The 269,935-nt window shown below is 40.0% G+C and overlaps 3 protein-coding genes and 1 non-coding gene across 35 annotated transcripts; 1 reads left to right on the top strand and 3 right to left on the bottom strand.

Annotated features, from left to right (window-relative positions):
- Positions 1-34,301: 34,301 nt before the first annotated feature.
- Positions 34,302-204,123, bottom strand: MARCHF3 (membrane associated ring-CH-type finger 3). Of its 17 annotated transcripts, none has more exons than XM_077138756.1 (7): positions 203,917-204,123; positions 167,180-170,644; positions 148,040-155,656; positions 71,429-71,672; positions 68,043-68,247; positions 43,705-43,914; positions 34,302-36,724 (listed from the first exon to the last, which is right to left on the bottom strand). In XM_077138756.1, exons 4-7 carry the CDS (start codon positions 71,614-71,616, stop codon positions 36,566-36,568), a joined length of 762 nt encoding a protein of 253 aa, XP_076994871.1. In that variant the 5' UTR covers positions 71,617-71,672; positions 148,040-155,656; positions 167,180-170,644; positions 203,917-204,123; the 3' UTR covers positions 34,302-36,565. The 17 variants fall into 17 exon arrangements, with proteins under 17 accessions (XP_076994871.1, XP_076994874.1, XP_076994872.1 ...); XM_077138759.1 differs by lacking the exon at positions 203,917-204,123 and having other exon boundaries at positions 148,040-148,169; positions 153,748-155,656; positions 167,180-181,824; XM_077138757.1 differs by lacking the exon at positions 203,917-204,123 and having other exon boundaries at positions 148,040-153,895; positions 154,803-155,656; positions 167,180-181,824.
- LOC143665842 (small nucleolar RNA SNORA5) lies at positions 165,468-165,598 on the bottom strand. Its single transcript, XR_013167238.1, has one exon. It is a non-coding gene; the product is annotated as a small nucleolar RNA SNORA5 (small nucleolar RNA).
- A 390-nt stretch (positions 204,124-204,513) lies between the features above and the next one.
- On the top strand, positions 204,514-236,687 carry LOC143665414 (uncharacterized). 5 transcript variants are annotated; one of them, XR_013166950.1, is made up of 6 exons: positions 204,514-204,620; positions 209,585-209,708; positions 211,751-211,820; positions 212,812-212,913; positions 229,017-229,116; positions 233,888-236,687. XR_013166950.1 is itself a non-coding variant. In XM_077138752.1 (6 exons), exons 1-4 carry the CDS (start codon positions 205,727-205,729, stop codon positions 212,829-212,831), a joined length of 303 nt encoding a protein of 100 aa, XP_076994867.1. In that variant the 5' UTR covers positions 204,628-205,726; the 3' UTR covers positions 212,832-212,909; positions 229,017-229,116; positions 233,888-236,687. The 5 variants fall into 5 exon arrangements, 3 of the variants coding, with proteins under 3 accessions (XP_076994867.1, XP_076994866.1, XP_076994868.1); XM_077138752.1 differs by lacking the exon at positions 204,514-204,620 and adding an exon at positions 204,628-205,815 and having other exon boundaries at positions 212,812-212,909; XM_077138751.1 differs by lacking the exon at positions 204,514-204,620 and adding an exon at positions 204,628-205,815.
- C21H5orf63 (chromosome 21 C5orf63 homolog) lies at positions 231,966-250,744 on the bottom strand. 12 transcript variants are annotated; one of them, XM_077138740.1, is made up of 6 exons: positions 250,694-250,744; positions 249,733-250,049; positions 248,964-249,063; positions 236,656-236,773; positions 233,270-233,326; positions 231,966-232,614 (listed from the first exon to the last, which is right to left on the bottom strand). In XM_077138740.1, exons 4-6 carry the CDS (start codon positions 236,764-236,766, stop codon positions 232,438-232,440), a joined length of 345 nt encoding a protein of 114 aa, XP_076994855.1. In that variant the 5' UTR covers positions 236,767-236,773; positions 248,964-249,063; positions 249,733-250,049; positions 250,694-250,744; the 3' UTR covers positions 231,966-232,437. The 12 variants fall into 12 exon arrangements, with proteins under 12 accessions (XP_076994855.1, XP_076994854.1, XP_076994858.1 ...); XM_077138739.1 differs by having other exon boundaries at positions 250,704-250,732; XM_077138743.1 differs by having other exon boundaries at positions 249,733-249,887; positions 250,704-250,722.
- Between the last annotated feature and the right edge of the window lie 19,191 nt (positions 250,745-269,935).

The following is a 269,935-nucleotide window of genomic DNA, read 5'->3' as shown; positions in this document are numbered from 1 at the left end:
TTGTATTAACCTCACTAATTTTGTTCTCAGCTCTGTATAATCTGTTTTTTATCCCGTCCATTCCATAACCAATTTCATCGACTATACTTTTCATTTCTGAAGTTGTCTTCAGTGTTTTTCAAATTTGCCTAATCTTTTTTTCAAACATCCTTTTCTTTCATTATAGTTTTATTCTTCATTTAAAAAATTCATTTTAATCATACTTATTTTTTAGTCTCTATATTCTCTTTTCTTCAGTTCTTGAGGTATAAATTTTTCTGTTAACTGCATCTGCTCACTCTCCCAAAGGGTAGTTTTCTTCCTTCTGGGGTTTTTAGGATTGTGAACTCATCTGCATCAAGGGTTATTGATTCTGTGAGTGGTCCATGAACCAGGTGTTTAGTGTTGCTGCAGAATAATTTGGAATTGCCTGTGCCAGTGCCCTGGTGATTGCAGTGGTTCTGTGTAAGCCTACTGTGAGATTAGCGCGTGACTGCTGTTTGCCTTATCTAGGTAACTTCCACGTGCTGCTCCAAAGCCCCAACAGAAGTCTGCGTTTGTTCTAAGCTAGGAAGCAGCATTCTGGTAGTGCATGAATGTTCTGTACTGTATACAGCAGTCTCAGTCCTAGGTCTTCTCCCTTGCCTGGATCCAAAGCCATGTTTCTTACCTCAACCTCCCAGCCATCTCTTTTGTTTTGCTAAAGCTGCCGGATTACAGTATACCAGAAATGAATTGGCTTTTAAAAGGGAATTTATTAAGTTGCAAGTTTAGAGTTCTAAGGCCATAAAAATGCCCAAATTAAAACATCCAGAGAAAGATACTCGACTCTGAAGAAGGGCCACCAACATCTGAGACACCTCTGTCACATGGCAAGGCACACAGCTGGCCTCTATTGGTCCTTGCTCCCGGTTCCATTGCTTTCAGCTGCTGATTCCAGTGGCTTTCTCTCTCTCAGCGTCTGTGGGTCCTTACTTTTCTGGGGCAGACTCTGTCCACTTCTCCAAGTGTCTGTGAACTTTCTTCAAAGTGTTTGTTTCTTGAAGGACTCCAGTAAGCTGGTTAAGACCCACCTTTCACATCTCCATGGAAACAACCTAATCAAAAGGTCCCACCCATAAGATTAGATTAGAAGAATGTGGCTTTTCTGGGGTACATAGTAGTTTCAAACCAGCACACCCCCTAAGGCTTTTATATCAGACTTTGGTTTCTTTGTTCCTTTATGGCACATGGACATTGCTTGTTCTTTGTAGCTTGGCTCTGTACTGAAACAGAATTTTAGTTATATTTTACCCATTTTATAGTGGAAGGAGGGATTGTCCATGTGTCATACATAAAATTTTTTCACATATGTGTATATGTTTATTTTCTTTAACTTTTTTTATTTTCTAGCATAACGTAATTAAATATAAAGCAAAGAAATAAAAAAAGCAATAGTTTTCAAATGACTCTTCAAAAAGTGGTTACAGGATAGATCCCAGAGTTTGTCATGGGTTACCATATGATCCTCTCATGTATATTTGTTCACATATGTGTATATGTATATTTTTTAGAAACAGATTATTTTCTTAAATTATACAATTTCAACCTCTTACCCATCATCCCTTTCAGCAAATCTTAAATTACAGAGGTATTTATTTAAGTGCCTTTTTTCCTGGCCAAAAAGTATTTTAAGAACAGTATAAGAGAAACTGGAAAGAATCATTATGCAGTCCATATGGTTCGCTCATTGACTTCTAAAAAAGTGCAGGTCCGTTCATTGTGGTTCTGTTGCATGAAGTAGCAACATGGGCATGAATTTTAGGAGGTGCCATCTGAGGAGAGTACCTGAATCCTAGGGTTCAAAATTTTGAGACTACGTTCAAGTCCCTGAAGCAAGGTTCTGATAGTTACCTGATATTTAAATGGTAAAACCTGGAATTCTGAAACTGGAACTGACTTTTCTTCCCTCACCTATTTCCCTATCCACTCCCCCTCAAAAAAAAGGCACTGAAGGAAGTAGTATTTAGAATTTCTTTGTTTCCATAATTTGGCTATCTTACTAAGGAGATGTAGGCATGCCTCATTTTATTGCACTTTGCTGATATTGCATGTTTTTACAAATTTATGGAAACCCTGTATCAAGCGATTTTATTAGTACCTTTTTTCTAACAGCACGTGTCACTTTGTGTGTCTGTGTCCCATTGTAATTAAGGTACGTACAGTGCTTTTTAGACACTAATGCTATTGCATACATAATAGGCTATAGTATGGTATAAACATAACTTTTATATGCACTGGGAAATACAAAAAATCCGTGTTTTTGGTGTTATCATGATACTCGCCTTATTGTGGCAGTCTGGGACCGAACCTGCAGTATCTCCAAATTGTATTTAGGTCCAAATTGATGGGAATAAAGAAAATATTTAGGCAAAACACATGCAAAACTCAGAAATCATATTTTTAAAATTAATTAATTAATTTATGTTTTGCAAGGGCAGGCATCGGGAGTCAAACCCGGGTCTCTGGCATGGCAGGCCAGAACTCTGCCTGCTGAGCCACCGTGGCCCACCCAGAAATCATATTTTAAGTTGTTAGGGAGGGGAATTTCGCATTAACAGTATTGGATGGGAAGAGTAAGTAATGGAGAACAGTATTGCAAACGAATGTTTCCTGGCTGTTTTGGATGGTCAGAGCCAGAGCAGAGAACAATCAGAGAGGTAGGCCAGAAGTCCATTTCCCTTGGAGTCATTCGCTGATCCTAAATGTGAAATGAAATCACTTCCTTTTCCTACCTCTCACTTCCACAATGATGTGTTTCCCTTCACTATTAACAGCATAGTAAAATCCTGTCCCCTGCTGACATTTCTCCTGAGACGAAATGCACCTCTCCGTTTGAGGAGACCACATGTTCACTAGCTTACTTACTTTATAACAATAAAACACACACACCGAAATTTGTTATATGAGAGCTTCTTCCCCCAATCTGAATTAGAATTCTCAGTTTAAATGCCAGCCAGTTTTGCTCTGAGAAATGCAGTTCCGGTTCCTATTTCAGTGATTTTATACTTTGCTATGTATTGTTCAAAATGAGCCCTGGTCTTTGGATCCTACAGTTTTCTCTGTATGGCATTTTCTTAAATATTGATATTAATTTCTGTGATTTAACTAGAAGCCCTCACTTGCCTTTTCAGCCTTAGGTCACGACCACATGGATTTAACTCTGGGGACAGATCTCACCATATAATTATATAAAAGGTAGATGTACGTTCACTAGGATTTAGTTTTCCTGAGTGTCTCAGTCTTGTTTATTGTTCTCAAGTTGTTTGGTCTAGTCTGTTGAATATATTTGGTTATTTCTACCACCCTCTTCCTCTAGTCCTGTGTCCCATGACTTAAATTTAGCCAAAAGGGCTAAACTGTCTATGATGTGGCCATGTCAGAGGGACACGGATGTTTTCATTGTGTTAAGTTCCACTCCTAGTAAAGGCTTACTAGCTAGTATATGAGACTGATCTTCCTTCATATGGATTGCTCATTATCTTGTTGTTCAAAATGTGATTTTCTAATACTCCCTCCATGTTCCTCATTTGTGTCTTCCTTAACAAGCACTATTTAAAATTATACTTTTATTCTGTTATTGTAATATGTATATATATATTAGAAAATTTGCCATTTTAACCATTTTTGAGTGTACAAATTAGTGGCATTATCTACATTTACTATGTGTGCTACCTTTACTACCGTCTTTGGTAAAACTTTTTCATCACTCCAAATAGAAACCCTGGACCCCTTAAACAATAACTCTCTATTTCCCTACCCCCACCTCTCTCAGCCCCTGGTAACTTGTCATCTCTACATCTCTATGAATTTGAACAACGCTATTTTTTTTGTTTTTTGTTTTTGCATGGGCAGGCACCGGGAATCAAACCCAGGTCTCTGACATGGCAGAACAATGCTAATTTTTTATTTAGACCCTGGCAGCTGGCTCATTCTCTTTCAAAGATTGGGATCCTGACCCAGTCTTCCTTTTTGCTGCCAGCTCCCCACTCATTCGATGCTCTTGCCTCTAACCTGTGTGAAGAAGTGGTTGAACCTGAGGACTTTCTGGAGTCAGAGATTTTTTAAGAATCATTTTCCTGGCTGTCCTGTTAGTGCATCTCTCTTTTAGGTGTTTGTCCTACTAAATGAGAAATCTTCAGGAAATTTGAAAACTGCAAAACAATAAGACCTGAAAACATTCATTGAGTACTGGTTGCATAGGTTTTGCCATTCTAAGTTATAAAAGAAGTAAATGGGCCTGGACTCAGACCTGGAGAGATGCAATCATTGTATCCAAAGCAATGCTTTTGATAGTAGTCCTTCTGGGAGGAGTCCATCTAGGGAGAAGGAGAGATTTGGGCACCAGAGGTCTCTGCCATACCAGAAATCCGTAAAGTGGGGCCTGTGATTGGGTAATGCAGCCTAGCAAACATTGAAAGTAATTTCAATTGGGTAATACAGCCTTGCAAACATTGAAAACCCAACGACTGGAAGTCTCAGTGTTTCCCATACGCAGTCCTCTCATCAGCTCCCGTTCACTATGTGGGAGGAGCACAAAGCATCACATGTTGGTCTCAGTCCCATAAAAAGGAGGAATATTTAAAGTTCACAGTTCCACATCAGGTGAGTGGTAAACCTGTATTCTGGATTGGGTACAGGCCCAGAGGTTACGTTGCTTACTCATTCATTCAACAGCCATTCGTTGGAGATTTAGTTTTGCCAGGCACTGCCTAGCAAGGCACCAGGAAATACCAAGACAGGAGCTCAGTCCTTTTCTTGAAGAACTCTGTCTCATCACACAGGTCTGTCTTTGATGACTACCTGTTCTGCTAACCCAGTAGGCACAGTCATCAGAGACAGGCCGGTGTGATCAGACTGATCAGACTGCCTGCTAACCCAGACAGCTGTCAGAAATTAATTATATAACTAGTTTATGAATGAAAACAGTGCTGTTCTTTGTTAAAAATGGATGGGAACAATGCCAATTGTCAAATAATCCCCAAATCCCTATATTAAATCTCTGTTGTTTTTAATGGCAAATATAATAAAGTATAATAAATATTGTTTGTGCAGTGCAGTGTTGAGAATGCTTTCATGTAAGCTCATTTGTGCCTGTCAGCCCGTAAAGATGTGACTTAGGAGTGGGAAAGGGGGTTAACTTGACACAGCCCAAGCTCTTGCTCAATATTTCTGTTTTCCTCCCACTCTACTGCATTTTAAGCTCTTAGATAAGACATAAGGTCACAGCCCAAGTGGACTGCCCTTTCTCCAGCTGGCTGTGTTTCAGGATGTACTTTTTCTGGCATCACAGAGGTAATTATATGTCCTGATTTAAAAGTTTCTTTTGGGGGCTAGATGCCCTTGGTAAATTAAACAGTTGAAGGATCCAAAAAAAGTTGAAGGAAAGCTGGGCCTCAGTGAAGTAACTTGTTACTAATATATCTGGGAATTCTTGAAAATGACACAGAGGGTGTGCAAGTAAATATCCCAGTTGTCCTGGTGGGAGGGGAGGCTGTGAATGACAAAATTATTGGAGTTGGCAATTCAGCTCTAACTAAAAATGAGGTAAACAATGTTTCAGTGATCAACTGTTATTAAAAATAAGCCAAGCGTGGTTATACCCCAAAGTTGTACTTTCCCACGCTGATGAAACTTTCTCCATAGAAGGGGTACAAATAATACATAGCGGCATTGTTTCTGTCTTTGAACTGGCTCTATGAGCGAAAACCCCTTAAGAGCAGCAATCATTGTCACTTAGTGGTGTGATCTTGAAAAAGTAACATTCCTGAGTCTCAGTTTCCTTATCTGTAAACCTAAAGCAAGTTCCATTACACAGAGTTGATGGAAAAATTAAATTCAATTATGTAAAAAGATCATACCGATATTATGTAGGTGCTCAGAAAACAGATTAATCGGTAATAACTGGTCCCAAGTTTTTGATTAGGGGAATTAAAGTAGGAAGTAAGGTGAGAGTTTAATTTTGAAATGACACGATTTTAATTGCTATTAATTTATTTATGTAAATTTGTAAGTGAAAATAGTACTGGTCAAAGTTAACCTCTGTCCTGGACTTGCATGGTTAAACAAGGAAAGCCACTGAGAATATTGGAGGCACCGTATTTTACTAATTTCATGAATGAATGTTAATTCAGACATTTATTAAGCACTTACTAATAAATGTGCTTGCTGCGTACTGGGTGCTGATGATGTATATGTTGAGTAAAAGGAAATATAAATGGCGTTTATGGTGCAGGGTGGGAGATGGACATCAATCAGATAATTCCACAAATACATAAAACACGTCTGTGCTAAGTGGTGGAACAAAAGAAAGCACTGCGCACAGGCTTCAGCACAGCTGTTCTCTTATGGGAAATGGCCGATAGGGAAGTTGCATCGGGTAGCAGGTTGGGTTGTAAAGATGACAGTTCTCAACTGGGAAGAGTCCAGAGAGTGGGCGAGCAAACCCTGATCGTGCCAGGTGTGCGTGACACTGGCGTGGAAGATTTCTCATGCAGCCTGGGTCTGAGCAGGAAGGAGGCTAAGGCAAAGATTGGGTTAAAATTGTTTGACTTCCTAATTGTAAGATTGCTTATTAAAAAGTGCGACCACCACCTCTCCCAGCAGCAGCTAAGGGGTGGACCCCAGCTGTCCTGAAGGGCCATTCAGCTGCAGCCCTGGAAGAAGCCGCCCCACTGTGCCAAGGGAGACAGAAAGATGGTGAAGGGAGGGCCAGAGTGACTCACAGCAGGGACCTAGGCTCACCGAGGCCGAGCCCGCGTGCCTGTTTCCCTGCTCACCCCTGGGGTCCTGGAAGGGAAATTCACAGGCACCCACCCAAGGGCACAGGCCATTTGGACTGCTCGGATGTAGAAGGGGGGCCACGCTGAGGTCCCCCAAGTACTTCACCCAGCCAGTTGAGGGGAATGTTTAGGGGCCTACTGAGGTTTTCTGAAGCTTGGCTGCCCTGCAGTAGCTGATGGGATTTAGGCCAGACTCTGGTAGTACCTGGATAATTTGGAGTTTCTGGCCTAAAGCTGTCCAAAGAGAGACTTTGTGTGTCACCCACAAAGAAACCTATCCTTGAGAGAGTCACAACCAACCCCATTTCTTCCCTATACTAGTTGGAGATGGGTACAGAAAAGCAAGGAGAAGTTTGATGAATAGCAGGAACTTTAAAATTTTTTAAAAATTGAATATTACACAAGGGAGGGTGACTATTTCCCAGTTACATGTTTTCAAAAGTACACTTGGATTTTTCCGTTTTAGACAAACGTCAGTTCTCCCCCCACCCCAGAAATGTTCTCCGTTGTCCTTGTTTATTCCAAACCCCTTTTTCAATGCTATGACTTCATTCCCTCCATTTTGCTTTAAGCATTTAGTCATAAGGTTTGTTTCCTGTGTGGAGGTGCACTGTCCGTGTTTGGATCTCTCTTCATTCCTGATTTTTTAAAATAGGAGATATTTGTGAGCACTGTTAATTCTTGGGGCAGGCTGGTCACATGGTGTACCTTTGCCGCTTTGTTTAAAACCAAAGATAACAGTGATTGTGAGGTGCTCATATACTCAGGGCTGAATGGGAATGGAGAGATGATTTCTGGAATATGTTTGGCAATCCCTTTTGAGTTTTCCATTGAGACCCAAATACTGAGAAATCTTCTGGCTCGTGCCAGTTGGCCACCCTCTTTTAGCACTTCCCCACCGCACAGGGCAGTGTGACACTCCTTGAATTGGAGCTGTTGGGAATCATGCCTGGGCCTTGCACAGAAACTAAATACTGACCTCTGTGCTTGACCCAAGAGACTGAGATGATAGGACATCACTTGTCTTTGATGACAGCTGTAGGTTTATTTCACATTTTCATTAAAAAAGGAAAAAAATTCAAGCCCAACTGGGAAAGGAGATTTAAATGTTAACAAGCAAAGCCTCTGGCATGCCAAAGGAATATGATTCATCCAGGGTCGACCTTCTCTTCTCTTCCCCACCCAGATTGCTTAAAGATAAAACTGGGTCTTTGGCAACTCTTTCCCGAAATGAATAATTGAAGGTTGGGAAACACTGAATTATGAAATAAAGGAAGGCAATTGTAGTGCTTTTGTCATTCTTCCTACGTGAATCCTAAGGCACAGTAATGAGATCAGACCCTTAATGGGGTACTGCAGGGTGCTTTGCTCTTTGTACGTAGTTTGGTGTTGAGTGTGTTCTCAACAGACTCGGCAGGCAGTGACCACCCCGACGCGATGGCCTCGGATGGTTGTTATTGGGAAGCAAGTTAATGTTGATGGATGCCGTCTCGGGGCAGTGAGGGGCCGACAGCTTGCAGAGGGCCCTTGCTTGAAGGGCCTCGTTCAGTTCCAAGAGACGGGAGGAGCAGGAAATGTGGACATTTGTCCTGCCCACTAATTGACTTGTATCGTGTGGCAGGCTGTGTGCATCTGGGGGTTTGTGACTGCTGGTCATGTTCAGGGGAGCCACCGGGAGACTGTGGGGACAGGTGTGTCCTATTCTCATCTCCGCATCCCCTGGGGCCAGGGGCATGCAGCATTCTTTCCCGAATCCTCCCTACCACCGGCTGCTGCTTCTGACACCTGCTCCCTCATTTGTTCCTCTTCAGGTGGCCCTGTTCCAGCCACTTCTCTTTCACAAAATTTTTGTTACGCATGTGCGGGGCATGAAGGGGTTTCAGAGCATTTCATTTTGAGACTCGCTAATATTGACAACAAATAGAATTGACCTGTCCCAATATTCTTTTAATACCCTGTGTGCCTGTGTGTCTTGTGATTTGTATTTTCTGGTGCAGAATGACTTCTAAATTGGGAAGTTTCCTTTAGGAGGAGACTTCTGCCGAGACTTTTATTCTGGGCCCTGGGTGGTCTGGCTTACAAAGCTTTCTCCTCTTGAGTGGCGAGGCGTCACGGAGCCTGAGGTCCACCAGGCATACCCTCCTGCCCCGCCACACTGGCTGTGGCCCCCCAGCCTGCCCCCAGAGCAAAGTTGTTCCTGCTGAACGAGTGGGAGGACTATTACTGTCTGGGGCTGGGCAGCCGGGCTCAGGCACACCTGATGGCCTGTAGCTGCCCCTGGTGATCTGAGTGCCTCCCAGGTGTCTCTTATTAGCCGTGGGGCACACCCAGAGAACACTGGTGAAAGGCATCCTCTCTCCACGGGACTCCAAGTCACTGCTTCCAGAACAGTCCGTGCATGTGCCAGTGCACCTGCTGGAATTGGATGCTTGGGACATGCTTGTTGACTCTGTCTCCAGAATGCAGCGGGGGTTCCTCGTTTCCCCAGGGAGACTGGCTGGCCGACCGGGCCAGTCTCAGGGACAACCTCCAATCCCAGCAGAACGTGGAGCTTTACTCAGATACTCTGAGGCTTGTTGGCCTTCTGTCCATGACCAAAGGCATCGCTTTGGCACAGAACCGGAGACCTCTTCTGACTTCCACTTTCCCTCTCTCAGCAATTACAGCACAGCCAGTCCACTGCCCATGATGTACTGCTTTAATGTAGTTTACTCCAGTGCGGCAAACACCAACATATTTCAGCTTAGTGTGCACAGCATCTCTAAGTAGAATGACCAACTTTGAATCCAGAGTCTTTGTCTCAAACCTGTCTTTGTTTTGTGCACAAATGTGGAGCCTGTACTCCTGAGGCCCTATCCTGAGCCCGCCCCATACCAGTCCCTGTGTAGACAGGTGAGTGTTTTTATTATTTATTTTTTTATTAATTAAAAAATATATAACAAAAACATTGTTCACATATGATCATTCCATTCTACATATATAATCAGTAATTCACAATATCTTCACATAGTTGCATATTCATCATCATGATCATTTCTTAGAACATTTGCATCAATTCAGAAAAAGAAATAAAAAGACAATAGAAAAAATTCATACATACCATACCCCTTACCCCCCTTTCATTGATCACCAGCATTTCAATCTACTAAATTTATTTTAACATTTGTTCCCCCTATTATTTATTGTTATTCTATATGTTTTACTTGTCTGTTATAAAGTAGATAAAAGGAGCATCAGACACAAGGTTTTCACAATCGCACAGTCACATTGTGAAAGCTATATCATTATACAATCATCTTCAAGAAACATGGCTACTGGAACACAGCTCCACATTTTCAGGCACTTCCCTCCAGCCTCTCCATTACAACTTGACTAATAAGGTGATAATCTATTTAATGTGTAAGAATAACTTCCCGGATAACCTCTCGACTGGAATCTCTCAGCCATTGACACTTTATTTTGTCTCATTTCATTCTTCCCCCTTTTGGTCGAGAAGGTTTTCTCACTTCCTTGATGCCAAGTTCCAGCTCATTCTAGGAATTCTGTCCCATGTTGCCAGGAAGGTCCACACCTCTGGGAGTCATGTCCCATGTAGAGAGGGGGAGGGTAGTGAGTTTGCTTGTTATATTGACTGAGAGAGAGAGGCTACATCTGAGCAACAAAAGAGGTTCTCTGGGGGTGACTCTTAGGCCCAATTTTAAGTAGGTTTAGCCTATCCTTTGTGGGTTTAAGTTTCATATGAACAAACCCCAAGATTGGGGGCTCAGCCTATTGCTTTGGTTGTCCCCACTGCTTGTGAGAATATCAAGAATTCTCCACTTGGGGAAGTTGAATTTTCCCCCTTTCTCACCATTCCACCAAGGGGGACTTTGCAAATATTTTTTTACTCAATGTTCAAATCACTCCTGGATTTACTGGGGCATCACTCTGGACAAACATACAAAATCTTATGCCCTACTCAAGGTTTCATGTACTTAATGGTGTGCAATTAAACTGTCCACATAAGTTGTATTAGGAACTGCACTAGCCAAAATATAAATTTGTACCAAATAAACATTTTTTACTTTAGTTTCACACATAAGTTAAAATTTTAAAATATTAATTGCCATCTATTTTCAACACCCTGCAGTATTGACATTCCTTTGTTCTTCCTCATGCAAAAGCATTTTAAAATTTGTATATTTAGTCACCATCATTATATACTCGAGGCATTCCTAGATTATCAGGAATGTATAAATGTATAAAACATTTGTATAAATGTTATAATGTATAAAACAGGAATGTGTTTTAGACAGAATTTGTATCAGACAGCTGCACCCAACTCTTATTCCCCAAATAAAATTAAAAAAGAATAGCTTTTCACAATGCAGAGGTTTAAACATATATGAAAGTGCAGAGACTAGTATCATGAATTCATGTGCCTGCCCAGCACCCAGCTTCAACAATCACCCATATGCGGCCAACCTTGTTTCCTCCATGTCCCCACCCTCTGCTCCACCATCCACTGGATTATTCAAAGTGAGCCCCAGATGTTGCATACTTCTTTCATAAATCCTTCAGACTATACCTAAAAGACAAGGGCTGTTTTATTTCAACAAGGCATTGTAGTGGGCTGAATAGTGGACCTTCAAAAAATTAATTTCCAGAGCCTATGAATACTACTTATATGGCAAAATATGTGATTAGATTATGGATCTGGAAAGGGGAAGCTTATCCTCAATTATCTGGGTGGGCCCGAAATGCTGTAACGTGTCCTTAAGGAGGGCGGTTGGCAGGTACACAGAGGAGAAGGTAATGCGACAGTGAGGCAGAGAAGATGCTGGCCTTGGCCAGCCACTGGCCAAGGAGTGCTGGCTGCCACCTGGACGGTCCTCTAGACGGGGTGGGTTCTCTAGAGCTGCCACAGAGACTATGGCCAACCCCTTACCTCCAGAACTGCAAGGTAATACATCTCGGTTGTTATGATTCACCAAGTTTGTGGTGTTTCTGTTTCAGCAGCCCTAGGAATACAACTAATATAAAACATAACCTTAATTCCATTAGCAGACCTTATAAAAAGATTGTTTAATATGATTAAATACCTAACATTCATATTTTCCTGATTGTCTCACAGCTTTTTTTTTTTTTTTAACATTTGCTTTATCTGAATCAGGATCCAGGTAAGGCCCACACATTGCATTTGCTGATACATCTTTTCAGTCTTTTAATGAATTTTCCAGCCCAAAATATCAGCAGTGCTGCTGCTGTGAAACTGCTATGGTGTCTTTGTCCCTCTATCTCCTAGAAAAGATCAGATTCAGATCCACTTTTGGCAAGAATATCTCAGGTGTTACTGTGCACTTCCTATCACATCACCCAGGGAGGCACGTATGTCAGGTTTTCTCCCTCTTGTGATGGTGAGATTGACCTCTGGCCTAGGCGACCTGGGGCTGACTCTCCCATCATAAAGCTCCCCTGTCAGCTAATGGTTTTAGCATGTTAATGGTCATTAAAATTATGTAGATCAGTTATATCATTATTTCTCCATTTGTTAGGTGTAGTTCTTCTCTAAAGAAGAGCGTTCCTTCATCCATTGTACTCTGAAGTAGAGCACGCACAGATACTTTTTTAAAGAAGTGATTGTCAGAATAATGATTTGGTTCTCCTCATGCCTCAAAGGTGACTGGTGAGTTTTTTTTAAGTACCATTATAACATATATGAGTGTCAGTGTTCATTACTGTAGTTCTTTGTGATGCTCATATTAACTCATCTTAGGTTGTAACTTGTATCCTTTGGACAGGACCACGAGGTCCCTCTTGCTTTCTGATATGACAAGATGGACCAGATTCGTCTGGTACATTTCCTAACCCTAACTTACAGGTCCCTTTCTTTGAGACCCGATTCTTTGTAGTATGAAAATGGTGTTTAGAGATCACAATGAGGTGTGTCCAGTTTTTGGAGACTTGCCTGCATAAATGGAGATTAATCGTAGGAGATATAAACAGAGGGACCAAGTCTTACACCAGGGCACAAACTGCCCCTGCGATTTTCACCAGGAACAATACAAGTTTTAATTTGGCCCATACCCTCTCAAACAGGATTCATGTTTGAAAGCCCCTTTGCAAACCTGAGGACTTGGCTCAGGCTGATTCCAAGTTCTCTAGTTTGGGTTGAAGCAGGTTTTCAGACAAGTGCCTGATTCTTTTCTGCTCGCCCTACAGTCTTTCACAAGCTTCTGAGGAAGGAAGTTCAGACCTGAGACTTGCGAGGCCTCTGCAGGGCTCCAGAGGTGGTTGTTGCCAGACCTGCCTCCAGTGCATTGGTCTGAGCCCAGCAGGGCCTCTGCCACCCCTTCCAGAAGGCTGCATGCCTTTGGGGAGTTTCTCACAGCAGACTGAGTGCATTCACTCGCGCATTCTCATTTACTCACTGCTGTTGCCCACAAGGACTGAATTCGGCTGTCCTCACACAGACCGCAGGACGGAACTACCAAAACCCAGACAGCGGATTTAGACGGTTTACCATAGTGACTCCTTAAGCCGTCTCTGTGGTGCTGAAGCCAGGTTTTCCACGCCGTTCCAGTGGCCCTGAGCTGCTGACGGCCTGTAGAGGATCCTGGGCGGACCAGGCGCTCACTCTTGTGGGGCCTGAGGACGTGGTCGAGTTGTGTCTGGCACCCTCAGCCGCTTACTGAATCAGGGATCAAATGTGGCCGGCCCTGCATTTCTGGGCAGAGACAGTGAAAAGGAAGATAGATGTTGGGGTAAATCCAGGGATGTTTTTGAGCTCTGAAAAAGTATATTTATAGGTTAGCAAAGTTTACTGCAAAGTAACCAAAAGCCTGCCTGAGCTTCCTGTTTGAAGGGCAGGAAGACAGCTGTGGTTGTCATGGCTGTAAAAGTTAACACGCCTTGCCCGTCCCTGGTGGCCTCCCTTCTGTAGGCCTTTCTGCAGCACACCTGGCCACCAGGGGCCTGCACGAGCCCTGGCTGGGCTGTGACAGGTGTTTTGCGGAGTTACCATCATGGCATTTTCCCCCACAAATCTCAAGATTTGACTTAAAAAAAAAAATCCTGACTTTAGCAGCCTTTAAGCTTTATCTGAGAGTAAAAGGCAGTTCACATGTGTAAACTGTGAACTAAGTGTTGAAAGTCACAGATGCCTCCTTTCTGGGAACTATGAAGGGGAGGGAGAGTGCCAGACAGAGTATATGGTTAATTGTCTCTGGATATAGGAGAGATCCCAGGTGCAGGAACCGTCCTGCTAGGCATTTCTTAGCTTTTGCCAACACAGAGTCCCCAGAGCCAGAGTGCTAGATGAGGTTCCTCAGAATTTCAGAACAAGAAGGGGACTTAACAGATGTAAATCCTAGCATTTTTAGCAGCACTACCCTTTTATTTGCAGTGAATGCTGGCTCAGTTTCCCATAGGTGCAGTGCTGCATGGGGTTGGGACACCAGAGATAAGGAGGTGAGTCTCCTCCCCATGCTCTGTCCGCACATGCATCCAGCAACCCCAGGGCTCCAGGAAAGACCGTTTGAGAAGCGTTCGTAGCAGGCAATGTGGTAAACTCACACTGACTTAGTCCTCTCTTGTAATCAACCATGAAGTCCTAAGGAGGGAAGAGAATGATTGGCAATCTGTGAGAAGAATGTAAAAAACCAAGCTATGGAAGGGATGGTTGGAGGAGGGCGGGATGCCACACCTGAGCGGCAGGTATTGGAGTGGTGGGGGCTGCGTGTCCTTCTCTTTCTCCTGCATGCTGTTTCTGGATAGATCATTGCCTGCTCCATCCAATCCCAGAAAACACAACAGCAGTGCCAGCCCAGTGCCGTCAGACCCGTGAGAGGGACTGCCTCCTAACCACGCTGGGGTGAGGCGCACCCCACACATGTGCGAGCAGATCCGCCGGTCACAGAGTTTCTTCCTCCCCAGCCCACTATACTTGAAGGGGAAGCTGACTGCCACGCAAGGAGATGGGAAGTAGAAAACAGTGACCAAGACAGAAGGGGCAGGGTCAGTGGCAAATAGGGAATGGTTGAGCCCAAACGGCAGTAGCAGAGGGTCTCCCATTCTGTGTGTGGCCTCTCCCAGCCCGCCCCGAGAGCTGCCTCTTCCACACCCTGAGGTCACGTCACGATGTGGTCAAAACCCCAGACAGCACAAGAGCCGATGAAAAAATAACGAGACATGAGAAAAGATGGTAGATTTAGATCCCAAAATTATAGTAAGATACATGTAAGTAAAATAATCTCACCAATCACAAGATATTTTCAGATTAAATTTAAAAAATGATATTTAGGAGTTTGTTGTCTATAAGAGACACATTTAAAAAGATGCAGAAATGTTTAATATTAATATCAGAAAAAATTTTTTTTTCATGCTTTAAAATTTTTTATTACACAAAAACATATGTACAAAGCACAGAGATAAAAAAACAACAATGATTTTCAAAGCACTGAAACAGAGGTGGTTTTTTTTTTTTTTTGGCATGTGCCGGGTTTCCTGCATGGCAAGCAAGAATTTTACCGCTATGTCACCCTTGCACCGCCCAGAAGAAGAGAATTTTAAAACATCAAAATAGATAAGCATTTGTCATATTAAAAAAAATTAATTAAAAATAGATAAGCAGAATATTAGAATATCATGATTTGATGAAAGGAACAAATATATCAAGGAGATATAATGAGAAGAATTTCTGGGGAAGATGGCAGAGTAGGGAGCTCTAGGACTCACTCCTCTTCCAGAAACTGCTAGTGGACAGGCAGGAACTATATGAAACAACTGTTCTGGGGTGCCGGAGGCCAGGCAAGAGTGGGATGAAGAGGTGGAGAAACTGCGGTAAAGAACGGTAACTTGCTTTTGAAGGCTGTTGGGGCCCATACCCCACTCTCAAGGCACACTGCCTGGGGTCTGGTCCCTTGCTGGTTGGTCCCTTGTGGATGGAGAAGGACATGGGTAGTGGGGAGGCATGGCTGAGTGCTGATCATGCATTTTGACTGGCGAATTTAGATTGCTGGGTCCCAGGTCTGAGCTGCTGTTTCGGCCTGCCCTGGACAAGGACTCCTGTGGCCATTGTCTCAGCCTCCCCACCACAAAGGGGTGACATTGGTGAAGGATTAAAGACCCAGGTTCTTAGGGCTGTGGGAGCCAGTTTGCTGAAGAGTGCTCTCTGCTGGGCAGGCCAGGAAAGCACAGCTTTGGAGAGCCATCAGAAAGGCTTATTGGTGTCTTCTTGACCCTCTCCGCAGAACTCTTTGGGACTGGTCTGAGCCTCTTTCTGGGTCCCTGGCCCTATTTAAGCTGGGAAATACAAACTCTCCAGCATGACTCTCCTCCCAGAATTTGACCTCCAGCAGAAGCAGCTAGAGGCAATGAAAGGAGAGTTAAAAAAACAATAGCAACACAAAACTATAGAGGTGTATTAGTTTATTAAAGCTGCCAGAATGCAACATACCAGAAATGGAATGGCTTTTATAAAGGGAATTTATTAAGTTACAAGCTTATGGTTCTAAGGCCATAAAAATATTCAAACTAAGGCATCCAGAGAAAGATACCTTGACTCAAGGAAGGCCAGTGTCTGTCACATGGGAAGGCATGTGGCTGGAGTCTGCTTGTCCTTGTTCCTGGTTCCGTTGCTTCCACCTTCTGATGCCAATGGTTTCCTCTCTAAGCATCTATGAGCCTCCACTTAGCTCCTCTGGACACAGTACTGGGTTCTGGCTTACTTAGCATCTCATGGGAAGGAATATGGCAATGTCTGTGGGCTCTGCATCTCCAAACGTCTGTGTCTAGGCATCTTCTTTCTCTGTCAGCAATCCAAGCATCTCCAAATGTTTGTTGGCTCTGAAGTAACTGTTCTCTAAGCATCTGAGTTCCTCTTAAATATTTCCCCTTTTAAAGGACTCCAGAAAACAAATCAAGATCCACTTTAAATGAGCAGAGTCACATTTCCATCTAATCTAAGGGTCCCACCAACAACTGGGTATGTCACATCACCATGGAGACAATCCAATCAAAGGTTTCCACCCTCCATAACAGGCCTGGCCCCACAGGATTGGAATAAGTTTAAAACATGGCTTTTTGGGGTATATAATAGTTTCAAACCAGCAGGAGAGGCAAAACAAAAACAAACAGAACAGATAAAAATTGCCAGAGAAGGAACAAAAGAAAGGACGCTTTATCCTGGGGCTGAAACAATTGCACAAATAGTACAACCTGAAAAATAGCACCACATACCCAGGGCAAGAATAAAATGAAAAGCTTAAAAAATATGATCAAACATGGGCAGTTCTAAAGGTTTAGAATAAGTTAAACCAGGTGTCAGAGAAGAGCCTTTATGTAAGTCCGATCAACAATAAAACCTTAGGCAAGACTGAAAATTGACCTTCAGAGTAAATTCATCAAGATAATCAGATTCCTAGACATCAACAAAAAATTACATGCCATACTGAGACAGGAAGATATGGCCCAATCGAAGGAACACATTTAAACTTTGAAGAGAAACTGAATTTGGAACAACTGATCAAATATTTTCAAATTTCCTAAATCAATTCAAGAAGATGAGGGAAAATATGGCTAAAGGGATAAAATATATTAAGAAGATAATCTACAAGCATAAAGAAGAATTTGAAAGTATGAAAAAAACATAACAGGACAATAGCAATTAAAACAATAAAATATATAGGAATAAATTTAACCATGGATGTAAAGGACTTATACAGAGAAAACTACAAAAGATTGCTAAAGGAAATTTAAAAAGGCCTAAATAAATGGAAAGACATTCCATTTTCATGGATTGGAAGGCTAAAAAACATTCACATATCAATCTACCCAAATTGATTTACTGATTCAATGCAATCCCAATCAAAATTCCTACAATCAAAAAGCCTACATTGTGGAAATGGAAAAGCTAGTTATCAAATCAATTCGGAAGCAAAAGGGGCCCCATATAGCCAAAACATCCTGAAAAAGAATGAAGTTGGAGAACTCACACTTCCTGACTTTGAAACTTATTACAAAGCTACAGTGGTCAAAAAGCCTGGCACTGGCATAAAGACAGATATATTGACCAATGGAATTGAATTGAGAGTTCAGAGATAAACCATCATATCTATGGATGATATTTGATAAGGCTGCCAAATCCATTCAACTAGGACAGAATAGTCTCTTCAACAAATGGTGGTTGAAGAATTGGATATCATATGTAAAAGAATGAAAAAGGACCCATACCTCACACCTTACACAAAAGTTCATTCAGAATGGATCAAAGACCTAAATAAGAAAGCCAGGACCACAAAACTCCTGGAAAAAAATATAGGGAAGATCTTGTGGTAGGCAGTGGTTTCTTAGATTTTACACCCAATAAATGAAAGAAAAAAGATAGATAAATGAGACCACCTCAAAATTAAAAAGTTTTATGCTTTGCATGTAACAACGTGGATGGACCTTGAGGACATTATTCTGAGTGAAGTTAGCCAGAAACAAAAGGATAAATACGGTATGTTCTCACTAATATGTGATGTTCTCACTAACTAACATAAATAAATGAACCTGGAGAATTGAAGTTAAGAACACAGGTTATCAGGAGAAAGAAATAGGGTAGAGATTGGGCAATTGGTGCTGAAGTAATACAGGTTGTGTAACAGGACTGACTAAAAATTCAGAAATGGATAGCACAATACTTCCTGATTGTAATACAATAATATAAATAGAGGATAAAGACTGAGACAGTATAACTTAGGAGTATAGAGTGGACAATGATGCTGATTAAATGTACAAATTAAAAACGTTTTTGCATGAGGGAGAACAAATGGATGTCAATATTGCAGGGTGCTGAAAATAGATGGTACATGGAAAAAAGTACAATATATGCAAGCTAGGGTCTATAGTCAACAGTAACATTATAATATGCTTCCAATGAATGTAACAAGGGATTTATGCCAAAACTAAATGTCAATGGCAGGAGGACTGGGAAAGGGATATGGATTCTTTGTGGAAGAAAAAGAAATGTCTTCATATAGATTATGGTCTGTACTCTTAGGTTGGATTGTATGATGTGTGAATAAAACTGTTTAGAAATGAACAACGTGGGACATGACATCCAGGGGTGAAAATCTCCCTGGTAACATGGGAGAGGACTCCAAGGGATGAATCCAGACCTGGAACTGTGGGATTAACAATTACATCCTGACCAAAAGGAGGAAAAGAAGTATAATTAATAAAATGTCAGTGGCAAAGAGAGTTTATAAAATAGAGTTAAGAGCAACTCTGGAGGTCGCTCTTACACAAGATTCAGGTAGACCTTGCTACCTATCATAACCTGCCAACCCCCAACCAAGACCATCCCAGCGAATCCTAGAGAACACCTAGGCCCATAAATAAGATTCCACAAGGGTTCCAGGCACTAGAGTAACTTGCAAGAAACCTACAAACTACAGATGGGTCCCTGGTCCAGATAAGTCCTGAAACCTAGCCCAGCTTCTCCAGAACATCAGATAGTTCCATCTCCCTACCCCATATTAATGACAGACCCTTCCACTATCAAAAATTTAGAAGTGCCATAGTGAAAACAACCCTAAAGAGAGGTATGGAAAGATCAAAGATGATGGTGGGATTATACATAGAAGACAGGACTTAACAAATGAATATGAATGCTGAATCATTAAATTGATACCTTTTTTAGACTCCAGTATTTTAGAGCAGCTACAAGTAAAAACCTAAAATTGTGGAATTGTAACCCATGTCAAAGTCTGAAATATATTCTACAACCAATTGTGCTGTGCTTTGAAATATAGCTTTTTTTGTATCTATGTTATTGTTCACAAAAAAAAAAGTCAGTTGTGATGATAAAAAAGTATTTAAGCCCTCTAGCCCCTATATTCTGGAGCAGCTAGAAGGAAAAATGTAGCCCATGACAAACTCTGGGATCTGTCCTGTAACCACTTTTTGAAGAGTGCTTTGAAAAGTATTGCTTTTTTCCTTCTTTGCTTTGTATATGTTATACTATACAATAAAATAAGTTAAAAAATGAACAGAGAGAAACAAGTGCTAGAGAAAATGCCGAGAAAGAGATGTGCCTATTCACTGTCGGTAAGGAAACTGAGAGGTGCAGCCCCTTGGAGGGCATGTGGTGGCTCCACAGGAGGCTAGGGAAGGGGTTGCCATATGATCCTGAAACCCCATTGCTCAGTATATACCTGGAGGAACTGAGTGTGGGGTCATGAATGGACATTTGCACACTGGTATTTATGGCAGAAGTGTTCCTGATTCATGATGGATGGAGGTAGCTTAAGGGTACAAAGATTGAAGAATGGAAGGGGGAACTATGGTATATACATACAACGGACTACTGAGCAGCTTCAAGAAGGAATGAAGCTGTGAATATGCAACTAGGTGGAATGAACCTTAAGGACTGTGTGTTGAATGAGATTTCAGGACAAAAAGACAAATATTATCATGCCTCAATCAAATGGGCTAACTATAATATAAAAACTCTGTCAACTGAAGTAGAGAGCATGGGTTATCAGGTTAGGGCCTATTGTAAAGGTTCCTAGATTATAAGCTCACAGTGTTCACATATATTCAGGAGGTGTTACAGTTATTTCTAAATTCTGAGATACTGAGCTGTTTGTATATAACATGGTCATTCCCAGAAACTTTGGGTATTTATGTGACACCTCAAACTCAGAGTTAGAGATCTGAAGCTATAAAAGTCAGCAGTACCCCATACAGGAACTGTTTAAAAAGTTGAAAAAGTGATCAGACTTTGAGTAGAGATATGAATGAAGCTGATCTGGATAGGACTAAGGTATATCAGAATACAGGGTAAAGGACAATATCATCCATATTTTAAAACTTCAACTTCTGTATGAGACTAAAGGGAGAGATGTTTATTGGGTGCAGATTTGTAGTGCACTTCCTAATTTAACTTGTATGGTCAGTTTAGTTGGACACTGTAAGTACATGGAATCTTGAATAGGGTGTGAGATTTTGCTAGTTTATCCAGGTTAGTATGATGCCCTGATATATCCCAGGGCAGTGAATAAAAAAAGTATTTGCAAAATCCCTGTTTTACTTTGCTAGCTGCTGGAATGTGAAATGCCAGAAACAGAATGGCTTTTAAAAAGGGGAATTTATTAAGTTGCAAATTTACAGTTCTAAGGCTGTGAAAATGTCCAAATTAAGGCACCAAGAAGAGGTTACCTTCACTCAAGAAAGGCTGATGAAGTTCAGGGTTTCTGTTTCAGCTGGAAGGGCACATGGCGAGGTCTGCTAGCTTTCTCTCCTGGCTTCTTGTTTCATGAAGCTCCCCTAGGGGCATTTTCCTTCTTCATCCCCAAAGATCACTGGCTGTGTGTGCTCTGAAGCTTTGTACAAAATGGTTCCTTTTTTTCCACATGGGCAGGCACCAGGTCTCTGGCACGGCAGGCAAGAATTTAGCCACCAAGTCACCATTGCACTGCCCCAAAGTGGCTCCCTTTTAAAGGGCTCCAGTAACCAATTCCACCTTGAATGAATGGAGACAAAGCTCCATGGAGACTGTTTAATAAAAAGTTTCATATCTCCATGGATGATCAAAAAGCTCCCACCCAGCAATATTGAATGAGGATTATAGGACATGGATTTTCTGGAGTCCACAAGATATTCAAACCAGCACAGTCCCCTCAGGGGACTGGGGAGAAAGGAGGAAATATTCAACTTCCCCATTTGGAGAATTTCTGATATTCTCACACGCAGTGGGGACAACCAAATCAATAGGCTGAGCCCTCGATCTTGGGGGTTGCCCCTATGAAACTTTTTCCTGCAAAGGATAGGCTAAGCCTACTTAAAATTAGGCATAAGAGTCACCCCTAGAGAACCTCTTTTGTTGCTCAGATGTGGCCTCTTTCTCTAAGCCAGCTCGGCAAGTGAGCTCACTGCCCTCTCTCCTATGTGGGACATGACTCCCAGGGGTGTAAATCTCCCTGGCAAAGTGGAACAGAAATACCGGGATAAGCTAGAACCCAACATCAAGGGATTGAGAAAGCCTTCTTGACCAAAAGGTGGAAGAGAGAAATGAGACAAAAATAAAGTCTCAGTGGTTGAGAGGTTCCAGAGTCAAGAGGTTACCCTAGAGGTAATTCTTACGCATTATATAGATATCCTTTTTAGTTTATGGTGTATTGGAGTGGGTAGAAGGAAGGACCTAAAACCGTTGAGCAGTGTTCCAGTAGCTTTGATTATCGAAGATAAACATTTACAGTGTGACTGGGTGATTGTGAGAACATTGTGTCTGATACTCCTTTTACACAAGGTATGGACAGATGAGTAAAAAAATATGGATTAAAAATAAATAATAGGGGGGACAAAGGGTAAAATAAATTGGATAGATGGAAATAATCTACAAATACTCAGAGGGAGGAGTAAGGTAAATGGTATGTATGAGTTTTTTCTTTTTTCTTTTCCTGGATTGATGAAAATGTTCCAAAAAATGAGCATGGTGATGAATACACCACCAGGTGATGATATTGTGAGCCGTTGATTGTACACCACGTATGGACTGTATGTGTGAAGATTTCTCAGTAAGAATATTTTAAGAAATGTTTTCTGCTTCGAAGGACTTTGTTAAGAAAGTGAAAAGATAGCCTACTTCAATGGAGAAAATTCTTGGAGTCCTCATATCTGATAAGGGTTTAATACCTTTAAACCCTTATCAGATATATAAAGAAATCAGATATATAAAGAAATATATATACCTTTAAACCCTTATCAGATATATAAAGAAATCATACAACTCAACAATAAAAAGACAAACAACCCAATTAAAAATGGGAAGACACAAATTGACACTTTTCCAAAGAGGAAATACAAATGGCTAAAAAGCACATGAAAGATGCTCAAAAACACTAGCTTGTAGAGAAATGCAAATCAAAACCACATAATGTGATACCATTTCACACCTACTGGAATGGCCACTATTAAAAAAACAGAAAACCGCAGGTGTTGGAGTGGATGTGGAAAAACAGGGAAACTGCTGGTGGGAATGTAAAATGGCGCAGCTGCTGGGGAAGACAGTTTTGAGGTTCTTCAGGGAGTTAAGTGTAGAATTACTACACAGTCTAGCAATCCTGCCACTAGGTCTATACCCAAAAGAACTGAAGTTGGGAATTTGAAAAGACATTTGCACAGCAATGTTCATAGCAGCCCTTTTCCCAGTTGCCAAAAGATGGAAGCAATCCAAGTGCCCTTCAACTGATGAATGGGTTAATAAGTTGTGGTGTATTCATACGATGGAATATTTTTCAGCTGTAAGGAGGAATGAAGTCCTGATGCATGCGCCAGCATGGATGAAACTTGAGGACATTATGGTGAGTGAAATAAGCCAGACACAGAAGGACAAATATTGTATAATCTCACTGATAGGAACTAATTATAATAAGCAAACTCGTAGAGTTAGAATCTAGAATAGAGATTACCAGGAGAGAGAATGGAGACAGAGAATGAGGACGTGATGCTTAATTTGTGCAGAATTTCTAGTTAGGTTAGCTGTCAATGTTTGGGAATGGATGGTCATGAAAATAACACATCACTGTGAGCGTAATTAACAGTACTGAGTCACGATGCTGAATGTGATCGAAAGGGCAGTTCTGTGTGGTGCATGTTATAGACGGAAAGTTAGAAGATACAACATGAGACTGTGTAACAGTGAACCCTGTTATGGATGCAACTGTGGTTAATAGTACAAATATAAGAATGTTCTTTTATGAATTATAACAAATAAGTATCACTATTATAAGGTATTAATAATAGGGTGGTTTATGGGAAAATACACCTCGTGCAAACCGTGGACTTCTTTCATTTATTGTTACAAAGGCACCACACACTGCAAAGTGTGTGCGATGGGGTGGCATATGGAAATGCTGTCGTTTTTACATGACTTTTAAGTAAACCTACAACTTCTGTAATTAAAAAAAATTAAAAAGCTAGAATTAAAAAATCATTATGCAAAGTGAAAGAAATCAGACACAAAGTACTACAAAGCGTATGATTACATTTGTATAAAACATAAATGTAAATAAATACATAGAGACAGAATTTGCAGGGCTGGGGAAGGATAGAGGGATTGAGAGGTGACTGCTAAGAGGTTTTTCATTTTGGAATAATGAAAATGTTTTAAGATTGATTGTGGTGATGAATGCACAATTCTGTGATTATGTTAAAAGTCACTGATTATACACTTTGGATGGATTGTGTGGGATGTGAATATATCTCAATAAAACTGCTTTAGAAAAAACAACAAAAACAAAAAAGAAGATACAATGATAATGATGAATCTATCAATATAGCCTTAAATATATAAATAAACAGGACTAAAGAGAGAAAAGATGAAGCAAAAATTGTAATCATGAGATTTTATATGCTCCTTTCAGAAAATGATAGACCAAGCAAGAAAAAAGCAAACATAGGAAGATTTAAGCAGTGCAATTAACAGACCATAACGTACTTATTTGTTTATTTATGGATCTATGTATATGTATATATTTGCAAAAATCAACCATGTTTTAAACCATGAAAAATGCCATTATAAATTTCAAAGAATCAAGATCACAGAGATTATAGTTCTTTGATCATAATGTAATAATAATAGCAATACAGAATAATAGTACCTTGTCTCCTGATCTGATTTGCTGAAAGCTAAAAAACTGACTACTAAATGATGTTTGGGTTAAAGAAGAATAATAAAAGAACTTTAAAAATACATAGCATTTAAAGAAAAATTTCAAAATTGTGGGAGATAAAGCAGCACTGAGAGAAAAATTATAGCTTTAAATCTTTTATCTGAAAACAAAAAAAAAGGAGGGGGGAAATGAGTGAATTTTAAGAAAACCCAAGAGGGAAAGAAAGACTAAACATAACTCTAAAAAGTCAATGAAACAGAAGACAAAAGAGTGAGAGAAAGAAAAGATTAAATAGACTATTTAAAACGCATTCTTAGAAAAGATCCATAAGCTGCAGCAGCCATTGAGACTAGCCAGACAAAAGAAGAAGAGAGAGGCGAGAAAAGACGACACCTCAGATGATGAAGGGGAAGAAGGACAGATGGAAGGAGGGTGAGGAAGACCCACGGGGAGGCCGTCCTTACAGCGGCCCCACACCTGGACTGCGAGGAGGCACCCCGAAGGCGGCCAGGTTGGGGCGTCAGAGCCTGTGGGGTGGGAAGGGTCCGTGCAGGGGAGGGGATGGGCGGGTGAAGGGGACGGTTGATCACCATTACGAAAGTGATATAAATGTGGATATGGAGAAAATGAGATCGAACTCTGGTATTGGATTGGAATTGGTGATATTAGTGCAAACTTAGTTTTCAATATAGGTAGATAGATAGACAGACAGATGGACAGAGACAAATCTTCTTAAGATTTATCCTGGAATGAAAGAATTGTTCAATATTAGTGCGTCTAACTATACTGGAGTAAAGTACCAAGCAACAGACTTTTTTTGATAGACTCAGAGCCTATTAAATGCAACACCTACTTAAAATAATAATTTTTTAAAAAAACTTCAGATGCTAGAAATAGAAGGAAAAGTAACTTGGTAAACTTATATAATACAAATGTACAGCACATACCATCAAGGTAGAGAAACTTTGGATGCATCCTTTATTTTTTGGGTGCATGGTCCGGGAATCGAACCCGAGCATCCAGCATGAAAGGCGGGCATTCTAACCACTGAACCCAGCCATGCGCCCTATGGATGTGTCCTTTTTAAGCCTGGGAAAACAGTAAATATGCCTGCTAGCCTGGCTGGAACGGAAGAGAGTCTGGAGGTGCTGCCTGAGGCACGAAGACAGGAAAGAGCTGGCTTAGAAGGAAATAAGCAAACTGTCAGAGTCGACATTTGAACTAATACAAAGTTCAGCAGAGGTAACCAGCATTCCTCAACACCAGCATGAGCCAACTAGAAAATATAGAAAGTAATATATCATTTACAGTGACTGTAACCATAAATTATTTAGCAATTAAGCTAAGAAAGAAGGCACAAGAATTTTACTGACAAAGGTTAAAACACAGAAGAGCTCCTGAATTAACAGTGGTATTACTATGAGCGTGGCATGGCCTTGCTTAAAAGTATAAAGATGTCAATTTTCATGAAGTCAGTTTATAAATTCACAATTCCAACCAAAATTTCATTAGGACCTTTGAAATGACTTAAAACTTTACTGTAAAATTTATGAAGAAGAATAAAGAGTTTGTTCACAAATTACCAAGTAAATTTTGAAAAAAGAAAGTTGGCTCATTCCACTAGATTTAGAGACATGCTATGAAAATGCAGTAAGAGGGCCAGTGAAGCAATGCAGGAACAGCCAAATAGACTAAACTCCTGACTTCTCAATAACAAGCCCACATTTGCGTGGAACTGGAAATATGATGCAGGAGATGCCGCAGATGCATGAGGGAAGGGAAGATAGTTTATAGGTGGTGATGGGAAAACCATCTGCCAGAAAGAGACAAAGTTGGCCCACTGAAGGCCATACACAGAGGTGTGCTTGGATAGATGAAGGTCCAAGGGTGAAAGATAAAACTCTGAAGCAAAGCTAAAAGAAAAAAAAGTGAGAGAATATCTCTGTGACCCTGGAACAAGGAAGGACTTCTTAAATTTAAATAAGACCCCCAGAGTACAAACCACATGGCAAAAATTGCGGTTGTATCAAAATTAAGGATTTCTATTCAATAAAGTATACCATAGATAAAGTTAAAAGAGAGCTGTTTGAATGCAGTGCATCAAACTGACTAGGGAAACGAAAGCAGCAAAGATAAGTGAATCTAAAAGGGAAAATGGGCAAGGGAAATCTCCATGACTTAGAAGAAGAAAAATGTTCTAATTCACTAGCAAGTATACAGTGAAATAGATATAAAGAAAAAGACACAGGTTTATGCCATCAAATTGACTAAAATGGCAAATAATAGCTAAAATCGGAAAGGCTGTGGAGGAATGGGAAAGCTACTACTGGAGAACAATAAAAACAGTTTTTGTTTTAAAATTTATTGTTTTAAATTTACTTAAAGATAGTGTTCTGCTAAATTTGTCTCCATTCTATAACCCACGTTTCCGTTGATGGATACTGTGCCAGCTTGAATTTGTTGTGGAGCCCTGAAAAGCCATGTCCTTTAATCCTCATTTAATATCGCTGGATAGGAGCTTTTTGACTGTTTCCATGGAGATGTGACCCACCCAATTGTGGGTAGTCACTGTTGATTAGGTGGTTTCCATGGAGATGTGTCTCCACCCATTCAAGGTGGGGTTGCTTACTGGAGCCCTGTGCCAGTTTGAAAGGTTGTATGTACCCTAGAAAAGCCATGTTTTAATCCTAATCCCATTTTGTAAAAGCAGCTGTTTCTTCTAATCCCTATTCAGTACTGTATGTTTGAAACTGTAATTAGATCATCTCCCTAGAGATGTGACTCAATCAAGAGTGGTTGTTAAACTGGATTAGGTGTTGACCTGTCTCCACCCATTCTAGGTGGGTCTTGTTTAGTTTACTGGAATCCTATAAAAGAGAACAACAAGAGAGAAAGCCAGGAGATTCTGAGAGAGCAGAATGACATAGCCACAAGAAGCAGAGAGTCCACAATCACCTTTGGAGATGAAGAAGGAAAATGCCTCCCAGGGAGCTTCATGAAACAGGAAGTCAGAAGAGAAGGCTAGCAGATGATACCAAGTTCACCACATGCCCTTCCAGCTGAGAGAGGAACCCTGACTGTGTTCGCCATGTGCCTTCTCAGCTGAGAGAGAAACCCTGAACTTCATCAGCCTTCTTGAACCAAGGTATCTTTCCCTGGATGCCTTCAATTAGACATTTCTATAAACTTGCTTTCATTGGGACATTATCTCGACCTTAGAACTGTAAACTAGCAACTTATTAAATTCCCCTTTTTAAAAGCCATTCCATTTCTGGTATATTGCATTCCTGCAGCTAGCAAACTAGAACAAGCCCTTTAAAAAGAAACTTTTTTTTTCTCTTTACCATATTCTTTACCCCTCCTCATCTACCACTAGTATTTCAGTCTACTCAATTTACTTTAACCTTTGTTCCCCCTATTATTTGTTTATTTTTATCCATATTTTTTTACTCATCTGTCCATACCCTAGATAAAAGGAACATTAGACACAAGGTTTTCACAATCACACAGTCACATTGTAAAAGCTACATTATTATCCAATCATCTTCAAGAAACAAGGCTACTGGAACACAGCTCAACAGATTCAGATACTTCCATCTAGCCTCTCCAACACACCATAAACTAAAAAGGGGATATCTATATAATGCATAAGAATAACCTCCAGGATAACCTCTTAACTCTGTTTGAAATCTTTGAGCTACTGAGACTTTATTTTGTCTCATTTCTCTCTTCCCCCTTTTGGTTGAGAAGGTTTTCTCAATCCCTTGATGCTGGGTCCCGGCTCATCCCAGAACTTCTATCCCACATTGCCAGGAATATTTACACCCCTGGGAGTCATGTCCCATGTGGCAGGGAGGGCAGGGAGGGCAGTGAGTTCACTTGCCATGTCGACTTAGAGACAGAGAGCCACGTCTGAGCAACAGAAGAGAATCTCTGGGGATGACTCTTAGGCCTAATTTTAAGTAGGCTTAGCCTATTCTTAGCAGGAATAAGTTTCATGGGGCAAACCCCAAAATTGAGGGTTTGGCCTATTGATTTAGTTGTCCCCACTGCTGGCAAGAATGTCAGAAATTCTCCAAATGGGGAAATTAAGTATTTCCTCCTTTTTGCCCAGTGCCCCAAGGAGACTTTGCAAATACTTCTGTATTCACCACCCAAATCACTCTGGGATTTATTGGGGTATCACACTAACCTGGACAAACCAACAAAAATCTCATGCCCTAGTCAAGATTTCGTGTACTTATGGTGTTCAATTAAACTGACCATACAAGTTAAATTAGGAAATGCACTACCCAAAATACAAATTTTGCACCAAATAAACACTTCTCCTTTTAGTCTTATGCAGTAGTTGAAGTTTTAAAATATGGACAATATCATCCTTTACCCAGTCTTCTGATACACCTTAGTCCTATCTAGATCAGCTTCATTCATATCTCTACTCAAAGTCTGATCACTTTTTCAACTCCTTAAACAGTTCCTGTATGGGGTACTGCTGATTTTCATAGCTTCAGAGCTCTAACTGTGTGTCTCAGATGTCACATAAATACCCGAAGTTTCTGGGAAAGACCATGTTATATATAAACATCTCAGGATCTCAGAATTTAGAAATAACAGTTACACCTCCTGAATATATGTGAACACTGTAAGAGTTTATAATCTAGGACCCTTTACAATAGGCCCCAACCTGATAACCCACACTCTCAACTTTAGTTCACTGAATTTTTATATTATAGTTAGTTCTTATGATTGAGGCATGATAATATTTGTCTTTTTGTTCCTGAAATTTCATTCAACATACAGTCACCCAGTTGCATGCCCCACAACATCAATCCTTCTTGCTGTGGTGCTCAGTAGTCCATTGTGTGTATACACCATCGTTCCCCCTTCCTACCTCATCCCCCCTTCCTTACCTCCTTCGTTTTACCCTTAAGCCACCTCCATCCATTGTGGATCAGGAACACTGCTGCCATAAACACGTGTGCAAATGTCCATTCATGTCCCCACACTCAGTTCCTCCAGGTATATACTGAGCAGTGGTTTCAGGATCATATGGCAAACCCACCCCTAGCCTCCAGTGGAACCACCACACTGCAAGAGGGAACCATTTTGGAAAAAGGTTTAGAGCCACCAGAGCCAGGAGAGCCTACGCAGCCAGAGATGTTTGGAGAGGAAGAAGGAAAACGCCCCCGGGGGAGCTTCATGAAACAAGCAGCCAGGAGAGAAAGCTAGCAGACCTTGCCATGTGTCCTCCCAGCAGAGAAAGAAACCCCAAACTTCATCGTGTATTCCAGCAGCTTTCAAACTAGAATAGATACTATCCAGAGACACTCTCCAGCAGGCCTCTAAGAAGGTGGGTATGAGGCTCTCCATTGCAGCATTGTTGGTGGGACGAGGAATTCGAGGCTACATTAAGGGAATGGAAAAATAAAACGGAATCCCATGTGGCCATCGGAGGCAATGAACTAGATGCACAAGTGACGACATGAATAGATCCTAAAAACAAAGTGTTAAGTGAAAAAAGAAAAAGCATGAGATTTATAGCATAATCTTTTATGTAAATTAAGACATATACCCACAGAATGATAATATCTTTTGCAAAGATATATGAGTTTTTGGTTTATGTATCTAATGTATTAGAGTAGGTGTCTAGTGGGGGAAGGTGATGAGAGCGGGGATCAGGGATGAAGGGAGAACATTACCCAGCTAGAAGCTGGGAGGCCACATAGCACAGAGTTAACAGCATGGAGTCCACCTGGGTTTGAATCCCTGCTCTGCCCCTTGCTAACTCTGGTACCTTTGGTGAGTACATAACGGTGGTACAGAGGTGTCCCCACAGTATGAAGGTCTGGAAGTCAGCCTCCAAAGGTGGCCCCACACAGTTCTGCCCCTCCCTGTCAGCACATGTGGCTCCTCCATTAAGAAGCCGGGCGGTGACTGCTTTGACCAACAGAAGGTGAGAGGAATTGACTTGCCAGGACTTCCAAGTCCAGCCATTAAGCAGGCCAGGAACTTCTTCTGCCCTGGAACACTGAGATGTGACGGGGAAGCCCTTGATGCTGAGATGCCATGCCAAGAGACAGGCCATATGGAGGAGAACTTGTGCCATCTGACAGCAGTTACAGGAGACGTCCACGTGCAACCAGAGAGGCACTGTGCAGCTGAGCCCCCGCCAACCCAAGGAATAGTGAGACAAAATAAAATGGCTGTTCTGGACATCCTACGTTTTGGGATGGTTTATTATGCAGCAAATAGATAACTGAAACAATGAGTTTAATAACAGTACATACCTCATAAGGTTGTTAGGAGGATTAAACAAGGTAATTTTCAAAGTGCTGAATAGTACATGGTCCATGGGTAGTGCATGGTAAAATGTATGTATTTGCTGCATAAGATAGGACAGGGCCCTACATGTGGATGGTGAAGGAAACTGACGTGGAGTATGATTCACATTCATGCTCCATGACACAGGATGATTGAGTTCGTCATACTCCGTGACACACTTAACTCAATTCTTTGCACCTGATGTCCACAGTAAAGCAATATAAAATCTCTGATAGGGTCCATATGCTCATTTCCATGAAGAGGCAACTCCAGCCCAGGCAGGTGGAGTGTGTCCCAAAATGGAGTGTCCCAAACTGGAGTGGGGCTCCCCAAACTGTTACTCCTTCTTGACTGTATCGTTTTGCTTTGGGGACAGAACTTAGATCCACAAGAAAACACTAGATGTATGACCATGGTGACTCGTGAGTCCCTCATTTCGGGAACACAGACCACCGGTGGACGATATTTGTTTTCCTTTGCAGCACTAGATCCAGAACTAGAATTTTTTAAAAAAAATCTATAGTGAATTCTAACTTAGCCACAGGCTCTGCTATCAGGAAATGAATGGATAATTGAACTCTACACATAATTCAAGGATCCCTACCAAGTTAGGAATTCCAGAAATTCTTTGTACTCACAGTTCTTTGTACTCCCAAGCCCAGTGCTCAGTAAATAGCTGTTGATTATTTAAGTTGACTCCCTCTTATTTCAAAAACGATTTGAAACAATTTGTTTATGGTCCTTCAAGAATTTACCAAAATCACTGGTGAAAACCCAGGCTAGGGCAAAATAACTCAAAAGTTAGGAACAGCGAGTGAGAGGAGGGGAAAGGACAGGGCATCATCATTTATTCGTAAACTACTGGGAGCTTACATTCTTTATCTTGCTCAGATCTTACAAGGACTCCATGAAGTCATTTTTGTCCCCATTTTACAGAGTCAAAACACATCTGATAGGCCAGCTCCCTTGTCTACAGCTCGCAGCTGTTACAATACAGAGCTTGGATTCAAACTCAGGCGGTCTGACTCTATAGTTGGGTCTCTTTCTACTCAATCCCATTGGGAAGCAAAGAGTCAGAACAACTAAAACAACATAGGAAAGTCACTAAGTCTCCATGTCAACTCCAGACGCTGAGACTTTGGGAAAGTCAAAAATAGGTGGATCATGGGATATTAATAGCCTGTGTATTTCGATAAAACTGACCCATTTTGGAGAGGATTTGCAGGTGCCCAGGCATCGCTAGCCAGAGTGCCAATACCTCATGACTCCAGCTTCAGCAGCACCAGGCTTCACACGGTCAGCCTGCCAGTGAGAAGATCCTCCCTGTGCTCAGTCAGGAAGGATGGCGCCGAGCTGGGCCTATCCGGGTCCCAGCCTTCCTATGCCAACGTGATCCCCAGCCCCTGGCCCACCTCCCCTACCACTTAAGGCTTTTGAATCACAGTGCCACACGTCTCATCTAGCACCAGGGACTACAAGCCATAGGCATATGACCTTCGGGTAGCTTTTGGGAACATTGGATTAAAGAGGAGAAGAGGCATTCACCCATTTCGTTTCCAAGGTGTCTTTCCTTCTTAGATTCCTTTGGCCTTGGAACATTCCCTGGTGCTGGCAGACTGAAGGCAGAGTCCGTGTGTGCATCGTCCACTCTGTAAGCTCAGTGGGGGTCAGGGAAGGCCGAGGCCAACCTGCAGCCCCAGTGGAAGAACAGCGCCGAGAGGCAAACATCCCAGGAGGCCCCGGGTGGAAATGGGACCTCCGACAGCTGCCGGTGGAGGTGCTGGGGCTACTGTTTTACTTCCACTTTCTCCTTTGGCTCCTCCACTCCCCAGACGTGTTACCTTCACTGAAAGTGAGATGACTGTGGCTGTAACCTAGCTGAAAGTGAACATCCAGGGCAGGACCCAGGCTCTCAGGGTGGAGGAAGGGCAATCAGACAACTAAAGACAAAAGTAGTTTCCAAATCATGCCGTTTATTTGTCCTTAATTGAATTTTACAGCTCAACTGAGCTGCTCAGTTCTCTGAGGAGCAGTAGGATTTGTGCAAACACTTTGTATGTTCTCTGTCCTTCCCCCAAACAGAAACACACACAGACACACACACACGTAGGCGTGCACGTGTGGGATAGGCAAGAGCACACTGGACAGATGTTAGAGTTACTTTCCCCTCTAGCTCCACCATGACACACAGTTGTCTCCACATAACATTCTCAGGAGAAGTGGTTAGGAGCTTATGGCAAGGAGTGGACGGGTAGATTGTGTCGGAAGTCCTGGGAAGGGCAGCCATGAGTCACCAGGATCCTTTAACTGTCACTGCCCCTCATTCCTTCTCACTTTTCATTCTTGATTTTGCAAAAAGAAAGGATACAAATGTAGCAAGGGCTGCTCCTAACCCATTTGGTCCTTTATGGCCGTCAGCTTCTTTCCGGCAGGGGCAGCCCCTTTCCATGGAACGTGGCTTGGTGGACCGGTGTGGAGGCTGCATTTCAGCTCTTGACTGCCCCTTGCCTGGGTGCCCTTGGGCAAATGCTGCAGTCCTCTAGACTCGCCTACCTTTTTACCTCAGGGTAAAAAGTCCAAGAGGGCAGGAAGTAGCCTCCCAGAACTTTTAGAACCCCAGATGGCCCCTGGTGCTGGGGGAAGCAGAGTCTCTCACAAGGAGTCCCAAGCTGGTGGCCTAGGAAGGGGAAATCGATGCTGCCAAGGGCATCCTGCCCATCACCCTACATATAAGCTACTCCTTGCATCTTGGACTCCGCTTTATTTCCCAGGATCAGGGATGCAAATATAGGGAAAGAGGGAGGGAATGGGAAGTTACTGGAAGGGCTCCAATTGGAGTGATGGGAAGTGTCATGGTTAGGGACACGTGTCAACTTGGCCAAGTTGTGGTACTTGTTTATCTGATTGGGCAAGCGCTGGCCTGTCTGTCACAATGAGGACATTTCATAGGATTAGGTCATGATCACATCAGCTGCATCCACAGCTGATTGCATTTGTAATCAGCCAAAGGGGAGTGTCTTCTACAATTAGTGATGCTAAATGCAATCATGGGAAGCCTTTTAAGGAGGACTCAGAGGAGATAGGTTGCATTCCTGCTTTGGCTGGTGAGCCTCTCCTGTGGAGTTCATCCAGACCATCCATTGGAGTCGTCGGCTTCGCAGCCTGCCCTGTGGATTTTGGACTCTGTGTTCCTGTGGTCACGTGAGACACTTTTATAAGTTTTATATTTGCAAGTGTTCCCTGTTGGTTCTGTTTCCCTAGAGAACCCTGACGAATGCAGGAAGATTTTGGTGATGGGTGGTGGTGATGGTGGCACAATATCGTGAACATAATTAACACTGAAATACGTATCTGAATGTGATGACAAGGGGAAATATGAGATTGTATATATGGTAACAGAATAAAAATTACAAAAAAACCCTACAGAATACACTACACAGTGTACCCTATGTTAAACCAGGGATTATGGTTAATAGTACAATTATAAAAATGTTCTAGCATCACCGTAACAAGTGTTCCACCTCCAAGGAAGATGTTAATAATAGGGTGATATATGGAAATCCTGTGTTTTATGTATGATTATTCTGTAAATGCACGATTTCCTTAACATAGAAAACAAAAAGTTAAAAAATATATATATATATATAGGGAAGAGGCATGGTACAGTACTAACATGCCAGCCTTTCCTAGCCCCAGGGCACTGTCTGGGAACTGCCTGCCTGTGATATGTAGTGTCACCATCTCTCAGTTCATGAGCCAGGAAAGCAGGGAATCCCTGCAGCCGACCTCCACAGGAAATGATCCTGGGAACCTTCTGCATCCTTAATTCATGGAAGCAGGGAGGGGAGAGGGGATGGACCTCTCCTGAACGTTTGTGCCCTTGAGTTGAGAGGTATCACTGCTTAATCTGCCAACTCAGAGACCAAGTCTGGGTGGATGACATTTATCAAGTATATTACAGGGCTGCCACTCACAAGCCACCGAGCTGGACTCTCTGCTCTGGAAATGCAATGTGTGACAGCTGCGTGCAGCCAGTGGTGTCCAGCATTTTAAAAAGGTCAATTAAGAAACGGGTGATGGTGGTGCAGCTAATGACAACCCAGAGGGGTAAGCAGGGCTGAGTAAACAGAAGGGCTGAGGCGTACATTACTGGAATTGAAGTGTCGAAGTGAAGCGTGGTGGGGAGGAAATCTATTGTCACAAGCCATAAAGCACATCTGAGTTTTGCAGCATAGGGCGGTCCAGCTGTTTCCCTCCCCAGGCAGCGTGGGAGCAGTCTGTGAATACAGGGCTCGGCTGACAAAGGGAACACCTGCATGCACTTGATCAATCTGCAGACAGAAACTTACCCTTCCGACTGTCAGGTCCTTTGCACTTTCAGCTCTCACAACTGGGGAGCACAAGGCAGACAGATGCTGGAGTGAGATTCAGAATGTGGGTCATGTACTAGAAATCCGTATTTTAAGCATGCCTGCTCCTCACTCCGGAGTGGGTTGGGCAGACAGCAGGGAGCCTGGTGCCGCCCCAGCACGTGGGCCTCAGAGGCACATCGCTCCCTCGTTTCAGTGGACCCACAAATGCAGGGTGCAGATCTGACCCTTTACACAGCGACGGAGAAAAGAGGTACACGAAGCTCTTGGTAAAAGTCAATTTCAGCCTGTGAGAGAATTGGCTTATGGATGGGGAGGCACTGTGTGGGGCTCCTTTTTTTGAAAACCAGACAGAGGGGTCTTAGACTAAGTCATGGCTGCTAGGACCGGCTTTTTTGCCACTTCTACCTGTCAAGCCAGCAATTCAAGAGCGCAATGGGAATGCTAATTTATATGCAAAGCAGGTCCAGGGTTCCTAGAAATGTCTAATGATTCTCCAGTTCATTACAGATGCAGAATTAAGACATGTACTAAATACAATGGGAGTAAGAACACCGACCTTTTCGTTTTCGTTTTCTTTCTTAATGCTACTTTGGGAAACTTCACAGGTCTCATGATAAAAAAAAAAAGAAAAGTATTGCAATCAGTGGGGTCTGTCTTTCACACTCTGTTTATTTATTATTAGAAAATAACTTCTATCAGCTGTCAGTACCAAACAAGTTGAAAAGGAGTGCGCTTCTCACCATAATTTTGTCCCCCTTCCTTGGTATTTAAATAAACTGCTCACCGTGGGGAGAACTGCCACACCTTTTTTTTCTTTAAAAACTGAATAGTTAATGAAGTTTAGTACAAAACATCTTTCAAATATGACTTGAACATACTTCAAGTCAAACATCTGCCGTTGTTATGCTGTCTCCTTGAGTAAGAGACATGAATGAGATGAAAAAGACCACTCGAGCTATCAAATTACCCCAAAGAATATACAACAGAAATGGAGAAACAAATAAACTAACCCAAACAAAACCCATCCAAACCAAGAAACCAGTTTTTACATTGGCTTTTCAATTTTGATTATCATCTAAGTTTAATATATATATATATTTGAAATAGTAATAAAAAGGGAAGAATTGCATCCTTAGCAGGGCAACCTTCCTTATATGTTTAAGAGGTGTTCAGAAAATTCCATACAGTATCTGCTAAATAAACATGTTTGGCAGCTTAGCAAATATCATATGATTGCAGCATCCATGATTTGAAGAAAAACAGCATTTGCTTTCCTTCTGGCAGAGTTCGTCGCTGGGGGCCATGTGCCAACATGACTCTGGATGATCCTAGACCCACAGCTTAAGGGAGGGTTTGGGGTGGCTCAGTGCATAGCCCCAGTGCCGAGACTTCCAAACCCCAAACAACTGTCAGCCAACCAGTGGTGCAAACGTCAAACAATTGTCTCCTTTGAGTTCCTCTTGACTGAGTGGAGGCCCAGCAAGGACTGCTGGTTAGAAGGTATGTTGACTGACTTTGGAATGAGGAGAATCACCCTTTGATTGGTCCGACGCCATTCATTGTACAATCGACAGTGGTACCTAAATGACACCTGGGAGTGGGAGAGGAAAAATGAAGGACGTTTTCAGATAAGCAGAAGTTGGTAATCAAACCAAGAAATAAATAAGCCACTTAACACAGCTGGCAGCAGAGTGGTGGGGTAAAAGCCCTGGCAAAACTGCTCTAGTAAGCAGCGGAGTCCTGAGAGATCCGTGCACCAACCAAAGGGCACCTACGCGTGTCTAAGTCAGGCTCACATGGGAAGCTTTCCTTTGTTCCTCCTCAAACTGGGTAAAATCAGGATACGAATAGGAAAATGGGATCCTTTCTAAGTCTGGATTTATTTTCAGGCTACTGGTATTCCAGGTCCCAAAGCATCAGCTGCAAAGAAAAAGGCTGGCTGGCTGTAGCCAGGCAGAGTGTACAGTGCCAGGCCTTGCCCAGCAGAGTGACCATGGGCTATGTGCCTCTCTGGTCCCCAAGCTCCTCTCTGTAAAATGCGAGGGATGCTAGGGCTTCTTGAATTAAGAGGACCCCATTCACATGACTGACATGAAGGGTACCTTTCGTTTTGTTACACAGACAACCTGTGCAATTGTACCAGATGCCCCAGGTACAATCCCTACTTGCCTCCGGCTCCAGTCTCATTCCCCTGATAGGTTGCGTCAAGCTAGACTCTCATGGCATCCAGAGCACCTCGTGTGCCCCTTAGCATGGCATCGAGGGCACTGCACATCACTTTACTTTTTTGTCTCTCCCCCTACACCAGATGGATCTGGAGAGCAGGGCTTAGATAGTATCATCTTTGCATGCCAAGCCCCTATCACAAGCACCTATCATAGTGCACAGGACTTAGGTTTCTCAATAGAATGTGCCGAGTGAATGAGTAAATATATATCCTACCCTTCCAGGTTGCAATACACTACTTCAAACCTAAACCTCTCTTTATAATACCTGACAGATGAGCAGTGAACCCTGGTCAATTGTGACAGCTATGTTCAAAAAGCACTTGCAACTCATGTAAATATACTAGATTGAGAAACTTAAATCTGTGGTTTGCGTTGGAGAAAGCTGGCATAAAGCTTTGGTGGGCTACCCAGGAAACTAAGAAGCCTTTTGAAGATGTAGTAAATGGCCTTTAAAATCAGGGAGGATCTAATTTGAGTGAATCCAGGTGATTTAGGTGAGTCCTCAGAAGGAAGTGCCCTCGAGCCTGGGATGACAAATTATCCAGGTTCTGAGCTGTGTAATCGCCTGAGGGTAGGTAGGCTGTGTAGCCACTAGCCAAGGTCCACAGGGGCCAGAAAGTGAGCTGATCTGATGATTTCTGGAAGTGGAGGAGAGCACAGGTCCTTAACCAACAAGGGCTTGTTAGTCTTCATGGCAGGATTATGAAATTCAAGGCCACTCGCAAATTTCTGAGGCTAGCAAGCAGATGCCACAGGCTGAGTGCCAGAAAGATTTGGGTATGAAATTAGAAGCTTTTAAACTCACACAGATGTGCTTTTTTTCCCAGAAAGTCCCTAGTATGCCAAAGTGGATCCGTCTTTTGTTTTGTTTTGTTTTTTTAAACTGGATTCTCTCATATCTATTCTGTTCTGCTGCTGCTTGGTTCTGCTCATGAATGTAAGAGAGGCACGATGGAAAGACTGCTGTTCAGAGCCAAGGGCAGCACAGAGACAGAACACAGACGAGTGCTTAATGAAGAGCTCTGGCAATACAAGAAGTCTGGAGTCTGAAAATAATACAGGAAAGCTGAATTTCAAATCGAGAGTCCTGTCCTCCATGAGGGTGAAAAGCTGTGCACACTCGGCACTCACAAGCAGAAAAGTGGTTGTGGTGAGATTGCAGGCAGCACCTTTGTGTACCCAAGGAAGGAGGTCTTAGGACTGGGCACTTGGGGCTTGAATCCTCTTCCTTCACTTAGTGGCTGTGATTTGGGGGAGGATTTCTTGCCATCTCCAAGCTTCAGTTTCCTTGTTTATAAAACATGAATTGTGATACCTGGGATAATGCCTGGGCAGCACCTTTCTTGGAGGCTTGCGCATGTGCAAATGCTCCTGGTGTGCTAGTCTTCATGTGCTTATATGGAAAAGAAGATGACAATTTTGTGAGACCCTTTTTTAGATACAGGGAAACTGGGGGTAAAAAAAAAGAAAAAGAAAAAGAAGTTGGGCTATTTCCTTTACTGCTTTGCTACTTGGTTTGGTCTGTGTACCAACCAGCAGCAGCTTGGCTTCACTTGGGAGATTGTTAGAATTTCGGAATTCAAACCCGAGCCTAAATTTTAACAAGATCCTCAGGTGATTCCCATGCATGTTCAAGCTTGAGAGGCACAACTTTGAGGAACTTAGCGTGTTAAGTGCCTAGCAAGTCTCCCGGTTTCTTGGCTAGGAAACCCCAAAAGCAGCCTACTTGTTTAGGTAAACAAATGAGATCCTGTTATGCATTAATCTATTTTAATTGCTGTTAACCCCCTACAATCTGCAGGTAAATTCAATCTATAAGAAGAAAGCATGATATGAAGATGACTGTTTAGGAGGGAAAATAAAGAAGGGTACCCAGTGCAGAAGGGACCAAAGGTTTGCAGTGCCCTGGGCCAATGCCTGATCTGGGCAAGCGTTTTTGCTACCTTCTCTGGATACTTCAGCAACTCTTCCCCCAAGCGGACTGTTTAGGAAATAAGGAGGTTTGATTTAGAGAAATAAAAAGTCAGTGAGGAAAAACTAAACAAGATAAACCAAGAAGAAGTTTTAATATGGGGACTTCATTTAGATAGTACTTTATTTTCTGAGGTTTTGATGGGAGAGGAAGTAGAAAAAGTATAAGGCCATTATACTAAAAACAAAAACATGCCCTTTATGGGAGGGGCTTCTTGAAATTTATTCATTTATTCATCCAAAGAATATTATTAAGCTCCTGTCATGGTCAAAGTCTACAAAAAGAGTTGTGATCATAGGGATGACACAAGAAAGGTTAGAAGATGTTAGTAACGTCTTCTCCCAATTATGGAGGTGACTGAAGCTGTGGGGAAGGTTTGCTGTAAAGTTACTGCAGGATTTGAGAAATCTTCTAATTACATATTTTTATTTTGCTCTTTCTCTCCAAAAGCTATGGTGCAACTGAAGTTTCGGGGCCAGGGCTTTGGAAAGTTGCCTTTCCAGAAATGGACTCGGCTCACTTATTTCTGACTGCACCATGGAAGAAAAGAGGACTTTACAGGAGTAAACTGGCCACTGAGAAAAACCTGTAGCCCGCACCTTTTCACAATGAACACTCCAGACTGCGAGGGAGGGTTTTCTGGGGAGTCTAGCCAGCCCACAGTGAACCTTGTGGGACACTGTTCTGAGGAGTTTCCCCCTTAATACCGAGAATTTAAACGATTAGCCCATGGGAGTTAGCCTTTGAAGAACCGGATCATCCTGTCATTGCATTCAATGATTTATCCATGGTTTCTGCGTTGGGCACTGGTGTGCCGTGGCCCTGTGAATGGGAGCACGTCCTTCCTGAAGTCCTGTACCATCTCTGCCTTGATTCTCTCACCTCTGCACTCGGGCCACCACAAATGACTTTATGGGAACTTTATTTCTTTTTTTTTTCATTTTACATGGGCAGGCACCGGGAAACGAACCCGGGTCCTCGGGCTTGGCAGGCAAGCATTCTTACCTGCTGAGCCACCGTGGCCCGCCCTATGGGAGCTTTCTTAATGCTTAGTGTGGATTCAGCTCTAACTTCTCTATTTGTCTATCCATGGCTGAGATGGCTAGGTTCTGGTGTCAACGTGGCCAAGTGATGATGCCCAGCTGTCTGGTCAGGCAAGCACTGGGCCTGACTGTTGCTGCAAGGATATTTTGTGGCTGGTTGATAAACCAGAAATCTGGTGTATTAAATCCTCAGTCAGTTGACTGCATCTGTGGCTGATTACATCTGAGATCAACTAAGGCACATCTCCCACAAAGGAGATAATCCAATCAGTTGAAGACTTTTAAGGGAGAAGAGAGACTCTTTCACTGCTTTTTCAGCCAGTGAGCTTCTCCAGTGGAGTTCATCCAGACCCTTCATCAGAGCCACCAGCTTCACAGCCGGTCCTACGGATTTCGGACTTTCCATTCCCATGGTTGAGTGAGACAATTTTATGCATCTCATATTTACAGATCTCTCCTGTTGGTTCTGTTTTTTAAGAGAACCCTGACTGATACAGTGGCCTTCAAATCATCTATGACATGAACAGTGATGTTTCTGGGTCACCTTTCCGCTGTGCGCTCAGAGTGGAAATGGCTGTGGCCTTGGATTCCCTGGATCCTCCAGACACTTGTGTTTCCACATAGCAGGTTACAGAAAGCTGAACTCCCAAGTTTGGATCACGACTGGCCCTCATGGCTGTGTGTTGGAGAGAAACTCCAAAGGCACTTTGAGGTGTTAGCGTGCGTGCTTGTCCCTCTTCACAGCGCCCAGGGGGGCCTTCCAGGAATCGCTCCTCAGAGGAACCGGGGCTTGGACTGACACCGTGCTTGTTTATCTAAGACATTTTCACAGCATATTCTCCTAAGCCTGACAGCTTGTTTACAATGGGTTTCTGCCGGAAGGCAGTTTCCAAGTGCTGTCAGCTTCTGAATTACGGCTCTTGCCAGGGCTGTTCGGTATAGCATTTATCTGCGAAGGAGTTATTCTATATTCAGTAACCTATTGCTGAGCTGACTCTGCAGTGTTTTTCACACAGTCAAAGGGGAGAAAAGCCTTTCCCTCCTGCTAGTTTGCATTTTACAGAGGGTTTGGCGGGTGGGAGAGATGAAGAACGGGGAAGCCGCAGGAAGCAAACCAAGCTTTTATTCTGTAGACTCCATTCCAGCACTATACCAGGTGCTTTGATAGAGGTTCAAAGATGTTATGCCACTTAATCCTCACATAACCCACTGGCTCAGAGGTTATCAATTATTTCCTCCAGTTTCTGCAGAAGAGGGAGGATGACCCGAGAGATGAAGGTTACCCTATTGGAAGTTATACAGCTATTAGGACACTAAATCTTGGGTTCAAACCCAGGTCTTGGATTCTAAACTCATGCGATTTTACTATGCAGCACTGCTTCTTGGAAATACGTCTACAATGAAGTATGTTATCACATTTCTAAAAACCCTTTTCCTAAAAACTTTCCTAATCTAGGAACCTTTCCCACCTAGATGTTCTGTGTACCTGAGATGGACTGTGTCTTTCTTTACTTCTCCTTCCCTTCCTCTCTACCTGCTTTTTCTTTTTTTTTTTTTACTTTCTTGCTAGGTCAGTGTAGTTTTTACAAAGCAGAGTTTTAAAAAGGTCCTTTATTTTATTTTATTTATTTATTTTTTGGGGGTGCATGGTCTGGGAATCAAACCCCGGTCTCCCGCATGGAAGCTGAACTGCCCTTGATTTGATTTTGAAAGCAAAACATTCAGATCTACACCTTCATCCATCCTTCATCTTAGAGACCCTTCTGAGAAAGAAATCAGAAACCAGTAAATCTCTAAATAGAGCAAAAACTTACACTTAATTATTTTCCAAAGTATGTTCCTGAGTACTTTCTCGTTTGAATCTTATAACTCCAGGGGGAGTTGGCAGGATGGGTGTTACTGTCACCCCCACTTCACAGATGAAGACACTGAGGCTCAGATGAGTGACAGGATGGCCCATGGTGGCACAGCTGACTGGAATTAAATAGTACTAGTTTGGCTGTTTAATTTATTTCTAGCCCTCCTTCCAACCCAGTCACTTTTCAGCTTCTGGACCTGCTTAACGGCCTGATTCACACTAAAGCAGGACACACATTGGAAGCGTGGACTTGGGAAGGATTTATCGTACTTACTAGCCTGGGAACATAATGTCTGAATTAACCAGAGGACTCAGATAAAGCTCCTCACCTACTTCCTGAGGCTCCAGTCAGTTTCCTCTTACTAGGAGCCTCTTAAACGGCTCCCCTTGCTGACTGACCACTGACCTGAGTGGAGGTAAAGAGTAGGAAGAGCCACGGGGTGAGTAAGAGGGAAATGAACAGGGGTTGGTGGTCAGGGGGTAGGAATGGTGGCGGCTGGAACAGGGTTGGAGAGCCAGAGGATGTGGGGGGAGGGAGAGTATGAGAATCAGAAGAAACTTTCATGTGCTGAGACTATACTACGGGATATGGGAATGGGACAGTTCAGACAGGAAATACGTATCGAATAACAATGGAACGTGCTCAGATTAGAAACAGGCAGGCACAGGAGACAGTAATGCCAGGAAGCATGTGGCCCGGTTTCTGAAAATATCTAGAGGATGGTGAGTCCTTCTTTGTGGGACCCAGTGGGGAACACTGAGGGAGAGATCAAATGTTGTGCTTTGTGGGTGCTGCCAACTAACTGGTGCTCAAGCAATCGGCTTTTTGTGTGAAGTTGAAAGAATGAAAAGAGAGATTTCTAAAAATTCCTCCTCATACACTGCGAGGACACATTGGGAAATGGTTTTCCTTTGGTGGCAGCTTCTCAGCTAGAAAAATTAGTATTTATATGGGCAGCAGAGTCACTATCCCAACACATGGAATAATGATTAGGCAATGTGCAGCAACACGCCCCACAAGGACTTTAGGCTGTGTCAGGACATAAGAAGAAAACAACCAGCAGGAAGGATTCATGATCTATAAAGGCAGTGACAGCGACAGTGGCCAAGTGTATCAGTCATAATAAACTATAATCCCGGGGAAGTGAGAAGCAGAAACAAGAGAAACAGACCGCCGTGCCTCACAACAAATGGAATCCTCAATGACTGGAGGACAGAAATGTCTGGGTGTGTGTCTCTGACTGATGGGCTCGCAGAAACGGGGCTTTTCCTTTGTTTGGTCTGCAGAAGCACAAATCCACACACATCCACATACTCACCACGCAGCGTAATAAACAGAAATCACACACTCCCACCAGCATTTGAAGGTCTGTCTGTAACTGGGCAGGTGCAATGTGTTACAGACAAGAGGGAAGGCTGGGGCCAGCAGTTCCCACTGGCCTGAACCCCTGGGCCCTGGGCCATACTTACTAGTGTCCAAAAGAGGTAAATAGTGAAGAGTGCGACAGTGAGTGCAATCAGTCCGACGGCTTCGAGCCGACTGCTAAAGTGCAGGTGGTCCACAGCGCCCCGCAGGCAGAGCCAGCCCGAGATCGTGGCCAGGGGAGTTATAAACAAGAAGCACACCATGTCTCCAAACAGAGTCCGCTTTTCATGCTGGGGACCTGGGTTTCTGAGCCACTGCCAGGAAAGGGAGACAGAGAAAAGCAAGGAAAAATGTTACATGCCAGGGTAGAGAGGAAACACACTACTCTGAGATTGTCTTTGTCTTCAGAATCTACAGAAAGGCACTTCTGACCTGTTCTGAGATCCCAAGGAAGCATCAGGGCTACATTCCCATGTCCCCACCCCATGAATCATAGTGATGATGGTAATAATCATAATGAAAATTTACAGCACACTTGCTCTAAGTGGCCTTTTTTTTTTTTATGTAGTTCAGTGGCTTATTATATTGAATCACAATGACCCGATGTGGAAGGGAGAGAGGACATGACTCTTGAAAGGAAACAATGGGGTATAAGTTCTGCATGTGACCAAAGCCTTCCAGAGTCTTGACCCTGGGATGTGTGCAGGAAAGAGTTAACTCAGCAGGTCTGGGTTGCTCAAACCCTGCACACCGCCAAGTAAGGCCTGTGTTCAGGACGGGCCCTTGGCTGGCCCCTGTGACATGAGCGCTGAGCCCTTAGAATATTCTGCCTTGGGCCAGGCCAAGTGGTACCAGTTTGACAGACAGTTCACACTAACAGGGTGATTTATGGTGAATACCTGTTTTTACTCTGGGAGTCTGGAGTCTGAGTAGATGAGATCAGTTTCACAGGAGCTGTAGTACTATATGACTGGCCTCCAGTGAAATCTCTGACCATCAAGGCTGGGTTAAGCTTCTTTGATTCACAGCATTTTGCTTATGTTATCACACATTGCTTCTTGGAGAATTAAATGCATCTGTATCACTTGACAGGGGGCGAGCACCTGCAAGCCTGCAGCTGTTTTTGTCCTGGACTTTGCTCCATGCACTTTTCCCTTAGATGATTTTAATCTGTATCTTTTCACTGTAATGAATGATAACTGTGAGTAAAACTGCTTTGCTGGGACATGTGAGTCCTTCTAGTGAATCTTTAAGCCTGAGAGTGCACATGGGGACACTTGACACATAATGAGATTCACTGATCCAGGAACTCAGTAATGTCCCTTTCTTACCTTTCAGGACTTGAACCTCCTCACTTAGGACCATTCCAACATCTCAATTGTGCTACCATCTCGACTGAATCAATCCCAAAACAGGATGGGGAAATCTCTATGAGTACTGAAGGCTAGAGATGAGAATTCACCCAGTAAGAGAAACAGGATAGTTATCCTTTCATATGGGAAATTGCTGAAGGTCTGCTGAAGTGTTTTCCATAGTCTACTCTAGGAAAATGCTTAAATAGACACTGATAATGAGGCATGGTGGCTGTTCTTCATATTAGCATTGAAATCTGTTCCCAAGTAATTTGACATTCCCATTTCACTGTCTCATGGAGTAACAGTAGAGGCCAACAAGTCCAGAGAAGGAGTGAGTCAAACATAGATGAGAGGGTGGGGGTGGGGAGAGACAGGGTTAGAGCTCTGCCTTCCATCTCGTCCCCACCACCACCACTAAACAGGGGCCTAGTGTTATCTGCCTGTGAAGCACACTCAGCAGTGCTGTGGGCTGACACCCCAAACAGGAACACTGAGGCTGCTGAAGAGACACCCCAAGTAGCCAGGGTGAGAACTCTCATAAAACCACTGACAGAGGGGAAAGGACCAGGACAGGGAAGACAAGATGGGTGGGGCTGGCTGGAGAGGGGAGAGAAGGCCATGCTCAAAGAAGGAAGAAAAAGAAGGGCTAAAAAGAGGGCAAGCAAGTTGAGGAAACAGCACTATAAGGGTTGGCAAAAGCCTCCAGCAGTGAGAAGAGAGAGAAGGTAAAGGAACAGAAGAAAATTTTCTAGGAGTTGTCCTTTCTTTGGATGCTTGCATTAGGCAAACATTCTGTGACTTCTAATCCCCAACATACCACCTTCCAAGGATAACCCACCTTAGAAATGGTATGAGATCCTGAAAGAAGTCTACCTCAGCTCAAAAATGGACATGAATAATGTTAAAAAAGAGATAACGGGAAGTTGAACTGTCTGCAAATACAAATATAGCATTTAAATCTTTAATACAAATACCAACAAGATCAAATGCAAACGATATTAACCACGCCATGTGTTGTCATACCACCCGTGATATCTCAGCAGCCTTAAAGAAATTCAAAGAGCTTTTACTAATTAACATTTTCTTGCCTAAATATCGTGAATATTGCTATGAAGTGGAGAGCAGAAATTGGGCATTATTATCCCAATTTTGCAGAGGCTCAGCTAGGTTAAATGATTGCTCCAGGAAGTTCAGTGGCTGAACTGAGAAGAGTATGAGATCTCTCTACTCTTATTCAGATGTGCAATCAGTGCAATACTTGAAAATTAAAATTGCATAACATTCAGAAATCTAGATTCTTGAACATCGGTTTGCCAAAATTGTAGCTATGCAACTTCCCTCACAGTTCAGATTTTCCCTAGAAGCAGGTCTGGAAACCCTGCATACTTTCCATACTTTCCAGAATCTATGCCCTCATTTGATTCTGTTAAACAAAAAGGCCCTTACTAAATATGCTGCAGAGATGTACAGACACGCTGACCTCACCCGACCTCTGAGTCATGCTGAAGACTTCCCTTAATTTCTTTTGCTTGGGAATTCTGGATATATTTTATTAAAAATGACCTCGCACCTTACTATGCTACATCTGTGTAGCCCTTGACGTTACCCAATGAAATGATTCAGGTTTGGAAGTGGTAATTATGAATCACAACTCATCTCTGTTTGATGTAAAAGAATGTTGAAGCAAACTAGAAATTACTATTGCTTGCTCCCAGTCTTCTGATTTCTTATTGTTCTCTAATCTTCTAATTTCTGCAAATGTTGCAGTTTATTCTACATATCAGTGAGCACCCAATTTCTGGACTCTGGACCCTATTAACAGTTTTGTTTGTTTTTTGGTTCAGCAGTTGTTTGCTGGTTATATTTGGGTATGGGGTACTTTCAATTGGCACTTTTGTGTTAAAACCTCTGTTTTCTTCAGAACCATAGTTGTTATTCATCTCTTACAGACATGCAGGTCCTGTGAGCAAGAACCGTGGTAATAACCTGTAATTGAGAAAAAAATCACCCTGTGCTGTTGTAAAAACCACTGTCAAAGTATCCAGAAGAGCTGAACAAGGATGTTTAGACAAGCAGAGTTTATAACAGAGATTTTGATTACAGCCTAAATTTCTAGTGATAAGGAACCAGTTACATAAAATTACTGAAAAAAGAATACCATATAGTAATTTCAAATAATACACATCTATATTTCTGAAGAGAAAAAGAGTACGTTTCTGTGATATAGTTCTGAACAGAAAAATAATTCTACTGGGCAGAATGTATAGTATGATAGTGCGTTTGTAATGATATACATATTTGTATACTTACATAGATAAAGACCAGAAGGATACCTAGCAAAATAGTGGCTATTCTTGGTGGGGGAATTATGAATGGTCTTTAGTTTTTTCTTTTTGTATGTACTTTCTTGTTCTTCTAAATGAAAATGGATGAATATGTAAAAAATCATGTATATGTTGAATATAAAATATATACAGAGACAGAGAGAAAGAGGCAGACACATGCGCACATACACAGAGTGAGAGACAGGGAGAGATGGGGCGTTCAGATAGTACACAGGAAACAATAGCAGTAAAAAAAAATCACTGAGTATCTGCTGTGGATGGGGTATGCTCAGTGCTAGAAGCCTGGATTTTTTTTTTTTTGGCGGGGGTTGGGGGGTGGGGGGTGGAGGGAGGACATGGACCAGGTACTGAACCTGGGTTTCCCGTATGGTGGATAAGAATTCTACCACTGAACCACTTCTGCACCCCTGGAGCCTGGGATTTATTGGCAATGTCTCTGAATACTCACAACAACCCCATGCAGTAAATGCCACCGTTCTCCCCATTTTACAGATGTGGACATCTGGGAACAGAATAAACCTAAAGGTAGATGGCAAGTTGGTGTTGGAGGTTGCTTTCCTTCTACACCAAATGGTGCTTGCGTGTGTGTTTGTGTGTGTGTGTGGGGGGGTGTTAGATTTTTACAAATTTTCAGCTAAAGAGAACACAGTAAGTTTTACTGTTTATTGGGTAATATGGGTGGCTGAATATTTGGTTGGCTGGCAGGGATCCTATCATGGTACTTTAGTAAAACAATGTTAGGCTGTTGTTCTTTGTTCTATTTTAATTCTTTTACTAAACCACAATGAAGACCAGGTTCTGGGTGTTTAATCTCAGCTACATCATCATGCATTTTTGTCGCGTTCATAACAGACAAAAGGTTGCTCTCCTCAATTGCTGTTCATTTACACTGCTGGCTCTTATATATCTTTTTTCTTGTCAGTTACATTTTTCATTCACTGGAAATTATGCCTATTCTGTAGAAGTATCCTCATCTAAATGTTATAAAAATAAGGAGCAGGCAGAGGCAGACACTAGGCTTGTTTGTGTGCCCAACTTCCCACTTGCCTTGAGGATGGGCCCTTATCTTTATATCATGGTGTCTATTACATAGAAGGTATTTAATGAATGTTTTGAATGAGAGATAATAGCTTGTGTTTACTCAGTCCTTAATATATGCCAGGCACGATCTTACATGCTCACTTGAAATAACTCATTTGTTCCTCAGTAGTCTCTGAGAGAGGTACCATTGTCACCACCATTTCATAGATAGGGAAACTGAGGCAAAGAGAAGTTAAGCAATCTGTAGAGGGTTGGATTTGGTCCATGCAGTCTATTTCCAAAGACTGTATTCTTAACCACTAGACTATACTATTTCTTAGTTTAAAAAAAAAAAGAGAGGGGGTAGTAGCTGGAGGGGGAGAAGAAGGATCTCACTGAACTGTTCTAATCAGGACGGGAAGGAATATTTCCTCATCATGGTTCCCCTTTTGAGACGCCATTTAATTTTTGCTGCCACTTCTGGACAGCTTTTTTTCTTTTTTACATGGGCAGGCACCGGGAATCGAACCCGGGTCCTTGGGCACAGCAGGCAAGCATTCTTACCTGCTGAGCCACCGTGGCCCACCCTGCACAGCTTTTGCAGCTTAAATACCATTCATGAAGCGTATTTAGTTTAACTTTAGTCCTCAGCTTATACTTGGTGAGTAATATATCCCAAAAACCAAGATTAATGATGGAGAATACTAACCTGATGACATCTTCCAGCTTGCAGGTCTATCCACATGGGACCCTGGGATCTGTGGGCAGCCCAGGGCACCCTTCTTGCTTTTTGTTCTCTGGTTTCATAAAAAACATGAAACAAATAGAAACTGTGCTTGTTGAAAGTCCTGGCAGCTAGCTGCCTGTTTTTCTGTTGCAATATCATTACAATCACTAACTTGTCCCAAACCCTGAGGTTGATCTACCTTTGGAAATAAATACAGCAAGCAAACAAACCAAATCTCCCCATCCAAATCAGCACTGCAGGGCCTGAGATAGTTGAGGGAATTAAATCAGCCTTCTACTAGCCAGTGACACGGCATTATTCACTGGCTATAAATTTACATCCAAGGTGTGCCAGGCAGGAGTGGTTACTTTCAAGGTTGTTTAACTGTGGGTTGAATCTAATTATAATGTCAATATGTTAAATCCCTAACTGGTGGGTGGGGTTAAAGGGGATGCAGTGCCACAGGACATTAGATTTTGCCCCCCAGGCTCTGAGTTAATCTGTTTAAATCCTCAATGTAGGCAGGACATTTTACAGGTCAGTCTGTACTAGAACCAGATTACACTCTGGTGGCTAATTGCACTGATCGATTACAATTTTCCCCGTGATTTTCCTTAAAGGTAAATCATCATGAGAATGAAAGAAACTGCTAAAAGTGAAACCAAAATGTATTTATGGAGCTGGCAAGGAGGTGGTGCCGAGGGGGAGGGAGAGTCTTATAATATTTACTTGTTTATCTGCCTAAGTGTGTCCACCTAATCTGCCACTTGGTGGAGTTATTAACCAAATGCTTGCCTTCGTTGGGATGGCTTATTCTAGAAGCCCAACATATCTACACTAAGCTATCTCACTTGCCCGAGGAACTGTGCAAGTGCAGTGTGATGATTAAAAGATATGTGACTGGTCTTTCGCATTATTTAAAACTGGAGATGAAACCTGAAAATCATGCATTACAGTTAACTTGAAACAAAGCAGGGAACAAAAACAAACAAAAAAGTGCTACCCGTGTTTTAAATCTCAAACTTACAACATGCCAGTGAAATACCAGGTCAGCTGAAGTTGCAGGCCAGCTGAAGTTGCACAGAAGGCAATTCTAACTCCTGCGGACCTAAGGAGATGATTCCCCCAGATATCTATCAAATCAGGCTCGAAATATTGCACCCTTCAAATGAAAACTTTACTTATGACCCTAAAAGAGCAATTGCTAGTCTTGGTCTCTCTGCAAAGCTCCAGACCTGCATATGTTCAATTGCCCACTCAACATCTCCATTTGGATGACTAATTGACTTGAGAGAAAACTCAACCTTAATCTGTCCAAAGCAGAACTCTTGATTTAGCACCCACCTCACAACCCTTTTCCTCTCCAAGTCTTCTCCATACCATTAATGACAATACCATACACTCAGTTGTTCAGGCATCCTGATTCTTTTCTGTGTTTACACATTTAGCCCTTCAATAAGTCCTATTGGCTCTACTCAACATGCAATGGAGTAAATGGAAATCTGGCCATTTCTCTCCAGTCCTACTGCCACCATCCCAGTCCAGGCCACCATTATCTCCTACTGGGAAGGGACTTTATAGTTCTGCTCCGAAACAACAGCCAGAAAGAACATGTAAGAATGAAAATTGGAATATTATACTCCTTTGCTTAAAACTCTCTAATGTGTTTAGAATAAAAATCCCAAGTCATTACCTGGGCCTACAAGACCTGACCTCATCCCTGCCTACCTCTTTAATCACATCTACTACTTCTTCCCCTTCATCTTTGACCCTTCCAGGTGTCTGAGGAATGGGTTTTGCCCATGTCCCTTTATGGCTGGCTCCTTCTCGTCATTTAGCGTCTACTCATTGAGAACACTCCCTTCACCTGCAAACATTACCAGCTGACAGGCGCACTCTATCTACTCTATCTATCTCTCTCTCTGTTATCTATTCACTTTCTATTTAGTAAACGTGTATATTTATACAAAAACTATGCATCGAATATAGGAATCCCATTTACCACCCTATTATTAACATCTTGCATTGGTATGCATGCAACATTTGTCACAATTGATAAAGGCACATTTTTATACCTGTACTATTAACTATAGTCTATGGTTTAACTTAGGGGTCACTGTTGGTGTAGTGTAGCTGCATGGATTTTTAAAGAAATTTTTATTCTATTAGCATATGTACAACCTAACATCTCCCCTTTTAACCACATTCAGATATATATTTCAATGCTGTTAATTATGTTCACAGTGTTGTGCTACCATCACGACCATCCATTTCCAAAATTTACAATCAACCCCAATAGAAATCATGTACAAATTAAGCATTAACTTCCCACTCCCTACCCATCCACCCCCTAGATCCTGGTAACTTATATTTTAGATTCCAACTCTATGAGTCTGCTCATTATAATTAGCTTGTACCAATGAGCTCATATGATATTTGTCCTTTTGTGTCTGGTTTATTTCACTCAACATAATATTCTCAAGGTTCATCCATGTTGTTTCTTAAAACAGAACATCATTCCTTTTTACAGCTGAATAATATTCCAACATACGTACATGCCACATTTTGTTTATCTATTCACTTGTTGATGGACTCTTGGGTTGCTTCCACCTTTTGGCAATTGAGAATAATGCCACTATGAGCATGGGTGTGCACACATCTACTTGTTCATTTTTTCTCCCCACTTCAATGAAAGCTCACTGATTGTGGGGACTTTGTTTTGTCATTTTTGTATGCTGGGTCAAGAACAGCGCTGGAACACAGTCGATGCTTAATGAAAATGAATGAAAAACATCTGAAATGCCAATAGCCTTGACGAGAAATGAACTTAGAATATTAGTCACACTAATTAAATTGATTCGTAAGGAGAAACTTTGTTGGTGTGTAAACATCAAGCTGCCATTGTCAAGTTCATTGCTTTTAGTCTTGTAGACTAGATATAGCATTCCTTCTATAGGGCTCATTGTAGGTTTCTAAGATAAATGTTATCTACAAATTGCTTTGTTCCTACATTGTGAAAAATGAAAACTCGGTAATTTCTGTTTGAGCTTTTCTTCCAAGATGCAAGTAACTATGAAATACCATCTATTTTTCCATTGGTCATGAAATAGCATGAGAAATCCAGTCAATTTTTCAAGGTCCTGTGTATCATTTTAGTCACAAGTACTTTATTCTAGAAGAAAACTACCTTGAAATAGTTGAGAAATAGAAAATACCAAATGTCCATTTTTTATACAACTCTAATTCAACCTAAAATATGTACTAAATGCCTATTATGTGTTAGATATTTTTACTGACTTTAATAACATCAAGTGGTATTATAATTCCAATTTTTGGATCAGGATATTAAAGTTCAGTGAGGTTAATTACTCGCTTGAGGTTACATGGTGGAGGAGCTGGTATTTGAAACTGCCAGCCTAATGCTTTCTACTCTTTTCTTCAGCCTGCTTTTGCACAACATAAACTACATAAAATCTTGATCCTAATTTTTTTCACTCTATAATGGATAAAATTAGAAAAGTAGCGCTCTAGGGTACATGGGTGGTTCAGTGGTAAAATGCTTGCCTTCCATGAGGGAGACAGGGTTTGAGTCCCAGACCATGCACCGCCCCACCCCCCAAAGGAGCCCTCTATAGGGGATAAAACATTGGCATGGCATGGAGGTAGGAGAATGGACATTGCTTCCAGTTGTGCCCTCCCCACAACCCATGGTCCCCTCAAATGATGTGTGCCCTTTATTCAGTTCTTTCACCTCTCTGGGCTGGTCAAAATGGGAGTTCTCCTCAGTGGAGTGAGGAAGGTGCAGCTTTGAGGAGTGGTGAAGGGGCCCACTCCAGTTGTGCACACTTCCTTTCAAAGCACCAGCTTAAACTGAAGAGTAGATGTACCATACTTAAGCCCGACTCTCCTCCGAGTTCCGTATCCAGCTGCTTACATGGTATTTCTCCATTTGTGTAATAAACATCTCAGACTTTGCAAGGTTCACAGTGGACACTGGATTCTACCCTCCACCACTCCAACTCTCTCACAAACCGACACCTCTCCTGGGCTGCCTGCAGGCAACACCCACCCTCTGTGGCTCTCATAAACAATCTGGGTCCCATCGCTACTGCCTTTCCTCATCCCACTTTCTCTACTCCAATCTCTCAGCAAGTCTTTCAGTTTTTCCAAAATACATCTCGATTATGCTCATCCCTCTCTACTAGAGAGCCATCCTCATCTTTCACAGAAACCACTGTAACAGCCTCTTAGCTCGCCACTGCTTCTAGTCCTTGCGATCTCATAATCCAGTTTTTGCAGAGCAGCCACATTATTTCACTTCTGCTTAAAATTTCTCAGTGGCTCCCAGAACACTTAGTCTAATGCCTCTCCACGGCCTACAAAGCCTTGCATGATTTAGCCCGTGTTTGGATCCTGGGATTTACAGACCCCACAGGTCCTGTGAATTTAGGTGGGAACAATTTTTATAACTTCAAATTGAAATTTTGCATTTCCTTGAGTTATGCAGAAAATATCAGTGGTATTAGCAGTACCTGTGACTCTGTCACCAGTAGAAATAGCACATTACAACTGTTGGAGATATCTTGAAATAGTGCTACTTAAAGTTAGTTATTATATCTTCCATGAAATCTTGTTATTTAATTTGTTAATAAAGAAGCACTTACATTTTATATTGCAAGTTTGTTTTTTAAATATTTTGATAACAGTATTTAAAAGTAATTGGTTTCCTTTGCATTCCTACTTTTTTTTTTTTTTGAGTGCATGGGCTGGAATCCAACCTGGGTCTCCTGCATGGAAAGCGAGCATTCTACCACCGAACCACCATTGCACCCTGCATTCCTATGTACTTTATTTTATGCAATTAAAAATATGATTCTGAAAAGTGATCCAGACTGATCCACGGACCTCAAATCTCTGACCTTCCAGGCAATGCTCCTCCACAGTGCTTTTTCCTGTTCAAAAATACCAAACTGAGAAGTTTCTGCCTCAGAAACTTTTAAGCAGCTGTTCCCTCTGCCTGAAACTCTTCTCCCTGCAGCTTGTTCTTTCTCATCACTCATATCTCTGCTCCACTGTTACCTCTTCAGAGGAGACTTCCTAAACCACAACACAGATCCTTGCCCCCCTCATTCTATACCACAACAACCTGTTTTTAATTCCTTTATAATTTTTTTCACTATCAGAAATGACAGTGAAAGTAGAAGTAAAATGTAGAAGGTAAGCTCTAGTAGTATACAAAACTCTTCTACACCTATCTACAGCTAGCTAAATTCCCCTTTCTTAAAACATCAGATCTGTGCTTGATAAATATTAACTGAAGATTTAAACAAGCCAAACCAGGGGCTTGTTTCTGGTAGAAATCAGATGAATATATTCATGCTACATATGCACATCCAGACTCTTCTAATCTAATACAGTAAATGTAATTTTTGCCCCAGACACATGCATAGTAGTTACTCTGGCATTCACAGTTGTGAATTGGCTGATTCATAAGTCATTTTCAAGGACACCTGGAGATTTCTGATGCTTTCTGGAGGACTTAGACCAATAAACCAATTAACAGGCTATAATGCTCCATAAATAGTATATTTGGGTCTGTGACATAATTTGGCTCTGACATTACTGAAACAAATGCTACACAAACTCACACCAACAGTGTGAAATCTTCCAAAGATCAGATTAACAGTACAGCAGGGTAAGATGGAAAATAATTTTACATATTCACTTACAACTTCAGATATAAGTAAAGTGGGAATCAATTCTCTGCAATTATTTTGGATCATCAATAGAAGTGATCACAGACAAATGGAGAGAGTTTATCTGAAATGTGAGAAGATACTGCAGAAATTATGCAGCACATGTGATCAGAAACATAAGAGGGGGTGGGGAGCTAGGAAACAGAAATTTCCAGAAGAAATTGATAGATAAAATGAACAGTGCCCCAAATAGAAATTATTTACCTTGGGAGACAGTGGATTCAGACCACTCAGTCTTTTATAAATAGAATACAAACATCAGCCCCCACTCCCCTGGCCTCTGCTTCATTTGACTCTTACTGAACACCCCTCTGGCCCTCCTCAGACCTCAGGTTGTCAGGTCACCGGTGTTTAATGCCCACTCTGCTGGTCTGCTCTTGAAACCCAGGTTTCTGCACATTCACACAATTACTTCCTGTAGAAGCATGAGATAATGGGGTAAAAGATGCTAGGACAGCATTCCAAGTAAGAACTCCAAGCCCTAGGACATTGGACAAAAGAAGAGACCATGACGAATAACACCAATAAGGAAAACAAATCTCCACTTTGATAACTGGGGATGGTAAAAGGAATATACAGAGAGAGATTAGATTCAAAATGGGACCACACTTAAAAATATGTGTCCCTCAGGTTTAGTGAGAATGTACGCAAACTATCCCAGCTGAGGACATTGGAGGGATCTTAATGAAATACAAAATACTTGTAAAGTAGAGGATAAAAGAGGCATACTGGGTTACATATTACGAAAGTCAGCAAGAATGGGAACACTTTGAGAAAGACGAAAACTTCTGCTAGATGGAAGAACAATTAGGATAGAAGAAATTTAAGATTTATGAGTCTTATAGTCCAGTGTTTTGCTGCCTAAAAGGGCCCCAAATATTTTGGAGGGCCTGGCTGACTTTCCTGACACTACAGCCATCTTAGCAGCTTTGGAACTCTCAGGGCTCCACTTGAAGAAATGGCCCAGGTTCACAAGCCACAGTGTGTATCTTATCTCTTTATCTTTGTTTGAGAGTTCCTGCTCTCAAATTTCAAAATGAGCCCACTCCCACTCAAGTAATTTGGAACATGCTAAGCATCCTAGGTCACGCTGTTTATGCTGTTCGTGATTTCCAAGATTTCAGACACGCTCCTCCTTAGCCTGCTTACTCCTACATTAGTTTCCAGTTCTTATCTAGGCCTCAGCAGCCATTTATTTCTATTGCTTCTCTGGATTTTTTGGATATCTTTCTTTAGGTATGCTGCCCAGAATATCAACAGGTCAGGTGAAGACATGCCCAGTGTTATATGAAGGGAGGGCAACATTTTCCATTTTGCTGGAGTTACTTTTCTTGATTATGTTCAACATTTGCAGACCATTTTGCTTCACATCTCATTAAACTGTCTTCAGGGAATATTCATAAGGGGTAATGGGCAACGGCTTGAATTACTTTGGGGCATGACATCAGGGACTGGCATTTACAGAAGGGTGAGCAGGCCACCGGCTGGATGGGCACAATTGCTGCCTGTGGGAAAGCTCTTCTCCACCTGGGGTACCACACTCATTTTTAGCTTGAGTGACCCGAGACATGTGCTCCTTGGTGACCCCATGCCAGAACCAACCCAACCACGGAAAAACCCAAGTTAATAACTAGCCCGGTCCCTGTATGTGTGTGTAATGGAATTCCATCTCTTCCTTCAAGACCAGCAAATCACAGCCACTGTCACAGCACTCTTTGGAAGCATAGTGCCATGTTCTCAGGGATGGGGAGTTTGCTAGTGGACACATAGGTCAAGTGTGGAAATGCTTTCCTTACTTCTTATACTTGAGATATTTTAAGGGTGCAAGAGAATTTTTTGGAAAATCTATGTGTTTCCTTGTAGTTTATGTATCTATTGCTCTAGCCTAGGATGCAGGCATGCAGAAAAATATATGACCCCCTTGAAACTGTTTGAACACTGAGTTCAAGCTTTTATCAGATTCTCAAAACTATCTGAGACCAAAGAAAGGGTAAGAAGTACAGTTTTAGAGCCTTTCCCTAAACTGTCTTAAGACACACTGTGGCTAGGCCAATTTTCTGAGGCTTGATGAATTTAAGAATTTGGGCAATAGGATTTGAATGCTATCTGACAATGCATCCTTTCCATTAGACTCCAGCTAAAAAATAAGATAAAATAATAGGAAAATTAAACCTAGGGCAGAAAATGTGAGATTAAAAAAAGTTAATTGTATATTTTTAGATGACCTAGAGCAGTAGAATCAAAAAAGTAATAAAATTAAATTAATGGGTTTAGAGGAAGAAAAATGCTCTTATGGAGCAAAGATGGCACACATTCAGATAATATTAGAAACTGAATGTACAAATGACTTCCATAAAATCGTAAAAAATGAACAGGGCTTCATCACATAAACTATGATAGAAAAAAGGCAAAAATTCACATAAACTATGATCAGAAAGAGGCAAAAATTTAAGAGGGAAAAAAATTATTAATCTCTCTATGCTGGTTTCCTCACTTCTAAAATGGAGATAGTAGGGGATTAAAGTGTCTAGAAACTGGCTCAGTGTAAAGGCCCAATAAATAATAACTATTAGTGGTGGTAGTATATTAAGGTAAACAGACTGAGACAAGGAGTCAGAAATACATTATAAGTATAGCAAGGAAGGATAAGATACATTTTCTATAAAATCTAAGATTGGAGCTTGAAATCATTATGCTAAATGAAGGAAGCCAGTCACAAAAGACCACATGTTGTAGGCTAACATTTATATGCGGTGTCTAGAAGAGGCAAATCTACAGGCACAGAAAATAGATTAGTGGTTGCCTTGAGCTGGAAGGATTGGGAATTGGGGAGGGACACCCAAGGTTTCTTTTGTGTGAGGATTCTTTTTGGAGTGATGAAAATGTTCTAAAATTGAGTGGGGTCATATTTACACGGTTCTGTGAATATACTAAAAGCCACTGAATTGTATATTTTAAATGAGTGAATTAATAAGGGTGTGGTATGTGAATTATATCATAATAAAGCTGCTAAAAGAAAGCCTTGGCTAAAATAAAAATTTGAAGAGTACTGTAGATTCCCCTATATGATCCTCCATCTTGTTTAAATTCCCTGTTGTAGATATCTCCTTTTGCTTTGCCATATACTCATCTAACTGGGTTATTTTTCAGATATACAGATATCAGGTATGTCCTACAAACACCTGAAAATGTGTGTAATTTTTTTGTGTGTGTATATTGATGAACGAATAACTTCTTGGTTTCAATATTAAAGTCCTTTATTTTAAGCAGATGAGCCAGTGTTTAGAAAAATAACCGCCACTCTATTCTTCCACCCCCCGCATCATCCAGCAGCTGTACTGTAAAGAGCAAGTCTACAGAAGTAAGCAAATGGTTAAGAAGGTCTACAACATTTTCCCTTCATCTCCCAATTCCTGCATTTACTGGTTCTTCCCAGATATAGGTCCTTGATGCCTGTAAGTTCCATTTTACGACTTTCATGCTGCTCCTACTTGCCAGCGTTTCATATTGTCAATTTTCCCTCAGTACCCTAAAAGATTTTGAACCTCACTATTTATTTCAACCTTCTGTTTCTAATAGCATCACTGGAGGTGAAGCAGTGATAAAATAATGGTAGAAAATATTTGTTTCCTTTTTAAATTTGACCTTAATCTTTACAAACACCTTTACATATTTTCCTAAGAGGTACACCTAAGAATTAAATTTGTTTTTCGGAATTCTAAACTAAAGTCTTCAAAAGCTATCTTATTTTTCTCTTTTGTGTTATACAAACACAAACATATCTTTCTTTTCATATATCCATCACACTGTAAATGCAGCCCTCTAACTCTGTAATAATGGATTGCAAACAAATAATTTTATCCCAAACAATCTCTCGTGGTTCCTATCTCATCAAGAATGATAGGCAGTGATAAGACACAGCATAGAAAGGTTTGGTGAGAAAATGGAGGAGGAGAGCAAAGTCAGAAGCCCCAACAGGGGTCTCTTCTTATATTTCCTCAAGTCTGCTACACCTGTCAAACAGTGAAGTGAAGAGTTGAGGCAAAAAACCAGTATTTTCCTTCATGGCTGGCAAAACAAGTTCTACCAATCTGAATTATCTAGATGACAGTCTTTAAAGAAATTTACCTCACAAATGTGTATAACTATATTGTGAGTGATTAAATTTCACAATCGTTTGTGAAGGAGGAAAAGGGCTTTTAATTTTGAGTTGGCCAAGCTTTCTAGTAACATCTCTCCCTGGGGAGAAATCTCACTGGAAACTGGTGACATAATGACTTAGTAAAATGAATACTCCAATGGGGAGAACAAGTAACCAGACGAGAAGAAAAAGAAAGAATGTCTAAAGTTCCTTGGGGGCTAAGAATGACTTTCTAGCTTTTGATAGGGTGGTGTAGCCCAAATGTTGTTTCTCAGATAGACCAGAGAAAACAGAGAGGCAGAGAGAAGCGCCATGATTCCATCCCAGCACTCAACTTGGCATAGCTCAGGATTTAATAGACAAACTCAACATCAAGAGGAAATCGTGGCTTGGATCCTCATTTTTTTTTTCACCCTTCCCCTCTGGAAGCACATATAATCCCTTGGGCAGGTTGGGTCTTGGTAAATCAGCCCTCGACCCTCAGCTCTGCATGTGCACATGCATGTGAGTTTGGACTGAAAGTCAGCCCCACTGTGGGGAACAGAGCAAGGACTTGGGAGCCACGGAGACCTGCAGATTCTTCTGCCTTCTCCACTTATTTTTAGCTCTGTGGCCTGAAGTTCTTTAAGCTCTCTGAAAAGTGAGAATGTCTCTGAACTCGGCTTCCTTTTCTGCAAAATGGGTAGCAGTACCTGAGACACCGAAATAAGACAATAATATAAAATGTAATATTAAATATGTAATATTTCCCTTTTTCTAGGGTGAACAATGAAATAGGTGAACACAATTTAAGAAGAAAAAAACATCTAGAAGATAAAAACAAATGCACTCAAAATAAATTCATGCCAGTGGATTGGAGTGTCATGGTAAGATTTGTCTATTTGGGGAAAATGAAGCTTTTAGCATATATGGGTATAGCAGGGTTGTTATTCAGTTCATGTGGGGCCACCGAGTTCTCATTTCCTAACTGAAGACACTTTTTTTCTTTGCTCATTCGAATACAATTGACCATATGCGAGGCTTAACTATAACCATGTATTGCTAACAATATTTCACACCATTATTTGTTTTAAAATGTGTATTCTTTCTTTGGAGTTAAAAGGCAGTTGTTGATATCTAAAACTGAAAAGGCAAGTGGAGGGCTGCCAGAGCCCTCAGCATGGAGTTTTATGCATATCCTATAGCTGTGCTTTTGAAATCTGTACCAAGGCTTCTGCAATTTATGTCACCCTTCAGTTCAACTAGCTGCTGTGCACCCCATACAGGGCAGTTCCTGAGAGCTAACTGCCTTGTTATTTCAGCAGGACTTTGGAGAAAGATGATTACCAGTTGTATTGACATTTCACTGTTTCTCCCTCGAGTTCCCCTTTACAAAGCTCTCCTCCCAGCTGCCCAGGGACACTGTCATCTCCACCACCACCAGCCCTAACTTCCATATAGTAATTCCCAATTGTTTGCCTTTCAAAATAGTAAAATCTTTGGCTGCTAACATTTCTTATACTATTTGTTCTTACATTTGGAATTAGCTCAAATGATCTGGGTTTCTTTCAGAATTACCTGTTTCATTTTATTTACTGAGCTTAAGGAAAATTTTGCTGAATTTTCTCTTATATTTGAGAATACCTGAGGGTGTGGACTTTTAATTAGATTATTTCCATGGAGATGTGACCCTGCCTGATCAAGGTGGGTCTCAATCCATTTACAGAGTCCTTTAAGAAAGGTCACTCATGGTTGAGAGGAGCCAGATAGAAAATACCTTGAGTGCTAAGCAAGGACACTCAGAAATACCAGAACCTGGAGCGAGCCAAGGGAAGCTAAGAGATGAAATCCAGAGTTTGTGCTGAAGAAGCTAGGTGAGGGCCCACAGACACTTGGAGAGAAAGCCATTGGACTCCAAAGTTGAAAGCAACCAGGAGCAAGGACCTCAGATGCCAGCCACATGCTTTACCAGCTGGCAGATGTCCTGGGTGCCAGCTGCCTTTCCTCTGAGAAGGTATCCTCTTGTTGGTGCCTTAATTTGGTCATTTTCATGACCTTAGAACTGTAAACTTGTAACTTAATAAATCCCCTTTGCCAACCCATTTCTGGTATATTGTATTCTGGCAGCTTTAGCAAACCCAAACAGTTATGTCATTCACAAAAGGCTAACGTTTGTTAATTCTGGGTGGTGGATACATAGCTGTTTGGCATATTATTCTTTATCCTGCTCTATATTGTCAAACATCAAATAAATAAAATAAAAAAGTCTGAAACACTTGTGTCTCCACTCCTACAGGTCCTCAAATGGGGAGAGGAAGGAGGCAGCTACTATGACCGGAAAAGGTCCTCTTGAGAACATGAATTCTAATTTGAATTTCAACTCAAGTTCACTGCAAACATCAGGACAATTTAAAAAACAGAATCTGGTCATGTAATTCTTTTTATGCATGGCACTGGATTTCCCCTCCAAATTAATTCTCTACCAGCTGTGAATGGGCTGAAAACAGGGACACCAAGCATGTAACTCACTTCCATCTGACATGGCCGGGTGAACACTTTGGTTGCCTTGCTTTTTTTAATGAAGTGATCTTTAATGAAGCAAGCTGTGAATTTAATAGATACCTTAAAACAGTGTCTTTGTAACTAAACTTTAAGTAGCGGAGCAAATGCCAAATTAGCCATCAAAACCAAAAGAAAAATTCAAGCCTGAACAACTGTAGGATCAAGGAGTGCTGGGGTTCTGGCATGTCAACTAAACTTCTGGCACAAAGGATGGCGCACATACCCTCCCATAAGGCAGAATGGTCTGATGGAAGTTCAGCTCAGCGGCCATCAAAAGTCAGGGGCATTGTTTTGCCAACACTAAGGTATACTACAGACACGAGATATTATAATCACTGTTCTCACCACTATCCATGCCAGTATATTGTCTCTTAGCAGTTCAGTTACTCTGTGATTTTGATAAGCTATTTCAGTTTACTTATAATCTGTAAATTTATAGGAGGGGGTTCATTAGGCTCAATCTATAATACTCTGAAAGAGAGATGCTCGTATAGAGAAATGCACATAGTATTAGAGAAGTCTTTTAAAGGTGGAAGAAATCACCCAACCTTGGTAATGTGAGAAAGTAAAGAGGGCTGGGTAGGTGTAAGCAAAAGGCAGGGTGGGAGAACTGGACGAGGCATGTTCCACCTAAAGGTACTCAAACTCCTTAAAAAAACTGTTGATCATATAAACCTTATCTGTGTGTGATGGAGTTGCCAGTTTGTGATCCCTGCTTTATTTCTCTGATGAGGAAACTGATGCACAAAGAGGAGAAGTGACTTGTTCAAGTTTTCACTGCAGGAAATGGGTGTTCAGGAGAGGAATCCAAGGCTTGCTGCCACCCGCTCTATTGGTTACACTCAGTTATAGAACAGCAGTGACATTAAGCCCTGCTTGGAAAAGCATAGATTTCACTCAGTGAGAAGGCCTTCATTCCATTATCCATAAAACACACACAATGTCCCTCAACATACTCTCGCTTCTGGTAAGTTGCATTTCCTCTGTTCTCATGCTACAACTCTTATTCTGCTTTGTGAGGTTGGGGCCTCACCTGGAGCGAGAGTTGCCTTTGGTAGAACCAGCCTGAAAGGAGGGACCAAGTCCTGGACTGATGGAGCAGGGAGAACCTGCCCACCTTCCCTTGAACTCAGGTGGCAGCAGTCAGCAGTGGATGGAAGAGTGAGAAGTGAGACATCCTGGTGGATTTAACCAAACCCCAATGCATTCCATTTCACAGGTGCTGGGATACGGCGTTCTCTTCCATTTTGTCCCTCCAGGACACAGCATGGAGTGGAAGAGAGAAGCTCGATTACCGAGTCAGACTCCTCACTGGTTAAGGGAGTTTGAACATCTAACATAACCACTGTGAATCTGTTTCCTCCACTACTAATGGGGTAATGTGAACTTTATACCCCAAGGTAATGCTGAAGATGGAGTGCTCATATGCACAGTGCTTGGCTTCCTAAAAGCTGGACACATGAGCTGAATCTGAGTTTTTCTGATTTGGCCTGATCCCTCTCACCCTTAAGCATACTTCTGCAACCCAGGCCAATATCTCCCTGCCAGGTGCCTAAAGTGCCCAGTTGGCTTCTCCCTGGTTACAGTGTGTATGAGGAGCTCCAGCCACCTGGCTAACGATGATGACTTGGTAAGGAGTCAGGACTGTCAAAAACATAACTTGTATTAGTTATATGGCTCAAGCCAGTTTGAGCAATGTAAGCCCTGTCCAACTGTTATCAGCCTTGGAGTACAAGGAAAGAGGTCATTTTCTTTGATTTATACCCATCAGCCAAAAATATAATATGTGGCTTGCAACTGAGGTTGGGTGAGGGGAGGTTCTTCATTCATTCATTCATTTATTTAATCAACAGATGTTTATTGATTGTCTATCACATGCTGTGATTATGATCTTACCACCTAATCACTGGCTGTGTTCATGGATTAGAATGAAGAGAGGAGCTTGATTGCCTTCCTACAAGGAAAGGAATGTGGTACTCAGGACTGTGAATCTCCTTGAATGAATTTCTATCCCCATGGGTATAATTTCTTAATTGCCTCAATGCTACACAGGGTTGCTAATGAAAAGAAATACTCTGAAACAAAAAGCTCATATTTTTACTTTAACATATTAAAAACCAAAGCAAAATAAAACTCACTACAATAGAAGTCCAGCCATGTCCCCACTTAAAGCTCATATATATACATTAAGAGGACTTAAGTGAAGTCTTGATTTATTAGAAAGCAAGTGCAAAGTTACAAAGTGGTTTTTCAACAATAGTTCAACTCTCCTCCCTGCTGTGTAGCTAGAAACTACACGAATCCAGGGCACACTTTAAAACCATTTTTCTCCAAAGACTTAAAAAAAGATTCATAAATAAAAAAACTGGAAGAAATTCTTAATCCTCATCTCCCTCACTTTACATTCCATTATTTTGGGTAACTGATATGTGTGAAACACAGTTAGTTTCAATTTAGCTAAACCTCTGACTCATAGGGAATGGCTTTTAAACTGTTCATACAATTATTATTCAGCTGGGTCTGTGTAAAAGAAATAGAAATACGGAAACCTAATCACTCCCCCTGTGAAAAATCACCATGTCTTCCTGATCTGAGGAAGATCAGATCCTAGGAAGCTTTTCCTCTAGACGTCTACTATTTCCTGGCTGTTTCATTTTGATCACAACATTGTCGAGCTGATCTATTACTTCATGAGTTTTCTGGGAAGGGCAGGTTTTATTGTCACATGTCCTAGGAAACTCTAGTGGCAAATACTCCCATCCTTAGAAACTGGTGTTGCAAGCACTCGATTTGCACATGGTGAAATAATGGGTTTCCTTGGCAAACTGGCCAGTCAGAAATGTAATAATGGCAATAGTCTGAAGTTAAGGCACTCATTTTTGGGAACAAATCATGGTATTTTTATTGCTTTACTGTATTTTACCCTTGGTTTGAAAAAAAAAGGTTATCAGAGCTCAATTTACAGAAAGAAATGAGGAAACTAAAAATGAGCAAGAAAGGGGAGAGCAGGAAGGAGGACATAAAACGAATCCTTTTATGGTTAGTGGATATCTATTTTCTATGTTCTACTGGGTTATTGTTCTTGGAGACAATTTATCTTACAAATAACCACTAGATACATTTTCCATCATCAACACAAAATATATAGCTATGGAGGTAAGAAATGCAGTTGTGTTATTTCTGCTCTTCTTTTTTTGCAATGTATCATGTGAATGCTTTCCTTTCAAGCTTTATATGATTGGTCACAGACTTTATGAGATTTATATTAGCTGGACCATAGAGGAAATTCACCTCCATCTGAAAAATCTAGATGATCTCAATGTAAGTTGAGAACTTGCTCTTATTATTTGGCTTACTTAGCACCAAAAAATCTTTAGAGTTTAAAATTGGCAATGTACTTAACAAAAGAAACTAAAAGATTTAGTTTGGCCATGTAGATAGATGAGTAAGTAGATGGATACACACAGACATCTACACATACAGACACAAATACATAAAATCAACTTTTGAGGTATAAATGACATAAAATATAATGTGTCCATCTTAAGTGCACAGTGTATTTTTTTTTGCACCAGAATGTAAGGTTTATAGAAACGAAAAGATGTCACAGGGAGCTCCTAGTTCTCCCTCCTCCATACTGCCACGCAGAGAAACTGGGCAAAGCAGCACATATTGTCCGTGGCAAAATGGGAATGTAACATCCAGTTTGGAGATGCTGATAAAACCCAGCCCACTGATTTGGCCTTAATGAGTAGAAACTCACCCTTGGAGAGTGGGAAAGACTTTATAGTAGCAACCTGTGTATATAACACAAGCCTGGGATCCTGACCAGTGAAAAGGAACATCCAACTTCTGGCTGTAGAGAGTTCAGAAAAGAAAGTATCTTAGGAGCAATAAAGGAGGATGAAGGTTACCTTGAATGAGGGACAAAGAAGAATTTAATGAAAAATGGAGGTCTCAGGTGATAAAGTAATTCCGTTAATGTTGGATGCTGACAAACAAATCTATAAATGACTTTTTAACCACTTTGTTTAGCAATAGGAGCTGTTATTGTCACATCGACTTTGGCATTAAATGTTATGGAATTTTCTTGCTTTAATGAGAAGGCAGATCCAACTGGTAAATAAACTAATGATTAAAGTAATTAAAAGAATAAAAGTGAGAAATAAAGTAACAATCTTATGCTTAACCCGAATAGGTGAAGTTTTGCTTTTACTGAAAAAAAAAAAGATACGTTTTTAATACGTTTTAGCTTGTATTAAAAAATATTAAAAACATTAGCTTGTATAAAAACTAGAGAAACAAATGCTCTCTATGAATAAACCGGCCCTTTGGAAGAGGGGGAAAGGTCAATTAGTAATATGTAATTAGTTTAACAATCTGCCTGCACCTGGTTCTCATTTGTCCTCCAGCTGAGAAGCCAAAGACAACTTCTTTTTATTGCTTGTGGTCAAACAGCAAGTTCATTTTGCCATGGGATGATCAAACGGCCAGTCTCCCCCAACTTGAGGAGGTTTGTCTTTCACTTTCAACTTGTTCAATCATCATTAACTCTGAAAAATGTCACATTCCATTTGGGCAATGAAAATTTCACCACTGGTGACCGTTTGGGAGAAGTTTTTGTAGGTGAGGCCCTAAATCGTGGACAGCACCTCACACATTCTCAAGGTCATTTGCCTTGCTTCCTCGTTTAATGACAGTTTCCCAAGATCCTGGAGTCCAGTCTGTCTGTGGCCTGACATAGGAAACTCTGAAGATACCTCTATGTGGGGGTATATATTTCTCTCTCTGAGATCGAAAGGGCTCACTGTTGACACATTTGACACATACATGTTTTCTGGGAAAAACTAAGAGGTGCACACATACATGCATATAGTCATGCACACACCATCCTTTGCTGTTTATTATACACACATACAATGGGATTTTTACCAAGCAAAAGTAAAAGTCTTTACGGGTAAAATACTAGTAAAGAAGAACGTTGGATGGAACCCACTTAAAAGCAAGGTTTCCTTACTCTGGGAAACCAACTTCCTAGAGAGGCTACAATATCAACCCAGGGACACTGCAAAAGGTTTTCTGGAAAGGAGAAACAGGCTTCTTTTTACTTTTGCTGTTGGGCAGGAGAAGTCATCTCCTTTGTTTATTATTTAATCTAAATCAATATATATCCCCTTCCACAGAGAAGTTCTGAAATGTTAACTCCCAGTGAATCTGACATAGAGCCAAATCCCCAATGGGCACTCTACAAATAAGAATTTCTGAAAGTGGCTGTCAAGCGGTAAGATGGATAAGAGACACTTGATCCATAGTCTTAAGAAAAGCATAGAGTCTATTGGGCCAAGTCAAATAAATTTTGTGCCTTTTGGCAAGTCAGTCAATAGCTAAAACAGGCCCCCATTACAGATTCTGATTAAGTTTTCAAGGACAAAACCAAGAGAATATGTATACAGAACTCTGACGAGCCTTTACAAATGCCTATGTAGTAACACACTGCTCACATAGATGGTTTCTGAGAAGGGCTTCTTTGTTTCTAGCTCTAATTTTAATTCCAGGGTTTCACTGGGTTAGCTGCAGAAATAAGGCAAAGGTTAACAGCAGGTCTATATTGCAAGCCCAGTGTCTTGCCCCCTTTTAGCTAGCTCTGTTTCAAAATATTTTAGAATATTTACTGTTGTCAATATCCAATCTTTAAATGATTAGCAGGAGTTGGGGTTGAGGAAGAGGGCAAAAATAGTCCAGTGATGTTTCCCAATTCCTCCAGCTAATTTGAGACCAGATTCTGGGTCTAAAGAAGAATCCTGTGCCTCTAAAAACATGAATGGCAATGCTCTGCTACTTTAAAGGCTGGGTTGACAGCACTAGCTTTTATGAAAAGCAATTCTAATCTTGGGTTATTAGCTCAAAATAAGTTTGTGTATAATTTCCCAGTATATATATACTTAAACATGCCTTTGTGCCAGGTACTCTTCTAAGTGCTTTATAAATATTAATTGATTTAATTCTCATAATAATTCCAAGGGGTGAAATAACTTTCCCAAGTCCACAGAACTGTAAGTAGTGGAGTGGGACTCAAACCCAGGAAGTCTGGGTCTAATATCCATTACCCTATGCAGCTGTATTTTTTCATGTCCTCTCAGAATACGCAACCCAAATGCCCACTTTATCTGATGCTTCAAGTCAGGCAGATGGTGTCGAAAGAGAAAGTGTTTGATCTGCTCCCACAATTTTATAAGGACTGAAAAATGAAGATCAAGTCTCTAAACTTCCTCTTTCTCCTTACACCGATTTCTTCTACTTTCTTGTCTTTATTATAATGGAGGTCACCCTTCTTCTGCTGGCTCCTGAGTGAAGCCTGCTGTCTCGCTCCAGTTCTCTTCCCTTCTCTCTCTCTTTCTCTCTCTCTCTCTCTCACTCACTCCCCGCCCCCCCCCACGCACACACACAGCCATTACTGTGCTGCAGTGAAGCTGCACAGGCTTTGTGACCCTGGACATAAAAGCAGACATCATTTGCTCATTAGAGCTAAGTTTTGAGGACATGCCCCTCTGACTGACCTCCACTAATGGCCGGGGTTTGCGCTCGACTGCAAACCTGAAGTGGCAGAGTTCACAGTAGCTGGTGTTTGAGGACGACAGCCAGTGCTCCAGGCAGCTCCGATGAATTGTCCCTAAGGTCCCCGTACATTCACATGGAGAGAGCAAGTCCTCTTGGCTGCTTCCCTCGTGGCAGATCCTGCACATCGGCCGGTCATTGAAGGGGCTACAAGAGAAGGAAGGGTACCTGCTGGTCACAGGCTGGAAACCACCATGTGATGGCCCGCAAGCTCTGTGTCCTTTGGTCTCTCCAGTGGAAGCTACCCAGATTAGATACCTATTTTAAAATCCCTTAAATTGATACTTGCACTCAGCAGTGGGGGCCAGTGCTGTGGTCTGGGAAACTCAAGGGCACTCATGCCATCTACTTTTGCCCACATAAAGAAGCAGGGGGTGGCTGATATCAAAGCAGCTGGGTGTGGCCTGGAGTAGAAAGTAAGTGAAAATGAACTACAGATTATTTTTGTCTTGAGCAAGTTAGGTAAACTAACAATCAAACATTAAAAACCATCCCACACCATTAAGAACAGAAATTTTTTTGAAATGATACCAATTGTAGTTTCTAGACAAATGGTATATTTTTTATTAATTTTTAAACTTTAAAAAAAAACAAACACAAACATTCTTAATATATGATCATTCCATTCTACACATATAATCAGTAATTCACAATATCATCACATAGTTGCATATTCATCATCATGATTATTTCTTACAACATTTGCATCAATTCAGAAAAAGAAATAAAAAGACAACAGAAAAAAATTCATACATACCATACCCCTTACCCCTCCCTTTCACTGATCACTACCATTTCAATCTAAATTTATTTTAACGACAAATGGTATCTTTTGCTCTAGGTTAGGACACTTCAGTAGAAGTTCCTTTCATTTCTTCTTTCAGTATGGTGGGAAGATAAGAGGAGGGAAGTTAACCTCCAGCCCACACATAACTGCAGTCTGAGGCAGAGCGTGGCCCTTTGAGCTTTCCTAGTAGGTTCTCAGAATGCCAAAGAGATGAAACTCAAAGTGAGTAATGAGTACCTCCTTGAGGTGGGCCCAGTGTAGAGTTCTGCCTCTAATTTGGAAAAACCACTTCTGTACATTTCATGAAGGTAGTGGAGTCTAGTGATTCCTGGTACGGGCTCCAGACTCCAGCTGTTTGAGCGCCAACTCCAACTCTTCTGTGTACTGGCTGGATAAGTTTGTGCAAGTAACTTCATCACTCTCTATTTTACCCTCTTCATCTATAAACTGGGAACAAGAACAGTACCTTCCTTATATGGTAACTGTGAGGATTAGAAAAGATAGTCCATATTGGAAGCTTAGAACAGGGACAGGAACAGAGTAAATACTCAGTCAATGCTAGTTATTTTTTGCTTGCAGAAAATCAAATGCCCTCAGCATAGAAATCAATGGCGAACAGACGGATGAACCTAAGATTGCCTCAATTTTGGACGGATGCTGGATTCTGTGAGAGGACCCATCCCTTTCTGATCAATGTCTTTTTACATTGTTCATGCTCTTCTACACTTGGCTTTAGATTTTAAAACATGTCATCATTATATGTCAACCACAGAACCACTCTCTTTACCTGCCCTCCCAGGTCTTTGCCATCACTCTTTAACACCACCTTTGGGTTAAACGGAAACAGGAATGGGAAACCCTGCTGCTTCCCAGAGGCCTTTCTGAGAATAAACATGGGAACATATGAAGCCCAAAGGCACATTAAAAGAGGAAAGGATCCCCACCCCACTTCCCACCCAACTGCCCAAAAGAGCCTTTTATACTCAGAGGCAGGAAAAACAATGTTTAGAGTCAACTTTTCCCCTCATTATTCCTTGCCATCTTCATTCTCATTGAGCCATATGCATACAGAACTCTGAGATTTTCTGAAATTTACATTTATATTACTGAATGGTATGACAGCACGGAAAAATGCCTGACAAACAGACAAACCAGTATTGGCTTACAGGTCTCAGTCATTTCAACTAGGCAGTCTGTTCATCCTAAATGCACGAGGTGGCTGAGGGCTGCAGGGTGAATGACACACATCCAGTTACTCAGCTTCAGTTCACAGAAGAGTAGCGATGTTCACCCTCCTTTTGGGTTCTGAATTCTAACCAAGTTTTACAAATTATCCAAGAGGTAGAGAAATATATATCACAAAATTTCTATTTCTCTCCTTTGCAATAGCCACACAGATTTAACATAGAAGGTGTATGGGCAATGTCTGTGACATGCATGGGTGTGTGACTGCATGCCCGAGGAACACCACCTTGTCCTACTCTGGCTGGGGGTGGTAGAAAATACTGTGGTGCCACAAAATGCTGTGGTGCTACCAGCAGCCCTGCTGTAGGCACATGTATGGATCTGTGGGCTCTATGTGTAGTAGAAGGACTGACTGAGTCACTCACACTGAGACAAGCAGTCAAGTGAGTGACTGACCCAAAGTTCCAGGGTCAGAAGGTTCAGTGCTGACACCAGGGGGTACGTCCAATGTGGACAGTATACATTCACGTTGTTAAAAGTCCCACTGCCCATTCTGAAAGAAAACTGGAGGAGCCAAGAAGCACCAAAAGCCTGGAAGCCTGTAGCAAGAAGAGCTTTGGCTCTCAATTCCACAGCCGCACAAGAGTTGCCCCCTAGGGACAAAGTCTCAGCCTGGAAAAGTAGCCTTCTCCATCGCTTTGGTTCAGCACCCAGAAAAGATAAGCTGCAGAAGTTTTAACAATAGCACTTGTTCACGGGTGGGGTGGGGTTGGGGGATCAGGAATGGGGGCCCCTGTGGAGTGAAGGGGAGGACAACAGAAGAGGCCCCAAGTACAGACGTGACAGAATAGGCTTCTCAGGAAGCAGTCCTGGGCCAAGCTTCCCATCAGGTAGTGCTGATTAGTATGCATACCAGGAATGTCCCTTCAAAAGTTCTGACTACAACTCAGATCACTGTGGCTCAGTCATCTGAATCCGGGTGCCTTCCTTTCATTTGGGTGCCTTCCTTCTATTTTAACAACCAGCTACCTTGTTAGAACGTAGTTACCAAAGTAATGTTAAAATTACCATGGTAAAGCAAGCAACATCACCTCTTGTGGGATCCTTCCCTGCCTGGCTCTCTGCAGGTGTGACTTGAAGAAGAAAACTAGACAACATGAGTTTTAGCTTTCTACTCTATTGCTATGGAAACAGTGATGACAGAATTTGTGAAATTATTATTTTTTTCCCACCCAGCACCTCCTCTCACCTGACACAAAGACCTGAGCACTAATTACATCCCCTTTAGCATTTCTCCATCTGATAGTGCGTTCTCTGGATCAATTACGGATTTGTTCACTCTAATTGCAGTACTACCTCTGGGTGGCGAGAGTCCGCACTACTGTTGACAGCAGCTGCCCGTCCTTGGCTGAAACTTGCATGACATACTGTGGCTGCCCATTCACGAGGCCACCACAGTCCCCCACGGCCTTCACCACGGGAGCAGCCGAGCTGGTACAGTCTGGCAGGACTTCGGGCAGGTGACTACAGCGGCTGGTTGTCATGGCAACAGACAGCAATTACTCTGCTAATGGCTTCCACATTCATACAGGATTTCCATCTAAGAGAGATCAGAAAACAGTTTACTTGGGCAGGATAGTTAATAGGAAATGGAGAATTACAGGCCACCAACATTATCGTGTCATTATTGAATATAAATAACAGGGGTAGCTTAGGCATGACACGTTATCTTGTTACCACTTAATATGTACACACACACACACACACACACACACACACAAAGCCCACAAGAAATAGAAGAAGTGGTTATGAACAAGACATGTCAGAGTATATCAACATTTAGAATCCCTGCTCTCCGGGAGGGGAGGGAATGATGGCTCTGAAGCCTGGATCCGTAAAGAAGATAAGCAGTTTTCCCTGCTCTGTGCCAGAGCAGCAGTAAGTCTCTGTTGACACTCCCTAAAAGTTACTAGAATCACTACTAAAACTGTCTGCAATTATTTTTCCTTGTAAGCAATTTATTCCCCCATGCAGCTTCATTCTGAGATACTGAAATTTAAAAATAAAGAAGGAAAAGAAATGAAAAAGAATTTGGCCACATAGTACCTTCTAGGACAATATTTACCACATATTAGTCATTAAATTAATATATCACCTTTCTAACTTTGCCATGTCTATGTCCTATAATACAATAATCTGCTTAATATGTTTGAAAATTAGCTTCCTTTTACAAACTTAACCTATTTTAGCTTTTTTCTGAAACAAAATTATATATGAAATGACAAGTTGGATGAGCTTCTTACATTTTTTCTACTGGATATTCATTAAAATAAATATATTGCCATGGATTTTCATTTGTTCATTTGTGTTCCACCAAAAATCCAGGGGCACATGCATCAGCACAGGGAAACACAGAAGAATACAAGAAACTGATGAATAACATCTCTACTACCTGTAAAAAAGAATCTATTCTTAATAAGGGCCTCACATCACTGACACACAGTGTATAGTGTATCAGATAAATCATAAAGAATTCTGCTCCCAATCTGTGCAGTGCCGGGTTGGGTTGTGACCTCACGTTCGAATTGTTCAGACCCACAGGAGTGAGGAATCCCACTGCATTAAATAATAGGTCTGCATGTGATGCGTAAGAAATAGAGGCCTTTACAGAAACTTGAAGGAGGAATTATCTGTGTCCCAAAGTGAGATGACATAGTTTCAGAGTCCATCCATGCTGTTTCTGCCCAGCTTGCTCACCTCGAGCTCATGAGTCTGAAGTGGCTTTGGCTAAGCAGAACTGGCTGGTGGACTGAATTCACGTTAATAACCAGTTTTGGTAGTCCAGGTCCTAATTCCAACAGGATTTTGGGAATTTCTCATAGGGCTGTCTCTACTTAATACATTTTATATGATCTTCCCAACCTCTAGCACAAGACAAGCAGGTACATCAACTAGACATTCCCAGGACAAGAAACAAGTGTTTCTGGATGTACTTGAGCTGATGATACTCTTCATCCTGATAACCATAAATCAAGAAGGCTTGATTGTCTGAGACAACTGATGTGACCATAATCCCCTCCTTGCTGCTGAGATATCTGGTTGGCTTTGTTCCAGCATCCACCCCCTGCCACTTGCTTGCCCTGACTTGGCTGCCCTCCTGTGCCATGGACAGGACGCTTGGGGGGATTCTCAACCAGCAAGTACTCAACACTCAAGGACACAGACAGTTTTGTTTTAAAATTCAATTTGGTGCCCTTTTTTCATGGTAAAAGCAAGAAGTGTATAATTATACAAAATATAGAAAAGCACAAAGAAGAGAATAAACTCACTCAAAACCCCACCACTTGGATAAACACAGTAAATTTTTGGCTGGATGCCTTCTTATTTTTTTGGCATAATGAGCAGGGTGGAGCGGATTTGCAGATGGGGTCAGAGAGCTTTTTAATTTAACAAAACAAAACAAAATGGAGTTACGGTAGTTCTCGGGCTACAGAACAAAAGGACGTTCAAAGCCCATCCTCTTCTAAAACTGTATATAATGCCCCTGCTCTGGCTTGCCCTTATAAAACCCTATTGACATAATTTTAAATTCTCCTAATGCTTCACAGTCACAAAGTGTAACTTCCTGGCACAGCTCTCTTGCTTCACAAGGCAGCCATAGATTAAAAGCCAGCGGTGTGTTGGCAGGAAAAGCAGACACAGTGACCTTCTTACTACATAGAATGATTATGTCTGGGTGCACTCTGAGAGTCTATTTTCGGGTTTTGCATAACTCCAACCCAGAAGGCCCAAAGCTCCCTTCCTTCACTTGATGGAACTGGAAGGAGGTGGGGAGAGAGTGCAGAGGGTGTTAAAGGGACCCAGGTTTGTCAGGAGTTGGCTACCTTTAGTGAAGGGACTGTTACTCCTGTACCTATGTCCCCAGCTTCATTCCCACTTGCAACCTGGATTAAGTCTTCATCAAAGGAAGTAGCTCTTCTTTTTGTATGACATAGGTCAGCAATAAAACGCCCTTAAAATTCTCAGAGTGGAATTTCCCTTAAACTCATTTTATATCTTTAATTGCACTTCTGGATGATATATTTCATTTCACTACTCTTCTCAAAGGCAAAAGAGATCTTATTCACAGTATCAGTTTATTCCATTTACAACAGGTGCCAGGCACTGGGTTTGGCGTAAAGGAAAAATAGGTGCTCCCGCCTTTTCTTCTCTTACAAGCAAGCCTCGGCACTTTCTCTTGGGCTGTCTCTGCAGAACCCTGCACCAAGATCCTTAAAAACCTCACCCAATTTAGGACATGCTTAAAATGATACTCTAGTCCAACATTCACTGAAGAATGCACCAGCATGTCCACGAACACTGCACATCAGAAGAAACTTGAGATATTAAGACTGGCCTTGGGCATATCTCACAAGCCAGCAATCAGTCCAGTTGCTAATTTCTGGAGTCCAACAGTCCCCAAAGGCTTTGAATTGCAAATAAGGTGGGAGGCATTACAAAGAGCACGGGCATCCTTGACCCTGGCAGGGATGGACGGGAGGACGCTGCCCACTGATCTCAGGGAAAAGGAAGCCCAGAGGCCTAGATCTGGGTATGGGCCAGGAGCTGGTATTGAAGGCTGTATGCACAACTGATGTGCATATGTTGCATCAGGGGCAGTGACAAATGGCCTTTCTCCTTCAGAGCCACCTGGGAAAACAATGGGCCGTAGCTGTGGATGCTACAAAGAGCTGACCGTTTGCAGCCTAGTACTGGTCTTTCTGCAAAATTTCAAGTACCATTCAGCAACTTTCTTACCAATAGCACACGGCTCTTGTGGGAAAGAAGCTTCCTAATCTACCCAGGAATTCTGCTCTTTGGGATTTTTCAGGACAAAAACCACAACAATGCTGGATAGAGTGATGTATGTGTAAATTTGAAATCTCAAATTAAACTGATGGGATAGTTCCTTTGTTGGCAGGCTTAACACTTTATAAATTACTTTCTCAGACTGAGAATAAAAAATGATTTGGTACAGGCCAAATTCAGCTGCACACAGTGGGAAGAGTGGGAACAGGTGGAGGAAAGGGAGATAGCGAAAACGGGAGGAGCTGAGAAACAAATGAAAGCCTGATTAGAGAACTGTTAACATAAAAAGTCTTTTTTGTTAAACTGTGACCCCCTGCAAAGAATAGAGTACAGGTTTTGCAAAAGCAGGAGACTCAACCATGCTTCAGGTAACCCTTGCTGCGTTTTTTAAAACAGGATTCCTCTGAAAGTGATTTCCATGGGAACATGGATTGCATCAAGAGGATGCATGGATAAAATGTGGGAGAAGGGAAGGAAAGTGAACCTTGTTCAACACCTCTGCAGCCTCCTTGCCTCAGCAGTCCCCCAACCTCCCTGAGGATCATGGAGATATGGGCAAAAGCTCTGTTCTTAGAGGCAGAACACTCGAACCTTAGAGGCAGACTCACTGTTCACCAGGATAAATCACTTAGCTTCTCAGACTTGTTTTTCCTGCATATTTGAAATTAAAATACTAATACCTCTTGTGTTACTCCACCTGAGTAAATGTGAGGCCTAACGTGAAAATACATGTGAACATGCTTTGTAAATTGGAAAGTGTCATTCACAGATAAAGCAGCGTTTTATTACTATATTACCTTAATTCCTACTGTTAGCCTGTGCTCCATCTCCTTCTGTCTAGAAATGCTTTTAAAACTGTCTTCCCTCATGATTGGCCAGCCTATACCATGCTGTATGTTTTGTATCACACCTGAACACTGACACTGTACCACCCATCTCTTTCGACTGGGAAGAACAGAGGAACCTCTTTATTACAAATCCGCTTCTCATTCTCCCTAGCCCTGCCTCCTTCAGATCCTCTAAAAAGCTATGAAAAGGTTTAGTAAGGATATATATATGATGAGATAGTTCTCTAATGTTTGAGATACAGCAGTGACCATTATTCAAACAAATCTAACATATAACAAATATGCAAGAAAATAAAACACAAGCCACTCCCAAGTCCCTCTTTAGGCCTACAAGTATAACTATATTTCCAGTGTTGAGTCAACTTTAATCTCTTAGATGCAGGCCTAGTAGGCTGTTTGGGGGGAGGGGGAATTTATTTTGACATCTCTAGGCATAAAAAATACCCACAAACATGTACATTGGCTGACACACATCCTGGTCAAGTGAGCTACCTGGGTAGTGATCTGAGCAGACCCCACTTGGAGAGGTAGTCTGGAGGAAGACTGGCCCTCCCGATTCAATCCTATCACCCAATTCCAGAAATTTTAACAAAAAGGCCCCTCAGGTCCCAATATATCCTAGAAGGAGCTTGGGTCACATTCACAACCAGAGTTGACCAACAAAGCAAACCAAAGAAGCAAAGTCATCACTCATTTCTTTCATCCACTCAAACATTTTCCTATTTTGGTGATGCATGATTCAGCCACCTCAAATTCTACTGTATATCTGCAAAGGAAATGTGCAGGCCACCAAGTAGTTAGGGTTCCCCAGGCTTTCTCTGGAGACTGCAGAGTCATGACCATCTGGCAGCTCTCCACTACCAAACATGCCCCTGGTAACTCAGGGGAAACCACCTGATGCCCGAAATTTGGGGAATGAAGCAACAGAACTGAACTGTGGAATGGCTATACATGCTTCCCTACTCCCACAGAGTTCTGCTTCATTAACAATTCTAAGATTGTTCTAGGATTCAGAAGCCTGACTTTACTTTTATATGAGTGAATCTGTTTCAAAAAGATCTCTAAAATGTCCCTAAGCCTTCTAGGAGGGGTTGCATACTCAGGAAGTGGAGCCTCATTTAATGAGACCAGTGCCTGGGCAATACAAGTCTGTGAATTGAAATGGGGGGAACTAGCAACAGGGCCTGTTCAGGAACTTTCTCCTCGGAGTTAGATACTTTGACTTTGAATTCTAAGAACGTTCTCTGCAAATAGGAATGCTCTTTGACAGAACATTTCCCTTGCTTTTCAGGCGCATTAAAACTAGTCAGTGCCCTGCATGGCTGATGAACTGACTTAGAGTATCCTGAATGTTAAGGGAAAATGAGGGGAGGCAGGAAATCACATAGTGACCTTCTTTTCCAATGAAAATGGAGTAAATGACTAATTTCAAAACTATTAACATGTAAAAGCAGCATATTTCTTCTGAGAACAGGACACAAAGGCTCTCCAAGGAGATGGCTGGGACATGATTACTTGCAACATTTAAGTTTTTAGAAACCCACCAAGGAGGCTATTCACTAAGAATGTGTAGTGGCAAAGTAGCTGCTTCATTAAACTTAAATAGCTGCGGCAGGGCTGTGCTTACCGACCCACGCTACCAAATTATACATTTCTTTTCTGAATGCTTCACTGACCTCATTATTTAGAGCAGAGAGTTTGTCATTCCAAATAAAGTGACCATGCAAGTCTTTATAAACATGTCTATCATGTGCTTGATGAGTCTGCAGGGTGAAACACTGGCTGGCCCAATGAATTTTTTAAAAATACATCTCCTTTCATTGTCTCATTATTTTCTGCTCTGTGCGCATTGTCGCACTTAGAGAGCACAGTAAGCAGGTGAAAGGCCTATGTCCAGTGACGACAATTTTGATTTGGGGGCAATGGCATTTCCTTGAGGAATATGTAATCGCCAAAGAAACTAGACCAGCACAAGACAAGGTGGGCCCAGAGACAGTTACGATAACACACTCCAAGTGTACTATTTTAAAGTTGTGTTCAGAGTTATTAATTCCCATCTGTGTTATTAATTCTGATTCTCAGCCACAATAATTATCAGACTCATCTTTTTAAAATCCATTTAACATTACTACTATTTTTTCTTCAGACAGGTAAAAATCTCTGGTTTTGCTGGAAGCCAATCATGTAACAATTATCATATTTATTCATATTTTTTCCTCTTTAAGAAGTACTCATGAAATTCAGATTTTGGAGGTTATCCATTTTTTTAATTTAATTTAATTATGCAGATGAAAATGGCAATTAAAAATTCCACGACAACACACGTGTATTGAAAGACACGATGACAGCTGAATTGCCCTTCTAAATAACAACTGCACACAAGCACAGAGCCTTGCTGGGCAAGGGAGGAGCAGGGCTGTGCCCATGGGCTTTGGTATCTGGGCCTGGGTCCCCCACCCAAAGTTCTGGGGGCTTGGGGACATCTGAGCACATTAGAAATGTTTAAACATAAAGTTAAAAAAACAGGGGGGAGCAGGCAAAATAGAATAAACAAGACAGGCATGGGCCATCAGAGATGAAAAAGTATAGTCTTTAGATGATACTCAGTGTGCCCAGTGCCTGCCAGACAGTTCCCTCTCCAGAATGCCTGAGGGAAGGCATGGAGGGTACGGCAGGCTGGCTTAGGACATCTGATAACAGAGAAGAAAGACACCTCAGTTACAAACATGCTAAATGCACTCTCAGGACCCTAAGTTCCCGATTTGTCATGAAGTTCGCTCACATTTTCCATGGGTAGCCCAGTGAATGTCTAGCGTTAACGGAAGTTGATTTGGGATTCATTTCCAAGTTGGACTTCATTTTCCTCTACACAAATAACCCAGGATTAGCCACACAGATGTGTTAAACTTTAACCTGAGATTCCCTAACCCTAGAATAAGGCAGTTGCTCTTTTATTTTAAGCCAGGGGTCCTTGGGGATTTTCTCTTTCTTTTCCCCCATACCACAGGAGGCTGCAGCCTTGTCGTTTATAGGCAGTGTCCAGGGTCTGCATTTCACCAGGCACAGGTGGCCAGGGCCTTGGGGGGCATCTCCCTGCATGATTTCAGGCCCCCAAGGCCCCAGTAAAACATCTGGCTGAATTCCCTTCCATTTGCATATGAAGAAAACCAATGTTACTCAGCAAGCCAAGGAATAAAATAAGGCAAGCGTAGAGTGGAGACTAGAACTGCTGGATATTTGCTTTATAGCCCTGATCTTGGCTTTATAGGTGGACTTTCTCTCATATCCTTCATATTACCCCAAATCCCCCAAATCTACTTGTTCTTTCATACACTATCTAGACCACAAATCTGCATCTCTGGGTGTTTTTGCATTGCTTTTTTACATATTTGGCTTTTGCTTTGGGGCTTTCTGGGAGCCTCTGGGGGTGAGGGGAGAGAGCCCCAGTTTTGAGTGGGAGAGTTGGTGCTCTGAATTGCCATCTAGCTGCCTGATGGTGAATCTCAGTTTCCTCCCTGACACTGGGAACTTGGGTAGTGCCTGGCACACAAGGACACTTAGTAATGGGTAGTGCTTAAGCCTGCAGTGCAACAGTACCCTCTCACCCGGGGATTGGGAAAGAAGCAGCCCCTTCCAGAGCCCACCTCTAGACTGCCTTGCCTGAGTCACTCGCCTCTGCTGTCCTCTTAACCCTCCCACCTCCTGAAGAAACAACGCGTGGAGGCAGAGCTGCTGCTATCTGCCTTGACAATCGTGTATTAACATAGGTAAAAATCATAGAAACCCACCCTGGAATTACTCTTCTTGATCCTTGGACACCAGCTGCCTCCATATATACACAAAAAGCATACAATTTTTTTATTGGTGCCTTAAAATATGCTCAATCTTTTAAATAATCAAGATAGAAACAAGCACAAGAATAAAGTAAGAGATAGCCAACGACTAAGTTACCTTAGATCATTTTATTATTTAATCTATTTACAGTTTGCATAGCCTGGATTCTTATGCACCATGGAATTTGTAAAAGATGAGACCTCTTTCTTGGTTATGATACTTCCCTGCTACTTACCTCAATGCAAAGCACTTACTAACCTTTGGGGTGTCATTATTTTCTGTCTATTTTCTGATTGGAGTGCCGTGCCCCTCTCTTTTCCTCCACTTGCTCCTTTGGTTGGAAGCTGCCTGCCTGGACCTGCACACCATGCATCCAGTCCTTGGCTGCTGTTTCAGTCCCCTGCCTCTTAGAATAGCCTCTTTTACACAGCCCTACCTGTTGGAGTGTCGGCTTCATCTGGATCTTTTTAGTGTAGGATCCTGCACTTTCCTCAGTCCTCTGGGGGAGCCCAGTGTGTAAAGTCTGTTAGAAATGTCACAGTGTTTCCACGTACACAGCAGGTTGTCTCCCCACCAGAACACGCCCACAAGTCCCTCAGCCACTCAGAAGTCCTGAACCAAGTATCTGGTCTGTTTATTTCTTTGTCTATTCAGCCTTGCCAATAAGAATGGGTGTTTTCTTAACTTGATTCAGCTTGCTCACTAGTAATACAAACAACTTTATAAAGACATCGAATTAAATCATTAACCAAGGAAAGCAACCAAATATTACACAGTTTTATCCTTACTTTTGAATTTTCACCTGATGGTAGTTTTCCTTCAGAACAGACAAAGAACTTACACTATTAATAGCAATAGTGTGAACGTATTTTTCTATTTTCATAGCACTATTCACTTTCCATTTTCTAAGTATTTAATAAACACAGTGGGCCTTTACTGCTTTCCAGGGTGAAAATAACTGTTAGGCCTCTACGGAGCTCATTCGTTTGCTTTATGGGCTAAAAAATCTCTAGTGTGTCACAAATTAACACAATGTTCCTGAGAACTGTGTTTTACTCTTGAATCTCCAATTTCACTAATAAATCTGAAAAACACATGTAGCCAGATAAGTCCCCAGAGAGCAGCCACTGCAGATACTGAAGAAAGCAAATTCTTCCAGCTAGGCTCAGCACTTACTTTAACACCAAAGACTATTTGTTTCCCAAATTCTCCTCCAATTGCCTGAGGTAAGGCAATGAAATTGGAGTCTAGGGACTATGCAAAAAATCCAACGGAACTAGAATTTAAAAAATAGAGATCTTCAAAAAATTAAGAAAACCTATAAAAAGTTTGAAGGATCACATCATGACCTTTTCTAGTCACAGCTTCTCTCGTGCCCTTCATAGGCCACCATCGCCATCCCTGGGAAAGATTTGCACTTCTTTTTGTTCAAATTTTTAAATTATACCTCATTTTCTTCATCTGTAAAATGGGAATGCAACAATTCCTAATTCATAAATGTTGTATTGAGGAATGTGTACAACAATAAATGTTAAAATATGCAAAAATTTTTATTATGAAAAAATTTAAACATAAATAAAAGTAGAGAGAATACAATAGGATACTATTGTCACTCCAATTTAATAATTAATCCAGATTTTCCATACTTGTTTCACCTATTCTTTCTTTCTTTCACCTATCCTTTTTCCTTTTCTTCTCCCTCAATCCCTTCCTCCCTCCTTTCCATTTTTTTAAGAAATATTAAGTAAATCTCAGAAATCATACCATTTTACCCCTACATACTTCAGTATGAATTTCTTAAAAAATGGGCATTTTCTTATATAACCCCAAAATCATTATAATACCTAACAAACTTAATAATTCCCTGGTATCATCTAATACCCAAAATGTATTTAAATTTCCCCCAAATGTCTCAAATCTTTCATGGTTTGTTTACATGATCCAAACAAGGTGTGTGCATGTTACATTTGGATGTTATGTCTCCTAAGTCCCTCTTATTCACACACAGCTCTCTATCCCATGCCACCGTCTTATCAAAGAAACTCATAAAGAACACCTCAGGAGCGCTGTATATCCCACATTCTTGATTTGTCCATTTCCTTGTGGTGTCATTTCACCTGTACCTCTATTTCCTGTATTTGCTGGAAACTAATGGATAGACAATTTGATTCACGTTCAGTCCTTAGGCAGTAAAACTCACAGGTGGTAAGTGCTGTGTACTTCTCACTGCATCACCTCAGGAGGCATGTAATATGTGGCTGTCCACATCGAGTGGGCTCAGGTGTGGCAACCTGATGCCTCTGTTATGCGGTTCCCATCAACACTTCCCAATGGTCTGATGATTTTATTCACGATGATAGCTGCATAAATCATTTATTTCATGTGGGGCTACAAAATTATGATGATTTTCCAATACTAACTTCCCTCCTCCGTTTGGTAGCTGGGATTCTTATGTAAACAAGAACTTTCCTTCATCTACCAGTGCTCTTTGGTTATTTTGAAAGATAATTTGTGCAGAAAAGTCATGCTCAGTGCTTAATTCTTTCCTTTGGCAATTTTCAGAATAAGGAATTGATACCTTAGTACTATCCTATAGTAACTAGTGAATTATTTTTGTTGTTGTTTATATTATTTTAAAAGGTTTGCCTGTCTGTAGAAATTTTAAAACTAAAATCAAACCATCATCCCATAACAAACCCTTGTTCTTGAGTGTAGAGAACTGGATTTCTGATTTAAAGAGATTCAAAATAAGTTGAGGGCATGATCTCTGCCATCAGGGAGCACTTGCTAGGAAGGTTGGGTGCTGTTTTCCTTGGCCTGCGTTGGTATCTGATAGTCTTGTCTTTACAGTTGATATATCTTTTCCTTAGGCTGAACACTCCCCTCAGATAGAGGGCTTCTGCATTTACTGGTCCTTTAGGGAAAAGGAGAACAGTTCTAAAATACCCCTTCTTTTACTTATTGCCATACAAGTCACATGGTATCACCTGCCCTGCAGCTCTCTGCTTTCATGTTTCTTATTAAATATATCTGAAGGTGCTTTGAGCCTTTGCAAGTAGGCTGATGGAACTCATGCCTCTGCAGACTGACTGGTTAAGATGAGGTCATGCCTGCATCCGTTTGGGCTTTGCCTGCCATCCATCAGGAAGCCATTCTTGCCCAACGAAGCCTGCAGGTACCATCTGGCACAGCGGCACCTGGCTCCGGCACTGCAGTATGACACAGTAGCATACCCTTCCACCAGGGAGAGAATTTGCACTATAGGTACAATCTGCATATGTATAAGAAACATCTTCCTTTTCTTCTTCTCACTAATAAGGATGAAAACATTTAGGCCATTCACAGGTATTTTCTATAGAGGCATTTAGAAGCCTTCTTTAACTATGGCTGACGAGTGATACCGACAGGAATTCAGGGTCTCTCTTTTTGTGCTCTCAACGAGCAGGGACATTTTCTGCCCATTATCGCCTTGTTTTACTGACAGGCATCTGTCAGTTAGACATTAAAACGGAGTGATAATGGGAAGATAATATGCCGGCTCTGTCCACACACTTCAAGAGATAAGCATTCATGAAAATGTGTATTTTGGGAAACCCAGACACTCATATGCCCATCTGCCTTTCTATTTAGCTTGACACTGAATGTAGAAAGGCAAAGCAGTAAAAGGAGGAATAATTGAGGGTTGGAATCAGAGGAGATTTCAAAATGACCCTGTGACAGCAGCGTAGGGGATCACCACTCTAAGAAGGAGGGGATGGCTTAGGACATGCATGGTCAGGGGGCTGAGCAGGGCACAAGCATTTTTTCCCCTGGCTTCACTGGAACTTGCTGAACTGAACCAAGGTATTGGCAGAAAACATTTTCCTATGACTCGCAAATAGAGGACTTGCGCACATTATGTAGAAGCACAAATACTCTTTTTTTCAAACAAAGGCAAAAGGAAAGTCCACATTTTAAATAGACTAATAAGCAATTTGGTTCTTACTGAGGATCTTTCTACTAAATTGTTCTAAGTGCCAGAAAATAATATTGTTACTCAGATATCTGGATTTCCATATATATTTTTGGGTCCTTATTTTTAGGCTAATGGAAATAAAAGCACATTTTGCAACACACACACGCGCGCACGCACTTATAAACCCTTTGCATGGACTATCTTTATGCCAACAATTCATCAGAAAATTTGTACCATCCTGGATTTAGCCATGAAACCTAGGGACTACTGAAATATAATCCCTACTGCAAAGTTCTAACATGAGCACAATGGGAAGAAAATTGGTGCCATCACACGGGATGGGAATAGTCAATTTGACTAGGGTAGGAGCTGGAAATCACTAGCCTCACTGGTAAAAAGTGCTTGTGCCGGTTTGAATCTATTATGTATCCCAGAAAAGCCATGCCTTTTAATCCTCATTCAGTACTACTGGGTGGGAGTTTTTTGATTGTTTCCATGGAGATGTGACCCACCCAACTGTGGGTGGTAACTTTTGATTAGATGGTTCCCATGGAGATGTGTCTCCACCCATTCAAGGTGGGGTTGCTTACTGGGGCCCTTTAAGAGGGAACCATTTTGGGAAAAGCTTGAAAGCCAACAGAGCCCACACAGCCAGAGACCTTTGGAGATGAAGAAGGAAAATGCCTCTGGGGACAAGAAGTTGGGAGAGAAAGCTAGCAGATGTTACCATATTTGCCATGTGCCCTTCCAGCTGAGAGAGAAACCCCAAACTTTATTAGCCTTTCTTGAGTGAAAGTAACCTCTTAATTTGGATATTTTCCAAATTAAGTATCTTAATTTGGATATTTTCACAGCTTTAGAACTGTTAACTTGCAACTTAAATTCCCCTCTTTAAAAGCTGTTCTGTTTCTGGTATATTGCATTCTGGCAGTTTGCAAACTAGAACAGTGCTACAATTTTCTTTTCAAAAGAAAAGTGGAGGAAGGCTGCATGGTGAGGTGATTCAGGATGAGAGCCTTGAGGTTAGACACCTTGGGTTTTCCAGTTAGAAGCCCAGCTTCTCCATTTATCAGTTATCTCTCCTTAATTAAGGCGTTTATCCTCTGTGTTTCATTCTTATCATCTGTAAATTGGAAATAAAATGGTGCTCATCTATAATATTGGAAGATTAAATGAAATCATGTATATAAAGTGCCTAGTATAAAGCCTGGCATACAACAAACACTGTTTAATGTGTTAGGACTAGAGCAGCCTTGAATGCCCCCAGGGTTCACTACTGCTTTGGTATTTCTGTTCAAGTCAACAAACACTTTTCTGAATACTGAAACTAACAGGGGAGGCAACACCTGTGATGCACTATGAGAGTCAGAATGGAGAGCAGAAAAAAAATTGAGCTTAGAAATTAGGCCTGTGGCTTTGAATACTGGTGTCTGCCACCAGTGACCACAGCTTCACCTTGGATAAGCAACATGTCCATCCATTCGTCCATCTTGGAAAAGGAGAAAGTGACTTCCTCAGAGTCACAGTGCCATGTAAAGTGCTGCACTCAGTAGGTGTCTGCTCAGTGGTGTCTCTCATCATTATTAGAATGTTATATAAGGGCCAGGAGAGGTGGGGGGGGGGGGGCTGATGAGTTCTGCCCTAGGTGGAATGACCCTGGGCTAGGGAGGATGGGCCACAGCTTGCAAGGGGAACAGTGAACACACATACCCAGCCACACAGGAAAACGAAAGAAGTTAGGTGTTATTGGAAGATGAAGCATGCAGAGAGCGTTTAAAGCAGCATCAATGCAATACAGAACAGAAATACGTCTCTCTTCTCTTTTGCCTTGAAGGTAACTAGGAGGCTCTGGGGAGCCAGGTGGTTCACCATGGTGCCTCCTCCTGGAGCTTTCCCTTTATCCTCCCTGTGTCTGCCTGACAGCCAGGGACCATTCTGCCCCATGTGAGGTGGCTATTCTGAAGCATTCAGCACAGATACAAAGGAATGAATGTTTCTGTTCTTTTGAGGGGTGGGAGGAGAGGGTGGGGGTATATGTCTTTGCACCTTCCTAACAACAAAGGGGGGGAATCAAACCAGTTTGTGCTTCCACTTCATCTGTAGATCCCAGTATTTCTAGAAACCAGGCACTCTCTCTTCATTCAAACAGTGTTCAACGCAGAGTCCATGTGGAGGTTTACTATGACATTAGGGAGAAATGTATGTTTCCTTAATAAAATAGGGATCTGCTGGAGGCGACATGGACAACTTTGGGATATCTGGGTCATAAGAAGCCTGGACATTTAAAAGTGGTTGGAATTACTGCATCATGGGTCTTACAAAGTTCTACCTGCAAGGTGACATAAAAATCCATCCTGTCTGCTGAGGGAGAAAGTGCAACGGAAGCTAATCCATAATGACAGTGTGCACACATGCAAACAAGGCATTCTAATTTTTCAAGCTTGGTTTGTTCATAAATCAGATTCTTAGATTTACAAACAATGATCACTATGGTAAATTCAGTAACAGAGTTTTCTGCTCTAAACCTGGCATTCTCCTTCAGTATTCTTTTAGAGTCCCTATGTTGTTTTGATAGACATGAAACTAAAAGCTGGGAGACTTAAAAATTATAGAAATAATAAAGATGAGTTTCTAGGTAAATTATCCATTACTGTGGAGGGGTTTTTTTTTGGGTATTTTCATTAAAAAGACTAAAAAGGCCATCTAAAGATACTTGTCTAACTACAAATGATTATAAAGTCATTCTCTTTACTTCTTTCCAACTCCCTTAAGTCTCTTTAATTAGTTTCAACGAATAAAGCTTCCATTTGCTTCAGTAAACTGAATTATTTTTTAAGCTACAAAAACATAAGCGATCTCATTACGTGAGCAGTATTCTTTAGTGGCATTGCAGTCAGTTGGGAAGACTGTGATTGAAAGGTGTGTTTTAAAGAAATTCCTTCCCCCTTAGAGTCCCTCTCCCAAATTCTTCTCTTAAAATATTTTTAGGACCCACTGCTTTTTTTAAACCAGTGCTATTTTTTTTAAAACCAGGTTATGCAGTCTCACAATCACAGGGTTGGCACAGACCTCTTACTTAGAAATACCATTATCTCCACCTGTCCTAACTTCTGAGCAGTCTAGTTAATCTCCTCTGGCATTCAATGGGTGTCCATATTTTAATGTTTTTCTTGAACTTTGAATACTCCTTATGCTGTTAACCAAACCTGAAATCAGGTGCCTCTCTCTAGAAGTCATTTAACACAAATAAATAGGAAGACCAGGAATCTGAACTCTTAGGAACAGCTTGCGAGCATCTCTAAATCAAAGTATTTCTACTTCCCTTCTTCATTTGCCCACACACATACTTTTCCCCATTGTTGAAAGAATGAGAGAAAGAATGAATTAATCAAATGAATAAATAAATGACTGAGTGAGTGGTTTAAGATCCCAATTCAGGATATTTTAAAAGTGCCAAAAAGGGAGATCTCAGGCTCAGAGACCCTCTTGCCTTGTCTACCCAAGTCCAGGTTCCTGATAGCTGTGTGAGGTGAAAGCATGGTGCAAACTGTGTGTTTCTGGCACCTTGATTTGGATGAATTCATTTTCCTATGGGGAGAGGATAAATGGTCAGTTATAACTGAAATGATACCATTAATTTCATATTCAAAAAACACTGTATTAGCTGATTGGGCTCTTTTGAGCTGATTTTAGAATGTAACCAGCACATACAGTTCCTATTTTTTGCAACATATCATGTCCACAACTTGAAGAGGGCTTACTCATTTTGTTTCTGAATCGTATGCAATAGCAAAACCACAGAAACAACTTCTGTTTTAAAGAAATAAATTTTGTTGCTTTTTCAAATAGTCACCTCTAGCTGTTGATTGGGAAGGATGTGCAGGCAAAGGTGACACAGCACCACAGGTGACACCAATGGCCAATAATGTAAAATTAAAGATGAATATATACATAGCTTTAAAGTTTGTAAAAAAAAAATTAAGCAAATTCCTCAATTATCTTTTTTGGTGATGCTCAGATCATGTGAAAAGTAATCTGCGATCCCTTATCAAATGCTAAAAGGATGGGTGACGGGGTGTGCAAGGCAGAGGTGACCTGGGCTTCTCTGAGCAGGGGTAATGAGCCCTCCCACACTGAAAAGCAATTCGACGTTATGTGCCAACAAAATGGTAGTGCCTTTCCTTTAAGGAATCTGCTTTTAGGATACAGTGTCTGAGCCTTTCTTTGAGGAATCTATTTTAGGAGACATAATCAAAAACATAAACAAGGACCTATGCACATACAATCTGCAGTGGTCTTTAATAATCTGCAGTGTTCCTCATGTACAGAATGAGGTGGGATGACCATCCAACAATTGGGGAAAGGCTAAATAAATAGAGCACATACATATGATGGATTATCATTAGATTATGACAAATATTTAATGACACTGGAAACTATAATACAAGGCTATGTGAAAAAAGCCAGATATAGAAATATTAATACTTATAGTTTCAATTGCCAATGACAGAAAGATAGTTTATCAATATGTGAACAGTTACCTCTGGGTAATGAGTTTTATTTTATTTTTATTGTTTATGCTTTCTGTATTTTCTAATATATATATATATTTCTATCATAATTAGAGAAAAATATTGAACAAACAACATTTTATAACTCCCAAGAGGAGAAGCATATTAAACTGCCTCCTGAGAAAACAAACACAGGAACCAAAACAGAGCAAGCAAAACCAAAACTCAAAAAAGCAAAGGTCTCACCATAAACAATCCAAAAAGCATCTAGGAGTTGCTTTTCTTTATTCCAAAAGTGTAGAAATGACATTAGAGCTCCCCAGAGAGGAAATCCAACCACCTTTCTCCATGGCAGTCTGCTCCAGGAAACAGCTGGTTTAGCAGGGAGACTTCTAAGGTGGACTCCAGAGGTCCTTTGCCACTGCGGTGTTGGGACCAAACACCCCCAAGTACAAAGCAGTGCATTAATGTAATGATGGGCTGTCAACGGTCCTCACTGCCTGGTTCATGACCAAATCGTCTGGTGGCAACCCCTCTCCTTCCATGGGGGCAAGCCACAGCTGTCAAGTGTGGAGAGACAAAATGACCCAGACAGAATAGTCTCTCTTTCTTTTCCTTTCCATATAAATACAATGGGCTTAATTTAACATTTGACCTTGTTTTGTTGTTTTTAATTTTTAACCATAAACATGCCAATTTAAATTAAAAATCCATATACTTTATATGAGTCATGGACTTGCTGGAGAAGACAAATCTATATAAACAGGAGTTTGATGAAATAATCAGCCATGCTTTCACAAAGCATCATTTATCAGTTCTGTTTGGAATTTATATATTGAAATTGTTTTCCCATCAACTGTATATTTAAACCATGTGGTCTTACGAGAATTGGCGGGTATTTTCACCTGTTTCATAAATGAGGAAAACAAAGCAAAGGGATTTCGTGATTTTCTCATCACTATAAAATGAGCAGAAGAAAAATTCTGGTTCCAATTTCTGTGACTCGCAAACTCTTTCACTATTTAATACTGATTAAATCATATACTTTGCAAGGTGTCCTTAAGTCATTCCTTTTGGGGTCAGGGCAGGGTGATAGTGGGGTGAGAAGGAAGAACCAGGCAAAGGGAAAAAGTGAAAACTCCTTTTTGTCTTCTCAAGGTTAGAATTAATAAAATCAGTGATTTCTCCAATTATAACAAGCATATTCCATAGCAGAAAAACCTCCCATATTTTCTAATAGCATTGAGTAGAAATGAAAAGTTAAGGGAAAAGTGCATGTTCTTTTGATAAAACTCACATTTTGAAACAGTAAAAATCCTTGGTATTCAACACATGAGCAAGACAGTATGTAATGGCTGTAAAGATTTCATGATTAAATTTTACATTGTATTAGTTGCAATGGCTGTCGTTGACATTGATGAGTAACTCAGAATTTTCAATCCATATTTTACTAACTTAGAGGATACCAGAACATGGTTTTCAGCTCTGTTGATCTAACTCTATAGAACTCTGGAGTCTAAAAAATAAAGCAGTGAGATAACATGTAGGAAAATAAATACAAAAACCTAAAGTGAATCACTTTCCTTGGCCTTCCCAAAATCTCACACTGTGGATGAAACTTCTTTTTGTATCTATGAGCTATCACACATTTTTCTAGGCATCAGAACTCATCCAATTCCCATTTTGTGCAATGATTTAATTTTTCCCTTCTAGCACTTACAGCCATAGACCACAAAGTTCTGTGAGTTTTCCTCCGAATTACAGAAAACCCAACTCTGGTTTGAGGGAAATAACTTCACAAGTACATTACAAGGTAGTATTTCCTCAGTTTTGCAGAGGCCAAAATAAATATTTTTTCCTTATTTCTTACACACAACAAGAAAAACTACACAATGATCTTTTACTATTAAAGTCACCTGTCTGGAGGACGGGGGAGGAAGTCAAAGATTGTCCTCTCACTGAATGAAAGTGAATTCTGTGAATACATTAGTCACTAAAGTTGCAAACAGCTATTTTACTTAGAAAATCTTAAAAAGGGTGCCACAAGTTTCCCCCTTCTTGGATAGTGTATAATAACAGCACATATACAAATTCCTGCTAGCATTCAACTCTACAACAATCATAGCCATATGCTAGGGTTGATTTATAACAAATGACTCTCAACTTAAACATCATTATTATCCATTATTTACTCATTAACAACTCCATTCCTTGGGTATACCTTCCCTATACAAAAAGATTAGGATCAGTGTCTCAACCACATAATTTCCCCTCCTTCCTGAACTTTCTTCCCTTTCATGACCTTTAAGGTACCTTAAATACCAAGGTATGTTTGCCTAAGTGGTACAATCTATTTGGCCGGGTTGGACAAAGGGTTTTAGGAGTGGTCTGGATGGGAGAACACTCACTAAAACTCTTGGCTACTACCTATTTCTCATTGCTCTCTTATCCCTTGCCTGTTCCTAGGGTGATCAACCTTCATTGTTTCCTTTTTGGAACATGTTACAAGATTAATAAATAAAACAGAAACTTGGAATTACTGTCAATGTTTTGAAGAAATAAATAATCAATTGTTACTTTAGCAGTTAGAGATTCTTCTGGACCAAGGGTACTTAAATCCCAAATCTAAGAATTGAAAGAAAGAAAATCCAAATAAAAATTCTATTTTTTCTCCAATAGTAGGCAACTCTATGTTTATCCCTTTTTCTCTTAAACACAGACACAGCTTCAATTAAAGAAATCTTTCATGTTAAACAGTGAGAAGTTCTTTACACTAAATGGCACTTACAATTGTAGTATAACTCTTTTTTTATTTATTGAATTATTTTGTTTTTGTTTTTTAAATAAAAGGGGGCTAGAAGCTTTGATTTTCAAAGATTAATGAATGTTACAGTGGGTGGCAGAAAATATAGAATCTTAAGTTTATAAGATTCCCCTCAATTCCTTGTTTTGGAAGGAAAAGAGGGAAAATGTTCAGTGGAGTTATCATTTGAACAGATATAGGAGTTACTATTTATAATTCAGGTAAAACTGCCATTAGCACACTATAATTCAGGCTGGTTCATAAGAATTATGTTTAGAATTTGGTAGAAGAATGATGACAATTAATACACATGCTTTAGGGATCAGGTGCCAAACTGAACAGAGAAAAAGTAAGGCCTCTCTCCTCTTAAGTACTTTTGTGCTGAGCTGCCTTTCAGGAGCCTTCTAACAATGCAGGAAAGATTAAAAGTTCAAAACTATTTTTAAATAGTTGCTGCCTTTTCCATACTGTGGAGAAAAATTTTGACACCATCCACCCAACAAGGAGGTGTAATAAAATAGAAAAAAAAAAAAAAAAACAGGTGGGAAAATTCACACTTGCTAGAAACAGTTTTCAGAATTGTGCTTGGGTTTTCAAAACTTAAGCCAGACTATGTGTTAAATGTGATAATCGTCTCCTAAAGACTTGAATCTGAATAAGACAGGACTGGTTTGCATCTCGGTCTAGCACAACACTAAAGTAAGATTCTGGCAGAATTACGGTTTACATGTGGGCCCAGTCCCCAGGAAAGCACATCCATTCATTCATTCATTGGTTTGTTGGTGAGAGAGCCATGGAAGTGCAGAGGGGCTCCTCTGCTGGCAGAGCTGCTGGTAGTTTCCCTGACTTCTGGCCAGTACTGAAACTTAAATAATGAGAGGGGCTAGACAGGTAAAGGGGGATGGGAAGAGAGTTCCAGGTAGAGGTACCAAGATGTGCAAAGACCCTGAGTGGAAGAGTAACTGAAAGAAGTTCCCAAAGGCTATAGTTCAAAGTGGGACAGAAGAGAGGAAAGGAAAGAAGCTAAAGGGATAAGAGGTTCAACTTGACTCCAAGGGCACAGGGCAGCCACTGGTGGCTTTGGGCTTTGAGCAGCAGGGTAAAGTCTATAAGTGTAGGGTTCAGAGGCAGAAAGACCTGCATTTGAATTTGGTTTCTGCCAGCTAGGGGACATCAGGAAAGCTTCTAATGTCAGCTGAACCTCATCTGTATCATGGGGATAATCCCAGTATTTGTCTCATCGGGTGGTTGTGAAGACACAGAAAAAGTGCTCAGCACAAGGCCTGGTTCGTTGGAATTGCTCAGCAGGCACCCTGCACAGCCCAGCTAATCTCAGGGCAGATGCACACATTCTATAGGGGCCCTTTCTAAAGTTCCTTCTTGCTTTAAGACACTGGGATTCTGCTAGTTTAGGACGGTGTTTTTTCACACTTTGTATTGTTATCCATTAGTGGATGGTGAAATCAATTTAGAGTCTTGGGCATCATTTAACAAAATGAAATAGAATAGAGTAAAAGCGAATTAAGATGCAAACAAACCAGAGTCCATCATGCATAGCAGGGGTAAGTTTTGTTTTTTCTACACAGGATCTGGGTTGCCATATAAAATTCATTCGTGAAGGTCACAATGAAAAAGTTGGAAAGACCCTGCCTCAACAGAAACCATCTGAGCTTTGAGGACTAGGAGAGCGGGAACGAAGCAAATGGCATCGGCCTTCTCTCACCTCAGGAACTGGAAATGTCTGGAAATGGGGATTTAGTCCTCTGGATTTCCAAGGTTTCTCACCTTCCAAAGTCTACTACAATAGTGATGTTTCTTGGGCCAGGTGGGAGTCGTGATGTTCTGTCAGCCTGCGGCCAGAATATCTGACAGCTAGCTCATAGCAAGGGCCCCAAAGGCCAGGAGTGAGAGGGCCTCGTCTAAGCAGTTAGGGAGTGTAGGGACTAAGGACCTCGGGTTGCCCTGTTATAACTCGGACAGTGAGTCAAACTAGGCAGAAACCATCCAAGGCAAGTCACTGCCCAAAGGTTTGGTACAGGAAGGAACTGAGTAGGTGAAACTGACTTCTACTTTGGTGTATTCCAGAGAGATAATTCTATATGTGAATAGATTTTAGAATAATTTATTTTCAACATATGTCAAAACATATCTAGTTTGCCCTTTGGAGTTGCAAAAACCGTTTGGCATTTCTTTTCCTTTGCAATTTAAAAAATAGAAAGTAACCGCAGATGCCTGGTCAGTATTTGGGTGAAAAAACAAGCACCAAACCATGATTTAGTTTCCTTGAACTTCCAGAGTTCATTCCCTAGGCATATGCAACTGGCACCACATTAGCTGCTGAAATTTATTGATAAAGGAATTATTCTTCACCAATGATGTTTTTAAAGCCCATTCTTTACAGGAAGCTGCAACAGAACAATCAAGGCTCCCTCGCTTTCCTTTTCCTCCTTCCTATCATGACAAAAATGGCAAAAAATAACCTCTTAAATCCTGGATTTTACTGGGGAAGGCACAGGAGTACGAGAATAAAAGGACGTTTTCTTTCCTGGTTGCAGGAGGATCTCATATACCCAGTTCAGGCGGTCACTGAAACCACAGACATTACCATGTCGCCTCTCACATGGGGGGCAGAGGGACAGTGGTGGGGATGTGAATTTGCTCACATATGTGGGTGGGGACAGTATGAGAACAGACGCGCTAAACATGACAATTGTGTTTCTGGTCAGAGAGGACATCCCATTAACAATCTGCAGGTATGACTTCCTGGATGAAATATCTTTCCCTACTATTCTCACTCATCAAAATAATCTTTTAGGGGAGGGAAAAACCAATATATGCTTCCTACATTAATAAAATACCACCAAGCCAGGAACAGCTCAATTCCATCCCTCAAACATTATTGAGCGCTCCTTCCCTCCCAGCCAGATCCATCCAGGTGGGCACATTGCCAGGCTTTGGGGAGCACCATCGATAGCACTGCCCAGTTTCTCACTCACTGTTATTAATTTCTACTGAGCATCTGGTGCATGCACTGGGCTAGGACTTGTGAAGAAATACACAAAGGAAGACAGAAAACTTTGCCCCTGGTCATTTCCCTGTTTTGTGGACAAATGATATACTGAATGAAAGAGTGAATGAGGGAACAAGGAGTTGAAAGCAGCCTTAGGTTGTGGCACTGGATTTTCTGTTATATGGGGTTCTACATAATGCTCTTTGGGTTAGATCCTAGTCCTTTGGGCTAGGAGTTCATTGTGCCTGCATCACCTGTGACGGAGGCCATCAACATAGAACTTGGTGACAGTTACAGGAAGATTCTAGTATACAAAGAAGAGAGAGAACAGGGGACTAACAATGTGGGTGGACTGTTCATACGTTGGTGTTGACATGATCCTAGAAAGGATGAATGAAACATCTGCATGTGGCAGGAGTGAGCTGAGGAAGGCATCCCAGGGAAGGCAGGCTGCTTAGATAGGAAGCATTTGTCTGATGCGTGGTGTGCATGTGTGTCTTTGTTGGCTTGCTGTACAGGGGTGGAGGTGGAAAGCGGAACCATGAGGGAATGCAGAGAGGAGGGGGGATTTTCCCCATTGGAAGTAAAATCTTCCTTGGTACTCAAAAGTTTTTGATACAAGTATAAAAATTATTTCTCTTAAATAGAATTCTAGCTTCATTAAAAGGAAATACTAGTGAAGAAAATACCTTAAAAGACATGGCTTAGGAGGCAAACACAATTATCAATGCATTCAAATCTAAATCCTTCATATATATATGTTAAAGAAAACAGGGTACTAGCCAGCTAACAAATGATACGAAGTCTCAAATGAATCTTCCCTGAGGGACTTATTTTTTTTTATAACTTTTGTACTGTATACTATAACATACATAAGCAAAGAAATAAAAAAGCAATAGTTTTCAAACCACTCTTCAACAGGTAGTTACAAGACGGATCCCAGAGTCTGTCATGGGCTATCAAATGATATTTTCAGATTTTTCCTTCTATCTGCTCCAGAATATAGAGGCTTAAATATCTTTTTATCACCACAATCAACTTTTCTGTGAAAAATAACAAATATACAAAAAAGCTATAAATTTCAAAGCACAGCATCACAATTAGTTGTGAAACATAATTCAGAGTTTGACATGGGTTACAATTCCACAATTTTAGGTTTTAACTTCTAGTTGCTCTAAGATACTAGAGACTAAGAGAGATATCAATTTAATGATTCAGCAATCATATTCATTTGTTAAATCCTATCTTCTCTGTATACCTCCACCAATACCTTTGATCTTTCTATTCTTCTGTTTTGGGCTATGGTCATTCTAACTTTTTCATGTTGGAAAGGGCTGTCAATAATATGGTGTAGGGAGATGGAACTATCTGCTGTTCTGGAGAGCCTGGACCTTCTATCCAGTTCAGGAACCCATCTGGAGGTTGTAGGTTTCTGGAAAGTTACACTAGTGCATGGAACCCTTGTGGAATCAGAGGCAGAAAGACCTGCGTCCCAAATATTTTCTCCCATTGAGTTGGCTGCCTGTTAACCTTTTTGACAAAGTCTTTTGACGTGCAGAAGCATTCGATTTTGAGGAGTTCTCATTTATCTGTTTTTTTCTTTTGTGCTTTGGGTGTAAAGTTTAGGAAACATTACTAGGTCTTGAAGATGTTTCCCTACATTTTCTTCTAGAAGCTTTATGGTGCTATTTCTTATATTTAGGGGTTTGATCCACTTTGAGTTAATTTTTGTATAGGGCGTAAGGTAGGGATCCTCTTTTATTCTTTTGGCTATTGATATCCAATTCTCATATGCCCAATTATTGAAAAGACTATTTTGTCCCAGTTCAGAGGAGTTGGGGACCTTGTGAAAAACCAGTTGACCATAGAGTTGGTGGTCTATTCTTCATTCTCAATTTGATTCCATTGATCAATGCTTCTATCTTTGTGCCAAAACCATGCTGTTTTGACCACTGAGGCTTTATAATAGATTTTAAAGTCAGGGAGTGTCAATTCTGTCAGTTTGTTCTTTTTTTTTTTAGGATGCTTAAAAAAAAATGATGCCAGCTAACAAATGATATGAAGTCATTTGTTATATGACTTCATATAACATGAAATATGAAGAGACCCTGAATTCAGGGTCTTTTTCCCTTCCAGATGAATTTGGTAGTTAGCTTTTCCAAGTCTTCAAAGTAGGTTGTTGGAATTTTGATTGGTACTGTGTTGAATCTGTAGATCAATTTGGGGAGAATGGACATCTTAATTATATTTAGCCTTCCTATCCATGAGGGAATGTCTTTCCACCTATTAAGATCTCCTTTGATTTCTTTTAGCAATGTTATGCAGTTTTCTGTGTTCAAGTTGTTTACATCCCTAATTAAGTTCATTCCTAAGTACTTGCATATTTAGTTGCTATTTTGAATGGAATTTTTTCCTTAACTGACTCCTCAGCTAGGTCATTGCCTGTGTATAGAAATGTTACTCATTTTTGTACATTAATTTTACATCCTGCCACCTTGCTGAATTTATTAGCTCAAGTGACTTTGCTGTAGATTTTTCAGAATCTTCCAAGTATAGTATCATGTCATATACAAATAATGAAAGTTTTACTTCTTCCTCTCCAATTTGGATGTCTTCTATTTCTTTGTCCTGCCTCATTGATCTAGTTAGAACTTACAGCCCAATGTTGAATAATTGTGGGGACAGTGGGCATCCTTGTCTCGTTCCTGATCTTAGGGGGGAAAGCTTTCAGTCTCCCTCCACTGGGTACGATATTTTTTCATGTATTCCCTTTAACATATTGAGGTAGTTACCTTTGATTCCTATCTTTTGGAGTGTTTTTATCAGAAAAGGATATTGAACTTTGTTGAATGCTTTTTCAGCATCAATCAAGATGATCATGTGATTTTTTTCTTTCAAATTGTTAATGTGCTTTATTACAATAATTGATTTTCTTATGTTGAACCATTCTTGCATTCCTGGAATAAACCTTACTGCTCGTGGTGTATAATTCTTTTAATGTATTGTTGGATTCGATTTGCTAATATTTTGTCGAGAATTTCTGCATCTATGTTCATTAGGGAGATTGGCCTGTAGTTTTCCTTTCTTACAGCATCTTTACCCGTTTTTGGTATTAAAATGATAATAGCTTCATAAAATGGGTTAGGTAGAGTTCCTTTTTCCTCAATTTTTTTGGATAAGTTTCAGCAGGCTTGGTGCTAGTTCTTTTGGGATTGTTTAATAAAATTACCCTGTGAAGGCATCTGGCCCTGGGATTTTATTTGTAGGAAGATTTCTGATGACTGATTAAACCTCTTTACTTGTGATTGGTTTGCTGAGATCTTCTATTTCTTTCTGAGTCCGTGTACCTTGTTTGTGTGTTTCCAGGAATTAGTGCATTTCATCTAAGTTGTCCAGCTTGTTGGCATATAGTTGTTCATAGTATCCTCTCATGATTTCTTTTATTTCTTCAGGGTTTGTGGTAATGCACCCTTTTTCACTCCTCATTTTGTTTATTTGCATCCTCTCTTCTTTTCTTTTTCAGTCTTGCTAATGGCCCATCAATTTTATTATTCTCTCAAAGAACCAACTTTTGATTTTATTGATTCGTTCTACTGTTCTTTTGTTCTTCCATATATTCAGCTGTGCTTTAATCTTTGTTATTGCTCTTCTTGTATTTGCTTTGGGGTTAGTTTGCTGTTCTTTCTCAAGTTCCTCAAGGTGAGCAGTTAAGGCCTTGATTTTTGCTCCTTCTTTTTTTTTTGCATGGGGAGGTACTGGGAATTGAACCTGGGTCTCCTGCATGCAGGCGAGAACTCTACTTGCTGAACCGTTGTTGTGTTAGATTCTGTTGTCAACTTGGCCAGGTGAGCATACCTAGTCTTGTTGCTACGGTCATAAGCCAATGGTACGTGAACCTCATCTGTTGCTAATTACATCTGCAGTCAGCTAGGAGGCGTGTCTGCTGCAATGAGTGATGTTTGACTTAATTGGCTGGTGCTTAAATGAGAGAGCACAATGCAGCACAGCCTAAGCAGCTCGGCATTCCTCATCTCAGCACTTGCAGCTCAGCCCAGGCCTTTGGAGATGCAGAAAGAAGTCACCCCAGGGAAAGCTGTTGGAACCCAGAGGCCTGGAGAGAAGACCAGCAGCTAGTAAACTAAAACAACTAACTGTCTTTCGTGTTTTTTAATATAGACATTAGGGCAATAAATTTCCCTCTCAGTACAGCCTTTGCTGCATTCATAAGTTCTGATAAATTATATTCCCATTTTCATTTGTCTCCAGATAGTGACTGATTTCTCTAGCTATTTCTTCTTTGACCCACTGGATGTTTAAGAGTGTGTTATTTAATCTCCATATATTTGTGAATGTTTTCATTCTTTGGTGGTTATTGAGATCCAGCTTCATTCCATTGTGATCAGAGAAAGTGCTTTTGAATAATTTCAATGTTTTAAATTTATAAAGACCTGCTTTGTGCCCCAGCATATGATCTATCCTGGAGAATATTCCATGATCACTAAAGAAAAATTCCCTAAGCGATTTAATTATTCTGTTAAAGTGATTTCCCATTAAAGATGATGACACACGGATCACCTAAATCAAGAAAAATATGATGACATTTGGTTGGTGTATCAAAAACAAACATTTGTAGTGGTTCTGATGGAATAGAAAATGCAGAATGTCCTCTAGGACAGTGTAACAGGTAACACTGATAATACCCCACACAGCAAGAGCCCTAGAATGGTCAATCTACACCCTGAAAAACCTTAAACCCTTTCATCTTTGCAGGACCTGGAAGCTAGAAACCCAAGTGTAAAAGTAAAATATATCATCTCTGTCCATTATAGCAACCCTCCATTCAACACCCAGTTCTTGACAAAATGGAGTGGCCCTGATGAGATCCTGGAGGGACAGATAGGTGGCAAGTGGGCTGGTTTCCCCTAACTTACCCTTTTGGTTTTTAAAGGAATCATAGAATTTCCAGCATAATTCAAGGGCAGATGAGGGAACTGGGATCAGTTGAGATAAACAAATAGTTAGGGTGGGACTAAATGATCTGAGAAAGAAGGAGTTGAACCTTGCAGAAATTCTGGGACTTCAGGGAAAACAGGAGTCTCCAAGAAATGAGTTGAGGCAAAAAGTAAAGGAAACAGCTTCTCTTTTTGCTATATAGAAACTCTTTTCAACTCTCTCACTTGTCTACTCTCTTGGCAAAACCAAGATCCATTCAGTATCTTTGTTGCTGAATGCTGCTGGAGAAAAACACAACTGCATTGAACAATCTTACTTTAAATCCATGACCACAAATCTCAATAAGCCCTTAATACAGTCTAGCAATAAAACTTTATTTCCTCAATCCATTCACTCATACAAACTCACTTCCTTTACAATTTCACACTGTCTGCTTTCCCTTCAAACCTCCAACACATTCTCCCCACCGTCATTCTCAGCTGATGAACCTGCTTCTCATTTCATGAAGCAATTCAAAGAGAACTTCCACAAATTCCCACCACTGTATGGTGGTGTCTGTACACATAGACTCTGCCTCTCCACCTGTTAACCATGAAAGAACCACCCGTGCTCCTTTCTCCATTTGTGCACCAGATACCACCCCCACCCGCAAAGAGCTTATCTAGTCTACAGGCTTCACTCTAGCAATGCTGCCCTCTCGTCGTCTTCATTGATTTCTCCCACTTACAGCAGCAGACAAATATGCAGTTACTTTTCCCATATTAACCAAAATTATTTTACCCCACTTTTGCAGCTATCACCTTATTTCTCTGTTCCCCTTAGGGCAAATCTCCTCAAAAGAGCTTTCTCTATACCTTCCCTCTCACTTTTTCTCTCTTTTTTTCAGATTTATTAAGGTATAATTGAAATACCCTAAAGTGCATAAATTTCAAGTACACAATTTGATCAGTTTTAATATAGGTGTACACCTTTGAAATCATTACCATAATCAAGATGAACCTATTCATCCACGCTCATGAGTTTCCTTCTGAACCCTTCTATCTCTCTTGAACTCCTTCGTCAGGCTTTTGCTACCACAACTCCAATGAAACCGCCCTTCTCAAGGTCATCAGTTAAATCCATGTTACTAAATCCAATAGTCGACTGTCGATCCTTATTTTATTTGACCTCTCAGTTGTATTTAATTGTTTTCTCCCTCCATCTTGATCCACTTTCTTTACTTGGCTTCCAAGACATCATACTTGATAGGTTTTCTTCCTACCTCATTTGATAAGTTCCTCTACTTCTCTCTATCATTTTAATGCTGGAGAATACAGAATTATGAAATAATTACAGTAAAATTAATGTTGTACTACTTACAGATTCTCCCTGTTATTAGAGGTGCTGTTTGACATATCTTGACAGAAGTGGATGAGATGTACACAAACAGTTCTGACTGTCTGCACTGACCTTTAATGTTTCCATTTCAGTTCCCTGGATATTTTTTTCCCATTGTTCAGTGTTTCCTCTGTAGGTTTTTGAATTTTGGCACAACTGTGATCTAGGCCTTTTACTCTCTAAGAAAGATACATAAATTATAAGATAAACAGCTTTGGCAGCAAACTTGCATTTTTCTCCAGGACACTCTCTTATTATTATTGTTTTCTTTTGGGGGGGGACATGGGGAGACGGTGGGTGGAGGAGGAAGGGAGGAGGAATCAGCAACACAGAGGGAACTTTAATTTTTTTACTTCTGTTTTAAAATTTATTATAAAATCAATGCATTCTCATGATAATACAAAATTCACTCATTAAAGGAGAGGCATAATTTCTCCAGTTCCTACAGTGAATAAAACAGAGGCATAATATCTCCAGTTCCTACAACACCCCTAGTTCTAGTAAACTCTAGGAATAATTCTTGGTTTAGTTCTAGCAGGGCCTTTACCTCCTCTCATGAGTTAACACCTTCACACACACTATTAGCTCCCAGTTAAAAAAAATAAAATAAAAATAAACTAGAAATTTAGCTCATGACTTTTTTTTTTTAACCTCTTTCTTTTTCTTCCCAATTTTAGTTCTTTTCTAACTTTAAATGACATGCCTAAACGTTCATTTCTTGATCCATCAATCAAAACAGCATTTCTCTTTTCTAATTGTAATTTTATTGATGAAGTCACACACCATACAATCCATCTAAGTGTACAATCAATGGTTCATAGTATCATCACATAGTTAGGCAGTCATCATCATGATCATTTTTAGAACATTTCCATTACTTCAGAAAAATAAAGAAAAAGAAAAAAGAAAACCCCAAACATCCCACCCCTCTTACCTTTCCCTCTTACTGAATACTAGTATTGTACTTTACTAAATTTTAAGACTTACAATAGGAGTAGGTTAACTAACACAGTGTAATATTTTCATAGGGAGATACATTTATCAGTGGAACAGAACAAAACAGCCAGAAGTGGATCCATACAGACATGGGCAACCGATATATATTTTTTTCAATATATTTATACAATCATATCAAAGGGTTACTTCAGGAATTTCCTTCTGGCTATTTTAAAACACTAGACACTAAAAAGAAATATCTATATAATGAGTCAGTAGTCACAGTCATTTGTTAAATAGTAGTTTCTGAGTTGCACCTCCTCTCTTATTTAATCTTTCTCTCAATCTTCAGTGATATCTGGGCAATGACCATTCAACTGCTTCGTGCTGGAAAGGGTGTTGACTTTATGGGTAGAGGAATGAAACTAGTTGATGTTCTTGGAGAGACTGGTACCTCTGGGTTTCAGGGCCTATCTGGTGTAAGATCAATTTGGAGACCTCAAGCTAAAACAGTATCTCCAACTTTCCCCTACCGTTTAAGCTGAGGAAATTGTATTCACTTTTCTCCATTGCTCCTTTCTGTCCATTACCCATATTCTTCCAGTCATATCATTAATTTTGCATTAATATTTATCATTTAAATTGTCTGTAATCATAATTGTGCCTTTCATGGATACTTTAGAAGGAAATTTCAGAAAATGAAAACCAAATGAAGCAGCATTTCAATATTATGATTCTGCAGATATTGTTCACCAAAGAACCAAGTCATGCGATTAGATAGTTGAAGAGATGCTGGGTCTTTTAACCTGTGTTACTTAAAGGAGAATGTTCCAAGCATCAAAGCAAAACCTCTTTTTTTTTTTAACTTTTTTTTACTAATTAAAAAAAATTAACAAACAAAAAATTTAGATATCATTCCATTCTACATATACAATCAGTAATTCTTAATATCATCACATAGTTGCATATTCATCATTTCTTAGTACATTTGCATTGATTTAGAAAAAGAAATAAAAAGACAATAGAAAAAGAAATAAAATGATAATAGAGAAAAAAAGACTATACATACCATACCCCTTACCCCTCGCTTTCATTTACCACTATTTCAAACTGAATTTATTTTAACATTTGTTCCCCCTATTATTTATTTTTATTCCACATGTTCTACTCTTCTGTTGATATAGTAGCTAAAGGGAGCATCAGACATAAGGTTTTCACATTCACAGAGTCTCATTGTGAAAGCTATATCATTGTTCAATCATCATCAAGAAACATGGCTACTGGAACACAGCACTACATTTTCAGGCAATTCCCTCCAGCCTCTCCACTATATCTTGAACAACAAGGTGATATCTACTTAACGCGTAAGAATAACCTCCAGGATAACCTCTTGACTCTGTTTGGAATCTCTCAGCCATTGACACTTTGTCTCATGTCTCATTTTACTCTTCCCCCTTTTGGTCAAGAAGTTTCTCTCAATCCCTTGATGTTAATTCTCAGCTCATTCTAGGGTTTTTCTCAGTCCCTTGATGTTGAATCTCAGCTCATTCCAGGATCTCTGTCCCATGTTGCCAGGAAGGTCCACACCCCTGGGAGTCATGTCCCACGCAGAGAGGGGGAGGGTGGTGAGACCGCTCATCGTGTTGGCTGGAGAGAGAGGCCACATCTGAGCAACAAAAGAGGCTCTCTTGGGGGTGACTCTTAGGCCTAAATTTTAAGTAGACTTAACCTATCCTTTGTGGGGTTAAGTTTCATGTGAACAAATCCCAAGACTGGGGGCTCAGCCTATAGCTTTGGTTGTCCACACTGCTAGTGAGAATATCAAGAATTCAACTTGGGGAAGTTGAATTTCTCCCCACTCTCACCATTCCCCGAAGGGGGCTAAAGCAAAACCTCTTTTATTATATTCCATCAATTGCTCAAAATCAAAGCATATTTCATGTGTTTTATAATTGGCTATGTATTTATAAGAAGTTTTAGTTTGTATTTTTCTATATGCTTTTGTTTTTTCCTTGTTGACAAAAGCAGATATGATTTCACCCTAATGTTAAAATCATACAGTTTCCTAATCAAACTATTACAGATGATGTATGCTCTTCTAGAAGATAAGCTTTCTGTTGCTTTCTGATGTCAAGTTGTAATTCAGACATACTGATTTCTAAACCTGCCACTACCACAGGATTTCTTTTCACTGTACTCTTTGATTAGTCAACATTTTCTTAAACAATGCTCTTCTTTCTCTCTTTTGGGTTCTCTGCTTCCTTTACCAGAGAATATTCTCAAGCAATTTTTTTTCAGTAAGTGTGCATCAAAAGTCAACTTAGTGAGTACTTATATGTGTTAAAAATCCTTACTCTGATGTCATTTTTTGATTAATATTTTAACAGTATATAAATTCTACATTCAAAATTATTTTCTCTTAGCACTTTCAAGTCATTATTCTAATGTCAGTTTTGCTGGTAGGTGATTTTTAGTATTTGTAAGTAACTTTATTTTCTCCTTTCTCAATACTATTTTCATCTTCTCTTCACCTTTGTATTCAAGATTTCATAAGGATTAAAGAACTTACATTTAAAAAAATTCAGTTTTGCCTGGGAAGCCATAAAACCATACAGCCAAGATCTGTGTTCTATGTATCTTTTATATTGCCTGGAACACACAGTAATTACACATTAGTCCTGAAGTTCCATTACTCAGGAGGTAGTATAACAACAAAAAGTCCACCAGACCTGAAATTTCTTCCTTGGTCCATTATATTTTCTCTTGTATATTTAACCTCTTTATCTTTTTGCTATATGTTCTAACAGATTTCCTTGACAGTATCTTTTTCTTAATCTTAAAAAAATATTTTTATTGAGAAATCCCCATATGCATACATTCCATACATGGCACACAATCAATGGCTCACAATATCATTACATAGTTGTGTATTCACCACCATGATCATTTTTTCAAACACTTGCATCACTCCAGAAAAAGAAATAAAAACTCATACATACCATACCCTTTACCCTTCTCTCTCAATGACCACTAGTATTTCCATCTTTCCAATTCATTTTACCTTTGTCCCCCTATTATTTATTCATTTTTATCCATATTCTTTTACTCATCCATCCATACCCTGGATAAAAGGAGCATCAGTCACAAGGTTTTCACAATCACACAGTCACACTGTAAAAGTTCTATCCTTACACAATCGTATTCAAGAATCAAGGCTACTGGAACAGAGCTCATCAGTTTCAGGTACTTCTTTCCAGCCACTCCAACACACCATAAACTAAAAAGGGATATTTATATAATGCGTAAGAATAACCTCCAGGATAAACTCTTGACTCTGCTGAAGTCTCTCAGGCACTGAAACTTTATCTCATTTCTCTCTTTCCCCTTTTGCCAGTAAGACTTCCTCAATCCCTTGATGCCAGGTCCTGGCTCATCCCGAGATTTCTAACCCATGTTGCCAGGGAGATTTACCTCTGGGAGTCATGTCCCAAAGAGGATGGAGGGCAGTGAGTTCACCCGTTGAGTTGGCTTAGAGAGAGAAGCCACATCTGACCAACAAAAGATGATCTCTCGGGGTGACTCTTAGGCCTAATTTTTTTTTTTACCTTTCTCCTAGGAATATTTATTATATTATTTTCTTTATCTTTACACAAGCTATCTTGATAAGATCTGGCCTTCTGAATTATTGTGCCATATTGGTTTCTTGGATATATGTTTAATCTCCCTTTTAAGCAAGTATGAGCTTACTGTTTTCACATACCCATGATGAGAATATCTAGAGGTATATGTATGCTGATACTTGTTGATCTGGTTGACCGGGCCAGAGCCGACATTACAATGCATTCACTTTCAGATTTGTTGTTTTAGAAGTCTCTGAGAACATCACAGAAGAATGTCAGCATGCATCCATTTTTACTATTTATTGTTTTAGGATTATAAGATGGCTGTCACAGCTCCATATCTGGCCCATGTTCATAATATACAGAAAAAATATTTTAACTTCTGTCAGATCCCTTAATATCATCTTGCTCATACTGTCTAGTTATGTAATATAAAAGCTTATACATATTGATATGAGCCAGTCAATCAAAGAAGAAAATTATTAGAAAATCACTAAATATCCTAAACAGGAGCTTTGCACAGAACCTGCAGTGAATGTCCCAGGGTTGGAGTTCATGGGACTCAAGGCCATGAGCTGGGATCATGCTGAGTCCAGAGCAAGGTGTCTGTCTCCTTTGAAAGCTGGATATATTCCATTTTCCTTATCTTTTATTTGTTAATTTTATTATCATACTTTGTTCTCTCCACATATAACTGGTGGAACAAAGTAAGCTGTTTTTCAATGTACTTGTGTTTTACAACATCTGTTCTGCTCTTCGATGTTTTTATACGGACAAAACCATTTGTCAACGGTGTATTTAAAACTGTAAACTCACTTATATTTCTACTTTCATATCAGACTCAGTTTATGCAACTGTTAAAATGAGTCAAAAGTCTTAAAAGTGTAAAAGCAATATTTCATTTGTTTTGGATACGTTTTATCTACTTTGTGGCTTGGTTATTTGTAAAGTCTTCTCTTTTTGGTAAAAACTGCAATAGCCTGCAGATAGAACAGCATAGAAAATAACAGCTCATTCATAAAGACAAAAAACAATTTTCCATCAACTCTGCCCTAACAACCTGAAGTCACCATGATTATTCACACCCACAACCTTCCTTTCAACCAGCCACTCATGCTGTGAAATCATTTATACATCTACATTTCCATCTATTCACTCCTATAAGTGGCTAGAGGAGGAAAAAAGTCAACAGGGAATTGTGGCTAATCTTTCCTCTTATAGGATGAAAGCAGGAGAAACAATCAGACTACAATGTTTTTTCTACTTATTCTAATGAGATCTTCTGGGGGTAGTTTCTATGGGAAGGTCATGGCTATGAAAGGTGTTCAGGAGGATACACCTGACTGAGGCAGCTTATGGCAGGCAAGCATGGAATTAGTATGTATGTGGCATGGCTTGATGAAATACATCAAAGTCATCTACACAGTTATTCTAATATTAAATGGATGTATTTCCTATCTGAAATAATGTCCTTTGTGTAACGTAATGCTCCTCCAGTATTATTTGGCAAAACTGTTTTCTTTCCACCTTTTCTTTATTGTATAATATAACATATATATACAGAGCAAAGAAATAAAAAAGCAATTAAGTTTTCAAAGCACTCTTCAACAAGCAGTTATAGGACAGATTCCAGAGTTTGTCATGGGCTACCGTACGATCCTCTCACATTTTTTCTTCTAGCTGCTCCAGAATATGAGGCTAGAGGGCTTAAATATTTTTTTTATCATCACAATCGACTTTTTTTTTTCCTTCTTTTTCTCTTTTTGCGAAAAATAACAAAAATACAAAAAAGCTATAAATTTCAAAGCACAGCACCACAATTAGTTGTAGAACATATTTCAGAGTTTGAAATGGGTTACAATTTCACAATTTTAGGTTTTTACTTCTAGCTTATTCTAAAATACTGGAGACTAAAAGAGATATCTATTTAATGATTCAGCATTCATATTCATTTGTTAAATCCTATCTTCTCTGTATTACTCCACCATCACCTTTGATCTTTTCCATCCCTCTCTTTAGGGGTGTATGGGCTATGGCCATTCTAAATTTCTCATATTGGAAGGATATGTCACTAATATGGGGTAGGGAGATCGAACTATCTGATGTTCTGGAGTGGCTGGGCTAGGTTTCAGGATTCATCTGAACCAGGGACCCATCCAGAGGTTGTAGGTTTTCTGGAAAGTTACTCGAGTACATGGAGCCCTTGTGGAATCTTATATATTGCCCTAGGTGTTCTTTAGGATTGGCTGGAATGGTCCTGATTGGGGGTTGGCAGGTTATGATAGGTAGCAAGGTCTAACTGAAGCTTGCATAAGAGCAACCACCAGTGTAACCTCTCGGTTCTATTTGAACTCTGCCACTGATAACTCTACCAATTATACTTCTTTTCCCCCTTTTGGTCAGGATGGAATTGTTGAACCCATAGTGCCAGGGCTGGATTCATCCCTGGCAGCCAACTCCCACATCGCCAGGGAGACTTTTGCGCCTGGATGTCATGTCCCATGTAGGGGGGAAGGCAATGACTTCACTTGCAGATTTGGGCTTAGAGAGACTGAGGCCAAATCTGAGCAACAACAGAAGTCCTCCAGAAGTAACTCTTAGGCATGCCTATAGGTAGTCTAACCTTCTCTGCTACCTACATAAACTTTACAAGAGTAAGCCTCATGTTCAAGGGCATGGCCTATTGATTTGGGAATCCTTAAAGTTTGACACAGTATCAAGGGATTCCCTGATGGTAAGGTTTAATAGTTCCATAGTCTTTCTCTCCCACCTCAGAGGACTTTACAAATACTTTTTGGTTATCTGCTTAAAATACTCTAGGATGTTTCCAGGCATTACAATAATCTATACAGGATTAAAGGACTTCTTTCTTATTCTTTGCTCCCTGTGATTCAATTGTTCAAATGTGCTATACAGATAGGCTGAATTAGATTATGCACTACAGAAAATTTCCGTTCTAGACCAAATAAACCTTTCTTCCATTGGTTTCAAAGAGTATGTGTGGTTCTAAAAAAAAGACACTGTTTTCCTTACCTCTATGTTCTGAATTACTTTAACCCCAACCTGTTCAGCTTCATTCTTATCTCTAAATATCACGTTTTATATATATATATAAAACAGTCTCTTAAAATCCAGAAATAATAATCACAACTCCAGAGTTAATGTGTCTGCTCTAAAAGCTTACACTCTAGGCCCCTTCTTTCTAATAAGCATTTTGTAAAGTTGACTACACCATTTTTGCTTTTTGTTTCTGGCTTATTTTGTCTTACCAAATATCCCACATGTTCATTCACTTCGTTGCATGCCTCACGACTTTGTTCCTTTTTGTAGCAGTGCAACCTTCGTTCATAAGTATACACTACTGTTCGCCAATCACTTCTCCATCAGCGCATCCTTCAGCCACCTGCATTCATCAGGCATCACGTCGAGGGCCCAAAGTCCACAGTTTCTCAACATTCTCAATGTTAGATAATTTCATTGTTCCCAAGAGAAAGAAAACCAATAAATACACCCTCGCCAAATAGAAAATCTAAATGTCCTCTTAACTCTTGTCCTCTTAGGCCTAATTTTAAGTAGGCTTAGTCTATCCTTTGCAGGAATAAGTTTTATAGGGGTGAACCCCAAGATCGAGGGCTCAGCCTATTGATTTGGTTGTCTCTACTGCTTGTGAGAATATCAGAAATTCTCCAAATGGGGAAGGTGAATATTTCCTCCTTTCTTCCAGATCCCCCAGGGGGACTTTGCAAATACTTCTTTATTCACTGCCCAAATTACTCTGAGATACATACATCAGAGCATCACACTAACCTGGACAAACCAACAAAATCTCATGCCCTATTCAAGATTCCATGTACTTATAGTGTTCAACTAAACTGACCATACAAGTTAAATTAGGAACTGCATTAGCCAAAATATAAATTTTGCGCCAAATAAATATTTCTCCCTTTAGTCTCACACAGAAATTGAAGTTTCTAAATACAGACAATATCATCCTTTACCCACTCTTCTGATATACCTTAGTCCTATCCAGATAAGTGTCATTCCTATCTCTATCGGAAGTCTGATCACTTTTTCAACAGTTCCAGTATAGGGTACTGCAGACTTTCATAGCTTCAGAGCTCTAACTCTTGAGTCTCAGGTGTCACTAAAATAAGAGCTCTGAGTCTCAAGTGTCACATAAATACCTGAAGTTTCTGGGAACGAATAAGTATAATTTTATCAACAAACAGCTCAGTAGCTCAGAATTTAGAAAGAACAGTTACAACCTCTGAATATGTGACTGCTGTAAGAATTTATAATTTAGGACCCTTTACAATAGATCCCAACCTGATAGCCTGTGCTCTGACTTCAGTTCACTGAGTTTTTATATTATAGGTAGTCCGTATGTTGAGACATGATAATATTTGTCTTTTTGTTCCTGAAATTTCATTTCTCATACAATCACCTAGTTACATGCCTCACAACTTCATTCCCTCTTGCAGCTGCTCAGTAGTACATTGTATGTATACACCATAGTCTCCCCTTCCATTTCTCAGTTGCTGCACCCTTAGGCCACCTCCATCCATTGTGGATCGCAAACACTACCACCCTAAACACCAGTGTGCAAATCTCCATTCCTGTCCCCACTAAACACCAGTGTGCAAATCTCCATTCCTGTCCCCACACTCAGTTTCTTCAGGTATATAATGAGCAACGGGATTTCAGGATCTTATGGCAATTCCAGTGAATAGGTACATCTCTTCCTCCACATTTTCTCTAGGACTTGTTTCTCTCTGTTCATTTTTAAACAGTTTTATTCACATGTCACATAACCAAGCCTAAGTGTATAGACATGCCTTTGCCACCATAATCTATATGAAGACATTTCCTTTTCTTCCACAAGGAATCAATATTCCTTCCATTGTTGACGTTTACTTTTGGCATAATGCCTCTGTTATATTCACTGGAAGCATATTACAATATTACTGTTGACTGTAGATCCTAGCTTGCATTGATTGTACTTTTTCCTGTAAAAAATCTATTTTCAACATCCTGCAATACTGACATTCATTTGTTCACCCTCATGAGAAAATGTTTTTTTATTTGTACATTTAGTCACTATCATTGTACACTCTAGGCATGCCTAAATTATACTGTCTCAGTCTTTATCTTCTGACGTTCTTTCTGGTTTTATATATGCCCCCGAGCCCTTCTCCTTCAGTCATACTCACATCTAGCTTCATTCAGTATACTTCTATTATTGTACTACAAACAGGTAGCATTGTGCTATTTCTGAATTTTTTTCTCTTTGGGTGCATGGTCCGGGAATCAAACCTGGGTCTCCCGCATGAAAGGTGGGCATTCTACCGCTGAACCACTCGTGCACCCACTATTTCTGAATTTTTCATCAGTGCTAATGCATAGTCTCTATTCCTTCAGCACCCATTGCCCCATCTCTACCCTATTTCTATCTCCTGATAACTTGTGTTCTCAACTTCAATTCTACAAGTTCACTCATTAATGTTAGTTCACATTAGTGAGACAATACAGTACTTGTTCTTTTGTTTCTGGCTAATTTCATTCAGCATAATGTCCTCAAGGTTCATCCATATTATTAACATGCTTCATGACTTTATTCTTCTTACAGTCGTGCAATATTCCATTGTATGTATATACCACAGCTTGTTTAGCCACTGTCCACGGTGGACCTCTCAGTTTTTTCCATCTCTTGGCAATCATAAATAATACTGCTATAAATATTGGTGTGCAAATGTCTGCTTGTGTTCTTGTCCTCAGGTCCTATGAATATATACCTAATAATGGGATTCTTGGATCACATGGAAATTCTACACTTAGCTTCTTGAAGAACCCCCAAACTGCCTTCCACAGCAGTTATACGATTTTACAGTCCCACCATCAGTGGATAAGTGTGCCTCTTTCTCCACATACTCTCCAGCACTTGTCATTTTCTGTTTTTTGTTTGTTTGTTTGTTTTGATAATGGCCATTCTAGTGGCTGTCAGATATTTCCTTGTGGTTTTGATTTGCATTTCCTTAATAGCCTGTGAAGCTGACCACCTCTTCATGTGTCTTTTAGCCATTTGTATTTCCTCTTCTGAGATGTGTCTGTTCATGCCTTTTGCCCATTTTTTAATTGAGTTGTTTGTCTTTTTGTTGTTGAGTTGAAGAATCTCTTCATTTATATTCTAGATACTAAACCCTTATCTGCTATGTGGTTTCCAATATTGTCTCCCATTGCAGAGGCTCCCTTTTTAGTTTCTTGAAAAGTTATTTGATGCACAAAGTGTTTAATTTTGAATTTGAAAGTTCCCATTTATGTATTTCTTCTTTCAAAGCTTGTGCTTTGGGAGGAAGGTCTAGGAAACCACCTACTATTACAAGATTTATAAGTATTTCTCTACATTGTCATCTAAAAATTTTATGGTCTTAGCTCTGTTTTTGATCCATTTTGAGTTAATTTTTGTATAGGGTGTGAGATATGAATCTTCTTTCATTCTTTTGCATATGGATATCCAGTTCTCCAAACACCACTTATTGAAGAGGCTGCTCTGTCCCGGGAGGGTTGGCTTGACAGCCTTATCAAAGATCAATTGTCCATAGAGGAGAGGATCTATAACTGAACACTCTATTTCATTTCATTGGCCAGTATATCTTTAGTTCAGTACCATGCTGTTTTGACCACGGTAGCTTAATAATATGCTTTAAAGTCAAGTAGTGTGACACCTACCACTTCATTTTTCTTTCTCAAGATATTTTTAGCTATTTGGAGCACCCTTTCCTTCCAAATAAATTTGACAATTAGTTTCTCTAGCTCTGCAAAGTCTTTGGGATTGTAATTGGTATTTTTTTTTTTAATTTTTTTTAATCAAAAAAAAAAAGAAAAGAAATTAACACAACATTTAGAAATCATTCCATTCTACACATGCACTCAGTAATTCTTAGTATCATCACATAGATGTATGATCATCATTTCTTAGTACATTTGCATCGATTTAGGAAAAGAACTAGCAAAACAGCAGAAAAAGATATAGAATGTTAATATAGAGAAGAGAATTAAAATAATAACAATAATAATATATATATATATAAAAAGGAAAAAGAAAAAAACAAAAACAAAAGATACAAACACACAAACAAACAAACAAAAAACCATATTTCAGGTGCAGCTTCATTCAGTGTTCCAACCTAGTTACATTACACTTAGGTATTATTGTGCTGTCCATTTTTGAGTTTTTGTATCTAGTCCTGTTGCACAGTCTGTATCCCTTCAGCTCCAATTACCCATTATCTTACCCTGTTTCTAACTCCTGCTGGTCTCTGTTACCAATGATATATTCCAAGCTGATTCTCAAATGTCGGTTCACATCAGTGGGACCTTACAGTATTTGTCCTTTAGTTTTGGGCTAGACTCACTCAGCATAATGTTCTCTAGGTCCATCCATGTTATTACATGCTTCATAAGTTTAGTCTGTCTTAAAGCTGCATAATAGTCCATCGTAGGTATACGCCACAGTTTGTTTAGCCACTCGTCTGTTGATGAACATTTTGGCTGTTTCCATCTCTTTGCAATTGTAGATAATGCTGCTATAAACACTGGTGTGCAAATGTCCGTCTGTGTCTTTGCCCTTAAGTCCTTTGAGTAGATACCTAGCAGTGGTATTGCTGGGTCGTAATCCATTCTGCCATTCTATGTCTTTTGATTGGGAAATTCAGTCCATTAACTTTTAGTATTATTACTGTTTGGATAATATTTTCCTCTACCATTTTGGCTTTTGTATTATATATATCATATCTGATTTTCCTTCTTTCTACACTTTACTCCATCCTCTCTCTTCTGTCTTTTCGTATCTGACTCTAGTGCTCCCTTTAGTATTTCTTGCAGTATTTCTGGTCTCTTGGTCACAAATTCTCTCAGTGACTTTTTGTCTATAAATGTTTTAATTTCTCCTTCATTTTTGAAGGACAATTTTGCTGGATATAGGAGTCTTGGTTGGCAGTTTTTCTCTTTTAGTAATTTAAATATATCATCCCACTGTCTTCTAGCTTCCATGGTTTCTGCTGAGAAATCTACACATAGTCTTATTGGGTTTCCCTTGTATGTGACAGATTGTTTTTCTCTTGCTGCTTTCAAGATCCTCTCTTTCTCTTTGACCTCTGGCATTCTAACTAGTAAGTGTCTTGGAGAACGCCTATTTGGGTCTATTCTCTTTGGGGTACGCTGCACTTCTTGGATCTGCAAATTTAGGTCTTTCATAAGAGTTGGGAAATTTTCAGTGATAATTTCTTCCATTAGTTTTTCTCCTCCTTTTCCCTTCTCTTCTCCTTCTGGGACACCCACAACACGTATATTTGTGCGCTTCATATTGTCATTCAGTTCCCTGATCCCCTGCTCAAGTTTTTCCATTCTTTTCCCTATAGTTTCTGTTTCTTTTTGGAATTCAGATGTTCCATCCTCCAGTTCACTAATTGTAGCTTCTGTCTCTTTAGATCTACCATTGTAGGTATCCATTGTTTTTTCCATTTTTTCTTCTTTGTCCTTCACTCCCATAAGTTCTGTGATTTGTTTTTTCAGATTTTCTATTTCTTCTTTTTGTTCAGTCCATGTCTTCTTCATGTCCTCCCTCAATTTATTGATTTGGTTTTTGAAGAGTTTTTCCATTTCTGTTCGTATATTCAGCATTAGTTGTCTCAGCTCCTGTATCTCATTTGAACTATTGGTTTGTTCCTTTGACTAGGCCATATCTTCAATTTTCCGAGCGTCATCCATTATTTTCTGCTGGTGTCTGGGCATTTGATCAGATTTCCCTGGGTGTGGGACCCAGCTGGTTGAAAGCTTTTTCTGTGAAATCTCTGGGCTCTGTTTTTCTTTTCCTGCCCAGTAGGTGGCGCTCGTGGCGCTCGTATGCCTGCACGGCAGTCGGCCCGGGAAACCGCGCGTGGAGGCAGGGGTCGCTGGCCGCCGCGGCTTGGGAGAGTGCCGGTCCTAATTGCCCAGCTGGCCCAAAACGCCAAGCGTGACGGGAGGGCCCCGCTATCCAACGTTCCCAGTCAGACCGGGGAGCCACGTGCGTGGAGGGGACCCCAGTCGCCAGCCGCCCCGGCCGGGAAAACGCGCACCCCTCAGGTATCTCACCGAAGCAGATTCTCCCTGCCTGTTCAGCTGTTCCAGAATGGGGTACCCTGTCTTTTTGGTCTCTGTCGTGACTCCGGGAGCTGTTTCGTATTGTTTCTGTTTCTTTAGTTGCTTTTCTGGAGGAGGAACTAAGACCCGCGCGTCTTACTAAGCCGCCATCTTCTCCGGAAGTCCCTGTAATTGGTATTGCATTGAATCTATAAATCAATCTGTGTAGAATTGATGACAACTATATTTAATCTTCCAATTCATGAAGACTTTCACTTATTAGGTCTTCCATGATTTATTTTAGTAATTTCTTACAGTTTTCTATGTATAGGTCTTCTGTATCCTTAGTTAAATTTATTTCTAAATATTTCATTCTTTTGGTTGCTATTGTAAATGGAATTTTTTCTTGATTTCCCCCTCAGATTGCTCAATGCTAGTGTATAGAAACACTACTGATTTGGGGGTGTTGATCTTGTAACCTGCCACTTTGCTGTACTCATTTATTAGCTCTAATAGTGTTGCTATAGATTTGTTTGGATTTTCAACATATAGTATCATACCATCTGGAAACAGTGAGAGTTTTACTTTTTCCTTTCCAATTTGGATGCCCTGTATTTTTTTCTCTTGTCTAACTGCTCTGGCTAGAACTTCCAGCACAATGTTGCATAACAATGGTGACAGTGGGTATCCTTATCTTGTTCTGATCTTAGGGAGAAAGGTTTCAGTCTTTCTCCATCGAGGATGATGTTAGCTGTGGTTTTTTCATATATCTCCTTTATCATGTTGAGGAAATTCCCTTCTAATCCTATCCTTTGAAGTATTTTCATCAAGAAAGGATGGTGAATTTTATCAAATGCCTTTTCTGCATCAATCGAGATGATCATGTGGTTTTTCTGCTTTGATTTGTTGATATGGTATATTATATTATTTGATTTTATGTTGAACCATCTTTGCATACCTGGAATAAATCGCACTTGGTCACAGCACATAATTCTTAATGTGCTGATGGAATCGATTTGCAAGTATTCTGTTGAGGAATTTTGCAATTATATCCATTAGAGAGATTGGTCTATAATTTTCTTTTCTTGTAGTATCTTTGTCTGGCTTTGGTATGAGGGTGATGATATTGGCTTCACAAAATGAGTCAGATAGCTTTCCCAACTCTTCAATTTTCTTGATGAGTTTAAGCAGGATTTCTACTAATTCTTTCTTGAATCCTTGGTAGAATTCACATGTGAATCTATCTGGTCCTGGACTTTTCTTTTTTGGGAGGTCCTTGATGACTGATTCAATCTCTTTATTTGTGATTGATTGGTTGGTTGATTTCTCCTCAAATCAATGTTGGTTGTTCATGCCTTTCTAGGAAGCCATCCAATTTCATCTACATTGTCTAGTTTATTAGCATATAGTTGCTCACAGCATTCTCTTATGACCTCTTTTATTTCTGTGGGGTCAGAGGTTATGTCATTGCTTCCATTTCTGATTTTATTTATTTGCATCCCCCCCCCATCAACCTTGCTAAGGGTCCATCAATTTTATTGATTTTCTCATAGAACCAACTTCTGGCTTTGCTGATTTTTATCAATTGTTTTCATGTTCTTAATTTCATTTATTTATGCTCTAATCTTTGTTATTTCTTTCCTTTTGTTTACTTTGGGGTTAGTTTGCTGTTCTTTCTCTAATTCTTCCAAGTGAACAGTTAATTTTCGATTTTTGCCCTTTCTTCTTTTTTAATACAGGCATTTAAGGCAATAGATTTCCCTCAGCACTGCCTTTGCTGCATCCCATAAGTTTTGATAGATCATGTTTTCATTTTCATTTGCTTTGAGATATTTACTGATTTCTCTTTTAATTTCTTCCTTGACCCATTGGTTGTTTAAGAGTGTGTTGTTTAGCTCCATATATGTGTGTATTTTCTGGTCCTCTGCCTCATATAGATTTCCTACCTCATCCCATTATGTGCTGAGAAAGTGTTTTGTATGGTGTCAGTCGTTTTAAATTTACTGAGACTGGTTTTGTGACCCAGTAAATGGTTAATCCTTGAGAATGATCCATGAGCACTTGAGAAAAATGTGTGCCCTGCTGTTGTGGGGTGTAATGCTCTGTAAATGTCTGTTAAGTCTAGTTCATTCATAGTGTTATATTAATACTGTTTCTTTATCGGTCCTCTGTATAGATGTTGTATCCATCGATGACAGCAGGAATTGAAGTCTCTAACTATTATGGTAGAGGAGCCTATTTCTCCCTTCAATGTTGTCAGTGTTTGACTCATGTTCTTTGGAGCACTCTGGTTTGGTGCATAAATATTTGTTTGTTATGTCTTCTTGTTCAGTTGTTTCTTGCATTACACATAGTATCCTTCTTTGTCTCTTTTAATTGTTTTACATTTGGATTCTAATTTGTTGGATATTAGTATAGCTACTCCTGCTCTTTTCTGATTGTTGTTTGCATGAAATCTTTCTCCAAGCTTTCACGTTCAACCTATGTTTGTCCTTGGGTCTAAAACGAGTCTCTAAAGATAGCATACAGATGGGCCCTGTCTATGTCTTTGGATTGGGGAGTTTAATCGATTAACATTTAATGTTATTACCATACTTGCAGTACTTTCTTCTACCATTTTGTCTTTTGGACTTTATATGTCATATCTAATTTTTTTTTCTCTTTTTACCTTAACTGATATCTTCATTTCTACACTCTTCTCCAGACCTCTCTCTCCTGCCTTTTCCTATCTACCTGCAGTGCTCCCTTTAGTATTTCTTTCAGAGCCAGAGTCACAAATTTTCTCAGTGATTGTTTGTCTGAAAATATTTTAATCTTCCCCTCATTTTTGAAGGACAATTTTGCTGGATATAGAATTTTTGGGTGGCAGTTTTTCTCTTTTAGAATCTTACAAATATCATAACACTGTCTTCTTGCCTCCATGGTTTCTGCTGAGAAATCCACAGATATTCTTACTGGGTTCCCCTTTTCCTTTTCTCTTGCTGGTTTCAAAATTATCTCTTTCTCTCTCTGATATCTGCCAACCTGATTAGTAAGTGTCTTGGAGTATATCTACTTGGATCCATTCTGTTTGTGGTATACTGTACTTCTTGGATTAGTAATTTTATGTCTTTCATAAGAGATGGGACATTTTCAGTGATTATTTCCTCCATTAGTCTTTCTCCTTATTTTTATTTCTCTTTTCCTTCTAGGATGCCCACAACATGTATATTCATGTGTTTCATGTTGTCATTCAATTCCCTGAGACCCTGATCATGTTTTTCCATTCTTTTCCCTATATTTTCTCCCCCCCCCATATTTTCTTTTGTGTGTTGGATTTCAGATGTCCAGTCCTCTAGTTCACTATATCCTTTGTTCTGACTCTTCAAATTTATGGCTGCAGGTTTCTATTTTTTTTTTTTTTATCTCTTCTATTGAGCCTTTCATTCGCATAAGTTCTGTGGTTTGTTTTTTCAAACTTTTGAGTTCTTCTTTTTGTACACCCAATGTCTTCTTTATATCCCCCCTCAACTCACTGATTTGATTTTTGATGAGATTTTCCATGTCTGTTTGAACATCCTGAAACTCCTGTATCTCATTTGAATTGCTGGGTGCTCATGCGCCTGGGCTATATCTTTGATTTTCCTAGTATAACTCGGTACTTTTTGCTGGCATCAAGGCATTTGGTTTCCTTATTTAGTTTATTCTGGAGATTGTTTTCACTCTTTTACCTAGGATTTTCTTGCTGGAAAGCGTTCTTCGCTACCTGTTCTTTGACACTCAATTGAACTTATTTAGACCTTTAGCATAGATTTTGTTTAGCTGATAAGAATTTTTCAGTTCTTGTTTTTCTGTTTCTTGCCCAGCCTACATAGAGCCTTTTTCTTTTTTTGAGGAGGGTTTCCTCAGACATTACAAACCCTACTCAGACTTCAGGAGGAAAGAGTCACCAGCACCGGTTTTTCTTGAAGGTGATACCCACCACGTTATCAGACTTTCCTATGAAGCCTCTAGACTCTGTGCTTTTCCTATTCTGAACAGTATGTGGCACTTGTCTGCCTGCGGCTTCTCACCATCATAATGTGATGTGGTGCTTTTAATTTCAGCAGACTCTCACTGCCGGGGGCGTGGCTGAGACAGAGGTGAGGTTGTAGGTTAGCATTAATTGCTTCAGTTTTCCAGTTCCTGGGGCCAGAATTTCTTGAAGGAGGGATTCCACAACTTTTTGGGAATTAACTCCTTTCATCTGACGAGTTCTCTCTCAGATAAGTTTAATTCCACCCTTGCCTAGGGCAGTGCTAGAACCTGAGAGGGCTTCTAGTTCTATCTATTGAGCTGTTAAGGAATAGAAAAAAAGGAAAAAAAAAAGTCTTCTCAGAGCAGGACCACTGCTCCTCAAGTTTGTAAAGCAAGAGCTTAAGTTGGTATATAGCTCTATGTATCTCCAGGCTCTATGTGTCTCCTTTTCTTGCGGTCCAGCCCTTTTCCAATATTTTGTGCTGGCTGACTCAAAAAGCCTCTTTTTTTTTTCTTTTCATCATCCCCACCTTCTCTCTGCCAGGGCAAAATCTCCTAGTGCCCTTATTGCATATTCCAGGTTAATTTGTGCTGGGGGCCTATTTTCAGTAGTCATAATTTGTTAATTAATTCCACAGTTGGAGCTTGGTTGAGCTCAGCCCTTGCTGCTAGTGTAGTCTGTTTCCTTTCCCCTTGGGGAACTAATCTGCTGCACCTGTGAGGGAGGGGGTGCAGGCTTCTGAGGCTTGGGGGACTTATAGTTCTGTGTGGGATCTCAGCTGGTCCAGCTTGTCCAGACTGGTGTACACTTTAGTCCCAGCAGTTGTTCTATACTGTTTCTGGCTGCTCTGAAAGACGAACTAAATCCCACACCTCATTAAGCTGCCATCCTGCCCTGCCTCTTGATTTTATCTTAAAGCTAGTACATGACTTCTTAATTTCCTCAATCATACTTTAAATGTCCACTATTTATTATTTTCTACTTCCATTTTATAGCTAGCCTTTACTTATGGATACAAAATATTCTTTTTATTTAAAAAGTTTAGTAAAGAGAAAGTAAACACCCATGTATTTACAACTCAATTTTTAAAAAGTCATTTGTGTCTTAGATGAATTTTCTTATTAAAAGAATAAGACTATAAGGCGGGCCACAGTGGCACAACAGGCAGACTTCTCGCCTGCCACGCCAGAGACCTGGGCTCGATTCCCAGTGCCTGCCCATGAAAAAAAAAAACAAAAAAACAACAATAATAATGAGATTGTGGAGGAAATGACGTTTTTGTTCCCCATCCCTATTCCATTCTCCTTCTTCCTTTCTCCTTTCTACTATTCTTCCCTTCCCAGAGGCAACCATGATTATGAACTTTGTATATATTCTTCCAATCCTTGTTTTTATGTTTTGCTACATTTATAGGTGTCTATGATCAATATATAGTAATGTTTATGTATATGAAAATGGTACCATACCACACTATTCCAAAATCATACTGTTCACCCAATACTGTATTTAAAATCTATCTATATTAATACATAAGGATACAGTTTATTCATGTTTAACTGCTGTGCATTGTCCACTGTATTCATTCATTCAACAAATATTTATATGCATCAATGCTTCAGAAATTGTTTTGGAGTCTGGGTCATAGCAATGAAGAAAAAAACATGAACATACTATATTTTATCTTTTCTCTATTAACAGATACAAGATTTTTCCCATGACAAAGAATGCTTTGGAGAGCATCCTTACACAGGGCTTCTGGTGTACATGCTTCTCACAGAAATATTTCTGGGAGTGAAATTGCTGGGTCACAGACTACATTTTCAACTTTACTAGGTATTGACAAATTGTTTTCCAATGTGGTGTACCAGACTATATTCTCAGCAAGCTGAGGAAATCCCCCCTTATACTCATCTTGGCCAACATTTGGACAGTTACTTTTCTTTGTTTTTGCCAATCTTTTTTTGTTTTAGTACTCTTCTAATTGTTACTGAGGTTCACCATCACTTATATTTACTTGTCCTTTTATTTTTTTATTTTTATTTTTTTGGCGTGGGCAGGCACTGGGAATTGAACTCGGGTCTCTGGCATGGCAGGTGAGAACTCTGCCTGCTGAGCCACGGTGGCCCGCCCTTACTGGTCCTTTTAATCTTCACTTTCTGCCTGCAGGTATCCTTTGCTACCCACTTTTGTAGACAGTTTGTCTTTCATATTGATTTGTAAGGATTCTCTAGATAGTTTGTAAACCAATATATTTTGCTTTATGTGTTGCAAATATATATTTCCAGTCCAGGGTTTAGACTATCAGCTCTCAGCTTTATCTATAGCGGCTGTTGCATTAAAGTTTTACTTCTTAATGTAATCTTTTCCTTTATGAATTGTCTTTCTTGTGTACTGACTGAGACATTACCTCTTCTTCAACATCATAAAGATGTTCTCTTGTACATCCTTTTAACAATTTTTAAGTTTTATTATTCACATTCAAGTCCTTCATCTATCTAAAATTACCCATTTGTATGAGGTGAGGCATTAATCTACCTTTTTTTTTTTGATAAATGGGGGTTAAATCATTTTTTGAATAATCCTTCCTTTTCCCACTCTTTAAAATGCTTTGTCTACTCTTTGCCAATGTCCCGTATATTTTGGAGATTGTTTCTGGGGCATCTATGCTGTTACACTGAATATATCTGAGATTTTAATAGGAATCTTTTCTTAAATTATTCCTTTCTGGTCCTGAAACTTCCTATCTTTCCCCCAATCTCAGGGCTTCTCTTGTCTTCCCTACATTTATCATATTTTAAAACCAAGTCTTTGTTTACAGATGAAGAAATTAAAGATGTAGCGATCTTATACTTTCTGTTCGGGTTCAAAGAACAAGATGGTTGGAAAGGCTGGACCAGAACCCTGCCTTCCAATCCTCTTTCCACTAACACTCCTACATGTTTCCATTTTCTGTCAAATTTTTATTTCTCCTGGCAGTGAATGAAACTTCTCATTTCACTAAATCTTTTCCAAGATTGGGCATATTAAATCTGGTATTTTATTATTAGGGTTTATTCACATAAGCATTTACATGAATAAATATTAAATAAATAAATAATTCTTTTTAAAAAGGCTAAAACGTTATCAGACGTCACTTGGCCATAGTATTTTATCTTTCAGATTTGTCTTATTCATGTCTTTTCCAGGTTTCTATTACCTTTTTATTAGTGATGGATGGTGGTTTGGAGCTATGTACCCCAGAAATAAACATTCTTAAACATCATCCTGTGGTGTGTGAACCCATCGTAAGTAGGACCTTTTGATGAGGTTATTCAGTTAAAGTGTGACCCAATTCAATCAGGATGGATATTAATCCTGTTTCTGGAGGAGTGCTTTATAAGCAGAACGAAATTCACACACACAGACAGAAAGCCACAGGAAGCAAGAAGCGGAAAGTCACTGAAACCGGAAGTGAAGAGTGAGGCCAGGAGAGGTAGCCATGGGTACTGCTGTTCGACAGTAGAGCCAAGGATCAAGGGTTGCCAGTCGTCAGACCCAGAATGCCAGTGTTGGGAAGAATGCACTGTCCTGATGATGACTGGGTCTGGACTTCTCCTAGCTGCAAAACCATGAGCCAATAAATTCCCATTGTTTAAGCCAAACCAGTGCATGGTATTTGCGTTAGCAATAAGAAAACTAAAACATGATGCTTAAGAATTTTGTATATATATTACAGATAGTAGCCTTTTGTCACATATATATAACTTGAGAGAAAGTCCCATTATTTGGTCTTTTAATTTTGATTGTAGCTTATTTGGCACATGGACTTCAAAAATCAAAACTATCAATCATTTTCTCTGTAGTCTCTTCCAATACTCCCACACTTAGAAGGGCCAACTTCATTCTAGGAGCCAAAGAACATTCGCCCTATATTTTCTATGACTTTAATGGTCTCATAAACCCTTCAATCCATTAATAATGTATTATGATATATGGTGTGATGTTTCTCCACATGTTTTTCAATTGGTTCAATCCTATTTATTCATAAATTCATTTATATACAGCTTATCTATAGTAAAGCTATACATACAGAGTCTGTTCCTAAGTTCTGCTTCATTACTGTCTATTCACAAATTTATGAAATACATCTCTTATTTTGAAATCAGCATACCTTTATAGTTGGAAGAAAATACCCCAAATTATTTACCCTCAGATTTTACTGATCACTTGCAACTGTTTATTCTTCCAGATGATTTTTTAAATCATTATTTTAAAGTTGAAATTTTGTTTAAAAATGTACTTAACCTGTACAATCATATTAAAAGAATGACTTCTTGGAAATATTCAGTCCTCCCATCTAGGAACATGCATTTATTCAAGTTTTCTTATTTTTCCCTCAGTAAAATATTTTAGTTTTCTGAAAATAGAGTTATTCCCGAAAATTTTATGCTCTTATAAATGGGATATTTTTCCATTATACTTTGTAACTATTTATTGCCCATACAAAGTAAAGTATTGATTTTGGTTTATTTTATATCTAGTCATCTTATATAATTTTATTTATTATATTATTTTTTGTTGATTCTTCAAAGTTCATAGGTAAATAGAAATATAACAAAAATAATGACTATTTTTCTCCTCCTTTCCAATAGTGATAACTCTGACTTCTAGTTCTTTGATAGGCTGTGTCTTCCATAATAATACTGAATGATCATGGGGAAAAGTGAGTATCTTTGTCCTGTTCTTGATTTTAATGAGGTACCTCCAGAGTTTACCTACCATTCCAGTATGTTCTATGTTATTTGTTTGACCCAGGCACTCATGATGATATTGAGACGTATGTTCATTTAAAAAAATGGTCTAGAATGTTAAGCTTTTATTTTTCACAGAATTCACTTCTTTTTTTTTTTTTGCCTGGGCAAAACCCGGGTCTCTGGCACGGCAGGCGAGAACTCTGCCACTGAACCACTGTCACACCACCCCAGAATTCACTTTTTGTTTAGAAAATTCCATTGCTTTTGTACTCTGTGCTATTTATTTTTCATTATCTAATTCATCATATTCTATATGATGTTTGTCTCCATTTATATTTCTGATCTAATCTATTCAACAATACCTTTAAAATCTTTGAATCCAAAAAGGGTGTCATAGCTGGACAGTATGCAGAAGGAGAAGAAAGATCAAGGGTACTGGATTATATTCTTAATTACCAAATGTGAGTCATTTAAAAAAATGCCACTTATGCACTTGAATAGAAATTGACTGATTCTTGGCATATAGAGAAAAAACTTGACAAATACTATGTGACTGATTTCTGTGTACAAGATGCAATTAATTTAAGTTTAAATTTAAAAAATGAAACACAACAAAATTTACAGTGATAGGGTTACTTCAAAGGGAAACAGGATTTAACTGAAAAAACATCCAATGGCCAATGGTGGAACAATTTAAGCCATAAAACAAAGTAGTATTGGATTATAACCTGAAGTATGAAATATTTGAGTCCCGACTTATGTAAATAAACAATTGAATAAATAAATAAATGGGGGGGCAAACCTCCTATGTAGAAGAATTCCAAATACTTTATGAAGGTGGATCATAACCCTGCAGTCTCTAAATGTAGGCTGTGTATAGTGACTTCCTTCCAAAGAACATGGCATGGAAGCAGGGGAATGCCCTTTACAGTAGAGAAACCTGGCAAACACTACCTCAGCCTGGTGACCAAGGTCAGCATCAACAGTGATAAGTCATATCAATAGCATGTATCCTTGATATCATGTGACGAGAATGGCACTTTACCTCTGTATTCTTTAGTCCTAAAATACACAGTCCTAGGCTAATCATGAGAAGAACATCATGCAAATACCAACGGAGGGATATCCTACAAAATACCTGACTGAGGTTCCTCAAAACTGTCAAAGCTGGTCATCAAAACCAAGAAAAGTCTGAGAAACTGTCACAGCCAAGAGGCACCTGAAGAGACATAACTGAAGGTAATGTAGTATATGGATGGGTTCCTGGTCTTTTGTTAAAACTAAGGAAATCTGAATAAAGTATGGAGTTTTGTTAATAAAAATGTATTGACATTGGTTAATTATAACAAATGTACCATTCTAAAATAAGATGTTAATTATAAGGAAATCTGGATGTGGGGAGTATATGGAAATTGTACTACCTTTGAAAATTTTATGTAAATATAAAACTGTTCTAAAAAATAAAGTTTACTAGAAAAAATCAGACACAAGTGATCAAAACCAAGAACTCTGCATGTCCTTAAAGCTGTGATTACTATATCTCCATGGAGAATTGTTCAATAACTACTAGCCAGCCAGAACTGTTTGGTATTCTGACCAGCATTCCTTCCTGGAGTAATTACTGATGCACCTTTGTCTCCTAGGTTATTGCTTGCTCATAGTTCCACAGAGAGCACTCAGTGATACTTTACTTTCTTCTGAGGAAACAGCAAGAATACATGGACATGAATTGCAGGAGGGATTTAGGTTCTAGCTTTGGTATGCTATGAAGTCGAGTTATGGGTGATATTCTTTGCTAATTATAAACATCTTAAAATTTTTTAGAGAAGTTGTAGGTTTACAGAAAAGTGATGTAAAAAATAAAAGTTCCCAACATCCCTCCCCATTATTAACACTTTGCATTAACGCGGTACCTTTGTTACAATTGAGAAAAGACTTTAAAATTGTACTATTAACCATATCCATAGTATACATTAGGGTGTATTTTTTCCCATATACCATCTTTTTATTAACATCTTGCATTAGTGTGATATATTTGTTACAATTAATGAAAAAATTTTAATAATTGTACTACAATTTTAATATATTGAACTAAAATTTTGTAATTTTTCGTCCTTTACAATAGGGTTCACTGTGTCGTACAGTCCTATGTATTATCTTTTAACTTTTATTCTAGAAACATATAAGCAAACTAAAATTTCCATATATAATTCAGTGCTGTTAATCACCTCACAATGTTATGCTACTATCACCACCATCCATTTCCAAAACTTTATAATCAATCCTAGTAGAAATTCTTGTACAAATTAAGCATCAACTCCCCATTTCTTACCTACCACTCAGCCCCTGGTAACCTATATTCTAGATTCTAACTCTATGAGCTTGCTTCTTCTAATTATTTCATCTCAGTGAGATCATACAATATTTGTCCTTTTGTGTCTGGCTTATTTCACTCAACATAATGTCTTCAAGATTCAACCATATTGTCACATGAGCCAGAATTTCATTCATTTTTAATGCTAAACAATATTCCACTGTATGTATATACCACATTTTGTTATCCATTCATCAGTTGATGGACACTTGGGTTGCTTGCATCCTTTGGCAACTGTGAATAATGCTGCCATGAACATCAGTGTGCAAATATCTGTTGGAGTCCCTGATCTCATTTCTTTTGGATATATACTTAGTAGTAGGATTGCCAAATCATATGGTAACTCTATACTTTGCTTTCTGAGAAATGGCCCAACTGTCTTCAACAGCAGCTCCACCATTTTACACTCCTACCAGCAGTGAATGAGTATTCCTATTTCTCCACGTCCTTTCCAACACCTGTAATTTTCTGCTTTTTTTTAATAGTAACCATTCTAGAGGGTGTGAAATGTATCTCATTGTGGTTTTGATTTGTATTTCCCTAATAACTTATGATGTTGAAGATATTTTCTGGTGCTTTTCAGCCATTTGTATATCTTTTTTTTTTTTAAAGAGAAATGTCTATTCAAGTCTTTCGCCCATTTTATAATTAGGATGTCTTTTATTGTTGAATTGTAGGATTTATAAAATATATTCTAGATATTAAATTCTTATTGGATATTTGGTTTCCAAATATTTTCTTCTACTGAGTAGGTTGTCTTTTCTTTTTTTTTTTTGTGCTAAAGTCCTATGATGCACAAAAGTTTTTAATTTTGATGAAGTCCTTGTGGGGACTTGGAATTGTATGTACCCTAGGAAATCATGCTCTTAAAGGTTGTTCATTCCTGTGGGTTTCAACCTATTGTAGGCAGGACACCTTTTGATGGGGTTGCTTCAACTGAGGCATGGCCAAGGGTGGGTCTTAATCATCTTACTGGAGACCTTTATAAACAGGATGAATACAGAAAGGGAGGAAGCCATAAAAGCAAGAAGCTGAAGGCATGAAACCCAGAAGACAAAGGAGAGACCAGCAGATGCCACCATATGCCTCGCCATGTGGCAGAGGAGCCAATGATCACTTGCAGCCAGTCTTTGGGGAGAAAACATCACTGTGATAATGCCTTGATTTGGAAATGTTCATAGTCTCAAAATTGTCAGCTTGTAAGCTAATACAGTTCCATTGTTTAAGCCAATATAATTTCATGGTAGCTGCTTTGAGCACCCTAAGAAACTAAAACAGTCATATTTCTATATTTGTTCTTCTGCTGTTTATACACTGGCTGTAAAGTTTAAGAAACCATTGCTTAACACGAGATCCTTAAGATGCTTCCTTACATTTTCTTCTAGTTGTTTTAAATTCCTGGTTCTTACAATTGGGACTTTAATCTATTTTTGAGTTGTTTTTTGTATATAGTGTGAGATAGGGGTCCTCCTTCATTCTTTTGCATATGAATATTCAATTCTCCCAGCACCATTTGTTGAAGCCACTATCCCTTCCAAATTGAGTAGATGTGGCAGCTTTGTTAAAAATCACCTGGACAGGGTGGTGCAACAGTGGTGCAGTGGCAGAATTCTCATGTGCCACGCTGGAGACCTGGGTTCGATTCCTGGAGCCTTCCCATGCCAAAAAAAGAAAAAAAAAATCAACTGGCCATAGATGTCCATTTCTGAGCTCTTGGTTCAATTCCATTGGTCTATATATCTATCCCTGTGCCAATGTTTCAACCACTGTAGCCTTGTAAAATAGCTTTAAAGTCAGGTAGTATGAGTCCTCCAACTTCATTCTTCTTTTTCAAGATGGTTTTGGCTATTCAGGACCACTTACCCTTCCAAATAAATTTGAGGATTGGCTTATTCATTTCTGCAAAGTAGGCTGTTTGACTTTTGATTGAGATTGCACTGAATGTGTAAATTATTTTGGGTAGAACTGACATCTTAACAATATATAATCTTCCAATCTATGAGCATGGAATGTCCTTCCAGTTTTTTAGATTCTCTTTGATTCCTTTCAGCAAAACTTCGTAGTTTTCTGTATGTAACTCCTTTACATCCTTCGTTAAATTTATATCTGGATATTTGATTCTTTTAGTGTCTACTGTAGACCAACTTTTTCTTGATTTCCTCTTCATATCACTAATTATTAGTGTATAGAAATGTTCCTGATTTTCTGCATGTTGATCTTTATCCTCCCACTTTGCTGAATTCCTTCACTAGCTTTAAGTAGCTTTGTTGTACATTTTGTGGGACTTTCTAGATATAGGATCACGTCATCTGCAAAAAATGAAAATTTACTTCTTTCTTTCCAATTGGATGCCTTTTGTTTCTTTTTCTTACCTGATTGCTCTTGCTAGAACTTACAGTACAATGTTGAATAAGAGTGGTGGCAGTGGGCATCCTTGTCTTATTCTAGATTTTAAAGTGAAAGCTTTCAGTCTTTCACCACTGAGTATGATGGAAGATGCGGTTTTTTCAGGTACGCCCTTTATCACGTCGAGGAAGTTTCCTTCTATTGCTATTTTTCTAAGTGTTTGTATCACGAAGGAATGCTGGATTTTGTCAGATTTTTCCAAATCATTCTGTTACTGTGGTGTATTACATTAATTAATATTCTTATGTTGAACCATCTTTGCATGGCTGGGATAAACCCCACTTGATCATGGGGTATAATTCTTTTAATATGCTGTTCAATTCAATCTGAAAGTATTTTGTTGATGACTTTTGCATCTATATTCCTGAGAGAATGTGTTCTGTACTTTTCTTGCAGTGTCTTTATATGGCTTTGGTATTTGGGTAACACTGGCCCCATAGACTGAGATAAGAAGTGTTCCCTCCTATTCAATTTTTTGGAAGAGTTTGAGCAGCACTGCTATTAATTATTTCTGGAATGTTTGGTAGAATTCACCTGTGAAGCCATGTGGTCTTGGGTTTTTATTTATTTGTAGGTTTTTGATGACGTATCATTCTATTGTAATTCGTGTGTTGAGATCTTCTATTTCTTCTAGCATCAGTGTAGGTTGTTTGTGTGTTTCTGGCTATTTGTCCATTTTATCTAGATTTTCTAATTTGTTGGCATACAGTTGCTCGTGGCATCCTCTTATGATTCTTTTTATTTCTATGGTGTCAGTAGTAATGTCCCTCCTCTTATTTCTGATTTTACGCATTTATGTCTTCTTTTTTTTGTCAATCTAGCTAAGTATTTGTGAATTTTATTGATCTTTTCCAAGAACCAACTTTAGCTTTTGTTAAAGCTCTGTACTTTTTTTCTCCTTCTACTTCATTTATTTCTGCTCTAATCCTTTTTATGTCTTTCCTACTGCTTGCTTTGGGATTAGTTTGCTGTTCTTTTTCTTTCTTTTTTTCTTTTTTGTATGGACATGCACCAGGAATCAAATCTGGGTCTCTGGCATGGCAGGTGAGAATTCCGCCACTGAGCCACCATTGCACCACCCTAGTTTGCTGTTCTTTTCCTAGTTCCTCCAGGTTTGCAGTTAGGTCTTTGACTGGAGCTCTTTCTTCCCTTATAGTGTAGGCAATTAGGACTATAAATTTCCCTCTCAGCACTGCCTTCACTACAATCCATGTTTTGATGTGTAGTATTATCATTTTCATTAATTTCAATTTATTTACTGATCTCTTGCAATTTCTTCTTAAACATACTGATTGTTTAAGAACGTGTTGTTTAAACTCTGTATATTTGTGAATTTTCCAGTTCTTGACTTCTGGAAAATTCAAGTCAAGCCCGTTATTGACTTCTAGTTTCATTATTATGGTCAGAGAAAGTGCTTTGAATAATTCTGATCTTTCTGAATTTTATGAGACTTGTTTTGCAGTCCAACAAGTGATTATCTTGAAGAATGAGCCATGAGCACTCGAGAAGAATGTATATCCTGCAGTTTTGGTGTGGAGTGTTCTGTATATGTCTATTAGGTCTAGTTCATTAATCATATTATTCACATTCTGTTTCCTTCTTGATCTTCTGTCTAGAGGTGCTATCCTTTGATGAGAGCGGTGTATATAGGTCTCCAGCTATTACTGTAGAAACGTCTATTTCTCCCTTCAGTTTTGCCAGTATTTGCCTCATGTATTTTGGGACACCCTGGTTACTTGCATCAATATTTATGGTAATTATTTCTTCTTGGTGGATTGTCTCTTTTATAATATACATTGTCTTCCCTTTACTCTTATAACAGTTTTGCATTTAATGTCTATTTTTTTCTGATATTAGTGTAGTTACCTTAGCTCTTTTTGGTTATAGTTTGCATGAAATATCTTTTTCCGACCATTCACTTTCAACCTATTTGTGCCCTTGGTTCCAAGGTTAGTCTCTTCTAGACAGCAAATGCATAGCTCATATTCTTTTATTCAATCTGCCAAGTTGTGTCTTTTGGTTGGAGAGTTTAATCCATTAACATTCAATGTTATTACTATAAAGACAGTACTTCAACCATGTTATCCCTTGGCTTTTATATGTCATATCTTAGTTTTGTCTCTCTTTTTACCCTTTTAGTTACCTTTACTGATAATCTTCATTTTTACACTCTCCTCCAAGTCTTTCTCTCCTGTCTTTTCCTTTCAGTCTACAGCACTCCCTTTAGTGTTTCTTATAGGGCAGGTCTCTTATTGAACTCTCTCAGTTTCTATTTATGTATGAATATTTTAAACTCTCCCTCCTTTAAAAAATATTTTTATTGAGAAATCTTCACACATAAACAGTCCATACATGGTGTACTACCAATGTCTCACAATATCATCACATAGTTGTGTATTCATCACCATGATCACTTTTGAGAACATTTGCATCACTCAAGAAAAAGGAAATAAAAAGAAAAACAAAAAACTCATACATCCTATACTCCTTACCTATCCCTTTCATTGAACACTATAATTTCAATCTACCCACTTTATTTTACCCCTAATCCCCCTATTTCTTTTTTTATCCACATATTCTTTTTAACTCATCTGTCCATACCTTCGATAAAAGGAGCATCAGACACAAGGTTTTCACAATTACATAGTACACTGTAAAAGTTATATTATTATACAATCGTCTTCAAGAATCAAACCTACCTGGACCAGATAAGTACTGAAACTTAGAGGGCCCAGCCTCTCCAGAACATCAGCTAGTTCCATCTCCCTACCCCATATTATTGACAGCTCCTTCCAACATGAAAATTTAGAATGGGTATAGCCCAAATATCCCTAAAGAGTGAGATAAAAAGATCAAAGGTGATCCCTAAAGAGTGAGATAAAAAGATCAAAGGAGTTATATAGAAAAGGGCTTAACAAACGACATGATTGCTGAATCATCAAATTGATACATCTTTTAGCCTACAGTATCTTAGAGCAACTAGAAGTAAAAACCTAAAGTTGTGGAATTGTAACCCATACCAAACTCTGAAATCTGTTCTACAACTAACTGTTGTGCTGTGCTTTGAAATTTACTGCTTTTTTGTATATATGTTATTTTTCACAAAAAAGGAAAACAATGATTGTGATGATAAAAATGTATTTATTCCTTCTAGCTTCCTATATTCTGCAGCAGCTAGAAGGAAAAATCTGAGATGATGGTATGGTAGCCCATGACAAACTCTGGGATCTGTCCTGTAATTACTCGTTGAAGAGTGCTTTGAAAACTATTGCTTTTCTCTTTCTTGGCTTTGTATATATGTTATATTATACAACTTAAAAAGTTAAAAACAAAAAAAGAATCAAGGCTACTGGAACACAGCTCAACAGTTTCAGGTACTTTTCTCTAGCCACTCCAATACAACCATAAACTGAAAGCAGTATCTACATAATGCCTAAGAATAACCTCCAGGATAGCCTCTTAACTTTGCTTGAGAAAAAAAAAGTTTCAGCCACCGAAACTTTGTCTCATTTCTCTCTTACCCCTTTTAGTCAAGAAGGCTTTCTCAATCCCTTGATGCCAGGTCCTGGCTCATTGTCCCACATTGCCAGGGAGATTTATATTCCTGTCCCTCTCATTTTTTGTTTGTTTGTTTGTTTTGTTGTTTTGCATGGGCAGGCACTGGGAATCGAACCCGGGTTTCTGGCATGGCAGGTGAGAATTCTGCCTGCTGAGACACCATGTCCTGCCCTTGTCTCCCTCATTTTTGAAGGACAGTTCTGATGGATAATTCTTGGGTGAAAGATTTTATCTTTCAGTGCCTTGAATATATCATACCACTGCGTTCTAGCTTCCATGGTTTCTCATGAGAAATTGGCTTTTAGTCTTATTGAACATCTCTTTTATGTGATGAATCACTTTTTTTCCTGCTGCTTTTAGAATTCTCTCTCTTTGGCATTTGGCATTCTGATTAGTATGTGTCTTGGCATAGGTATATTAGGATTTATTCTGATTGGAGTACACTGAGCTTTTTGGATATGTATATTCAAGTCTTTCATAAGAGTTGGAAAAATTTCCACCATTATTTCCTCAAATAGTATCTCTGCCCCTTTTTCCCTTCTCTTCTCCTTCTGAGACATCCATGGCACATATATTTGTGTGCTATATGCTATCATGCAATTCCCTGAGACCCTGCTCAGTTTTTTCCATTCTCTTCTCTATTTGTTATGTCTGTATGATTTCTGATGTCTTATCTTCTAGTTTGCTAATCCTTTCTTCTGCCTATTCAAATTTGCTGTTGTATACTTCTAGTGTTTTTTTAATCTATTCTATTGTGCTTTCATTCCCATTAAGTTCTGTTATTTTTCTTTGTGTCCTTGCAAGTTCTTCTTTGTTGCTCATCCAGTGTCTTCTTAATATTTTATTTCTTTAGCTTTATATTCCTTCATTTCCTTGAATTGATGTAGGAGATACATTTGAATATCTTTGATTAGTTTCAAATTCTGTGTCTCCTCTGAATTTTTAATTTGTTCCTTTGACTGGGCCATATCTTCCTGTTTTTTTTTTTTTGTTGTTGTTGTTGTTTTGGTACGGCTTGTAGTTTTTTGCTGGTGTCTAGGTACTGATTATTTTGATGAATTTACTCTGATGGTCAATTTATTTCTCTTGCTTAAGGTTTTATTGTTGGTTAGCTTTGAGGCAGGGCTCTTCTTTGACACTTGGTTCTAGATCTTTAGAATTTCCCATGTCTGACTTATTGAAACAATATCAGGGGTCTACAAAGGGTGAGCAGCGATGTCCCAAAGAGCCCTGGGGTGAGTGTCAAGAAAGATGCCAAAAAAGTCTTTTTTTGTTGGTTCCCCAAAGCTGCACTTTCCTGGCCTGCCCAGCAGATGGCGCACTTCAGAAAACTATTCCCTGCAGCCCTAAGGAGGGAGTGCGTTTTTAACTTCTAGGTTCCTCCCCTGGCAGAAGGTGGCACTAAAACAATGTCCATGGGGAAGTCCATCCAGGGCAGGCTAGAACGTGATTCAGAGCCAGGATTCAATGTTCCAAACACACCATTCAGAAGCTACACACAGCATTCAGCCATGGCCCCCCACCCCTCCATTCCTGGAAGACCTCCATGTCCCTCTTTGTCTGCAGTAGCCAGCCACAGGCTGTTTGCCTCCAGGGTGAGGAATGGGCACTGACCACTGCCATGGTATGAGTCAATGTCTTTTTTGCTGCAGCTTCTCAGGCGCCTGATTCCACTTTTTCCTGGATGCTGTACAGTGCTCCCCTGGTCTCTGGAGGCCTAGAACCACTGTTTCAGGCAGTTTCTGCCTTTTTGAGGAGGAGTGTGTCCTGCAGCTTCTACTCTGCTGCTATGTTTCCCTCATTTTTGAAGGAAGTATTGCTGGATAAACAATTTTTGTGTAGCAGTTTTTCTCTTTCAGCATCTTAAAGTAATTCTGTCTTTCTCATTGGCATCTGTCACTCTGATTAGTATGTGTCTCAGAGTAGTTCTATTAAGGTTTATTCTGTTTGGAGTACACTGTACTTCTTGAACATGTATATTTATGTCTTTCATAAGATTTGAGAAATTTTCAGCTATTATTCCCTCAAATATTCTTTGTGCCTCTTTTCAATTCTTTTCTAATCCCTAAGACACTGCTCAACTCTTTCTATTCTTTGCTATATCTGTTCTTTTGATTATATGATTTTGATGGTCCTGTCTTCTATTGATTCTTTCTTCTGCCTGTTCAAATTCGCTATTGTATTTCTCTAGTATATTTTTAGTCTCCATTATTATACCTTTTATCCCCATAATTTGTTATGCTTTTTTATAAACTTTCTAATTTTTTTTGCTCTCATATTGTTTTAATATTGATAACTCTATATTCATATCTTCCTCCAACTCCTTGAATTGCTTTAGGAGGTTTGCTTGAACTTTTTTGATTAGTTCCAAATTTTGCATCTCCTCTGAAGTTCTGATTTGTTTCTTTGACTGGGCCATATCTTTCTGTTTCTTAGTATGGTTTTTAAATTTTTGGTGATGTCTGGGTATCTGATTATTTTGATGTGTTGACTCTGAAGATTACTTTCTCCCTTTTGCCTAGGGCTTTATTGTTGGTTGGGTCTGTGTTAAGGTTCTTCTTTGACATTTAGTCCACCTTATTCCGGACCTTCAGAGTAGTCACGTTTAAGTGCTCACATTTTCTCAGGCTCTGCACTTTATTCTTGCCCTGGATATGCAATGTAACTCTGAAGATTGCCCTTTTATGTACAATTATTTCACCTCCAGGAGAAAGCTCCCTTTCCTTCTGGGAATCTTGTCTGTTCTGTTCGTTTTTGTGCAGAATTTTCTCCCCAGCTCCTATGACTTGTTTAAATTCTCTCCCTCACTCAGTGCCCCCTTTTCCTTATCCTTTTCAATTCTGAGACCCATCCTGTCTTACAGCAGTTCAGTTTGGGCTTTCTGCCACCCTCCCCCTTTTTCTGGGAGGCTCTTGTGACTCTGGTTTCTTCCTTGTTAATGTATTCCACCCTGGGGACCAAAATGGGGTAAATTCAGTAAGATGGGTCAATTTAGAAAAGTCCATTTGTCTTTAGGTGGTCCCACCAATAGAGACTGGACTGAGTGTGCACACTTCTTGTCAGCAGTTCTGCCACAGTCTCTCTCCTCCCCGGGAGTGTGGCTTTTGTATGTGGCTCACCTTAACAGCTGTGTTCCACCCTGGATCTCTTCGGACTTGAATCCCTGTGCTTGGATCTGCATGGAGTTCTAACTCTCTACTGTGAGTGGCTCTACAGTCTGCATCCATGGTAGGAAGGCCCCGGGCAGTGCTGCCTCTGTACAATTACCAAGCTGTGCAGGACCAAGTGAGGGGGAGAGGTCTGAATTGGCAAGTTTGGGATGGAAATCTCCTAACTGGCCCTAGAGATTCTTTTTCTCTTTCTTTTAAAGTTTCAGTATTTATGTAGTCCTTTTCTAGTTTCTAGAATTCTCCAGAATTCCAAACAAGTGGGATCTGTCCATTTATTAGCTGAGGGGAGACTTTTCCAGGAGATGTTTTACATTGCCACATTGATGACATCCTGCTAATTGTCTTTTAAAGTTGTTCATACATCTGTTTGGTCCAGCCTGGCTTCAGTCCAACTTGGGGTAAATAAGGCAACAAAGTGAATTTCTACTACTTTCATGAGGTCCTAAGAATTTTTATATTTTAATAAGAAAATTTCCATAAACCAAAAGTTGGCATAAGCAGTACCATTCATGGAGAAATTGTTCATCAGATTTTCTACAGTCTCTGCCATTCTCTCCATCAACACATGATTTATTAATTTTGTTCCAGAGATTTGAGTTCAGGCTGTATAAGTCATGAATAAAGATTAGTTTAATAGTCAAAACACCAATTGACAACGTTCCAAACAAAGAAAACTAAAAATTGTTGCAATATGAAAATAATGTCAATTGTATCAAAATTTACAAACTGAAATGATATTCATTATCCTCACAGAGGAAGGACATAAATCTTATTTCTGCTTATTTTTGCAAACTCTAAAACTTTCATTTTTAACTTTTCATTAATGTTTATTAATATTCTCCCTTGTGAAAATGCTTTGAAAAATAATCTAAGATCTTACCTATCAGCCTCCAGCAAGCAAATGTCCAGGTCACTGGACACTGACCTTCTGCTACTGTTTTGATGACTAAATACTTTGGGAAAATAACATATTACCAGGCCTGCAAACCATTTTCAACAATGATATTTTGCCAGTTTTCACACATTAAGAAAGTCTGGCACTGTGGAAAATATCATGGTTTTATTAGTCATAGATAATAACTTCTTGTTTCCATTGGTTTATTTTACCTAACTTCTTATGTAACTCTAATTGTTAATATGCTCAAATATGTAATAGTGATTTAGAAAAATGAGCAAACAATAAATACTCTGGTTAAAAGCTAATACTAATCAGAATGAATTAAAAGTAGCTAGGAGGTAAGGAGAAATGCTTCATTATCCAGGTAACAATGTTTCCATTATTTATACTTTTCTTATAGGAGATGGTATGGTTGGTATGGATAGTTAAGATGCTATGTTGGAGGCTATTCCAGCTATGACTTCATATTTTCAATGACAATTCTTGTTATAAATATTTATTTCCAATGTCTGAATCCCTGCACTGGATGAAGGCAAGAGAGAGATTGAGCAAAGTCTTTCACACTAAATTCCCTCTCTCCACCAACTAAAGATACTTCATTGGAAAGATTTCAACACACTATCTTTGTCAGAAATAAGGAACACTGATCTCCATACAGGTTATTAAAATAAAACTTTAGAAAATCATCAGAAAGCTTCATTCAATGTGTTAAATCCTAATCAGAGATGCCAAAACTCTGAGCCAGACATCTGTCTTCCAAAAGTGGCCACCTTCAGGCTGAAGAAAAAGGGTGCATGGAATGGGTAGGAAAAAAAAAACCCAACAGTTATGCTTACTATTATAAAATATTTCTGGCAAGCAATACAATTTGTTCCTTTTTTTGTCCTATGTTATCTTCTATTCATTTGTTTAACTACAGTATTGAATTTATTTCATCAGATAGTATTTGGGAATGATCAAAACTTGATTAAAATTCAAATTCTAATTCCATCATGATGAATTGTCTTGGTATTTTCTGGCTCTAATAAGTAATTATGCCCCATCAAGCATATATAATTTGGCTGAAAGTGGCAATAGTAGGAAGCCAGATTTACAGTCATAATAAAGTTGTCTATGCTGGATATTTTCATTTCAGAGTGCAATTTGCACTGGGTAACCTAGGTCCCCTGGCAATCATTTAGTCATTTGGGCTCACTCTGGGTGGAGCTTGTTTATATCCTATAATCATGCCATTAGCAGTCACTGCTAAACATAAACACAAGGAAGAATATTAATTGTTGTTTCCCAACTCCAGTGATCCACTACACAATTATGTTGACAGGCCTGATGGTGACAACATTAAAGCTGCCATGGTTACTCATTTACAATGTAAACAAGCAGGACTGTAAAACTTAACAAAAATGTACATTTTTTTTTATTCTGCAGTCAGAGGAGCAATATGTAAAGGATGAGTAATATGTCATTAATTTTTTTTTTTAATACTATGAGAACTCAGGGAGGAAGTTTTGGACAAACTGCCATGTACATGGAGCTTGTGTTCACAGGAGGCATACAATATATGTCTACTGATTGATTCTGAAATTCAATTAACTAGCCATGTTCCTCTGAGTCAGTGATTTCACTTCCCTGAACTTAATTTCTTCATCTGGAAAATGAGGGAATTACTGTTCCACAACAGCTCCTTTCTAGTCCCAGATTATATAACAATAATCATACACTTGTGTGTGAGTATAAGTGTGTGTGTGCATGCATATATATATTTTTTTCAATAACAGCAACAATAAGACTAAGCATGAAATGTTGCAGAAGTTCATTTTATTACTATTATTTTTAAACTTTTTAATTCTACAGTTAAGTGCTATACAATCCTAATTTTACAGATGAAGTGACTGAGTTACTGTAAGGTAAAGTAAAGCTATTCAAAGTCACACAATTTGTGTTAAGTGGCAGAAATAGGGCTTGAACCAGTACACTCATGAAAAAGAAAAGACATTTGTGAACCATGTCTGCCCATGATGGCTGATGTTAAGCAGGGATAACTCTTTGGGTGGAAACTATGCTTCAGTAGATATTTTGCCATGTACCACAAGGTATCTGTTTAAGTATAAGAATAAAAAGGCAATAATCATAATTACCATGCACCAGACAACCTGGCTGTTAAAATAATTCCATGGTAAATTATCTTCCTTTTTAGGAAATCAGAGTGCTTTTGTAGATGGGCCTCTCCTCGTTCTGTGGCTGAAGCCTCACTGGTTGGGAGGCAGTGCTGGTCTGACCCTGTTGACAGGTGAGGCCAGGTGAGGCCAGGTGAGGCGAGGAGACGTTCCCAAAGTTATCTAGAGTCTGACCCTGCATCGTACCCAGGAGAATAACAAATAATTTTTATTATTTTTTTAATGGCAAAGAAAATTTTTCTTTCCAAGTGATTGGAGCCAGTTCATGTTCTATAAGCTTCTGTTTCCTTATATATAAAATTAAGATAATAATGGTACCTATCCTTGTTTATAGCATTTGTGAACCGATAATGTATATAATATTTAGTCCAGAGCCTGGCACACTTGAGGCCCTCAATAAATATTTTCTATTATCTTCAAATCCTCTTAATTTTGTGTATGAAACGAGTGAGCAAAGAATGAATGTCTTACGATTGTCTACCTTGAAGGGAAACTATTTTTATGAACTGTAACAAAATATTTTTTATGAATTATAGTCACTTAGAGAAGAAGCACTTGGATTTTGGCAATACATTTTTTCAAGAGAAAGACGGGATTTTAAACAATGCAATCACCTTTAAAAGATAAAATAATTATATATTGTATGTGTCATTTTGTAGGATAAACCCAGACAATATATACTGAAATACTCATATAAACCAAAATAGAAGATATGACCAATCTTCGATAAGTTGTCAAAGTATCAAGAAGAAAAATCCATACAAAGTTATCTCTAATTAACATAAAAAGTAAATGCTACATGTAAAAATAAAATAAAAAAATAACCAAACATCTACACCTTCTGCTTGAGTAAATGTTATGAAAGACTTTTGCTACAGAGATTTACTTATTAGGTTGAATTATGACAAGATTAGTTTGATAAGACTAAATATTTTTAGAAACAGAAGCTGATTAAAACTGAGTCCATTTAGTTTTAAAATTGGTCAATTTTCAAGAAAAAAATCTGGTGAGTTTTTGAGCAATTGAAAAAGAACCAAAGAATCTTGATTCTTCCTCAATTCGTGTACACTATTCTATCAGGAAACCAAAGAAAAATAGATTGGAATGTCAAAATGCCAAGTGTATTGATTTTAAACTCTTGAAACCCATCAAAATAATTCACCAAAATGTTCTGTCTTGCTTTATTACTTCTCCATGTAATAAAGAACTGACTTACGGAGCAGTATCAGAGGCTTCGAGTATCACAAGCACTCCTACTTTGTTCCCTCCTTTCAATACGGATAAAGCTTCAACTATCTCATACCTTCAACAAGTCTGGTTAAGTTAGGACTGTGCGAGCCAGCTACTAGTTTGAGTTGGTGGCTGATAGCTTCTAGAGTATCTGACAAAGTCAGAAAGACCTTGACCCAAGGTTAGCATGACTTTACCCCAGTACTGCCAGACCATAACCTCCGCCTTCATCTCTTCCCCTCTGCTATGTTTCATTTCTCCTTGGTCTGAAGGTGGAACTAGCTGTATAGGTCAAAAAGCATAACACACAAAAGTGAAGATAAGATTTTTGCCTCAGTGTAGTATTTAACTGAGTGGGGATGTTATAAGGCATAGTCTGAGTTTTCTTGACTGCTCTATTTGTGAGATAAATATATATATATATACACATACACACATTATATATTTTAATAAACTTATTTATTGGTATGATTCATTCACCTCCTGTCAGACTCCAATTTCTCCATTTTCAGTAACTGGGGAAGATACAATATTGGTTACTCCATAGAGGTCCTAAGTGCAGGTGCAAAGAGAAACAGATACAAAATGATCTATAAATTGAAAGCCTACTACTGGAGAGCTGAACTTCTTTATATTCCATATCTTTGGAAAATTTAACTTAAAAATGATTTTCTAGAATTTTACGAAATGATCCCAGAAGTTCTTTTCCTATTTTTCTACTATGACTGTTTTACAAGAGAAAGAAGTACAAGAAATTCCACAGCCTAGGCTGTGGTCCACACAGCAGGTGTATCTTAACCCCTCAGCCCATAGGTCTACTGAGTGCCTGGACAGCCAATGCTGAGTTCTGGAAGGAAACAGATGTTTCAGTGTGAGATTAGCATTAGCTGAAAAAGAAAGCAACTTAATTGAGCCAGTTTTGGGGCCAGGCTTTCGGGCAGCTGAGATGGATTAGACTCCAGTCTCCTACCAGCCAGTCCCAGCAGAAGAGGTTAGTTTGGAGGGAATACCTCTGAGACAGATGGGACTTACTAGAGGCAGTGGAAAGGGGAGAGAGGAACATGGCTCCTGTTCAAAGCAAGGTTAGGGAATTTACATTCTGGAACATATTCCTGTTTCATATGACTTCCTTCCTCAATCTTATTAGAGCACAATTTTTTAAAAGCTTCCATTTGTTGAGTAACAAATATGGACCAGGAACACTGCCATACATGAGAATGTGGTCTTTATAAAAATCCTATGAGAGATATATAATCAGGACCCTTAATCATTTTATCCCACATTTTAAATGAAGAAACCAAAGTTCCACAAGATAAAGAATAGGCACACAGAAAGAAGCGAAGATTCTAACATTGGTCTATGTCATCATCTTCTTCTTTTTTTTTTTTTTTTTAACTTTTTAATTGTATAATATAACATATTTCTATATGATTATAGAAAAAAGCAATACTTTTCAAAGCACTCTTCAACAAGTAGTTACAGGACAGATCCCAGAGTTTGTCATGGGTTACCACATAATCCTCAGATTTTTCCTTCTAGCTGTTCCAGAATATAGGAGGCTAGAAGTAATAAACATTTTTTAAATCATCACAATGAACTTTTTTTTCTTTTTTTGTGAAAAATAATATTTATACAAAAAAGCAATAAATTTCAAAGCACAGCATAACAATTAGTTGTAGAACAGATTTTAGAGTTTGGTATAGGTTACAATTCCAGAATTTCAGGTTTTTACTTCTAGCTGTTCTAAGATACTGGAGACTAAAAGAAATAGCAATTTAATGATTCAGTATTTATATTCATTTGTTAAACCCTACCTTCTCTGTATAACTCCACCATTACCTCTGATTTTTCTATCCCACTCTTTAGGCATATTTGGGCTGTGGCCATTCTAACTTTTTCATGTTGGGAAGGACTGTCAATATGGGGTAGGGAGATGGAACTATTTGATGTTCTGGAGAGTCTGGGCCTTCTAGGTTTCAGGATTTATCTGGTCCAGGGACCCATCTGGAGGTTGTAGGTTTCTGGGAAGTTACCCTGGTGCACGGAACCTTTGTAGAATCTTATATATTGCCCTAGGGGTTCTTTATGGTCTGATGTCTTCTTTAAGTTAAACTACACTGCCTGCTCGTCATGAACAGAGGTACTGACACCCATAGAAAATTGACATTCAAAAGGTTGAACCAGGGGGAGTGCAAGGACAGTTCAGTGGTAGAATTTTTGCCTGCCAAGAGGGAGACCCAGGTTCAATTCCCTGCCCATGCACTTCCCCAAAACAAACTAAAATTCAACAAATTGTGCTGCAATAACGGGATACTCACATGGAAAAAGAATGAAAAAAGGTTGAACCACAAAAGTTGCCAAGACGTCAAAGGGTCAAGGATTCAATCACATTCATTGCCAAGTTGTTAGAAAGGAACATAAATAAATGCTGTTTTAGAGACAGTTTTTATCTATTAATGAGGAAAGGAAACTTTAAAACTATATGGGGGAAAGTTTATATCAATACAGAGTGCCACTCGTGAAGTAGTGGACCAAACAGTGAATCAATGAGAGAGGAAAACCACTAAGAGAGAGTGGGAGGGAGGAAAGAGGAGGTAGAGAGGGGGCTGAAGGGGGTAGAGGGGAGGAGAAGGGGAGTGAGTTTTCTGTCTACTAATTCATAAGTCAAGGTTATGGGCTTTAACCAGCACTCTCATGCATCACCAGGGGAGTATACAATTGTACAACCATCTGAGTAGACAATTTCTTATAAAGTTACACATACACTTATATGACTTAGCAATTTCACTGCTAGGTGTTAACCCAAGAGAAATGAAAACATGGATTCCCCCAAATATCTGTAGCATTTTTATTCTATAATAGCCCTAAACAGCAAGCAACAGACAAATGGGTAATGCTAGTAGTAAATTTATATAATGAAATACTACTCAGCAATAAAATGGAATGAACTACTGATAATATGCAACAACCTGGAGGAATCTCCTAGATAAGAGATGATGCTGAGAGAAAGAAGCTGGCCACAGGAACATGCACAATCTGATTCTGTTTATACGAAATTCTAGAGGCAAAAGTCATTGAGGGTGGTGTAACGGTGGCTGGGTGATGTGATGGTGGCTCAGTGGCAGAATTCTCGCCTGCCATGCCAGAGACCCGGGTTCAATTCCCGGTGCCTGCCCATGTAAAAAAGAAAAGAAAAAGTGATTGAGCATGACAGAATTCAGATAAGTGGTTGCCTGGGGCAAGTTGGGTTTTGGTGTGGAGGGACTGACTCCAGAAGAGCACAGAGCTCTGGGAAGGTGGAAATATTCTCTGTATTAATTGGGACAGTGGCTACATGGGTGCATCCTTGATCAAAAGCACTCAGTTGAAATGCTTAAAATATTTTATTATATAAAAATCACACCTCAATAAAGTTTAAAAAAAAAAGACTATAGGCTTAGAAGAGAGTACTCTTTTTTTAAAAAACATGATCCCATCTCAACTTTTTTCTTCTCCAAAATGTTTTCTGTATCCAGTGCTTGTTTCAGGAAGTTTATATTCTGTTAATCTCCTCAGTGACAGGGTAGTTCTTAGTTATAAAAGCCAAATGGAAAAATTAGAATAGTTTAAAATAAAGTTATTAAGGGATTTTAACCTATCTTACCTGGCTAGACAGATGTTCTCAATAGTTAAGCATTTACCACTTGAAGCATTCTTAAAAATGCTATTTTCTAAAATGAGGATACCTCCATATGCCTTAAAATTTTTTGAACAAAATTTAGTTCTCTTTGAATATCTTCCAGTCATTATCATTTCAAGTATTAAAAACTGTGCTTTTCTGTAATAAGTGATGATTTCAAAGTTTGTTATATTGCATAGGGTTGTTTGCTTCTACTTTAAGCAGCCTTCGAATACCTAATAAGTTCTTGTATTTGCATTCTTGTTAGCTGTCACTGTCAGCAGTCCTCTTTTATTTTTTTAAAATTTTCATTGCCTGATGTCTCCCTAGAGCAGCTCTTTCCTCTCTTCAACCTGCTAAGATAATCAAGTTAACAGAGCTATATTTAGAGAGAGCAGTAGTACCCAACCACAGTTTTCAAATCAGCAACTGACTGGTTTCAAAATAATAGCCTGTAATCTAGTCAAAATACAGACGCTCAAAATCCATCCTTGGTGATTCTAATTCAGCATACATCTAAGAGAGGAGCTGGATCCGAATTTTTGTTTTCAGCTTTGTGTATGTTTGAACATATACAAAAGTAGAGAAAATAGTGTAATGAACCACCTATTATCCAGCTTCAACAACGTGTCAATCTTTTTCATATATTTGCTCCTCCCCACCCCCTCTTTTTTTTTTGCACTAGGGTTGGGGTTGGCAAACTATGACCCCGTAGGCCAAATCCAACCTGTTGGCTGTTGTGCTGGTTTGAAAGGATGTACGTTCCCTAGAAAGCCATGTTTTAATAAAAAATCCCATTTCATAAAGATAGAATAATCCCTATTCAATATTGCATGTTTGAAACTGTAATCAGATCACTCGTGATCTAATCAAGAGTGGTTGTTAAACTGGATTAGGTGACGACATGTCTCCACCCATTTGGGTGGTCTTGATAAGTTTCTGGAGTCCTATAAAAGAGGAAACATTTTAAAGAATGGAGATTCAGAAAGAGCAGAGAATGCTGCAGCACCACAAAGCAGAGAGTCCATGAGCCAGTGACCTTCGGAGATGAAAAAGGAAAACACCTCCTGGGGAGCTACATGATGCCAGGAGAGAAAGCTAGCAGATGACACCGTGTTCACCATGTGCCCTTCCAGCTGAGAGAGAAGCCCTGACTGTGTTTGCCATGTGCCCTTTCACTTGAGAGAGAAACCCTTAACTTCATTGGCCTTCTTGAACCAAGGTATCTTTCCCTGGATACCTCTGATTGGACATTTCTATAGACTTGCTTTAATTGGACATTTTAATGGCCTTAGAACTGTAAACTAGCAATTTATTAAATTCCCTTTTTTAAAAGCTATTCTGTTTCTGGTATATCACATTCTGGCAGCTAGCAAACTAGAACAGCTGTTTTATTTAGTTTCAATTTGAGATAAAATTCACATAAAATTCACCACTGAAAAATGTTCAATCCAGTGGTTTTAAAAATATTCACAAACCTGTACAATCATCCCCACTACCTAATTCCAGAAAATTATCATCGCCTCAAAAGAAACCCTATACTGAACTACACAGACCCTGGCACACACTAATCTATCTTCAGTCTGTCTTTACCTATTCCGGATATTTCATATAAAATGGAATTCTACAATATGTTATCCTTTGTGTCTGGCTTCTTTCACTTAGCATGTATTCAAGGTTTATCCATGTTGTAGCCAAACTGATTAACAAAGTGGCTGCACTAGTTTACATTCCCACCAGCAGTGCATAAAGGTTACAAATCCTCTATATCCTCACCAACATTTCTTAGAATTCGTCTTTTCGATTACAGCCATCCTAGTGTGTGTGAAGTGCTATTTCATTATGGTTTAGATTTGTACTTCCCTAATGACTAATGAAGTTGAGCATCTTTTCTTGTGCTTATTGGCCCTTTGTATATCTTCACTGGAGAAATGCCAATTCAATTCTTTTGCCCACTTTTTAATTGGGTTATTTGTTTTTTTATCGTTGCATTGAAAGCATTTTTACACATTTTGAATGCTACTTTTTTTCACATATATGATTTCCAAATGGTTTCTCTCCTTCTGTGGGATGTCTTTTCACTTTCTAGTTGTTAGAGTCCTTAGAAATTCAAAAGTTTTAAATTTTGATGAAGTCAAATTTATCTATTTTTTTTTTTTGTCTTTGGGTGTAGGTGTCACATTTAAGAGGCCATTGCCTAACTAAAGTCATGAAGATTTATACCTACGTTTTCTTTTAAGGTAGCTCTTAGTTAGGTCTTGGATATCTGAATTTTGGAAAAGCATCTCAGGTGATTCTAAGGTACATCTAGTTTTGGAAAATAAATGTATTTTGACAGCATCTAAGAGTTTTAAAAATATATGAGTTTTGGTCCACATTTTTGTGATATATATATATGTTGGATGATCAGAGATCTTTTTTTGTCTACGTCCTGTTTTTTTGCTATTTGCAGATGGCTGGTACATTGAAAAACTGATTCTAGAAAAGGGCATGTTACTAGTTAAGAGTATGGTCAATTCTTATCACCAAAAAATTAAAATAATACAAATATGTTTAGGAGGAGCTACCTTCAGTTTCTACTTTAAAAACATAGACTGCAATCTTAAGACAATTATCAATGTATTACACCTCATAGTGTTGGTCTAGGATTGCAAAATGTTGTGGAGAAAAAGTCAGCAGTTTGGACCTAATTTCCAGACAAGAGTGAATGGTATGGATGGCCACTCTTCTTTCATATGAAGAAAGAAAGACATCCAGGCACAACCACTGCGATGTGTAATATCATGTGTCAACTTGGCTAGGTTATGGTGTCTAGGAGTTTGGTCAAGCAAGCACTGGCCTGATATTGTTATTCTGAGAGTGTTTAGTAGATTGATTTATTGAGTAATAGATCATTGCTCAAGTGGTGGCATCTACAGCAAATTGCATCCACAATCAGCAAAGGAAATTGCCCTTAGCAATGAGGGGAGGCTCCTCATCCAAAGGGGTGGAAGTGAGAACTGAGGATCTGCGAAGTCAGAAAGAATTTCTGCCTCTTTGTCAGCCTGCCAGCTTTTCCTGGAGAACGAAACTTCATCTTCATTGGAGTTTCCAGCTTACGGACTGCCTGACAGAGCTCAGATGTGCCAAATTTTAGAATCAACTTTTCTAGTTTCCAGTTTGCAGCTGGCACTATGGAATTTGGACTTGCCAATCCCCATGACCACATGAGCCAATTCCTATATAAATCCCTGTTGGTATGTTTCCCTGGAGAACCCTAATAAAGCTACAAACCATCAACTGTTTGCTGACAGTTTGTTTCAAGACCTTGCAACCAGTGCTTCTTAAACTTGAGTGCACAAAGGAATTACTTAGAGTTTTTTAAAACTCAGATTCCTGGGCCTCATCCTCAGAAGTTCCTCTACGTAGGATGGGGTGGGTTCATGAATTCGTATTTCTAATATAGATGATGCTGATGTTGTGGCTCTAAGGCCAAATATGAGTAATGTTTTGGTTTACTAAAGCTGCCAGAATGCAATATACCAGAAAGGGGTTGGCTTTTATTATGGGGAATTATTCGCTTACAACTTTACAGTTCCAAGTCCATGAAAATATCCAAATTAAGGCATCAACAGGATGATACCTTCTTTAAAGGAAGGCTGCTGGCATCTGGGACACCTCTTCCACCTTCGAAGGCACATGGCTGGTGTTTGCAAGTCCTTCACTCCTGGGTTTCATTGCTTTCAGCTTCCGGTTCCAGTGGCTTCGTCTCTGAGCTTCTGGGGGTCGTCTCCTAGCTTCACCAGGGCTTTTTTCTAAGCTCTCTAGTTTGAATATCTTTTATCTTCTCATAAATGGCTCCAGTAAAAGGATAAAGACCCACCTTGAATGGGAGTGGGCCACATCTCAATTGAAATAACCTAACCAAAAGGTCACAGCTACAACAGGTCTGCCCCCATAGGAATGGATTAAAATAACATGGCCCTTTCTGGGGTACATAACAGCTTCAAACCAATAAAATTAGCATGACTTTAGAGAACTTGGCTTCCCTTCCTGCCCAAGAGCTTCCTCAATGCTGACCAAGCAAGTATTAATCAAGGAGACTCATCTGTGGTCTGGTCTTTCTTGGTGATGAATATGATAATGGCATACTAAAGAATTCTAAAGGTAATTTTCAAATTTATTTAGAATTCCTAGTCATTAATTGTATGGTCTATGGTCATTTTTCCAAATGTTATTTGGTCATTTAGGAAAGTGTCCTTGATGTCAATAGAATTAGTAGGGATTATCTAAATGATTTTTTCAATTTTTTTTTGTTTTGATATCACTTGATGCATGTGGTATCATCTGTGGATTTACAGGTGCTATTCAGGAGCATTCAGTGTGTTTATAATAATGTATTTGACCTGTAGCAAAAAGGTACTCATGAGAGATGATTGTGACTTTGACAGTTTGAGCTAAAGTTAAATTCTGATGAACTACATAGGAATTTTATTGGTCTCAAGATGGGTGCCAGCTAAATTGAGCAAAAGAGTGACTTGCCAAGAACATTCTAAAAGTCCAGATAGACTGTCACGTCCACTTCAAATTTCCTCAAAGGTCAGTGAAAAACTCTGTTTTTCTACTTTCTGCTATTTCCAAAACCACAAGCTTAAACCTGAGAACCAAATGTTAAGCTGTGTTCTTCTTAAAAATCAGCAAAAACAGAATGCAGCAAGCAGAAGGAAGTTTACAGTTCTGCTGATGGCACAAATGGCAGAATGAGACCTCAGCTTGTTTGGCTATTTAGTAGAGAAGATAAGTAAAAAATGTGTTTTTGTTAATAAATTGAGGAGATTCAGGAACAGAGAGGAATGTGACAGGCTGGCCAGAAGTTACATTTTTTGCATTTACTTTTTTTTAGCCATATCTGAAGTCAGTTAATTTTTGGAGAGAAGTAGAAGTGTTGCTTTGGGAAGAAAAAAAAGTTCTATGCAACCCTGTCTACAGCATCCATGCAGCAGGTCTCTTGCTGCTCTGCCTTCCTTGGCAGAACTCTCTAGGCCTCTGTTTTACAGACCAGACAATGGGGGGTCTCCATCGCAGCCCTTACAATGCTCTGTGGAGGAAAGGAAGCTTTTAAACAGACTGCAATGCAACCAAAAGTATCCACTTGTCCACAAGAAAATTTGTGTATAACATTTAATCCCAGGAGTAATATTAGTTACTAGCTTTCTAACAAGTTTGACACTGTTATTTCTCCCCCTTTTCTAAAGTACAATGGCAATAACTGTATTTGCACAGAAACTGACCTAACTGGTTAGCTGCTTCACTAAATTACCACAAGATTCCATTTTTATGAGTACAAAACAGTTGATCTTAGTGACCTGGCAACTTAGAAACTTAGGAGACAAATTAGAGCAATTACTAATAAATTATACATGTGGTAACTAACAATTTGTCTATCACCTAGAAATATAAGGAAAAATGCCAGTCTCCCTGGCTTTGCAACTCTGAACCATTCTTTCCATATTTTCCTTTCCAAGATCAAAAGCTTTCATCACCCACACCAGTTCTACCAGTAGTGTTGCTGCTTTCGCAGAATTCGACATTTATAATACAAAGTTAGCAATATAAGAGGTAGGATTTGCACTCTATTTAGAATAGAGGGTTTGGCCTCTAAAAAATTAAAAGACTTAAAAAAAACCCATCAAAACACCAAATGAATTTATATCAGCTTTCCTTAATTAAGTTCATAGAGGAAATAATGGCAAAAGATAAGGGCAAAACATCCCCTTGTTCAAAATCACGACTGTGCATCATTTCTGGGCAAGGCTGTCTGAAAATTAAAGGAAATTCTGTGTACAAATCATCTGTAGTTACAAGGGAAGAGATGAGATTAGGTCAATTAACAAGACATGATCTTTCTCTTTTTTTCCTGCTTGTCTCACTCAGCCCTTAGCAACTAAGGAGGGGCTGAGTGTGCATCTACTCACAGTACTAGCAGGTTTCATCTTCTGTGGCTGCCATCAAAAGTTACATGGAGGGAGAGGCTTTTACAGTTGCATGCTTGAATTTATGCTCGTCAGCTTCTTGTTCAGATGAAAAAAAACAAAAGCAGCAGATCTTGGGGGAAGGAAGTGCAATGTTCAGGACTTAGATGTTGAGATGGGATGTAAAAAATACCTAAACAACTTTCAAGTCCAAGATATTTTTGATACCCTTTTGATACCCAAATACCCTCCAGCAACGAAGAAGGCTTGCTTGCTTCTTAATTTATATACCACATTTCCCCCACTACCCAACAAAAATTGTGTACCTATTTCCCTATATCATATGATATCATGTCAGAGTTAAAAAGTAAATTTCTCGTCTTTCTTGCCTTGAAGGCAAATGATAATTTTGCACACAGTCTCATAATTTCACATTTTTTCTTCCCCCTTTTTTTGGCATGGAAAGGCTCCTGGAATTGAACCCAGGTCTCCAGCATGGTAGGTGAGAATTCTGCCACTGAGCCACCATTGCGCTGCCCTCACATTTCATTTTTACTTAATATTAGCATTTGTCCCCAGCTTTATTATTTTCTTGATTTTGCTATACAACTGGCTACAGGCCCTAATTCCATGTTATCATGTCTCCCTGTAGAATCACATGGCAAACATCTTCCCTGAGAAGCACTGATGTTAGGGTGAATAAAGTATAATCAACACACATTATTTTCTACTATGTAATAAGCAAAGTTTAAACAAACCCAACCTCCCTGTAAATTCGAAATGCCCTTCTAAATAACTATAGGTGCTATTTCACAATCTGACCTGCATTGTTCCTTCTGGCTGCTGCGGGAGCTATGACTACCTTGTGTCCACATGTTTGCATGCTGGGTCACACTAACCCCATGATCACGTTCTGCAGCAGCCTGTGGTTTGTGGAGGCCCGAGAGCAGCACAGTGGAATTCTACCTCTGTAGGACTTCTGCCAGGTACAGCCAACCAGAGGAAGGAAGTTTCCCACCTGCGGGAAAAAGCACCTGCAAACCTGGCAGCCCCAAGGTCACACTGCTCCTGATACATGCCATGCCTGAATCCCTCACCTAGTTAGATGCTAAAGCAGAAAGTCCCATGAGTGCAGAAGATGGCAGAGACAATTTTGGGAGAACAATCCTTAACTCCCACTTCCCTTTGCCTCAGATGCTTTGTAATAACTCCACCCAGTTCAATAGTGCTGGAAAAAAATGTTTGAGGGTGGATTATTGTCTCTGTTGAAATTCTATAATGGTATGTTTTCTATATTAGTCAGAACACATATGATATAGATTTTTATAGATTATCACTATACAAACTACTTAAGATGATACAAGAAAATGACACTATGTCAAAACATTAATTATAATTTGGGGGCTGAAGGAGTTCTCAGATGAATATATAATTGGTATAACTAATATGAAGCAAAAGATAGTTTTCAAGGCAGGGTTCCAGAATGAAGAAAAGATGGAGGATGAGGATCCCCTCCTTCCCCCCCAACAAAAAGGCCTGATCCCCAGGGTTACTGGACCAGTAAATGGAGTTTTATAAGAACTCCATTTCTTATTAAATTTCTACATATTCAATCACATTCTGAATATTACTTTATTTCAATAAATTAATTTTATCCCTAACCTAAAAGCCTTAATGAAAAGCTATTTAAATCACAAGAGTTAGCCAAAGACATCTGGTTAGCATAATCATTCTTAAATCTATTTTAAAGTAGAATATGGTATCCCAAAACTGGTATTTCACTATTTATGTTTTATGTTTTCCCACATATATAAATTCAAATTATTTTTTAACTTGTATAATATTCTGGTAAAACAACATAAACTTGGATCATGTTTCCTCATCAGCTACACTGTGCCAATGCAATGAGCCAGAAGCCCCGAGAAGCTCTTCACTGCCAGCATGGAGGGATGAGCATGGAGGGATGAGCGTGGAGGGATGAGTGTAGACGGATGAGCATGGAGGGATGAGCGTGGAGGGATGAGTGTGGAGGGATGAGTGTAGAGGGATGAGCGTGGAGGGATGAGGAAGCAGCTCTCCCAGGGACAGCCCAGGAAGCAGACTGTGTTAACAGACTGATGTAAAGGGCAGCAGCCTTTTAAATAATGGATTAGGAACTATGAGGGTGAAGCTGAAAACCAGAACATCCACACTGGCTAGAAACTCATGATGATTCAAAACTCAAACTTTAGTTTGGATGCATTTGAAAGAAATTCAAAAGGGAATCTAAAGCCCTTTGAATAGATCACTCCTCTCTAACTAGAAAATGTACCCTATTTTCTCCCATTGCTACATCATATTCCCAGTGGGCCTGTCCTAATGTCTCCTTAGGTTTCTTTTACTTCCTTTGTAGCTGCCTGCTGTTCTTAAGTCTCTCTCTCTTTTGTGGCTCCTCAGAAACTCTAAAAAAAGAAAAACCTCCTTCAATCAGGTTTCCAGGGTCTCCCCCGCCCCCTTGGATAACTACCCCCTACCATTATCCAGAGAATGACAAAGGGGTGTATTTCTCTTTCTGTATTCATGGGACAAAAACGCATGCTCTCAACTTTTTTTCCTAATCAGGACTCATTCCTGATATCATGCCCTCTACAGGAAATGCTTGGCTGTTCATACTATAGTGTAGTGATACCTGGGGGTAAAATTATCCACAGCTCAGTGGAGTTTGGGAATAACATCTCCTGTGACTAAATCTGTTTTGTCTGCATTTTGCCAGTCTACTTGTCAGCCTTGACCAATGGAATCATCCTGATTCCAAAACCAGATCAGGTTGAGGGCTCTCTCAGCTCCTCTTCTGCTTGGTCTCCATTTCTACTCCCTCTGCTTTGGCCCCAACTGGCTTCCTTGCAGAGCCGGAAGGTACTCAGATCCTTTGTGATTTCCACTAAGCTGCGCTTTCTTTCCATCTGTCAGCAAGTTCTCATCCTCGTCCTGCCTTCTGTCAGTCCCACACCTGGGACAGCTGATTAGCTTAGTCTCCCCACCCACTCAGCTCACTGGCTCCCTCCTAAATGTCCCAGGGTTTATCAGTCTTGTCAAGGCTGCTCCCCACCCAATGTAATCAGAGCCTGTGCTCCTGAAGACAACTCAGCTCTCAGGCAACAGGTTTGGGTCTGACAAAAATGGGCAGATACGGGTGTTTGGGAATCACTTAAAGCCACACAGCTGAAGACAGTTTGTCACTCTGTACAATGTCCTTTTCATGAGCCTGCTGAGTTATGCCTTCATTTTTAGTTGTGGATTCTATAATCAGTCAGCCTTCCCCTCACTTTGCATTGGCTGCTGGAAAACTTAGTGCAAAACTCGAGGATTGAACAAGGCATGGAATGAATTCTCACAATACCTTACTCATCAGCTCATTTTATGTCTTTATCTTGTTTTCCATTTTTCTTTCCTATCAACTTCTAATTTACATTTCCTTGCCAGCTACCTTAAACTAAAGGGAAGGAAGCTGAAACAAGGTGGGGTATGAATAAAAAGACACATAAAATGAAGTAATTTATGGAAAAACTGAGTCAGGGTCTCTTTTATACTGCTGGTGGGAAGATAATGGACAGCAACATCTATAAATGTTGCATGCAAATAGTAATAACATAGAATTGCCAATTCAAAAAATTTAGCCTACTGACAATAGCATGCAAAATGTTTGTCTGTGACAACAAAAAAGGAAATAAATAAGGTAAATTTCCAGGAATGGCTAAACACATCATATTGCATGTATAAAATGGAACACTATGCAGGCTTTCAAAAGCAAGAGATGAATTTACATGTTCTAATGTCTTCAATATCTTAAGTGAAGAAAGAAACTTGTGGTTTGGGGAGGGGAGCAATATTTTTTATTGAAACCTCCTCCCAACACCACCACAAACAGTATACCAAGGAGGGCTTGTTGCCAAATTAACATCCTCAGCACCCTGGCTTTCTTCTAATTCAAGGGAGTACTAAATGATAGGGGTGAGGGAGCAATATTGAAGAAGCCACAGGAACTACATGTTCTGAATTAGCGAGCTCAAGCTACCGAGAACGGGAGGAAGATGGGTAAAGAAGAGCAAAGAGGAGGGCCGGAGGCTGGCCTTTGAACAGAGAGGCTTTGGCAAATGAGGGTTTCTAATGGGAATTTGGAGCTATTTTTGCAGGTGAGGAATTTTCTTGCCACTCTGCCTTCCAAACCTTCAGTAAAACCTGCATTATTTCCTAATACTTTTACAGTTGGATTTGTTTCAGCAGTATGTCATAAAGTGTTGTATCTGACCTCAAGGTCTGAAAGGGTCAAGGACAGAGGCTGCCCAGAGTGACCAACCCCATCTGGTTACCAAGAGACAATCAGGCCCCATGGATAAACAGCTCTGTGCATACTGGGAAGTGCGGTTCAAAGACTAGGAAAGACGGCAGTACAGGGGAAAGAATATTAAGCCAATCAACTCTATGCCAGGGCAATGGTCTGGTTTGATAAATACTGAGATGCCCAGGACCACAGACAGTGATTTAGGGAAAGTGAAAGGGTCACAGAAGAGAAGATCATTCCACAGTATAACGTGTGTCAGAGTAGTTACAATTATGCCCATGACAGACACATAAAGTACTAACTCTGACTACCTTAGTTGTTATAGGAATATCTTCTTTATCTGAAAAAAAAAAGGATCATTTTCTTCATTAAAAATTGTCCTCACTGCCCACGTCAGCTTTGTGCAACTCAGCCCCTTTGTCTCGCACACAACTGCTCTGATTTCCTATGTGTGGCCTCACTCTGAGCGTTTAGTAACTGACGGCCTCTTCTGGGACAACTGCTTCCACATCCAGCGTGGCCAACCTTCTGAGGATTTAACCAGTGCAGACCCCATGGATGGGCTTAGGGGGCTCCTAAATTCCCTGGAATGTTTTACAAACCACTGTGAGTGTACTTTCTGGGGGGTTCATGTCATGGTTGATGCGACTATAAAGAGGATGACCCCTCAGAGGTCCAAAACCTCTGATTTAGAAGCCTGATGTGGAGCTTCTTTAAAGCAACCTCACTGAACATTTTTGTTATTGCCCTCATATTTAGATATGGATGTAATATATACTCCTAAAGGGAGATGTTGCACATGAAACTTTCCTTAATACAGGCCCTGGCCTTGCCGCTATGTTTACAGTTCAACAGGACAGCCTCTTCGAGGAGCTGCTCTATATGGCCTGAGTCCACCGCCTAGCCCAGAATTTCCCTCCGCAACTAGGCTGAAGCTCTTTTAGGACATGGACCACATCTTTTTTTGTTTTTGTATTTCCAAGGTCTATCACAAAAGTTTGGGCAACTTAAAATCTCACACTTACTGAATATGCAGAGAATGCCAGACACTAAGGTGTCTACTATTATGATTCTTATTTTATAGATGAGGAAAATGAAGCTCTAAGTGCAGATCCAAAAGTCTGCATGTCTCTAAGCCCTTGACATCATCCACGTTCTTTCAATTTTGTTAAATGAATGAATTCTGAATGAGATGATGGGTAATGATTACTAATATTTCCATCAGGCAGGTAAGGAAACTGAGATGTCACGGGGGTGGGAAACAAGAAAGTAGGGTTATCTGTACTTCATTTAGGCATGCTTTTCCGAATGTTTTTCTAACTTTGTTTGAAATAGTCTTCATTCCTTATTAGAAATGAAACTGAAATCTTATATATGAAATTGAACTCACTGAGTCTGGTATGCGCATGATAATCTTGGTTTGGAGCAGATCAAATTTCATACTGGAAAGGACTGTGTCACCAAGGATATCTGCAAGGAAAACAAAGTCTTTCCTCTCCCGGGCTCCTCCTCTTGTTGGAGGTTCCAGACTTAAATGCCTACAAGATGTAGAAGATAATGGAGCAATATAAGTGAGCAGGACAACCACGAAGGGAGCCCACATCCGTTCTGGAGGGAAGATCTTCCCCTGGCCTCACCATATCATCATCACTTGAGAATGTGGGCCCAGGGACACCAGCCTGGATCTTTTAAAGGAAGCCAGAAACAGATTTTTCAATGTGTGTGTAATCTCCTGATTTTTAAATATTGTCATTTCATTCAAATATCTTTTAAAACACAGTGCAGGCCAAATAAAACACATCATCTATGAGACAGGGGAGCCTATCGGCCACCACTTTGCAAACTCAACTTCTGTTTGAGGAACATCCAAATACCATCTTCTGCCCGGCCAGGAGGATTAGGGTACAGCAGAGAGGTGAAAATAACATCAGTTTTTCTGCTTGTTAGCCTCTTTACTGAAAGGTTTGGTGAGGGAAATGGTTGAAAAACAGGTTCAAATTATTTTGGGACTATTTGTTGATCTGAAATTTGAAATTCTTGGTCTCGATTTGAAAATCAAGAGCAGGTGGTACCAGTTCTGTGTGACTTTCTACCATAAGTTATCTGTCAGTATTTCTGCTGCACAAAGAACTGGGCTGGTGTGCATTGACATGCCACCAGCATTCTTCAAGCTGATTGCTAAAGCACAGTGCTCTGCTGAATCTGCAGAAAACCTGCAACCTGCCTTATGTCTTCTTGCATTAAACGTGCTTCTGCAGAGCAGTAGATCAGCCTCCAGCAGTGAACAAATGACTGCTTCAAGGGCTTCTCTGTATAGACACTGCCAGTGAGAAGAAGAGCTTCTCTAAAGAATGGAAACCTCCCTGAATACAGGGACCCCACCTCATCCTCCTATTATACAGTCAAGCAAGGTGTGCAAAACACTAAATAAATATGGATCCATACCCTAGCAAGCAAGTATCTTGCGACCTCAAACTGCTTCTTGGACAGCCCAATCTCTGAAAAAATAGATGAGGAAATAATGTAAAAGCATAACTTAGTAAGATGAGAATTTTGAGAACTTTACGAATTAGTTCCCATTCCAGACATAAGAACTGTTTTTGGAGAAAATTTCCGTGGGCCATATTTTCTTTAAATACATTAGTGAAATGGGTGTAGAATATTAATGTACTTAGTAAGGTGCTGGGAAATAATACTAAACACAGTGTTCTCTTCAAACTGAAGGTGCTATATATATGTTTAATTTGGAAAGCTATTTATGTTTACACCAGCAAAATACAGAATTTTCCAAATGTGTTTCATTGAATAACAACTACAAAAGAAAATGTCACATCAGATAGCTAAGCCGACAGTGAAAGTACTCAGGTGTGGACAACATCAAATACTGTGTTTGAAGTAATATTAAAAGAACCAAATTTGGTTTTTCTTCATAAGCTTCCAGGCATGCTCCTTTAAATTTTATGAGGAGAATACATTACTTGACTACTATGGGTTTTAGAGTCCCTATGTTGGAGCATTTCCAAGGTTTTTTGCAAAATATATAAGGCTGTTTCCAAACAGCACTTTCTACTTTTGGTAATGCCTTCCTTTCCTTTTAAATCAACTTAAGTTTCTAAGTTTCAGGTTACCTTATACTTTTCAAAACCCAAATGACCTTGAAATCCTGGTGCCACTATCCAAACATTTTTACATACTCTTCAGGTTTAAAAACGAGCAAGATCAAATTCATATTTAAGTGCAAACCTTCAAAGAAAGGACTTTGGTTCAATCTCTCCTTTTCTATTCAACTTTTTCAATTCCTAAATACATAAAAAAAAATATATGTTAAATAGAGGCCATGGAATGGTTCTCAAGGGAAGAAACGAGGCAACGAGGCAATGAAGAATCATGAGCTTTTTCTCTCCTGCAAATAAATATGGTTCTTTAAATAGAGAATATAATTATTTCTTAAACTGTTCTCCTATCTTCTAATTCACAGGTTTTTGTTTCTTGCACTGGCAGTTAAGGTAACCTATAAGTGAGGGCTGGATAAAGAGGTGTGTTTTCTCTATATAAAGAACCAAAGTACCCACATATACTTTCATGAGCTAAAGTCGAGGTATAATTAGGAATTTATTTGGATTTTATTTTCAATCAGGTAAATAATGACAATTTGAGCAGGATACACGTCTTTCTTTCTCTCTATGTGTTTTACTGAGATATAATGCACACACCTTACACTTAACCCATTTCAAGTGTATAATTCAGTGATTTCAGATGTGGGCAACCTTTACCATAAGTAATTTTAGAGCACTTTCATCACGCCAAAAAGAAACCTGGTACCCCTTAGCAGTTACTCCCCACTCCTCCCTCCCTTCAGCCCCTGGGAACCTCTAATCTCTTTTCTCCTTTCATGGATTTTACTGTTCTGGATATTTTATATACATGGACCCATACTCCATGTGGACTTTTGAATCTGCCGTCTTTCACTTAGCATGTTTTCAAGGCCATACATGTATGTGTGACATGCAACTAATATGTATGTGATTCGAAGTGAGTGTCATTAACATACATCCGGCCAATAGCCTTTCCCACAGAGTGCTGAGCGCTCCAGAAGGGTCTGGTAGCACTGTGTAGCTGTCAGTCTTCTTCCCTTCTTTAGAGAGTTTACAACACACGTTGCAGCGTTTGAGAAGTTGAGAAAGTCCTGTCATTTTTCACCTCAGATTTTCGATTGTCAGGAGACATTTCCACTTCAAGTTCCTATTGCACCTTAGTATGTACAACATTATCTCAGCATCTGTCCTCTCCCAAACAATATTCCTCTTCATTTTACTCATCTTCGTCAATGATAAAACCATCTACCCACACTAAATTTAAAACCTAGTTATTTTACTTCTTTCACGTCTAATTCATTTATCACTGTTGCAGATACTGGTTCTCTCTATCCTGTCTCTATAGCTTCTTTTGCCCCTTTCCTGTCTTCCACTGCATCCCCATTGACACTACCCGGCTCAATCCCATGACACAGCTTCCCTACTGTCTCTCTCTCTCTCTACAATCACCTCCTAATCCAGTCTTTCCTACACCATGACTGAGCCCGAAACCCAACTGAAGTGAATGGTTCCAGCTTGAGGACAGGGATGGAGAAGGAAAGGCAGGAGATGCTGGTGGTTCTGTTCAGACAGCCTTGGGCCCTAGGATGGGCCTGTCTGCTGAGTTGGAGAAGAAGCTGACTATGCTTTGAAGCTCTTCCTAGCTGGCTTGGGCCCCAGGCCTGCTGAGGTTCTGATAACTATTTTCAAACTTCCCCAGATGATAGCAATATGCAGTGCAGGGATCTAATACTGCATGGTGCAGAAGGACAAGGAAGGGCTCTGGAATTGGAAGATTTGGGTGCACCCATGGCTACCTGTGATACCTTGTGCATATTAACTTTATATGCTTCAGTGTTCTCATCAGCAACATGGAATAAATATACCTTCTTCATGGAAATGCTCTGAGTATTAGTTAAATTATATGTGATGTACAAAGTTAGAATGCCTGGCACTTAGAAGGTACCCAGAGTCGGGGTAGAATTGGGGTGCATATGTCTTGTTCTGAAACATCTGTGTCACACTGCTAACATGGCTGGGTGAAAATCAAGAATTGTTTTATTCTTCTCCCACAAGGCCTCACATGAAGGTGACTCCTTTGATGAGAGTCAAAATGACTGAGCTGGCCGAGGGGCCTGTGAACTTACAACTAATCCTGACAGGCACACAGGCAGGTCCCAACACAGCCAGACCAAACATTTTGTGCTTTCTTAGTTTCTTAAAATATAGGATGGAGGGCGGGCCGCGGTGGCTCAGCGGGCAAAGTGCTTGCCTGCTATGCCGGAGGACCTCGGTTCGATTCCCGGCCCCAGCCCATGTAACAAAAACGGAGAAACAGAATACAATAAAACAAGAAAATGTTTAAAAATGTTTCCCTTTCTTCCTTCCTTCCTTCCTTCTCTCTGTCTTTCCTTTAAAAAAAAAAAAAAAAAAAAAATATAGGATGGAACAGTGGTGTGTAGGGGTGGGCAGTATAGTGAGTGACGTGACACTGAGTTAGGGGTCAGGAAAATTCCATTGCGCTATGTGATGTGAGGAGACTTCTGCTGCATTCATGGGTTTATGTTTTTTTTTTTTTAATCTTTTTATTGACAAATCTTCACACACATGCATGGTGTACCGTCAGTGGCTCACAATATCATGACATAGCTATGTACTCATCACCTTGATCATTTTTAGAATATTTGTATCACTCCAGAAAAAGAAGTAAAAAGAAAAAAGAAAAAACTCACACACCCCATACCCCTTACCCTTCTTTCTCATTGACCATAATATTCCCATTTGCTCAATTTATTTTACTTCTTATCCCCCTTATCATTTATTTATTTTTTACCTTTTTTTTTTTTTTAACTTATCTATCCATACCCTGGATAAAAGGAGCATCAGACAGAAGGTTTTCACAACCATACAGTCACAGTGTAAAAGTTATACCTTTATACAATCGTCTTCAAGAATCAAGCTCACTGGAACACAGCTCAGCAGTTTCAGGTACTTTCCTCCAGCCACTCCAATACACTACAAACTAAAAAGGGATATCTATATAGTGCTTAAGAATAACCTTCAAGATTACCTTTCTACTATGTTTGAAATCTCTCAACCACTGAGCCTTTATTTTGTCTCATTTCTCTCTTTCCTCTTCTGGTCAAGAAGCTTTCTCAATCCCATGATGCTGGGTCCGAGCTCATCCTGGGATTTCTGTCCCACACTGCCAGCGAGGTTTATACCCCTGGGAGTCATGTCCCAGGTTTTATGTTGTTCCTGACATCCTAGCCACACAGCCAACTAAAAACCAGTAATGTTTTTCTTCTCCCACAGGGTCTTTCAACAGAATTAAACTAAACTAAGAGCGATAGGCTCTTGAGTACTTTTGAGAAATCGTTTAAGATTCTTAAAAGTGAAAAAGCCTTCATGTGTTGCCAGGTGTCCACTCCTTCATTAAGTGTCTATCTTCCTTCTTGGTAGGAATGCTGGGATTAAGAAATGGTGGAGAAATCCCATAGTTGAATGACACATATACTTGCCCAGCAGCTCCGCAGGCCCCTGGGAGTTGGCTTTGGCTTCACAAGAAAACTGCTTATTTTTCAGTTAATGAAGAGACAGATGATCCCTTCTGAAAAGTCTGCTTTGGGAGAAGGGTTAGGGGCGTGCCTCCTTCCCATCCAAGGACAGGAATGAGCCCTGCTGCCCATGGCTAGGCCTTCCTGTGAGTCTGTGAGGCCACAGGATGGTCACTTCCCCAGCACAGGATTGTGTATCAGAAATGGCGGCAGAGCAGCCCAGAACTCTGACTTAGAGCAAGGATCTAAATGTGGCAGAGCTCAAATTCTCTCTGCTTCAGATTTCAGCAAAGGCTATCGGAAGTGTCTTCAAGCCCAGAGAGCAGACCTTGTGGGTAGGTAAATTTGGACTGGAACAGCAGTGTCCTCAGGGCCCCAAATCCAACTTCACTGCCAACTTTTGATTTACGGTGCTGAGGTCAGTCCACTGAGGCTCATATGGTCGAGGCCACAGGTACCTTAATTTACTTTCCAACAATGCCTCCTCCTGTATCTCAGACACTTGATGTAAGGAATTCTCTTATAAGAAGCCCAAATCAAACCAAAGACCAAAACCAAAAGAAAGCACCGGATTTCCTTTACCTTTTTCATATTTAATCAGTGATATACACTTTGTTTTCTGATTCTAAAATTTAAAAGTTAACCAGAAAATGTAGAAGCCACTGTCATAAGACTAAGAGACAAAACTTATTAAGCCAGGTTATAGCAAAGTAAAATCTGCTTGCGTATGGCAACTGACTTTAGAGGGATCGGGGCGGGAGACATTATATAATGTAAACGTGGGATCTTGAAATGTTGCAGGGTGCTGAGGGAAGATGATACTGGAACTTCTCAGGGTGTGGGCACCCCTTAAAGAGCACAGCAGCCTTGGGATGAGTCAGCTGGACTGATGAGGAAGCAGAGGGTTGAGGAAAACTTCTGATGATACTCCATATTAGAAAAGAAACTTTAGGATAAACCAATCAGGAGAAAAAGCACTTAGAAAATAAATAGGGCAGGACAGGGAGATCTGGAAAGGAGTAGGGAAGAGCCAAGCAGGCATCAGATCCAGCCAAGGGACAGCACCCTGGAGGAGGGGCAGTGGTCAGGAGAGGTCGACATGGACCCAGATGGGAAACAGGCTGTGGGATAAATGTCAGAGTTGGGCCCAGGCTCCAAGTAAAAACAAAAGGAGATGGAAAGAGTATGAGCTACAAGGGCAGGCCCCTGAGAGTTAGCTGGGCTGCTTAAATGTTTTTGAGTTGTGCATCCCTTTTAGGATATGAGGAAAACTACAGAACTGTTCCCCAAGAAAATGCACTTACGCTGACACAATTCTACCTTCCGCTTCTGGGGACTCACAGGTCCCAGAAAGTCCAGCCATGATCCAAGGTTATGAACCCCAGGCCCAAAGGATACTCCTATGCACTGAAAGAAGAGGAGTGATGATAGAAAATACTTGAAGGATTGCTTAATCCTTTAAAATCTCTGGCAAACTAACTGGAATAATGTGAGACCTGGCCTGAAATTGGTCTGAATAACACTGAACTTGCAGCAAAGATTAGTTAGTCCCTTAAGGTGACCATGTGTGCTACAGACCAGTGGTGGGACCTCAGATGTTGCCCTGAAAAGAAAAGAAAATCGAGTAAGGCTGGAAACCCAAAGGTAGGGGGTGTTTGGAGAGGAAACTCCGAGTCCCACCCTCCGATTTACTTTCAGTTGGTGGCAGGAACACTTAATTCAGACCAATGGTGACGAAATGGCCCTGGATGGTGGGGCTTTGCTTTGGGGAACTACTCTTGGCTTTTGTAACAAATGCTTCATACAAAATTAAGGCATACAGTATTTCTTAAAAAAAAAAAAAAAAGACAATCACATATATTTGTGACAATGAGTCTGTACTTACATTGAAATGATGCATTTAAAAGAGAGAGACATTATTGCATTACTATTTTCATCTAGTCATTAATTAAACCACAAACTGATTTTGGAAAAGAAGCATCTTGGGAGGTACAGGATAGGTTTAAGCTTTGTATGCTACTAGTGAATTATGTGACAGGTTTAATTTGATCTTTTGGTATTATACTAGAGCATGTCTTTATGTATGAATTTTAAGGAGAGTGGAGGAGGCTCTGGCACAGAAAATATAGAGTATGTTGATCCTTAAACATACTTTTGGCTGGGAGAGAATCTGAGCTTGAGAGCATTTTTTATGCATGACTCTATTTGGTCCATGGGTACAGAACCTGCAAAGGGCACAGTGTGGTGAACTGATTTTCCAAGAAAAACTTACCTTCTTACAAAAGAGAGAGATAAGTGTGGATCATTTTAGTAGAACATATCCTGCATGTGAGTCCATTGCAAGCATACTAAGACTAAGGTTTCTAGAAATGTGCTCACTGTCAAAAGTTTCTCACGAATATGTATGGCATATTGAAACAGATGAAAAATAGCAAAGAACTAGGAGTCAGAAGACCTGGCACCTGAAGCAGACTATGAAACTGTAAGATGTATGACCTGAAACAAAATATTTAATATTTCAGATACAGTCCAAGTGTAAACCTGTAAAACGAGACTAAAAATGCCTGCCATCTCCTTACCTCACAAGAAGCATCAAATATTAGCAATGAATGAAATAAGAAAAAATCTGAGTGCCTATTTTGGGTAGAGCATTATTCTAGGTGTTGTGAATTAAGCACGCTAAATATCTTTGTTTATAACTTTAAAAATCAAAATAAGAAAATCACGGCTGAGATTACAAAGCTGAGAAGTCACATAACGAAGATTTTAAAAATATTTCAAAGTTGGATGGACTTACATGCAAACAAACAGCAAAATAAACAGTTTTATTTAGATAGATCAGATTAAATAAAATGAATATGGGAGGAATTCAAAACAAGCACACTGTAATAAAGAATCAACACTGGTGAAATTGTCTAGAGCAATATGTAAAGAAAAAACTTTGAGCTGAATCATACGATGCTTTTTTTTTAAATCTCATAAGCTGGCCTCTGTCAACATGCCGATGTTCAGTAAAGGTGCTGGCATGAATAACTGGGTTCTCTTCAACAAATAAATGTTTTCTAATAGAAGATGGCTAATAAGTACAAGTACTTACATCCCTAGACTCTAAAAAAATGCTACTAAAAGGGGGAGGGCCACAACAATGACGGGATGGGACAGGAGGAAGGAAAGCAGGGCAAGAAGAAAGATTTCAACAGATTTCTGGATGTCAGGAAAAGGATGGCAAATAGAACACAGCAAGAATATAAGTGCCTAGAAGATGCTGGAGAAAACTTAAGGAGAATAGGAAGGCATAAGTGAGTTCCTGGCAATGTGCCAGTAATACCTCCTACTGCCACCCCCTCACTTCCTAGTAATACCCCCCCACCTTCACCCCACCCCCACCCCACTCACTTTGCAGCTGCAGCAAAGACTGGGCTTTCTCAGGGGGGTGGGAAACAAAGAGGCTAAATAGAAGTCTGTTCAAAGTACACCAGGCCTGTGGTTGCCCCTTACTCTCACCTGCAACCCATGCCATGTTTATGCACTGTGCTAGAAGTCCAATATTTTACTTGTGGACAAGATATCTGAGGACTTTTTCTTATCAACAAAGAAATTTTAAAACTGCCTGGAAATTGCATTATAGTTTTGTAAGACATTAACATTAGGGGAAGCTGGATGTGGGATATACAAAAACTCTATTATTTTGTAACTTTTCTCTAAGTCTAATATTAGTTAAAAAAAAAAAAAAAACTCCTTGTTCTTAAACATGGTGGGATAACCAAAGTTCATTGGTCATTCAAAAACAGAAAGAAGAAAAGCTTCAAAGAGAAAAGCCAATTAATCAAACATGACACGTGGTTACTGAAGAAACATAACTCAGAAAACTAAGAGAACCTGTGCTCTGTTTCTACAGGTATCATTAATATTTTCATCCAACATACTGGAAAGTTAAGATGAGCTACATAAATTAATGAAATAGGAAAGAGAGGTTTAAATCTATTATTTAAAGTTAAAAAAGTTATCAATAGAATAATTAAAATAATACCAATTTAGGAAGGGAAAAGGGTAATGTCATGTATAGCAGCAAATCAACAGATAATTGACATGAGAATCAAGCAGTAGCAGTGTATGTTTATTATAAAACATCAACCAAGTAACCACTTGAGCATCTAATACCAGAAAGAGAAGTGGTTGTCCTACAAAAGAGACCAGGAGTTGGAAGGGGACTGTGACTCTTCATTACAAGAATTTCTGCAAAATTTTGTTTTTTAACTTACACATGTATTATTTTCACAAACTCTTAAAAGGGGGAAAACAAGACAAGTTTCTTCAAAAATGCTCTCAGACGGATCAAAGAGATCCCTTTATATAGGTAATTTCTACTGACATTACCAAAACATTGGTTTTGAAAAGAAAAAAGCCTGTGATAACAGAACTAAAGGGTAACACCTGTTTTTTTTTTTTTGTAAATCATATATCCGATAAAAGATCTTTTATTCAAAATATATAAAGAACTCTTAAAACTCAACAATAAGGACATAACAACTCAATTTAAAAGTGGGCAAAAGCTTTTTTTTTAATTTTATTTATTAAACACACCAAAATACAAACACAAATATTCTTACCATATGATCATTCCATTCTTGATATATAATCAATAACTCACAATATCATCACAGTTGTATATTCATCATCATGATAATTTCTTAGAACATCTGCATCAATTCAGAAAAAGCAATAAAAAGAAAACAAAAAAATTCATACATACCATACCCCTGACCCCTCCCTTTCATTGATCACTAGCATTTCAATCTACTAAATAACATTTGTTCCCACTATTATTTTTTTTAATCCGTATGTTTACTCATCTGTCAAAAAGGTAGATAAAAGGAGCATGACACAAGGTTTTCACAATCACATAGTCAAATTATGAAAGCTACATCATTATATAATCATCTTCAAGAAACAAAGCTATGGAACACAGCTCTACATTTTCAGGCAGTTCCCTCCAGTCTCTCCATTACACCTTAACTAAAAAGGTGATACCTATATTATGCGTAAGAATAACCTCCAGGATAACCTCTCGACTCTGTTTGGAATCTCTCAGCCATTGATACTTTATTTTGTCTCATTTCTCTCTTCCCTCTTTTGGTTGAGAAGGTTTTCTCAACCCTTTGATGCTGAGTCCCAGCTCATCCTAGGATTTCTGCCCCATGTTGCCAGGGAGGGGAACAATTCCAAATGCAGATTTACAGTTCAAGCAACAAGACAATTTGGAAGTTTCTGAATTATTATTCTTTTTGTTAGAAAGCAAAAGAAATTTTTAAAACAGAAAATTAAGTAACAATTTAGTAAGGCGCCCCCTCCCAGAAGCCACGGATCTTGTCAGTGTGTGACTGCCTGTCCACTGTAGATCTAAGTGTAAAACTGGACCAAATGCTTCATGAACTGGGGCACAAATTCATCTCAATACTTTCACTTAGCTGGGGAGTGAGCTCTGTAGAGTGTTCAGTACAACTGTGCTCTAGCCAGCCATAAATTGTAACACATACAGAGGAAAGAAATTTTTTACTGATAGCAACAGTATGAATCTATTAATTACAATACTTAAAGCACATCTATAATAATTATGAACAGCCTCCTATTACATTATGCCATGATCCTCTGTGTCTTCTGCAATAACACCAACTAGCCTTTATTAAGAAAGAACTCTACACATGAAGATTTCTTTGATTACTGCATTTTCATTCCCCTATGTTCATTACCAGTATATTCCTTTCCTTGGTAAATGTATTCCTTAGCCTTATAAAATGTCTAGCTTTGTAAACTCTCCATATGCCTAGCAAGCAAGAGTCCCCAAAGATATTTCTACATACTTGCTGCTTTTCCGAATTGATCTATAGGATGCTCCCATTGGATCTTATTCAGGCCCCATGGAATATACAAAGTTGAGCAATTCACTTGGGCCGCAATCTTTGGCAGGTCTGGGAAAACAATTCACCATATGATAAAACAGAAAGGTATTCTATGGGTTTATTTAATGCCAAGTGCTCCAGGGTATAGAGTACAATCAAAACCTCTGATAATTTTTTTCCCCAGCATCTCTTCTGCTCTCACATTCTGATAGGTCAACTCGAAACGTTGAATCCAGAGCTGGAAACAAAACAAACTTTTTCCTCTGGTACCACAGGATGCCATATGTCATTGTTCTTCACCACACTGTCCACACTGACTGTGGTAAGAATGCCAAATCAGCATCAAACCAAGAACCTCTTTAACGATGCTGCAAACCCCTTCCACAGCAATTCTGAGGAACTACAAACTAAGGGAAGGGGACGGTTCAAGCCCAGTAGCTGAAGCAAATTCAGACAGAAAATAGTCATTTTTCATTTGCTTTTTTTTTTCCCCCTTTTTTTCAGTTGGGCCTGAGCTCATTAAACACTGTGGAGGGCCTGCCTCTTTTTACCACCCCATGGGCTCTTGTACCTGAAGTGCAATGTCTGCGACCAAACTCATCTCCGAGCCTCAAGTCAGAGGATGTGGGGCCTATGAGCTACAGAGCCCACTGTGGCGGTGGCCGACTCCCTCTATGGGAGGAACAGGGATTGAATTTGCCTCGACTACAGTCTCCTTTCCTATTTGCTAAAGTGGACTTGTGAGAAAAGTTATGAAAACTCCACTGCTTTTAGTGCTCTTGGCTGAATATTTCCTTTAGTGAGGATCCTTCAGTTAATTTCCATTTAAGCACTGTGCATTACCAGTTCCTGGAGGTTACAGGTGGACTTCCAGTCCAGGGTCCTGATATGGTTACAAAAGAACTCTGAAGGTTATGCGAGGACATCACAGGTCCATGTGTCCTTGATTTTTCTTTTTTGATTCCTGTTTCTGATACTCATTTGATTCTAAAGCAGACCACGATAACCCACTACTAGATAAAGGAGGACAAGGGATCTGACCAAGAAGCTTAGGAACTGATACTCTGTTTAGGGGGAAAGGGGCTGAGTGCAGCAGGGGCCAGAAAGCAGACACCGCCCTCTCAAATTAGGGCTGAGGTTCCAAGCTGTAGAGGCCAAATCCATAATCCTCCTTTTTCAATCATGTGAAACCCAGATGATAAGAAGCTGTATAAGTGAAATATCTCTGATGGCCAGAATCTGAAAGCATTTGGGTGAGGAGCTAGAAGAAATCTGCTATTAGGTGATTGAGAATGGGAACAAAATATGGAACTATCAACCTCTAAAAGATGTGCCCATCTTAAGGTTTCCAATACTGGACAGTATCAGATACCATCAAAGCTACAACATTGGTGATTGCCTCCAGGGTTTGCGAAAAGACTTAGTGCTCTGGTAGATTTTCAGAGTTTATCTGCAAAGCTGCTCTGATTTCCCCTGAACCTCAGGGTAGAGCCATGCCAATTAGCCAAATACCCACTTTAATCATTTTCAGGGAGAAAAAACTGTTCTGTACCAAATAAGAGATGGGGTCTACATTCCTATTCCACTTTCTTCCCTTCCCTTCACAGTGCCAGCAGTCTAGTCAAGACAAATTAACAGGAAACTTTAAGGGACTTTCCAATTACCTGAAACATGTTATCCTGTTGAAATGGGAGTAAGATGATGTAGCTGTAACTTTAATCCTAGGCCTTTGAATTCTCAGTGACTATTACAGAAATGCAAAATAGTATAGCTACTTTGCCAACAGTTCAGCAGTTTCTCATAAAGTTAAACATATAGATCCATTCAATCTGGCAATCCCACTTCTAGGTGGGAAATGAAAATATATGTTCACATAAGACGCTGTATACGAATGGACATAGCAGCTTAATTCATAAGGACCCCAAATGGAAACCAATCTGATTGTCTTTTAACTGGTGAATTGACAAACTGTAGTACGTCTATACAATGGAACACTATTCTGCAATAAAAAGTAATTAGCTATTGATAGTAATAGTAATTAGCTATTGATAAATGCAACAACATAGAGGGATCTCAAATTTGTTATGCTATGTGAAAGACACCAGACTGAAAAGGCCAGATACCATATGTTCTAGTTTGCTAGCTACCGGAATGCAATATATCAGAAATGGAATGACTTTTTAAAAGGGGAATTTAATAAGTTGCCAGTTTACAGCTCTAAGGCTGAGAAAATGTCCCAATTAAAGCAAGTCTACAGAAATATCCAATCTAAGGCAACCAGGGAAAGATACCTTGGTTCAAGAAGGTATGAAGTTCAGGGTTTCTCTCTCAATTTAGAAGGCACCTGGTGAACACAGTCAGGGTTTCTCTCTCATCTGGAAAGGCATGTGGCGAACAAGGCATCATCTGCTAGCTTTCTCTCCTGGCTTCCTGTTTCATGAAGCTCCCCAGGAGGTGTTTTCCTTTTTTATCTCCAAAGGTTGCTGGCTGGTGGACTCTGCTTCTCTTGGCTATATCGTTCTTCTCTTCTTGCTCTGAATTTCTCTTTCTCCAAACTGTTTTCTCTTTTATAGGATTCCAATAAACTAATCAAGACCCACCTGAATGGGTGGAGACAGGTCTCTACCTAATCCAGTTTAACAACCACTCTTTATTGAGTCACATCTCCAGGGAGATGATATAATTACAGCTTCAAACATACAGTACTGAATAGGGATTAGAAGAAATGGCTGGATTTATAAAATGGTTTTAGGATTAAAACATGGCTTTTCTAGGGTACATACATTCTTCCAAACAAGCACACTGTATATGCATTATGCATACTCTTCTGCATCCTGATTTTTAAATAATTTAAATAATATCCTAGCTATCTTCCCATCCCTTCATACTTTTTTCCCTCCCTACTGGCCACTGTATAAAACAATCATTGATTTAAGTAGCCCCCACTGATGAACATTTAGGTGGTTTTTGGTTAGTAATGAAAGCATTGTAGTGAAGTTCTCCTGCATTGATTTTTTTTTTTTTATGTTGTTCGGCAGGGTCACATTTCATTATTTTTCCATGTGAGTATCCTGTTATTGCAGCACCATTTGTTTGTTTGTTTTGCTTGTTTGTTTTTTGGGAAAAGCATGGATTGGGAATCGAACCTGGGTCTCCTACATGGCAGGGGAGAATTCTACCACGGAACTACCCATGTACCTGCTTCCTGCATTGATTTTTAGTGTTTTTTTTGGCACCACTCTCCAAGAGGATTAAACACAACAGATCCAAACCCCACTGCAGAAGGGCAAGAGTTCCAGACCCTCTTAAGACCCATGGGCTCTCTTTTTTTCCAGTTTTTCTCATACTTGCCTCTACAAGCAATCTACTTAAAACCAAAGTCCCCTGCTAAGATGCCTGTACAGGCAAGGTGGGTAACTTAAATATATGAAACTATAACATGTGAGAAAATAGAGTATGGAAGACTCATGGAGAAATGAAGAGGCATAAGAGCTGAAGACACTGAAATTTCAAAAAAAATTTTAAATGCCCACAGCTTTCAGGTCCAGCCGACGATTACTGACTTGAACAAATCTGCACTCATCTGGTCTTTTATTCAATGTAGTCCCTCAACCTGGAAAACTTGCTATCCCATATCTATCCTTCCTTTAAGGGCCCAGCTTAAATTTTGTTCCCAGATTGTTATAGTACCCCCTTCCCCTTGCTGTTGCAGAAATATAAATATGCCTGTGTTTATAATACGTCACACTCTGCCTTTCACTTGCGGTATTTGACTTACCATAGCAGGTTGCTGAAGGGCTCTGTCTTTGAGTTTGTTGCTCCTTCTGCCCTTAGCAGTTATTTCCATATAGTGGATTCTTAGCAAATGTCTGGCCAGGTTATTCATTGGGAGAGAGATAAGGGTAAATCAAGCCTCATTTCAAGTTACAGCCTTTCAAAATGGAGACAGTAGATTATTGTCTCTGCATCCAATGAAAAGTTAACCAAAAATCTTTGAACGTCAAAAATAATTCTGTTCAATTGGTCTATAAGAACGTCACTGAATTAGGTAAGTCCCTTTTCTCTGGGTTATGTCCAACAGAATAATAAAGATTAGTTTGTTTTATCATAGAAAACACAAATGCAGGCAGTCTCCTATTTTCAGTCTGAAATAATTTCTTGACTCCAATATTAGTGAAAGTAGTGGCATCCAGGCAGTTAGAATTCTAGACAAAACAAGGTAGGAACACATAAAGCACGTTGCAAAATGAACTGTGCCTTAATGTTAGAATATTAGAAGCAATCTCAGGCTTGAAAACACCTAAATGAATAGCCCCATTAGCAGCAGCATGCTTTGCAGCTGGCACATTGGCTCACTGATTTACATATTAATGCTTTATTTAAATGCATGTCCAAGAGTAACTGGATGCTTGGTTTCTGTGCACTACCGGGCCCAATTTGGCAGAAGGTCTCCAGATTTTGATGTAGGTGGGAAGTTAATCAACTGTTTTGAAGTTTACCTTTATTTGATCGTTGAGCATTTTACGCTGAGATTCTTCTTTTTTAAGTTGGGTTTATTGAGGTATAACTTAGGTAAGTAAAATTCACCCTTTTTAGCATACAGTTCTGTGTATTTTAACAAATGCATACAGTTGTATACTTACCTCCACAATTAAGATACAGAACAGTGCCATCACTCCCCCCACCCCCAAATTCTCTCATGTCCTTTTGTGGTCATCTCTTTCTCCCACTCCCATCCCCTGGCAACTTACTGACTGACTGGTTTTCTGACCTACTTATGTTTGTGTAAGCATTCAAGCTTCTAGAAGGATACATAAAAACTCTTAACATTGATAATATCTGGGGAGTGAAAAATTAGGGTAGGAGAGAGAGAAAACTTTACCTTTCAATTTATATACTTCTGTAACTGAATTTATTTTTAACCACTTGTGCATATGAATCCTATAATTATTACTATTAATTTAGTATGAGGACCTATGGCTACTGCTACAAAAAGGATGAGAAGTTCAATTTACTGACTATTAAACAATTTAATAAGTAGTTACTGGGTATGCACCACCCAATTCCTGAGTAGCTAACAATAGAGTGCAGCAAGTGACAACAAAGACAAAGATAACAGACATGATGTGAATGAATGGGAACGACAAGCAATCAATCAGAGATTTCCTGCTGGAGACCAAGATTAGGATCTTGTGAAAAAAAGTACAGAAAGGGCAACAGAATGAATAGAAAAGAAAAAAAGAATCCTGGTAAGCCCTTTAGCTGGCAAAGCAGAGAAGTCAGTGTAGTGAGGACCCACCTCAGAAGGGATGACAGAATGTTGCCCTAGGGATGGACCCACATCTGCTCCCAGACCACATCTGCACTGAGATACTGGGGAACCCTGAACTAGAAAGGATATGGGGGCTGGGAGACTGGATGGCTCAGTATTAAAAGCGTGACCAGGATCAGAGAGGCCTCTGACTAAGGTGCCAAAACATGGGCACATTAAATACCAGGGAAATTTTTATAAATGGGGTGAGGAAGGAAATCTGAGCAATGGCAGATTGAATCAATCCAGAAAATTAGGCATTTAGAATGTGATGTCAATTGATTTAAAGAAAATAAATCAGTATTTCCAGCCCTTGAGTTTGAGGACTAAGGTTCTTACCCTCTCCATGGGGCTGACCAAAGTATTTGTGGATCCGCTCCACATGGTCCTGGGAAGTGTTACAGAGGTCCTGATTCCAACCAGTCTGGCCTCTGAAGATCTAACCCTAGACAAATAAACATTTCTATTTCAGATATGATTAATAGCGGAAGTAAGAAAGAACTCCAAAAATCTAAAAATCTCAACCCCTTTCGCCATCAAGGGGATACTTTTTCCACCAAAGACTAAGCAACATGAACCAAGGACCATGAACTAATCTTAATGATGAAGAAACACTTAAATAAGAAATTCCCCATCTACCCTACCATATGCATGCCTGAGCATGTGCTCACTCTCTACCCACCCACTGCACATGCGCACACACCATACCCACACACACATTTTAAAACAAATTCTGATCTTCTCATTTTAATCAGAGGTAAAAACACTTTGCCATATATTTGAAAGAATATTTCGTTAGAGTAGTCAACCTCCCCCTTTTAAAGGATTGTTCTTCATCAATGTATTTGCTTGGTGTTCTGAGAAATTTCTTGAGAAAACAGATTGTCCTCCTTTTGTAAGTATGAGGGTAGGATAAGAAGAGAGGTCCTTCCTTCCTAATCAATAGGGCTTGATATCTCTCCCCTCACTTGTATCCCAAAGCGGGAGGTTCAGGGGCCTGTAGATTCAGATCCTTTCTCACAGAAACAGCTGAATAACCTATTCAGTTTCTTTTCTAAAATGTCAGTTCATTTAAGATGATTGGACACCTTATTGTTTGGTAAAATTACCCCAATTTTGCCAACAATATGTCTCTGTCCATTTGGTACATCTGGTCAACCTATGCTTCATTGCTACCACTCTTGGGAAATGAACCATCTATGCAATATTATCAATTTAGCAAAGAAACATAACCAGTTGCTTTGGTAAATGGTCATATTAAATAATTGGCTGATTGTTTATCACTTGAAAGAAAATATTGAAGCACTTTCTTTACAGAACCCTTCTGGAGGCTATAAGCAGTCCAGGAACAGCTGAGGAAATATTAAGAGAGAAAAAGAATACTATTCTATTCTCTGGGCTGGAATCACAAAACAACCTCTTCAATTGCAGGAAATAATGTATCTCACAGCATGGGAAATCTTAAGTCTTGACTTTTTTTAAAACCTTATTTTGCTTAGGTCACAAAGTAGTTAGAAAACTTCACACACAGGGAGAAAGGGGGAAATTGTGGAGGTACATAAGCAGCAGCTTCTAAGTAGTCCATGGCCACTGGTGAGCCATATAAACAGAATTCAACCAGACCAGTTAGCTCATCAGAAAACAGAAAGTACTGACTTATGGTGGACCAGAATTCTGCTCTAGGAGCTGAGAATAAATAAAGCCCCAAGTTCCTGGTCCCTTTTCAAACCACTACTTGTCCTTTCTCAACTTAGAGAATGAGCTGCAACTCGGATCAGGAGTGAAACCACAGCAGCTCTGTTAGATGGGTCATTGGCCTGGCATCAAAAAAGCTTGTTCTTTGACTTGGCTCTCAGCAAACCCTATGCAAACACTCAGCATTCCATGGCCGAAGCCATAGAAGCCATCAGGTGGAGAAGGCCACAAATGCGCTTTCTAATATTGAGGAGACAGGCGGGGTGATTCATTGCAGAGAAGATTTTTCATGGAAATTCAAATGGGAAAAGTCACCTTTTAAATATCAAGAATTTCACCCATTCCCCTGCACCACTACCTCTCTGCCAACCCCCAGGCCATGCCAAAACAAACTGAGAAGATATAAAGATTTGTGGTTAAAAGAAAACACTCCAAAATTTATGTGGATGTTATTTAAAGATTCCAAATTGATGGCCTAAAGTAAAAAGCTGCTACTAAGAGCTGGACATCAGGAGCAAGGTATGCATGCTAAAAAAACAGTAATTTCCCTCTTAGCAACCTCTCTCAAGGAGAACCAGCATATTGTACTTTCCACATAATTGCTTTTCAGATCTGCTTTCCAAAAACTCTTCAGTGAATACCTAAGTCAGTAAAACAACAAGGATTTATATATTGATCCTGTAATACTGGCAGGTCTGTGAACTATAGGCCTCAGTTGAGCAAACTGTAAAATATTACCAACCCAGATAAGAAGTTTTTATCTAATGTAAATGATGTAGAAAATGGGTCCATTTTCTTCCTTTTTCTAGATGGCAGACTTTTTTTTCTTATACAATACCCATTTGTATGGCAATTATGGCCAGACTGGCTTTCAATGCGTCCATTAGAGCCAGCCAGCCCAGCACAACTTCCTTAGGCACACAGAGTCTGTTTGCAGGGCAAAGCACTGGAGTGCTTGACCTATATCCTGCACCTCCAAGCAGTAGACTTCAAATCTTTGTGTTCTCAGGCTACTTTCTCGGTGACTTTCAAATTTGACCCTGACTATTCTATGACCAGGCATAAATTTGCCTCACCTCCATTGCAGTTCCACCTGCCCATCCAGTCACCTTGCGGGAATGTCTCCCAGCTAACTAGTCGCTGGTCCTCTGGCACCTGGCCATACTAGGGGGTAGCATTCCCACCTCCAACCCCAAGAGAGAGATGTATTTTCAAAACATCCCTTTTATCTCCAGATGGCCAGCTTCTCTATAAATCAAATATATGGCATGACTTATTTATTCAACAAATCCACCACACTCCTACCCTTGTAAGACTGATAAGTGTTGAAGGTACAACAGATAAGGCACTGCTCTCACCCTCAAAGCATCTACCCATTATTAATGTACCACAGTGGGTAGAAATCAGTCCACACCATCAAAACCATTTTATGGAACCAAGGAATAAAAAGATGCAAAGTAATACCTTAGAGTCATTTCAGGCTATAGTTTTCAACGGGCTTTTAGATATTTTAATATTACTGATTTTAAGTTGAACTCTCGATAGTAATTTAAGAGATCCTTACCATTTCATCAACTTTATTTGTACAATCCTACCCATCTCCCCTCCCCTTTAGTATATCCCTTTCTTTAACCTCCTTCTTTCTGTAGCCCTGATAACAATCGTTCAGAAACATGTTTCCTAATCCTCCTCTTTTTAGTGCCTCTCTTCACACCCTGCCTCATGGTGCTAGAATAAACAGAATTTTAGGGTCTAAAGTGACCTGACAGATCAAATCTAGGTTGGAGAGTTCAGTGGGCTCCAAGTGGCCAAGATACTTGATGAACGTCACTGAGTTGGACGGCAGCAGAGGTAAGGGCACTCAAGGTCCCTCTCTGATCTCTTATATCCCCAGATAACCCTAACAGTATCATGTCATCCAATGGAGGGGGGATCAAGTGGGGCAAAGGAGAAATATATGCTGGTGAAACAATACTCACTCATTAAAGCTAGCAAAAGCACTAAATAGCCTATACAATCTGACACCACCAATAATGCAGAACAAAGGGAATTTGTAACCAACTCTGAGCAAGTGAGGTGATGATTCATGACTCTGGTTGCATTTTTCAGAAGTTCTATTGGGAGAACTACAGAGGCTTTTCAATGCTGTTTGACATGAGAGGGAGGGATCTGTTAACTCAGGTTGACTCTTACCATCTTACAACAATGACTCAAAAAGCTTATTCTGCTTTTATTCCAATATCCTAGCTGGAGGTTTCAAACCTAAATTCTATATAAGTTTGAACTTTGCTGATGTCTATAAAATGCTGCAACTTTACATGGTCAAAACATAATTCTTGATTTCACCAACAAATCTGCACCTCCCCCAGGTAGTCTCCCCTCAAGAAATGGTACCACTGTGCACACAATTGCTCAGGCCCAAAACTTGAAGGTCATCCTTGCTTCCTGCCCTTTCCTCACCCTACATATCCAATTCATTATCAAGTCCTGTTGGCTCTATCACCAAAATATGTCTTGAAATTATTCATTTTCTCTACCCCTTACCCATTACTACTACCTATGCAAAATAATACCTTAGAGTCATTCCCAGTGCACTACCTTACCCAAGTCATCATCAGATCTTACCTGAGTTACTGTAGTAACTTCCCAGTTGGTTGCCTTATGTAACTTTTGTCCCCCTACAATCTCTACACAGCAGCAAGTGGTCAGGGTGTCCTCAGCATGCAATGAAGTCATCTTGGATTTGGGCTTAGCAACTTTTATGAGCTCTTGTGCTCTAGACAGTGATATAACACGCAGGAAGATGAGGAATAATTTTGGATTATTATGTCACTGGTAGTGCCAGTGATCTCATAGCTTCACTACTCTTTGAAAAGGAAAGAATGGATTACTTTATATAAGGCTCAAGAAAGACAGCTGTAATCATTTGGATGCATGCCACTTAGAGACACTACAGAATGGACACAACACATAGTGACACATTCCAGAGGATACAAAATGAGAAACTGGGGGATAGCCAAGGATGAATCAAGTAGACTTAGTGAAGAATGACATGATGCAAAAGGAATTAAAGAATGGAACTGTGAAACCGGCCACCCAAAAGATGTTAACCTGGGAGACAAGTGATGAAACCTGTTAGGAATTTCATCAGAATAGCAAGGCCTTGAAGGGAAAAGATCCCACATTAACCCAGCCCTGATATCATAGGTCTGGTGACTAGCAGAAGACGGAACGATACAGATGAGGGTGATATTTAAAACATTCGTTAGTTTTCAAGCTTCTTCTCCATTACCAGTTTTAAGACTGGCCTATACAAAATAGTTTTGTAGATATGAAAGATAAGCCTGTCTGTCACAATTCTTGGGGGCTCCTTCATTGAAAGAAAACCTGATGTTTTCTGCTGTATTTAGATTAGCTGAGAAATTTATATGTATAAAAGATGGAAAGAAAAGATGAGCACAGAGCTGGAAAGCAATTTTACCAGTTCAAAACCAGTTACTATGGATAGTCAGCGGTTTCTGTTGTTTTTTGTACTGCTTTAAAAATAGTTATTTTAGCATTTCAGTCTACTGCTGCTTTGACACTGACAGCACGACATCAGCGGAGAAACTGTTGACAGGCCATTTCCCAGAGCCTGGACAACCTTGCCTCAGGTAAAAGAGCATCACTGCAGAGCCCTCAGATGATGGCTGGCTACACTAGCGTCCTTTGGTTGGCAGTGGAGGGAGCCCTTTTCTATAAACCCTAGGTCCTTTCATAAATCAGACATTACCGGGGTTTAAGACAGAATTAATTTTCTACCGAACCAACGCTTAGCTATTATTACAACAGAGTACACTGGCAGGAAACTCTGTCTGGAGCAAAAGACTGATAACTAGAGAAGAGAGAAAAGAGCGGAGCAACAACTGCAAGTCCCACTGGATAGAGTTGAAGGACAGAGAGAGATTCTGTCTTATTCATCTCTTTAGCTCCAGAACCTATCAGGAGGCCAATAAGCACAAAACACCTGCTGAACTGAAATGTGGCTGAAACCTACAACTCACGAAATTTGGTGAGTGGGGTGAGTTTGGGGGTATTGGAGGAGGAAATAACTTTGGGAATAAATGAGTTGAGAGAAAAATGCTCAAACACAGATGAAGAATTAAATGTCAAAACAGGCTCACATGAAAACATTACATGGGCACACAGCTGCACACACACATGTGCACACAAACATGCTAATAAGCACTGGGGAACTGGAACTCGCAAAAGGGACTGAAGGGCAGAAGGGATCTGGAGGCACCCTGGTTTGTTTGTTTTATCCCCATTGCCAGGACAGGGGGTGGCTGAGGGAGACTGGGGCCAGCCAGTGAAGATAAACCCCACACACAAACCAGGAGCACACTACAGCTATGTGCTGTAAACACTCAATGCCATAGCTCTTTGCTGTACAGGCATGCGGTAGATGAATTCCTTTCACTAATACCAAAGATATCTTCTAGTCCTATTTAGTTATATAAACCCAAAAAACTACTTTACAATTTGCCTTGTTTTCGTGAGTTTATATATATATATATAGCAATGAATGATCTGCTCTCTATAAATAGGTTTGAAAAACTGGCCTGTGCCTTTTGCAAACATTAAAGTGGAAAGAGCCCTGACATAGATCAATATTTGCCCACTTTGCTGTGCTGTTCTGTTTATTTTTAGCCCCCTACACAGAGCCAATATTTGTAGGAATAACTTCATATCACCTTCAAGAATGTGCCAGGTGATGACTGAGGCAGAAAAAAAATTTATTCCTATCATTTCTTTTTTTATAAGAATAAATTCATACTTGGTAGGAATTTTTTTCTACTACTGCATTACATAGATTCAGGCCTTTGGGGAAAAGATCATGGAGCTTATAAAATCCCCTATATTCTTTATTACTCCCTGTTTTCTTCCGTTTGCCAATTTATCTAAGAGCGCATTTCTCCAGCGCACAGGTAAAGAAGAAGCATAGATTAGCACACATAGGACCAAAGAAAGAGCTTTGGGTTGCTTAGAAATAGCAAGGAGTATGTCCCTCTGTCCACCTTCCTTTACTTGTACATCATCATGTAATGATGGAAGAATCAAGGCTGCAAAACCCTAGTCAGAGACACGGTGGGGATCAGCAATATAAAACATCAGGTGCATTAGAAAAAGCACTGGATGCTGAAGCAAGTAATTGGGATTTGATTCTCTGCTGAGGCTGTCTCACCCATTTTTGCATTCCCTATGAAGTTCAGCACAAGACCCTCATAGAGCTGATGTTCAACTGATACTAGACAAATAAAGAACACGTTTCTCCTAAATATAAAAGGTGGGTTTGCATCTTCTGAGCCAGACCAAACTCTGGAATGACACGCATGCTCAGAAAATCTCAGTCGAAAGACCAGACTATATCACTGTGTGATCCTGAATAAGTAGCATAAGGGTTTGTGCCCTTGTCCTTGGGTTTAACTTGAGCCCATGGTAACAGCCATCAGTGGGATGAGATTGCCCTGACATACTGGGTAAAATTCTTTTTGGCAAAATGTATGTATACTTTTCTAAGAAGAGAGTGCATATGCATATCTATTATTGCCTTAAAGGAGTCTGTGACTGTTTTCTGCCCCTAAAAGTTTTAGAATCTTCGGTCTAGTGTAATAATTTCCACATTATTGGACCTAAACACTAAAAAAAATAATTTTTGAGCATACACTCCATGCTCATTTACTAGGATATGTGCATATGTACTATACTGGATATATTAAAAAACAAACAGAAATTACAAAAGTATGAGGTAAATATGAAATGAAGAGTACCTAAAATATTTATTTTCTTTAACTATATCTAAATAGCACAAACGATTTTTATCTTACTAAATAATCATTATTTTTATTGAGAGCAATATGAGTGAAAATACTTTATTTTTGAAAACCTAGACTTTATTTGTAATACGTTAATTTGAAGGTCGCATTCTAAATTCAGTTTCTTTTATACAGCTGTTTTAATGACTGTCACTATTTTAAGCAATAAAATCACAATGTAAACATTTTCAAACACTGTTCTTCTGCAATGTTCTCTCTATAATAAAAGTTCTTGAAAAAGCAGTTCATTTCTCATTTATTCTTAAAATGATACCTTTATCTTGAAGGGGCAAATTAAAATTACTGCTATATAGCATATTTCTGAAGTTACTTACTATCACAAAAATGGTTAGCAAAACATGAAACTCCTTCTTTTGTATGAAAAGGAAAATGAATAACATCTGTAATTTTGACAATTCAATATTTTTTAATAGTCCAACTAGCAAACCTCTGTGAGGTACAAAATATTTTCACAATCACCCTCATCTCTAAACAATGTATTGCACACATTCCACTAAACAGTATACTGGTTTGTTTTCATAAAATTAACTATCAATGGCATTCTGCAGCATTTTATGTACTTTTGCTTTTGACTTCTTGCTGCTGTAGCCTGCTTACGAATGACACAGTCAATGAATTTATCTCATGTAATCTCACCCTGGAATTGTTCTCTAAGAAACAGCTGCTTCTTTAGAGGAAACACTGTTTGTTTTTTTCATAAGACATCTCCATAAAGATTGGTGGTGGTTCCAGTGGTGGCTCACTGAAAAGAAACGCTGGTTTTCATTAGTGAAACAGAATCTAATAAATACGATAGGTTAACATGTTCAGAACGTATCAGCCATCTTCCAAATGTCAGAATTCATCCTTCATAATTTGTCCCAATACTGTAATTGTAATTGTTTCTTCAAGATTTCAGCAATATTTTCTAGAATCCTTTCAACAGCATTTGCTGACAAACTCCATTAAGACAGATATCGTTTTCCTTGTGCTATTTCATCTTGTCTTGCATTAGGAGGAAGAACACGTGTTTCCTAAAGATATGTGGGTTTCTTGGTTTTGCAGACAAGTAACACACTTCAAAACACTTATATAGTTTATAATAAAGTTTATTAGCTGACTTTGAAACACTGATGAAACTATTATAGAAGTTATTCTCCATGTCTTTCTAATCATGGTGGCTTCATATCATCGTTATGAAATTTCTCAAGGCAAAGTACACCTTTCATTCCCACCACCATTCTTAATGACAGTATACATAAATTCATATGGCAATGAGTTGTCTTGATAGTTTTGAGATTCTGGAGGTAGATTCTTGTCAGATTCTAGTATACTGTTATTGTTTGCAACTCATAACTTGGTTGACAAAGAGCTTTTACTAGAATGGATGTGTCAACTCTTCCACTTTGTGTTGTTCATTTGTGCTTGCTTGAACACTGAGTTTTCTCTCCAGTCCGCATTTCTTTTTGCCAGAATCTTTTCTGGCAAAGATACTTGCCCATTTGTTGAGGTTTAATTCCACTGAAAATAAATAATATTCTGCAAATGAATTTAACTGGACTTATATAAATGCATACTGCAGAGAAATTGAGGGAATCACTATTGACCTCTTTGTGTTGAAGGACATCCACTCACTCCTTGGAAAACCATATATATCTTAATACACAGCCTTCTCATCTAAAAAACAGAGGTGGGTGCATATGCCAATATATATTATATTTTAGTAAGATTTAATTTCTCATTTTGGGGGTATAGGAAATTAATAGTAGAACCTTGCGGAGGTGGTGGGAAGTCTGTGGGGGTGGGAAGGGGGTTCTGTGCATGGGGGAGGACCTGTGGAGGGTGGGTGAGGAACTGTGGAGGGTGGGCGCACCCTGTGGGAAGCCCCCACCCTGGGATTTATCAACTAGAAAGTTCACCTGCGCTAATGCAAGCATTGTCCTGTTTTTAGCATCACACTTTGAATTTTTGCCTCAATGAAGAACTGACCACCATAAATTTTCTTAATTAAAGCCTTCCAACACTTCAATGTCTTACTTTCAGTGAGAAGACTTACCCCTTATTTGATTCACAAAACTTATCGCAACTTCAGCTTTGTACACTTACTGCTTGATGCCTGTCTCTACTATGAGAGGATTACCCCATGAGAGCAACACCAGCCTGGAATGGGTGTTTAACAACTTGTCAACTAAATATAAGAAAGCTATGGAGAAGAGAGAGATTTGGACAGTGACGGTGTTAGATCATGGGACAATATTAAGGGTCTGCTTTAAACTTAAAACGACATTTGTATAGCTTATCAGTAAGCTAAAGGATAAAGGAGTTCTGGTGACACAGGAAAGGCAGCAAATCATAGATCCAATTTACGTGCAGGATGTTTACTAGGAAGTGTGTGCAGGAACAACATCCGTAGGGAAGTTGGAGCAATAGCACTGGGCAGCAGCAGAAGAAACTGCTGTTCAGTGACGAGATCCGAGATTATCTCACAGGAGTTCTGGTGCCGTGAGAGCCCTTCAAAGCCGTTCCCAATCAAGGGGACATAGTCTTGGGTGTGGGCCATCCCCTGATGCAAATGTGGGTGAAAAAGCTCCTTTCAGCAAAGGGAATTCCCAGAAAGGGACTCAGCTGTGAGCGCTCAACAATCCAGCAGCCTGGGAGAATGGGAAAGGAGGGTCTGGGAAGTGCAGCGCAACTCCATCCTTGTACATATGCCTTTGGGCACATGTAATATTATATAATCAGACTAATCTATTTGGAAGACTGAAAATTTCACCTGCAAAACACTCTGGGACAATCACCTTTTCTGAAGATGCAACCCAAGGATCCAGAAAGGACAGAAAGGCCCTCATGACAATGACACAGATGCTCTTTGACAAGATTCACCTCCATGCTACCTACCTCCCTCAACGACCCTGGGGCTGCTGCAGACTTACAGAAGCAAATGGAAATGTACGTGATTAATCAGCCACACCAGGGAGGCCACAACTATAAAGAAGGTCCTAGAGATAGTCATTTGGGTAAAAGTCTACAGATCCTTTGGGTTAGTCTACTGGCAGCTTATAAAACAGGGCAGGGGAGAAGATGGCAGCTTAGTAAGACGCGCGGGTCTTAGTTCCTCCTCCAGAAAAGCAACTAAAGAAACAGAAACAATACGAAACAGCTCCCGGAGCCACGACAGAGACCAAAAAGACAGCGTACCCCATTCTGGAACGGCTGAACGGGCAGGGAGACTCCGCTGCGGTGAGATACCCGAGGGGTGAGCGTTTTCCCGGCCGGGGCGGCTGGCGACTGGGGTCCCCTCCACGCACGTGGCTCCCCGGTCTGACTGGGAACATTGGATAGCCGGGCCCTCCCGCCACGCTTGGTGTCTCGGGCCAGCTGGGCAATTTGGACCGGCACTCCCCCAAGCCGCGGTGGCCGGCGACACCCCCTCCACGCGCGGTTTCCCAGGCCGACTGCGAGATTCGGATTGGCAAGTTAAAGGAGCCACAGCATCTTTTACTGGTGGGCCCCGCAGACAGACGAGCGCCACAAGCGCCACCTACTGGGCAGGAAAAGAAAAACAGTCCAGAGATTTCACAGAAAAACCTTTCAACCAGCCGGGTTCCACACCCAGGGAAATCTGATCAAATGCCCAGACACCAGCAGAAAATAATGGATGACGCTCGGAAAATTGAAGATATGGCCCAGCCAAAGGAACAAACCAATAGTTCAAATGAGATACAGGAGCTGAGACAACTAATGCTGAATATATGAACAGAAATGGAAAAACTCTTCAAAAACCAAATCAATAAATTGAGGGAGGACATGAAGAAGACATGGGCTGAACAAAAAGAAGAAATAGAAAATCTGAAAAAACAAATCACAGAACTTATGGGAGTGAAGGACAAAGAAGAAAAAATGGAAAAAACAATGGATACCTACAATGGTAGATCTAAAGAGACAGAAGCTACAATTAGTGAACTGGAGGATGGAACATCTGAATTCCAAAAAGAAACGGAAACTATAGGGAAAAGAATGGAAAAACTTGAGCAGGGGATCAGGGAACTGAAGGACAATATGAAGCGCACAAATATACGTGTTGTGGGTGTCCCAGAAGGAGAAGAGAAGGGAAAAGGAGGAGAAAAACTAATGGAAGAAATTATCACTGAAAATTTCCCAACTCTTATGAAAGACCTAAATTTACAGATCCAAGAAGTGCAGCGCACCCCAAAGAGAATAGACCCAAATAGGCGTTCTCCAAGACACTTACTAGTTAGAATGTCAGAGGTCAAAGAGAAAGAGAGGATCTTGAAAGCAGCAAGAGAAAAATAATCTGTCACATACAAGGGAAACCCAATAAGACTATGTGTAGATTTCTCAGCAGAAACCATGGAAGCTAGAAGACAGTGGGATGATATATTTAAATTACTAAAAGAGAAAAACTGCCAACCAAGACTTCTATATCCAGCAAAATTGTCCTTTAAAAATGAAGGAGAAATTAAAACATTTATAGACAAAAAGTCACTGAGAGAATTTGTGACCAAGAGACCAGAAATACTGCAAGAAATACTAAAGGGAGCACTAGAGTCAGATACGAAAAGACAGAAGAGAGAGGTATGGAGTAAAGTGTAGAAAGAAGGAAAATCAGATATGATATATATAATACAAAAGCCAAAATGGTAGAGGAAAATATTATCCAAACAGTAATAACACTAAAAGTTAATGGACTGAATTTCCCAATCAAAAGACATAGAATGGCAGAATGGATTACGACCCAGCAATACCACTGCTAGGTATCTACTCAAAGGACTTAAGGGCAAAGACACAGACGGACATTTGCACACCAGTGTTTATAGCAGCATTATCTACAATTGCAAAGAGATGGAAACAGCCAAAATGTCCATCAACAGACGAGTGGCTAAACAAACTGTGGCGTATACCTACGATGGAATATTATGCAGCTTTAAGACAGACTAAACTTATGAAGCATGTAATAACATGGATGGACCTAGAGAACATTATGCTGAGTGAGTCTAGCCCAAAACTAAAGGACAAATACTGTAAGGTCCCACTGATGTGAACCGACATTCGAGAATCAGCTTGGAATATATCATTGGTAACAGAGACCAGCAGGAGTTAGAAACAGGGTAAGATAATGGGTAATTGGAGCTGAAGGGATACAGACTGTGCAACAGGACTAGATACAAAAACTCAAAAATGGACAGCACAATAATACCTAAGTGTAATGTAACTAGGTTGGAACACTGAATGAAGCTGCACCTGAAATATGGTTGTTTGTTTGTTTGTTTGTTTGTATCTTTTGTTTTTGTTTTTTTCTTTTTCCTTTTTATATATATATATATTTTTATTAGTATTATTGTTTTAATTCTCTTCTCTATATTAACATTCTATATCTTTTTCTGCTGTTTTGCTAGTTCTTTTCCTAAATCGATGCAAATGTACTAAGAAATGATGATCATACATCTATGTGATGATACTAAGAATTACTGAGTGCATGTGTAGAATGGAATGATTTCTAAATGTTGTGTTAATTTCTTTTCTTTTTTTTGATTAATAAAAAAAAAATTAAAAAAAAAAAACAAACAGGGCAGGGTAATAGGGTAATGTATTAAAGACTAGTCCCAGGGAAGAGGGGTGGGTGGAGAATAGTCAAGTTCTACTATTTTCTTCCCACAACCTAGTGGTTTATCTTGCAAACTCCACTCTAGAAACTCTGGTTTATATAATCTTTAGTGCAACTTCCAACTAAAAAGTTAAAAATTAACGTGTGTTCCTAGTAGAACTAGACAGGCATCGGCTCTCATCGTCTGACTGCTCAAAAGAACTCTTAGATAATCCCCAAACTTAGATTTATGGTGGTTCTGGAGAAACCTTCCATCCAAAAGTCCACTGAGTGAATAATCACGTGGGATGAGATTTCTCCGACGTCATTTAGAGGCGAGTTCTTCAATTCTCCCAGGGTAGGGAGAAGAACAGGAGAATGTCAACAAAATTTTTTGTCTCCCCATTAGCCTGGGTTCACCTCAAACGGCCAACAATTATTGGCCTCCATAAAGCATAAAAACATGTGATTGTGATGTGTCTCAAAGCAAAATTATTCAGCACATGTAAACTGCATTTGGAAGCCTTAACAGTTGCAAGTGGGAGGCAGGAGATGGGGTCATGTGTTTTCATGGCTGTTCTTCTGGACAGCTCTATTTATGTGGGAAGAAGAAACAAACTGTATTTTAGTATGTGCAAAGTAAAAGTTTTCTAAATTTAGAGTCTTTATCACCTGGATTATTTTCTTTGAACACAGTTTTCTACACTTGCTATCCTGAGGGGCAAGGGCTCAGGAAATCCAGAGTATATGATTGCAGGCGATGGTAACAGCGTCATATAGTAGGCAGCAGGCCAGTCAACCTGGTCCAGGTTTGAGGGTTTGAAAAAAGAATCAAACATTTAGGGCAAATTATTTTTATAGTCACAAGATCTGGTTATCCAGAAATAAAATCTCTCAAGGCACTAACTTACAATAACAAAGGTAGGTTTTTAAATAATCAAAGAGTGAAAGGACCAAAAAGTGAGATCCAGAACTGGTCTTCCGTGAAAGCTAATTTCTATTCTGTTCTCAGAAAGTACCCAAGAAGGAAATGCCAAAGCCTCCGATTCTTTCAGAGATTGACTTCTCTCACAATCTGAGAGTTCTCCATGAAAGCTAAGGGCAGTTCACCCTTGGGAAATTTAAGCTGATTGGCTATGCGTATGTTTGGGGAAAGGGAGCTGTATAGAATATGGACACTATGCAGTCAGTATTCCTTGGGGGGAAAAGTTTCATTGTTAAAAGAAAAGAAAGAAAAATAATATCAATGTAGGTTGCTTTCTGTGTTTTAGAGGTTCTGCCAACATTGTCTATCATAAGGGAGACTAAAAATAATAAAGGGCTGTTTGTATCTTATCTCAAGTTATAACACACGTTCCATTAGGTCTTTTAGAAAACGATGAGATGGCTCTTATAAGTTATCTTTTTATTTGTGCTACTTCATTGCACATAGGTTTATAAGCACCAGTATTATAAGAGGGGGCAGAGGTTATTAACTGTATGACTCTTACACATTTGCACAGAGAATTACCCCTCTTTCTTTTCCCATGGAATGAGCCCCTCAACACTCTATCAACCACAACTGTCCCCACACCAAAGAAAAGACTTGCTTCTTCTTGCATAAAATCTACCGATTACCCTTAGAATCTGTGATCAGACACATTCATTTGGCTCTTTCCTACAAATCAGACAAAAGAAAATACTTCACATAGCAACTTAAGCAACCAACTAGAACCTGGTGAGCACTGCTCTTATTATTAACTTACCACCTTGAAAATTTTGCCTTATCCCTATTAAAAGGAAAAACAAAGAAGCTTGAAAGATAATACAATAATATAGTGTTAGCACCAGAACAAGTTCACAGAAATTATCCAATTCTTTATTTCTTTCCCAGAAGAGGTGCATAAGGTCCAGACAGGAAGGAGCTGGGTGACTCACACTGCATCCACCTCCAGTTGGATGCACAGCCAGCACATGGTTCAGGTTTCTAACTGGGGTCCAAGCAGAATGGAGAACCTGGCCATCCAACTAGTCATTTACAATAACTTCAAAGAGAAATCTCATAGCAGGAACTACAATTAGATGACCAATTTTATAATGTGGTAAGGGGCTCCGAAAAGCATATAAAATTTACATATTTATTAGTTAGTCATACATTCCTAAAACTAGAAAGAGGACCAATATCTTCACTTTCATTTCACCGAAAAAAATGATTTCAGGCGCTCCTCCATAATGGTGTTCCCTCCAACCTCTGTCAACTCACGCTCCCTGACAAAGGCCTAGAAAATGAGGTAACTCTGTAGCTCACAATCAGCTTGCTTCATGCTATGAGAAAGCCAGGGCAACACAAAAGTGCAACCAGACCCAACCACCATATCTCTTATGTTTTCTCCAATCAGAAGCCAAGAGGGCTTACTCCAACTGGAAATCATTCTCAGAATTTTCATTCTGGAGGCATGTCTGTGGAGGCTATGCTTCCAATTCCCTTATTCCTGAATCAGGCATAAAAATCTAGGCTCTGTGTTTAAATTGGAGAGGGAATAAAGATTAGAAACACTGCCAAAACACTTTTTATCCATTGAGCCTCCACACCACTCACCTTCCCTCTTGAAAGTTATACTAAGTGGGTGGGCCACGGTGGCTCAGCAGGCAGAGTTCTTGCCTGCCATGCAGGAGACCTGGGTTTGATTCCCGATGCCTGCCCATGCAAAAAAAAAAAAAAGTTATGCTAAATGAAATAATCCTAAATTGAAAGTTGAATGTTTTAATCTACGATAATGACCTTTGAAAACATGATCCTCAAAGTCCTCTGAGATTCAAGTAATAAAACCATCCACGCAGAGTACAATGAATCCATAAGCCAGGATACTTCAGTGAAGGACTTCGTGCTGGAAGTGAATGACTACTTGCTACTCCAACGACAGATCCAAATTCAATCATCGCAGCACGCCTCCATCTTCTCATCCAAATAACACTCTGGGCATGAGTTCAACTGCTTAATCTAGCGTGAAGAGATGGTCTGTCTCATATGCAAAGGCTTCGTCTTGGTCAGGGTCCCCCAAAATGAGGTATTATCTCTCATTGAGGTAGACACAGGAGAGCACTGCTTTGACTCCCAGACTTTTGCTTAAAATTAGAATATGTAAAATATATTTGCAAAAAATAAGGTGCCTTCTGAGGTAAAAAAATCCAATGTTTAAGTTACAAATCCTCCTTAATTTGCCCACAAAGAAAAGGAAAAGCTTACTAGATTCCCTAAAAGTGTACTTTCCCCTTCCATTCCCTCCAAACCACCTCAGCTTCAAATATGAAGATAAATGAGATCATAAGAGAATTCATTTTTACTCGTTGGTTATTCCTCATCAACACTTTTAAACACCAGGTTAATCTGCAGATATAACTGTATATAGCTGATTACTGCTTCCCATTTATACTTTTATAATGTAAAGGCTCCATTTTAATTGGCATTCAGAGGTCTGTCAATGTGGAAAACCTAAGCAGTTCAATTACTTTGCCCAACTGAGGAACTGAGTTATCTAGAAACAAAGGGGAATGACAGATTTAAAGGCTTTCCTTGCTAATACTTTCAAACTGAGCTAAAGTTAGTTATACCCTGTTGAGTCCTTCCACTTCTTAGAACGAACAATGCAGCAAGCATGGCGAGACATACTGCTTGGGCCTCTAATCTTAGCTGTGACATTTCCTGTCTCATGTTCTACCATCAATAGTGACCTACTTGCTATACCATGTGATTTTCCAACTGGGGCTTTTGATACTCACACATGGGAAACACAATTATTTTTATATTTAGCACAAAATATAGCCATGAAACATTTAAAATGATCTCCAGTTCAAGTTATCCACATTAATCTTGTTTTGTGATAAATTTTACTTTTGCTTTCATTTAGAAACTTACTAATAGTTATGACCCATTAAAAACAAAGCTTTTAAAGCTTTCACCCTTTCACCTTTTAAAAAGAAACCTGAAAATGTTACATTATATCAGTATCTAATAAATTGGAAATGAGCAAAAAGTGAAAGAATCATGTCCTAGCTGAAGAACTGGCCACAAATGATCCTCACTGAAAGCATGGGAAACATCACTGCTGGTTCAAACCCAATGATCTGGGTTTGAAATCCTTAGAAAAGTGAAAATAACTTATTAATGATGATAAAAGTAAACAAAACTCATAATCAGAGATGGAACAGCAGTATACAAAAACAGACATGGAATTTGATAGGTAAAACTAGGCATGAAAACAAAATAACTCACCAGAAAACAAGGCATGATAGGACTGCAAACATCTAGTCAAATAGCCTTCCAGTAAAACAAAATATGTCTGTGTGTAATTCAGGAAAGTTGGCTTAATAGGCAAAGCAAAATTGCCATTCATAGTTTTTGATATTAAGAAAAAGTTTTATTGCAAATTTATGTATAAAACATAGCAAGTAGCTATTCAAAATTCCAAGTCTCTTCTTGTTAGCTTTGATCCACAAATCCTAAGGAAATGAACAAAGAGTCCAATACTCTAATGAAGAATAATATTCCACACCACTTGTGAATAAGCACAGTCTCAACACTCAACCAAATCTCCCAACAGATGGATGTCAGGAGTCTGCAAAATACCAATTTAAGTGAGTTTCTAAAATTCTGTAGCCACACCAGCTCAAAAGCAGCTGCTTTTGTGAATCATAAAAGACCTTTCAAAGCAGAGTGTTCACACATGGAAAAGCACATGTTCTACTTTGCCTCTGCCAAACAAACCTCATTGCCTACCCCCTGCCCCCATCCCCCAAGTACTTGGGAAGTATTCCAGCAATGTGTGTGTATCCATTATGGATTCTTTCATTGACACTGCTTTTGCTATACATTTTCTATAACCTCATGCTGTTTCCCACCCACACAGCTTAGAAAGAAACAAAAAAAGCCAAGCCTTTGGTGAGCCGTAGAAGGGCAATATGAAGACTATCTTGTCTGAGATGGGCTCTCAAGGGCATATATAGACCATGCACCTGCCTAACTTGAATAATAATAATGATATATTGACCCAGCCCTCTAATTACCGATCTGGATCCTGATACATAGGTACATATCTAAATAGACCCAGGTTCTAAAGTGAGAAGGGAAGGGCTCCCAGCCAGGATACACAGGAAGAAACTACAATGGGAACAACATCAAAACATCCTCCTCCATTTCTTTCCCCTTCATTTTTTTTTCTGACATGCTTCTGATGGAACCATAAAAACTATCTGCAAGAACTAGATTAAAAATTATTCCCAATTACAGATGTACTTTACTCATCATAAAATTTAGATCTGTTTTGATCATAGAATATGGGGAGTTTAGCTGTGAAATATGTTTCACAGTAAGAGACCTCAACATATTTTCCTGACAGTGGGGACACCAAAAGGCAAGAAACCGTCTCAGTGGGTTTTGGGTGATACCAGAGACACAGTAGCTTACGAGATCACCTGAGGAAAGACATGGGGAGGAAAGCAGGTAGGAGGGGAATATGAAGTTCTTGTCAAAGTTGAAATGATGATTTATTTAGTTGATATGTGAAGTCACATTGGCATCAAAGTTGCAAGGCTTAGAAAATGTCTCACAACATATTTAGCAAATGCTGCAGGAACCCACAGCACAACTCCGAAAGAAAAAAAAATGAAATCATGTCCTTTAGCACAGAAGGTCCTGAGCCGAAAACCAGAGAAACGAGACTTTGGAGGAAGACACTCTGCCTCATTCCTGTCAATTCCTTCCAAATTAATATGTGCAGTAAAGCTACTTTTCCTTTTGCAAACTTCATAATTACCTCAGAATAATTAAGAACACAGTTTTAAGAATAAATCATTTTAGTAGATGAGTTCAAATGAAAAATTATGTGTAAGCAAAGAAAACCATCTTATTCTGTTTAAATGAATTTATCACTGCAAATTATCATGCAGTTATAATTTTCCAAATTTATAATTTAGTCTTATAAATTTATACTTTCATTTCTTAAGAGTTTCTCCTGAATTAAAGAAACTGGCACTCTTAAAACTGAAATCAATAACAAAACTAAAGAGTATTATTCAAATTTTCCCCAATTATAGTAAGCTCTCTTGAAAGTCTTAGATAATACTACTGTAGTACATATAACTTTTCTTTAAAGAACTTTCCTATCTATATCTTATTTTACCCTGAAATAGAGAAAGAAAGAAAAGTAGGGGAGAGGAAGTTAAGGATTAAAATGTACAGAGTTCCTATTTGGAACGATGGGAATATTTTGGTAACAGATGGTGGTGATGGTAGCACAACATTGTGAACATAATTAACAGCACTGAAATACATATCTGAATGTGGTTGAAAGGGGAGATGTTAGATTGTACATATGGTAATAAAATAAACTTCAAAAAAAACTAAGGCACTAGGGGGTGCACGGGTAGTTCAGTGGTAGAATGCTTGCTGGCCATGCAGGAGACCTGGGTTTGATTCCCGGCTGTGCAGCTCCCACCCCCCCACACACAAGAAAAAAAAATCAACAACGGTGCTGCAATAATGGGATAGTCACATGGAAAAAGAATGAAATGTGACCCCCACCGCACAGCATACGCACACAAAAATCCATGGAACTGCACTACACAAACAGTGAACCCTAAGTTAAACACGGGCTTTAGTTAATAGTACAATTATAAAAATGTGCTTTCATCAATTGTAACAAACATACCACACAATGCATGTTGTTAATAATAGGACAGTATTCAGGAATCCTGTATTTTAAGCATGATTGTTCTGTAAATTCATAACTTTAATAATGTTTTTTTAAAAAGTAGGTTTTGTTAGTTTTCTTTTCTAGGAAAGAATCTGAAGTGCATATACTCAGCTCAAATCACAACTGGCACCCTACTTTATTCCTAGTACAGGAGATAAAGATTGACTATGACTATTAGAAGTCAAATTTCTAAGTAGTCATTCTTCATTAACTTACTCACTCGCTCGTTCACTCATTTTAAAAGTTTAGTCAGGGTCTCAAGGATCTTATATTTCAGTGTGTGTGGGGGGCAGACAAAAATAAGAAGACAAAAGTAAAATATATAATTATTGTAAGACTGTGGCAAGAGAAACAAAAATGGGAAAGAAACAGACAACTGGAGTTGGGGTGAGTCCTAAATAAATTAGATGGGAGAGGCCCATGAAGAGGAGACATTTCAGCCATGGTCTGAGTGGGAAGGATGTAGCCTTAAGAAGAGAGGATGCATAATCCATGCAGAGGGAAAAGCAAATGCAAAAGATTACAGGTAGGAATGAGACTGGTTCATCGGACAAATGACAAGGAAGCTAGTATGGTTAGAAGGCTGAGAAAGGTTCTGAGACACCGAGCTATTCATATATAAACTGGTTGTTCCCTGAAACTTCGGATACTTATGTGCCACGTGAGACTCAGAATTAGAGCTCTTAAGCTATGAAACAGGAGTACCCTATACAGCAGCTGTTTAAAAAGTTGAAAAAGTGATCAGACTTCGACTAGAGATATGAATGAAGCTAATCTGGACAGGACTGGAGTAGATAAGAATACAGAGTAAAGGATGAAATGGCCCATATTTCAAAACTTCTGTGAGACCAAAGGAAGAGATGTTTATTTAGTGCAAAATTTATGTTTTGGGTAGTGCATTATGTAATTTAACTTGTATGGTCAGTTTATTCAAATACCATAATGACATGGAATCTTGAATATGGCATGAGGTCTTGTCGGTTTGTACAGATGAGTGTGATGCCCCAATATATCCCAGAGTAACATGGGAAGAGAATAAAAAAGTTATTCGCAAAGTCCCCCTGGGTGACTGGGGAGAAAGGAGGAAGTATTAAACTTACCCATCTGGGGAATTACTGATATTCTAACAAACAGTGGGGACAATCAATTCAATAGGCTGAGCCCCTGATCTTGCAGTTCATCCATATGAAACTTATACCTGCAAAGGATAGGCTAAGTCTACTTATAATTATGCCAAAGAGTCACTCCCAGATAACCTCTTTTGTTGCCCAGGTAATCTCTTTTGTCTCTCCCTAAGTCAAGCAGGCAGATGAACTCATTGCCCTACCCCCTATGTGGTACATGACTCCCAGGGGTATAAATATCCCTGGCAACTTGGGGCAGGACTCCTGGGGATGAGTCAGGACCCAGTATCATGGGATTGAGAAAGCCTTCTTGACCAGAAAGGGGAAGAGAGAAATGAGCAAAATAAAGTTTCAGTGGCTGAGAGGTTATCCTGGAGATTATTCTTATACATTATATAAACATCCTTTTTAGTTAATGGTGTATTGAAGTGGCTAGAAGGAAGTACCTAAAACTATTTTACTGTATTCCAATAGCCTTGATTCTTGAAGACAATTGTATAAATGATATAGCTTTCACAAAAATAAATAAATAATGGGGAGGGTGGATAAGGGGTAAAATAAATTTGATAGATCGAAATAGTAGTGGCCAAGGAGAGGAAGGGGTAATGGGTATGGGATATATGTTTTATTCTTTTTCTGGAGTGATGTGAATGTCTTAAAAATGATCATGGTGATGAATACACATAACTATGTGATGATATTGTGAGCCATTGATAGTATACTTTGATGGACTGCATGTGTGTGAAGACATCTCAATAATAATATTAAAAAAAGAAAAAGGCTAAGCAAGCGGAAGAGGGTATATTAATGAGGTCAAAGAGATGGGCATGGCCCAATCACCTAAGGCTCTGTAAGTCATGGTAGTCTGGGGGACTGTCTTCAAGGCAAAGGGAAGCAATGGAGAGCAGAGAAGGAACATGATCAGATGGAACTGAGTGCAAATCCTTGCTTAACCACTTATTAGCTATGGGACCTAAGCAAATTACTAGTTCCTAATTTATAAAAGGGTGCTCAATTAATTGCCAATTACTATCATCAATAATCGTTGTTGTTAATGCTATGATATGTAAATAAAGTTATTATAGTTTTTATAATCAAATAGGCCTATATTGTAAAAAATATTTCAGAAATAGAGAATTACTGAGAAATGAGCCAATTAGTTTCACCTTTTTTATTCAGTAAAGATCATACACTTACTGAGTACAAATAGGCATAAATTAGTGCATTCAAAATCATTAGGGTTTATTGTAGTTCTAATCAGAATAAATACTGATCTCAGCTTATTTCTCTGTCCTTAATCAGTCTGCATTGTCTACCTCGGCCTTGCCAATTTATGTCCAGATATCTGTAACAATTCAATGGTATCAAGCACACAGCAATTAGAAGAGGAATTTCTTATTTTCCTAGTCACAACTGACAGTTGTCTGCCAATATTTATTGCTCCCCCACCCCACTCCCACCCCCACAGAAATACTTGCTAACAGAATCTTGATTCTGTTTAAGTTCTACCTCCACCTTCCCTCAGACTATCATGGTGATCCCCTTGCTAGTGCTTGGTTTAGATTTGGACACATGACTCAGTTTTGACCCTTGAGATTTGAAGAGCGATCTGCAATTCTTCTTGTTCATGTAATGTCTTCATGTTCTTTAAAAGGATATCCTGAAAGGGGGGGTGGGGGTGGAAAATGGGATCCCTTTCCTATGCTCTTAGATATTGCCGTGTTTGCAAGTGACTGAAAATTCAGCCTGACCTACTGTAGCCATCTTGCAACCAAGAAGCCAACAAGTGTTGGAGTGAGGTGGTCCCAAAGGACAGTGGAGGCAGAGAGAAAGAAGGAACCTGCATTCTTGATTGTGCCACTGAATCAACCAATCCTGCCACTCACCCTACTTCTCACATGGGATAATAAATTTCCTTACTGTTTATGTGGGTTTGGTGAATTGGGGTCCTGTAGTTCATACAGCAGGTTTCCTAGCAAGTGTGGCGCATTACTGCCTTGTGGACATTTCCATTTGGAAATACCACTCATTTCTCTGTCTCAAGTAAGGTCTAGGACTGGAACTAGTACTAATGACTATAGCTCAGTAAACTCCAAAAATGTCTGGCTGTGGGATGATATAGTGTTTTAATTTATAACACTGGGATAGTCACCTGTAAAAATCCAAGGGGAAAACACCCTTGAGAGAATAATATTTTGACTTGTAGCCAGTACCCAAGGATGTCTCTGTCTGTGGTTTTCCCTACCTGTTTAAAAACTTTGACCTTTACCTCCAGCCTGCCTAGGACATGTATTCTTCCCCCAGGACCTAAATGAAGTATAACTTTCATTGGTCTTTTGTATCATAATTCCAAGCCCTTATCCAACTGCAAGTATTTCAATAAAGAGATCTCACAGGACCATCACAAATCTCAGGGACAGGCCAGATGTTATGGAGGCAGAAGCAGCTTCATACTCCACTGAGACAAGAGGATTAAGGGAGAGAAGCATTCCAGAGAATAAGTGCAACCCTGTGATTTGCAGTTAGGAGGTACACTTAGCTGAAAAGGAAGGGGAGAAAATCTTGACAAAGGACACTGGCTATTTTTTCAGCTATGAGGAGCTATTTTAAAATTGAAAATATTAGGGATCAGTAAAATAAAATATCCATCTTACCAAAAAGCACAGATGATAACTGGCTATGGAGGGAAGAGAGCGACCAGGACCGCTGCTTGAGGAACTAATGGTGGTGGATGGGAATGAGGTGAAAGAAAAGATTGCATAAATGTCTAATAGTTCATAATACGCAAAAAGAAGTATGGCTTAAAATCAAATTAACCATTCTAGTCTAATAAGTATTTTTTTTCTACAAGAAAATTATAGAATTATAAATTTAACACATAATGGAGAGCAGAAAATGTAATGCACACAGATTTCATAGTTTTGTACAGGATTTGAGAAACATTACTTGGAAAATGGGGTGAAAATTTGTTAAGAGCCCATAATTAAAACAGCATAGTAAATGGTGCCTTAGCTCTTGAAAGGGTCACTATCAGGATTCCACTTAATGTCATCATTATTAATCTGCAACAAAAATGGAAACTCATTCAATGTGTGGATGAAATGTAACTGCCAGATGTTGCCAGGGGCAGGAAAATGGTAGAAAAATGTCTAACAAGGTTAGACACAAACTTAATTAGGTAGATCATGGAAAATACCCTGAAACACCAAAAATAAAAAACAAAGTAAAATAAATGAATGTGAGAAGACCAAAACTCACTGGCAATAATTCTGAAGGGGGAAACAGAATAACCACTGTTGACATCTTCGTAAAAATAACCCAGCCTCAAAAGAAAAATAGGACATGCGAGTTAGAACAACAAATTAAGAACTTAACAATAAAAGACACATAGTCCACATGTCCTGTTTCTGAAGAAGTTGGGATAGGGCTACCCTCTGTTCACAATTCTGTATATATCTGCTTTGGTTTTTGTGGAAAGCTGTATCTCCTTAGTATTTATGAATATGTCTGCTGCTAGTAGAGCTTTGTGAACTTGTTTCTTAATTATAATAAAAAATGACCAGTAGACAGTAAGAGTGATTAAGTAGTTAAGGGGGTGTCACTGGTTATGTATGGGTAAGGTTGATGAAAAGGAAGGTTTTCCGAGACCTTCTTTTAACTGTACAGGCTTTCAGAGCATACAATATCCCAGAACAGAAGAAGGTGAATTACCGTGATATTTTTCTTCACATCAGAAAGACATATGGGAAAGCTTAGGAAAATTCTCTGAGAATGGTCAAAAATACAGAGTTATTCCCAGAAAGAAAAGATTAATGATAACACTGATAATGATAGAGCTTTTTATAAATTAGAGTTCTTATCTGAAAAGAAGGGAAAGAGAACATTAAAGAAAGAAAACATTATTGGAGGGTGGGGATTAAATTAAGGAGAGATTGAAATTAAGGAAACTTAAAAGATTAAGAGGTAAGAACTTTCTGACTGTGAGAACCTCTTTTTATGTAGCATATTTGCAAAGTGCAAAAAGAAGATTTGGTATTTAGGACATGGAAAAGCAGACATGAGAAAATGCCAAAGCAAAGCACCAATGTGAGAATCTACACGAGTTGCAGGGAAGGGGATAAGCGATCTGAGACACAAGACGTGTGCCTCTGCGTCCTCACTCAAGTCCTCCAAGGTGAAGTCAGAAGCCTTGGGATATGTAGGCACAGGTGCTCATGATTTACAGGGTCCAAACAAACCAGTGAGTCCATGACCTAATCCAGGGCTGCAAACCTTCTGTGCTGGTTTGAAAGGATGTATGTCCCCTAGAAAAGCCATGTTTTAATCTAAATCCCATTTCATAAAGGCAGAATAATCCCCATTCAATACTGTATGTTTGAAACTGTAATCAGATCATCTCCCTGGGGATGTGATTTAATCAAGAGTGTTTGTTAAACTGGATTAGGTGACGACATATCTCCAACCATTTGGGTGGGTCTTGATAAATTTCTGGAGTCCTATAAAAGAGGAAACATTTTGGAGAATGAAAGAGATTCGGAGAGAGCAGAGCAGAACGACAGAGCAAGGAGAAGGAGAGTCCACCAGCCAGCAACCTTTGGAGATGAAGAAGAAAAATGCCTCCCAGGGAGCTTCATGAAACAGAAAGCCAGGAGAAGAAGCTAGCAGATGAAGCCACATTTGCCATGTGCCCTTCCAACCGAAAGAGAAACCATGACTGTGTTCACCATGTGCCTTCTCACTTGAGAGAGAAACCCTGAACTTCATTGGCCTTCCTGAACCAAGGTATCTTTCCCTGGATGGATGCCTTTGACTGGACATTTCTACAGACTTGCTTTAATTGGGACATTTTCTCAGCCTTAGAACTGTAAACTAGCAACTTGTTAAATTTCCCTTTTTAAAAGCCATTCTGTTTCTGGTATATTGCATTCCAGCAGCTAGCAAACTAGAATACCTTCTCTGCTGATTTGTGCATCTACATGCCTTATGGACTTATCATACATTTTTTTCTGTGCATGGGCAGGCACTAGGAATCAAACCCAGGTCTCCAGCATGGGAGGCGAGAATTCTGCTACCAAGCCACCATCACATCACCCTCACTCAATTTTTAAATGTTTTCTTGGCAGGTATGAGAAGTAAGTGCCTCTGTTAAGTGAGGCTCTGCCTCCCAGGTAAAACAGAAAATCAGGTGTCAACACAGCCAGGTGAAGGTGCCTAGTTATATTGCTGTGGACATGAGCCAATGGCATGTGAACCTCATCTGTTGCTCATTACATCTGCAGTTGGCTAGGAGGCATGCCTGCTGCATGAATGATGTTTGATTTAATTGGCTGGTGCTCAAATGAGAGAGCTCAACATAGCACAGCCCAAGTAGCTCAGCACGCCTCATTTCAGCACTCACAGTTCAGCTCAGGCCTTTGGAGATGCAGAAAGAAATCACCCCTGGGAAAGCTGTTGGAACCCAGAGGCCTGGAGAGAAGGCCAGCAGAGACCATCCTGTGCCTTCCCATGTAAGAAAGAACCTCAGTTGAAATTTAGCTGCCTTTCCTCTGAAGAACTAAATAAATCCCTGTTTATTAAAAGCCAATCCATCTCTGGTATGTTGCATTCCAGCAGCTAGCAAACTAGAACACTTGGTCTCTTGCAGCTATTCAAACCCCCATGAGATCTAATATAAAAGGACTATCCTAACGGCTCTTACCTCAGGCACTGTGCTTAGTTCAGCTGATCCATAAACTCTGGTAGGACACAAAGTGTCCTGCATCCCATTTCCTCTGCATCCCACTTCCTAGGACTTTAGTGCTTACCTATGCCAGTCAGACTATCTGATAAACGTGACTACACAGGGGGAATTTCCTGAACAAAAGGAGTTTTATATATAAAAACTATTACAAATGTTAGTCTCTGAAATTAAAATTATCTGCTGGATTTTTTTTCTTTTTTTAAAAAGCTTCCCTCATCCTATGTCAAGCTTCCCCATCTCACCAAGCTTTGGACATCAGCAACCTAGACACCTTGCAACATCTTGTTCCTTCAAGCTCCCCCCACCCCCAGGCCTCTCCAAAGTCAAACCTAGCTAGCCATCTGTTTTCAATGCAAAAGGAATCAAGACATCTGATATTTCAAAAGACACAAGTGAGGCTGTCCCAGACCTCAAAGTGGGGACAATGAGTCAGCTGTTTTTTAAGATATGACAAGAGGTTTGGGAACAAAAGGGGAACTGGGGGAGATGGCCTAGATTAGGGTGGAAATTGGTAACATCCTTGAAGAAGATATAACACGGAGGTGATGAGGAGGCAAGGGAGGAGTGAAGCTGAGAGGCTTTGAAGATGGAGGAGGCAAGGCTGGAGGACAGTTATGTGAAGTACTGAGACTAGTGCTTAAGCAAAAATCCCAGCTCTGGCAGTCTAGTTATTGCTATCATTCAAATGTTTGGTGAATATCTTTATGCATATTCCTTTTGAGGAGGCCTTGCAATATATATTCACTTGTATTTCTTTCCAGCCTCCAGTGACCTACCAAGTATTTCTTGAGTGCTCTTCATTGAAAAGTTACTCAAGAAGAAAGGTGTGGTCTCTGTCCTCAAAAGGGTCCCAGTTTGGAGCAGAGAGATAACAGAAGAGGATACTAGGGTTCTCCCAGCAGAAGGCACCACACCAAAGAGGGACATGGACAGGCTTTCCAAAGGTGATAATGCTTGAACTGAGTTTTGAATTAGCTAAGAAAAGAAGAGGTGCTACCCATGATAGTTACTCAGCTAATATTTACTGATTTATTTCAGTTCATTTAGATTTGTAATAATTACCTGGAAAATCCTTTAAGGTCTGATATCATATTACAACAGTTTTTGTTATTGTCAATCAGAATGATAGCTCTACCTGCCTTAGTGTTCACGGGTAGAAACTGAAAAAATACTATACCTTACCTTCGGCTGGAAGTGGGTGGGGAGGGGAGCGCACTCGGCTTGTAATTGGTAAAGGCATCTTCTAATGTTCTAACTTTCTGCATAGCAAAAAATTTTAAAAGCCTTTGAAAAGAGCACATTTTACTTATTTGAAATATGTGTGTATATTTTAGCATAAAATATACTTGGCAGCTTCAAACATAATTGGATGGCTATGCCTTACAAAAACTTGATTTCTTTTTAATCAAATTTTTAGAACCATACTGGGTTTCTTGCCAGTACTGCAATAGTGAGCAATAAATACATCATTAGATCAATGATGGTCTGATGATGGATTACTGAAAAGATAGTTCCAGCCAAGAAGAATAAACCCAGAAGTCTCATTGTGCAAAGATTAATAAAATATTGTTTAAAACATAGATACTGAGTTAATATTACAGGGAAGAAAACACTGCCAAATAGAACAGAACAGCCATGGGTTTATAATGTGGTGATATTGATCACGGATTTTCCTAAGTACTCTAGAGCAGCCACGCTATTATATATGCATCTGATTAGACCCAGAGAAGGAAAAAGTTATAAAAAAAGAAACTAACCAGGGGAAGGCCTGCTGCTATAATAAATTATTTAAAAGAAGCATGGTGAGTGGGTTGTGAATACAATATAAAACAGAATCAATGCCCCTAAGAAAACCCAAACCATCAGAACCTCTATAAATTTCTTACTACCCTGTCTAGCATTTTAATGCAGATATTTCTCTTCCACCATTCTCTCATCTCATCCCCACCCTTGAACATCCACTGTTTTCCCAGTTCTTTTCTCAGAGCTTAATATTTGTTCTTCTATTATCCAGGATGCTGTCTTGGTTATATTTTTCAGCTTGTATCAGAAAAGTGTCCATAAGGCCACAGATGAGTGCATCTGTCACTTCACTCATAGGGATCTTAAATTTCCCACTGACACTATAAGCTGGGATGATTTTAATATTATCCTTCTCTTTTTTCCTTTTACTTACTGTTATTGTTGTTAAATCCCCAAAACCAAAGCTAGGGTAAAACTCCTGTAGATCAATCACCATTCTTAATTAGTGGAGGTTACTAGATTCCAAATACTAAAGGTGGGCATTTTGGGGGAGAAATAGCGCAAATGGCAAAATGTCAAGTATTAGGAGATGCTAAGGAGTGCTAAGGAGGTAAACTGACTTGAAAAGTGAATTTTTCACTAAGTAGATTTTGACCATGGGGAAAAGGGTAAGGAAAGAAGCATCAAAAACTCGAAAGTTAGATGTCAAAAGTATATCATGGCTAAAAAATAAATAACTAAATGAGGAGTTTGGCCAGTTTCTAGAAGAGCAGTATTCTACTGTAGTGTTTCGTGTTTTGTTTTGTTTTTCATATGATCAGGGACAACAGCTTTTTACTTTTTCTAACTTCATCTGATCACACAGAAGCTGGGCAAACGAAATACAAGAACTGTATTTTGTCACTGTTAGCACATGTCTAAAATACAAGTCCAGAGAATTCTACATGTAACTTTGCTGCCGTTGCGTTCTGTGACTTTTGGCATATTATTTGCCACTCTGGGTCAAGGCTGGCTGGTTAAGATCAGGGTTATTGAGCCAATTATCACATAGGCTGGTTAACTTTACAGTAAAACTGTCCCAAGTTCACAATCGATATTAAAAAAATTTTCTAAGAAAAAGGTAAAAAAAATTGTAAATGTGGGCGGGCCGCGGTGGCTCAGCGGGCAAAGTGCTTGCCTGCTATGCCGGAGGACCTCGGTTCGATTCCCGGCCCCAGCCCATGTAACAAAAACGGAGAAACAGAATACAATAAAACAAGAAAATGTTTAAAAAATGTTTCCCTTTCTTCCTTCCTTCCTTCCTTCTCTCTGTCTTTCCTTAAAAAAAAAAAAAAAAAAAAAAAAAAAAAATTGTAAATGATATGAATGACTAAGCATAACCCTCTTGCCATGATGCTTAATAACAACAATTTATAACACAAGGTCAACTTCTCAGTTACTGGAGTCATCTTTGAATATGAAAGAAAGGATCTAAATATTATTATACTTTTGTGGTTTCTGTTTGCTCATTTGTAACAAAATGGAAAAAAAAATATTGTACTCAAAGGAGTGTTAAGATAAGAGACCTATAAACATGCCTGCCAAGTGCTTCTTAAAGCAGAAATTGTTTCCTAAAAGTTCCAATAATGATTCAATGGTCTGGAGCGAACCAGGCTCAACTCTGGCCTAGCCAAGTTCTTCTGCCATCAGGGAAGTAAATATTCTGGGTGCATCTGACCTCTGAGGAAAAGCCATTTGTTTTTTTAGGTACTGAGATGGTAGAAGGAGGAAGGATAACAACATCTGACAGATCACTTGTCTTTTAAACCTTATGTAGGAGTCTTAAATTGAGGATTATGCCAGTCCGAAATGGGAGAATGAAACTCAAATGTCAGTATCAAACTCTAAATTAAAAAACTAATTGGTAATAATTAAGTCAAAATCCATGATGATTTCAGTGAAAGTAGATGTAGCAGTCAATTCTCAACACATCTCTCTATAATGCTGAGAAAATGTATGTACCCAATTACATGGACAGCTCAAAATAATTCTAAGGTGACTCAGAAAATGAGAATCCCTGGGTCTTTGGGCACGTGGCCCAGACTCTCCTGGCACAGAGGGAGGCCAGTTACAGCTTCCCAAAGAAATCCTTCATCTCTTGGAAGCCTCTACTAGCCCAGCCAAGGTTCCCACTTCGGTTCTAGCCCTCATGCCTGGAACAGCTATTAAAGAGACAAAGGTGCCTCCCAAGGATGAGGATCTTCCTAACCTCCAGGGAGAAATACTTATCAATTTATGAGACAGGGCCAGCAAAGTCATCCCAGAGCACGCCAGGAATCCAAATGGACTCAGAATAGGGGGTGAAGCAGCTAAGAACACGGAGGGATCTTGAATTACCTGGTTTCCCCAGACAGACTTCCTAAGAATAAGTCATCTTATACTGCTAATGATGTGTTTACACTGACAAATTCAGTTCTTATATTTCGTTTGCCCAGCTTCTGTGTGATCGGATGAAGTTAGAAAAAGTAAAAAGCTATTGATCATATGAAAAACAAAACAAAACACAATACAATAGAATGCTTCTTTTCTAGAAACTGGCCAAACTCCTCATTTATTTATTTTTTAGCCATGATATACTTTTGACATCTAACTTTCAAATTTTTGATGCTTCTTTCCTTACCCTTTTCCCCATGGCCACCCAACCTGGAATAGGGACTGCTGAGGATCCCCAAACACTTTCAAACAAGGGACAAAAGATGCTCATTGTTGAAGACAAAGACTTAATGCATATTAATTCCACAAGGCCGGTAAATGTCGCCTAGGAATTTCTGAACAATTCATTGCTAAATTAATTCATATACTATAACAGTTCTTTTATCACAAATGAACACCATTCTAGAGCTTCTCAAAATATGGTGAAGGGACCCCAGTGGCATCATAACCACCTCGGGGTGCTTGCTGAAAGTGCAGATTCCTAAGCCCCACCCCAGACTCTTGAATCTGAATCTCTTGAGATTGGAGTTCAGCCCAAGAACTGAATTTCTAAGGAGCAACCCAGTTGATTCTGATGTAGAATTACATCATGCAAATGTCAGAGAGTTATTGTGTCTATATGTTCCATCAGAAATTTAAACATATTCACAGATTGTTTAAATAACACAAAAATAAAAGCAATTCTTGTGACAAGCACTTAAAAACCATCCCATTTTATTCTATATATATATAATGAACAACACCATTATTAAAATGTGTTTATGATCATAAAATTATTGGGAAAAATGCTTCTCAAAAATATCACCTTTATTTTGTCATCAAAAGTAACTATGCTATTAAATAAATTTATGGTTTTTTAAGTACTGGTTACTTGGATGAAGGAACTTGTTAAGCTGTTATACCCCTCCCATAACCTTTTAGTCATAAGGATTTTTGTGACAAAGGTTTTTAAAATTACTATTTAAACTATAAATTCTGAACCATTACAACGAGTGATTAGGGTGAATATGAATTTATATTCAACTTATAAATTCCTAAACACGTTTCATTGGAATTACTAAGTCTACATTAAAGCTCTGTTTACTTCTGTTAAGGTGTTTGTTTTCTGGTGAAAAACAATTCAGTTTTAATTCATTCTCTTCAAAAGAAAAAGAAAAGTGTCTGATATACATGCTACTGTAAAGCAGTAAACCAATGTTGCATTGTGACAAGCACATCATTTCCTTTTTAGAAGCATTTTTTTCCTCTTATAACCTATCTGCTCTCCAAATGTGGCTATAATTATTTCACAAAATACAGTCTGCCATTTCTGGAAAAGACCAACATCTCCTCTGGCCCTCACCAAAAATCACAAGTTCAGGCTCAACAGTGAATGAAAATAGAACTTGAGGGACAGGGTTTGTTGGTAGCATGTTGCTGTTTCTAAGGACTGCCCCCTAATCATGGCTCCACTCAGTGCTGTGACTGAAGTGTACATGTTATGTTTTAACAGATGGGCTGGCTGGCAGCTGCTGGGCTGTAAAACAGAAATGTGGAATCTGCATGGAATGGTATCAGTCAGAATACTTGTAAAGTTCATGGACATACACTGACCCAGACAGACCAGGAAAATCCAGGCATGCTTACACACACACACACACACTCACACACACACACACACACACACACTTTTGCCCTACACCCCACAGCTCAGAGGGTCCATCTCCATCACCAAGGAGGAGTTTAAGGCTGAGCTTTCCTTTCATATACTCGTATCTTCTCCTCCTATCAATTACACACACACACACACACACACACACACACACTTAGCTGTATGAATCTCAATGTTCTTACATATTTCCAAAGATCAAAATACTACCGAATTCTGTACTCGAGTCTCTATCTAGTAATCTTATTAAGCGCTCATTCATAGCAAATAAGAATTCCAGGAATTAGTATACTAAATTACATTTACTCCATACATAACATGAACTATATGTCTGTGATTGCTCTCAGAAAAGCAAGATGCTTTCTCCTCCTCATCGTTAAGGGGAAAAAAAAATCTATCTCAGACCGAGTCACCAACGCAGTGTCAGGTTTAACCTTGAATCCTGTTTCCAGCTCCTGTCACAACTTCATCACCTGCACACACAGGTGCTTAAACAACCAGCAGCCGAGCAGCCAGGCGGCCGCTTTCACAGCCGGGGTCGGGGCCCTGGGACAGACGGTCCCGGCAAAGGCCCTACAGAAGTCCTGCGGGCTGGCAGGTCCGACCAGCTCACGAGGGACGCAGACTCGAGTGTTAACCGAAAGGGACTACTTGGCAAAGTTTACTATCCGTGCTGCCAATTCCTTTCAATCACTCCACGGCCCCGAGGCCCCTGCTCCACAACCCAGGGGGTCAGTTAAGTTCTCGGGCCGCCGACGTCCCACCCGAACACGATGACCTCTGGCTCAGCCGTCGGATTCGGACCCGGCGCCAGGTCGCGGCCCAGCGCGGGCGGCGGCGGCTCCTTTCTCAGGAGCCGGTCGGCGGCCATCTGGGAGCGGGCGCCCAGCGCGCAGGGGGCAGGGGCCGTCCCCCGGGCCCACCTCCCCATCGCGACTACAAGCCAAGTTCCTGCGGGCGCAGAGCCGCGTCCCGGGCCGGGATGCCCCGAAAAGAAGAAGTTCGGAGCAGACACACTGGCCCGGAGGGTACCCCGCCGAGCCCTCACCTCCCCACCGCCGCCGCGCTCGGAGCGACCCGCCGGCCCCGCGCGCCGCCACTCACCCTCCTCGCCGAGTCCCAAGCGCAAACCGACGCCCTGCTCTGGGTCCCGAGCCCCAAGTTGCCCCGAATCGGCGGCTGTTCTCGCCCCAGAGGACCGCGGCACATTGGCTCGGCGGGCACCTCGCGGGAAGCACCACCAGCCCGGCGACCGCCTCGGCTCGGCAGCGGCTGGGACCGCGCCGCCACTTCAGGGACCTGCTCAGCGAATGAGGCGGAACGCGGAGCGGAGCCGAGCGCGCTCGGGAGGGGGGCGGGGCCGCCGCGGGGCGGGGGGGGGAGTGCCTGGCGTCTCCGTGACTGGCGCAGTGGCCAACCAATCGCGGCGGCCTCAGGGAGCGGCTGTGGGCTGGGCCGTACGCCTGGCTCCGCCCTGCCGCTGCGGTCCGGTCGCCTGAGGCCGGAGACTGGCAGGGTAGTTCCTCCGGCTGCGGCTAAGTCAGCGGCCACCGGGAGGCCGGGCTTGGTGCCCGCGAGGCGGGGCGGCTGCGGCGAGACCTGGGCGCCCCCGGAGGGAGTGGTCGGCCCTGGACGGCCCCTGACGGAGACAGGCCTGGGCGCCGCCGGGAGACCCCGAGACGCCGCGTGTCGGCGCGCTGTGGAGCGGGTGCCCACCCGGGGCGCGACCCGAGAGCGCGTCCGCAACGCCAGCCCCTGGCGCTCCTAAGGAGCCGCGGCGGTTGGAGGGAATCGTGGCCCCAACGAGGGTGAGTCCCGGGCCTGGTCACCCAGCCGTCAGTGGAGGCCCAGGACTGGGACTGGGAGCCCCGGGCTCCCCGGAAAAGGCTGTGATTGCGTCTGGGGAGTATCCCCAAAACAAAACTTCAGCCCCTCACCTCTCCCAGAAAATCCGTCTGTGTGCCGGGTCCCCTGCCGTCCCCACAGCCTGCAGCGGGGGACCTTCCAGGCACCTCGACCTCCTCTCCCGGGCACTTGGCGCAGAGCCTGGGCGAGCGGGCGGCCGGAGCGCGGGACGGCTTTGGAAGGCGGGAGACCCGCCCCAGGCCGGACTGCCCTGCGGGGGTGGCGTCCGCAGCCGTGGCACCTTCTGCTGTCCCCTGCCTCCCCCAGGACCCCGGAGGGGTCATCTTCGCGGGCAGGAACGCCGCACAGCGAGCCACATCTGTTCCCTGTGTGCGCGCTCGCCCCCTTCCTCTTGAAATCCCTTACCCGCGTGGAGACGTGGAGCGAGCTTCGAGACCTCGTAAAGGAGCAGGCACCGGGAGTCTAATTCCCTCTGCTCACGGGTCACTTGTGGCTGGGCAGCTCTGGAAGATGGCTTAGTGGGCTCTGCCCACTCCGAGGCCGGGTCACTGCTATTGCTTTTATCAACTGCTGATCTCTTCCCCTCGCTGCAGCACACAGGAAACTGTGGATGCTGTTAGGAAGGGTCAAACGGCATAGGTTTGGGTGTTCTTGCTTTCCATTGAAGCCCAGGATATATAAGCAAGCCCTAGACTGTAAGCTCCAAGTGAGTAGGGGTCTCTCTCTGCCCAGACCTGAACCGGCCATAGATGGGCACCCAACCCATGTTAGAATGAAGGGATGCATGGCAAAAAAAAAAAATGGCGCGGGGGGGGGGGGCAGGCATCCTGGTAACTTGACATTCACCTTCACCAATGATCTTTGTTGCCTGCTTTAGTTCTGCTTTAGTTAAAGGCATTTGTCTCACTCATATACCAGAAGTCCAGGAGAGGGCAAATATTAATAGACATGAGGTGTGATGGAGTATGGACCTCAGCAGGTGTTAATTCAACCGTCCTGGACCCCCTAAGGTCCTGCATTGTGGCAGACTTCTCATGAGTAGGCTCTGATGGTGGTCACCAAGGAGAAGGAAGGCAAGAGGCTTGTGGCTAAAAAGAAGCAAAATGGCACCTCTTCAGGAAAAGCTGCAGCTCTGAGGTGAAGTCTGTCCTTTACTGAGTTTTAACTCTGTCTCCTTTCTCCCTCTGTCAATGTGGAAACGTCCCTAAGATAGGCGGTCAAAAGAGCAAGAAGATTGGGGCATGGACAGTCCTTAGAAGACCCTGAAAAATTGAGCTGTGATACAGAAATTGCACATATTTAAATCCTTCCTCATCTAGTGAACCAGAGGACTGGTACGGATCTGATTAAATTCCAGGGGTTGCTTAGTGTGTCACTGAGTGACCTGGGGGAATGGTTTTTGCCTGCAGAAAGTGAGGTATAGACCACGTGAGTGAAATATCCATTGAGTAAAATATCCATTGATTGAGTCGCTGCCCAGGTCTGGATGAGGGGCTTGAGGTGGCGGAGAAGACCAAAGTAAAGGAAGACTCCACTCCTATTCTTGATCTGTTTTAAAATTATGCTTTTCCATTTGCTTTCATGAACTTCTGTAAGCCACTCCTTTGAATGCTGCCATGGAACACATCTCCTTTGGGTAGAATTTTCAGGAAATTTTCGTGAAGGAACTATATATATGTTGGATTTTTTTTCCTGCCCCTAGATCTAATGAGAGAAAGTTTGACAACAGTGTTTTTTCACAGATGCGAATAATTATTTTAAAAATCACCTTAGAAATAGGAGCCAAACACTAGCTGATGAGTGTATTTGTTATATTATTTACAGTAGAGGGGGAAAAAAGGACATAAAAGGAATTTTCTTTCATGAAATAAATTGGAACTAAGCAAATGACTTCCATATCCTGGTTTCCATAGTTTTCTGCTTGTATGTTGTTTGCTACAGAGGCCATCCATGGTTTTTTGGACAAGTAGATCTTTTCCCCCTAGTAGAGTATGGGGCTGCCCCATACTCAAGCGATTGTTAGGGGAACTAGCAACCAAAAAATGTCTCATGTTCAAGTGATAAACTATTGTCAAATACCAACTACAACAGAAGATGGTGTGGAAAAATAGGCAGTATAAATGTGCTGTCTTTTCCATATCATCCATTGTATAAAGGAAAGTGAGATCTATTAGTGTTCAAGTACTCACGATGGTTCTGTCTTCATGAAACAAAAAACTGAAAATCTAGATGTGGAAGTGATCTGTTTAGTTCTAATCTATTTCATGAAAGGACATTTTCTTCCCTCAAAGGAATGGGCCAGTTTGTGGAATGGCTTGGAAATAAGAAGACCGAGATGGGGTAGTGAAAGCAAGGCTGGTCCCTTTGTCAGCTTTGAGCAAAGCTGCCTTCAATTGCCCCGCTCCAATACTGAAACAATATTTGGGAAACTTATTAATTTCACTAGGGGGATTGGTAGGAGATCATGTTTTCTAATCTGAGCAGCTGCTATGGTGAGTGCTCCTGGCAGTCACTTAACCTCCATTTATCCTTGATTCTTTGGCCATGAAACAGCAGTGGCAAATCAGCCCATTGTGTTCAGCTGCTTAAGGGGGACACCATGGCAGTGGTTTCAAAGCACTGCAAATGCATGGCATTTATAGCATTATGACTGCTGAAAGGGAGAACAACATGATGTTGAAATGGGAGAATAGTGCAATCTGAACAATTCCTCTTTACATTTGCAATTTCCATTTATTTTAATCTCATTGGATTATTGTCCTTTCATTCTGTAAATGGCAATGAGGGAAATGGATGCTTACCATCTTGTTCTTTGATTATCAAATATATTGGAAGCTATTAATGGGAATGAGTCACCAAAATAGGAAGGGTTGTAGAAGCAATTTTTACTCAACCTAGGGTTGAGTAAAATTTTAATATGAATAATATTCCCCCCTTTCTCCCCTCCTCACCACCTCTCTCATCATATATTCACGTTGAAAATTGTTCCCATCTTGAAGAGGTGGAGCTAAAGGTCTTAGTAAAGAAATGCAAAGTCAGAATCTGTAGCTCTGCTGTGTATTCATTCTGAGACCTTGAGCAAGTCATTAACCTTTCCATGTCTTAGTTTCCCATCTGTGAAGCTCCGGTGATACTTCTGCCCAATTTCACAGAGATGAGAGAGATAACTAATGAAAAGGCACTTTGAAATATTACTTGCTGTGTAGACTACAAAATATCATGTAGGTGTTTTGGCAAACTGTGGTATGCTGTTAGTTTGTACACCACAATTAGGAGATATTTTTGTAGCACATTACTCTTGCACAATATCAGCAGCCAGGGTTATGCCACCCACAAAACAGTGATGCCATATTGCATTTGAATGACAAAGCAATTTGGTCCTTATGAGAGTTATATTGCCACAAATCAAACTAAGTTAAAATATGAAAACAGAAATGGATAGGTAGGGCAAGCTTCTGGTCTTCAAAAACTTGGGGTTTCCTCGTGAATGCCCCAGAAGAAAAATTACATTGAAGTTTAAAAAATAGTTGCCATTAAGTGAGAACAAGGCTAATGAAAGACCAGAATGAACTTAGAAAATGATGGCCTGATATAAATCTAGATAAATTGGCCAGGAATTCACCAGGAGAGATTAAAATACGCTTAATTTTAAAACTTTATAATGAAATGAATAACACTGGGAAATTAGACAGCCATTTGGAAAGGGAGGATCATGTGCTCAGGGCGGATAAATGGCTTTACAACCTAAGCCAAGGTGAAAACAGTAGGGAGTTCTCAGAAACAGTGCAAAGAGTGTGGGCTTTGGATCCACTACACACTGGAGCTGAGATTTTTTCTCTACTTGTTGCTAACTACGAGATCTTGGGCAAGTTGCTTAGCTTCTCTGAGTCAAATGAGGTGAGAGTTGGGGATGAGTAGACTTTTCTCATTGATTTCTTGTGAACCTCTAATGAGAGGCCCTGTCTAACTCTTTGCATGGGGCCCATCCCAGTGTAGGCTCTCTACTGGTAATAACAGAACCTAGTATTTATTGATTACTTACTATGTGCCATGCACTATTCTAAACCTTTTACATTGATTAACTCAATCCTTACAACAACCTTATGATATTGCTTCCATCTCCTCTTCCTCAGAGTTTCTATCTAACTTGAAGGATTATTCTAGGAACGATATCCCACTATGCAGTACAAGTCAAAGCCTCTTTTTATAGGAACTAGAGATATTCCGTGAACATTTATTCTCTATAAGACAATCTGTTTCTTGCACATATTAAGCAAGAAAATAGCATTGTGAACGAGGATTGCCTTGCTTTCATGCAAAGGGATAATCCACTCCTATATGGTACTTAGAAGACCAGTTTGCAGTGAGCACTTGGTGGCGCCTTTATTACAATAAAGTGCATGGGGGATTCCAAATTTGACACAAAGGGAGCCATAGAAAGATGGTGGTTCAAAATTCCAAACCACTTTCTGAGTCTCAAATTGAGAGCTACTAGAAGATGTGGGCTCTAAATAGATGAGCATCATCCTTTGCATTTTGGATTTAGTGGGATAAGTTCCCTTGAGGCAGCAATAGAGGAACAATAACTGGCCAGCCAAAGAGATAAAAAATGGATTGTGCCTTAGAAATGAATTGTATCATTAGTTATTATGAATACCCCAAATTAAAACATATTTACATGTAAGTGTGCCAGGGAAAAGTAGCCGTGAGCTATAATACACAAAATTGTTTATTACCCAAGAGAATTTAGGTGCTAATGGGGATGTCAGTGCATCTGTGAAATTCTGATACCCACAAAGGATTCCAAGATATAAAGCCAAATAAAACATAATACACAGGGAAATGATTTTGATTACATAAAATTTATATATAGCATTTCATTTTACATTTTCAAATTGCTTTTCAGTCATTGGTCTATTCTTCATGGCACACCTGGGGAATACATCCCTGTGGTTATCCTCTGTTCAGAGCTGAGGCAACTGAGACTGAAAGAGGCAAAATGTTTCATCCAAGAGCACAGCAGGAACAAGGTAAGAAATCGCTCATTCATTTAATCATGCCTATTCAGGACCCACTCTTGGCAAGGCACCATGGCCTGTATGGTAGAGGTGTGCAGTGTGGGTAGCTGGGCCTCTGCCTGGCAGAAGCTGGCAGTCTGCTGGGGCAGTAAATGGCTCATCAATTAGGCATCCAGGAACACTGTAGATAGCAAGGACCAGGGTTTAGAGGAGAAGGTGAGAGTCCCCTAGATTCCTCGAGACGGTGGGATTTGAGACAGACCTTGAGAAACAGGTGAATTTTGACAAAGGGTATCTGAGAGTGGTGAGAATGACACAGAGACATGAAGTTGGGAAAATCCAAGATGTATCGGAGAATGTTTGACTACAGCAGGAAATGGAGAAAGGGCTAGTGGAAAGGAGCAGATTTTACAGGACTCAGATTCTAGCTAAACGATAGGGAATTTAGTCTGCGGGCAATGGGTGCTCTCAGTCTCTGACTTCTCCCTGTTACCTCATTAATCTGACATGTACTGAGTGCTCATATTTGCTTAGTCTTTAGGTATTTTCCCATACATAGTCTTTTCTAATCACAGCATTCCAATGAAATACGTATTATATTCCTCCTTGAATGGATAAATAAAACTGGTGCCCTCAGAGAATAAGACTTGCCCAAGATCATATAGCTAATAATTGACAGAGGTAGAATTTGAAGTGGCACTCCTGGCTTCCTCATGGAGACAAGTGAGAGAATTAGTGCAGATTCTAGGTAGTGTATTTCAGATGCCCATCTGATAATATGCCCCCTCACCTCTAGCTCAGTGTTTCACCAGAAATAATAAATGCATAAGAAGGAAATAAAATTAATCCCTCAACATATAAGTTATTTTATGTCTAAAGTCATTTTCAGGTCCAAAAGAAAGACAAAGGATGTTTCCCCTTGTAGTCTCTGACCTACAATTAACAACACATGCCTGCATTTTGATAACTTTAGTCTTGTGGGTATCTTTAATACATTCTGATCTCAGCTTAATCTTTCCACCAAACTAGAATCTTTCTCTAGAGTTGGTCAGTTCTGGTCCCTAATCCTTTCCCCTTAGAACTGCAACCTAATCCTTTAAATTTAATGCTGTAAAAAGTCTCCATCTCAGCTTGAAGCTGAGCCCATCAAGAAATAGCTTTTCCCTTCACACACAGCCTACTAATTAGCATTTTTACTATTTAGTTACCAGGACTAAAATACAAGTGTGAGAGAGTATTATTGTTAACCCAAAAATATTTAGAAAGGAAACAGACTGTTTATTTAAGTCTCCCTATAATGAAATAAACAGATGTTCTAAGGAGGTGGGTGGATACAAAGGTGACATAAAAATTAAAACAGTGAAAATTTTAACATCTGTTAAATAGGGTGTTTGTCATTGATCTGTTTTATTGGAAGAGATTTTTGGAAAATGCCTGTCTACTCTCAGTCAGAAAAGTCTTTATCTAGAGTACGTATCTACCATTAATGACAGCCATCAAGACCTCCTGGATATAAAACAAATGGGAAACCACTGAAATGGGACATTTTGAAATCCTAACTCCAATAGACAGCATTCTCTTATCTCAACCTTCTAGTGCCTCATTGGGATTGCCCACAATGTGCTTTATGACCCAAGTCATAGAGATTCATGGAAACATTGTTGAATGTTTCTCCATGTTTTGTTGTTGTTATTGTCTTAGGAATTTGAAAAAGAGAAAGCAAAGTTAACATGTAGGAATGATCAAGTTTTATCTAAGATATTAAGAATACCCTTCAAAAGTTATGGAAAGCAGACACTAGAATGGAAAATTATACCTGATTCCTCTTCTATCTTTAAACTCTATGATCATTTTTTTCTGATTTCAAGGAGAGCAATAAGGTGGGATATGGGTGGCTCGTATTTCATTGAGGAAATTGCTGAAACTAATTCATGATGCTTCAACTTCTAGATCTGCAAGGCTAGGAAGTACTTACCCAGAGATATTGGGAAAGCAGGACTTTGAAAGACTCAGGAAATCATGTAACTTATTGTAACCATTTGCTCTCTTTTCAGGAGAAAAATCCACAATGCACACTTCTGAGAATTGTCCATATTGATGGACAGAAGTGTTCCAGATACTTAAGTGAGTACCATAAAGGCATATATTAGCATTAATTTCCTCTAACTATTAAAATGAAGCCTATGAGGCTCTTTCTCCCCATTCGGCAAAAATACTGGAACTCTCAAAAATTATCAAGATAGAAATATACTGGAATTAACCTTATTTTAAAAACAATAATGGTGCATCATAGATGCTTTCTCCAACCAGTGAGGCTCACTGCATTGAGGCTCTAATCACAGGAGCTTCTGAGTTGTGATGGTCGGAAACTTGTGCGAGGAGTTAAATGGCATTCCAGCTTGCTAGCTGCGAAGCTCAGTTTAGAATTCCACAGGAAGCCTGCATGTCAGCTGATCAAACCCGGGAGGTCTCCGTGGGAAGATTGCTGTTCTTGTCCTGACTCAGGAACCCAAGGTCATTGAGTTACAGCAACACTGTAAGCATCTCAGGGAACTTCCAGTAACCTCTACAGCAAGCACTATAGTCTTATCCACACAGATTAGTGCTCAATTTATATTTGTTAAATAGGATTTCATTGTTAGCACATCCTGAGCCTTACCAAAGCAGACAACTACCCTCAGGAATACAAGGCAAACCTAAGGAGGCCAAAGAGAAAAGAGCATGGTCAGGGTCAGGTGGCCTCCAGGAAGGCCATGCTTGCTTAGGGTTCATGGACCTATGGGCTCTGGTAGGTGTCAGGGTACTAATGATCATTTATAGTCACATAAACCATTTAACTGTAAATGAGCTGGAATATGGAAAATGAATCTAGCCCTTTAAATCATATTGGCCCTTTTAAAGCAAAATGATAAATGGGGAAAACATGTTTGTTTTCTGCTTCCCTTTCCTAAAAGCTAAAAATATAGTGCTAATGAGTCCTTAATTGTCCTTAAATGAGACCACAAGACCTGTCTCTGGTGCCAAGGTTAGACATCCCTCTCCTGCCTCTCCACTCTCACCCATCCCTAACTTGAGATAGGTTTCAAGGTCTCATTATGACCACATATTTTTTCAGATGTTTTTAGTCACATGTGAGAGATGAGACGAGACTAAATATAGCCATGCAAAATCCATCAATAACACTGGAACACAACTTCAGGCTTAATATTCACAGTGGGTAAGTAGCATCAGCTTAAAGATTTGTGTGAACATGCACAAATGTTATCTAAGAATATTTTTCAAAACAGTGTGTTAACAGGCATGATCTCTAATTGCATTATAAATGATAAGAGAAGGTTAACAGACTTTTTCAGGGCTGTTTCATATTCCTTTTTTGTTGCCATCATTGCCCCTCTCTTCCTTGACAACTGGAGACTGTGGCTGCTTATTAGTCCTGGTGGTTAATGGAAATTGTACTTTGGTGATGGAAAAGAATCTTTCAGATGACAAAGTTGCAGGAAGACTCGTTTTATTTTTATGTTTGCTTCATTTTAAAAGGCTGTGACTAGGACTTCATACCTGCCTAATAAGCATGGGTGTAACATTTTTATGTTTGTTGAGTGCTTTACAGCCTCCCATTGGGCTCCAAAATACCCCTTGAGGGCAGGTCAGTATTACCGCCTACAGTTTACATTTGAGGAAATTTAAAACGCAAAGGGATTATGTGATTTGTATGAAGTCACCCAGCATGCAAGCCTAGCTAATGAAAGATGACTGCAAAGCTCTTTCCAAATAAGAAATGCCTTATAAACCCGAGGTAGTATTAATGGGCATGATCCTTGGTTGAGTAAAATGCTCTCTGGGAGTAAAGTGTGCTCATACATGCTTTGTAAGATTCCTTTTTCTTTATTTTTTAAACCTCAATGTGACTTTTTGAAATAGTAACTCTCAAACCTGGCTATACATCAGAAGTATCTCCGGAGCATTTAGAGCATGTGGACATCTGGGCTCCTACCCGACCTATGGAATTCTAATCTGAGAGGTGGGACCCAGATAATTTGAACCTTGAAAAAGCTCCGCAGCCGATTATGATGCTCAGCCAGGGTTGAGAACCACTACTGTACCCTAGAATAATAACTTCAGTCAAGCCAGGAGCAACAATGAGACATTGTGGAGTCAATTCAGGAGAGAAAGTCTGGTATCTTCCAGGCTTCTCTCCGCCCAGTTCACAACTATTATTAGCAAAGGAACTGCCCTCCATTATAATCAACTGTAGCATCCATATATTAAATTTCAGGAGATAGTTCAGAGATTAAAGCTTATTAAGAACCACCAGTTTTTGAATGTTTTATAATTTACTGTCAACTCTTGGGTAATATTTTTATTCTGAGTACCTTGAGTTTTGTGATAATTGACATAGTAAGAACCTATAGTACTTGTCCATTAATCCACGTGTCATATGTTTATTGAATATTTGCTATGTGGAGATTAAAGAATGAAAATAATGGTCTTTGCTTATAAGGAGTTTATAATCTAGTGATGAAGCAGACACAGGTAGAAACACACACATGCAAACCCCGATACAAAGTCACACATATTAAATGATAAAGAGTATAATAAAGCTTCTACACAAAGCATTATTCCTAACAGCTACAATGTTGGAAACAACCCAAATATCCATCAACTGATAAATGGATAAATAGACTGTGGTATATGGAATATTATTAAAAAATAAAATGGAATGAAGTACTTATATATACTGCAGTGTGGGTGAACGTTGAAAACATTATGCTAAGTGAAAGAAGCCAGTGACAAAGGACCACATACTTTATGGTTCCATTTATATTAAAGATCCAGAATAGGGATATTCTAGGGATATTCAGAGAAACAGAAAGCAGATTAGTGATCACCTAGGGCTTGGGGAATTGGAGGAAAATGGAGAGTGACTGCTAATGGGTATGGGATTTCTTTTTGGGGTGATGAGAAGGCTCTAAAGACTGTGATGATGGTTCCACAACTCAATGAATATATGAAAACTAAGTGAATTGTATGCTTTGAATGGGTTAATTGTCTGTTGTGTGAGTTATTTCTCAAAGCTGATATTTAAATATGGTATGTGTATACGTATATGTATTGTAGTTCTATGTGAACTTGGAGGAAGGAAAAGGAGTGATTGATTATTTTGAGCTAAAAGAAGATAGTGGAAAATTTCCTGGAGAAAATGGCATTTGAATTGAGCCAAATAGGGTGATTCTATAAAGTGGGATGGGAGGAAGGAGGAAAGGCATGCTCAAAAAATCCACTCAAAGTCATGGTGCTTTCATGCAAAGACTAATTATCGTGAATAGATTGAGTTTAGGATGCATGAAGGGTACAGTAAATGGGAACTTTTCTGCCAGACTGTCCTGTACTTTGGTTTTCATTTCATAGGCAGTGGAGCCGCAATGATTACCCAGGTTTGTGAGTACCCTGACCAAACCCGTAGTTTGGGATGATAATTGGAGGTGGTAATGGGTGATGAGGTGGGAGGGCAGTGAATAGGGGAGACTATTTAGGTGGTTAAGAAGTAGACTCATACACTGAGGGCCCTGGGGAGTAGTCAGAAGATACAATTTATATACAGCACTGTATCTTAGCCCCAATAAACTTGGATTCTTTTTCGAGGTTATTTAGACTCATAATGCAAAAATTATTGTTGAAATATCACTAACCAGCCAAATTATAGTACTTTATTGACAAGAGTTTGATTATGAGACCCCTTAAATTTCTTAACAAAGGAATATATATTGTGAATAAGTGATGGATTGGAAGAGAGAGATGCTATCCTACCGTTCTGCAAACACTTTTAAACTGATTTGAAAGAGTTCCATTGTTGGAAATGAAGCAGTCATTTAGGGCCTGTTCTGAATGACTAAGTATTTACATCTTGCTCAGATAGCTTCCCTAGAAACACTTCCTTTGGTTTGAGCAACTTGGATTTACTGTCAGGGCAACACCTCCCATTCAACGCCCACGCTACTTCTTGGCGCCATCCTCATGGGCAGGTGTTTTAAAGCAGCGTTTTGTTTTGCTTCTAATAAGAGCACAGGCTCTGAAAGCATAAGCTGAATATACCAGGCATTATAACTTTAACTTCTAGGTATTCTTATTAAAAAGATCTAAAACCATGGAAGTCTTAAAGAGAAGAAAGACAGAATCTGCCTTTTCCCCTAATCATGAAAGGTCACATCTATGTTTTCCATAAGAAGGAGAGGCAGTTAGATCCTAGGCCAGGTCATATAGAAACAGCCCCTTGCTGGGCTTCACTGCTCATATCTCAATAAATAAGGATAATCATAGTGGCTGTATTTATATCACAGGATTGGTGAAAGGGGGAAAAATAGGAAGTGTTATAAGACATAGTAGTGTAAATGTTATTCCCCTTTTCCTTTCCACATTTTACTTATGGATGATAAAAGGAAACAAGAAAAATAAATTGGTGCCATTTTAGAATCTCAAACTTAATTTCCTGATGCCTCTGAGAAGTTATGTGGTTTGCTCAACTTCACATGAAGACCCCCCCGCCCCTGCCCCACCATCCCCATTTTGTTCAGAGTGCCAGTTCTGGTGTAAATCCGTCTACATTTTGAGAGGTGAAGGAAGACCCTAGGAATCTGAAGAGGCTCAACCCTTACATGCATCCAGTCTCCACTCTTCTTTTTTTTTTTTTTTTTTTAAAGAGGGAGGAAGGGAAGGAAAGACAGAGAAGGAAGGAAGGATGGAAGGAAGGAAGGGAGGAAGAAAGGGAAACATCTTTAAACATTTTCTTGTTTTATTATATTTTGTTTGTTTGTTTGTTTTTTACATGGGCTGGGGCCGGGAATCGAACCGGGGTCCTCCGGCATGGCAGGCAAGCACTCTTGCCCGCTGAGCCACCGCGGCCCGCCCCCAGTCTCCACTCTTCTTGCCTCCTGCTGCCAACCAAGTCTTGAAGACTTCCTCTCTCCCCTCCATGGGACACCTGAGCAAGCATTCCCACAGGCAAGCCGGTTCTCGAGGGGGCACCTCCAGAACAAAACAAAAAAGAATTTTTAGTGTGTGCTGAACATGTCTTAGTCTGGGTCTCCAATTACATGCTCGTTCCTATTGAAAATCAGCACACTTCTAACCAGGCAAGGCACATCCACTTATCTGATGGTGTGTCAGTGATGGAAAAGGATCATATTGTGGATTTGGCAGGGAGGAAAAAGAAGGTTTATTTTCAAGGTTTGAAGATTTAACTTTTCCAGATATGCAAAACTGTCTAGAACATTAAAAAATATCAATGATATCAATGTTTTGTGACCAGAAGGAACCTGACTTCAAAATAATAAGATTTTTTTGGATATCAAATTCGTGGTTAAAATGATTTGACAATAGCATGCCAATGAGACTTACCTGTTCCCTATAGTGAGATGATGTCTCCATTCAATTGGATACCTTATATCAAATTTTTAAATTTCCCCCTCTTTCTTCCTCCCTGTGATTTAGCTTTTTGCAATGTTTAGCGTAACTATAAAGCCTAGTGGGGAATTGCACATAATTATAGGTTCAGCACCAGTGGCAAAGTGGTGCCTCCCCATAAGTATTTATAATTATCTGTTCCACTCTTTTTTTCCTTCTCTGGACAATTTAGTTAGAATGACAGCAATGCCCTTTCTTTCACTTGAAGGCATCCTTTGGCTTCACTTTGTGGACAGGTTTTAAAACATACCAAGAAACACCATATTGTATAGTCACGGAGACAAATAATAGAAAACACCACTTTTGGTGACTAGACTAAAAGAGGGGGGATATCCAAATTATGTTTTGTCTAGTAAATGTGTTTGGTAAGGGCCAGCAATTATTAAAAAATTAATTTTCTCTCCTAAATGCTGTGACCTTCATGAACATGTTGGCCTGAGCCTGCCAGCTAAGAGGTTATTGTTTTGTGCCGTTCAGTGAGAACTTAGTGGCATCAGTTGCCCTCTCAACCTTCCTCTATTGCTGGTTTAGAGAAATCTGACATTGCTAAAAACCCTAACTTGAAAATGCTTCTCAGAGCAAGATGCTTGCCAAATTCAGGAATCTTGCTAGTTTGCAAAACAAGAGCTGTCATGCAGAACAAAAGGCTGATACTAGAAGTCAGTGATCACAATGGGATAAATCCCACAGTCTGTGGTTTCTGAATGTCTTAGTCTCCTCTGACATTAAAAGAGTCTTGCTGGCCTTATTTTTGAAAATCACTTTACAAAGAAACGTAAGGTGAGTTGAACTTTGTATCATCAGGGTTCTCTAGAGAAACAGAACCAACAGGCAATATCTGTAAATATAAAACTTATAAAAGTATCTCATGCAACCCTGGGGATGCAAGAGTCCAAAATCCATAGGGCAGGCCTTGAGGCTGGTAACTCTGATGAAGGTCCTTGACAAACTCCACAGGAGAAGTTGGCTGACCGAAGAAGTGAAAATTCCCTCTTCTCCCTTAAAAGCTTCAACTGATTGGATTCTGTCATTGCAGAAGATACACCCTTAGTTAATTGTAAATGTAATTTGCCACAGATGCAGTCAACTGACTGATGATTTAATAAACTAGCTTTCTCATTTATTAACCAGCCATGAAATATCCTTGTGCTATTGGTTATGCCAGTGCTTGCCTGACCAGACAACTGGGCACCATCACCTGGCCGAGTTGATATATGAACCTAACCATCATAGGGCTAAATCTTAAATCTTAGCTCTTCAGGCAGTTATTTCCCCGACTTCTAATGCCTCTTTATTACTCAGGTTATGATTTGATATCTAGTTTCTCTTCTTAGTGTTAAACTTGTAAAAAAGGACATACCACAATATCTCACTTATCTGGTCAAGGAATGAGTTGTTCTGAATAAGAGAGTTTCCCAGCTGACAGTTAATCTAGCCCCTTAATGAAGTTGCATATTTTTTTCTATTTTTAACTTTTTTTATTGTATAGTATAACATATACACAAATAAAAAGATAAAAAAGCTATAGTTTTCAAAGCACTCTTCGAAAGTAATTACAGGACAGATCCCAGAATTTGTCATGGGCTACTATATGATCTTCTCATATTTTTCCTTCTAGCTGCTCCAGAATGTAGAAGGCTAGAGGGCATAAATCCTTTTTTAGCATCACAACCGACTTTTGTTTTTCCTTCCTTTTTTGGGAACAATAACATATATGCAAAAAAGCTATAAATTTCCAAGCACAGCACCACAATTAGTTGTAGAACATATTTCAGACTTTGACATGAGTTACAATTTGACAATTTTAGGTTTTTACTTATAGCTGCTCCATAATGCTGGAGACTAAGAGAGATCAATTTAATGATTCAGCATTCATATTCATTTGCTAAGTCCTATCTTCTCTGTATAATTCTACCATCACCTTTGATCTTTCCATACCTCTCATTGAGGTGATTTGGGCTATGGCAATTCTAAATTTTTGATATTGGAAGGGTCTGTCACTGATATGGGGTAGGGAGATGGAACTATCTGGTGTTCTGGAGAGGCTGGGCTAGGTTTCAGAATTTATTTGGACCAGGGACCCATCTGAGGTTGTAGGTTTCTGGAAAGTTACTCAAGTGCCTGGAACCCTTGTGGAATCCTATATATTGCCCTAGGTGTTCTTTAGGATTGGCTGGAATGGTCCTGGTTGGGGGTTGGCAGCAAGGTCTACCTGAAACTTGCATAAGAGCAACCTCCAGAGTAGCCTCTTGACTCTATTTGAAGTCTCTCTGCTACTGATACTTTATCAGTTACACTTCTTTTCCCCCATTTGGTCAGGATGTAATTGTTGATCCCACAGTTCCAGGTCTGGATTCATCCCTGGTAGTCCTCTCCCATGTCTCCAGGGAGACTTTCACCCCTGGATATCATGTCCCATGTAGCGGGGAGGGCAATGATTTGATTTGCAGAGTTGCGCTTAGAGAGACTGAGGCCACATCTGAGCAACAACAGAGGTCCTCCAGAAGTAACTCTTAGGTATGCCTGTAGGTAGTCTAAGCTTCTCTGCAACCCACATAAGCTTCACAAGGAAAGCCTCATGATCAAGGGAATGGCCTATTGACTTGGGTGTCCCTAAAGTTTAACACCATATCAGGGGATTTGCTGATAGTAAGCTTTAATAGTTCCATGGTCTTTCTCCCCTCTCTCAGGGAACTTTGCCAATGCTTTTTGACTATATGCTTAATATACTCTAGGATGTTTCCAGGCATTACGATAATCTGCACAGGATTAAAGGACCTCTTTCTTATTCTGTGCTTCCTGTATTTCAGTTGTTCAAATGAGCTATACGGATAGGTTGAGTTAGATTATGCACTACAAAAAATTTCAGTTCCAGATCAAATAAACCTTTCTTCCATTGGTCTCAAAGAGTATGTGTGGTTCTAAAGTATAGACACTGTCTTTCTTACCCCTATGTTCTGAATTACTTTAACCCCAACCTGTTCAGCTTCGTTCATATCTCTAAATATCAGGTTATATATATAAAACAGCCTCTCAAAATCCAGGAATAATAATCACCACTCCAGACTTAATGTGTCTGCTTTTAATCTAGGCCCCTGTTTTCCTATAAGCATTTTCTAAAGGTGACCATATCATTGTTATTTTTTTGTTTCTGGCTTATTTTGTCTCACCAAATGTCCCACATATTCATTCACATTGACCTTGAACCCTACTACCAAATTGCTTAGCTCTTCTGAGATAGATTGAAGATTATGATTGCCTTGTCCTGGCACTGCCTCAACCCTGCTTGTGATTTTGGGGTGTTGAGCTAATCAATTACATCAGGTTTTCAGCTCTTCCCTCTGATGCTTTTTCTTAGAGGGTCAAACTAGATATATAAGAGAACTTCCTGAAAAATGGACATGTTATCTTTTCAGAACCTCTCACTCACCTTACTGCAATGTCCTTTCAGTCTACATCTCCACTCTCCCTCCTCCCCAAAAAATGTTCTCATAAAGCCAAATCACCATTTGTATTAGTTTTCTTTTGCTGCTGTAACAAATTACCACAAACTTGGTGGCTTATCTCTTCCAGTTTTGGTTGGAAGATACAAGTCTGAAATCTTGGCTAAAGTCAAGATGTCAAGCAGGCCTGGTTCCTTCTGGAGGCTCTGGGGGCAATTCCATAGCCTGGTCTTTCCTACCTTCTGGAGGCCAGTTGCATTCCTTGCTTTGTGATCTCTTCCCCTCATTGCTCCACAGTGAGGATTGTGGCTTTCATTGTCACATCCCTTACTTCTGTAGTCAAATCTCCTTCTGCCTCCCTTTTAAAAGGACACTTTGTCATTTCATTCCATTGATGTGATATCTTTATTTTCTGTCTCTCCCCCTAAAATGCAAGCCCCATGAAGGCAAGAACCTTGGCTATCTTGTTTGCTGCTCTATTTGGAGTGCCTGAAATATTTCCTGGCAGTATCAAATTCTGTAGGTCATCAAATACTGTAACTTGGCTGACTTTCTTCCACTCCTAGTTCTGTCACCTCTGTTCTCATTCTCTCTCACTGGTTCTTTCTCTACCTGTGTGGTCAAGAACAGTGTTTCCGGGGCTTGATCCTCGCTCTCTTTTCTCTTCATGTGCCTGTGGAGGCAGTAACATCCTCTCAAATCTGCCTCTCAGGCCCACACCTCCGTTTGGCACTGCTAACTTTAGTCCTTAACTTGACATACCATAAACATGACACACTCACTGTGAACCATCTTACCCATACACCAAATACGTCCAAATATTAATTCCCCTTCCTCTGGTACTCTCCCTTTCTCAAGGAATAGTACCAGGATTTACCCAATAGCCAAAGCAAGGACATCATCCTAGATTCCATTCCATTCTGCCACTCTGACCATCTAGTCATTCATGAAGTTGTACCAACCTCACTTCTGCATATTTCCTGATATCCCTTTTCGTACACTACCATTGCTCTAGTTTAAGTCCTCATTACTCCCATGAGCAACTTTATGAAGTACATTAAAAATGAACATAGCAAACTGTAGCTCTTGCCTTCTCTTTAATATGATAGAATGACAAGCATTTTAACTTTATTGAATGTGTACCAGAGTTACTGACCATTGTCAGGCCTACTCCTAGTCTTTGTTGAGTGGTCAATGACTATGATTTTCATCCCAGATGACCTTGCTGCCATTAGCTGTTTGGGCCAGGATGAGCACATGACCCAAGGATGATTCCTTCTCTTGCCTTGATAAGCCAATTTATGACGTGAGTGAAGGTTGTAAATTACAAATGAGTAAAAGTCTACTTTTGGGATTTCAGAATAGAGAAGCTAAGGGACTCAGGGCACTGTATTGCTGAACAGAAAACTCAACAGGAATAATGGGCTTTAGCAAGTTGCAGTTAGGAGGAAGCAGATACCATGTGCAGCAGGTCAGCTGGCGAAAAATAGGTAAAGAAAAAAGTCAAAGCACTATGAAAAGAATGCTCCATTTCTACTGCTTTCTTAATAATACTTCCTGAGACCTGGCCAAATTTTGGTTCCTATTGTCAGATATCCATGAGATTTCTGTATTACCAACAGCCCCCCGACCTCTGCCCCCAGTCTGGGTGACACCTGCTTCCTGCAATAAATTGATGAGAGTTATGTGTTTCAGCAAACCCTTGTAATGTAATGAAAAAATATCTGGAAGAAAGCACTGTAACTACTCTATGAGCAGCAGTAGGAAGCCCAAAACTCAATATGAATAAACAGTTGAATAAAACTGTTTCTTAAAGCATTAGCTTAAGGGGAAAAAAAGAAAGATTGTTTCACATTTTCCTTTAGAGGAGGGAATATTAAGAGTTTTTTGTGTTAAAATTAGTTTTTATTTAAGAACAAATTGATCCCTACAAAGCAGTTTCAGAAAAAAAAGATTGTTGCTACAAATATCACATGAAAATGACTATAATAAGTGACATAACATTTTATGACACATATCAACAGTAGGATAATCAAACCACCTTCTAGAGATCTTCCTTTTGATTTTCCAGCTGTTAGGATTAGAGGGATTGCTGAAGATCTCCAGTAATCTTGGTCACATGATCATATACCTTTCTCAGTAATTAATAAATACATTTACTGAAGATTTATAGGTAAAAAGTAACATTAGGCACATGTAATTAATACTCTGAATATGGAATATAATAAAAAATGATCTTTGTTTTTCTTCCCCACTATCCCTGTAGGTCCCTTGATTCAGCAAATGAGCTGTGCATTTGGTCAGCAATTACTGCTTCCTCAGCCTTAGGAACCCAGTGTCCTCCCTCTGCTTCTCTTCTGAGGGCTGCCTGCACTGAAGGTTCCCTACGCTGCCCTCTCTCATGTTTGACCTACATCTGTTCCCAGGAGAAACATGCACACACTCTAATCCTAGACAAACTTGGAGCAGCCCTCCTTCTCTCTGCAGGCAAAGTGCCTCACTAGCCCCTCTCTTGCACTCCAGTTTCCCTGGAGGGAGTTAGACCACTATGTTTTTAGTACTCTTGGACACACATTAGACTTTCTGATGAGTCTTACTATGTCCCTCTTTCTCAACATGAGCTGACCCCCTAACCCTTTACTTTGGTGGGAACTGAGAGCATACTTTTTTTAAATCAAATTTTTATTTTATTGAATTTTTTTATGTTAGCACCATCGAAAAATTGAGTCGTTTTTATTCATGCACATGGACAAAATATTTTTAAATATTTCAGAACAAAATAGATTTTAAAAAGTGCTCTCCTTAAACTTAGACATTTGCATTCTCTAGGTTTTACCAGGATAAAGGAATTTGCAGAAAGGGTTAAGTCATGAAAATATACAACCCAAGTCATCAGTAAATATTCCACCAAGAACACAAGTCTAGACTTTATTTCAAGCTAAGTGTGGAGTTTGGATCCTTTCTCTCTCATGTTCATTCCAGTTCCACCAGTTTTTTTTTTGTTCTGAATATTTATTTTTATTTTTATTGATAAAACCAAACAACATAGGAATATTCCATATTTGGTGTGCAATCAATGACTCATAATATCATCACATAGTTGTATAGTCATCACCATGATCAATTCTTAGAACATTTGCATCACTCCAGAAAAAGAAATCAAAAGAAAAAAGAAGATACTCATGTAATACCATACCACTTACCCCTCCCTCTCATTGATCACTAGTATTTCCCTCTACCCAATTTATTTTAACATTTGTTCCCCCTATTATTTATTTATTTTTAATCCATATTTTTTACTCTTCTGTCCATACCATAGATAAAAGGAGCATCAGAATAAATTTTTCACAATCACACAGTCACACTGTGAAAACTATATCATTAAACAATCATCCTCAAGAAACATGGCTACTGGAACACAGCTCTACAGTTTCAGGCACTTCCCTCTAGCCTCTCTAACACACTTTAAACTAAAAAGGGGTTATCTATATTATGCGTAAAAATAACCTCCAGGATAACTTCTTGACTCTGTTTGAAATCTCTCAGCCACTGACACTTTGTCTCATTTCTCTCTTCCCCCTTTCAGTTGAGGTTTTCTCAATCCCTTGATGTTGAGTCCCAGCTCATTCTAGGATTTCTGTCCCATATTGACAGGGAGGTTTATACCCCTAGGAGTCATGTCCCATGTAGAGAGGGAGGGCAGTCAATTTGCTTGCCATGTTGGCTGAGAGATAGACCACATCTGAGCAACAAAAGAGATTCTCTGGGTGTGACTCTTAGATCTAATTTTAAGTAGGCTTAACCTAGCTTTTGCAGGGATAAATTTCATATGAACAAACCCCAACAGTTTGCCCTGTTGATATGGTTGTCCCCCTGCCTGCAAGAATATTAAGCCTTCTCCATATGGGGAAGTTGAATTTTCCCCTTGTTCTAGTTTGCTAGTTTACAATTCTAAGGCCGAGAAAATGTCCCGATTACAAGTCTAAAGAAATGTCCAATCAAAGGCATCCAGGGAAAGATACCTTGGTTCAAGAAGGCCAATGAATTTCAGGGTTACTCTCTCAAGTGAGAAGGCATATGGCAAACACAGTCAGGGCTTCTCTCTCATCTGGAAGGGCACATGGTGAACATGGCGTCATCTGCTACCTTTCTCTCCTGGCTTCCCTTCACAAAGCTCCCTGGGAGGCGTTTTCCTTCGTCATTTCCAAAGGTCACTGGCTGATGGACTCTCTGCACCTGTGACTATGTCATTCTGCTCTCTCCAAATCTCCCTTTCTCCAAAATGTTTCCTCTTTTATAGGATTCCAGAAACTAATCAATACCCATCCAAATGGGTGGAAATATGCCTCCACCTAATCCAGTTTAACAACCGCTCTTGATTAAATCCTGCCTCCAGGGAGATGATCTAATTACAGTTTCAAACATACAGTACTGAATAGGGAGTAGAAGAAACAGCTGCCTTTACAGAATGGGATTAGGATTAAAACATGGCTTTTCTAGGGCACATACACACTTTCAAACCAGCACACCCCCTTTCTCACCATTTTCCCAAGGGGACTTTGCAAATTCTTTTTTATTCCCTGTTCAAATCATTGTGGGATTTATCAGGGCATCACTCTGGACAAACCAACAAAATCTCGTGCCCTACTCAAGGTTCCATGTACGTATGGTGTTCAATTAAACTGTCCATGTAAGTTACATTAGGAAATGCACTAGTCAATATATAAATTTTGTACCAAATAAGCATTTTTTTTGCTTTAGTCTTACATGTAAGTTTAAGTTTTAAAATATGAATTACCATCTATTTTCAACACTCTGCAATATTGACATTCTTTTGTTCTTCCTCAGAGCATACCTTTCTTAAAAAAAATCCTCCAAATGTACTCTCTTCACAATCTCCAACAATCCTGAATGTGATCTAGTATTCCCTTTAGAATGTAGCAGCTATTTTTTCTTGTACCTTTGCAACACTTCACATTCTGTAATATATTATGGATTTTTGTTTCCTTGAAATTCAAACGTCAGCATTTTGCTGTTTGGATGAAGTGCTACTTTAACTTTAGTCTGTGCAGTTCCTGTACACCTATAATCATGTGGTCATACTCAGGAAAGAAGTGCTCAGGGTCACTCTGGCCATCCCTGTTTCTTAAAGGGAACTAATGGGTTCTCTTCCTCATAACTCAGTTGACCCTGAAATTCTTAGGGCTTTTCCAGGCTAGTAGCCCAGGAGAAAGGTCAGTAACCCTAGCACTTTAGGGAACAAACAACTCTCACTCTGCTTGGAGCACAGGATACCCAGATACCAGAGTGGGCCATCCTGCCTTTGGTGCTTCCTCGTGTACTGAGGTTGTGAATGTCAGTGGGCCCTTCTCTATGACTGCTGAACTTAACATGTTTAAGGACTGGAAAGGAATGTACTGGAATAGAGAGACCAGACACCCCACAGGAATCAGAAGCCAGGAGGGACTGAGTGCGGATGGAAACAAGAGAGGTCACTGCTGCTGGCAAAAAATGTTCATTTGATAAGGGCCCTCACAGTGTGGACTCCAGTCTGTCTTGCCAGACTCATCTCCTTTACTCCCCTCCCCTTCACTCAACCCCCACAAAGCCACCCGCCATTTCCTGAATGTGCCATGCCCCTCCTTACACTCATATTTTGCACATGCTGTTCCCTCAGCAGGGAATACCGTCCTTATTCCACAGCTGCCACAAAACCTAATTCTCTGTGAAGCTTTCTGGCTACATCATCCTGATGTACCATTTTCTACATGCTCAGTTCCAGCCCTCATCTTACTGTTGTGTGCCTTTGATAACTTGTCTCTCTCTGCTCTCAAGAGAGTGTCTCAAAGACAAGGACAGTGCCTTATTTATTTAGCAAATGTTGGGGGTTTAACTTTTTTTTATTATTTAAAGAATAGTTTTATTAACAAGTCTTCACATACATACAGTCCATACGTGGTGTACAACCAGTGGCTCACAATATTACCACATACTTGTGTTTTCATACCATGATCATTTTTTGTGATCTCCAGAAAAATAAATAGAAAGGAAAAAGAAGAAACTCATACATCCCATACCCCTTACTCCTCCCTGTCATTGACTACTAGAATTTCAATCTACCCAATTTATTTTACCCTTTATCCCCCCTATTATTTATTTATTTTATCTATATATGTGTGTGTATATATATATATATATTTTTTTTTACTCATCTCTCCATACCCTGGATAAAAGGAGCATCAGACACAAGGTTTTCATAATCACACAGTCACATTGTAGAAGCGGTATCATTATTCAGTTGTCTTCAAGAATCAAGGCTACTGGAACACAGCTCAACAGTTTCAGGTACTTTCCTCCAGCCACTCCAGTACATACCATAAACTAAAAATGGTTATCAATATAATGCATAAGACTAACCTCCAGGATAACATCTCAATTTTGTTTGAAATGTCTCAGCCACTGACATCTTATTTTTTTCTCCTTTCTCTCTTCCCCCTTTTGGTCAAGATGGCTTTCTCAATCCCATGATGCCAAGACTTGGCTCAACTTGGGAGTTCTGTCCCACATTGCCAGGGAAGTTTACACCCCTGGGAGTCATGTCCCATGTAGGGGGGGTGGGCAGGGGGTTCATCTGCCATGTTGGCGTTGAGAGAGAGGCCACATCTAAGCAACAAAAGAGGTTCTCTGGGGATGACGTTTAGACCTAATTTTAAGTAGGCTTAGCCTATCCTTTGCAGGAAAAAGTTTCATACAAGATAAACACACTACCCAAAATATAAATTTAGAACCAAAATCTCTCCCTTTGGTCTCACACAGAAGTTGAAGATTTAAAATGTGGACAATATCATCCATAACTCTGTATTTTGATCTACCTTAGTCCTATCCATATCAGCTTCATTCATATCTCTAGTCGAAGTCTGATCCCTTTTCCAACTTTTTGAACAGTTCCTGTATGGGGTATTGCTGACTTTCATAGCTTCAGAGCCTAATTCTGAGTCTCAGGTGTCACATAAATACCTGAAGTTCTGGGAGTGATCATGTTATAGACAAACAGCTCGGTATCTCAGAATTTAGAAAGAACAAGTACAACTCCTGAATATGTGACTGCTATAAGAGCTTACAATTTAGAACCCTTTACAGTAGGCCCCAACCTGATAATCCATGCTTGTAACTTCAAGTCACCAAGTTTTTATAGTATAATTAGTCCATATGAGTGAGGCATGATAATATGTCTTTTTGTTTGTGACATTTCATTCAACATACACTCCTTAAGATTCCTTCACCTAGTTGCACGCCTCACAACTTCATTCTTTCTCGCAGCCGCTCAGTAGTCCATTGTATGTATACACCATAGTTCCCCTTCCATCCCTCAGTTGTTGTACCTTAGGCCACCTCCATCCATTATGAATCACAAACACTGCTGCCATAAACACCAGTGTGCAAATGTCCATTCATGTCCCCACACTCAGTTCCTCCAGGTATATACTGGGCAATGGGGTTTCAGGATCATATGACAACCCCTTCCCTAGCCTCCTGTGGAGCCATTACACTGCTCTCCAAGGGAATGCACCTCTCAGTTTCCTTACTGACAGTGAATAGGTACATTTTCTCCTCTGCATTTTCTCTAGTACTTGTTTCTCTCTGTTCATTTTTAAAAAACACTTGTTATTGATATATATTATATATTCACATAACATGCAATCATCTAAGTGTACAATCAGTGGTTCACAATATTATTATATAGTTATGCAGTTATCATCACAGTCGACTGTTTTTCTTTTTTGTGAAAAATAACATATATACAAGAAAGCAATAAATTTCAAAGCATAGCATAACAATTAGTTGTAGACAGAGTTCAGAATTTGGTATGGGTTACAATTCCACAATTTTACTTTTTTTTTAGCTGCTCTAAAATACTGAACACTAAACGAAATAGTAATATAATGATTCAGCAGTCATATTCATTTGCTAAAACTATCTTTTTTGTATAACTCCACCAACATCTTTGATCTTTCTCCCACTCTTTAGGGGTATTTGAGCTATACTCACTCTAACTTTTTCATCTTGGAAAAGGCTGTTAATAATATGGGATAGGGAGATGGGACTAGAGAATGTTTCTAGAGAGGCTGGCCCCTCTGCATTTCAGGACTTTCCTGGTCCAGGGACCCGCCTGGAGGTTGCAGGTTTCTGGAATGTTACCCTAGTGCATGGAACCTTTGTAAAATCTAACATAATGCCCTAAATGTTCTTTAGGATTGGCAGGAATAGTTCTGGTTGGGGTTTGGCAAGTTATGAAAGGTAGTAATGCTAACTGAAGCTTGCATAAGAGTGACCTCCAGTGTGGCCTCTTGACTCTATTTGAACTCTCTCAGCCACTGACACCTTATTTGTTACATTTTTTCCACCTTTTGTTTAGGATGGCATTGTTGAGCCTATGGTGCCAGGGCCAGCCTCATCTCTAGGAATTGTCTCCCATGCCATCAAGGAGATTTTCACCCCTGGATGTCATGTTGCAGGTAAGGAAGTGGCAATGATTTCATTTGCAGAGTGGGGTTTAGAGAGTGTTCTAGTTTGCTAGCTGCCAGAATGCAATATACTAGAAACGGAATGGGTTTAAAAAGGGGAATTTAATAAGTTGCAAGTTTACAGTTCTAAGGCTCAGAAAATGTCCCAGTTAAAGCAAGTCTATAGAAATGTCCAATCTAAGCCATCCAGGGAAAGATACCTTGATTCAAGAAGGCTGATGAAGTTCAAGGTTTCTCTCTCAACTAGAAGGGCGCATGGCGAACACAGCGTCATCTGCTAGCGTCTTCTCCTGGCTTCCTGTTTCATGAAGCTCCCTGGGAGGCATTTTCCTTCTTCATCTCCAAAGGTTGCTGGCTGATGGACTCTGCTTCTTGTGGCTATGTCATTCTGCTCTGCTGTTTCTGAATCTCTCTCATTCTCCAAAATGTTTCCTCTTTTATAGGACCTCAGAAACTAATCAAGACCCAACCAGATGGGTGGAGACATGCCTCCACATAATCCAGTTTAACAAACACTCTTGATTAAATCGCATCTCCGGGGAGATGATCTAATTACAGTTTCAAGCATACAATGCTGAATAGGGATTAGAAGAAACCGCTGCCTTTACAAAATGGGATTAGGATTAAAACATGGCTTTTCTAGGGTACATATTTCAAGCCAGCACAGAGAGAAAGGCTATATCTGAGCAACAAAAGAGGTCCTCTTTTTCTACTAAGAGAAGTAATTCTTAGGCATACCTTTAGGTAGGCTAAGCGTCTCTGCAACATACATAATCTCTATTCATTTTTAAACAGTTTTATTCACACATCATACAATCCAACCTAAGTAAATCATGCCTTCGCCACCACAATCTATATAAGACATTTCCTTTTCTTCCACAAAGAATCCATACCCCTCCCCCATGCCCCTGCCCATTGACATTGTTTTGGCATAATGCCTTTGCTATATTTAGCGGAAGCACATAACAATGTTACTGTTGACTATAGACCCTTGCATTGATTGTATGTTTTCCTGTATACCATCCATTTTCAATACCTTGCAGTGCTGACATTCATTTGTTCTCCCTCATGCAAAACGTTTTTATATTTTTACATTTAATCACCATCATTGTCCACTCTAGTCTTAAGCTTATTTATTTTTGTACTCCTGACACCTAGTATTGGTTTCAGTGTTGTAGGGACTTGTAGTAGTTTTCTGTTGTTGCATAAAGAATAACCATACATTTAATGACTTAAATCAACACATTTACTGTCTCACAGTTTTTGTAAATCAGAAGTCCAGGCATGATGTGGCTGGATTCTCAGGGCAGTTTCACATTGGCCTGAAATCAAGCTGTATGCCAACTGTTTTTGGGGTCCTCTTTCAAGCTCACTGACTGTTGGCAGAATTCATTTCCTTGAAGCTGTAGGACTGACATCCCTATTTTCCTGTTAGCTGTTGGCCAAGAATTGCTCTCAGCTCCTGAAAGCTGCCCACAGTCCCTTATCATATAGCCCTGCTGGGCAGTTCACATGGATGTCTTTGTTCTTTCAAGCTAGCTGGAGTTAAGTTTCTCTTGACTTCATGTTTTGAAACCAGAGAGAATTTTGCGTTTAAAGCTCATTTGATTAGGTCAGGCCCATCTGGGATAATCTTTTTGCCATGTAATGTGGCATAATATGGAGTGATATTTCTTCATATTCACAGGTTCTGCCACCCTCAAAGGGGAGGGAATAGAACAATTCAAGAGGTTCACTAGGGGTTATTTTAGAATTCTGCCTACCATAAAGCTCAATGAATATATATATATATATATATATATATATATATATATATATATATTTTTTTTTACGTGGGCAGGCACCGGAAATCAAACCCGGGTCCTCTGGCATCGCAGGCAAGCATTCCTGCCTGCTGAGCCACCATGGTCCGCCCTCAATTAATATTTTTAACGTCAAATAAAATGTTTTACAGAAATTTGTAAACTATAAAAACTGCTGTTCAATTGTAAAATTGTTTTGTTCTATCATTATTTTGGAGGGCTTTTAAACTTGCTTCCATGTCTGTGGTGAAATCTAGACAGCTAAGGATGCTGGATGTGAGATAACATAGTGAGGCCCCTGCAGTGAGCCCAGGGGTTATTCAAAATTAAACCTGGCCCCCATAGCTGACTGGCTATGTAACCTCAGGCTGAGTCCCTGATACTCTGAGAATTTCAGATTCCTCCTAGTGTGAAAAGTGAGGGGGTGGGACTAGACAACGTCTAGGGTCTCTGCCAGCTCTAATATTCTGTAATTCCTAAGACTAACTCATACTGATCAAATTAAAATCTAGCTAAATGACTCATAGAATCCAAATTTATTAAGATAGCTTATAGAAGATTTTCATTATAGATGAAATTGTAATGATGTGATTTTAAGAGGAAAAGGCAGTTGTTTTAAAATGAATCCATTCGTATATTGACTAAACCTGACTAAATATATGTAATGGTGCATATGTAAACTTTTAATACTTCACTTAAAATCTAAAAACAGTATTTTGTCTTTAGATGAAAAAATCTGTCCAGTTATGGTCAGAGGTGAATTTTCATGAAGGCATTATAATAAGTTGAATGAACTTGATTGATGATAACTGAATAACTAGTAAAGACGGTTCTCAAACGTTAGAAATAAATTCACTGATTACATGTGAAGCATGTTGAGATTCTTATATACATTTTGGGGGTATAAGTCTTCCTTTTGTTTTTCTCAAATGAATCCTCTTCTGCTAGGATAATGATTCTCTTCTATATAACAAAAATGAATTCTAATTTTAAACAGGTATTATTAAATTCCACTGAAATAGACTTCATGCAGATGTATTTGTTAAAACATCCCTTTATTGACGGTGCACAGTGTATAAACAATTCACATTTTACTTTATCTACCGAGTGGAAGAACATTTATTCTTTCTTTATAACATCAAGCCCTCCACTGCAACAGCAGGAATGCAGAGTGCTCTTCTATAAATGGCATTGGCCAGCAAATGTGAAGTGCTTCAATATTAATAAAAATGGGGAAAATAAATAAGCTAAATGGACCTCTTTCTCCCTCTATCAACCCCTTCCCTGCCAACACACTCCTCTTATTTAAAAAAAAAAAATGCCAATAGGTAAGCCATTCCCACATTGGTACTTCTACCATTCAGAAAAGGAATGTCAACATTTGGCACCCACTGACTACAAAACAACATACAAGGCTGTGTGAAGTTGACAAAACAAGTATGAGGCCACAGTCATTTCCTCAGGAAGATGCCTTATGGACAGAGAGGGTGTAAAATCACAAGGGCATTAGTCAGTCTCCAGCACCTTGCTGCTCAAGTTTCAGGAGCTGTTTTTCAAGTTTTGAGATGTTTACTCGATGCATCATCAGAAACTGGCCATTCAAATGGAAGACAGGAATGTCAAATTTATACCTTTCATACCAGGCAGAGTTTTCTGGAAGTGTGATGTCCACCTCCTGTAAAATAAACTGAAAAACAGAAAGACTAAAGCTCTGTACTTCAGAATATGGAACAATGCAATAACTCCAGTAATATACTAATCCCCAGACCTTTTCTAATGCTGAGGGTTTTTTTTTTAAGGTCCACAGTGATCAAATACTCCTGATTTCCAGAACCTGACAACTTTCATTCTATCCCTTCACTCATAATCTTGCTACTTTTTTGTTACACTGGTACATTCAGCATTAGGACACTACTCATTTCCCAATGAAATAAAGTATGTCCCAACTGGGAAGCTACCAGAGAACTAGGACAGCAGTGTTTTGATTGTAAGAATGGGAAAGGTGTGACGGTTTAGTACATGAAAACAGTTCCATTAAAAATTCAAAACAAACAAAAAAAAGAAATGGGGTCAAGAGTTTAGAGAAAGCTCAAATGCAGCACCTTCTAGTTAACTTTAACTCATATTAAGAGTCAGAGTAAGAAAACCTGTACTGTTCAGAGAAAAACACTTAGGAGTAATGAGTTTTATGGAAATCAGCAGTAAAATCTCTCTCTGAAGAACAGAAAGAAAATTTAAATGAAAATTCATTTAATCTCTTTTCCTAAAGAAAGGATCTAGGCAAATACTTTACACCACACACAATATCCATAATACATAAAAGCTATACTGTATTATATTACTCTGTTTTTATAAGGCTTGATTACTTCCTTGGCTTCATCGCAAAGGGGGCATGGATCCTACAAGAAGAAAAAGAAATAAAGCCATTAAATTCAAAGGATGGTATGCAGCCTAGCAAAAAAACTACAAGAAGCAGATTATACTTATTTTAAAGGACAGTTTTCTATTAGGTCAATTATACTGTTCTACTTCCAAAGCAAACACTGCCATAGAATAAAGAGTATCGTAAGGAGGAGTGGCTTTCAGTACTTTTTAGTTGTTTTGTTTTTTCTTCATAACTATATTAATAAATACATAATAAATGTTTATGTTGACATTTATTAGTGACTTTATCTAACTGATACATGGGCAGGTTACTTTTCACTGATCCATCACCGTGGGTCTTTGTCCTTTGTGGGTCAGGAGCACCTTCCTGACCTTACGCATTTGGGCCTGGCTGACATAACCAGGATGACTTCACGTCTGATCTGATGGCAGGCACTGTTGATCAGTCCGTGGGACTAAATCGATGAGGACCAAGCGAGATAGTGACTGCCCAATCTTTATAAAATGAAAAATCTCTATTCAGTTTGGATGATGATTGTACTAACTCATTAATGCTTTGCCTGTTTTCTCATTAGGAGTTTCAGGAATTGTTGTCCCAGACTAATTCTGCACATGAGGAGCAAGAAGTTTCAGTGCCGCTGTTGCACCTTAACCACCTAGTGGAGAAATCTGTCAAGAATGCCTTGGATTGTTGGGAGATTTTAAAGACTTCTCAGCCCCTGACTCTCTATATAGGGACTAGCTATGTGTTCTTGTGCATGAGCTCAAAACAAAATCAACATTATATATGTTACTTATATAAAACCTACTACTTTATATAAAAACATATAAAGCCTTCATGTTTTTAACATGAAGAGATGAGCTGTTATATAAATAAGTGGCCCTTCCTCCATTTTAACTCGTAGCTTGTTTAGCAATAAGGACTAGATCACCAAGTGGTGGTTTTCCTTTAGCAGGAAGTTGTCTTTTGGGCCCTAATTTCCTGGCTCAGAGAATTAGGCTCATTATGTTATTATTAACATTATCAATAAACAGGTTATTATGGATAGTCTGTGATGTTTTCAGATAATCATGCTCAAATTTTATGAGAAATGTCAAAGAGTCAACCCAGGATCTTAGAAGCAAAAGCAAAACAAGCACATGAAAGAGTGCATACAAGTAACAAATGTACCAATATTTTGCTTTTATTTTAAAAAGTTTCGAAGAGCCTAGACCAGTTTTTTTTTTAGATTTATCCTGGAGTTCATGAAGGAAGTTCATGCAAATTGTTTATATATTTTTATGAGGAAAAAGTTCAACAAATTTTAAAGAAGTTTATGAACCCAAAAAAGGTAAGATGCAGTGATCTGGACTAATCAAGCACCATAAAATATAACCATGTTAATTCTAATGACTATCCATTACTAGGTAGATAATTCTAATAATGATTACCCATATTATCTATTTTAATAATGTCAATTTTAAATGAAAGCTTTAATTCTTGTGAAGATCCAACTGGTCTAAAGATTTAGATGACTTTTATTTTTTTAAAGGCTACTACTTAAGTCTGTTTTATAGACTAAAGGAATAAAGCTTCCATAGGATTACTTTTATGTCTACTGCAAAGAAAAGGAATTACCTAGGAGTTAAGGTTTTGAAGGAGAAGAGAGCTTTTTATCTCTCTAAAAATTCTGAAGCGAGAGCACACTCTAGGCAGCATTAATATCTTTCACTAGGATTTTTCATGGTACCAACAGGGCATTTGTTATTTACTCTATCCATGAATTGCAGTGGACATTTCTTGGGTTGGCGGTCCACCATCCACTCACTCCCCTTTCTTGTAGCAAGAGTGATTTTTCTTCACAAAAACTGCTCTTAGCATGAGGCTGATTCCAGCCCTGAGCAAGGGTGGAACACCTGCCAGCTGTTCACCTGACAGCACACCCCTCTTGACTGCAACTGGCTCAGGGATGGGCCAATCAGAGCCAATGCAAAGCTATGAGCCTGCTGTCTGTGATGTGAGATCTGGGGTTTGGGATTATTGGGGTCATCAATGGGAAGAGCCAGAATGAGGATGCATTTAACTCAGAGGAAGTGAAGCTGAAGAGACAGGTAACATGCTTAGTCCCTGAATCAAGCTACTTCTGAAACCAGGCCAACCTATGAAACCATTTTTTTGGTTAAGCCACTCTGGGAAGTATATTCTATTATTTCAACAGGCCCAATATATATATAGCTTAAGTATTTCTCTTACTGGATTGTGAACTCCTGAAGAGGGGAATGACATCTTATTTTATGCTTAATGACATAAATCAGGGTTCATACAAATATTGAGCTGAAAAGGTTAGTGTATGTGTGTGTGTGTATGTGCGTGTGTATGCGTGTTTCCTGCAAATGTTTCTGGCTATCTCAGATGCTCAAACTGGAAAACACTGCAGAATAGTTAGGCTAAATGAACACCATTGTCCCTTAAGGAATTATTTTATTTTTGTGGGTAAATCTCATAGGCACTTTGCATGGTAGACCCTCAGATGAAATATTTTTGTTCTGTAATTTACAACAATGCAATATATACTTAAAGACATGAAAAGGAGTTTAGATTAGGTACTCTGAATAAGAAATTCATTTTTAAAAACTACTTAAATGTTGTTATATCTGTCAGATTTTCAAAATGCTAAAATGTCTAAAATCTGAAAAATCTATTAAAGAGACCTTTTTCATTTGAATTGCAATATTATTCACTAAAGTTAATCCTATTACTCTGCACGTTCTTTCTTTTATGATTATACATCATACAAAGTAATGTCAACTAGCAAAAGGAAACCACTATTGGTGGGTCTGGGTATCTGGGCGATAGGGATCTATCTGTTGGAGTTCTCTGTATGCAGTTTGCATTATTTTTGTACCTGTCCTGTAAATTTGTAAGTATTTCAAAGTAAAAAGTTTAAAATTTAAAAAAAAGGAAATCAGTAATGCTCATATTATGAATTTCAGGGGAAGAAAGCTCTTAGGAAAAAAGTCTTTAGCTAACTTTATGCCTTAAAACTAGTGTGAGTTAGCGGACAAGAAAACCAGTATTTCTAAATGCTTTGTAAACATCATAAAATGATAATTCTTTTTTTCCATGTAAGGTCAAATGATCAATAAATAACAATAATTTCTCATAATTATGAGACTGACATTCTGGATAGGAAATAGAGTTACTACCATGGTGTTAATAGAAAATCTAGGAGCAGGTCTAAAGAAAGTTCATTCCATTGCCTTTCAAAATTTTTTCCCCTTTCTTAAATGTATCCCTTTATTTGCCCAACAGTTTTTATACTTTAGTTTTTTAAAGCAGTAATTTTACATTTTCATTCTGTACCTTTGTGAACAAGGTCAGCACAGGTAGGGTCTTTTGGGCAGAGAAATTTCTCAAGAGGTGTCCAAAGGAGAATCTGGCAAGTTGTACTTTATGGCCTTGAAACAAAAGCATATTAATTCTGCCAAAAGAAAAATAAACCTGTAAGCCTATGTGTACTAGACTTTGCTCTTTACAATATAGACAGTAAGTTACAAGCTATATGATGGAATTTGAAGACTTCAGAATTGTTTCTTGGAATCTAGGAGTATGAGAGACCAGGTTTTGGCAGGTCTCCACGATGCCTTAACATTCACTCTATTCTAAACAAAATAGAATTTATAATGGAAAAAAATCCATATTTATGCACATAAATGGAGTTCCTGTATATCTAATCACTTGGTTTCTGAAAGCAAACTGCATGTGTTTGTTAATTTGGATATGAAACTAAATTTCACCTGAAGATTTTCCAACATCCTGAAATCTCTTGAAGTGTGGAGAGAGAGTTTTTATTCAAAGGGATAGACTCTCTAATTGGCAAGCATTCACTAGTACCCTGCCACATAATGAAAACAATTAGTAAGCTGCCCAAGTCCCCAGATGAAGGTTCAAGCTATCTCTTATGCCATCTCTGCCCTTCAGCTTCAAGAGATAGGGAAAAAAGTTGTACTCAAAGGAATTACAGGAGAAAATCAGGCTGAGTTAATTTGTCAGAAAAAAAATAAAAACTACTCAATTGTTTAAGAGGTATTTTAAAAGGAGCTCACTGGGCGGGGCCACAGTGGCTCAGCAGGCAGCATTCTCACCTGCCATGTCGGAGACCCGGGTTCGATTCCCAGTGCCTGCCCATGTTAAAAAAAAAAAAAAAAAAAAAGGAGATTGCTGTCACTTCTGAAAGCTTCATACACAAATGTATTAGTATTTCTACTGGATATTTTCCATTAAGAACATCTTGGTAGTAACAGCATATCAAACACAAGACTTTGAAGCTCCCTAATCTTGCTACTTTGCTTGATGTAAGACATCCTACTTATTCCTAGTTATTTTAACGAGCCTCCAACATTGTCCTTAAAATTACAGATATGATAATTTCACATTCAAAACAAATGTGCACTGCTGACATTATCATTTATCCATCTTCCAAAGATGAAATCATTCCTGTGATGCTCATTTTAAACTTTCTTTTACTCTCTCTAGCTTCATCTAACTTTAGTCTCACCTGTGGTGCTTTAGTCACAAAGATCCTCTTTCTGTTCCTTGAATACCCAAAGACCCTTTCTTCATCAGGACCTTTGCACTGCTGTCCCTCTGCCTGAAAACCTCTTAAGGAGTTTTTCCTCATCTGACCTAGGCTCAAGTTACTTCCCTAGAGTGGCTGTGGTGACCACTTTACCAATGTTGGCCAATCCATCACTCTCTATGTTTATACTTTGCTACGGTTTTCCTTTATTCTAAATTATCTAAAAGTTATTTATTTACCAGTATATCCCCTCAATTGTGTTGTAAGTTACATAAGAGTAGGTAACTCATTCACCCCAGTATTCCCAAGCACCTACAACTATGCTTGGCCCCTATTAGTTGCTCAAATATTTGTTTAAATGTTACAAGTATTGGAGCACGCCTTTCTCACCTTCTTTGGTCTCACCTCTAACCCTGATTAGACACTCAAGTGTGCAGGGTAATCACTCTATGTGACTATCTCACATCATAATGAAATGGCAGAGTTCCTCAGAGCTTCTACAAGATGGTGGGCCAGTGCACTGCAGCTAGTTCCAATCCTCCACAACCATCTCAAACCTGACCCCTGCTCTGGTCCACAGTGCATGACCGTATTAATTAAGTGCCAAATCTCCACTGATACAGGGCTCCTCGATGACAGATTAGCCTTAAGCTCATTTCTAACAGACTGCTATGACTTGAGAGAAAAACACCAACCATATCAAACTAAAGATCATAGGAGCAAAATGATTAGACACTAATCCATGAAAACAACAATCTTTCCTTTACTCTTAAACCCTTACTTTTCTACTTCCCCCCGACCTCCTAGCTAATTCACCCATTCTAATAATGCATAACAAAATAATGTGAGAATTTTGCAAGGATCTGCTATCTAAACAATTTAACACTATGCTGCTCTAAGTCCTGGAATAAATATTTTCCATAAATTGAGCAGAACTAATAACTCCAGGTGAATGTGGTTGGAGAGACAGCTTCTAAATATACCTACACAGGATATAAATGATGGGGGAAAATAGAATTTTGGCCAAGTCCAGGCTAGGGAGAAATATCTGCATTATTGGATTTGGGAAGGCTCTATGCCAATAGTGGCCACACACCCCTGGGTTACTGAGTTAAAGAAGCTGTGTTAAATATGGAGGAAAAAGAAAATAAAAAATTAGCTTTGATAGAGTAAAGGCAGGAAGACAGCCCTTAGAAATGAGAGGGATCAGGCAATCTATGGCAGTACTTTAGAGTACAACACGGATGCTGAACCGTATATTTTGGTGAGTGACTTAAGATCTATTGATGTCTGGCTGGTAAGGAAAGGAAAACTTATTGCTTTTATCCAGCTGAGTTAAGACTGAGGTGTTAAGGCTTTTTAAAAAAGTCACATTCACAATGAAAATCTGCTTTAATATTTCCAACATGACAAAAGACAGCATGTGGTGTTTGTTGCACCCAAGACAAATAAAAACCTGTCATAGTAAACAGAGTTGCTGTTCATTTCAGATTTGTTGAAGTATTTGTTCTTCCAACTCAGAGAGCTAAGTCTTCAGTCATTCTACAGTCATTTCATTTGCAACTATCCTCTCTTTGACTGTTTTTGTCCATTTCTACGCTTTTCACATATTTAAATCATTTAAACCTGGGATATTTGTTTACTCAGGAATGCATCAGCATTATGTAATTCTACTACCAGCATATTTTCAAATGTCCTAAGGCACATGCATTGTACCATATTGTAAAATTAACTTATTTCTTTGAAAGTATTGTATTATAAAATTATATTCGAGTCTGATATAAAACAAAGGTCCCTATATCTCTCCTAGGCAGAAATAAGCTATTAAGGCTAAAATCCTGAACACTGATGTCCACTTAGATCTAGAAAAGAAAAAAAAAATAAAGTGAAAAACGATATCCCAATTGGAACGCTATAATCGTCTTCTTAGAATATTTTACTAACTCTGTAAACCCTAACACCATTACTATCAATGTCACATTCACCAAAACATGCCTTCTTGAAGTAAAATCTTAACATGAACTACTCTGTCAATGTGACATTTTCATTAGTTCTATTATTTTTGAACAGTATCACAGCACTATAAAACAGTATCCTGAAAGGTGGTCTCTGCCTGTCAGCTCATGCTTGTGAGAGACAACACTTTTTTGATTCTGTCACTGAATTTACTCATGAAATATCTGTCCTTACTACACACACTAGTACACTTTTATCCTGTGCCTCTCAGGATAAAAAAAAACACAATTTTATTTATGTGCCTCTGTTCATATCAAAGAAGTACAATCGGGTCACCTTTGTCACACACACACACATACACAAGTAGAGGGCATACAACTGGACTCAGAATGTGCCCAAAACAAATTCCAGTGCTAACAGTAAAGACGGTGACTCCCTGCTGTTTCAAGTCAAGTGCTGCTCAGAGGCACAGACCACCCCGAATGAGAATGTGAACCAAACTGAGACTGACTTCAGTGGTCTTCATGACAGAAGTAAGTGAAACATGGGGGAGGACTGCTTGGACCAATTCAGCCCTCCTTGAAGCAAGATAAGGAAGATAACTTTATAGCATTTTTCCTTCGAAGCACTGAAAGGCATACCATTAAAGCTACTGATTATGGTACAGAAAGAGGCCAGGATTGTTTGAGGCTTTATTAAGGATTATTCATTTCTTGCATAAGGAACTGCCCAGGCTATGGCTGCACATCACTTATATGGGGGTTACTGGATTCTTCAAACACTGTGTGTGTCTGATTAGAAAAGAAACAACATTGTTCTCGCCTGAGCAGAGAAACTGACCTTCAGTGACCACAATTTTTATTCATACAAAGAATCTTTTGGCACACTGCATCTCTAAGCTCTTATGATCCCTCATCAGCAAGCTGCAAGGTTAGTTCATGTGCAAAATCAAAAAGTCTGTATAAGCTCAGGTACTGCCTTGGTTGTTAACAGGTAATGTTGGAGCTTCTTCTCAAGAGTATAATGTAAATTTAATGCTGAGCTGACATTAACCAAACACTATTACCATCGTTGTCGCTGAACCTGTGTTCCATAAAGAGAGGCTCGGGGCTTCTGTTTAGTCATTTGTACCATGTGAGATGAGATGTTAAGTGCTCCATTTCACATTCATTACCATCTAAATATAATGGTTCCTTTTCTCCCCAAATGACTAGGAACACACACACACACACAGACACACACACACTCTCTCTCTCTCTCTCTTCTTTTTTGGGAACAAATATTTTAGTTTACTGAAAGTTTATGTAATAATATAGGGTTGCTGTTAGGATATTCATAAGGGTCACAGGGCTCCCCTAACTCTAAGGAATAGGGACAAATGATGTTGCCCAGTGCTTCTTTGAGCTTCTGATCTTATCAGTAGTGTCCACAGGAGGGCGCCTAGCCTGGTATCATGGGTGCAGGGGTAAGAGGGAGAGTGGCCCTTTTAGAGCCAAGAGTGACAAGAAGAGGCAGTGTATAGGGACAAAATCAAAACTGGTAAAATGAATAGATATTTGAGGTATCAATCTCAAGAGGTCAAGGAGGAAGAGAATATCACAGCAGGACAGAAACAGGGGGTAGAAGGGAGGCCTCTACTTTGCTTTTCTATTGCCTCAGCCTCAGCAGTTAGGAGGTGGAGTCAGATAAGACATTGCGACCAATCCTGAGCTAACCTCCCACCTATGGGCCCAGGTGTACATAGTGACATGCTCAGCCTCATTCTGACTATTCAGTTTAAACTGTTGATTTTTTACCAAACAGCACATTAAACCATGAATAGGCCTACATCATACCCAAGCCCTGAGGGAGCTAGAAGCAGCTACTCGTACTACACATCTCCTAAACTCCTTGCAGCTTCTGTTTCCCGATTTCGGTGCCAACAGGTCCACCACCAGGGGTACCAAAGACAGCAGAGGGTCGGTTTCCAAAAAGGAATGACTGGTCACATGGGTGCCTAGGGACAACCATCCTTTTGATTTCCCTTCAAATCATGACCACGACTGCAGGATTCCAAGTATTTGGATATCTCTCTTCTACTACTTGTACTCAGTGGGTGCTACATTGATTTTGCATTTGACACACTGCCCCATGAAAAAGTTATTTAACCATTTGAAGTATGGGTCCCACCTATCCAATAAGATTATAATTTCACTCAAGTTTTTCTGTTTTTACTTAGTAAATGCACTTAGTACATGCAGTCTCCCTTCCTCCTCTCCTAATTATCAGTTAAATTAAGCCACTAGAATTTTTCTTCATCCTGCCTGGTTTTCAACCCAGTTCTTTCCCTCCCATAGAAAGCTCTCCCATGAAGAAATCAACATAAGTGCAATGGCCCTAAGAAACAGGAGCAACAGAAAGTATTTCAATGATACAAGAAAAAGGAATTAAATTCTTAACTGAAACAATATAAACTTTGTCAGCTTCATGGTGATTTAGAAAACTAGTGATACCATTCTCATTTACTTCAAAGTAGAGTAGGAAGGAAGGTTTAAAATGAGTAACAGATGATCCTATACCATAAAATGCTTAAAAAATCTGGCAAGAAATAAGATATGTATCTGTAGAGTAAATCAGAAATACAGGAGAGATTACAACAGGGCATAGGACAGGTGACTTCAAATGTTTTAAGAGAAAGGAAAAGAAGAGCACTGTGGGCTGAGACTGGAGGTGGTTTCACAGAAGAAAAAGATAAATTATTAAGTATGTGGATATGTAGAAAAAAAGGGGAAGCACTCCAAATTTGGGGTCAGAAACAAAAATGTGAGGTGGGAATGCCCTGGTCTGTGCTGGGGTAAAACATGAGTGGGGAGAGGCTTCTATTGAGGAACAATGGGAATCAAGTCGGGAAGGGACTAGGAGCGACTGTGGAGGATCTTTAATGATGGAAAAGCAACGAGTGAGTTGTCATATATGTCTTGTGAACAAGAGAGCAATGTCATAAAATCAGTATTTTGGAAAATTAATCTGGCAGCAACATGCAGGAGGGGCTGCAAAGGAAAAGAGAGTGGAGGTGGAAAAGAATTAGAGGTTTGTGGCAACAGTGTAGGTGTGGATGAGAGTCATTCATTCATTCAACTACTAGCTAATGTTTTCCATGTACCAGACACTGTTATAGGTCCTGGAGTACAGTGGTGAACAAGAGAGCAATGCCCATGCCTTTGTGTGATCCACACTCTAATGAAGAGGCTCTTGAATGTCAGGTGATATCAGATAGTGTTAAGTCTAGAGGAAGGAGTAAAACAGGGTAATGTGATGACTAAGGTAGGTTCTTTTAGGAGGGTACTCTCTAAGCTGAAACTAAAGGTGCAAATATCTGAAGGAAGAACATTTTGGGGAGAGGGAATAATAAGTGCAATGGCCCTAAGGTGAAGGCAAACGTCTTATTTGAAAAATCAGAAAGAATGGAGTGGCTAAGGCACAGGTTACAAGGGGAAGAGTGCTAGGGGATGGGGTTAGAAAAATAAGAGTTGGACCATGTAAGGCCTATGGGATATGTTAAGGAATTGAGATTTTATTTTAAGAACAATTAGATTTAGAGAAGGGAAGTGACATGATCTAATATACATTTTTAAATTAAGACTTCAGCTGCTGTCTGAAGAATGAAGTGTTGGGGGGGCAAGAGCAGAAGTGGGGCTCAATTAGGAAGCTACAACTGCAGAAGGCCTGGTGAGAGAAGATGGTGGCATGGACTACAGTGGAAACAGAGACAGAATTTACCAATGAACTGGATATGAGGTATAACAAAAGGATGGCCATAAGGACAGTCCCAATTTTGAGTATTGAGCCTCTGGGTGGATGGTGGTGCCGTTTACTAAAATGAAGAAGAGTGAGGCAGGAACAGATTGAGGGGGATGTGTGGAACTAAGAGCTTGGTTTAGTATACATGAGAGATCAAGTAGAGAGTAGCGTACATAGGTTGGCTACTCAGTAGAAAAGCCAGTACTGAAAATAAAATTTGAGTTTCAGTTTAAGGATTGTATTTACAGCAATGGACGTAGAAGAGATAATCTAATTAGTATAGAAAAAGAAAAGAGTCAGGACAAAGGTCTGAGGCAGTTCAACATCAAGAAGTTGGGTAGACAGGAGCCACCACGGGAGGCAAAGAATGATTGGTGAGGTAGAAGGAAAACCAGGAATGTGTCATCACAGAGGCCAAGGAGAGAAAGTATTTTCTGAAGGAGGGGGTGATCCACTGTCAAGTTGAGTGATGAGGATTTGGACTAAAATAGAGGCAATGAGACAATCTACCACAAATCAGATGAGATAGGAGGTGACTGAATATTTCAAAAGGAATTAAATCTTCCAACCAATGCCTACCCCTGAAATTAAATACCTCGTCTGGTTCTTGCCTAATATAGCTTCTTAAGGAGAGTTTTTCCTGAGGACAGAGGTAGGGGGCTGGGGGAATTCAGTGAAGGCAAAAGTTGACTGGGTTTGCTGGTCTGAAGTTGTATGTACCCCAGAAAACACATGTTCTTAAATTTAGTCCATTACAGTGGGTGTAAAGTCGTTGTAAGTAAGACTTTTTGTTGAGGCAGCTACTTCAGTTAAGGCATGACCCACCTCATTCAGGATGGGTCTTAATCTTCTTACTAGAGTCTTTTTTTTTTTTTTCACATGGGCAGACACTGAGAATTGAACCCGGGTCCTCAGGCATGGCAGGCAAGCACTCTTACCTGCTAAGCCACCGTGGCCCGCCCACTAGAGTCCTTTATAAATGGAGTGAAATTTAGACAAAGAGAGAAAGAAAGCCATGGAAGCAAGAAGCTGAAATCAGCGAAACCCAGAAAAGAAAGGAGAGCCACCATGGGCCTTGTCATGAGGCAGAGGAGTCAGGGATCACTGGCAGCTGGTTTTGAAGAAAACATTGCCTTGATGATGCCTTGATTTGGACATTTTCTCAGTCTCAAAACTAGAGGCTATTAAGTTCCCATTGTTCAAGATAAGCCATATCATAGTATTTGCTTTAAGCATTCTAGGAAACTAAAACACTGGGTATCTTAAAATGAGATAATAAATGTAAAAATTGTTTATAAGTTATAAAGCAGTATAGAGAAATAAGGCTTAACTACTGACTACAAAATATTAGTAAAAGTAAAAACAGTAATGATTTTATTGATTGAAATATGCCTTTATTGTCCTCAAATGGAAGGTTTATATCTCCAACAGACTCCCAGAGGAATTGTGCCCATAGCTTTGGGCTTCAAATGTCCCTTGTTTTTAGAATCATGCCCATAGTTTTGGGCTTCAAATGCCCCTTGTTTTAATTTCCTTGCCTGCTCAAGCAAATACCATGCAACGGTCCTACTTAAACATTGGGAATTTATTTGCTCGTGGTTTTGACGTTAGGAAAAAAAAAGTCCAAATCAATGCATCATCAAGGTGATGCCAAAACTCTGGGATTCTGGGGCTGGCTGCTGGTGATCCTTGGTCTTTAGCTTGTCACATGGCAGGGCACATGGTGGCATCTCCTGGTCTCTCCCTTCTCTCTGGGTTCCCTTGAGGTTCAGCTTTTGGCTGTTCCCTCTCTGGCTTTCTCTCTCTCTCTGCCCGAATTTCATCTGCTTACAAATAACTAGAGTAATAGGATTAAGACTCATTCTGGCTGACATGGGCCACACCTTAATTGAAGTACCTTCATCAAAAAGTTCTACTTACAGTAGGTTCACACCTACAGGAACGGATTAAGTTTAAGAATATGCTTTTCTAGGGTGCATATAACTTCACTAAGCCCTGAACAAAGAATCTGAGTTAGTTTTCATCTACAGGAGCTAAAAATGCTAGGTTCTTTAAAGAGGACCAAAACTCACATGTAGATCCAAGTGAACTGTGAAGGACTTTGCTCATAGCAAACTCTTCTCTCTAGCTCCTCTTTCACAAATGGGAAGCCCAGCCATCAGAAAGGATGCAGAAGGGAAATCTGTGGCAGGAGACTCATCTCACAACTGCCTCAGCATCCAAGATGGAAAAGTTCCTCTCAAAAGGAAGTACAATGCATTTTTCCTTCTTATTAATAGACACATTTAATCAATTATCGTTATTATTTTTGCATGGGCAGTCACCAGGAATCGAACCCGGGTTTCCGGCATAGCAGGCAAGAATTCTGCCACTGAGCCGTGGTCACACCATCCAATAATTATTTTTAATGACAGACGCTCTTCATCTTAGCACTCTCCTCCATGCCCTGAACCACCTGTCCTTGCCTAGGTGTGTTGCAAGCTGACAAATGTGAAGTGGAAGAGGAGAGGAGTTGTTGGTGTAAGCAAGAGTTTATTTTTAGAGTCTTTAAACTTTGCAGTCACATTTTCCAGATCATTGCTTCAGAGAAGTCTACTCAGTAACAGACTTGGTACATATGACAATGTCAGGGAAGAATTTCCAGAATAACATTCAGCTGAGAAAAATAAATTGATGATGCTATTCAAGAAAGTAATATACTTCCACTATACCCTCCTTCTAGTAGTCAGGAGTCCACAAGGGATTCTGGACTAATACCTGTTAACACAAAGGGGCTTGCGCACAGTGTACATTGCATTTCTCCCTTCCATCCTCAACCCCAAAGACACTGACTCAGCATCTGGCCTGTAGCCAGGGCAGCATACTCTAAATTCAGAGTGTGCAACAATGTGCAATATAATTACGACATAATGGTTACAGAGCTACTCCTGAAAGGCAAGAAAGCCTGAATGATGTGGTTGGTCATATACACGAGGGCTTACTAGAGTTTAAAAACCAATTTCTAAATTCCTTCATTCCATAAAGATAGCATTAAGATGAGGTCAAAATCATTCTAGTTCAAGGGATGGGAACAAAGTGCATAAGGAAAAAAAAATGACCCATTTCTTTTGAAGATATCTACATTACTTAATACCGACCCAAAAAGAAGGCAATTTCATGAAAACATCTTCATCTTGTTGTACCTATATAGTAATGCTGGTTTCTTTATTTAAAAAGCACACAATTCTCTTTCCAAAAAACAACTCTTTGCTATTCAAAATCTGTCTACCCAGGCAATGTCTTGTACTCTTTGCTAACATCCAATTCATCTTGCCAAAGAAGTGAAATTATCTCATGACGACACAAGACCTGAGAGAGATGGCACTCATTTTTAGCCACTGCAGCAAATGGCTTGGACATTTCAGTTACTAAATCCAGCATTGCCCTGGACTTGTGAAACCAACAAGACGTAGGCCCACACAATCAGTACTTCATCTGAATTTTGGGAGCCATCTATTCTTGAGGTACCTACTCCTAACTGTAGAATCAGTTATGTGAGATTCTAGAATTCTCTGGATCCTAGTCTGTTATTTAACAGCTATCACTGATAGAGTATCTTAATATTTTGGAACTTGGCAGTAACCCTGGAGACTTCCTTGCTTTTACTGATACAAAAACTAATGTTTAACCTAAGCTCTTCATTATGCATTTTTAAGTCTATTTCCCAATATTCTCTCCCTGAACAACGGCATAATTTTACACATAATCAGACCAATATGGAATATTCAGAGCTAGATGGGAATCTCCAAGTTCAATCCCTTTTCTTCTAAAAAAATTTCAAAAAGTTTTACATATTAATCTTCCCAGCATACCAAATAACAAATATCATGTTCCATGTAAGGCTTAATTTTAGGATACAGAGAATGACGAAAGTCTCAGCCTCAGATGGCAAAATTATTTAACCACAAGAATAAGATTCTGATCTCTGAATCTAAGAAAACTTGCATTAATTTCAATTTTGAGCCTGGAGAACAGTTAAATTTAGATCTGTTTTTCAGTCTTATGGTCTAAGCTGCTTCAGCTGGGTTTCTCTTAAATAATAGTATCTTTTCTCTTACATTGTTTAAGAAGAGTTAAAAAGTTAGGTAATTCAATTTCATGCTCATGTCCTCCTTCTTGACTAAACCAGAAGCCACTTTCCCTTTATTTCATGATTAATATAAAAAATTATGAAATAATGAACAGAAGTTCAATTATTTTCAGTTGTAACATTTTGGTTTCTGGTACAATCCCACTGGCAATAGAAGGAAGCAGCTAATAGAGCCTGCTTGCCCTATTACAACACAATAAGCTGTCAACTTTGAACTGCTCAGGAATGATGTTAAAGTAGAAAAGATGATTGTGGATTTCCCTCAATATTTTGGGGGCAATCTAGCCTTGAAAAAGTGACTATAAATAGATCCTCATTTATCTTTAAGGAAGGACCAAAACAAGATACAGGTGCCCTAGGTTGGCTAATAATTTGGTATTCCTTCAAATGGATATTCCTCAAGGATTTGCTCAACAGGTGTTTAGGTGAGGGGCTGGGCACTGCAGGCCTGGAAGAAGGGTGAAGGACTGCTGAAGGCCTTCGGCCTGCAGACCCCATCCAACACAACAAAGGCCTTGCAACTGACCAGGCCAGATCTCCTTGGAAGGAGGTTTGGAGACCTAAGGATTCTTAAATATGCCCCTCCCCACTCTAGGTTGTTTATCAAAGCAATCCTTGTAACCTGAAAAGAGGTCTGGTAGGTATTCCTTTCTCTACCTCACTGCATTCTCAGTGATGTTTTAGCACTCCTTATGGATCCAGTCTCCCTTCAGAGATACGGTCTTTCTCATTTCCATAGCATGTACTGGGTGTTTCCCGAGTGTGAGATACTGTGTCAGATGTTAGGAATATAAAATTCCTTGCCTTAAGGCTTACACCTTGGGCAGGAGAAAGATTTACAAACAAACATTACAATACCACATTGATGAAAGCCACAGCAGTAAAATGGCTCCCAATGATAATACTAGTGAAATGCTCTGAAATCCTTGGAGATGGATACTTTCTGAAAACAAAAGGTACTTTCAGTTTTGCCTACATATCTGGAAACCTTAACTGTGGTAGGATTGTAACAGACAGCAATGCTTTTGTGTCTCCTGTTCCCTGTCCTGTGGCTGTGACTGGAATAGGGAATTACGAATGTGGGATGATATCTATGCTATATTTAGCCAAAGCCTTTATTTTGCATATTCTTCCCAAAATGAATTTGTCCTTTCAATGTGCTCCTGAGTCTGGGACAGGGGTGAAGGAAGCTCACATTGCCTCTGCTACCTGTGTAGATACATAGACCTGGTCCAGATGGCTTCTCCCCTTCAAGATAATAGCAAAGAAGTTTAAAACTGCACACAGGAACTATTTCAGCTGGCTTTTGGCTTCCTTTGATGTACTCCTTGAACAAAGCAGTGGCAAAAATTAGATTTAAAATAAGAAGCATAAAAAAAAATCTCACTACTTGTATCAGATCACTTCATTATCCTCCTGCATTTGAAACCCTAAGTACTGGCATTAAAGTAACTGAATGCAACAGCCAGCTTGAGTATACACAACTGTGTGAAATAAAAAAACTTGGACAATGAAAAAGTGTTTTGAAGACCTTTCTGCACATTGCCTCTGAGTACTTATCAGTACGAGAGAGGTAGGGATCTGGAACGAATTAGAAACACAGTGCAATAAATTCCCAAGTTTGAAAACCCTAATTTCTATTAACTTACCTGTCATTAGTCCATCTACATAACACTACATAGCCACACTACATAGCCTCTAGTGAAGGAAACAAAATATATATTGATCCTTCCTTGGCAGGCAGCCACTACTGACCGAAGCAAGCAGGAAAGAAAGAAAATCTGGGGTTTCTGCCCATTTAAAGCACCAGCCTCACCAATCTTAGTTTTTGCAAGAGGACTTTTCTGGCTCTAGGCAGTTCCTCAGCCGAGCAGGACCTGGGTTATTAGGCTACCTTTCACACAGAATTGTGGTTAGTTCTGCCTCGCCCAAATATTACTATACTTCCAAGTATATTTCTTTTTCCAACTGTTCTGAATTTCTCCCTGTTATTTACCTACAATGCACCTCTGTGTATTCAGCTCCAAACGTTGGCAGAAGACTTCGAATGCATGTTGATGAGACGTTCCTCAGAACGACAATGACTGTGTCCTCTCACAGCACCTGCACCTGCTCAGCGTAGTCGCGCGCGCTGAGACACGGCTGCAGCGGCTGCTCGGCGAAGGCAATGCAAACAGGAGCCTGCTCGTGCTGGGAAATGTGCTAGGACACGCTGGGGGTGTAACAGTTCCTAGACACCATCCTGACCTCGGGGAAGCTGAGAATCTTGGGGTCACACTGGACTTTTTTTTTAAGACACTAGAATATGTAGCACTAAAAACAAAACACTATCTATTAAGACAAAGAATAAAGGTAACCCAGGCCAAAAAACTCTTTGTAAAAAGCAACTGTCCTACTGACGCTAGGAGCAATTCAGCCGGGACTCTGCTACCCCGGGACTTACTGAAACGCTGTGCGCGCTCTGCCAGGCGGCGGCCAGCCCCGACCGCGCGTCCGCTTTGCTCGCCGCGGCGCACCGGGCGGCCGCACAGCCCGCCAGCCGGGAGGAGGTCGGGGGGCCGCGCTCGGCCAGCGCTCCCGACGGAGCCCTCAAGCTTTCCAACCTCAGGGGCGGCCCACACATATTCCTAAAAGGCGGTTAGCTCAGTGGACTGCCAAGTGTGATCATTTGGCCGCCTCCCAGAATTCAGTTAAACCCGGGACGGAGCATCTTTCTGTCAAAGACAGGAAGCGGAGCTTTTCTCGTAAACAGCTATCTTTTCCTCCCAGAGCGCCATCAGAAACGCGCACACAGACGCGCGCGCGGGGGGGTTGTAGGTTTATAGCTCCCGGTTTAATTAAATTCCCTCCAGGGACAATCGAAATTGGCAGCGTAAGGCAACCCGACGCGCTGGCGGGCCTCCCTGTTGTCCCGGCCGTGAGCTACCACCCGCCAAACCCAGCAGCCCCTCACCCACCTGAACCCACCGTCGCTAATATCACCATTTCCGCCCCGAGTCGGCCGCACTTCCGCCCCGAGATGGCCCGCACTTCCGCCCCGAGTTGGTCCGCACTTCCGCCCAGAGCTCTTCGGGGAGGCTGGTCACAGTTGATCTCAGAAGCTCCTCTCAGGGGTTGCCAGGGCCCTTACGCATGAAAAGAGTGACACAAAAATAAGACTAAACTGTAAGGATAAAAAGGTCATGGAAGAGTGACTCCGCGTGCCTGGGACCCTGTGGTGTTGGAGCCAACTTTCTGAGAGTGTGCAATCTAGGCCATTTTAACCCCGGCCTGCGGGCATTCATTCATTCATGTATTCATTAATATTTATTACCTTCCGTCTTTGGATCAGCTGATGATGTGTTCAACCAACAGCCCTCTCCCCCCGCCCCCCGCACCCCGACCTAAAGCATGTTGTCAAGTAAGTCATTTGGAAGTAATCCTTTATATAGGTCATACTTTTACTAAACCTAGTGCTTTGGAGGGAAGAAACAGGGGCCTATGAAAAGTATGAATATTATCTAGTTGAAGAGGTCGCTTCTGGGCTGAGGTGAGGGGGTGGGGAGGGGCTGGACCTCTCCCGCCTCAGGGAAGGGTTGCTGCTGAAGGAACACGGGGCTGGGGAGGTCCAGGGTGGGTGGAGGCAGGTGGGAACAGGCTGGCACAGGGGCTGCCAGGCTTGTACTGAGGGCAGCTGCAGGAATTTTTGTTTTATTCTGTTTTTGCTGTGTGGGGGAAGATGATGAACTGATTGCTTTTCCATTCTGAAAGGATCACTGGGCTTCAGAAGCGCAGTGAGAAGGGGAAGGAGGACGGTGAGTGCCCAACAGAAGCAATGAGTAAGGGGCGGGGCGGGGGGCGTGGTCTGAGTGAGACGTCTGCGGGTGGTGTTAAGTAGTGAGAAATGGTGACTAATAGTGATGGTGGTGCCCAAAGGTAACATTTAGTGACTGCTGGCCACAAACTTTACACTCACTGACTTGTTTAATCTTCAGAATAATCCTATGAGGTATTGGTTATCAGTACGTTCTAAAAGTGAAGAAATACAGCTTCAGATTTTGTCCAAGTTCTCAGGCTGGCCAATGGCAGAAGGGAGATTTTACCTCACGTTGTCTGCCAATATCATGAGCTTACCACTGTACACTCAATATGTACTCAGGGATTGTATTACTCAGGTTTCTCTAGAGAAACAGAATCAACAGGGAACACCCGAAAATGTAAAATTTATAAAAGTGGCTCACGTGACCATGGAAACGTAGAGTCTAAAATCCACAGGGCAGGCTGTGAAGCCGAGGATTCCGATGGAGGATCTGGATGAACTCCACAGGAGAGGCTCACCAGCTGAAGCAGAAAGAGAGCCTGTCTCTTCTGAATCTTCCTTAAATGGCTTTCAGTGATTAGATTAAGCATCACTCATTGCAGAAGATACTCCCCTTTAGCTGATTACAAATGGAATCAGCTGTGGATGCAGCTGACACGATCATGATTTAATTCTATGACATGTTCTCATCGCAACAGACAAGCCAGCACTTGCCCAACCAGACAAACAAGTATCACCACTTGGCCAAGTTGACACATGAACCTGACCATGACAGTCCACCCCTTGTCAACTTGGCAGCTATATATATCACCTGAAACAATACCTAATTTCTAAATAAAAAACAGTAAAACACATTTTTTTTTTCAACTAACAACACTCAACTGTCCTGCATGTAAGTGGAAACACATTAAATCTCTCCAGGATAGGGTGTAAATCCTTGGGTAATATTCATTCTTAAACTTGATATCTTACAACTTAAATAGTGTAACATGAACAAAACAGCATCACAGTCCTCATTTCTGTAACTGATCATGTGGTCATAGTTCATATTTCTCACTACCTTCTTCCACTATCCATTCCATGTTCCCTTTACCCTCAGCAGGCATTTCAGCTGGCCATGGTTCTTTGCCTGGTAGGGTGACCCAAACCCTCATTCCTGAAGTTTCAGAGCCATTGGTAGTCCTGCCTGGCTTGGGTTGTTGCAGTTTTCCATTGATTTTAATTACAGGGTATGGTAGTACAAAAAGACGCCCTAGGGGATCTCCTATATTCCAAGAAAACTCTTCTTTACCTCTATTATGTAGTTGCAGTCCTACTTCCCCCTGATAGTCAGAGTCAATCACCCCAGACAAATATGTAATCCCCTTCTTGGCTTGTTGATCCAGTGGCATAAGTAACCCAAAGTGACCAAGTGGCAGTCTTAGATTCCAGTTCAGTGGAATCATTGTTGTGTCTCCTGGTAGGAACACTCCCCATTTTGGAACTAAAACCTATAGACCAGCAGAGCTCAAGGTCTCGGGGACAGGAAGCAAAAAATTTCTTGGTGGATCACTAGGGGTAATAGTGAGTGGTACCACTCCCATTTCCACCCCTTGGTTGCTGGACCCATGGATCCTGGCTATGGGAGAAATAGCGCTGTACAGTGGACTCTGATTCAGAGCATACACAGCTTCCTGGAGAACATTACCCCAGCCTTTTAAGGTATTGCCACCTAGTTGGCACCGTAATTGAGTTTTCAAAAGGCCATTCCACCGTTCTATCAATCCAGCTGCTTCTGGATAATGGGGAACATGGTAAGACCAGAGAATTCCATAAACATGTGTCCATTCCTGCCCTTCATTTGCTATGAAGTGTGTTCCTTGATCAGAAGCAATGCTGTGTGGAATATCATGACGATGGATAAGGCATTCTGTAAGCCCATGAACGGTAATTTTGGCAGAAGCACTGTGTACAAGGAAAGCAAACCCATATCCAGAGTATGTGTCTATTCCAGTTAGAACAAATCGCCTCCCCTTCCGTGAAGGGAGTGGTCCAGTGTCATCAACCTGACACCATGTAGCTGGCTGGTCACCTTGGGGAATGGTGCCATATCAGAGGCTGAGTGTGGGTCTCTGCTGCTGGCAGATTGGACACTCAGCAGAGGCTGTAGCCAAGTCAGCCTTGATGAGCGCAAGTCCATGTTACCGAGCCCATGCATAACCTCCATCCCTGCCACTATGACCACTTTGTTCATGAGCCCACTGGGCAATGACAGGAGTTGCTGGGGAAAGAGACTAACTGGTATCCACAGAGCGGGTCATCTTATCCACTTGATTATTAAAATCTTCCTCTGCTGAAGTCACCCTTTGGTGCACATTCACATGAGACACAAATATCTTCATGTTTGTGTCTCATGTGAATGTGACACTCAGAAAGGTCTATCCACATCTTCTTCCCCTGACCTCTTTGTGACCAATTTTCCAATTATGGTCTTTCCAAGTCCCTGACCATCCAGCCAAACCATTAGCAACCGCCCATGAGTCAGTATGCAAATGCACCTCTGGCCAGTTTTTCCTCCAAGCAAAATGAGCAACCAGGTGCACTGCTCGAAGTTCTGCCCACTGGGAGGATTTCCCCTCACCACTGTCCTTCAAGGACACCCAGAAAGGGGTTGTAGTGCTGCAGCTGTCCACTTTCGGGTGGTCCCTGCATATCGTGCTGAACCAACTGTAAACCAGGCCCGAGTTTTCTCTTCTTCAGTCAATACACTGTAAAGAATTCCTCAAGAGGCCATAGCTCTGGTCTGGGAAAGAGAAGGTAATGTGGCAAGAGTGGAGACCATGGGCCTTTGGGCCACTTCCTCATGTAACTTACTTGAGCCTTCAGGACCTGCTCTGGCCCTATCCTGTATATACCATTTCCATTTTACAATAGAGTGCTGCTGCATTTGCCCAACTTTATGGCTTGGTGGGTCAGACAACACCCAGCTCATGATAGGCAACTCAGGTCTCATGGTAACTTGGTGGCCCATGGTTAAGTGTTCAGTCTCTACTAAGGCCCAGTATCAGGCCAAAAGCTGTTTCTCAAAATGAGAGTAGTTATCTGCAGCAGATGGTAAGGCTTTGCTCCAAAATCCTAAGAGTCTGCATTGTGATTCTCCTATAGGGGCCTGCCAGAGGCTCCAGACAGCATCTCTATTTGCCACGGACACTTCCAGCACCATCGGATCTGCTGGATCATATGACCCAAGTGGCAGAGCAGCTTGTACAGTGGCCTGGACCTGTCACTGAGCCTCCTCTTGTTCAGGTCCCCACTCAAAATTAGTAGCTTTTCTGGTCACTCAATAAATGGGCTGGAGTAGCACACCCAGATGAGGAATATGTTGTCGCCAAAATTCAAAGAGACCAACTTGGCATTGTGCCTCTTTTTTCGATCATACAGGGGCCAGATGCAGCAACTTATCCTTCACCTTAGAAGGGATATCTTGACATGCCCCACACCACTGGACACCTAGAAATTTCACTGAGGTGGAAGGCCCCTGTATTTTTGTTGGATTTATCTGCCATCCTCTGACATGCAAATGCCCTGCCAGTAAGTCTAGAGTAGTTGCTACTTCTTGCTCACTAGATACAATCAACATGATATCATCAGTATAATGGACCAGTGTGAATCTCGTGGGAGGGACAAACGATCAAGGTCCCTACAGACAAGATTATGACATAGGGCCGGAGAGTTGATATACCCTTAAGGTAGGACAGTCAAACTATATTGCTGACCCTTGCCAGCTGAAAGCATACTGTTTCTGGTCGTCCTTACTAATAGCTATTGAGAAAAAAGCATTTGCCAGATCAATAGCTGCATACCAGGTACCAGGGGATAAATTGATTTTCTCAAGCAATGATACCACATCCAGAACAGCAGCTGCAATTGGAGTTACCACCTGGTTGAGCTTACGATAATCCACTGTCATTCTCCAAGACCCATCTGTTTTCTGCACAGGCCGGATAGGGGAGTTGAATGGGGATGTGGTGGGAATCACCACCCCTACATCCTTCAAGTCCTTAAGAGTGGGAGTAATCTCTGCAATCCCTCCAGGAATCCGGTATTGCTTATGATTTACTATTTTGCTAGGTAGGGGCACTTCTAGTGACTCCCACTTGGCCTTTCCCACCATAATAGCCTCACTGCACGAATTAGAGAGCCAATATGGGGATTCTGCCAGTTGCTCAATATTTCTATACCAATTATACATTCTGAAACTTGGAAAATAACTACAGAATGGGTCCAGGGGCCCACTGGGCCCACTGTGAGATGGACCTGAGCTAAAACTCCATTGATCACCTGGCTTCCATAAGCCCCCGCTCTGACTGGTGGACCAGAGTGACGTTTTGGGTCCCCTGGAACTAATGTCACTTCTGAACCAGTGTCTAATAATCCCCCAAATATCTGATCATTTCCTTTTCCCCAGTGCACAGTTACCCTGGTAAAAGGCCGTCGGTCTCCTTGGGGAAGGCTTGGAGGAAGATTAACAGTATAAATTTGTGGCAGTGTAACAGGTTTCTCCCCCATAGGAACCTGGCCTCCCCTTCATTCAAGGGGCTCTGTGTCTATAAACTGTTTCAAGTCTGGAAATTGATTAAGGGGCCGTGACTCTGTGTTTTTGTCATTCAGGTTAGACTTCTGTTCACTTACCTAGAACTCTTTTTTTATACAGCTCGAATAAAAATTTAGTAGACTGCCCTTCTATTGTATTTCTAGGTACCCCATGATTTACTAGCCAATGCCACAAATCTCTGTGTGTCATGTAATTTTGACTCTTGCTTTGAGTTTATTGGCTGTTTGTCTGTTATAATAGCCACGTCTACCCTATCTTTGGCAATTAAGTGCTGCCACCTGACTTCTGCTGAGTTGGGATCCAGTCATCCCCATTGTGTTTAAGGATTCCAGCTCAGTGACAGCAGTTCCTACAGTAATATCTGACCTACAGAGAAGTGCAACCACAGAGCTCTTCAGGGGTGATAATGCTAGTCTCACAAATTTGTTTCTCACTGTTCTGGTAAAAGGTGCATCCTCTGGACATCCCTGGGGAGTAAGAGCAGGCTTTGCATGATAAATCCACTCTAACATTCCAATCTCTCTAAGCCTCTGGATCCCCTCATTTACATTATACCAGGGCAGTTCTGGCATTTCAACCTCAGGTAATGTCAGCCACCTTTGGTTCATGTTTCAACCAACCATCCAAACAAACTGTTAATATCTTTTCTAACCCCTCAAACTATAATATTAAATGCAGAATCTCTGCTTAGTGGGGCCATATCTATAAATTCAGCCTGATCTAGCCTTATATTCCTCCCACCATTATCCCACACCCTTAAAATCCATTGCCACACATATTCCCCTGATTTCTGTCTATATAAATTGGAAAACTCACGCAGTTCTTTTAGAGTATAATGTACCTCCTCATGTGTGATACTTTGTACCTCACCTTTAGGGGCCTGTTGGGGCTTTAGTTCTAGTTATAGGTCTGGAAGAAATGAGGGGTGATGGGGGTGGGTCATGAAAAGAATTAGAAATATCTTCCATGCCATTTGCTTCAGGGCCTTCATTTGCAGTTTCATCTGGTGAAACAGGATTGATCACTCTAGGGTTATTCCCTTCAGGAAGAGGTTGGGTGGCCAATTCCTCAAGGCAGGTTGGAGGTAGGGTGGCTATGACCTCAGGGCAAACTATTACAGGGTTATCTAGAGAAGACTAAGCATAATCTAGGGTTTCAACCTCACCCCCGACATCATTATCAATCTGTATGTCACCATCCCATTTTTCTGGGTCCCACTCCTTTCCAATCAATGCCTTCACACCTTCACTTTAACAGCAGACACCATGCAACATTGAGATTTCAGTTTATGTTGTAAAGTTGCTACTCTAACAACAAGATTCTGAGTCTGATTTTCAGAGATCTCAAGTCTACGGCTACAGGAAATAAGATTTTCCTTCAGGATACTCATAGAAACGTCCACATCTGTCAGACGGCGCTTAAGCTTCTTGTTTGAAGCCTTAAGCCCATTCCTTTCACTCCTTAATGTAGCCAGTGTATCTAACAACAACCAGTCATCTCTATACCTCTTATTTCCACAAAACTCTGTGAATGTGTCAAAAACATATCCCCCAGGGCCTGGCTTCGTACAAGCGAAGCATTAGGAGAATCGAATGGTGATATTTTGACTATCTCTTTTCCCAACTCACTCCATGGATTGGGAATGTCATTCTGATTATGGGAATCAGAGTCCTTAGTGCCTTCGAGTCCAGTCAGAGTAGAAAACCATTCATAAAGACCCATTTTTAAGATTCTGTTTCTTAAGAACCACTCCTGGTACCAAGATGTGTTAGTCCGGGTTCTCTAGAGAAACAGAATCAACAGGGAACATTCGCAAATATAAAATTTATAAAAGTGCCTCACGTGACCATGGGAACACAGAGTCCAAATCTGCAGGGCAGGCTGTGAAGCCCATGATTCTGATGGAGGGTCTGGATGAATTCCACAAGTGAGGCTCACCAACCGAAGCAGGAAGTGAACCTGTCTCTTCTGAATCTTCCTTTAAAGGCTTCCAGTGATTAGATTAAGCATTACTCATTGCAGGAGACACTCCGCTTTGGCTGACTACAAATGGAATCAGCTGTGGATGCAGCTGACATGATCATGATTTAATTCTATGAAGTGTCCTCATTGAAACAGACAAGCCAGCACTTGCCCAACCAGACGAACAGGTACCACCACTTGGCCAAGTTGACACATGAACCTGACCATGACAGGGATTAAAAAAGTATATAAAGCAAACCAAATTTAGGAATGAACTATATCATATTGACTATATGATATTGCCGGGAGACACATTTAAGGTAAAGTTCTCAAGTTCTTACCTCATCACCTCAGCATTTGTTCATAGCTAAAATGGGTTACGTGACTGTCAACAGCCTGCCTATGATTATTTTTTAGTGAATACACCCTGTAAAACTTCATTTTTTCTAGGAAATAAGTCAATCTATGAAGTGTATTCCAATTAACAGTTGCTGATAGAATATTTATAAATAAATTAATTTGGATCTAGTTCATAAACACCTTGGTGGAGCCTACGTAACTTATGTAATTTTATAGAGTGAAATAAAAGTTCCTGGACCTGGAAATCCAACTCCAAGTCAGTTTTTGCATCCCATTTTTTTGTTGGAAAACAAGGCTTCATAAAATAAATTAGACTTATGAAACTGGACTTTGTGCACTGAAGGAGAAGCATGGCTTCACCAAAGGCCAGCAATGAGGGCTGCTAGTATTGGTAATGGGTAAAGGAGCCACAAATTTACAACTTTGCAGACTTTAATTAGTAAGAATGTCTTGGGTTATTAAGCAGATGGCATAGCATGAGGTACTTCCGTGTTACTGTTTTGGTCGAGAGTAGTCTTGCAAAATGGCTGGGAATGCATGAGAACTAACTAAACTTCATGCTCTTTGGATGCACTTTGGGAGTGTGAGGTTCCTGGGTGAGAGCCATAAGCCCAGCAGGACCAGTTTATCCTCTTAGCCCAGGACTTCCAGTGCTGGGCATATGAGCCTTTCCTTGGGAAAATGTCTGGAATCTGATCAGGAAGAATTATTGTCTCCAAAATGGAAAAAACCCCCAGAACTCTTCAATATTGAAATAAATATTTATTAAATAGCCACAAACCATAACACTATGTCAGCTTCATTTTTTGCTGGATTTAAATGTTCATAACAATTTCAAAACAGTTTTTAGATTAAATGTTCCCACAAAGTGGGATATATGAATGCATGTGATGAGTACCGAGAAATCACAGCATGTTTTAAATTAGCTGCCCTAGCCAAGTAATTTCCTAACAAAAACTATAAAAATTCTTTTACAGCATAAATATTAAATGCATGTTGTGTGCATTTTAATATGTTTTAATTGATGTGGGGTGAGGACCTGAAAGTGAAAGTGCCTAGAGGATATGATGGTCTTCATATAGATTTGAGTTTTGTATAATTTTCTTGGTTCAAAGCATGCTTTTCCCTGGTTGGTTGACCTCCATCTTGTCCTCTAAGCCTGGATTCCAGTTCCAGGCTGTTTCATGGGTACCTGGATAGGACCAGTACAGGGATCTCTGTTTTCTGGAATGTTTGTTCAGTACTTCCCTGGACTGAGTTCTTTTGAGCTCACAAGGCCCTATCAATTCTATGGTAAGTTCTGAGTCTGAACCCTGCTCTAGAGACAGCATGCTGGGACAGACTGGTCTGCAACACCTGAGATAACTCCAAGGGAATTTCAGAGGACATATTACCTGTTCTTCTTGATGCCCTGCAGATCAGAAATGTCCTGGAGCCAGGTTTCCTTCCTAAGGTCTCCTAAGGGCTGGATGTGTGGATGTGGATGGAGGCATCTTTGTTCTACAACCCTACTCTCCCAGCTCTGCCTCTGGGAGAGCAGGCATAAAGAAATGGCCTTTGACATCACTCCTTCCCCTTCAGGATACCTTAGAAGAAGAAAGTGTGTCCTAACAGGTAGTGACTATCATGTCAACTCTATTTTACAGTGATCTGGCTCTGTGCTGCCATTCAAAAAACATGTAACATGTAATTGCCACAATTGGGTGGCATAATCATGATGGTGGAGTTATTAATAAACCTGGTAGGTTTTCCTTCCCAGTGTTCTTCTCAATCTTTATAGTGAGCTTGTTTATTTATCTCATGAATCTCTAACCCCTAGCACTGCAAACTGCAGGAAACGGTCTGTAAGGTCCAGATACTGTGATTTGTTTAAGGTCATGGAGAAAAACAGTGGCAACCTCCCAAAGAAAAGACAGGGCTTCGGAGTCTGGATATGTTGGGTCAGTTGGGTCACTGTTGACTCACCCAGGCCAGCCATTACAGGAAACTGAATTGTAAACCTGGCTTACCAAGGGGAAATGGACCTCAAAAGCCTAATTTCTATATCACCTTTGACAATTTACAAACCCTGCCCTTGCACAGAATTTCAGAATAGAGTGTAGAAAATTTTAAAAGGAAAAAAATGTTTATTTGTTCTAAGGCTTGCTCAGTAATCCACTTATGCCATTTATATAAGTTAAACTTTCCTTGTAAACGACATTAATTATGGAGTATAAGTGCCAAATAAGATGCTAATAAATAAAAGTAATTGCATAATAAATTGGTATAGCTTGAGTGCACGTATGTTATGAAGAGATTGTAGACTTTTACATTTTATTGAAGGAGGTGGATATGTGATTTCCTATTATTTGAGCTACTAGGATGGAACTGACAGGAATGACATTTTACAGATGGATATCAAAGCTGTTAAAGTTTAAATCCATACTGGGAATGAAGTTACGGTTTTCACAGGGACCTCCCTCTATATCCATCTTGAAAAGACTGGGGGAGATTCAGGATAAGGATGAGTGCCCGTGGTTTCCTCAGAAAGTTTGTTGGAGCAGGACTATTGTTACCTACTTCAAAGTCAGTCTCTTCTCAAGTGCAGTACAGAAAATTATCTGTATCTGTGCTAGAAGAAATGAATTGAGTGTAGCCTGCCAGACACAAAGTGCAGGGGCTGAATCTGTGGAGGAAATATGGTTTGGGGACCTTGTGGTGGCAATGACAGTATACATTTGTATCACCCTTTGTAGGGTTTCATGGGCTTTCCCATATATTATTGAATTTGATCCTTCAAAATTATTCTGTAAAATAGGTATGTATTTTTATCAACTCCATTTTTCAGACAAAGGAGTTGAAGCTTAGGGAGGGGAATCACAGTGAACAGGGATTGGAAAGCATTTCCTAACTCCTGTCTGTATTTTTTCTATTACCCCATTCATATTTCTTTTAAAACGTAGATGAAAAGAAACATGGTTTAATTCATAGAGATATTTGTGCTTTGTGGGACCTTTGAAGAATATTTGAGCACATTGGCATCATTAACTCAGGTAAAGTTTGATTTTACCCAGAGACACAGGAAATGAAGTTGAAATGGAAAAAGTTTTTCATTTTTATGGATTAAACCCAACTGTTATATTCACTAAGCCTGGATCATGGTGGGGGATAGATTTCTGATAGTGTAAGGGGAAGAGAATAAAGTAAAAAGTCATTTCATTGTTTTCTGGTTCAGAGACACACAGATTCAGATTAAACAGGGAAGCCAGGCAGTCAGTGGGAAAGAAAGACACCATTGTCCTCGAACATATACCAACATGGAAGTGAATTATTTTTCATTTATTTATTCAACATGATACTGAATGCCTATATGTGCCAGGTTCTGGGCCCTAGAAATTCCAGTGGAGGACCAATGAGAAATCTTCCTTGTGATGGTCGTGTGAGAGATAAACGTGAATCAACTGATCACATCAGTAAATATTACTGTAGAATTACCCCTTTCAAATGATATCAAGACTAGTAGTCGGTTAGTTACTTGGATAAGGCAGTTAAAGTGAGACATCACAAAAAATATATATACTTAAACATTTTATTCTTGCCTAAAATACATAAATGAACACTGATTTGGCAAATTTGATAAGCCAAGTGGTTTTTTTCAAAGGTGGGTCCAGTGACTGAAATTTTACATCATCTTTCTTACATAAATCACAGTCAAAAGGTGTATCATTTACAATTTCCAGCTTCAGATACTTTAAGATGGAGGGAGAACTTAGAGCCACTTGTGAAGTAATTTAAAGGCAGAATTCATTTGGATTTTTATTATTTTTTCCAATCTTAAACCTTTTCTTGCCTGCTATGACTAATTTAACTGCATTTCCCCCCAGCTTTTTCAGCTCTCTCCAAAGGATTTAACTTAGTTTTTGTAGAAATAGCACCTCTCTTTCTTTATGCTCATATTTGATTAGTTTATGTACTATTTAATTAAACTAATAATTATAGCAAGCAAATACAGCTGCCATAAACAGGTTAGAGAACAAAAGCAACTGGTTCGTTGTAAGCACAGAGCAGAGTTGATGGAATAAAAGTGATGATGGTACTAGACAGCACAAGCCACAAGCATTTATCATGCTCTGAGCAAACAATCAATACATTTTACAGAGGGATTTGAAAACATCAGTTAATGCCCTGAGGAGCTCAATTAAAAGAGCTTCTGTTGTAATTAAAAACTAATAAACATCACTAAGAAAAAACATTGGGTGCCAAAAAGGTCTGTAATAAGAGGATGTGACCGAGTCTCAGGGCTTAGAAAAGACATTTCATATGACTTGAGAATTGAGCTGAGACCTGAAGGATGATGAGGGACTTGGTGGGAAGGAAAGAGAAGAATATACCGTGAGGTCCTGAGGTTGGAGGGAGTATGTGTTGAAAATGAACTGAAATAGCTAGTGTATTTGCTTGAGCAGAGAGAGGGAGTGGTACAATGGTGCAGGATGAGGCAGAGATGGAGATCAGACCGTACCCATAGGCTCTACTGAGGATCTATTTCCTTAAGCACTGGTAACAGTGGAAGCTGTCAATGGTTATAAAGCAAGGGTCTGCTTATATGATTAAGAGCAACAGTGAATTTGTAGAGTTTAGACCCCCAAATATAATTTGACCAGTTAGATTGTTTGTCTAAATGCACTATCGTTAGTGGAGAAAAAAATATTTTCTTAACCTCTGGCACCAGAATGTTTCTTAGGGAGGGAACTGTTCTTATTTAGAAAAATGCATCTATCAACTCCTTATGGATCCAACGTGAGGATCTGAGGGTAGGTATCAAGATAATAAAAGAGATGCTAAATATCTCTGCTGAGGAAATGAGAGGAAAGCTAGAGAAGGAAGGGACTGTAAAAGGAGAGAGGTGAGAAGGATCAGCAAAATTGTGGGAGGTGAAAATGACTAGGGTGGCTGCAATCAGTAAGCAATCACTGGTGGTGGGATGGCTGAAAGGACTAGCATGGGATTTTTAAAAAAATTAAAAAAAATTTTTTTTAATGTAACAACAATCTAAACACAAACATTCTTAACATATAATCATTCCATTCTACATATATAATCAGTAATTCACAGTACCATCACATAGTTGTATATTCATCATCATGAATTTGCATTAATTCAGAAAAAGACATAAAAAGAAAACAGAAAAAAATTCATACATACCATACCGCTTACCCCTCCCTTTCATTTCAATCTACTAAATTTATTTTAAAATTTGTTCCCTCTATTATTTTTATTCCGTATGTTTTACTCATCTGTCAATAGAGTAGATAAAAGGAGCATCAGACACAAGGTTTTCACAATCACACAGTTATATTGTGAAAGCTATATCATTATACAATCATCTTCAAGAAACATGGCTTCTGGAACACAGCTCTGCATTTTCAGGCAGTTCCCTCCATCTTCTCTGTTACACCTTAACTAAAAAGGTGAGGTCTATATAATGCTTAAGAATAACCTCCAGGATAACCTCTAGACTCTGTTTGGAATCTCTCAGCCACTGACACTTTACTTTGTCTCATTTCATGCTTCCCCCTTTTGGTCGAGAAGGTTTTCTCAATCCCTTGGTGCTGAGTCCCAGCTCATTCTAGGATTTCTGTCCCATGTTGCCAGGAAGGTTATACCCCTGGGAGTCATGTCCCATGTCGAGAGGGGGAGGACAATGAGTTTGCTTGTCATGTTGGCTGAGAGAAAGAGGCCACATCTAAGCAACAGAAGAGGTTCTCAGGGGGTGATTCTTAGGCCTAATTTTAAGTAGGCTTAGCCTATCCTTTGCGGGGTTAAGTTTCATATGAAGAAACCCCAGGATTGAGGACTCAGGCTATTGCTTTGGTTGTCCCCATTGCTTGTGAGAATACCAAGAATTCTCCACTTGGGGAAGTTGAGTTTTCCCCTTCTCACCATTCTGCCAAGGGGGCTTTTGCATGGGATTTTAAAGTATTAGATGCACTAGCCCACATTACTCACCCTTCCACCACAGTGGACCTAGCCCACGACCTAGGTCGTGACTCCGACATTCTACAGATGAATTCTTGATGCGTTGGAGGTAGAGGTGAGGGGACAGTGACAAGTGGAGTCACTGAGAAAGCTATGGGTCCATGTTGGGGTCACTGACATGAAGGATGTAACCACAAGAGACCTCACAGAGCAGTAATTCAGCAGAGGCTGGACAGTTGAGGAAAAACAAAAAAACAGTTTGATCATCACCACTGTCCCTCCTCGTTCTCCCCCCACCTAAAATTCAGAGAAATATTGGATTTCTACAGTGGCTGGCATTGAAGTTTGAGTCAGCCTTATCTCTATCTTGGTAGGCTCCCCAGGTTTCAAATATAATCATTAAAAAATCCTCTACCTTCACTTCCTGCTGTCAGATTTTTTAAGGACACAATATAAGGTTCTAGCTATATTAGGAATGTTTATAAGTTACTTTAAAAAAGGAATTTAAAAATGCCCTATTCTATATATCGTCCTACTGTTTTCTAAATACAAAAATTCCTAATAGAATATCACTTTGATGGTGGGAGAATGCTCCCTGAAGTTCAGTTTTTATTTCTCATCAGTCTCACTCCTTACTTCATAGGAGCCCTTTTTGTTTTATTTCTTGATGGGGGACTGAGGCACAGCAGCTCTTCCATGCCTTTTGCTCAGGTTTGTGCCCCAACTCTTAAAATGAAGGAGATGATTTCCCGTAGTGAGTCCAGATGTTTGTGTACAGCATTATCGCTATTAGCCATCAAGTTTAAGAGTTGTACAAAATTAAATCTGTCCTTGAGGCCTCGAAGGGAAGAACATCTTAATAATAGTTTACTGTCTTCAGCGTGAAATAGCCTGAAATGGGGGAAGAAACTACCAACTCCTTGAACTACAATCTTACACTACAGCATTTCTGTTCATTTCTGTGCTTCATTTACATTAGTATTTAACACAAATGCAGTTCTAAAACACATAAAAGCCCTACTTAAAGCCTAAACGACTGGCAAATGGTTAGAATAATTAATAAGGCAGTTTTTTTTCTGTAAGTAGCTTGAGGAAAATGAGAAAATTTGCAGTTGTCAAAGGTATTATTGTGGTTAAGACACTGTGCCTCTGTGGAAGCTTTCACCCCAAATCTTGAGGCTGCTCAAGCAAAATGAAACAAAAAGAAGAGCAATCATCCAGAGACTGTGAACACAATCTGAGGTTATATTTGGATATTTAGAGAAGAAACCTCTAGGTCTTCTCTCACTTTGTGAATCCTGCATGGGTTGCTGGTCAAATGGCTAGAGGATGTGCCTGTTACCTCCGGAAGGAGTTGACTAACCCATCCATTTGCCTGCATTATGTTGGAAACTCGCGTCCTCCAGCTGCTGAGGGAGCATGGGCCTTCTCGGTGAACCTGACAGTCACCTGTTCAGCCTCAGAAAACCAGCTGACCACCCTATTGGACCAAGCCAATGTGTGATTCCTTACCCCTGACGAAGGACGTCCTCCATCAGACAGTTATGTCAGGGTCAGGACCTGCGGTGGTCCCAGTGAGCGCTGGGAGAATGGCCTCTGAGGTTTCCTTTGACCCAGAGCCTGCATTATGTGTCAGGGTTTCTATTTCTGCATATGGTCCTTTTCTGTAATTCTTGTGTGTGCTTCAGTTTCCATAGTCCCTTTTCTGCCCTTTCGAGACAGTTTACTAGCCAAGGTAAGAGGTGCGAGTCTTCTATAATACCCTTGTTTTGACCACACCCCAAACCCAAGAGCCTCTTCTCATAGCTCTATATATACTCTCAATGGCTAATGCATTAAAGAGATTTAAGAAAATTCTCACTTTGAACTAGCCACATAGCTGCCATTAGGATTTGTAACTACTCTGCAGATATAAAGACATTTAAACACTTCATTTTTAAAAGAATAACAGCAAGTCAAGTTGGCCAGGATTCAGAAGAAATCCCTTGAGATGGTAATAAATTTTAAAAGATTCTTTATAAAATCAAGATTGGTAGCTGCTTTCTGGGAAGAAGAAGCAAGACCAAAGGATCAAAACAATTCAGCTATTATGAATGTTAGAAACAAAGAGGGGAGCAGTTATTCTAATTATTCAAAGAGGCAAGACAGGGATAATTGGCATAAGCTTGGAGGAATAAAAGAAATGTAATATAAGGGAAAAATTCATCATAAGTACAAGGTAACTTTGGCATTGCCCTCTTGTACTACCAGTGACAATTCAATTATAGCACCGTCATATTTCTTATTTTGTATTTGTTAATTGGTTAAGGCATAGAGCACCCCTATGAAATTTTCTTTCTCTTCCCAAACATGCACATGCACGTGTGTGTGTGTGTGCATAAAAATAAGGAACTGGAGATATAGCAGAGACTTGTGTTACTAATTTGATTCATGTGGGGAGAGCTCAAAATCCAGAATCACGGTTTGCTCCTGCTATCATGGAGTAGATGGTGACTTTGAAGACATCAACTCGGTTTTTCAGCCCCAAGATCTCATTCTGGAGTTATTTGTGACTCCCTGCTTTAACGCTGGCCTCCTTTTGACCATCACTGGCTCTGCTGTAGATGCAGGCAATGAGGGAGAGCATCCGTTCTAATCAGATAGAATAGGCAGTTCATGCTTCTTTGCATTTTCCCTGTCCATCAACTGTTTTAGAAGTGTGTCTGATTATATATCATCTCTCATAGCTTGCTTGGATTCCTTTTTCCTCTTGGTCTGGAGAGTATGTCTGTTTGTGTGTGTGTGTATGTGTGTGTGCAGTGTTTAAAGTTAGTCGCCATCTAATGTCACCTATGTTTCTACAGGTGATTTACACCCCACCTGGTGTCCACCGTCTGTGTGCTGTAACTCAGTAACTCAGTGGTAGCTTGACCTTCAACAGCTGCTGAGCATCTTCGTCTCTAAGCAGGGACTGAGAAGGCCATTGTAGCAAGGAAATAACATGTGGCTTTCAAAACAGCATGATATACATCGATTGTAACTAGGTGAATTACATATTCATGAAAACTGTGAAACGGAAGACCACTCTGCTTGCCAAGCACCTACATTGGCTGAGCATCAGGCCCAGTAAACAACGCAAAGCTCTGGCTTTCTCTTTTATTTACCTTGCCAGTCAACATGTGCTGCATGATTACAGGGTTCTACAACACGCCAGGAGAGAAAAGCTGGAAAGAGTCCTGATTTCCAAGGGAAACTGAATTTCATAATTATTACATTTTTGTTTCATATCAACCTTTTTTTTTGAGTGCTTGCTATTCTAACATTATTCTAAAAAATTATAATATTGGATTATTAGGAAAGGGATTTACAGATTGTGTTAGTTTGCAAGCTGCTGGAATGCGATATACCAGAACTGTAATGGCTTTTAAAAAGGGGAATTTAATAAGGTACAAGTTTACAGTTCTGAGCCTGTAAAATTGTCCAAACTAAGGCATCCAGAGAAAGGTAACTTAATTCAAGGAAGGCTGATGGGGCAACTAGGATGTCATGTGACAGGCATCTGCTGATCCCTTGCTCCTGGGCTCCTTTGCTTTCAGTCTCTGTTCTGTAGGGGTTCTTCTCTTTGTTTCTCCAGGGCTGGCTTTCATCTCTTGGCTTCCCTTGGCTGTCTCCAGGTTCTGGCTTGCTTAACATCTCATGGCGACGTCTGCTGGGCTCCAAGCATCTCCAAACATCTGTGTCTCTGTTCTCCAAGTGTTTGCATGTGTCAGCTCTGCACTGAAGTTTCTGTTGGCTCTGTCATTTCTGTCGTTTCTGACTGTCTCCAAAATATTTCCTCTTTTAAAGGATTTCAGTAAACTAAGCAGAAGCCATCTGGAATGGGAGGAGTCATATCTCCATCTAATCAAAGGTTGCACCCACAATTGGGCGTGTCATATCTCTGTGGAGGTAATCTAATGAAAATTTTCCGACCTGGAATACTGAATCAAGATGAAAAGAAATGGCTGCCCTCGCAAGATCGGGTCAGAATTAAAACATGGCTTTTCAGGGGTACATGATAGATTCAAACCAGCACATAGATCATGAGATAAATTTCTGCTGACACCATAAAGGTCCTCCTTCCCTCCAGTAAGTAGGATGCCTAACTAGTATGTATGAAATTACTCACACCAAGATAATGAGTTTTGATATTCCTATTTCTTACTAATTCCTGTTATATTAGTAGAGATTCAGATGGGAAAAATGAAGCCAGAGATGTTAAGTGACCGGCTCAAGGGAACACTGTTAGTGAGAGAGCCAGGAACAGCCTTGCTGCCTCTTGGCTCTAAGTTCATATTCACTTCACTAGAGTACAGCCCTCATGTGGACTTGATTTTAGTATCACAGTGTCAGTAACAACGATGACCAGGAAGATTTTGGCACTGAAAACGTGGTCTGTGGTTCTGTTCATAGCTCATTGGAGGCATCGTTCCAGGGCTGGTTAGGATCATGCAAATGCTGTTCCTTCCACCTTTAGCCCTTCCCTCCTTTCTGCCCTGAGATGTCGTCACCCTTCCATTACGGGTGCCATCGACAGGCTCCCGCACAGCTGCTCAGACCTCCTGCTGGTGCTCCTGGACTGCAGAGGCTAGAAGGAGACTCCCCTGTGGCCAAGGTTCCAGACATGAATGCTGACGAGATGCACCCACACGAGACTAATCCAGAACTGAGTTAAATGGCAAGAACAGTGGTGATGGGTTCGTCTGTTTCTCCCTCCTTTCCACCCTCCTGCCCCTCTCTCTCCCTGCCTTCCTCCCTCCCTCCCCTGCTTTCTACCTTCTTCACTCATTCCCCCTTCTCTCCGGCCCTCCCACCTACCCTTCCTCCTTCCCTCCTTCCTTCTTTCCACGAGTAAGACTGTACCAGGAACCAACAATTGTAATGACCCCTGGGTAGCTGCTAGTGAAGGTGCATTGGCAGAATCTTCGGCTTCCTGGATATGTTAGAGAGAGAGTTCTCCTTGGGGAGTCGTGCAGTTTTAGTCAAGGAGTCATTTCTCCCTGTTCAGCATGGGGACTGTGCCTCCTAACCTTTCAGTGATTTTGTTAATCCCTAATTCCCCATGTTAGATCCCTTTAACTAGGGTCGTCTCTGTTATGTGCCTCTGATCCTGACTGATCTGCTCTTCAAAGGTCCCGTCCCATGGGAGCCCTCCCTCTGCGATTCCACTGCACTCCGACGCTGCCTGTGCTACAGCACATCATACTGCATTTTGTTTTCTGTCTTCTCCCCCCTCCTCAGAAGGCAAGGTCATTCATTTTTTAGTCCTGCTGTATCTGGAATAAAGCCTGGCACATAATCTTCACTTAAGAAATGTTTGAATAAGTAGATGGATGATTAAATGCACAGGACCAAATATCTTGTGACGCCTAGTTCACAGGAGAATGAAAAACTTGTTGAAAATGCACTTTTATTTCATACATATGCCATTAGTACATTTTATTTGATAAAATGTAGAAAGGCACACACTCGAGCTTGATATTAATCATTACTTCTTACTTAAACAGTCAA

Source organism: Tamandua tetradactyla, chromosome 21 (genome assembly GCF_023851605.1).
Source record: "Tamandua tetradactyla isolate mTamTet1 chromosome 21, mTamTet1.pri, whole genome shotgun sequence".
Classification (NCBI taxonomy): Eukaryota; Metazoa; Chordata; class Mammalia; order Pilosa; family Myrmecophagidae; genus Tamandua; species Tamandua tetradactyla.
This window is presented reverse-complemented; position numbering and strand designations above follow the sequence as displayed.

Bases quoted from the DNA above. Each gene is read 5' to 3' on its own strand.
- MARCHF3 (XM_077138756.1), bottom strand. From the start codon at position 71,616: ATGACAACCAGCCGCTGTAGTCACCTGCCCGAAGTCCTGCCAGACTGT. The intron at 68,248-71,428 runs GTAGTACTGCAA...CTTCTCTTGTAG, and splicing joins CGGACTCTCGCCACCCAGAG to CCCCTTCAATGACCGGCCGA. The intron at 43,915-68,042 runs GTCAGTCAGAGG...CTTTCCTGGCAG, and splicing joins AACCCCGGCCATTAGTGGAG to TGGCTCAGAAACCCAGGTCC.
- C21H5orf63 (XM_077138740.1), bottom strand. From the start codon at position 236,766: ATGCTTTTGTTTCAAGGCCATAAAGTACAACTTGCCAGATTCTCCTTT. The intron at 233,327-236,655 runs GTACAGAATGAA...TTCTTCTTGTAG, and splicing joins TGCTGACCTTGTTCACAAAG to GATCCATGCCCCCTTTGCGA. The intron at 232,615-233,269 runs GTAATATAATAC...TCTGTTTTTCAG, and splicing joins TCAAGCCTTATAAAAACAGA to TTTATTTTACAGGAGGTGGA.
- LOC143665414 (XM_077138752.1), top strand. From the start codon at position 205,727: ATGGTGGTCACCAAGGAGAAGGAAGGCAAGAGGCTTGTGGCTAAAAAG. The intron at 205,816-209,584 runs GTGAAGTCTGTC...ATTGCTTTTCAG, and splicing joins GGAAAAGCTGCAGCTCTGAG to TCATTGGTCTATTCTTCATG. The intron at 211,821-212,811 runs GTGAGTACCATA...ATATTTTTTCAG, and splicing joins GAAGTGTTCCAGATACTTAA to ATGTTTTTAGTCACATGTGA.